This window comes from Aythya marila (genome assembly GCF_965140915.1).
Source record: "Aythya marila genome assembly, chromosome: 11".
In the NCBI taxonomy this organism is placed as follows: Eukaryota; Metazoa; Chordata; class Aves; order Anseriformes; family Anatidae; genus Aythya; species Aythya marila.
In genome coordinates this window covers 7,547,851-7,757,611 of record NC_139052.1, presented here as the reverse complement: position 1 = coordinate 7,757,611, position 209,761 = coordinate 7,547,851, and the positions used below count along the sequence as shown (strand labels likewise).

The 209,761-nt window shown below is 37.9% G+C and overlaps 3 protein-coding genes and 1 long non-coding RNA gene across 20 annotated transcripts; 2 read left to right on the top strand and 2 right to left on the bottom strand.

Annotated features, from left to right (window-relative positions):
* Nucleotides 1-12,887: 12,887 nt before the first annotated feature.
* LOC309882480 lies at nucleotides 12,888-16,230 on the top strand. The gene is made up of 3 exons (XR_014318297.1): nucleotides 12,888-13,075; nucleotides 14,426-14,516; nucleotides 15,930-16,230. It is a non-coding gene; the product is annotated as an uncharacterized lncRNA (long non-coding RNA).
* A 13,225-nt stretch (nucleotides 16,231-29,455) lies between these two features.
* HERC1 (HECT and RLD domain containing E3 ubiquitin protein ligase family member 1) lies at nucleotides 29,456-135,093 on the top strand. Of its 15 annotated transcripts, none has more exons than XM_082768691.1 (79): nucleotides 29,456-29,473; nucleotides 39,271-39,401; nucleotides 48,810-49,765; nucleotides 51,528-51,623; nucleotides 51,907-52,101; nucleotides 53,267-53,578; nucleotides 54,214-54,310; nucleotides 55,821-55,964; nucleotides 56,873-57,000; nucleotides 57,907-58,051; nucleotides 58,146-58,317; nucleotides 59,409-59,543; nucleotides 61,173-61,338; nucleotides 62,631-62,756; nucleotides 63,847-64,068; nucleotides 65,289-65,441; nucleotides 65,601-65,733; nucleotides 66,218-66,409; nucleotides 67,650-67,871; nucleotides 68,802-68,975; nucleotides 70,675-70,789; nucleotides 70,878-71,001; nucleotides 72,889-73,060; nucleotides 74,774-75,080; nucleotides 76,477-76,597; nucleotides 76,906-76,957; nucleotides 86,119-86,390; nucleotides 87,029-87,244; nucleotides 87,331-87,451; nucleotides 88,420-88,657; nucleotides 89,601-89,794; nucleotides 91,778-91,933; nucleotides 92,172-92,278; nucleotides 92,520-92,630; nucleotides 92,711-92,887; nucleotides 93,777-94,016; nucleotides 94,195-94,278; nucleotides 94,818-95,338; nucleotides 97,391-98,166; nucleotides 99,255-99,453; nucleotides 100,435-100,595; nucleotides 101,579-101,695; nucleotides 101,861-102,092; nucleotides 103,284-103,408; nucleotides 103,651-103,871; nucleotides 105,036-105,304; nucleotides 105,818-105,870; nucleotides 107,137-107,376; nucleotides 107,939-108,128; nucleotides 108,858-109,128; nucleotides 109,316-109,529; nucleotides 110,292-110,551; nucleotides 111,127-111,254; nucleotides 113,426-113,553; nucleotides 114,801-114,992; nucleotides 115,850-115,980; nucleotides 116,862-117,061; nucleotides 117,611-117,725; nucleotides 118,249-118,395; nucleotides 118,916-119,017; nucleotides 121,481-121,654; nucleotides 121,967-122,260; nucleotides 123,011-123,076; nucleotides 123,165-123,290; nucleotides 123,942-124,080; nucleotides 124,531-124,712; nucleotides 125,398-125,553; nucleotides 125,994-126,116; nucleotides 126,708-126,810; nucleotides 127,468-127,637; nucleotides 128,529-128,667; nucleotides 128,861-129,030; nucleotides 129,424-129,593; nucleotides 129,777-129,942; nucleotides 131,192-131,268; nucleotides 131,688-131,940; nucleotides 132,188-132,340; nucleotides 133,217-133,522; nucleotides 134,430-135,093. In XM_082768691.1, exons 3-79 carry the CDS (start codon nucleotides 48,836-48,838, stop codon nucleotides 134,613-134,615), a joined length of 14,694 nt encoding a protein of 4,897 aa, XP_082624817.1. In that variant the 5' UTR covers nucleotides 29,456-29,473; nucleotides 39,271-39,401; nucleotides 48,810-48,835; the 3' UTR covers nucleotides 134,616-135,093. The 15 variants fall into 15 exon arrangements, with proteins under 15 accessions (XP_082624817.1, XP_082624816.1, XP_082624819.1 ...); XM_082768690.1 differs by lacking the exon at nucleotides 29,456-29,473 and adding an exon at nucleotides 31,400-31,531; XM_082768693.1 differs by lacking the exons at nucleotides 29,456-29,473; nucleotides 39,271-39,401 and adding an exon at nucleotides 31,400-31,531 and having other exon boundaries at nucleotides 70,881-71,001.
* A 4,707-nt stretch (nucleotides 135,094-139,800) lies between these two features.
* Nucleotides 139,801-147,807, bottom strand: FBXL22 (F-box and leucine rich repeat protein 22). The gene is made up of 2 exons (XM_082768828.1): nucleotides 145,443-147,807; nucleotides 139,801-142,769 (listed from the first exon to the last, which is right to left on the bottom strand). The coding sequence occupies exons 1-2, from the start codon at nucleotides 145,775-145,777 to the stop codon at nucleotides 142,424-142,426; spliced, it is 681 nt and encodes a 226-aa protein (XP_082624954.1). The 5' UTR covers nucleotides 145,778-147,807; the 3' UTR covers nucleotides 139,801-142,423.
* Nucleotides 147,808-147,990: 183 nt separating this feature from the next.
* Nucleotides 147,991-192,337, bottom strand: USP3 (ubiquitin specific peptidase 3). Of its 3 annotated transcripts, none has more exons than XM_082768825.1 (15): nucleotides 180,198-180,387; nucleotides 175,719-175,779; nucleotides 173,187-173,318; nucleotides 166,492-166,575; nucleotides 164,823-164,904; nucleotides 162,262-162,344; nucleotides 161,656-161,769; nucleotides 160,492-160,605; nucleotides 156,732-156,878; nucleotides 155,245-155,351; nucleotides 155,002-155,082; nucleotides 153,878-153,996; nucleotides 153,596-153,709; nucleotides 153,420-153,487; nucleotides 147,991-151,879 (listed from the first exon to the last, which is right to left on the bottom strand). In XM_082768825.1, the coding sequence occupies exons 1-15, from the start codon at nucleotides 180,370-180,372 to the stop codon at nucleotides 151,714-151,716; spliced, it is 1,647 nt and encodes a 548-aa protein (XP_082624951.1). In that variant the 5' UTR covers nucleotides 180,373-180,387; the 3' UTR covers nucleotides 147,991-151,713. The 3 variants fall into 3 exon arrangements, with proteins under 3 accessions (XP_082624951.1, XP_082624953.1, XP_082624952.1); XM_082768827.1 differs by lacking the exon at nucleotides 180,198-180,387 and adding an exon at nucleotides 191,379-191,699 and having other exon boundaries at nucleotides 148,005-151,879; XM_082768826.1 differs by lacking the exon at nucleotides 180,198-180,387 and adding an exon at nucleotides 191,994-192,337 and having other exon boundaries at nucleotides 148,013-151,879.
* Nucleotides 192,338-209,761: the final 17,424 nt, after the last annotated feature.

Below are 209,761 nucleotides of genomic sequence, written 5' to 3'. Positions count from 1 at the left end.
GTCTATAAAAACACCTGGTCAACAGGAGTACAGAAAACTGAGCCATGCTGTCCTTATGCACCAAAGGAAGCCGAGCAATAAAATTGCCATCTTTATCTTCCAGCCAGTGGACAAGCAACAAGCTTTGGTACGGCGAGAATCTGTTGTTAACTTGGAAAACTTCAAAAGGCAATATGCCAGAAGGCGATGGAAGGTATGACAGCAAGCTTTTAATCCTGCTCGTGTAAGGCTTCTTGAGTTGGATAGGGATCAGAGGGCAAGACAGAGCTTGTAAAAGTAAAAATGTAAGATCCATTAGAAAAATGAAATTTCTTTGCATGTGTCTGCAGCGCATCAGTGTTGTCTAATTCTTGTTCTTCCCTTTCTCCATAGCTTTCTTACAGCATTGTCTCATTTTGCAACCACTTATCTCGTTCACTGGTGAAAAAGGTCCTAATACAGGATGAAAGTTTGGTAGGTACCTTTTTCAAAGAGGAAGAAGAGAGGGATATTTTAATATGAATTGAATTTTACTATGCTTGCATGGATGCACAGGCCAACAGGATGGGCATGGTTTGAGTGGGAAACCAGATAAGATCACGGCATCCTTTGTGTGCTGTTAATGCCTCTGTAGTTGCATCGTTCCAGAAATGTTGGACAAAGAGAAATGGTGACTCCACATGGCCTGTAGGTGCTTGCCACATTTATTCTATAAAGGAACAGCATGGAGGCTGCAGATTATGTCCCATATACCGTATGACAGCAATACCGTGGTGACAACCATTTCATATACCAGAGCAGTAACTGTCCTGTCTGAATGAGCAATGAGTGGTTGTATGGAGTCTGCACAGCTACTCTTGTCACCAGCAGTGTGATGGAGGGTGGGGAACCCATCGCTGCACGTGAGCTGGAATGAAACTCTGGGATATTTCTGTTACCTTTACACTAATGATACCTAATAATACCAGATACGCTAATAATACCAGAGTATCATATTTAGCAGTGTGGTATTACATTTATGTGACTGAAACAATGTGCTTTTTTATTTCAGAGAAACTGTGAAAGTGATGGTGAGGATCTTCAGCAAAGAAAAGCCACTCTTCAGAGAAGAAGCAGCATATCCTAGTGTCATTAGCATTCCATGGGCAGGGAACAGAGCAAAGTTTCATCCTTGCTGAAAAAGCAGTTCTGACAGCAGACCTTGACTTTAGTCTGAATCCTTGGTATGATGCTTCCCACTTCTCAAACAACACCAACAACTGGATAATGTTGTTAAACATCTACTGAGCATTTTAGAATGTTGTGGGGATGCAGATTTCCAGGGAAATGCTGCAGCACAGGCACCACATGTGTGCTTTTATATATTGGGCTTTTTGGGATACTTAAGTCTATTTGTGATATCAACTGCACTCAGGATGTGGGTTTTCTACTGATATTCCTTAACTGCAGAATAATTCACATTTTGCACAATGACTAAGTCTATGTACATTATTTCAGTCAGGGAATTTGTTACTGAGTCTTAAAGAAAATTTTATATGATTTTTGTATTTGCTTATAGCATATCTGATAGCAGATATCTGACAGGTGTCATTGGCTGTGTGCAATACTCACTCTGCTATTGCTGTCATTGAGGAGAAAATCATAGTGCCATCATAACCTTGATTTCATCAGCCTAGCAGTAAACAGTTCTCTATTCCAACAAGAATTGTGCTGTGGCCATCATCTGTGGCTGGTGGATAGAAGACTAACACAGCTGCCATTGGTCAGTTGAGTACAACTGATTCTTGCCGCTGAGAGAATGAGATGTCTTAGGGCATTTTTTGTATGAGGAAAGATTTAAAAAAAAAAATAACCCGTAGAGGCGTAGAGGTTGTCATGTACCCAAATAAAACATTTTTACAGAGTGATGGGGGGATGCCTCACCAAAACAGGGCACTTAAAAAAAGCCAGAGTATATATAAAAAGAAGTCTTTAGTCTTTATTAGACTTTTTTATTTTTTATTTTACTTTGTCAGCAAATTGGAGATTCATTAACACCTATTTACATAGGTGCCATTCAAATGTAACCCAAACTGCACATACCTGTATTTTATTCCAGGGGGTTGTATTGAAAATTGAGTAAACTAGCATTCTGAGATAACTCCTTTGTGCTAGGAAGTTGTATCAGCCTAACTCAATCCATATAATAAAAACCAGTGTTGTTCAATTGGTACAAAAAAGGAGCATAGATGAGGCTATTTTTTGTATTGAATATACTGGTTGTTAAAAATTCATATTTATTTTGCCATTTAATAAATCAAAAATCACAAAGCAAACCTCCTAGAAAGAGAAATAGATTGACAGGAAAAATGATTTTGTTTGGCTTTACAATGATCACTTCCAGCTTCAGGTTTTAGAGCTGAAGGTGTGAACCAGGTTTTGAAAACTGGTATTAGGTTAATTTTGCCTGTAATCCAGTTTCTGAGAAAGAAAAATGTGCTACTTTTATTTATACTTTTGCATCCTTTCTTAGGCAAAGGCTAAAATGCAGTTGACAAGAAAGTATTTCTGTGAAAGGAAGGAAACGTACAAGAAGGATTGCAGAAGAGAGGCAGAAAGTATGAGTTGAGGGAAGAATAATAACTTAAATTGAAGGAAGTGGGGAGGGGGCAAAAGCAGTGGGGAAGCAAGTGAGTAAAAGAAGTGATGTGTAGGGAGCAGAGGTGAACCTGGACTGGGAATGTTGAAGGAAGGGCAAGAGAAAGTAGGTATAGAAAATGTGAAAGCAGGAGAATTAATGTTTTGGCAAATATGACACTGCATTTTGATACTATTGCTTTCATTTCCTTTTTATTTCATCTCTTGTGTTGCCATGGTCTGTGACGTGTCTGGACAAGTAAGGAGAGGGAGCATGGACTTCCCATTTGACTGAAAGGCGTTCTCTTAGCTTTCTGTTTAATTTTTAAGGTAGAATACTAGTGAAACCCAGAGAACGGTAGATATTGCACAAGTATTACAAGATCAGGCTAAGGTTTCTAGGTCAGTTAATCATTTATTTGTATTAGCTAATTTATATTAAAACAAGAAACTGCCTCTGCTTGTTAGGGTTTTAGTTCAAATCTGCTCCTTGGGCTAGCAATGTTGGAAAGGGAGTTGACTTGGTTTTTTGTTTTTGTTTTGGTCCCCCAAGAGAAGATGAGGTCGTTTTGGTCAACCAGGGAAAGTTAGAACTGTGCAGCTACAGATTCTTTGGCCATCTCTTTATTTCTTTGGCCATCTCTTTATTTCTTTTTTTACCAATAGTTTTAGTTGTTCTAATAAGCCTTACCTCATCACAGCCAGCTGGATACTAGAAGTTTGAGATGGATCCATGGCCAGCCTGGCATTGTTTTAAACTCCATTTTAAATCAAGGATGGTGTGGCTATTTAACACCAGTGCTCTCATGCCTTTTCCTCTTCTCTTACCAAATTTTGAGGGGCTCTTCCCACAAAGAACCAGATAAGTTTGAGTCCAGCCTTTCCAGCTCCAAAGCTGAGAGGTGTGATGTTTTAAGTGACTATTTTGTCGCTTCGTCAAACTGGGGTTATATTGGTAGTTCACTCGGCTGACCCATACCCTAGATTGAGCACTAGGAGGTTTATTAAACAATACAGGGGGAAGGAAGGAACACTGTGAGTTTGTTTGTTTGTATGCCTGCTTTTTTTTTTTTCCCCAAATTTCCTTAGTTCTGCTTTGATCAGTTGAGCTCTGAGACATTTGTCAGTGAAGCCAACCCCTTTCAGCTAGACCAGGTATGGTGGCAGCCACTCGTGCCATGTTCCAGCGTGGCCATGCAACGAGCTCAAGGCTTGGATTGTGCAGCAGCGTTAACTGCAGAACAATCTTCCTGCCATTTTTTTCCTCTTTGCTTTTTTTTGCTTTTCCTCTTTGCTTTTTTTTTCCTCTTTGAAGAGAACACAGTTCTCTTCTACTACAATGCTAAATAATCTTTCAAGTAGGTTAATAATTGTTGTTTTTTTTTTTGTTTTGTTTTGTTTTGTTTTTTAATTTTTTATTTTTTTTTTAATTTAAGTCACTAAATGTTTGTTTATTTCGGCATGTAGGGAATCTACCCATGTATACCTGTCTGTTAAACTCTTGGCCATATGTGCTTAAAGCTGTTCCGAACTGCCTGTGTGCTGCTAGCAGAGCTTTTGAGGTGTGGGATTCTTCCCACCTTCTGAAATGCCGCCCTCTGCTCCCTTTTTGTCTGAGGGGTTTGGAAATAAATTGCTGGACATTGAGGCCTTTTGCACTGTGAAGCGGCATCACAGGGACCAATTAAATCAGCTGTTTGCCTTCCGTGTAGTTTCTTATATTGTAATGGACAGAGGTGGACCGTTCTCATCAGTGGAACAATCCTGATGAAAACCAAGGTTTTAATGAATGATATACATTCTTGTTAAAGGTTTTAAATGCTCTCACTGTTGTTCAGAATATTTTTGGAATGGAATAGGCTCTGTACTTGTTGCCATATGCATACTTATTAATTAATATTGTGGAAATTACCCTGTCACAATTTGAGCTTTACTTGTTTTTATCATTCATCCTGTAGAAGTTGAGAACAGATTTTTGTTATAATGTTCACCGAGATGATTTTGTATATATCTTCTAAATGTATTTTATATATAAAGAAGGGGAAAAAAAAAGTAGAAAATGAACAATTAATTATTCTTAATTGCACTGTGCTGTGTTTGTACATGAGGAACCTGGCGAGAGCTGAAAGCCGGAAACAAAGCAACTGTTTTATTTAAATAAGTTATGACTTTTTATTTTATGTTACTGCTGTTTTTTAAATCCCTGTGCCTATGTTTTTATTAAGAGAAACCGTGACGTGTATGCGCCCGGAGTGGCTCAGGCCGTCGGAAGCAATAAAGTCGATTTGCTCAGACACCGCGCGGCGCCTCCCGCCTTTTTTGTCAGCGGGCGCGAGCCCCTCCCTGCCCCGTTCCCGCCTTTCCCGCGGGGCCCCTTCCTGCCGCTGCTGCACCGGCCGCGTTCCCGCCCGCGGCGGCACGTGCCGGTGGCGCGAAGGCAGCGGCGGGCCCGGGCCGCTCCCCTCACGGCGGCGGCAGGGGGGTGTCCCCGCTCCCTGCCTCTGTCCCTCCCGCGGGGCTGGGCGCGGGCGGTCGAGGAGAAAGCCCGGGGTGGCCGCAGCCCTTGGGGCGCTGAGGAGAAAACGGAGGTGCTGCTGCGAGGCGCCCCCCGCCCCTCAGCGCTGCGCCCTGCCGCCTCCAGGAGCCAGGTGAGGCCGTGTCCTCCAAACTTTTTACTTAAAGGTGTCTTTTGCCTTCACATAGACCTTTAACTACACTAACTTTAGAGCCTGTCTGTAAGGTACTGTGTGTGCTTCAGTGAGGTGTTAGAAATTGGGGTGGATGAGATGCACCTTACGGCTGGGCAGGGACGGCCGGGGACCATCACCCCGGGGAAGATCAGGAGCCTGACGAGGTGAGGTTACAGCAGGACTCAGCAGCTGCGTTGGAAAAGCTGGAGTGCTCGTGGGGGTTGGCCAAAGCTGTGTCATAGCCAGGGCAATCGGGTGGGTTGCTGAGGCTCGGAGGCAGAAGTTTGGTCCAGAAGCAATGGCAGATTGTTCATTGCACACAGCTGAAGCAGCTCTGTGCCTTCGGTTTGAGTGGTGCTTGTAAGAAAGGCAAAGTTTCAATGCCCCCGACAAGGACATGCCATGTTTAAGAGGAAGCAGCTGACAAGCTTGCATAGCTGTACACTGCTTCGCATATTACTGAAAGAATAGCCAGTGAAGGCTGCTAATAGGCAGCTATCAGATGCGTACTCTTCTGAGGCTGTGGTGGATGTTAAAATTTTTTCTCCTGCTTCTGAAAAATCTGGCCTGGAAGAGCTGAGTGACAGAAATCGTCACTCGGAACAACGCTGTCTTCTGGCAGGAGGCCTCCAGTTACAGGGTTTTCAGTTCAAACAGGTAATGGGTCTGAGTCTGTATTTCAGGCTTCAGAAGAGTAGCTAAAGACAGGTATTGCTGAATAGTTCCCAGCAGGATTTGGGCTGTGTTCCTGACTCATTTTTTGGAAGTGCAGAGAAAAGTGTTCCCAGGGAAAATCTGGGAGAAGAATTAGACTGCAGTGGAAGAATTGGTGAAAAATCCACCTCTGAGGTTGGGGCAAACAAACTTTCCTTAAGAAGTTGTCTTATATGGGATCAAAAAGCACTTTCTGAAACAGGTAGTTGATTGTTTATGTCTCCTACTTTAAAATAAAATGAGCTTAGGGAGGCTTTCTTGGAAAACTGATAGAATACACAGCCTTAAATGACTGTATATCAATCTGATTCTGCCTCACTCCACTGCTTGTAATGCAGATGGTACCAACTCAAATAAATACACATCATATGGTAGTACTTGTCACACTGCATGTTATACCTGTACAAAAACCTGATAGAACATTTTAAGAGTGAATTTTTCTTTACTGGCGCTCAGCATTTTAGAATCATAGAATCATAGAATATTCCGAGTTGGAAGGGACCCATAAGGATCATCAAGTCCAACTCCTGGCACCACACAGGTCTACCCAAAAGTTTAGACCATGTGACTAAGTGCACAGTCCAATCGCTTCTTAAATTCAGACAGGCTCGGTGCAGTGACTACGTCCCTGGGGAGCCTGTTCCAGTGTGTGACCACCCTCTCAGTGAAGAACCTCTTCCTGATGTCCAGCCTAAACTTCCCCTGCCTCAGCTTAACACCGTTCCCGCGGGTCCTGTCACTGGTGATTACAGAGAATAGGTCACCTGCCTCTCCACTCCCCCTCGCGAGGAAGTTGTAGACCATGATGAGGTCCCCCCTCAGCCTCCTCTTTTCCAGGCTGAACAGGCCCAGTGGCCTCAGCCACTCCTCATACATTTTCCCCTCTAATTGAGTCTTAATTGAATAATGATAAAGCAGTGCAGTAGTTAACAAAACTTTAATTTTCTGTTGTATGTGTGCAGGAGGAGTGTTGGTTTACAAAATTGCCTAATTATTACCAAGGCAGCTTAAAATGTTCTTTTAGAGTCAGGCTTTCTTTTGACCTGATATAATACTGATGTTTTTCTTAGTCTGTCTTTAAGTTAATTAAGCCTACACAAGATGATGTGCATTAATGAAGAAATGGATATCAATGGGTAACATGCCAAGTGACAGAAGATCTGCAGTATGCAGTCATTCTGGCACTGTGCTGAAGAAAGAGCACCTGATCAAAAATAAGATCAACAAAAGTAGTGGCTCTTTATGTTGTGTGTATCTAAAACTCAGGTCCAGGGAAGGCAGGCACTGTGACTGTCCAGCATTGTGGTTGTGGAGAGGGAGCCTTTGCTGATCATGGAAAAAGCCTGAGAAGTATATGAGATACGTGAGTGATTTGCTCTAATTTAAAAGTGATTTCTTAGAAAATGAATATGGTCGTGTAAGGATTGGTCTGAGTAAGTAATTAGTGGTGATTAAAAAATAATGATATATCAGTGTGATTAGGAACAAAGCAGCTCTTTCATAGGAAAATAAGAGTCTGAATTTCAAAGCCTTCAATTATAGAAACAAGGAACCTAATTTCATACATGTGTTGAGGTATGGGAAGGGCTATTTCACGTAGACATGGTTGTGAAATCCTCTTTCAAATACGTTGTGCATTTAAGTTTTTGAAAACCTATTCTGGTAGTTTCTTTGGTGAAAAGTTTAGGCTTTAGATGTAATTCTATTATCAACTTGGTGGATTGCATATTCTTTACAATTGTTTTATCTGCATTTGGAAACACTAAACAGGACTGTATAGCAGCAAGCCAAGACTCTTGAGAGGTGATAGATAAATGAATGCTGGCCAGCCAGCACGATGGGAATGACTTAGGTATTTCTGAGTTTGAGTGGCTTTCAACTTGCCGGAACAAGTTGTTAGTTGTTTTTTGTTTGTTTGTTTGTTGGCTTCTAAACGTAGTGCTAGAATTAGCAGAGTAGGAGGCAGAAAGCCCTAAGAAGGTTAATTGTGTACAGCTGAGATCAGCGCCCTAGATTAATGTTGCTGGGGTTGTCATTTTGTTGTAGCCTTGGTCATTTTTTTCCTAATGCCAAGTCTGGTAAAACTGAATTGCCCACAATGTATTTTGCATCACTTACAGATGATGAGATGCTTGTTAGGTTCCGTAACTTTAGTTCCTGCAATAGATGTCAGCAAATAAATGGAAAATTAACTTTTGAGTACTATGTACACCTTGATTCAGTTGCCATCTTTGTTTAAAATGGGAATAAGTGCTTTTAGACTGGAATTGCCTCTTTATGCTGATAGCGTTTTATAATCGTGCAGCAATTTACATGTTTTAAAGGACTGCATAAGAATTAAGTCAGAGGGAAATTCAATTTGATACACATCACTGAATAGATGAGGAATAATGGTCTGACTTAGGTTTATTGAAAGGTTTTTTGTTATCACAGTCTTCACGTTAGTACAACTCATTGTGTGCATTTGGGTACATTGAGTGGTCTGCATCTGTAAGAAGATGCGACTGAGTGCTCTGCTTGCTTACACTTGTATGCTTGCAGATGTGTTACCAAAAGAGAAGTGGTTTTAGTCTTTGTGTAATGCACAATATTAGAAAAGGCCCTAGTGAATTGCTCATAAAGTTCAAAGCCAGTATCAGTGGGTGAGTTCTAATTTTCTAAAGGTGTCAGCTAAGGTTTTATTTATAATGGTTGTTTCTGAATACTCAAAATAATTGCTTTTGTAGTGGTCCCTAACACCAGGAGGAACTTATTCCAAAATTTCAAGCTTCCTTTCTGCCTGGGAGAAATACGTGAAATGCTCATTCTGAAGGAAAAAGTGAGTGAAAATAAGATGAGGAGCAATTAGTCTCACACTGTGTATGCACAGGTGCTCATTTTATTAGAGTGAAAGCTAAACTACCTGTTTCTCAAGTGTGACATTGTATTGATGCTTCTGCATTGTCCTTGGGCAAAACACATGAAACTTGCTCTAATTCTTCAGGATGTAGGATAAATTTTTTCAGAAGAAATGGAAATTGTTATGAAACAGAGCAAAACAAGCTTTCAGCATTTCCATGGGATGCTTAGAATCGGTTGTAGTGGGTTTACATGGCAAGGTTTTGGTAGCAGGGGGACATAGGGGTGGCTTCTGTGAGAAGGATCTAGAAGCTGCCCTATGTTTAGTAAGGGCCCCACTGCTGACCAGAGCCAAGACAATAAGCGATGTTGTTTTGTGCCTTTGTGAGAGCATAGGTAAGATAGGGGGAAAAAACGCTGCACCACACAGCAGCTGGGAGAGTGAGAGGAGTGAGGAACAGCCTTGCAGGCGCGAAGGTCAGTGTAGAAGGAGGGGGAGGGGTGCTCCAGGTGCCGGAGCAGAAGTCCCCTGCGGCCTGTGGTGAGGACCATGGTGAAGCAGGCTGTCCCCCTGCAGCCCATGGAGTACCATGGTGGAGCAGGGTTCCACGCTGCAGCCCGTGGAGGAGACCACGGTGGAGCAGGTGGCCCTGCACCGACGGAGGCTGCCGCCTGTGGAAGACCCCTGCCGGAGCAGATTCTGGGCCGGACCTGTAGCCCGTGGAGAGGAGCAAACGCAGGAGCAGGTGACCTGGCAGGAGCTGCTGCCCGTAGGGGACCCAGGTTGGAGCAGTTTTCTCCTGAGGGATGGACCCTGTGGTACGGACCCATATCTGGAGCAGTTCTGAAAGAGCTGCTGCCTGTGGGAAGCCCACGCCGGATCAGTTCATCAAGGACTGCATCCCGTGGGAGGAACCCCAAAGCACAGGGGACGAGAGTGACTGAGAAGGAGCGGCAGAGAAGAAGTGCTGTAGACTGACCATAACCCCCATTCCCCCGTGTCCCTGCGCCGCTCAGGGGGAGGAGGTGGAAGAGGGTGGATGGGAGGGGGAAGGTGCTTTTGGTTTCTTTCCTTTGTTTCTCACTTCTCTAGCTTGTTACTAATGAGCAATAAATCTTACTATCTTCTTATGCTGAGTCTGTTTTGCCCATTACAATAATTATTGCGTGATTTTCTCTTCCTTATGTCAACCCATGAGCCCTTTTCACATATTTTCTCCCCATTTCTCTTTGAGGAGGGGGAGTGAGAGAGTGGCTGTGGTGGAGCTCAGCTGCCCACTCGAGCGGAACCACCACATCGTTTTGAGTCAGTTTTCCATGTTGAATGAACATAAATGTTGCCAGTCCAAAGAAAGGTTATGTTGGTGGTTTAATGCCCCTGTAATTGGATGAATCAGAGGTTTGTCTCCTTACCCATGTTTCTTTCTGATGACTACAAGAACTGCCATATGCTGTGTTGAAATAGTCTATTTAAACTTTTCTTAGCTATTGCACATCACACCAGGTGTGTGTGGTTTGCACCCAACTACATGCTAATCCCCAAGTACCTGGGAAGTGACACAACATTTACTTTTGATTTTTGCACAGTAAAAATGTAAATAGGACTGTGATCTTAAGGGCAGTTATTTCAGAGTATGTGGACAGCTACAAAATGTTAATCGAGATCTGACCAAATGCTAATGATCAGTGGAACACAGATAAAACATAATGAAAATGAGTCTGGTCTTCCCATGCCTTACCTAATTAAAATATGAAGGAATGTAGCAAATCTGTTGAGTATTCTATTTAAGATATTATAGCATGTCTGTAACCATGGTATCTGAGCACCTTCTAGTCACGGACAGCTTTCATAATGATGTGAAATCCCCTCTAAGGATTTGAAAGGAACTGTTACACTTGACTTTTTTTTTTTTTTTTTTGTCACCTAGGTTCTTGCTTATAAAAGGATTGCTATTTGTGAAAAGACTTGCTTTCATGCTTTTCTTTAAATGTAAACTTAAAATCTTCTCATTACAGAACTGTAGCTTCAGGAGAAGTTAAATACCTTGTCAGTTCACAGCCAAGATACAGAATTCACTACTGTGGGAAGCTGCTGGTAATTTCCTGGGTGTGTTTTTGCTGTAGTTGATACAGTATCCTACAGTGTTGAGTGGCACTGTGTAGCTGGAGGTGCACCATCTCTGAGATGATAGAAAGCTGCAGCCTTGTGGCCATTTCATAAGGGCAGCTGTGGGCTGCGGTAGGCTGGCCAGGTTCCCACTTCAGCAATTCCTTCTGGCATGCCTGAGGTGTGTCCTGCTGCTTCAATGGGATGCAACGTCCTTCTTTTGCTTCCTGCTCTATATTGGCATTTAGACATGCCCGCGTGTCACATTGGTATGTGAAACTACTGTCATCCTTAATGCGGTAAAAATAGTATGCATCTTTAGATAGAGAAGAACATTTAGAATTGAACTAAAAGCCTGACCTATGAGCTCTCCACAAGATGTGATCATCCATCTATTTTAGATGCTCTCCTAAAGGGTCTTTGACCTATGCTGCTCTGCTTCTCTGTTTAGATCTAAGCCTCCCTGACCTTCCTTGCAAAGCGCGAAACTCCTCAGCAGCCTGCTTCAAGGGAAGAGCCCCAGTCTGGGCTCTTTCCATTGCTGTACACTTTCAGTCTGTCTTGCATGAGTTCAGGGAAGGTGGTTGATCTGGGCTATGTTACAGCAGCCAGGATTGGGGTAATCACTTGTTTGGAACTTGGATGGTCTCATGCTGGGGCCTGGAAAGATGGACAGACAGAGCCTGTCCCTCCTGACCTCCCATCGTTTCACTGTCGTTTCACCTAATTGTCTCCCTGTTCCATGTGCGTGATGCCCTGATCTGGACCCCAGTATTCATCTCCCTGGCACTGTTTCATCCCAGTAATTCCCTAGGAGGGGATGGCACTACTGGGGACGGTGAGGTCTGGGTGAGCAAAACGGTGTGCAAAACTGGCTCGGTAGCAGTCCCCATTGTGTCACAAAGATTCTGCCCCAAGGCTTACCAATAATGGAGAAAAGATAATCGGATAATATTCCTTGGTTGAAGTGTGCATTATGTCAGGGAGCTTCCTCTGTGCCCAGGCCACCTTATTTTTATTTCTGCTTTTAGACTGTGTCTTTCACTACTCATACTGGCATTTTTATAAAAATCTGTCAATGTTGCAGTATCACGTGTTAGATGTTTAGTTTTTATACCTTGGCCTTTGAAATCTTGGGGGCAAGGTCATTTACAACAATCTTCTTCAGGCTACCATCTCATCTGTAGGTTGCAGTTTCCCTTTCTGTTAATGCTTTGAAGTCACAGATAGGCATCAAGGGGCAGCAGCTGTACACTAGCTGTACACTTGTATGTTTTTTTAGTCATGAAGCTCTAGTCATCTTTCCAGCATCACATGAGCAATAATATTACTCTTGTATTGTTTTATTCAACTGCTGTGTGAAAGGGTGACATCAGTTAGGACTTGAATTCCGTAAGTTTGTGGTGTATATTTTTTAAGACACCTGTTAGACAGAAGATAGATCTAGGTGCATTTCTTGGAGTGGCATCTCTTCGTTAAAATAGTTTACTCTCTGTTCTGTATGGCTATACATGCTGTACGCGGGTGGCTTGTACTTCAGGCATTGAAAATATTGCTGACAGAACACCAGGCTAACTCGTTCCGATGTTTCCCCCCTTCTGTCTTGTACCCAGTTGATGCTAGAGCCTCACCTCTGCTCAAGGCTAACATTAGCTAGCATTAAACTGGGACACGCTGCATTTTTAAGCAGCTGGATCACGCACTATTCCACTGGACTTCCTCCATGCTGGGCCACAACAGCAGATGTCCCCCCACCAAGTGCGAGGCGGTGGCTGCCAGCCGATGCTGCTGAGGGTGCTGAGCAGAGGCCAGCTGGCAGGGCTCTGGTGGGAGGCTGGCTGGCCTTGCAGTGCTTTGCACATGGGCTGGCTCTGATGGTGGTGGGCAGGAGAGGAAACTGGACTATGCCCATCAAAAAGGGGAGAAAGGGTGAGAGGAAACTGGACTATGCCCATCAAAAAGGGGAGAAAGGCTTGTGGGTTATGGAGGCAGGGGAGTTTACATAGATGTTGGTGGATGGCTGGGGTTGTTGGGGTAGGATCAGCGTGTCATGTAGTGGAAGCAAAGTTGAGGGAGATGAAGGTGGTTGCAGTGAGTGTGGGCTCGTCCATCTTCCTGAGGCACAATCGTGGTTTGTATCTTCTAATATTATAGTTGGTTTTTTTTTGTTTTTCTTCCTCAGTGACACCCCACAGCAACAGAAATGAGATAGCTTCTGTCCTTCCCATGTCACCCTGTTTCAACTTAGCACCCTGGTGCTTGTCTTGGTGGTATGTTTTATTTCATAGCTTGGACTTTGATTTTAACACCTGTATTCAGTACTGCACGAACTCGCTCCTATTCAAAACTATAAAGGATTTCCATATTTAATTCCAGGCTACATTAACATGCACTAAAGGACAGACTTTTATTCACCTGTCTCGGCGATAGTTTGCTTGTTTCTTGGAGTCCATGTTAAATTTTATAGTTGTTTTTTTTTTTTTGTAGCTTCTAAGATACTGTATGCTTCATCATAATCTTCCTTCTCTTCCTGTACTCTGCCTGAAAGAATGGTTTCATTGCTACTAAGCTGTGCCTATTGAACCTCTCAAATTTTGTGATGTTATATACTTTTTGGCTTCCCTGTGTTGCATCTTTATGAAAACTTTTGACTTCTTATACTTTACCTGCTTATTTTCCTAGTGTTGACCAGTGCATCCACACTTGATGTTGTCATATTTCCTCTTCTTGTTGTATATTTCCCTTATAAAGCTGATGTATCCTGTCCTTTTCTGTGTGTTTGGTGACATCTGTTTGTTTTACTGGGCATATGCTTATCTGTACTGCTGACAGTGAAGGCTTGTATTTGTTTTTGAGAATTTCTCCAGTGCTCTAACTCCTAATATTTTTCTTTCTCCCATATCAAAGCTTATTTTTTATTTTTTTTTACTGCCTGCTAAGAATTTGTAGGCCATTTACGGCCATGAAATAACAAGATCTTATGTTCTTATTCTACTCCAGTTGAATTACCTACTTATCCACGGTTCTTCTAGCTATTTGATATTTTTTTTGTAGTTAGCTTCAAGCAGTTCAAACAGCCTATCCAGGTGTATATAGATTTTTTCCTATTTATTCACAGAATTTACCTAATCTTGCATTTTGATTGTATTTGAAAGTAAGCAGCTAAGAATACGTATGGGCTTCAGGTCTGCTACAATACCTGTTTAATGCTTGTTTTTGTAATACTTCTGATTTCCAGCTTGCAAGAGGACACAATTCTCAGGTGTTGTGTAGAGGAGTTATAATTTTTATTTTTTTTTTCTGGTAGTTTGTGCTGTGAACAGCCAAGTCAGCATCAGTCAAGAATCACAAGTATAGGATAAGCTAAACAGGATTTTTACAAGCTAATATATCTTAATGTATGCTTTTATCTCAGCATTCCAACTCAGATCACACAAAGCATGACCAAAAATGATCTTAAAGCATCTGCTTCTCTTCAAAGACAGGTACACCAGATATCTAATTGTATATCAATGTGATAAACTCTACATGTGATAACAGAGTATGACCTTTGAGATCTTCAGCTGGACAAGGTATTTGACCTAGTGAATTTCTAGTTCAACTCAAAAAATTTTCCTTTCTAAATTTTTCTTTTCCTTTTGGCACCTCCTTCACCTTCTCATGTTTCCTTTTTTGTCATGCTGGCTGGTTATTTAAATAATGGGGGAAAAATCATCAGTCAGTACTGATGATTGTATTGTTGTTTTGTCTTTTGATTTATCTTCTCTATGCTTATTAATCATTTCTGTGACTGCTTATGTTGCACATAAACAGGGCTCTATTTTAAAAATGAAGACAGCCCTAAAGTAATAAAATGAAGCAACCTAACACTGGAAGCTTTTGTAAGAAGCCTGAGCAAAACTGCTGACTCACAACATATTCTGAACAAATTAAATTGCACTGTCAGCTACTTCCTTTGGAAGGAAAGAGGAAAAAAAGAATTTTTACTATTATCCACATTACTGAACCAATTGAGTTTAACTGGGGATCATGGATTCTCCCAAGCACTTTGTCTGAATGGATTATTATTTTAGTCACTTCTGTTATCTGTAGTTGACAACACACCATGTGAAAGATAGACACATCTAGGCTAGGCGAAAACCAGCTCTCTTGCTATTAAATTGGAAGCATTCTCATAAGTACCATGCTGATTAATTTTAAACAAACAAACCCCTCACTTCTATCTAAATACAGTACTGAAGGTAGCTGTTCTATATTTGTGGTAGCTCATTAGGATTTTCCGTGGATAGATGACAAGATGCTATGGCCATTTATCAATTAGCATTAAAAAATGTTTCAAGGCCGCATTTAACTGTTCCAACTAATTGCGTATCTTTATTCTTTTTTTTTTTTTTTTTTTTTTAATTACTGAGAAACTTGGAATGAGAGACAGTATAACTTCCCTACGATATTATTTAATTTTACCTTGGGAAGTTCGGCAACGATGGACCTTGTTTAAAATTCCAGTGATTAATATCTATATTTAATAAAATTTTGTTACTGAATTTTGGAGAGTGCTTTATAATACAAAATAAATTCTCAGGTGTTCAAGGATATTCTTTAGTAAGTTCATAACAACAAACTAGTCCACAGGAATTACAGGCTGCTCTTCACTTGGCACTGAAAAAATCAAGAATTGTAATTTGGCTAATACTCATTTAAATTAAAGAATTTTAGGAATAGGAATGAGAGGAAGAAAAAAGGAAGGTATATAGAGAAAGAAAAATGAGATTTTTTTAAATGATGTCTTGTTATACTAGCAGCTGTCTTGTGCTGTGTGTGTCTCAAGATAATGGTGTTCAGCGCTCTGTAACAGGGAGCAGAGAAATTAACTTTTGTTGAATTTACTGCCAACAGTCGTCATCTGGTAGAATTTCACATTCCTTCTCACACTTGGGATTTTTTGAATATTTCTGTTATGTTGGTTAGAACTTTTTTTTTTTCAGTGACTGATCAAAACTGCAATTTTAGCCTGCAGAAATCTTCAAGTCTGAATGTAAAAGGCAGTACAGCCAATACTGATGTTATGCTGATTTCCTCAAGTGAGATTACCTACACATTTCTTCAGGTGATGCCATTTAAGGGAAACTTCAAAATGGTGTTTTGAACTGTTGGAACGCTGGAGGCACCACATCTTGAAGACCGACACTTATTTGCTAGGGAAATCTCACCTTAGGAAAAGGTATACCAAATGTTCTAGGGAAATGAGTTGAAGGAAGAATTCTGTTTTTCACCAAGTTCTTCAAATTTGGAAATAAATAAATCCACACCTATGAGTTAATACACCAGAATTTTTATTACTGATTTGTTAATATTCCGTGTATTGGAATATTATTGTCGGGAAGGCCAACAAAGCTAGTGTCCTGGTCAGGGTCTGTTATAGACTGCGAAACCAGGATGAGGAGACGGATGAGGAGTTCTACAGGCAGCTGACAGAAGTTGCGAAATCGTCGGTGCTTGTTCTCGTGGGGGACTTCAACTTCCCTGACATATCCTGGACACACAACACAGCCCAGAGAAAGCAGTCTAGGAGGTTTCTGGAGAGCGTGGAAGATAGCTTCCTGACACAGCTGGTTAGTGAGCCTACCAGGGGTGGTGCCCCGCTAAACCTTCTCTTCACAAACAGAGAAGGACTGGTGGGAGATGTGGTGGTCGGAAGCTGTCCTGGGCAGAGTGACCACGAAATGGTGGAGTTCACTATTCTTGTAGAAGCCAGGAAGGGGACCAGTAAAACCGCTGCATTGGACTTCCAGAGGGCTGACTTTGAGCTGCTCAGGACACTGGTTGGTAGAGTCCCTTGGGAGGCGGTTCTGAAGGGCAGAGGGGTCCAGGAAGGCTGGGCGCTCTTCAAGAAGGAAATCTTAATGGCACAGGAGTGGTCTGTCCCCACGTGCCCAAGGACGAGCCGGCGTGGAAGAAGACCGGCCTGGCTCAACAGAGAGCTGCAGTTTAAGATTAGGAGAAAAAAGAGGGTTTATAATCTTTGGAAAAGCCACTGAGGAGGACCATAAGGATGTTGCGAGGCTGTACAGGGACAAAATTAGAAAGGCCAAAGCTCATCTGGAGCTCAATCTGGCTACTGCCGTTAAAGACAACAAAAAATCTTTTTACAAATACGTCAAGGCAAAATGGAGGACTAAGGAGAATCTCCATCCTTTACTGGATGTGGGGAGAAACCTTGTTACAAGAGATGAGGAAAAGGCGGAGGTGCTTAATGCCTTCTTTGCCTCAGTCTTTAGCGGCAATACCGGTTGTTCTCTGGATACCCAGTACCCTGAGCTGGTGGAAGGGGATGGGGAGCAGGATGTGGCCCTCGCTATCCACGAAGAACTGGTTGGTGACCTGCTACGGCACTTGGATGTGCTCAAGTCGATGGGGCCAGATGGGATCCACCCAAGGGTACTGAGGGAACTGGCGGAGGAGCTGGCCAAGCCGCTTTCCATCATTTATCAGCAGTCCTGGCGATCGGGGGAGGTCCCAGTTGACTGGCGGCTACCAAACGTGATGCCCATCTACAAGAAGGGCTGGAGGGCAGACCTGGGAAACTATAGGCCTGTCAGTTTGACCTCAGTGCCAGGAAAGCTCATGGAGCAGATGATCCTGAGAGTCATTATGTGGCACTTGCAGGGCAAGCAGGCCATCAGGCCCAGTCAGCATGGGTTTATGAAAGGCAGATCCTGCTTTGACGAACCTGATCTCCTTCTATGACAAAGTGATGTGCTTGGTAGATGAGGGAAAGGCTGTGGATGTGGTCTACCTTGACTTCAGCAAGGCTTTTGACACCGTTTCCCACAGCATTCTCCTCAAGAAACTGGCTGCTCTTGGCTTGGACTGGCGCACGCTTCGTTGGGTTAGAAACTGGCTGGATAGCCGGGCCCAAAGAGTCGCCGTGAATGGAGTCAAATCCAGTTGGAGGCCGGTCACTAGTGGTGTTCCCCAGGGCTTGGTGCTGGGGCCGGTCCTCTTTAATATCTTCATCGATGATCTGGACAAGGGCATCGAGTGCACCATCAGTAAGTTCGCAGATGACACCAAGTTAGGTGCGTGTGTCGATCTGCTCGAGGGTAGGAAGGCTCTGCAGGAGGATCTGGATAGGCTGCACCGATGGGCTGAGGTCAACTGCATGAAGTTCAACAAGGCCAAGTGCCGGGTCCTGCAGCTGGGGCGCAACAACCCCAAGCAGAGCTACAGGCTGGGAGAGGAGTGGTTGGAAAGCTGCCAGGCAGAGAAGGACCTGGGAGTGATGGTGGATAGTCGGCTGAATATGAGCCAGCAGTGTGCTCAGGTGGCCAAGAAGGCCAACGGCATCCTGGCTTGTATAAGAAGCAGTGTGGCCAGCAGGGCTAGGGAAGTGATCGTCCCCCTGTACTCAGCTCTGGTGAGGCCGCACCTCGAGTACTGTGTTCAGTTTTGGGCCCCTCGCTACAAGAAGGACATCGAGGTGCTCAAGTGAGTCCAGAGAAGGGCGACGAAGCTGGTGAGGGGCCTGGAGAACAAGTCCTACGAGGAGCGGCTGAGGGAGCTGGGCTTGTTCAGCCTGGAGAAAAGGAGGCTCAGGGGCGACCTTATCGCTCTCTACAGGTACCTTAAAGGAGGCCGTAGCGAGGTGGGGGTTGGCCTGTTCTCCCACGTGCCTGGTGACAGGACGAGGGGGAATGGGCTAAAGTTGCACCAGGGGAGTTTTAGGTTGGATGTTAGGAAGAACTTCTTTACTGAAAGGGTTGTGAGGCATTGGAACAGGCTGCCCAGGGAAGTGGTGGAGTCACCATCCCTGGAGGTCTTTAAAAGACGTTTAGATGTAGAGCTTAGGGATATGGTTTAGTGGGGACTGCTAGCGTTAGGTCAGAGGTTGGACTCGATGATCTTGAGGTCTCTTCCAACCTAGAAATTCTGTGATTCTGTGTATGAGAATGGTGTCCTGAGCGTTCAGATGGAGATAACTTGCATCCCATCCTAAATGTATAGATTATCTGGACTATTGATAGACTGTTCCTCGGGACCCTGCCTTACTGAACCAGGTGCCCTTTGAAGTCCTTTCTGTTCAGTGGGCAGAACTTTCTGTTCATCTAGCCAAATATCTCTGTATAGTAGACCTACTTTTAATTTTGAAGCAGAACTGGTTTCTTTTGTTCTTTCTTTGTTTTGTTAGAATAATGCCAAGGTTTTGTTAAAAAACAAAACAAAACAAACCACTAGGAAACTACTAAAAGTAAGGTTTTGCAGTAGTTCAGTTCTGTTCCTGGGAAGAGGAGTGCAAGGTTCTTAATTTTATTTTCCGTGTGATCACATAATTAAATTGAGTTAACACTACCTATCTAGAGATATTGCATTTGGAGGAAATTCAGAAAGAAATGTAGGATGGGGTTTGACTGAATTTGTGTACTCCTGGTGTTTACATTTTTGCTATTTCAGTAATAAGTCTGTTGTTTTACAGGCTTTGGAAGTTGGAGGGGAAAAAATATATGGGATAATTGTTCTTGGCTACGTTACTTTCTTTGTGAATGTCTTGTTCTTTTCTTTCTTAGCTTTTTGATAATATTTCAAACAGTTTTACCAGCTCCTGTCTGTTTTCATGTTTTTCATTGTGGAATATGTACATTCTTTTTATTTTGTATTGTAATTGCATTTATAGCAATATTTAAAATCAAACGTCACATAAAATTTAGATCCTATTCTACTCATGTTCAGCTTGTACTGAATGAGGCCTTCCACTGTAGCTGTACTGGTCTGATGGAAGCTATTGACCAAGTGTACATTGTTGCAGCTGCTGGTGAGATCTGATAAAAGGAGGCTGGCTCTGAAGATAAAACAGCAGCTCTGGTTTTAGGACACTGATCCTGCCAGTGCTTTCTCTGAGATTTCAGTCTGAACTGAAGTGGGGAAATTTAAGAGTAGCTGAAACCCCCTGAAGTGAGCAGCTTGTCTCCATGAATCAAAGGACAAACTGGTATGAGGAATAGTTCCCTTTGGACCTTACATTTTTTTTCAGAAATGTGACTCTGAAACCTTCTGGAAGTGGAAGAAGTGGGTAAGAAGTAGGGCCAGTGACCAGTATGCAGCTACCCCATGAAATGGCATGTAGGTATGTTCGACTGGGCACTTAGGCTGCGCGCGCAGGCTGGGTCTGGCCGGCCTGCTTCCCAGCCTGCTGCCAGGTGGGCAGGCTCTGGTGCCTGGGCATGGCTCTGGTGCCTTGCTCCATGCGGTGACAGGACAGCACCTTCTGGACCTGCATCCCGGCCAGCAGCATCCAGCAGCTATTTAAGACCTTTCAGGAGCTAGATGACTCCTACTGCTTGGCAAGGAAGAAAAATAGGCAGCTTGAGGGAATTAAAAATAGCAGCAAGAAAAACTTGTTCAGTAATCAGCTGCTGCTTACTGGGGGGTTTGAGGGAGGCAAGGAGGAGGATTAAATGGAGCGTAGCCAGCCACATGCTTGCCCCTTAATGCAATGTTTGGGCATGGGGATTAGTTACACCACATCCTGAGTGAGACCAGGAAAACACATCAACCTACAAGAGAAGATACAATTAAAGGAAAAAAATATCATCTGTATTTGTTTGCTGTATCTGCCTGAAAATGTTTTATAGGATTTTACTGGCTTTTTCACTTTTAGATGAATTTGGGAAAAATTATCTTGGCCATCAACTGGACTGTCTGCAGGAGTTTGATACCATTCATTGCCTTTTCTCCTCTTCCTCATTGTACTTACTGCTCTCCCATAGCCAGGCAGACTGTGTCTGCTCTCTGGTTATATCCTTCAAAAAGTGCTGCTCATCATGATGAGGTAGGGTAATTTAGCATCGCCAGCTAAGTGGACAGAATGTGTCTTTCAGAGCATGTATTCTCTTCTAAGGCACATCCACAGAAAGTTGCACTTCTGGCCTTTTCTGTCCTGGACCTGTCACTATAAACCCTCCAAACGTGCATTTGTTGTTCATCCATAACACACAGAGACCAGAAACACTTTATTAAAATATATACATAAAAAGCTCTCTATCTCATTCTTGAGAAGCAATAGACAGGTTTCCATCTCAGTTTCTGACCTTCCTCAGCTGGATGATTATTCAGGCTTGAGTTAATTCTTTAATTCACATCATACAAGAAAAATTAGAAATAGTTGCTGGCAGCTCTGTCACTGATTTCAGAAAAGCAGAGTGTTTATTTATATATTTTTTTAATGTTTAAACAGACCAAGTGAACTTGTGTCCTCAAGTTGTACAAACTAATGTTTGTCTTGACTTCAGATTGTTGTCTGTTTGATTCTAGGGTTGGTTGGGTTTTGGGTGGTATTTTTGTGTTCGTGTGAGCAGGAGCACAGAGGTGTTCTAAGTAAATGCAGTTGTAAAGACAGCAGTGTACTTTTAACCAGTTGTACAAGAACAGACGATAGAAAGAAGGACCTCTACTAATGCAAATTGCATTAATCCTAGTCATTTAACAGCATAAGTAGATTGTGACAGACAAGGTTACCCATAATCAGCAAACCTGTATTAGTCTTTCACTAACTTGTTAATTGGATGAACAGTTTATTAGTGTTTTACAATGTAACTGTTTTGGTTTATCTCTTTTCTGGATGATTTAGGGCCCAATCAACCATGGCAGAGGAAAATATCTGTGGGCTGTTCCTGTAAAGTCCAGGACATTATGGCACATACCAATTTAGGCACATGTGAGAAGTACCTCTGGGCTTTTGGGTTAAAGCCTGGTATTGTGTTGTGTAGATGGGAGTTGTGCTGGCTCTGCTCCGAGTTAAACCCTGAAACTGCAGAGCAGTCTTGGAAAAGTTGTTTCATCCGACTCGGGCTCTTTTTTTAATTTTCTGAAATGCGCATGTTGACAGTGCTCCATGTGAAAGATTTCTTTCCACTCTTCGTTGTGAAGGTGACCTTTATATCTCCATGTCTGCTTTCTATGAGCAGGCACTTCGTTTGCCCAGCAACAACATGGTATTGTGGTAGCAGCAGCTAGGGAAGCCACGTGGAACAGAAAAAAAGCAGTGCTTGAACCAATCTTATTCTAAAAAGACCAGCATAAACAGGTGTTTTCTTGTAGAAGCAGAGTATTGGGCAATGTGCTGAGGTGAAAGGCAGGCTACGTTAGACATGCTGGAAAGAGAGAAGTATTTTCTTTATACCTTGTGTTTTCCCCATATATAGGAAAGATGATTCTTTCTTGGAAAACATTTTCAGATCTCAAAGTGAAAAGTTTGGGAGGGTATTACGTGTGTTTGTGGTGCTTCCTGGAAAAAAAATGAATGAGAACAATGGAATGAGAGGAAACATGAAAACAATGGGAAGAGAAAAACTGCTTTTAGCCTTACACAGTGGTCATTCATTCACGACAGCAGAAAGATGATAATTTCTCATTGTGCAGCTTCCAGACAGCAGTTAGAATATTTACTTCCCATTAAACACTAGAAAAATACCACTGAACTGACAGAAACCAAAGAAGAGTCAAAAAAAAAAAAAAAAAAAAAAAAGTTAGGGAACTGAGTGAATTACTGTTAGGAAAAGAAAAATAAATATGGTCTAGTGAATTGGTTGAGTAGAGCATGAGTGAGGAAATGATATGTCTGTCAGCTTCAAAAGATGATAGGTAAAAATGACTTGGTTTTGTTGCTCAAGTGCAGAAGGGAGTGCTGGAATGGAAGTAGAGTAATATTTGGAACATTTTTTTTTTAATATGAGGAATGAGCTAAAGAAAATACATTGTCATTTTTAAGAATAGTAACCAATGTTATAGAATATGGTGTATGGACAAGATACGTTAAAGTATCTTTCAGGTGTTCAGGTTTCATGTGGTGTGATTACCCGGGTGTTGACAAAACTAACCTTTGGATGTTTTTACCTTTGAGTATAACTTCACCACCTGTATGCACAAATATTCTGAAAAGAAGAACAAACAGTCACAAGTATAAGAAGTGCTTCTTTTCCTGGGGTTAATATTATTCTTATAAAAAATAATGCTATGGTCTCACAAAAACTATATTACCTCTTGCTGAAAGATATCATGCACGGGACCTTGTATGAAAGAATTATGGTAAAGCTTAATATTTTGCATTTGTTGGAGAAAGGTAATTTGTTTAAGGCAAATTATATGTCCAAGTAGGAACATTTTACCCATTTCAAGGAGGAATAAATCAGTAGGAGACTTACTCAAGGTTAGATGGGTCAGATGGCCTTTAGGTGTGTGTGTGGGTGGAGCTTTCTGCCTAACCCAAGCCCTGTGGATAGACTAATTAAGGTACTACTCTTTTTCCTCCTTATGAGTATGGACCGTAGATTGGTGCTGTGGTTATGACCATGTAAAGTTTAACTCTTCCTTACATTTTTCACCCTCTAAAATTTCCTTGAAACAAAACTGAATTCTCGTGCTGGCTAGAAACAGTTTGAATTGTATTTTGCTATTGATTCCAGTTTTGTGTGATGCAAATCTTAGTAAATATTAACTTGTGAAATGCTGTGGCTGTGCCTTTTTGGAACAGCCATGGGTTTACTGTGCATTAAGTTAATGTGTACAGGCACACATCTCTTGCGTACTATATTTGGCAGTCCTCCAGTACACCCCCAGTGTCCTGCCAAGACTAACCAGTCTGTTTGCTTCTGTAGCTCCAGGGCCATGATAGCTGGATAACCCCTCTGCTTTGAATGCAAAGGGACAAGTAGTCTGTCTGTTTGCATCTGCCTGACTCCAGTAGTAAGCTCAAAGGTGACATTAGAGCTCCTTTCTATCTTGCCTCCTTTCCATCCAGAGGTCTCAGTTTGCCTTGGTCACTGAGCAGGAAAGACAACAGGAAGAGGAGGGGAGGGGAAGCAGTTGTAACAAGTGCTGTTCTTTTTCTTAACTGTATTGCTAAAGGAATATGAAGTTGAGACAATTGTAGTGTTGTGCAACAGTGGTTCTTAAAAAGAGAAACAAAACTCATTTATAAAGCCCTAGAGACATTGTGAACAATTGATAAGAACACAGCTGGGGAGAGGCAATCCTATGAAGAGTACTTTGACCATGAGTCATTTAGTGTTTAACTCTTTTCTAATGTCTTTATGTGTAGAATTATTATCGCATGGTATTTAAGCTACATTTTGGCTGTGCACTGGATGCTGTCATATGGAGCTGATTTGAGTTACTAACCTGTTTAAAATTCTAAAACTTCTGCCTCTATACTGTGTACATGTGCATAGATTAGCTTGGAATTTGTCTTGTGTACAAATTTTAATATCACTCAATTGTTCAGGTATAATCCTTTTATTTCCCCCTTTACATCCTCATTCATTATCTTCCAGTGTGTTATAAATGAGGTCTCAACTCAATCTGAATTTTGTAATATTTATAAAACAAATATTTCTAAAAGGTATAAAAGGCAAGTAAACAGCGCTGGGTGTGCGGGGAGTCTAGGCTCCACCAACATGCACACACGAACACCAAACATTCTAAATATACAGAACATTGCTTTACATACTAAACTCGAGTATGCCTATACATATGTAAAATCAGAAAAGGTAACAAACAATCCTTTAAGTTCCATGACTTAACGGTCTCCATTTTCCATTCCCTGTGAACAATATGTCTCGTTTTAAGTTGTCAAGCAACTCGGTCTTCAGGCCTTATGTATCCCGTTCTTCCCAGATTGAAGAAAAGCACATCCATGTCCTTTTCAAGGCCAATAGGCCTGGGTCAAAAGGCACGTTCAGGTCAACAGGGGGCGGAACAGCAAAGGCCTGCGATGGCTGTAGCAGCAGAGGGGCCCATGGCGTAGCAGTCGGGTCAGTAAAGGAGCCCGCAGCTCCCTCACTGTCTGGCAAACCACACGTTTCTGACTGTGGTCCCACACGGCTCTTTAAGGCCTCAGAGACTGCTCGCCAGGTGCCGAGCAATCCCACTGCAACCTTGTCGTTTTTAGTTGCAGAGTCCCACACCTTGACCTCAGTTTGGTCCCATATTTCAGGCTCATAAACTGTCCAATTGTTAATAAGGAGAATAAGCTGTAAGGTTACCAGGACAGTCTTTGCTCCTAAGGATGTATGATTCCCCATAACGCGCAGCTGCTTACCAGCGAGAGGCAGTTGTGTGCACGGCTCCGCTTCTCTCAGCTCGAGCTTCTCTCCAGCTCCAGTGCGCCTTTTTCCAGCGACTTTCTGTACCAGCTTCTCTGAGCGGTTTGCTGAGTCTGGCCGAACTTATCTTCATGAGGCAATCAAAGTGCCTGTTCCCGTCCTGGTCTCCGTTCTGCTAGCCTGTTCCTCTTCCCTTCTTTTTCTTGCTTCTTTATTGATGACATAACTTCATCATGTTGCCTTTTTTTTTTTTATCTTGAGGGTAGGCTCCCCTCTTATACCCTTCTCTCCACAGCAGTTCTTTTCAAAACAACTTTTCATTGGTCAAACAACTTTGAATGTAACAACAACAGCAAACACCCAGAAACATCCATGCCTTAATGGCTGGAGAACAAGAGAACCATCTGGAGAACAAGAAACCCGGAGACTGCATGGAGTCTCCTGAATCACCCTTCTTTGTTCCCTCTAAACTCTTTTATATTCCTGATGGCCTCGTCATTAAGAGTCTAATATTATCTCAACCACGGGGCTTTCCAACCCCCATGGCCACATTCCCAAATCTCCCCCTTCTTTATTAATATCAACCATTTTCTCAACACGAATTACTACTCCATATATAACAAGAGCAAACTCCTCCTTTTTCCCATGTGTTTTTCCCATTTGTTCTGACAAGTTTCTTATTTTGGCCTGGTGGAGACATTTTTGAGGTGCAGAACAGTGTTTCCCAAAGACTGGCTTGTAACAGTTTGAAAAATGTGCCAACTAGATAAAGAAAGGAAGAGATGGTGATAGATGGAATTGGATCCGAAACCTGAGGTTACTCCAGACTGGCTCCTACTCTGTATTTCACAGTGTGTTAGGATCCACAGAATAATAAGGGAAGTGACACAGCCGCCTGCAACCCTGAGTTCTGAAAAGTGCTGACTGTGTGGCAATGATGGATTTGTGTTGGGGTAAGCGCCAGCTGGCCACGAGGATGTGGCTGTAGATTACTTTCTAACAAACAGCAGTTCATATGGCTCAGCTGGGAATGAACAGGAAGTGCCATGCAGAAGAACTGCCACTCCAAAATATGAGTCAGATGAAATTACTGAGTGACGCAGATGCATATATATCAATGCCTCCACATTTGGCATGCCTGCACAGGCGAAGTGTTCTAATAACAGCCTCCCTCATATACCTTGGATCCACAGGAAAAGAGCAAGCATTACGATGAGTAACATATAGAAGACATAGGTGACTGGTATTTTTAGTTTAGTCAGTTTTTCTGGACGCTTGATAGATCGGTGTAGGCTGGCTTTAGTCATGTTTCTTATTCTTTTCATATTTCATGTTCTTTGTAACTGCTTCTTCCACACCTGATCAGTGACTGACATCTTCCTCCCCTTGCCTTCTTGCCCTTGATTGGTAAACTCAACTGTGTTTTTTTCTTTTGCCTTGTGTGAATCGTGAATTCAATGGCCAAGAAATGTCTGTCTTGTCTGTGAATGAGCCCTCACAGAGAAATGATTGTTTCATGACCTTTCCTTACTGAGATGAGTATATAATAGAAGACTCTTCCTGTCTATTTCTGAACAATAAGAGCAACATTTATTTGGACAAATCTGGGTCCTGCTCTCATTACATAACTGCACAAGCAAATCACTGATTTCAATAATGCTTCAAACTGACAAAGTTCTACCCACACGGACTTAATTGCAAGATGAGGTCACAAATAGCAGTTTGATGTCCTCTGTCCAATCAAGGAGCATATGTTCAGTGTCTTATACTGTTGGTTTGGTCTCTTTCCTTTTTTTCCCCCCTTAAACCATTGTTTAATTGCCACCAGTGAACAAACCAGTATTTATTCTTCTAATTGTTGGCCTGTTTCTGTATAAAATGATTTGACTCACATCCAGAAACATATAGACTCCTTTCATTGCCATGGCAACGGAAAGACATGCCAATGTTAGCAATGTCTGCTGGAAAGAAAAAAAAAAAAAAAAAAGCAGTTAAAGCAAAACACAGTTAAGTGACATATTTCATATATAAATCCAATTTTATGTAATGATCCCTAGTTATCCATTATTGTGGAGAAGTGGTTAAGAACAAACCCTAGGTAGATATCATAGTGTAATGCTGACTGTTAAGTCTTGTCCTTGGCACTGCATTCCAAAAAAAGATAATGCAAAAATAGTGTCAGGGAAATTGGTCATAATTCTAGTATAATGTCTGGACTTGAGGAGAATAAAGAGTTAAATGTGGTTGCTAAAAATAAGGGATCATTAGTAACAGTTTTAGAAAAAGACTGGATAGTGCAGACAGAAGTGCAGATGGTTTTTTCATTGTCATACCTTTCTCATTATTGCCCAAGATTAAAAGTGCATTTGATGGGAGTACCAAGTGATGCATTTAAAACTGGTAAATAATGTAATAATAGGGAATCATTGATGGAAAAATGGGTCTTGTGGAGCTGAACACTAGAAATTTGCCTTAGTCCAAGCAAAGCTTGGAAGAAGGAAAGCCAGGGGACTGGGACTTGAGAGACATACAGTCATTGGGAGGGATTGCTTCCCTTTTAACAGAGGTGCTAGCACAGAGCTAACAGAGGTACTATGTACGGTCTCCTGTCCCTTGAAACTTCATGATCTTAGGGGCTTTCTTAGGGTCTCCTTCTATACTTTGAAGCCAGGATTGAGACTGTCTTGGAAATGAAATTGAGCATGAATATCCTTTAATCAGGGGAATTATCTGCTTAACTCTAGAAATCCATAGGATTTGAAGATTTCAAATAATGTTGCCCACTGAGGGACTGTGATTCAAGTTTTCTTGGTCTCAGTCTCCAGTTCTCCCATGAAGGAACCTTACCAGCTTCTTTGTTATTTTTTCCCTGTTAATATGTAGCTAGCTGCAGATGTCTGGTAGGCTGTCTTTCCTCTGATGTGTCCTCAGGGCACCCAAAAGAGTTTTGGGAACTACTTAGATTTCCAAAGGATGGAATTGCTACATTTTCTTTCCATTTAATCATAGCTTGACTCTCAGGTGAGGTGACTGATTTCTAGTGACATCCATAGACAATGTCAGGGAAATGTAGAGCTTGTTCCCCTTTTTATATCCTTCAACATTAGACATTTTAAGACATACTAAACTTCTTTAATGGGTTCATTATGTACAGAAAGAGGGGAGTATTTTTACTGTATTTTTACACAACAGGGGAGAATATATAGACAAGGTTTCACAGATGTTTTTAGCAGAGGGTTATCATGGATCATTGTCACATGGTATTCTGAGTTTGAACCAGCCTAGAAGGTCTGAAATGTGAAAACTTCACAGGCGTATTGTGTCTATTGAAGGTATTTCTTAGCTCTCCATTTATGTATTTGAGTACTGGTTTAGCATTCAGCTAACCTTGAGAAGCACCTGGTTTGGTAGGGGAAAAACTATGCCGTTAAAAAGTCAAAATGTGCTAGTGACATGAAGTAGAATGTCAAGTCCTGAATTTGAAAAAAGAAAACAATGAGTAGAAATATAACACAACCTTTAAAGCAGTGCAACACACTTTCTGTCAAGATTATTTTAACAGTTGCTACCTAATAAACTAGCTAAATATTGAGAATTCCGAAATAGGAATTGCAATGATGCTTTGGGACATTGGCAGTGCTCTATGGGATGAAACCTTTATGAAGGCTGGGTATGCTAAACTGGGTATCCTTCTCTCTTGTTGCTTCTCTTACTCCCCACCCCCTGTAGTTGGCAGCATGCTATTTCAACAGAAATGATTACAAGTTACATGGCAAAGGGTTTACAGAGCATTATAGGGAATTAGGTACTTTGATTACAAGAGTCTGTATTATAGTCATCATTTAAACTTAAATATATACGTTCTGAAATGGTAGGAAGGTTGTTAATTTAGAACACTCTACTACTAATTTGTTTCCTTGATTCTTGTCATGTTTCTAGCACCTGAGGTCCCAGCCTGGAGACTGACTGCATCATGTCTCTGTTGTGTTGTCTTAGATTCTGGTACCCGTGAGCCTCTGTGGAAAAGGATGGATACGTCTGCATGTAGTCAAACTGCAAGCCTAGACTATCCATATTGCAAGATGGTTGGTGGGCACCGTTAGGACTTGACAAACAAAACAAGAAAACCTTGTGGCTATATGAACTTAATATTGAAATATACATAACTGAAAAATATAAAACATTTGCAAACCGAATAAATTCCTTGAGAGTTGTACAGCTCTTGGTTACTGGTGGAGCCTGCAAGCCATAAAAAACGTGCAGTTAATGATAAGGTTTGTGTTCATGCAGTGGTTAACATAAGTATGTGGGTGTGGGGCATGTTAGCATGTTGAGTGCTGCTTAGTGTCTGTTTTTTTCTCCTCCTGTTGTGCGGAATGGCAGATCTGCTTAGAAGTGGTTAAAGGACGTTTCTGAATTGAGTGTATTCTGAGGTATCTGATCAACTTTTTATTTCTTACACAGCATTCTGTAGCTAGCATGTTTTAAATGTTTAAAGAGTGCTTTAAAATATGTTCATAGTTTATCCTTCTCCTGGTGACGTTTGTTTGCAAATGTGGTCTTGTTGACAAAGAAACTGCTGATTCATAGCAGAGTTTGACTGTGGTTTTAGGCAAAAGATTAGCCAGTGCATTTAGGAGTATGAAGGTAGAGAAACTTCATACTTCCTGGATAAAAATGCATTTTCTTTACTATTGCTCTGTGGGACAACATTACATGGGTAAACTAGTAATAGACTTTTTTTTTGGGCTGGGTTTTTAGCTTGGGTGGGACACAGACTATTTTCAAAGCAGAACATTTGGGTTTTCTGCTACAAAGAGTTCTGAATCTGTAAGTAGCCTTTTAGGGGGACGGAGAGCCTTGAATATCTAGGATCTACCTCCAAGGCTGCCAGTGTCATTTATCTAAATTTTGTTGGGATTTGTGTCACGGAGTGCAACAGCCTCTCCAAGGAGCTGAGCTCTACCCTTAGTAAATCCCCTCACTGCTTTAGACCTCAGAATGAACAAGAAAGGTTGTGTCCTTGGGCCTGAGAGGGGAGCTTATACCAAGCGCTGCAGAGCAGATGGTCTGCTGGGGGAGGACGTAATGATGGGAACACTGGTCCCTGAGCACCATGTGTCTAAGGAAGATGGCTGGGGAAGAAAAGGCAAGACTAAACATACAAGAACATTTACTCTAATCACCTGTGGCCTTCAGTGGCCTGTGGGTCAAGGCATTTTTGAACCAGAGTGGTTCAAAAACCAGAGTGGATGCCTTTCTGTTTGGTAATGTGACGGACTTGTTTTCTTGCTTATTTTTCCTCCACTCCATAGCACAAACTTTTACTACGTAAGTGTTCTGTAGGACAGTGCTCTACAGCTTAATGGTGTGTGTGAAGAAACAATCGCTCTTGCGTGTTTGGAAGTTGACATGTCTGAGGAACAGTCCCACTCGTTAGCCTCCGGTTCCTTTAGTGGAGGAGACAGTACAGGATTGTTCCCTGTTCACCTCGTTCATGTCACCCGTCTTTTTGTCAGGTTCTTGCTGTGGGCTGATGTAGCCAGACTTATGTGATTTCTCCTTGAACAGAAAGCTTGTCCGTTGCTTTTCTTGTCGGGTTTTCTGCTTTTTTAATTAAAAGTCATTAACAGTACTTCATGACATCATGCCACTGATGGACCATAACCAATTTCCAAGGGTATATATAAAATTTCTCAATCTTTCTTGCCAGTCTGGCCTTACCAATCTGACTTGGTGCGTTAACTCTGCCTCAGCAATCTACTTTTTACAGTTTCAGACCCAAAATTTCAACCGCAGCGCCCCTCTCACTTCCATTACCCTGTTCACCTTAAGCTGAAGCTTTCTTTTTGGATGCTCCTGCTCCTCCCCGGCTGTGCCCCGTTTTGCCTTTCCTGCCCCCTGACACACACCAGCCCTTTCTCTTCTCCCCCAATCCCTGTGCTGGACTCGCCGCCTCCGTTCCTGTCCGCGCCCCGTTCCCCCAGCGTGCTCCCAGCCCGGGGCGAGTAAGGCAGAGGCAGCTCTCAGCGTCCCCTCACCCCGAGCACCCGCCGCCCCTCCGGCACCAGCAGCCGGGGCCGAGACCGCTCCGCGCACAGGCGCTGGGGAGGGCGAGGGGGGCCCCGTCCCCGTCCCCGTCCCCTTGCTTCCCGCCGGGGCTCCCCGGGCCGCCCCCAGGCCCCTTCGCCTCAGCCCCTCCCCGCCGCGGGCTCCTCGCGCTCTGCCGGCGGCGGCTCCTGGCCCTGCGCGCGGAGGGCGGGGAAGCCGGCGGCCTCTCGCGAGACGTGCGCCGCGTCCCCGCGAGATCTGGCGGCCCCCCTCCCCCTCCCGTTCCCCGCCCGCGTCATGTTTTCTCTTTGACAAGCCGCCGCCGCCGCCGCTGCCGCAGAGAGGACGCGGCTCCGGGCGGGGACTCGCTCCCGGCCCGTGTCCGTGTCCCGGCCCCGCGGAAGGCCCCGGCCGAGGTGTGCCGCCCCCCGCGCTGCCTGGTGAGCCTTCGGCTTGGGGGGCGGCTGGCGGGCGCGCTCCTCGGCGGGGCCAGGGGCGGGAGGCCTGAGGGAGCGCGGCGGGGGGTGGGGGGGGGGCGCTTCTCCTCAGCGCCGCTCCGGCCCCCAACGGCCGCCTCGCGGGGTGCGCCCGGTGGCAGCGGGAGGCCTTAGCTCCGGTCGGGGCCGGGGCAGCGCGCAGGCGGAGATGGAGGGAAGGGGGAGGCAGGCGGGGCCGGCCCGGGGTCGGTGCCCCCCTGCCGACGGCGAGAGAGCGGCGGGCGTCCGGCACCTCTGCATCCTTTGTGGGAAATGGAGCGGAGCGCTCTTCGTGCTCCTTCGAGCTCGCGTAAGCCGTGCAGAATCCGTGTGCTGCTTCAGCGGGGAGCCTCGGAGCGCCCACTGTTTCCCCTTGAGCCCCGCGAATGCGGTTGTAGCGTGGCTGCGCGTTACGTGCATCGCTGGCTGCGTGTCCTAGGTGTATCTGGTTGGCCTTGCAAAATGCTGCCTGAAATTTGTCATGTGGGCCTCTGTCAACTGCGTGACCTTAGGTGTTCTGTGCATCTCCTGACCTGTCACCTGAACTGCATTGTCTCCACATGGCTTATTTGCTGGCTCCCATTTGCCATACTGAAAAATTATGCGGAGGCTTTTACTTAGAGATGACTTATTTTGAATTATGAAGTGATGTTCTAGTAGACTGATTTTTTTAAACCGCATATGTTTATTTTCTTGTAGTAGGTAGAGTATTTTCTATACCATCAGCTTTTCATGTTCATTAGGGGCAGAACCCTATTGTTACAGTCTCTCCCTTTAACAAGCTGCATAGGAGAGGCTTATGTGGACTTGATAAAAGCATCTTCACGTTCTGTAGTTTCAGACCTGTTCTTCATGTTATATATTTAAGCTGATTGTTGCTTCATGGACTGTTTAATTTTCTTTAGCAGGGACCATATGATGTATGCACATATGTACATATCATGTTGTGATCTTGATCAAATTTGTAGTCTAGCTAAGTATTCTGTTAACTTACAACAAAACCTGAAGCTGTACATTTACACATCCTGCATTTAATGCTACTCCTTTGACGTACCATATAAACTAGGTCATGTTTAAGGTCCCTTCCAGTCCAAACCATTCTATGATTCTATGATCGTCTCCATTGCTTAGGAATGGGGGATTACAGAGACTAGGATATCAGGGTTGAGTCTCAGATAATCATGTGAAAAATCTAATAGGTGTTTAATCTGGAAAGGTAGATTGTATACTTGGTCAGCCTGCTACTGCTTTCCAGTATCCTAAGAGGAATCTGTTGGTTTTGTATGAAAGATTCAAAGCTGCACAACACTGAAGTGTCATAGGACACAAGAAGGGCATGGCCAGTCTCTGTCCTTGCACTTAGAAGGAATTTGTTAGGTGGCTTTACACACGGTGATTGTCTCTCCCTTAGAATGAAATATCTCGAGGCTCCTTCTCTCCAAGCATAAGCAGACCTGTATACATTTGAGACTTTCCTCTTACATTCTTGTTTAAATGTATTATGTATATTTTGTTCATTGCCTTAATGTTAAAGATAATCACGTATCTTTGTTTGGGAGTCAAAGGGGAAGGGGAATGAAATTTTGCTCTGCAGTTTCTGTAAAGGAAGTACTGAAAGGTTTATCTGGTTGTTTTTGAAGAATAATAGGGTTATGAAGTATTTGACTTACTTTTGGTGGGAATCACACATTTTTAAATTCTTTTTGTCCTTGAACTGAACAGTAGTTTACTAGTGAAAGCTTTTCCTTCTTCTATTTCAGAAATTAAATAAATGGATATTGGTTAATTAGGAAAGGCTTTTAAGCAGCCTGACTAAAAATCTCAATTGTTTTGTGTCTTTCATGATTTCAGGTATACAATTTTGTTCTTTTTTGAAGGAAACAGTGCAGTGGTGCCTTGGCACAGTTTAAAGTAGTCGTGATAGTGGGAGTGTTTTTACAGATGGGGAAAACCCATGTGTGAAATTAGTCGTGATATTTTGGTAGTAAAATTAAAAAATATACATTTGAATACTTCTTTAGGGCTTGTTTTCAGTATTCCAGTCTTTCCTTCAGTTTGACTAATGTAATTCTTGTAATTGTCATGGGGTAGGAGAGCGCTCTTATCCCCGTTCTACTTACAAGGGAAGGAGCCAGGTTATATGGATTTTGAGAAGACTTTCATGGAGCAGACATTTGAGTTCCGTTTGTAGGTTGTTATGAAGTCATTATCGGTTCAATAAAATTGACTTCATTTAGATACCATTTAGATACCGTAGAGATACTTATCTTGAAAGTTTTTTTTTTCTTTTAAATCTTGCACTAGTATATTTTAGCTAAATATAGTGTGCATATGTCTATTATGTGTTTAACTTCCTGTTTTCAAAGTAATGTTAGTGAATGATAAGTACTCTGTTGCTTATGTTTCTTTCTCATGATTAGTTCTCAGAAGTACTCAAACCCCAAAGTTGCTGGCAGGTTTTTTTCCTTTCCTTCTCCATAGTGGTGACATTCATGTGGAAAATTCAAATCCGTTAGGTGTTTTCTCCCTTGAAACATCTGAGTTTGCCCTTAGAACATGGAGCTCTACTTTTCGAGGGCTGCTAAAGTAGCTGGTAGTGTGCTGCAGATGCTTACTATGCAGTGTAGTACCTTCCCAGTAACCTGTGCAACTTCTGAAGATGAAAAAAAAAGTTTAGCCTGGAACCCAGTGGCTACGGAATTTGCCAGTCAACAAACAGCAAGTGTAATTGTGGCCTGGGAACTGGCCAGGTATATTCCATGGCCATGACTGCCTGTTGTGATTGACCTGATGTCATCAAGTAAGTTGGGAGTGCGTTTAGGTGGCTCAAGCAGTCGTGTTCTTTCTGGGAGCTGGAATTAATTTACTGTTTAAAGAACAGCCAACAGTTCTGAGTCTTCATGAAGAGTGATATTATCATTATTATTATTGTTGCCAGCACTGCATAATACAGAAATGTCATCCTCGAACATCAAACACTTCCTTATAAATGCACAAATTTGTACAACAAAAGTTTGGTTTTGAGTTACTTATGCTAGGAATACTGAGTCAAGAAATGAAAATATTAATGCAAAGTGAAAAATTTGCTCATTTTGCATATAAGTTCCAGTCTAGCTTTGAGTACGTTTTTTACTCTTTTAAATATGGTATTTGTGTGTAATGAAGTAAAAATGGTCTCCATTCTATTATAAAATAGAATAACCTCTCTCTGTATTCCAGAGATAGAAGTGACTGAAAAACATGGTAAGAGGACCATCAAATCGTTGAGGTTTTAAGTCACTTCTGGAGGTCATACTGTTCGCCTCTCTGCTTCAAGTCATAGCCATATGCTGTGAGAGAATTGTTAGTGCAAACAGTGTTCCTCCTTTCAGGGTTTTTAAAAGAAATAAAATATACATTATTTTATCTGTTCTTTGTTTTTGTTTTAGAGGTTACGAGAAGCAAACTTTGCCATAAGATTATTCTTCATTAAAGAGTTTTAAACAGTAGCTGGAACTGACCAGCTAAAAGCATAGGATTACCTGAGTTCCGAAAGTAGGAATGATACCGAAGGAATAAACAGTCTTAAAACAACTGAAAATCGTGAAGGAAGAAAGACCACAGTTGGAGTATCATTAGAATTTCAGCATGGCTTAGCTGGCAAATATTATGAAGCTAGTTAGAATTTAGTGTTTAGAAACAAAAGGTGATATCTGGTTGCAGAAATAATCTGAATTAGAATATCAGTAACTTGGTTTCTGTCTGCTGAGCAGAAGGCTAATACAAGAAAGGAAGAAAGATGATGGATGTTGCGACCAGTAGAGAGACATCCACCAAATCATTTAATATTAGTATGTATTCCGTTGTCACATTTTTTTTTTCTTTAATGAATGAAAACCGATTTGCTGATAACAGCTTTTCTTTCTGGCTTTTCCTAGTTTGATTCCTTGTACTTTTTGTCTTGCTGCTCCAGATTTGTAGAAGACCATGTCTTTTTCTTTTTCATTGTTTTACTGTCTATCTCGTGTTATCTTACATCCCTCCTTTTTTTTTTTCTTTCTACTTTTAAGGTTTCTTTTTGTCTATTTAGTTAAAATTCTTTATTCCTACGTAGTAATTTCTCTTCAGTGTTAGCATTTTATAGTTTATCGTTTTTCTCCTTTTTGTTCCCATGACTGTAGTTTCCCATTCACCTCACATCTGGCATGATGATGAGCATAGATTGTTTTGTCCAAAAGGAACATTTCAGGAGCATTGTCTTCTACAGTGGTCTACAGTACTTGCTGGTGTGACTAAAATACAAGGGCCTGTAGTATTAGTATTGGTTTGAACAATCATATTTCACCCTGGCTATGAGCAGTATTGAAGAACTTGTAGGTTTTGTGTTTGAAGGTTTTACATTGTTGGCCTACAAGAAAAGATAGATGAAGTCTGTCCTTGTGGTAATTGCTGAGGAATCTGCAAGTGTCTGTGTCTACAGTGCACTTGATGGTATATAAGGAAGTCATGGTCTTCATGTTAGAACTGTATAATGTCATCGATGCACACTGTAGGCAGTTCAAATGATTTGAGAGAATCTGGATGTGGGGGTCCACCAAGTTAAGTAGAGCTACAAAATAGTCATTTATATTAAATTCTTATACATGTATCTCGCAATACCTCTGCAGTAGTTGTAGTTACCTCCTGCTAAGCTGAAGTCTTCAGAAATTTCTGTAGCTTTCTTCAGAAACCACTGTAGTGAAGCCAGCCTGTTTCATTTCTGTCCTCTGAGTCAATGAGTTGGGAATTCTTTGTCTAGTAGCTGTATTGTTCTATGCTTTCAGAAAACATTGCATTTGTTGAGATTTTCTTGTCTAGATTTTTACTTTCAGAGACGTAGAAACTAGGTACTTCAAGGAAAGTTCAGTACCTGTAAGAATGTATAGGGGTTCTGTTGAGTTAGTTAATATTGTGCTGTTTTTCACATGAAAGCAAAATGTGCCTGGGAAAGATTCCTGCTTGAAATCGTGCATTTAATTTATTCTTGAAGGCAGGATTTTAATTAATTTTATATATTCCTGGTTTCTGAATAAGTCTTTTAAGAAAAAAGTGTTGTTTGGAGCCCTGGTATCTGCTGCTAAGGAATGTAATATATGTATGTGTGTGTGTATATATATATGTAAATATATATATATATAACGTGAAGTAATATATTTATTTGTTTGTGTATATAAATGAATAAAACCATATAAATGCAAAAATAATGTGTAATGCATGCAAATATATACCTTACCTATGTTATAAAAATATGCCTTTATTAATAAAGAAATGAAAATCAAACTTTTATTTGTACATTAAAACTGTAAAACTTCAGTTAAGAATTGCAAAAGTTGCAGCATCATAACAGTTGGTAACATGAAGCATGGCTCTTACTGGGACTTTGTGGGCCTCTTAAGTAAGAAGCATGAAAAAGAGGAATGGAAAAAGTTGAGGTGATATGGCATTCTGTGAAATGTTAGGAACTGCTAGGACTGGAACTTGGCAAAACGAGTAAACAGCCCTTCGGCTGTATAAATTCAAGATACATCAGTAGCTTGAATTCAAGACACATCAGTAGCTTGCATTCCATGTTCAGTTCTGGAGATGTCATGCAGATGGACATAGAGACATGCATCTGAATGTCATTGTGTCAGTGCAAATGATCATACAGCAATAGAGGGAGCAGGAGAAGGATGGATGAAACTGATGATCAGAGGTATGCATTGCCTCTGTGCAAAGAGAGAGTCTTTGGTTTCAGCTGACAGTGCAGGGACGAAATAAAAATAATCACATTCTTTTGTGCATCATAGCCTTGTTAGGAATTGCACAGAACATTGAGATAATAATTTAGTAGATTTAGGTAAAGACTTAGGTTTAGTGGCAAGAATGTTACATTCATTTGAATGAATATAAAATAGTGTAAGGGTTAATAATAGTAAGGGTTCTAAGTGCTCATGCTACAAAATTAGTATGTTGCAAGTTTGAAGAGATTCCACTTCTGTAACTGAAGTATATTGTCATCACACTGAGGCAGTAAATAAAAGCCTATTGCATCAGTTTTTCAGTTATATTTAAAATAAATTAACTGTTCTAGACCTGTGATCAGCTATGTATATGGGACTTCTGCTTTCTTCAGAACTTAGCTAAATTAACATTGGAGAAAAAGGAAGTTTTAAACAGTCCAAACGTGTTACCATTGAACAATCACTATTAACTTTCAGAAAATGAACTGGATTATTTTCTTAATGGGCTAGGAGAATTACCTGATTAATCTGACTGTGAATTTCTTTTTGAGTTTTGTGTATGGCACAAAAAGCTTGATTTTTCTATCCTATCCACAGAAGTTATTTTTCACAGTTGAAAAAACAGGTTAAATTTCTGTTACCAAGATTAAGAGCTGTAGTGCACCCTGAATGCCATCTGTTTAAACGCTAAATTTTCTAATCCTTGTCAGAAACCACCCAGGTGACATCATGCTTAAAGTACCTCTAGCATAGTTTACTCTAGCACTACTCATGCTGAAAATAGTAAATGAAACTGCTGTAAACTTGAGAAAGATTATGTCAGTGAACACACACTGAGGAACTGTATTCTCCAGAAAAACACAAATTTGCATATTTGTTAAAGCCTTGCTTTTCTTGGACTCAATTTAGAAAATATATTTACCAATCCATTGGAGAATGATAGTATCATTACAGCGAGGCAGTAAACAGAATCCAGGCATGTGAGTGTCACAGCGAGTTCCTGGTGTGCTCTTTAGTTGTGGTGGTTGCTGCCTTTTATTTGATGGTGCCGAATTCTAGCTTCTAGTGTTGCATGCCTTTTTAGGTACGTACCTTTAAAATAGAGTTAAATGCCATCAGCATCTTACAGAGTTCGCTGAAATTGTTAGTTGCAGAAAGGAGAGTGAGCACTTGTGAAACTGTGAGAACTTCTGATTTTTAGGAGGTCTAAGGGTTGAAATCTTGTATCTACAGGCAGTTTTTCAAGAGGTCTGCAGAAAATAAGAGCTTTCAACTATTTTTGTAGCAGTTCTAAGAGTCTGAGCACTTAGCTTCTGCCAGAGTAGTTGTTTTTGTCTGTGCTCGATTCCCCCTGTAGTCAGACCACGTTTAAAAAAAAAAAAAAAAAAAAAAAGGTAACATTTGGCTTTGTTAAATTCTGACCATATTAATCTCTTTAGTGCATGTCCTAGATTCGTTGGTTTAAGAAAATGTATTTTCTTCACACTGAGTGAAGACACTGTATCTTAATTTATGCAGATTGTGGTTGATCAGGTGGTGCTGTCTTTCCAGTGTAGTCTTTCCAGAATGTAGAAGCTTCTGGATCATAGTTAGATTTTTGTTTGTTTGTTTTTGTTACCTTGCAAATACTTTTCCAGAAATTAATCCTGGTTTTGACAGGCAGTATTATAACTTAGCCCTTCATAAATGCTAAAATAACTTCCTAACTCTGCCTATTTTCTGGCCTTTGGGGGTAGACCGTTGAAGCAATTTTTAATTGTGTTATATGTAATACATTATTTATACAGGAAGTGAATAGTAATACATTTTATTCAGTTGATACTGTAGGGAGAAATATAATTAGCTAATGTAAAATTTGGATAGAATGGTAAGTTTCATTCTTCTATCATTATAAGCATTGCTCAAATCACTTTATAATTACAAATAATATCATCTATCTTTTTTTTTTTTTTTTTTCTCCAGAAACATTGTACTAAATTACTGGTGAGCCACAGTGTTGCTGCCTACAACACACAATTCTTTTCTCTTATTTCTCTGGCTGGCATGCCGTGATTTTTCTGAGCAGAAGAATATGATGTTTTCCAAATCTTCAAGTAAGAAGAGGCTTTATATGCATGTAAAATCGTAAGAGTTTACGATGATAACCTGATAGTCAAACCTTCCTTCAGTTATGTAACTTACACTGAGATGCCAGTGGAAGAGATTGATCTTTTACAAGCAATGATGTTTCTAGTATTTTTGATTGCCAAAGAAATACTTGCAAAATCTCTTAAATCTACTTGGAATTTTGAAAATATTTGGGCTCTGAGTTCTGTTTGCATGCAGGCTTGCAAAAATGCAATCCAAGTGTGCTTATCGCAAAGTCTTACTACTATTAAAAGAAAAGTAAGGGGAGGGATAGGCTTTCATGAGCTGTAGAAAGCTTTGAAAGTTGCAAGCGTGTTAGTTGAAGAATCATTTTTACAAGTTTTAAAATCTCAATGGACTGGAGAAGTGATATCTACAGACTAGGTTAAAATATATTCTCACTGTTTATCATGTCCATTTGACAACATTTTATGTAAGGTCCATTTTGCTTTTTTATCCCCGTATTATGATGTTTATTTATTCAGGTTTTGTAAGCAGGGAGGATAGCACAAAGCTGTAAAACAACAATTGAGCAGGAAGATTCAGGTATACACAAACATCAGGAAATCACTGTATATTTGATTTAGCTACATTGATTTAACTATGTTTCTGAATTGTTTGTGTATATTTTCAGTTTTTCCTTTTAGTGGTTTGGGCACAGCTGTACCTTCTTCCTTCCTCTATCGTCTTTTATTATCCTCTTTTATTATCGTCAAAATTCTTGATAGAATATGATGAGTGCACACATTTGGTAATGAGGTAGAAGCACTGAGTTGGGGAACATAATATACATATAAAAAAAAAAAAAAGCCCTAAAATCAATTCCTCCCCTCCGCATTTTTAGGTGGTTTCTGTTCACTGATGAGTTGTGTATGTTTGCTAAGGACTGGAAAAAACAAATGGTATGGGGAAATTGTACTGTTACCCTCTTTGCTTTCTAAACCAATAAGATAATATTCCTGTCTTCTACTTGTTAACAATCTTTAGAAAACCTTCTTTAAACACAAATATAAAAATACCACTTTTTCTTTCCTCAACTGTCATACCCAAGTCTCTTCCTGCAGGAAATTAGAGTTCTCTGAGTTCTCTCTTTGGTGTTCCCTAGGTAGAGTGGTTCCTTGTTGTCCTGTTTCTCCCTCAAAAAGAAGCTACAGTGCGTGTTGTAAGCCACAGTTCCTGTGGCTTCTGTGCAATCTCCATCTTTCTTTTATTTTTCAGGTTAATCTTTCTCTTAGATCTATACACAACAACACCTTTTTAGTAATCTTTTCAAAACGTACATGTATATCCAAGAAGGGAACTTCCTGTTTACTTATATTAGGATAAATTTGCTCAGCTGCATGGAAACAGTTCTTTGATGACAAATTCAAGTATCTCCTATAATTTCCAAGCTGAATTGGAAAGGTGAGACTATGGAAATTATTTTTGAGAGGTTGTGTATACATGCTGTCCAGGAGCAGTCTTTCCCACTAAGCTCAGCTTTGACCTTCAACCTCATGCAGAAGTCCTCTTTTTTTTTTTTTATATATATATATATATATATATATATAAAATCCACCTTCTCTCCCTGTATTAGAATAAAGGAATATTTACATGCCTTTTGCACATTCGGAAGTCCTTTGACTGTATTGAAATTGAGAATTTCTATTAATAACCTATTTTGTAACTTATTTATTTATTTATTTTTTCCTTTAGTGAGTGGTTCTTATACGTGTATTTGAAGTTGATCAAAGCTGTCCCACTTACCTGAAAGTGAGAAAAAACAAAAACATCTTAGATTTTTACTACAGTTTTGGGAACTTAAAAAAAATATCTTAGGGATTTGACAGTTGTCTGAGCTAAGTGCATTTATAAGAACTCTTAACTGTTTGTTTTTTTCACATTCTAGTAATTTAGGAGATGGTAATATTTGGCTGGAAAACTTACTTTCTAGTCCCATTTTAACTTTTGTATGGCACATTGTATAGATACATACTCAAAAACACATTTTACATACTTTTTACTTTTTGATATTAACTGCAACATTTTGAAAGAAATACTCCCCTTTGGAAAGAAAAGAAGAAATACTAACCAAAACTTACTTCTGCTTCAGATGCGTATACATGAAATACTGTTAACATTTATAGTATTTACTATAAATACATACAAAAAATGTATGTGTGCTCATATATTTGTTGTGAAATACTTGTTTTGTTATATCTGCTACGTCAGTTTTCCATCAGAGTATTGTTCATGCAGTCATTGACATGGTGCTGTGTAAAATAAACTGTACTGTGTTTAATAAACAAGCTGGGATAAATTGCAAGGTGAAGTTCTAGTGTCTGAATGTTAAATTGCAGTGGTGATGAAGAGATGAACATTATTTACATCTTAAGATACAGGTATAGTTACTATTTAGGTAGAAAAAATACATTTTTTCTTCTGTAAAAGTATTTACTGTTTGGCCTACATCATTAGTGATATAAACTGAATCTTAAAGCTGATTTTTTTTAATCTGTTGTTCTTAATGAAGGCAAAAGGCCTTCCACATTATAATGCAAGTGGTTTATTAGTTAATGTAGGCACACTTAGATCTCAAAAAAATGAATATTTTAAGAGAACTGTTACAGATGTCTGATTTCAGGCTGAATCATTTCCAGTTTAAGAAAACAAAGCCTTGTAATAACACTGAATATTTTAAATTCTCTAGGCTTAGTAGGCCACTGCAGGCTTCATTTTTTCCCCAAAAGTACGGTACCTTTCCTCTTTTTCTCTATATTTTAACTCAAAGGGGAAAATGATAAATGTATTAAATATTATTAGCATTTACTCTGTTTTGCTACCAAATATGTGCAGGGTCGTGTTTTTTTATTTATTTTTTATTTTTCCTTAGATGTAGCACTGTCTAAAAAAGAAGCTCTTTAAATCATCATGTAAGTAAATAGATGAACAGAAATATATAGGAAAAGGAGAAATTACGTTAATGTTGAACTTTCATTCTCTGAGTTTTCTCATTCTCATGAAAATGCACACTGGACATTTACTTATATAATTTCATAATATTCAAAATTTCTATTAACTCAATCTAATTGCATTAGAAATACAGCCTTTTATGAACTTTTTTTGCTTACTAATTATTGCAAGTAGTCAAAACTTCATCCTGAGCTTACAGTTTGAGTGGTATAGCATGTGGTAATTTGTATGTTTGGTTACAGATAACACTTGGTTTACAGAATCAAAGAATGGTTTGGGTTGGAAGGGACCTTAAGGATTACCTGGTTCTAGCCCCCTGCTGTGGGCAGGGACACCTCCCACCAGCCGTGGCTGTCCAAACCCCATCTGGCCTGGCCTTGAACGTTTCCAGGGATGGGGCAGCCACAGCTTCCCTGGTCAGAGCCTCACCACCTTCATAGGGAAGAATTTCTTCCTTAAATCTAATCTAAGTCTACCCCCTTTCAATTTAAAGCTGTTGAAGTCCCATTGCTGCACTCCCTGACAAAGAATCCTTCCCCAGCTTTCCTGTAGGCCCTCTTTAGGTGCTGGAAGCCTGCTCTAAGGTCTCAGCAGAGCCTTCTCTTTTCCAGGCTGAACAATCCCAACTCGCTGAGCTTGTTTTCATAGGAGAGGTGGTCCAGCCCTCTGAGCATCCCCATGGTGTCCTCTGGAGTTGGTCCAGCAGGTCCATGTCCTGCTTACGTGGGGGGCCCCAGAACTGAACTCAGTGCTGCAGGTAGGGTCTCACCAGATACAATGGGGAAAGCTCTGAACAGACCAGAGAGCTGGCTTGTTCTTTTGTGCTTCTAAACACAAACCTAAAACATGGGGATGACCCATGCTTCATGGTACAGCTTTGCAAGGTGTGGACTACTCTTTGGTGTGTGCTTTTTAAATGGTGGACTGATGCAGAGAAAAAAAAATCCACTTTTGCCTATGCTCTAGTTAAGTTCCATGTTTCATGAAATATGGAAATGCGGAGAGCTCTCTTAAACATATTTTCTTTTGTTATTTAAATATCCTACTCTACTTTTAGCTCAGGGGAAAAAAGCCACCTTTATTATATTTCTCTTGTTTTCACAGTTTTCATTTTAAGGTTCTTTTCTTTTCACTCCCTTACATGTGACCTAAAAGGCAAAAAATAGCATTTAGTGTCTCAGTTGAAGTGAAGGGTAATTAACAGCTTTGTTCTTCATCCAGCAAATATTCTAGTAGAGTATTTGATGAATCTAAGCTTTTTAATCAGTTTAGTTGTAGAGTCTACTGCACTGCCTGTGACTCACAAAGCTATTCAGCATCACTTCCCCTCAACCTTAGCAGTAGTTTGTAACAGGGTAGCGGGCAAATCCCTTTTCCTTCATCTTCTGCTTGGCAGCAGTTCTTTTTATTTTTGAACTGCCAGTAGTATTCATAGGTTTCTGAGTCTTCCTCCTAGCACTTGTTGAGGAAGACTCAAAAAAAAGCTCCTTTCTTGGCATCTGTTAAATTGGATAAGAAATATGTGAATGTTTTCCTCGATATAATGTTTATGAGAAGCATAGATGACTTTTGACCTTACCAGAGGTTTTGCTGAAGGTGGTTTCATGCTTACCTTTTTGCTTTGCTATCTTCAGTGTTACTTGTTTACTCTTCGTGTAACAAAGCTTCCTTCATCAGTTATGCATAATTAGCGTTTCCACTTACTTAGACGTGTCCCTAGAATAAATTTTTTTAATCATTGAATCAGCTCTTACACGGAGGTTTTCTAGATTGCTTTCTGACCATATACCAAAAATCTTGGAATTCAGAGTTAGTAGATTATAAAGGCAGTTTTAGTTACCTTCAGATTTATTCCACTGCATTTCTTACATTTTGTCAGTCTTAGAAGAACCTTAAACTCAGTGGTTGCTATCGGTGTGCCTTCTTATATGGGAGAAGTTTTTCAAGCTCAGCTTTCGTTTTCAGAATGACAAGTTTTCTGTCATGTTATCAGTGCTTTTACCTTGGCAGCAATGGATTGTTGTATAAACAATAACTAAGGAACTCTGGTGTTTTTAATGGCTTCATTGTTACTTCCCCTGCATGCGGTTCTTCTGCGTTAGGATTTTGCTGTTGGGTTCAAAAGCTGTCTATTGAAAATTCTGTATTTATGGAAGTGTAAAAAAATATTAAGCAAGCAAGATAACACAAAAATACCCATTTAATTGCAATATATCCACTGAAGTTAGAAAAAAATATCCCAAATCCATTTGCAAAACACTAAATAAAATGCCTCTAGATTGCAAGGGAACACTAAAAATAGTAAGACAAAAGTAGACAGTTTTCGAACTATATGGGGTGCATATAAAAATGGCATGCTGAGTGCAGACTGCACTTACCTAACACTCTTCTGTAGATTTCTCCTGCTTAATGCCAGAGTTGGGATCCAGAACAATGGATAAGATCTGGGAACGAAGCCGTTCCTTAATTTGTAATTAAGTGGATATTCTGAAAGCGAGTTACTCCAAAACCACGTGGCTTTCATTTTTTTATTCTTAAGTGTTCATTGAACAGCCTGAAATCATGAGATGAAAGGAAATAATGAGACGGAATGAACTGAAAAGTTTTATTGTACATGCTGCTGCGAAAGTTGTGAACTAGCTTGGAACTTGAAAACTGCATGACTGCATTAACGTGGTGTTGGGCTTGGGCTAGTAACCCTGCTAAAAAGCTCTCCTAGTGCAGGCTTTGCTTGTATCTCGGCTGAGTTTCATGTAAGCCAACACTTCCAGACAGTGCAAACACTGCTCCCTGCAGCAGCTGGGCTCTGGGTACCAGCGGCATACGTTCATGGGGTTGGTTGGAATAAATTTTGGAAAATACTCGTAACTTCCATTTCTGAGCTCTAAACCATATGCATGGAAGTTCTAGATGTCACTTAGTTTTTTGGCAAGATTACTGTTAGTTTTATTTCCCTGTTTTTTTTTGTTGTTGTTGTTTTTTTTTCTTTTCTGTAGAATTTCTTGTTACTATGAGAGGTGTGAGCTGCTCAGCAGTTTACATTTTGGTCAGAAAAGCTACTCTGTGGTATAGGATAAAGTATTCTTTATCCTAGAGGAGAAGAATATGACTATGCAGGAGCATGGTCACCCACTGCATGATTCAGCGCAGGCGTAAATCACTGTAATGCTGATACTTAACAGTTCTGCAATATTTTATTTCTCCACATCTGAACCTTGAATTACCTGTCTTCCAAGTAAATGCTATTTGTATTTATTTTGAAAATTGTAACCAGGTCAAATAAAAATGTCGTTGCTAATGATAAAATACAATTCTGTAATACTTGGAAGAAGTGAATTATGGTGAGATGCTGTGTGTCATAACAAAAAAGGGTTTTGCATAGCTACATTGATATCAGTGTTTCCCTATACATCCTCATCTGTCTGTCAGAAAGCAGTCAGTAGGACAGCACTAGGCACTTTCTAAATAACTAAAATGTATATGTAACTCTAAATATAGCAAAATTGGAACAAATTTGACTTTGTGTTCTTGGTGCAGATTACTTAGGATTTAGTTTTGTAACAGAAAGCTTGTCAGGGAAGATCATCTTGTTAGCCTGAAATAAATCTTTCTGTAGCAGAATGAAAATACGAGACTAGGAAAATTCTTTGAGTTGTATACCAAAATTTATTATACATGTACTCCATTTTAAAAGTGTTGTCTACTTATATTAAAGAGTCATTGCAGAACTTAACTGGGAACAGATTTAGGAGGCTTTCAGATTTAATTAATTTGTGATTGCTTCACACCCTTTTGTTCTTATGCCTGTATTATCCTTTTCCTTACTTAGTCACTCCCCTCACCCTCTTTCTTTTCCCTGCCAAATTTGTTGACCAAATTTGTTGTAGCAGTTTTTGTGAGCTTTTTTTGTTTCTTTATTTTTTGATTTGCTATGCTAAAAGGTCACAATCCTAGTCTTCTCTTCAGGCTAGATCAGAAGAATAGTCTTTTTCTCTGCATGATCCAGTGTCAGTCTTCTTTGCAGTCAGGATATCGGTGACAGAAATCATTTCCAGAATTCCAGCTGGCATCCGACTGATTAGCATTTTGTAACATTGTGTAAAAATGCTTCCCTTACCCTGTCCTTCCCAAACCATTCTGGAAATGCTCATTAATGCCACTCAGGCAAGTATTTGGTCTCTGTCATGACTCATAATCCATTTGTGAGTCACTAGATTCTTCCTACTTGCATGTTCAAGTTATAGGTTCTCTACTTATGGGAGATTTTTTTTTTATTCACAATTGTGTGAGCTTGCATGTTTTAATATTAAATTTCAAGCTGTTAGTCTTATTACTTCTCATTTGCATACAGTTCTCTCCATGTGACATACTTGTCTACAGCAATAGAGGTGCCTCTGTACTTTGCGTTGTCATTGTTTTACCAACTAGTTCATCAAAATATTAAATTGTTGGTTTCAAGATAAAGAATGATTTCTGTGAAATTTAACTAGATACTAACTTGATTTGTTTCTTTTTCCTCCAAATTTTGTCTTCTCTATGTAGCTTCTTTTAGAACATACAGTTCCTCTATAAACTTTTGACACCTTAATTTTTAAAATTAGCTTATTACAGCATTGTCTAATGATACTGTATGTTTTTGACCATAAAAGATGCCTTTCTGAGCATTTTTAATGGTTACAATTCCACTTTGAGAGGTATGGTTAAGACATTTAGACATTTGCTGTTATTGAACATTGGGGGACTACAAGACGGTATGTCATCCTAAGAGAAAGGACTGTGTACAGAAAATAGTCTGCTATGCCAATACTGTATGCTCCCTTCTAAAGGTTTTACATATTTTAAACGTGTTGCCATGTTCAGTTTGAAATTTGATGCACTCAGATTAAGTTTCAAAAAGATCTGAGTTTCTGTAAGATGGTTAAATGTAATTTTTGCATTTGGTCATTTATTTTAGAACTGTAATTTTAAAACAGCGAACAAAAGATGCAGTCCCTTCTAATCAACTGTTAGTCTGAAAACTACCTTTCACTTAAGATGGGTTGAAAGTGGGTTGATATTAAAGCATTTGAGTTTCACGCAAGGATTTTCTAACTGAGGTTTCGACTGTTTATGTAGAACTCAGACCCTATTCCGTCTCTTGAGGGAATTAAATGGAAAAAAGGAATCTTTCCACTTAGCTACATAGGATGACTTGGGTTCAGGTGGTGCAGCAAGCAGAAGAGAGGTAGAGAGGTGTATTTTAGGGGCTAGTGCCAGACAAAAAAAAAAAAAAAAAAAAGCATTGTGGTATGTGGCAAGGAATTGCATCTTAACCATCAGAATCACAGGAATTTTGTAGCAATTCGTTCATAATGCTTCATTGAATTTGAATCTATATAAAAGGGTGTAATATGTTTTTCTTCTCCCCTAAAATTGTCAGCAGAAAAAGATTTCTTAAATTCACTGACATGTTTGATTTGAAAGAATCGTGGAAGCTGTCAAGTTAGAACTGTCCTGGAAAAGTGTTTCATTGTGAAATTTGTTATTTTACCTCCATGTTGTTAGTGATCCCTTCCTTAAAATCCTTCCTAAAAGATTTGAATGCTCTCAAAGTCACACATTATGAAATATATTAATATAATGTAATATGTAATATTTGATACTTTAAATTTACTTGGAGTAGCTGTGATGCGTATTTGGCTCTGAAGAGCCTATTCACTGAATGAATCGGATCTTCCTAATGTGCCACCCTTGTGTGGCTTAAAATCATCTGTCCTGGTTTCCTTTTAACATTCTGACCTGAGTTTTAAGGAGATCTCTAGCTTGCTGTAGAAAGTGGTGAGAATGGCTTGTGACAGCAGGACTTAGAGTATGCTTGACAGGTTGAGCATTTACTTATGGCCTGAATTAGTAGTCTTATTTATTGTCATGTTTTACACTGGTACTCCATTCACTTGTGCTCAGTTGTGTATGATCTTGTGCATTTGTTGAGGTCATTGTCCTGTCTGCAAAAAGAATATTTATTTTCCCCAAAAGGTTTAGAAGTATACTTTCATTGAATTATAGCAGAATTAAATTTGCTTTGTGTTAATTTTTATGCATATGGAATTAGAAAATATGTAGACGTTTACTACAGTTCTTACAGCATGTTAAGGAAATTGCATGTCCATGTACTTGCTTAAAACAAAGCTCAAAATTAATCTGCAAAATGTAATTTTTACAGTACTCCTGAACTATCAGTATTGGCTCTGAATTCCAGATTCTTGCAATATGGACAGAATGGTGCAACTTCGATGATTTTTGGTGATTAAACTTTTTTGCTGCTTGCTTTATTAATGATCTATTAGGATTTGTCCTACTGTGTGAATAGTAAGTTTAGTAGATAATAATGCACACCTACTTACATGTTTTTTGTGTTTGTTTGTTTGTTTTTCCATCTTTAGGCCTAATGGCAAAAGAGTAAACCAACATGGCAGCTATGGTCCCACCTGTGAAGCTGAAATGGCTTGAACATCTAAACAGCTCTTGGATCACAGAAGACAGTGAATCTATTGCAACAAGGGAGGGAGTTTCCATCTTGTACGCTAAGTTAGTTAGCAATAAAGAAGTAGTGCCATTACCCCAGCAGGTTCTGTGCCTCAAAGGACCTCAGCTTCCGGATTTTGAGCGGGAATCTCTATCTAGCGATGAACAGGACCACTATTTGGATGCTCTTCTTAGCAGCCAGCTGGCACTGGCTAAGATGGTGTGCTCAGACTCTCCATTTGCTGGAGCACTTCGAAAACGTCTCCTTGTATTGCAGCGTGTCTTCTATGCACTTTCTAATAAATACCATGATAAGGGTAAGGTGAAACAACAGCAGCATTCGCCAGAAAGCAGTTCTGGATCAACAGATGTGCATTCTGTCAGTGAACGTCCTCGGTCGAGTACAGATGCACTTATAGAAATGGGGGTACGGACTGGATTAAGCTTGTTGTTTGCACTGCTGAGACAAAGCTGGATGATGCCAGCATCGGGACCTGGCCTCAGTCTCTGCAATGATGTTATCCATACTGCAATAGAAGTTGTGAGCTCTTTACCACCTTTATCTTTAGCAAATGAAAGCAAAATTCCACCGATGGGGTTGGACTGTTTATCACAAGTAACAACATTTCTTAAAGGAGTGACAATTCCAAACTCTGGGGCAGATACTTTAGGTCGTAGGTTAGCTTCTGAATTGCTTCTTGGCTTGGCTGCCCAGCGAGGTTCTCTGCGATACCTTCTTGAATGGATAGAAATGGCATTAAGTGCTTCAGCTGTAGTAAACAGCATGGAGAAGACCAAGATGCTGCAAAGCCCAGAAGGGATGATCAGCTTTGATTGCTTTATGAGTATATTGATGCAGATGCGGCGGTCTTTGGTAGGTATACCAGCTTTAATTTTTCTACCTAGCAAATACAGATGCATTCTTAACTTAAACACAGTTTCTCAACACTGAATGCCATATTGGCAGTTCTTAATTGAATAAATTGCTTTAACATGTTTTAAAAAAGCTTCTTTCACTTGCAATATTTTTGCAGTAATTCTTTTGTTATCCACTATGTTTTTCTTCCTCTCTTCCCACCCATTTCTTCATAGGTACAGGAGATGAAACAGAGTAATTCCTGTCTTGTGTTACATTTAACTTTAGGAAAAAATCAGGGACATCATCCAATCCACTTGCATTTTATATTTAAGATAAGATGACAACAAAAGAGTTAAAAAGTATGAAATTGTTTCTAAGGCTTGCTTTGTTGAATTTGTTCACAATGCAGAGTTTTGCAATACACTTTTTCAAAGTTTCACCTCTCTGTTTATACATTTTTAGAGAATCAGTAAGATTTGAGATGTTTAGCATTTCTCCTACTGCTTGGAAATTTATACCCTATGAAAACGGACTAAATTGTTTGTAAATAAGGCATGTGGCTTGCTTTGTCATTTGAATGCTTACTTTTCATCCTAGATGAATATTTTTAAAGTTATGAAGTTAACGCACAGTGTGCAATTGACAGCTGTAGTAAGCTTCTGCCTCATACACTCACTGGAACAGGGAACAACTTTTTCCCTGAAGTGCGGTTGTTTTTCTCTCCCCTCTCAACTTTCCAATACTTACTAAAAAATGCATTTTTTTTTTTTTAATTAAAAATTTAAAGAAATACAAAATTCTGTTTCTAGAGTGGTTGATGAGCAGCTCTAGTTTCCTTTGTGCAGACTACTGAAATCCTATTATTAAACTATAGGAAAAAATTCTAGCCATACAGTAACACAACTTAGTAATATACTGTTTATGTTTTAGTTTATGTTCATATTTATAGGAAGGAGTAGAGCTATTTGTAGTTTTATTACTGCTATTCAGTGTTTTAATGGAGGACTTGTGTCAAATTCTAGATGGGACCAACTCTTTAAAGTGTTGCTTTGATTCTAATAGGGCTTTTAAAATTCTGAACGTAATCTGTTTTCACATTAGCCAGTAGCAGATCCTTCCTTCACACCAATTCTGTTGTTAAAATCTGCTTTCTTTAGGAATGTAAGCCTGCTGTGTTAGGTAAGTTTTATTCTTTTGACTGAGGAAAGATGTATAGCATCTATATTATATCAGTGAAGGATTCTGGTGTATAGGTTACAAACTCATTGCATGCTAGGATATGTGGCTTTTGCAAGATGAAAGGGAAGAGAGAGTGGATTGCCAGAACAAATTGTTTGGTTCCGTATTTTTCCAGCCTAAGGGTAAGTAGGAGAGAAGTGTGGCAGTAGCAGGACTGAACTTTATCTGTTGTGTTTGTGTGTGTGTTTTCTTTTTTTTTAACTAGATATAAAATTACAAACCAAAATGTAGAGGTAATGTGGGCATAAAAATAATGATGGTTACTGATTTATGATTTAACTAGTAATCATTTTAAAATGAACACAAATAAAATGCATTTAAGAACAAAACTGTATTAGGAAAAATTAACTCTAAACCCAAGTATTTTCACAAAAATGGATAAATAAGAATGTTCAACGAACACTTGTCACATTTTTGTTACCCTAAAATGTATGGAGATGTCATACATACTCTAACAACAAATCCCTACTGTATTTTGTACTGTAGCACTGTTGCTATATGGAAGCATTTTTCTCACAATAACACTTAAAAATTGTAGGGATCATCTGCTGACCGGAGCCAATGGAGAGAGCCAACTAGAACGTCTGATGGCTTATGTTCTCTTTATGAGGCAGCTCTGTGTTTATTCGAAGAGGTATGTCGTGAATTTAAGGTAACTGTACTTTACATCTGATTGATGTGTATGTTTGGATGGGGTTGAGTCTGTGCTGAGTTATCCTGGAGCGGAAGAGGAAGGCCAAAACAAGGTGAAAAGCTAAGATGCAGAAAAACAAAGTAATTTGGAAAAGTTACTGATGGTAAGGTGATGATTTGTGTTTTAGGCAATGTTGTACCAAAAAGAAATTTAAGTTGCATCAAACACTATTATAGGGAGATAAATGAAAATACACTGTGTAATAAATCTTTCTTTTTAATAGGTTTGTCGAATGGCATCAGACTACTCAAGAACATGTGCCAGCCCTGACAGCATTCAAACGGGTGATGCTCCCATTGTTTCTGAGACCTGTGAAGTTTATGTTTGGGGTAGCAACAGCAGTCATCAACTGGTAGAAGGAACTCAAGAGAAAATACTTCAACCCAAGCTTGCTCCAAGTTTTTCTGATGCACAGACTGTGAGTGACATTTATAACAGTACAGTGTAAAACCTAACACCTTCGTAGTTACAGCATGAAACGGGAAAGTAATGCTTAATTTCTAAGTGCCAAAGTTGTAATAAAGGTACAAGAATTAACCACACGAGTTACTTTACAGAAAATATCTCACTACTTTTATTGATGCCTGGAAAAAGGATTCTGTTTCTTTTTTAATGATGCACATACATCAATATCAATGTAAGAAGAAAGACTGAATTATCTAATTTACAATGAAATGCATTTCTAGAGAGGAATTTGCTTGCCTGTAGGTTTTTATCACTGTTGTTTAAAAGATAGCTTAAGTACTTAATCATCTTTTCCATTGGTGTTTTTCACATCAAGTATGTCTCATTTAAAAGTCCAAACAGGGCTAACTGCTGGCACAGAAACCTTAATTAGCTTTCTGAAAATCAATATACAGTATGCTCTTTCTGCTCTCAGTCACAGATTGTGCAGTTGCAGTGTAGCACTTCTATTGATGCGTGACACAGAATAGTTTGCTTTTCTGTTGCTGTATTGGCTTTGCACTGTTGACTTAAGTAAAAGCATTTTTCAGGGTCACTAAACAATTTAGGTACATTTTCTGAAATTGTTTTTGTTGACTTCTCTGATTCATTGTATATGCCAGTGAACTCTAGGACCAGGAATCATAAAGCAAGCTTATGCATTTAAACAAAACAAAACAAACAAAAAAAAACAACCACACACACACACCCCAAAACCTGAGCTGAAACAAAACAGGAGTGGAATGAGTTACTTTGTCTTTTTAATCGTAATAAATTAATGTATCTTCAAAGACTGTCCATTTCATGGGTCTAGGAGATCTGAAAGCAGCCTGAGTTCTGCAGTCTATAGAAGAGATGCAAATAAGAACCGTTTAATCGCTATTTATGTCCTCAACATAAAGAAAATAATTTCATCAAGTATTTTTCAAGGATTAGAATTTTATTGCTTGCTGGAGTCTTAACTCTCCTTAGTTTTTATGTTATACTATATGAAAGGGATATAGAAAGAAACTTGACATTCTGTTCAAAAATACATGCTTTAAGACCTACAGATGGTTTCTACATTTATCTAATCTTTCTTTTTTCTTTCTTTCTTTCTTTTTTTTTTTTTTTTAATATTTTACCTTTCTTGTTTATAGATTGAAGCTGGACAATATTGTACTTTTGTAATTTCTACAGATGGTTCTGTTAGAGCCTGTGGTAAAGGCAGTTATGGGAGACTAGGACTGGGTGATTCTAATAACCAGTCTACATTGAAGAAATTGACTTTTGAGCCTCATAGATCTATTAAAAAAGTATCATCTTCAAAAGGATCTGATGGGCACACTCTAGCATTTACAACAGAAGGGGAAGTCTTCAGCTGGGGTGATGGTGACTACGGAAAACTGGGTCATGGAAATAGCTCAACTCAGAAATATCCCAAGCTTATTCAGGGTCCTCTGCAAGGGAAGGTATGTTTTGTATAGGAGCACACCTATGTTTGTTCTATTTAAAAATTGAAATATATAAAATCTTAAGATTCTGTGTTTTATGTAAACTTCTATTTGAAGTTAGATCTGTTTCAGGAAAGCACTTTAACTTGTTTGTTGCCTTTAGGCATGTGATTTGGACAATAGCTTTGTTGATAAACCTTCTTGCACTACTAGAACTTGCTTACATGATTTTGTTGAAGTGCAGTGATGTTTCAGAAGAACATTGCTTTTGTTAGCTGTAACATCATGACTTTTCACATGCAACTTTTTAGTGGTTTCATTTGTATTGTCCAAAAAGGCCTTCTTTTCCATATATGTTGATGTCTTAGCCAATGTTTTAAACACCTGCTTTTGCTTCTTTCTGCTACTGTGTAAGGCTGGGATATTGTTATGTTAAATAAATCATGACCTATTTATAGATAAACTTACCTCTATGTGTACTGACTTCCACTTACCAAATCCTAAGCCGTAAACTTCGCAAAAATTAATTTGGCTGTGTACTTGCTCTGCACAAGCGTAGATGTATAATGACTCCTTTTGAAAGTTGACTTTCATAAGATTTCAAAATTCCTATTTGTTAAAAAATGTAATTACTATTTTCACATGTGTCTTAGGTTGTTGTATGTGTATCAGCTGGATACAGGCATAGTGCTGCTGTTACTGAAGATGGAGAGCTATACACATGGGGGGAAGGAGACTTTGGAAGATTAGGTAATTTTCAATACTTTTGAAAGAATTCCTGTGTCTAGTAATGATGCTATAGATACTTGCTTTTTTCTCTTACTGTCCCTTCTAAATATAAATACATATGCACATGTATACAAAGGTGTGCGTGTGTATAGATGAATATAAATACTAGTGTAAAGGCTATTAAAAATTTCAGTGCAGTTAATTCTATAAATATTCTATGATTATTTTCCAAGAAAACTTAGTTCATTCATTATAAGATTATATATGATAGCCATTGCCACTTAAATGTAAACAACAGGTATTTAAAATAAACTAGAGCTCTAGATGAACGTAATATAGAGATGATAGGATGGTTTTTAAGCAGTCATGAATAACTGGCAAATAATATCAGGGGTCTGATTCTAATGCGATATTAATAAAGAAACTTGACATTTGAGTTTCCCAAAATGGCTTTGTCATTTTGCCTAAAAAAATAAATCTAACTGAAATGATGAACACAGCATTTCTATCTTTTTTAATTTCACTTTTATCTATTTCATCATCTTTATTGTACAGCTTGCATGCCTAGTATAAAACTATCCTTCTCAAGCAGGGTCTGTTGAAATACCAGATTTTGCACAGAAAATTGCTCTAAGTTGGACTTTAGTTTCCTTCTATTGTCTTTGATTTGAATGTCATGATCTCCCAAGTAGAGTGGTGAAAGCAAGCAACTTGCAGAGACAAAACATGAGGAGGATGTTGTTTTACAATTTAGTCCGTCAGAGATTTTCAAGGGAATCACAGAATTGCTGAGCTGTAGCCCTACTGTTAGGAGACACACTAGGTTACAGGTTTAACGTATTATTTTTGGAGGAACTTACGAGAAAAGTTCTTAATGAATTTTGGGTTAATGTGGTCTTTTTACATGCGTAGGGTAACTTGAACTGTGTAGTGGTGTGTTCTGGTGTGTAGCTAAAAAGTAGCATTTAATTAGGCCATAGTAATTCCTTCGCATTCAGTCCTTTACGGATGCCATACAGTATTTTTTTTCTGTCAAGTTAGGTGATACTGTAATGTGTTAGGTTTCTGCAGAGAGGACTATATAGAAAGGTCTACTTTGCTATTTTCATTCATCTGTGCACAACGTTTGCTTTTATTGATAGTAGTAAGAATTGCCCCTATTTCAGTTTCCTTATGCTGTTCAGCATATGTGCTGCCCAGTATTAGGAAGGATAGCTACCTTGTCAACTAGTATTAATGGCAGTTATACTAGTAATTCTTTTTATTTCTTATAAACCAGGTAAAAAATTATTTAGCGGTAGTAAGTTATGAAGAAGTGTTCTGCAGTTTGTCTTATAAAAATGAAATGTTTATTAACCTTACTACAGATATCTTCCTGACACTACTAAAAATCTTTCCAAAAAGTGGGCGGAAATTTTAAATTGCGATGATTACAATTTCCATGGGTTTTGCTAAATTTTGCTGGAATTACAAACCACGATAGGATCTTAAATCTTCACAAAAAGAAAATGAATGTTTCTGTTTTTCTTAGGTCACGGTGACAGCAACAGTCGCAACATTCCTACTTTAGTAAAAGATATTAGTAATGTAGGAGAGGTTTCCTGTGGCAGTTCACACACAATAGCTCTGTCCAAAGATGGCAGAACAGTATGGTCCTTTGGAGGAGGAGATAATGGTAGGTAAAACTAATGTTTCGGTATTAATTTTCACTGTATTCCAGTTACTGTATAGTCTAAATACTCCTTGCAGGTTTGGTCGGTGTTTTGTTTGCTTTTTTTTTTTTGCCATTGGGTTCAAGAAGCTGTTCAAGGCAAGATTTTAGTAAAATCTGAATACAGTATTTAAAGCTTAATTGCAAGATTATAGACTTTAAAAATGGATTTTCAGATATCTGAAGGGAAAAGAAGAAACCTAAAATCATATGTAAATGATTTTGGAAGAAATGCTTTGCTTGCAGATAACTTTCAAATAAGCCTGCTTACTTGATATGGCCAAAAATGTATTTGTTCATGTTGTTGATTTACCCCCAGTAGGCAGCGAAGCACCACAACGCCACTTTACAAAGCCACTGTAATGATAGTCTTTGTTTTAAGGTCATTGATTAAAAATGGTGGATGTGTAGAGAAGATCTGTTTTCAAGTTAAAGGGGAAGTAAAGGGGAATTGAACTATTAATGTTTAAGATACAAGTGCGCACGGCTGTTAGAAAAAATGTAGAAAAGCGTGTTGGCTTTTTTTTTTCCAAATGATTTTATAAACAAGGAGAGAGAACTTTTTTTTAATCTGGGACAAATATGGTAGGTTTAGTGCCTTGGAAGGCTTTAGCAATTAAGTAGAAGGAAATGAATACTGCAGTTATATGGAATTGATATTTCCATTTATAAGGACACTACAATAAATATTTATTTCCTGAAGTCTGTAATTATTGTATTTGAAAGAGAGTATGTTTTATAAAAATAATAATGTGCTAATTTTAATAGCATGCCTTGACATTTTTGGAAATCTGAAAATAATTCTTTTGGGGTACTTCGGATAGTTGTAATACTCCAGAAATACTTCCCATTTGTATTTCTTCCTTTTGTAGGCAAACTTGGTCATGGAGATACAAACAGAGTATATAAACCTAAAGTTATAGAAGCCTTGCAAGGAATGTTTATTCGTAAAGTTTGTGCTGGAAGCCAGTCTTCGCTTGCCTTAACATCAACAGGACAGGTAGGCAAAAATAAGTTTTCACGCAAATGATGAGATTTGGTATGTAAGAAGAAGACAGCATGGGTTTATTTCAGCATTCATTATTTTGGCTGTTGAGAAAATATACAGCTAGTTCTTAAACACCAGTTAAAGTTCCCAATTAGATATTGATTAAAAGTACTGAGATCCTAATAGGCTAGATTAATTCATAATGTGCTGAAGAGTCATGTAAAAGTACAAATTCCAAGAGTCTTGGTTAGCCACAGAAAAATTAATTCGTATTAGGTTAATAAATGTAAAACTAAATCAAAAGTGCAAAACCAAATCAAATTCACTAAGCAAAGTGGTTTCGGGAAGCAAAAAGCAAGGAAATGCACTTCATGTTTCATCCATTAAACAATTCAGATGCTTATTTAGGCACCAGTTTTTAAATAAATTTAGTTTTTAAATAAATTTAGTAGTTTTTAAAAATACATGTTTTAGAATATAAGTGTTAACTGTTATACTTCCAATCCAAAATATCTCAGGAAAGCCTGGAAATAAATGTTAGTTGGTAAAGGGGGCCTTTACTGGCACGATGTATATACATGTAATACAACAAACATTTCCAGACATGTAACCTAACTGAACCTGACCTCAGCGTGATTCAAAGACAGTGTGTTTGTGAAGTGTGGATCAAGAATGCTGAAGTTTACTTAGTGGTTTTGTTTCTTGAAACAGCCTCCCAGCTGATGCACTCTGTATCCAGTGAGTGGCTGGAGGGAATAAATGTAGACTATGTGAAATGTATTTTAGTGATGAAAGTAGTATGTATGTTTTGATGAAAATGTAATTGTAGTTACTGTGAAAGTGGTTATGCAGTGTTCTGTTGATGGTCACCAATAATACTAATTTGATACTGATATTTTGTGACTTTGTTTGCTCTAGGTTTATGCATGGGGCTGTGGTGCATGCCTTGGCTGTGGCTCGTCTGAGGCAACTGCTCTCAGACCGAAGCTTATTGAAGAGCTGGCTGCTACAAGAATAGTTGATATTTCAATTGGTGACAGTCACTGTTTGGCACTTTCTCATGGTAAGATAAGTAAAGTGTAAAAATCTGTAATCTCCCTTTACAGTCAGAAGCAGTTATATCTCAGATTCTGTTTTTTACTTTATTTACTTTATAGATAATGAAGTTTATGCTTGGGGTAACAATTCAATGGGACAGTGTGGTCAGGGAAACTCTACCGGTCCCATTACTAAACCAAAGAAAGTAAGTGGTTTAGATGGAGTTGCAATTCAACAGATTTCAGCTGGAACCTCCCATAGCCTCGCATGGACAGCTCTTCCAAGAGACAGGTAACAGTGATGCTTGGGGACAAGTACAATTATTATTTTTTTAAACAGGTAGCCTTTGGGATACATGTAATACTCCTGAAGGTGCTAATCACATCATGTATTTGAAGTATTCTGCTTGTAATGTTTTGGACTTCAGTGTCTTTTTAATCTCTCAACTGTTAGAGATTAGAAGAAGCGATAACATAACAGCACCACTAATTTGGATACTAAGACTTTTATATGAAGATTTCTTATCTGCTATTAGGCAAAAATAAGCCCTCTTTATGAAAAATCAAAAAGTTAGGCAATGTGAGGACAAACAATACGGTAGATCTTTATTCTGTGCTTCTGACTGCATTTCCTGTAGTTTATGTAGTTTCCTTCAGTATAACAAAGAGGAAACTAAGCGTAAGACTTTAGGAAATGGGGAAGCTCAGATAAATTACTAGATGTGGACTTGAACATCTTAATAAATTTCTGAATAGCTATAAGTTAAGCTGGACTAAAATCAGTCACCTAAATAAATAGTTTGGTTATTAATGTACAGTACCTGAAATAATGCTTCATTACACCACAGGCATGATCAAGTAATTAAATTGAGCTGATAAACTTCAGAGTTACATATGGACTACCACAAAGGAATAGAAGAGTTCTTTTACTGTTTGGAAGATATTTCAGACAGTATTTCAAGATGCCGTGTTTTAAAGGGAGCTATCTTAGAAAAGCCACTAAACTCAAATAGTACTAAGTGGTAATACCCCTTTTGAATTCTACCTATATTGTATTAAAATCTCGTTATAATCTGGAATTTATACTAAAACAGCTTTGTGAGTATTTGTCAGCTTTTGCACAGAGCAGATGTTTTTATATTTGTGGCACTGTAGATATTTTGTTTATAAATGAACAGTGTTTGTTTTGTGAAGACTTTTATGGAAAAGAGTAGAAAATGCCTGCAAGGGTAAGGAAGTTAGTCTGCCTACGTCATATTAGTTTGTTGTAAGAAAAAAATCGGTTAGCTCAAGCATGTACTCACTTAACCTGCTTAAACTGCTAATTTGTTACAGTAATTAGAATATTTTTAATAGTTGACTTATTTTGGTGTTCGATTCTAGGCAAGTTGTGGCATGGCACAGACCCTATTGTGTAGACCTTGAAGAAAGTACCTTTTCACATCTTCGTTCTTTTCTTGAGCACTACTGTGACAAAATTAACAGTGAAATCCCCCCTCTTCCTTTTCCTTCATCAAGGTATGATGTAATGTAACATTACATGTAACTCATGCAATGTTCTCGTTTTGTAATTTCTTTAATCCACATCAGCGGTGTGTGGTTTAGTCCTAGCCAGCCTTTAACAAACAAAAGTCTGGTTTACCAGTTTAGCTCTTTCAGGTGCCTTTTGTTTGCTTGTATAAAATAGGAACTTTGCAGTACCTCAAGTGTAGCAAGTGTCTGGAATTTATTTTAATTTTGAACGTATCTTTTAAACTGAACTTTTCTTTCAGAGTTATCCTTTAAAACGCATTTTTCTATATAATTTAAGTGCATTTATGGTTTCTGTGCATTGTTTCTGCTTTCCAGTTCTTTCCCCTCTAGCCAGTTTCGGTGGATGCCTGCTGACTAACTTATTGATAGCTAAGACAAAAAAAAACCAAGAGCAAGAGAAAGTGCTGGGTCCTGCACCTGTGACAGGGCAACCCTGGCTTTACATACAGACTGGGTGACAAGACGCTGGAGAGCAGCCCCGCAGAGAGGGATCTGGGGGTTGTGGTCAATTGCAAGTTGAATATGAGCCAGCAGTGTGCCCTGGCAGCCAGGAGGGCCAACCTTATCCTGGGGTGCATCAAGCACGGCATCGCCAGTTGGTCGAGGGAGGTGATTGTCCGGCTCCATTCTGCGCTGGTGCGGCCTCACATCAAGTACTGTGTGCAGTTCTGGGCACCACAGTACAAAAAGGATGTAAAACTGTTGAAGAGCGTCCAGAGGAGGGCTATGAAGATAAGCCTAGAGGGGAAGACGTATCAGGAGTGGCTGAGGTCACTGGGCCTGTTCAGCCTGGAAAAGAGGAGGCTGAGGGGGGACCTCAGTGCACTCTACAGCTTCCTATTCTCCTTAATCACCAGTGGTAGGACCTGCGGGAACGGTTTTAAGCTGAGACAGGGGAAGTTAAGGCTGGACATCAGGAAGAGGTTCTTCACAGAGAGGGTGGTTGCACACTGGAACAGGCTCCCCAGGGAAGTAGTCACTGCACCAAGAAGCGATTGGACTGTGCACTTAGGCACATGGTCTAAACTTTTGGGTAGACCTGTGTGGTGCCAGGAGTTGGACTTGATGATCCTTATGGGTCCCTTCCAAGCTGGGATATTCTTTGATTCTATGTTTCTTTTGAAACTTTTCTCTTTATTTAAAAAAACGAATAAACAAACAAACAAACAAAAAAACCACCACCAAGACTTTTCAAGGAAGACCAGAAATTAATATCCAGTCTTTTTGTTTTTAACGTGATTGTTTTATTGCTAAATCTTCTGAGAGAAGAGTACATTTATTACTTCTTAAACAGTTGATCTTTTTCTTTATGTGAGGAATATATTTGTTTGTCTGTGTATCTGTTTATGTATTTTGGAAAGATTTTACCTTTTAATTCATGGGACTATTTTTCTAAACTGAATGCTCCTTGGAACCATTGTCTGCAAAGACGCTTTTCTGTGCAGATTAACAGCAGGTTTTCAGAGGAATTTATGTGAAGTCCTAGTTATAGTTTACTTACCTTTCTGGTCTGCAACATTAAAATGTTAGTGTGAAAAGCTTAGTGCAGAAAAAAATAAGAAGGAGCAATGCTAACAATAACAAAGATCATCAGTGATATATTTCTTTTTACAGGGAACATCACAGTTTTCTTAAATTATGCCTGAAGCTGCTTTCTAATCATCTTGCACTTGCACTGGCTGGAGGTGTAGCTACTAGCATTCTTGGTCGGCAAGCCGGTCCACTTCGAAATTTATTGTTCAGACTGATGGACTCTTCTGTCCCTGATGAAATTCAAGAAGTCAGTAATACTTTGTTTACATGTAAAAAGTCTACTTTTTCCTTCTTTCTTACTTTCTTTGATGGTGTAATTAGAAATTTTGTACTTGGATTTTCTAAAATTGGCACTACGAACACAATTCTGACTTAACAATTTTACATGTTAATTTTTTTATTATTATTATTATTTTTAATTACTCACCATCAGGTTTTATAATCTGAAAGCAGAGGAGAACATATGCTTGGGAATTTCAAGTAGCTGCTTTTTTCCCTAGCATTTTAATTATTATGTAATTGCAATAATGAACCTAAAACCTTTTAGGTTGTGGGATAATTAACATGAGTAAGAAATAAATGTAAAATGTATCATGGAAACCTGTAGTTTCTATGTAGGGCCTTAAAAAGTCAAGCTTTCAGCTTCATTGTAACTTTTTGCCAGCTTTGAAGAAAGAGTGCTGGGTAGTTTGCTTGTGAACAAAAGTAACTAATGGTCAAATAGCTTTTGGGGTGTGTTTAAATGAAACAGAACCTCACACTTTATTATATGGAGTATATGCCAAAAATAGCAAGAGCATGTGTTTAATATTTTGGTGTCCCTAGTAAAGAAATAGCTTATACTCTCAGCCTGCGTTTGTGGTTTTAAAAAAATAAATAAATTACATGGGACTGAAGTTTTAGAGCAGAGCACTTAATTTCACAAGTCCATAGCAATATGGAAAATTGCTGAAAAATACTGTGAAGATTGTTTTACATATATTGAAAATTCACAGTTCTCATATAGAAACAATTTTTCAGCTATCAATTAGGAAGTTTTGCCTCTTCATATTGCCTTTAAAATGGGATGAACTTGTGTAGCTCTGAAGTTTAATTTAATTTTATATTCAGAGAAACTTTGCTATGTGTATGATTTCATCTGAAAGTCATCAGTATACACTCAATTGCTAGAGATACATTTGTGTATTAGATAACCTTTAATTGGTAATAGGAGCAGGACATGGTCTATCTTGAAATTTTACTAAAAAATATTAATCTTGCGGACTGATTAAACTGAACTGCCCTCTCTTAAGATCTCAGTCATTGAGGAAACAGCAACGTACAAAAATTTTGTATTTTGCCAATATGTTGGTCTCATTTCACTCCTTCAATGTCCTGTGTATCTTTTCATCCTGTAATGAAAGATTGATTTGCTATTTTGTGTTAGAAATCTGATGTAAAGTGGATGTTTTGGATACATTGTGTGTGATGTTCTGTAAGTTGATTTTTTTTTTTTTTTACCCCCTGCCAAAGAAATATTTTCTGTTACTTTAATTTTAGGTTGTAATTGAAACTCTCTCAGTAGGAGCAACTATGCTACTTCCTCCATTGCGAGAAAGAATGGAATTGCTACATTCTCTTCTACCCCAAGGTCCTGATAGATGGGAAAGCTTATCAAAAGGACAGGTAGGGTCAAGGAAAAATAGTCTGTGCTTTGGGAGCAACTGGGGGGGGTTGAAGAGTGAGGTGAGCCTTATTTGTAAAGTGCATGAAATGTTGTACATGCATGTTGTTGATGGAATGTTCTGCAAAGCCCAACTTAAACGATGTAGCCTGGCTAAATCAAAATCTAGCAAGGTAAGGAGCACTACATGTTTTCTCATGTGAAGCTAGACTACAAAAAAAATTAGGAGTTTCTATGTTAACATGTCTAGACAAGTTTGAAGGTTAGATATCGTTGAATAATAGCATGATCTAACAAGTTATGCAAACTGAAGGTTAACTATTTTCTTGGAAGAATACATGCAAAATGTTTTTCCTTACATAGATTTCACCCTGCTTTGCGAAGTTGACTGGGATGTAAATTTTTTTCTTTTTCTCTCTTGATGAATGTGAAGACCAGGAATTTATGCAGGTTAGGAGGCTTACCCAGTACCCTCCAAACAGAAGGAAATAAGGAGCCTCTGTTCCTGTCCTTGATGGCTGAAGCTACATCAGTAGTTTCAGATTTAAAAAGAAGAGTAACTATTACTCAATTCTGTACACAGAAGAACATCTTGGTGAAGTCCTCTGTTTTATACACTGTGGAATAGACTGGTTTAGTGAAGTTTAGTTCTGAACAGGTTATTTAGTTTAACTGTATAGTTTATTGAACTATGAAGAAGAATCTTGTGATTCTAATTTCCTAAAGATTTCTGAAGATTAATACTGGTACAAAACAACAATAACAACAAACAAACTGAAAATTACTAGGTTAGAACAAGTTTAGTTTTTTTCTGGACAAGTTGAGTTTTTCTTGGTAACAGTGGGGGATGTTACTCTGTATCTGCTACCTCTCTTCATCTATTCTATGCCTGTTCCACTTTTTACGCCTTTACTTTTCCCTGTGTATAAATCAGAATAACAGGGAAAAAAGAAAAAAACAAAAAACAGCTGAAGAAAGCATTGGTCCAGTGTCTTGATTTCTCTTCTTCAAGCTCAGATTTTTTACTAGGTATGGTTATCAAATTGAATTTATTTATCTGTTCTCTATTACTGATTTTTATTTTTATTTTAGAGAATGCAATTGGATATTATTTTGACAAGCTTGCAAGATCACACCCATGTAGCTTCCCTGCTTGGATATAGCTCACCATCTGATGCCACAGAAACTTCCTCATTATGCATCAGCTATGGAAATCTCTCCGATCAAACATACACTGTCCAGAGCAGTCATCCAGATACTCATCTAGCAGAAATCTTAATGAAGACTCTTCTAAGGAATTTGGGATTTTATACTGTATGTATAGGCCTTGTGTTTAATTTTTTTTTAAAGTGATAATGAATTCTGAATATTTGGAAGGGTTAAAAGTTTTCAGAAAATGTTACTCTTTTTGTTTGTCTAAAGCAGCAGTGCCATATATATTTGTCTCTGGAAATAGACTAAAATTAGTTTGCCACCTCTGACATTATGGATGTAATGTTCTTGTAGTGGTGGTTTTTTGTTTAACTTGTCTTACATGAATGTAGTTGATTTTATATCAGACTGAAGAATTTACTGCTGTTACTTTGGCTGCACTTTTTTTTTTTTTTTTGGAAGATAGAATACAGTACATGTAGTAAGTAGATTGTTGTATGATACCCCTTATGTCAGTATAGTCTCAGCAACCAGAGAAAAGACAGCAGGAATACAAGTCTGTTTAATTAACTTGACACTGGGGAAACTACCTTGCCAGTAGTTCATCAAGTACAGGTCAGCCATCTTATTATAGCATGTCAAACAGATTATTGTTCCTAGCTGTAGAATAGCATAGGCCGATGAGAAGTTCAAGGAAGCATAAGCGCAAATGACTGACTGTTGCACTTTTTAAATTCAACTAGCTGGTTAAATATAACAGAGAAAAGAAACCTGAGATCTTTAATTCTCCAGCACAGTATCTCTGTCCGCTGAAGGTGAGGGTCAGTAGTTTTGGTTCTTTTCTGTAGACATTCACCAGTCACATAGATTCATCTACTTTCAATTTTCTACTTGAAGCTATCTCCATTTTTTGCTATGGAATTCAGAAGGTAGTCGAGCAGCCATCTACCTGCTGCTCCTTTTACTGCCATCCTAGGTTAAGCAAGGAAGGATTCTGATCTGAAACATTTCTATGTATCAGCCCACAACAAATTCTGAAGGGATATTACTTATTTCGACATACTGTGATTTGGAAGTCAGAGTGTGGGGAGAGTTACGCTATCCAGTCTTCCTTTGCATTGAAATAAAAATACTTCCGCATCTGAGAATAACCCTCTTTAGAACAGAAATACTCTCTTGATAGCTATCACAATCACTACCATGATATTTAAAATGACTATAATTTTGTTTATCTCATGATTCAGTTAACTTTATCTGATTTCTTCAGTAATCAGAGGTTCATGTGCTAAAGGTAAAAAAGCTTTTTTTTAAGATGGTAGTGAAGTACTACAGCATTTGCAGACTTTTTTTTTCTTTTATTTTTTTTTCTTTTGGGTAAATAGGATCAAGCCTTTGGAGAACTGGAAAAAAACAGTGACAAATTTTTACTGGGTACATCATCATCAGAAAACAGCCAACCTGCACATCTTCATGAGCTTTTATGTTCACTGCAGAAACAATTGCTGGCTTTTTGTCACATCAACAGTGTTAGTGAGGTATGTGCCCTTACTTTTGTTTTAAAGGGGGAAAATCTGCTTCAGTGTGTGTGAACAACAGAATGTTGTAACAGTATTTGGAAACTGAACTTATATAGGTAGTGAACCCGTAAAAATCATGTACATGATTATGATGTTTGGTGATTTGTTTCCTTTTAGAATTCCAGCAGTGTGGCACTGCTTCACAAACACCTTCAGCTTTTATTGCCTCATGCTACAGATATCTATTCCCGTTCCGCAACGCTGCTTAAGGAAAGCTCTTGGAATGGTAGTGTTGGGGAAAAACTGAGAGGTAAATGTTCATGGAAAAATCAGTAATGGAGATATCGGCAGCTTAGGGCAGTTCTTGTTTGTTTAGATTTGAATAATAAAACACCTTATTTTCCCTACACATGCATATCACAAGCCTCTCCTCCAAAGGAAGAGATGAGTCATCTACCCAAGCATAGCATCTAGTTCATGTTTTTGGTAGGACATCTTGCATGTAGAAGAACTACAAAATACAGAGGATGTTGTCTCTGTCTGTTATTGTCTCAGTACTGTTAGTTCTAGATTATTCTTTTTAAAAGTACATTTTTTTTGAGATTACTGGAAAGTGTAGAAGGGAAGTACGGAATGTATTTATGGTTATTAAACAAACGCAACTCAAAATGTGCTCTTGATACATGTTGAGACAGATGTGGTATTTTTATGCTGTTCTTTGTGACTTGTTAAACTGTGCATAGGATATAAATATATTCCAAAATATAATTATTATTTTTTTGCTCTCTCTGTAGATGTAATTTATGTATCTGCAGCTGGTAGTATGTTGTCTCAGATTGTCAACTCGTTATTGTTACTGCCAGTGTCAGTAGCTCGTCCTTTGTTGAGTTACCTGCTGGATCTGTTGCCACCTTTAGATCGTCTTAATAGACTCTTACCTGCTGCAGCACTTCTAGAAGATCAAGAATTACAGTGGCCACTTCATGGTAAGTGTAATAACTTAGCTTGGGTGGTAATGCAAGAACTGTATGGGAAACACATATAGTGAACTGAAGATACTAAGCTTGTAATACATGAAAATAACTGTTCTTTACTTGTAAATGGAACAGAAATTCTCTCATGATCTTTTTACTTTCACGTGCAAATTTAATTTTGCTTCCTGTTATGTGCTGCAATTAAATGTTAATTACCTACTACCAGATTCTTCTAATGAAATAGAAAAATGGAGATGAAGTGACAGAAATTTGTGATAGGTGATGTTATATTTATTTGCTATTTGTTGAGTTTTTCATTAATATTTCTGTCATAGTTTTCTGCTTTTGAGTACTGTTTCCGGTGTGCAGTGAAGAGCATTCTTGCTATGAGATATCTAAATCAGGAGTGGAAAAAATAAAGATGTAATTCATTAATACCAGCAAGTTTTGTACTACAATTCCTTCTCAATAATCCCTTAATGAAAAGTAAATAAAACCAAACAAGATTTTTGGGATAGTAATGGCTTAAAGTTTATATCTGTTATTTCAAATAAACATGCACAGGTAGTTCGCAGAGGAATATGTCATTGTGCTTTTTCAGGTAAACAGAGTAACTGAAAGGAAGAACAGAAAAAAAATGTTTTATTTGGTCATAATTGAACTGTTTTCTCATACGGTTCTGAGAAGATGTTGCAAAATTGTAGAATATTCTTTATTAAAGAAATCAGTGATAAGGAGGTAATTGGATATATACTAAGATGACAAAATCCCAAATGAGATTTTAGTTTAGTCAATAAACTCTCATAGTGAGGTAAGAAGGTAAATAATAGAAACTCTCAGGAACCATCTTGTAAGAGAGCACTGCTGTAGTCCTTTTTGATCAAGAAATTGAAGACTAGAAATTCTTGCTTGGATCATTTATCTGTGCAAGTTTAGCAGAACCTAAAGAGAAATATGTATTGGGCAAAATAGATGTTTGGGAAAAGTTTAAAAGGGCATTTCAACTTTGAGGTTGAATAGTTGTACTGTCAATGGTCATGGCTTTTGCTGCTGATAAAACTGAAACACTAACTGAACAATTCGTTCTAACTGTTGTTTCTACAAGTTGTTGGCAGATAGGCTAGTCAGCTATTTACTGGGAAATGTTACCAAGATCTGCAATTAAATTTATTAATTGCATTTATTTATTTATGTATGTATTTATTTTTAAATATGGGTGACTAATTTGGTGATTCATTGCTAATACTTGTAGGTGGTCCTGAACTAATAGATCCTGCTGGAGTGCCCTTACCACAGCCTGCCCAGTCTTGGGTGTGGCTTGTTGATCTAGAGAGGACTGTAGCTTTACTTATTGGGCGGTGTCTTGGTGGCATGCTTCAAGGACCTCCAGTGTCCCCTGAGGAGCAAGATACAGCCTACTGGCTGAAAACTCCCCTTCTCAGTGATGGAGTTGAAATGGATATTCCTCATTTGGGTAAGCTGTTAAATACATGAATCTAACTGTCATTGTAAATATTTGTGTTCAGTTTTGAAATTTTCAGATCACATTTGAGTAAGCTTGTGTACATAGGGTTCATCTTTCAGCTCTATTGTCTATTTACATAGAAATACCAGAAGATGGAATATGGCTGTGTAAGTATATATTGTAGTTTACAAAGGGTGTTGGAAATGCATAAAGAAATTTTAAAAAATAAATGCAATTTCTCAGTGCAAGAAGTAACAGAAATTTCACTGAGTTAATTTTTAAATTTGTTTTACCGTTAGATGTTCAGCGTTATCAGACAAACCACGGGCTCCATTGTTCATATTTATCATCAAAAAATATCATCTTAAATTGTATTCTGCTTACAAAGTGGAATTTTTGTTAATTGTAATTAGATTATTAAAACAAAAGAAATTAAGTCCTCCTGATTTACCAGAATTGTTGACAGCGCTCAGCATGACTATTTCTAGCCAACCTTTCCTATATGAGTAATGCTTCTGATTCTGTGGTGTGTTCCTCTTAATTCACATCTCCTCCTTCCTCTGATTCTGAGTGGATTGCTTCAAGACTTACTTGCAAAACATTGTAGTTTTAAAGGGATCCATGTCTGAAGATGCAATAATTGTAAGCATATGACTACAGGCCAGGTAGAATCAATACAGATTAATGATTTTGAAACAGATTGGCTAATGCTTCCAAGTCTCCATACATTTTACACAAATGGTAACTCTGAGTTGCTTTTATTCCTTATCTCATGAGAGTTTGCAGTCAGACAAAGAGGTGTATTGATTTTTATTTTTTTTCCTTTTTTTTTCTGGAATAGAGTAGAGAGTGAAATATGCTTATACACTTGTAAGGGTAGATGCATATAATCTTCAAAATTTGCAGAGTTTAATTCCTTAAGTATTTCCCTTCTGTTAGATAAATGCATGAGCTCCTTATTAGAAGTGGCCTTATCTGGAAATGAGGAACAGAAGCCGTTTGATTATAAGCTGAGACCTGAGATTACTGTCTATGTTGATTTGGCCTTGGGTTGTACAAAAGAGCCAGCAAGGAGCCTGTGGATCAGTATGCAAGACTATGCTATTAGTAAAGGTAAGATGTTGAAAGTACACATATGTTAAAGGTATATTACATTATTCAGCTACTTGCTTAGTAAAGTCCTGTATTTTCTTTGGCAATGACTTTTAATTCTACAACATGATAAATTTATTTTATTGTCATGTTCCATGGTCCTTCTTTTTTTTTTTTTTTTTTTTTTCCTGCTACTTATTTTTGATACTGATTCCAGTATTTGTCAAGCATGTAGTTCAATGTTCTTTCCCCCTCCTAACTAGGAGAAAAAGAGTCTTGTTTCCTTATTCAGGTGTTTGTGTTTCTGTTTTCACAGTAGAGCAAGGTGAAACTTGCAATTAAACAGAAAATTTAATGGGGAGGGGGGAGATGGGGTAAGGTGGAGTAACTTGTAAAATATGCTAAGAATGGGATGAAGTCCTCTTCTGTTTTTTAAGTCTCCAGGAGGCTGGCATTACAGTATTAATGGTTCTTCATGCTTATTGCATGTAGTCTGCATTTATGCTCAAGCTTTCCAGGTCTCCTTTTAATGAGATCTACTGAACATTGCTGTTGTGCTGTAACTTTCTGCAGGAGCCAGAGATGATTTTCTGTAGCTTTGGCCAAGCTAGCCAGATTAAGAAGACAGAAAATGGTATTGTGTTCCTGTTGAGAGCAATACAGAGAATTCTGTTCTAGAATTCCATGGAATTAGGAATACTAGTTAAACAAACAAACAAACAAACAAAAAACTGTTGTGTAGCTGAAAAAATCTGAGACGAATGAGCTAATATGTATTATTTTAATTTTGGAATTGGGTGTTCTAAAAGTTGTTGTGGTTCTGCTCAGTTTAAATTGCAAGTTGACTGAGAGTTGTATGGTGACGGCTAGTGTAGCATCAAATGCAAGGTGATGGAACTCACTGAGGAACAGGTATGTTAGACTAAACTTTATACTTAAATCACTAGATAGTTTTTTATGATTTCTAAAGCAGTTTTCAAGGATTCATAAATAATACTTAATAAGAAAAATAATGTTATGAAGATATTTTCCCCTGCAGGAAAAAGTATGGAGCCTTGTGGAGTTTTGCTTGGGAGTTCTGTTATTTTATAGTGGAACAATATTATTTTCCTATGGTCCTTTTTTAAATTGGGGAAAAATTACTTTGAAATCAGAATGTCAGTTTCTGAAAATTCTGAAGGAATCTTAGATTTGAGACCTGAAAATATCTCGCCTTGATATCAGCAGTGAAGCTTGTGCTTAAGGTCTGTTAAAGTATGTACTTATGGTGATACAGCATTTTCATCATAAGTGAGTCTGCAAAATAATTTTTGAATCTGAATTCAACAGCTTCTAAGAGAGCAGAAGATCTCAAATACTGCATGTTCCTAAAGGAGCTCCTTGCAACTCAGTGGCTGGATAAAGGAAAGAGCTCCAGTTGTGTAACCTTGCCAAAACAGAGGGTGCAACCTAGCTCAGGTCTTCTGAGCTGAGTTCCTGGCTGGCCAGTCTGTGCGCCCTCACTTGGCTGACTACTAGATGTGACCATCTTGAGCAGATCAAAACATACTTGTCTCTGAAGCATTGCATTTATGAATTGTTGATGCTAAACTTATTTCTTAAACATTAAATCCACTTGTAAATGAGAAGTTTTTGACAATGTATAAAAATATTCACCAGTCTATTAAAACTTATCTGTTGGAATCAGTAGCCGGTTTTGATGAATCCTTTCTATTTTCAGATTGGGATACTGCAACTTTAAGTAATGAATCACTCCTGGATACTGTGTCCAGATTTGTTCTTGCAGCTCTTCTGAAACATACAAGTTTACTTAGTCAAGCCTGTGGGGAGAGCAGGCAAGTAACTTAAAGCTGCCTTTAAAAGCTCAATTTCAAGTTTTCAAAGAAAATTTGTGCAATTTTTTTCAGTTTTGGGTCTTTTTAGTAGGTACCAGCCTGGCAAAGCCTTGGCAGAAGTGTACCGTTGTGTTTATAAAGTTCGGAGTCGCTTGCTTGCTTGCAAGAACATGGAACTTATTCAGACTAGATCATCGTCAAGAGACAGATGGGTAAGACTGTAAATCTCTTGTCAGTTATTCAGGCTATACCTGTGTGTTAAGAAAATACTACCAAATACCTCAGTAGCAGATGAATTCAGTACATAGGTGAAGATGTTCAAATATTAGTTTCATTTGTTGAAGGGTTTTTTGTTCTGCCTTGTTTAAAAAAAAAAAAATCTTTGAGGATTTTTCAAATTAAATATACAGTGCCTGGTATGATGGCAACTTCTGAATCACTCTACTAAGCCTGGTCAGAACTGATGCTGGAAGTGTTCATTGAATTACTTGATGCTGGGGACGGTTAGGTATTACAAGATAGTCCTTAAACTAGGATTAGGTTTCTCTGTTAGGATTTTTAATTGCTGTTTACAAGTGGGATGCTTTTGATCAAGGAGGTTCTTATGTGGCATCAAGATTATGAGGCTTTTTAGCTGTTTTATAAAGCATTACTGAAACTTTTTAAAATAACATAGGTCCATTTCTTCCCTTTAATTCTGAGATGGCATTTGTATCTTCATCCGACCTTTCATGGTAGGGTTTTAACATGTTTGCAATAGATTCAGCACTTCTAAAAGTATTGGGTGTAGAGTGGGTACACAGGATAGTATGAACACATTAAGTCTGGTGGTTCTCTGGCTCACCAAGCATACACAGGGTGGTCATTTTACACAGGTAGTAAATCTGCTGCTTCATGTTCATGCTGTAGCTGTTGTGTATGCTCACAGTAAAGTATTGTGCATGCGTGGTAAGTTCCATTCCTTCTAGAAATCCTCAAGCTTGTTGTGCAAATGCAGCAGAGTAAATCTAAAGGTATGTAGTAGGTGAGTTGCATCAGAAAGATCTCATATTTAAGACTTCTGTGAAAAATAGCTGTTCCGCATTTGCATGATACACACACTCTTAATTACAGAATAACTTCAGCAGATCAGAGGTCCCAATAAAATTGTAACAATGGTCTGCTGCTACCAAGACCTTCTGTTCTTTGGGAAAGGGTAAATTCCTTTAGAAGGAGCGGTTTGATAGTTTTGCTGGTAGGATGTGTGGCCCAAGATTTGTAGGCTGAATTACCTTCTAAAATATTCTAACACCTCCAATGTAATTATGTTTTATACTTAAACCTTTGCCATTTTCAGTTTGTCTGCAGTTGTTTTCTGCATTGGAAAACTGTCTTATTAGGTAGAAAGTACTCTGCTGTTCAGCAGTTACATTGCCAAATTACGTCTTAGGGCTTTTGTAGGAAAATATAATTCTAAAGCAGTTGCTTCTGAGCTGCTTGTCTCTTTCATGTGTAGGATAATTGGCTGGGACAGTAGTTTGGGTTTAAATTTCTAGCTTGGCTATCTCTCTTAAAACAAAAAGAGTTTTTAAATTACAGTTCTAAGATTACTGCCTTTCTACTGCATTTTATCTTGGGGTGTTGCATCTTTTAATTTTGAAATAATAGGGAGTATTCTGTGAATTCAGGAATGTTAAGAAAAAAAAAAAAAGGAACATACTGGGTATTAATTTAAATAAAAAATGTTGTAACACAATTCTGTCCATCAAAGTAAGTTTTATCATACCTGTCCTTTTTGAAGGGAGAATATTTTATGAGGTAACAGCATATGTTTGCTAACGCTTTTAAACATTGAAGTATCAAAGTTTGACAGTCAAGTCCAAGTAAGTCGTACAAGGAGAGATTTTTCTACAAAGAGTCTGAATACAAGTCATTAGAGGAAATTCAGATTTCCCAACTTAAGTATTTACAGTTTTGAATATAAATAGCTGTTCACATAGTATCACAAATATCTTTTTGACATGGCAGTAAAGAAGTTTTTTTTTCCTATCTGCTTTGATATTCAGCTTTTATTTTGGTGAGAATTAACTCACTGTAGATTTTGATTTTTTTTAATCAAGATGTTAGATAACCAAGAATCTGCTGACATTGATACTCAGGAGCATTCTTTTACTCGTACAATTGATGAAGAAGCAGAAATGGAGGAGCAGGCAGAACGTGACAGAGAAGAAGGACACCCAGAACAGGAAGACGAAGAAGAGGAAAGAGAACATGAAGTTATGACAGCTGGTAGTAAGTACTAGTTGTGTATATCAAGAGTGTAATGTGCTTTGGAAGGACAATATATTTTTATCTCAAAGTAGAATGAGGAAAAAAGGATTGAAAAGACTGTGAAATATTTTTCTGTGTAAACATTGATAGAAGTTTTTATAAAAGGAAGTAGTGCTTTTATTGGGTCAGAGAAGTCTTTAGGTCAGTATTTATATATAGGATTTATTGCTGCATTTATATGTGTTAATCTTGCACATCATAAACTTTGAAGAGTAATGTTCTGAAGTTTGGAAAAAAATTGCTGTTTGTAACAGTGGACGACTGACTGGATGGAATTCATTTGTATCCTTGAGTATCTTGAATTTATTAAAAACATTGAGGTTTTAGTCAAAGTTTAATAGCTGTAACATTTGCAATAGTTTCCCATGGGTTTTCTAAAAAATCAAAAATAAAAAAGCTCAATTCTTTAGAAAAAAAAGACCAAAAAAGGTGAACTTCACAAACTGTTGTTGTTACGCTGACTTGGACTTGTAATTAGAGTCAGTGAGGTAGTTAATTCTTCCAGTTTTAGTGAGGCAGCATCCAGTCACACTCAGGTGTTTTTCTGTTGTTGCCCAAAGACCGTTCTCAAAGACAGAAGTTGTGTTAGCACTGGAAGATTATAGTGGAATGTATATATAACCTATAAAAATGTCTGTCTTGGAATATTTTCCATAACTTTATTTATTTTTCTCTTCCAAACACTGTTCCTCTAGATACTGTTAGAATGTATATCTCTTGCCGGCCTTTGCTGTCACTGCCTATTTTGGTGGCAGTGCTTATATTCCTTGTTAGGACTCCCATATTCCTCTTGGGGATCTTTTCACACCAAAATATGTAACACCTTTAGTTTCCTTATCATGTGTCATCATATCCACAATGTAGTAGACTTTCCTGAAAGTGCAAAATGTGGTTGAAGAGCATGGCATCATATCCTTTATGATTTTAAAAAGTGTACACATTACCTGCTCAGCACATCCAATGTTTTTGCTGCTTTTTCCTGAGGGAAGCTGATCAATTCCCGTCTTTGACTTCTTGCTGCTTCTAGCTATTAACACCAATGGAGAAAGTGTTTGGAATTATTTTTAACTTTCCAAAGGGAAGCTGAATGTTTAAAATTAAAATGATTAAATCAAGAGATCTTCAGTTCTTTGGACAGAGATGATGCAATCTCTCATACCACTTCTCTAGAAGAATCTGTGTAAGACAACAGCAGAATTAAGGAAGAATTAAGTGAAGGCTGACAATTTTGGTAGCATCTTCATTGTACTAACCAAAGCTAATAACAGCATTAAATTGTTTCAGTATTGAATTACAGAGGCGCTGTTTTCAGGAACACAGATTTACAGATGCATTGCTTTATATGTCTGCTAAAAGGCTAGCATGAAAAAAATCTCTTTCTCTTTGATAATATCCACGTAGCAGTTGGATTGCAGTAAGACATTAAAAGCGTGTTTAGTGTTCTGTCAAATCGTATTGTCCCCTTCGTTTTAAGCTTAACATTGTGTAAATGCTTTATTTAAGCCGTTTGTGTGACTACTCTTATAGCTTTGTATTACTGCATTCTTTTAATGTTCGAAAAATAGCTGTTGCTTTTCATAATGGGACATTTTTAGCTTCAGCTATAGATGAATATTTTGTTCTGTGTAATTTTGTCTAGAAGTTAAGACCTTCTTTTTGTGTTGCATGTTACAGAAATATTTCAATGTTTCCTATCAGCCCGTGAAGTAGCTCGCAGTCGGGATCGAGATAGGATGAACACTGGGACAGGGACTAGACTTGATGACCAACCTCCTCAGTCTCAGCAGGAGCGAAGAATCAGCACTGATCTGACTGAAGGTCAAGATGTGTATACTGCTGCATGCAACTCTGTGATCCACAGATGTGCCTTGTTGATCCTGGGAGTGAGCCCTGTTATTGAGGAACTCCAGAAACGAAGGGAGGATGGACAGTTACAGCAGCCTCCCTCTACTGCTCCTGAGAGTATTGGACTCATGACGAGGTGTGGTTCACTGAATACATAAATATTTAACTCTTCTGTTTCCTTTTCAGATCAAAATAATTCAGTTTTCCTTTGAGGATTCTTAGAAAAAATCCTCTGAGGATTCTTAGAAAAAAATGGAGCAGTGCTTATGGTTTGGTGTGGGGTTTTTTTTGCTGCTGGTAGTGGTGGTGGTTTTGAGATCAGTGTCTTGTTCTCAGTTTTCTTTGTCCACATTTACTCAATTAAGAGTTTTCTGTGTTTTTTTGTTTGGTTTTTTTTTGGACCATACTGTTTTTCATAGTTGAGCTTATTGATGAATAGTAATAAAGTCCAGATCATCTGGTGTACAGATAATTTGTACAGATAATGTACAAATTCATTGTATTTCCTAAAAATTATTCATGTGTTTAGATGTTCTATTACCAGGTTTGTTTTTTCCTGAACCATAAGCTATGTCTTTTATTGTAATGTCTAAAAACATTGTATATGCTTAAAAAGAAAAGAGTCAAAGCTTATTATGAAAAAATAGTCATTTGTGATTAATTTTAGTATTCCTACTATCTTGGCATGTGCAAGACAGTGTTGTTAGGTGTGGAAGAGTAACAAAATAAAGCCAGATAGCTCATTAGATTTGAGAAGTGTATAGGTCAGAACGTATAAATACTCCATAAACCAAGATCTTCTTGGTAACAGAACTTTTCTCTAAACTCGGTCCATGTAAACTTTTTATTTCACAAATCTGTGTGTGTGTGTTAGAATATAACATGGAAATTATTAAATTTGGATACAGTTCTTGGTAGCTAGTGCTCCTAGTGAACTTCTCAGTCTACTTAATCTTTTAGTGTGGAGAAACTTTGTTGCTGTGACATTTCCAGTTTTATTTAATATGAAGGTAGTGATGGAAAGTTCAGAGTAAGATTATAGCTATTCAGTACCCTTTTATTCTTTTTGCCTCCTTTGGGAAGTCTGGTCCCTAAAGCATAAATGTCTGTCTCTCTCATTGTCAAAGTGGCTTTCATCTGTGGATATAAACTTTAGGATGCGTTTTTTCAGTGTTTTTTTTTTTTTTTTTTAATATAAGTTTGGTGCTTTTCTACCCACTTTCTCTCTGTTTTCTTGTCCTCTTAGTTCAGAAATGCTTATGTATACTGTATGTAATGATCAGTCATTCGAAGTTACCATTCATTCAGTTGACCAATAAGGGTGGCAAGAAGTAACAAAATTTATTAATAACCTTTATAAGCATAACCAAAACCATCAGACCATTTTTTTCCTCTTTGATGTAGTTTTGTATTGCTCCATGATAGTGTTCTCTCAAATAAAACTGGTATCTGCTGAATTTGCCTGTCAACTTACTTTTGGCTAATACAAGTATTTTCTTCGTGTTTTTTTTTCATTGGTACATCTGAGGCAGGAGTGAAAGTCTTACTGCAGAGAGTCGCTCGATCCATGCAAACTCAAACTATAGACTGATTAAGTCAAGAAGTGAATCTGATTTATCTCAGCCAGAATCCGATGAAGAAGGTTATTCACTGGTGAGTAAAATAGCATTATATGCCTTGGAGATTATTGGTACATTTTCTAGGTGGGAAATACATGTTAAACATTTGTCATTTATTCATTATTATTAGTGTTATGTTTCAGTACAGGGGTCTCTGCCAATAACTGTTAACTAGTAACTGCTATTAAGAGAAAGTAAAGGTTGGTAAAACAGCAATTTAAATTATTACAGCTCTGTTCGTTTTCTTATTTTTGAGGGGGATTTGTATTTTAAACACTCTAATATTATGCACCATGTACGTCCACTTAAGAGAATGAGTTTTTTATTACTTTTTTACTCTAGAGTGGAAGACGAAATGTTGATTTGGATTTGGTGTCATCACACAGAAAGAGGGGTAAGTTTTATCAATATCAATTTACCTGAAGAATATTGATCAGAGTAAATACATTAATATTTCTTAAGTTAAAATATGTTTGCAGTTAAATACAGTACATTAATGACAGAAAGTTAAAACTGAGTATTTAAAAATGATGTTGTATGTAATTCTTACCTTCTATGTAATTCTTACCTTGTATTTGTTGTGCTAACATTGACTGCGTTGTAGCTTGGTTGTAATGTTTCCTAGGTTATAATCATTTCTTCTAGTTTCTAGAATTGCAGCTCTCTTCTGAAGCAAGTGAGGATTTCAGTGATTTCAAATGAATTTAGAAGTCTCACTCTGTTTTCACTCTTAACTTTAAGAAAAAAAAATGGCAGAGAAGTTCAGTATCAAGTTGAATGATCTATTCTTGTGCTAATGTTGATAATTTACCTTAAAATGTGCTTTAACATTGAGAACTGTTATCTAGAAAGTACTGTATAATTTGTACATCATTCAACACCAGCACACCTACAGAACCAAGCGACCACTTGTCCCATTACTCCCCTATAAATCAGATTGTTAGCCTTCGTTTTGGGGAATCTACATTAGCTGCTTCTCAGGTGGCAGTAGACAGAACAAAGGATGCATGTTTACACAGGGACCAAAAAGTCCTGCTTCACTCTGGATGATGCAGAGTCATTGCTAGAATGACAAATTATGTCTGTTCCATGGTATTTGTTACATCCTTGCTAAAAGGTTAACAGGAATTAGGTTGAGTTAGGGTGTGCTTTAATTATGTAAGCCTGAATGCTGTTAGGTAACTTAAGAGTTCTGGTTTAATGGCCTTCATCGTTAAGCAGAGTACTGAGAGGTAGCTTTCTTCTAAAAGTCTTTTGGAATCCTAAATCACACTATCGGTGGCAACACTCATTATGCTTTAATTTAGTAATACGGAAAGGAATTCCTTGTATACATATACTCAGTTGAACCCATTCAACAAACAAATTTCCTAGAGCTGTTCACAGTGTGACAGCATGATGTATGTTAGCATTCTCAGTGTTAGGAGATCTGATAGAGTCTCTGTCAGCACCCAGATCTCCAACATACTCTTTGAAGCCACCATTTTTAGCTTTGCTGTTAGAGAACTGATACAGACTCTGTACTCTCTTTCCTCTAAAAGTATGTCGTATAAGTAATCCAGGAAATCATCTTGAGTTAGGTCTGAGACGTGGTGTATTGTACAGGTTATGGTTCCTGAACTGTTGATTAGACTGAGAAGGTTGTTGGGTCATGGGTTCCAGGAGATAAGGAGCAATGCAAGAATAGACTTTATCAGCATACCGTTGTATAGAGGCTTCTTATAACACAGGAAGGTTCTGTACCAAGTTTGCAACACAAAGGAGAAATAGGGGTAAGGGCAGTTGGTCTATCCAGAATTTAAAGATGCTCAGATAGCATGCTTCGAAACTGTTTATGTACTGCTACCTGTTGCCTTCTTGTGGAGGACTTACTTTGTTGTCCCATCCATCATACCTAAAGATTTTTAGTCTGGCTTTAACAACTGGAGGTTTGTCAACATAAAACAGTGAAAACTTTTCACTCACCCTGGAAGGTATATATGCCCATTTTGGTTGATACCCAATACCAGACTCATCCAGTGAACACTGCTTCCATTTACTGGAAAACTTTCCTGATACTTACATTAGGGTCAGAAAAAGATCTTCAAAGATCTGTTTGATCAAGCAGAAAAACTATTCAGTGTTGTGCTATTTAAGGTCCTTCATTTCTTATCAGATGTTTGGTTTTGGGAATCCTAGTTGGTCTTGTACAGTGCAAGCATGTCCTGGTGCTTGTTCAAGGCATAACTTGAAGACGTTTTGTATTGTCCACTCCTTACTCCTTATAATATAGCCAGCACTCTGAAGTTGTAGAGGTTCTGCAGTGCATGTCAAGGATGTTTTGATTGGCAAAACCCCTCCAGTTTCATCTTTATTCTTGTGATATGCTTTTATGTACACTGACAAAGGGGACATCATATTCACTCTTACCTCAGCTTGAGGAATGGGGGAAATGTAAATTTTCACAGCATGTTGTCTTTATGCTGTGCTCCATCCCAGTTTGCTGGCAAAAGAGTTCCATAAGAATGAGCTATTTGAATTTGCTGTTTTTCTTAAGCATTGAAATATTAAAAGTAGGCTAGTCTTCCATTTCTCATAGGTAAACAACTGTAGAAGGAGAGACCAATAGAATGCTGTTGCATTGCTCCTCAAGATGCTCTCCAGCCTAGACATTTATACATTTTCAACATTTTTGTGAGAAACAAGTGCTTTTTTTTATTTTTTATTTTTAGATGTTCTTTCCATGTGCAATTTTGTGTCTTGTGCTCACTTTGCATATGATCTGCTTTTGAACGGAGGATGTGGAAGGTGTTTATGCTAATAAATCCTAATGAGGAAAATGGGAGAAGGGAAACATGCATGCCGTATGGATGGTTGAGGAAATGTCTAATTTGGATGCAGAAGATAATCATGAATTAGAGCAGAAGTACATATGGGAAATGCTTCTCAGATTACAGTTAACATAAAGCAAAGCCTCCCATGTTTTCTCATCTCTATTTCTACAAAACAGAAGTAACCGTTGTTGCTTTAAGGAACTAAAGGCTGAAGTTCTCAAACTGTTGTTGGAATGAATGTTGAGTTGGCACAGTTAGGCGGGAAAGAAGTGGCATCTTAAAGAACCACAGGAAACACTTCTTATTTTTTTTCAGATTAAATTTATGAAGTAATTTAAAGGGAAACAAAGTCAATTGTGTTTCCTTTTACATCTGGTTTTGAGAATAAGTCTGATTGTAGTTTGTAGCAGTCCTTTGAAATACATTTATTCCTTCAAACCACAAACTGTGTGAAGGAGGTTGACAAGCAGAGCTAATTGGATAGGATTTTTTTTTTTCTGGAGAAATTTCCTTCTATCACCATTAAATGGTGAATACATTTTCCTGTAAGCTGTGCTATTCTGGAGACTTCGAAGGTGATTTTTCCTAAAACAAATTTCTTCAGTGTGTGGGCACTTCTTAACAAGTTTACTAGAATTTAACCACACTGCTTGCTACATAATGGTGGTAAGTAGGAAGAAGACCATAAAATTTCCAAGAACCAACTGCTTTTGTTCTCTGGGGTTCATCAGCCTGCTGTAGGGTCCTTTTCGTCTGAGTACTAGCTACTAATCACTGTGAACCTTTCAAAATGTGCCATTAGCTGTAGACACTCATGTTGCTTTTAAAGGTTAATTGTAAAAGCACTGCCTTGCCCTGTTGGTGCTATTGACACCTGTTTGACATCAAACAATATACTATCTTCAGGAAAATTCCCTCTTGATAACTGCCAAAGAAGACAAGAAGAAATCTTGCTACGTACTTGGAATTTAAACAACTTTCAGTTGAAATGCTACAAAATTGTTCAAATGGAGAGGAATTGATGATTAGTTTGCCAGTTCCAGTTGGGATTAGTCATGTCCCAAGTATATTCAGGCCAATCAAATCTTAAAAGGGAGACTTGAGATAGTTATTACCTTTGTTTTCCTCTAGGAGCAAATCAATCCCATATGTAACCATCAGAGAATAAATCGTTTTGATATTCTTATTTTGTTACTATAGGTGGCAATTTTAGTCAGTTACTAAGGTATTGATGGAATCATAGAATATCCCAAGTTGGAAGGGACCCATAAGGATCATCAAGTCCAACTCCTGGCACCACACAGGTCTACCCAAAAGTTTAGACCATGTGACTAAGTGCACAGTCCAGTCGCTTCTTAAATTCAGACAGGCTTGGTGCAGTGACTACGTCCCTGGGGAGCCTGTTCCAGTGTGCGACCACCCTCTCGGTGAAGAACCTCTTCCTGATGTCCAGCCTAAACTTCCCCTGCCTCAGCTTAACACCGTTCCCGCAGGTCCTGTCACTGGTGTTTACAGAGAATAGGTCACCTGCCTCTCCACTTCTCCTTGCGAGGAAGTTGTAGACCGCGATGACGTCGCCCCTCAGCCTCCTCTTTTCCAGGCTGAACAGGCCCAGTGGCCTCTGCCGCTCCTCATACGTCTTCCCTTATAGGCCCTTCACCATCTTTGTCACCCTCCTCTGGACACTCTCCAGCAGTTTAATGTCCTTCTTTTACTGTGGTGCCCAGAACTGCACACAGTGCTCGAGGTAAGGTCGCACCAGCGCGGAGCAGACCAACTGGTGATGCCGTGCTTGATGCACCCCAGGATAAGGCTACCAGGGCACACTGCTGGCTCATACTCAACTTGTAGTCGACCACAACCCCCAGATCTCTGTGCGGTGCTGCTCTCCAGCGTCTTGTCACCCAGTCTGTATGTATAGCCAGGGTTGCCCCATCCCAGGTGCAGGACCCAGCACTTGCTTTTGTTAATCTTCATGTGGCTGGTGATCGCCCAGCTCTTCAATCTGTCCAGATCTCTCTGCAAGGCATTTCCACCCTCATCCGAGTCCACAATTCCTCCAAGTTTGGTGTCATTGGCAAATGTGCTCAGAACACCTTCTAGTCCTACATCCAAATCGTTTATAAAAACATTGAAGAGGACTGGCCCTAAAATGAAGCCTTGAGGGACCCCACTAGTGACCATCCGCCAGCCTGATGTGGCCCCATTTACCACAACCCTTTGAGCCCTGCCCTTCATCGCTCACCCATTGTATGATGTTTTTGTCAAGTTGTATACTGGACATTTTGTCCAGTAGGATCCTATGGGAAACCGTGTTAAGACTAGATGGATCCAATTTTTTAGTTCTCAGAAAAGCTGAATGTGTGAATGGGTGTCTTTCTCTGTCTTCCCTTTCCTACTTTCCTGCAGTGCAATCAGCAGTCTGTGTAGAGTACATCCTTGCAAAGTGTGGAAAAAAATGCACTGTGTGTAGGGTATTGGTGAGTGATTTTTTTTTTTTGTACAGGTGTGAAAGTAATTTTCTCTGAAGTGGGTTGACCTACTTTATAATTTGTTTATTGAATTCAGCAACTTATTCAAAATTCAGATAACTTTTTCTCAGTAACCTAATCTCACTATTGGTCTGATTTTTTTTTTTTTTTATGGTATAAAAGCTGTTCATATTCATAAATTGCAATATAGAAAACCAACATTAAAAAAAAATACTGTAAGTTGTTCCTGTGGTCTTGCAGCTGAGTGTGAAAGGAAAGCATTGTCTTTTGGTCTTTTTACTCAGTTAACATATTAGCCACTCAGTCCAATCTTTAATCTAATTGCTTTCTCCATTTATTGTATCTGCTCAGAAATGAGACTTACTTCTACTTCAGCCTGATGATCCTCTGAGTACCTTATTCCTTGCTGCTATTCAGTTAGATCCAAATCAGTAAACTTTTCTTTCTATTCCTGCAAAATAAAAATCTCTTTTTCAAAACTTTTGCCGTAAGGGGTGATGAGCACATAAATATTTTCCCCTGATATGTAAGCCCTTTTGCTTTCTTTTTCATTGCCTAGATTTATCTTCAGTTTTGCAGACCCAGAGAGCATGCCTCAAAATGTTGCACCTGTAGGATACTGTACATTGCATTAAATATCTGGTAGTAAAGAATGCACTTTCAGCAGCACAATCACAAACTTATTTACGGACAGATAATTGCTTCATTTAAATGTTAATTCAGTCAATTCCAGCATGCCTGTGTGTACTGTAGGACTTTACTAACACAACAGAGTGACTAAAAAAGCAACAACTTAGATTATATCTAAATTAAATTGAAATGTAATGGCGTATCTATATTGATCTGAGTTCTGTGTTTTGAAGTTGAAACTGAAGATCATTTTGAGTGAGGGACATAAATGTATTGGTGTATGTGTGTACCTGTGTTAAAAGGAATGCTTTTTTTTTCCCTGCAGAGATGGCAGAAAATTTAGAAAGTCTGTCACCTAGGGTATACTAATTAAAAACGGGAATAAATCTTTTTTTTTTTTTTTCCTAACTTTGCTGCTTGATGTATAGAGGTATTGATTGAGATGAGAATGGTCATTTAAGTCTAAGTCAGTATAAAACGAGGAAGAGATATGAATATATTGTCTTCTGTTTCAAATGTGTGCTTTTGTCTTCTGATTCTTGTGTGGTGTAGTGTATTTACTCCTTTTTGGCCAGTTGAGCCCCAGAAAAAAGAAGAGCTTCAAGCAAGTACCTGATGGCATGTTTATTTTTTTTTCTCTATAGCTTCCCTACATGTTTTATGTTTTATGAAGTGTGTATTGCAGCTGTGCCACATTCATTTAGAAAACTCATTTTTAAAAGCTGGCTTATAAGGACAAGTACACTTTTTTGGTTTGTTTTGTTTTTACTGTAAGCTTAAAGATTATTCTTATATGTAACTCTGTTCATGTGATTGTAAAGGCTTATAGAAGTCCTAAGCTGCAATCAGTTCTGTGGAATGGATATTGCACAGAATCTAGCTAAGCTAATACACAAGCATACTTTGATTCTTTTGTTGATACTTAACATCTTCAAGAAAAAGGAAGTTTGTTTTAGATTGGCCCTAATTCTTAAATGTTTTAATTCTGAAGTGTAAGCATATACTTTGTCTTCTGACATTCTTTGTTTGTAATCTTTAAATTTTCAGTTATGTCTTCACTTGTTTTACATTTAGCCTGTAACTCTTAATTCTTGAACTTTTATCCTAATTTGAAACAATTTAAAATTGTTTTTACATCTAAATATTTTTGCAATTAATACTAGAAGTGATTTGCTAAGACCTAATCTTTTTTCAAATGTGAAATAGTTTAGTTTTCTATTAATATGTAGATGGGTGATCTTATTAGTTCTTTTGTTGGCTATCAAAACTAAATTGTCTTCTGATGTTCTGTTAATACTTGAAAGGGTATCTCCTGAAGGTTATGGTTTAAGGCATCAGAATTGTTTTGTGCTTCATTACAAATCCTTGGATTCTGTGCTGTGCTTATTAGTGGCATGGTACAGTATAGGACAGGTTGAGGAGAAGGAAGCTAACATCACTTTGGAAGGCTTTAACCTCTCCTGCTGTGGAAGAAAGACTGAAGAGCTTAGACTGAAGACTTTTGAAATAGTTGTTGGTATATAGGCAGCATTTGGTATACTTGGTACTGATTTGGCTTGTGCTTACTGTAGGAAACCTGAGGTTTCAATTTTTCTCTCCCCTGGACTCTCTTCAGCATGCATATGCTAGGAAACTCCTTCTCTGGTGAAACCAAATTATTTAGAACCCATTTATGATGTCCCTTATATTTCATGTTTCTTAGCTGCCACTTCAGCATATACATGTAACTTAGCTTTTAATAGAGAGTTTTAAAACAAGTACTAAAAGAATTAATATTAAAATTAGGGTAAGGCCATATTTATCTTTACTTATGTTTTAAATATAGATATCAGGTGTAAGTTGTAAAACTGAGTAACAGTTTCTGTAAATTCTCTCATATTAAACAAGACAAAGTAGACAAGACAAGACAGTTCTTTTTAAGCCAGGTAATATTACTATGTAGAATAAACCAGCAGAAATGTAGAAGTTATATTCAACTTTGAAAAAATAGTGTTTAAAATTAATGTTTTAATATCTCTGCATTATTCAGAATAAATTTTTGTCCTTATATTTTTGGTCAATTATCTTATTAGGTCATATTTGACCTAAGTACTGTGATGCTTCTTTCTGAAGCCATTGTAATCTGCTTAGTAGCAAGTGTAAGGAATGCCATACAAATGCACATAAACACTATTCACAGAAAAGGTAATTGGATGTGAAGAGGTTTTCATAATTCATATCCCTGCCAGATAATTTTTTGTCAGCTTCATGGAGGTCAGCTAACTAATTTACAAAGGAAAAGCAAAACTTCACAGTATTTTGGATGTGTAAATTGTAGGAATGTGTGGATTGTGATACAGAAGAATGGCCTTTTGGCTTGTCTCAGGAAAAAAGTGGTGGGGAATGGTTGGTAGGAATGTTGTCCTAAGTTTGTGTGAGTACTGTGAGTGGATTGTGGTTCTCCAGACAATATCTGTAGTTCCTTGGGCACAAGAGACACTAATACTGCAAAATTCTATGTAGATTATTTAAGATAATTCAAAACAGACTTTTGAATTGAATTTAAACTTTCTTAAGGTTTCTCTATAGGTCTCCAGACACTCCCTTTCTGTACAAATGGAAAGGTCTTTTGAGCCAGGGTCTGACCTCTTGTAGGTCAGACTAACTAGATCCAACTCATCTAACATCAATTACAAAAGTAATAAAATACCAACTTTTTTGTTGATACATACATATATTTAACTGATACAGATCAGTTAATTGTTGGTGAAGGTATGACGTCAATGTCATTACACTCATTTGCGCCAGAGATGCAGTTCTAGCTAAATGCTTTTGGAGGTGAGATGAAGTATACGATGATAAATAAATCCCAGTGCCACAGATAGACTGATGCTCATTTGAAGAAGTACATTAATTAGTGAAGGTAAAGTTTCAGGTAGTGTAATGACATGCTGGTGTAACAGGAAATACTTGAAAATAGATATATGAAATTGGCAAATGACTAAGATAGAGTTTAATACATGCCACAGAGAGCAATTTAATATACATGAATCTATTTATCATGAATCATTAGAAAGTAAATGTTCTGTTAGTCTAAAATGAAAGCTTTTGTTGATTTACTTGCCCTTCTGCACTCAAGAATTCTGCAAATATTTAATCAAAAAATAACATTATGCTTTTTCTAATCTATAAAATATATAATAACTTGATTAAAACAAAACAAAACAAAAACACTCATTTTAGGATTAGACTTTAAAATACATCTACAAAGCGCACAACTTCTTTTGTAGCAGATCTTTTCTTTACTGTTTTCTCATTTAGCCGCAAAGCATTTTTATTCCTTGTTCTAGCTTTAAGCTGGGCAGTTCGAGTGGCTTCTGTCTTTTTGTTTTCTCACTCGGCAGCGTGTTGCAATACTGCTTAACTTAATTAAAAGAAATACAGCTTTTCCTTTAGGGCAATTGCTGTAAATTTAAATCAAGTGTTTTGCTCTAAGTTGCTTAATGCATGGTATAATTAATCATGAATATCCATTTTTCACCTGTATGAATAGCAGCAGTTCAGTCTTTACCTGCTGTCAGAATCGTTACTTGTTACTTATTGATTTGAGATTTATGAGACTTCATTGTGTATATATTTAGGAGCGATACACAGTCAAGTGGAACCTTTAAGTGACTCATGGGCTCGACTAAAACACAGCAGAGATTGGTTGTACACTTCCTCCTACTCATTTGTTGAGTCTGATTTTGACCTCTCAAGATCTCTTGGAGTTCATACTTTGATTGAAAATGTTGTCAGCTTTGTAAGTGGAGATGTGGGAAACTCTCCAGGATTTAAGGAACCAGAGGAAAGCATGTCCACCAGTCCGCAGGCATCAATAATTGCAATGGAGCAGCAGCAGCTGAGGGCTGAGGTAAGTTTCAATTTAATAACTTTTCTTATTTTTTCCATATATTACAGATTTTATGGATTTCTTTTAACATTATCCAGATTCTGTCTATTAAGGAGTTTTTTCCTCCCTTTATCTTCTGAAATATTTTAACCGGAACTGAGAACTTAACAAAAAGTATAAAAAAATAAAGAATCCTCTTAAAAGCAAAAAAAAGCACTTTAAGAGTAAAATGAGAAAAATGTTATCTGTCTTTTAACATAACATTTTCTTTACGTACTGTTCTTTAAATAGAGAGATTATCCTATATGTGCTATATGCGTCATTGATAGAATTGGTTAGAACTTCCAGTGTAGGCTTCGGAATTACACCAACTTTAATTGCATGTTAACTACTTGATTTATATGAAGCTTTCCATGTAGTTTATTTGTGCTGACTAGATTAAGCCAACTTCTCTATTAGTCAGAAACCAAATGGCAAGCTGACAAGAAAAATTGTCTTTGAAAATGTGAAAATGAGCTTTTAGTCTTACGATTTATCAAAATCACGGATACGGTCAGAGGAAACAGCTACATCGATCACTCTTGCTCATAGTTGAAGATGATCGGATTTCTAAGGAAGCTTCCTATTTAATACTGCCTTTTGACTGCCTTTGCTTTCAGCTTCGTCTAGAAGCACTTCATCAGATCTTAGTGCTTCTATCAGGGATGGAGGAAAAAGGAAGTGTGCCATTAATGGGAAGTCATCAAGGGACAGGATTTCAGTCGTCTTCATTGCTTACTTCTGTTAGACTACAGTTTCTTGCTGGTTGCTTCGGTTTGGGTACTGTAGGACATGCAGGTGCCAAAGGAGAGAGCGTACGACTGCATCACTACCAGGTGTGTATTTTGATGGTTTTTTTTTGCTGTTTCAGTGGGTGATAAAAATGTTATCAGTGCTTACAGTATTTATTTGTTTGACTCAGGATGGTATCAGAGCAGCTAAGAGAAGTATTCAGATTGAAATCCAGGTGGCTGTGCACAAAATTTACCAGCAATTGTCTGCTACATTAGAAAGAGCACTGCAAGCTAATAAGCATCACATAGGTAAGTGAAGATCAGATTTGTAAAATATGTCCTCTAATATACAGTACAACAGCTTATAAGTTTAACAAAGAAGACTTTGATATGAGTGGCCAAAACTCATGGATGCAGTATCTGGCTGACAGCTTCTTTTCTGAAGAGAGGGGGGCTTTAAAACCTTTTTGTCTTACCTTTATTCAAGTGTCAGCCCTTTTTAGGGTTTTAAAGTGTTATAAACCTTTCTTTTCCTGTAAGCCACATACTGCAATTTTCCAGTCACCTGTTTCTTTTGCACCTTATAGTTTTTGTGTTTGTTTTTTTTTTTTTTTATATTAGTTTTGTTTGTTTGTTTGTTTTTGTTTTTGTTTTTTTTTTTTTAGGTTTTCCAGGCATGAGCAGTTTTGAGAAGAGATTAAACTCCAAACCTTTATCTTTTATTTGGGTGCACTTTCTTTAAGCCAAAAACAAATGAACAGAGCATGTTGCATGTTTTGAAAGCCCTTTTACCACGATATTGCTATGTGTTTCTGTTCTTGAGAGAAAGTTGGAATTCTGCAACTCTTTGTGCATTTGCATTGTCTGAGAGCTTCAGTACAGAATAGTTTGATGATAATGCCTGATGGTCATGGTTACCTGAATTATTTCATTGGTTTCACTTACAATTAAATGGAATCAATGAAGTGCAAGCAGAAAATTGCATATTTTACCTATGTTATACTTACCTTGGAGAGAAGAATCTGGTCTCATTTTGAGATTTAGCGTTAGAACATTTATATCACAAACTAGATCTGAACAATATTTTTCTTTGGACACCCATGGCAGAGAGTTCATTGAGTTAAAGGAGGGGATATTATGATGGTACATAAGAAAGACTACCTCAAAGTGTGTGATAATGGCAACTCTGTCTTGTCTTAGTATTCTTACTCTGAAGAGCTTATTAATTAAAAACAACTTTTTTTTTCTTTTTTTTTTTTTTAATATATAATCTTTAGAAGCACAGCAGCGTCTTCTGCTGGTAACAGTCTTTGCTCTGAGTGTACACTATCAACCCGTTGATGTCTCCTTGGCCATTTCCACTGGTTTGCTGAATGTGCTATCCCAGTTGTGTGGCACAGACACCATGCTAGGACAACCACTCCAGTTGCTGCCCAAAACTGGTATTTCTCAACTCAGCACAGCCTTGAAAGTAGCCAGTACAAGACTACTTCAGATCCTTGCAATCACCACAGGGTGAGTATTGAATGCTCCCTTGCTTTCAAAAAATGTGATCTTCTGTCTTTTCAGCATCCTTTAAAAGCAACTCTTCTTTTGCGTGAGTTTTCTTTAGGATAGGAAGTGGTGTTCAGAAACATAGAAGTGAAGGGGAAAAAAAAAAGTGTAGTTGCATTATTCATAAGGTATATGAAGATTAGACTGATAAGTATTTTTAAATTGTAGGTGATGTGTTTGGACTACAATAATTAGAATTTCATGGGAGCTTTATGATCTCCAAACATTGCATTGTGCTATTCCCCCTTTTTCAAGTATGACTTCATATGGGTGCATTCAGATGATGATACTAGGCTTTCTGTTGCTGTGTAATATTCATTTATACAAAAAGTAATACCAACCATAATCTTGTAGGTGTTCTTCAGAACAGTGCATTGTGTTTCTTTTCAGAACACAAAGCAATATTCTGAGAAGTATGTTAGACCAGGGAACAAGATCCAAAATTTTATCAACAGTGAAAGACTTGAAGTCTGTTTGGAGCATGACTCTGATTTAATATAGGGTAGATGCACCTTACTTTCAGTGTTCATACAAAGCTGTGAATTTACCTGTCAAATCTGTTACATAAGACAAACAGAAAAAAATACCCTCAATTTTGGAAGTTGGAATGGAATTCCACATTTAATGAACTACATATTCCTTTTTTTTCTCATGGAAAAACTGGAAAGGTGTCTTTTGACTCTAAGTTTAACTCTACAGGTTTTAAGTGTCTTAAAAGCAAGGTTCAAATAAGAGTAATCTGCAGAACTTGTGGCAAAGTAACCTGCTGCAGTAGAATGAATTAAAATTAGCACTGGGTTAACCCCAGTTTTCATTTGCACTGAGTTTATAGTTGTGTCTTTATATTATTGTTCCTCTAATCAACTCTCAAATACTCTTATTTTTATTTATTGTGTGTGAATAGAACCTATGCTGACAAACTGAGCCCGAAGGTCGTCCAATCTTTGCTGGATTTATTATGCAGTCAGCTGAAGAACTTGTTATCACAAGCTGGTGTGATGCTTATGGCTTCCTTTGGAGAAGGGGAAGGTGAGGAACATGAAGTAGAATCAAAAAAGACAGATTCAAATGGGGAGAATGAAAAGAGAGACTTCAGAGGTAATTATTTTGCATCATTTCTTTTACAGTTTTGAAATACCAGACAACATAATAGACCACTGAATGCTGATGCACTCACATACTCTACTGTATTGATTATTGTTGGGTCATTCTTAGCTCTGTAAAATAGATTTAAAAATTGTCAAATAATTTTGTGCTCAGATTAGATTTATATGCATGTGATATATAAATCAATTCGAAGGTAGGAGTAAGTAGAGAATAAGAGCTACTCCATCTAATTTGTAATTAGAAGGAGAATACTATTTTCCTCCAAAAATGGTAGTACTGTTTTTCAAAGTACAGTCATAGGAATTCAGTTATCTACATTTTAAACTATGAAGAAATATAACGTAATTCAGGAAGCTGCCGCATTTGCATTGTATTGTAAAGAGTTTTGTGCTTTGACTTGATGGGAAAAGGTTGACCATACCCTGTCATATTCAAAAATTTGCAAGAAGAGATCTTCTGAAATCTCGAAGTCCTCCCATAATTTGCAGTCCTTTAATGAATATTTTGAATTTCTGTGGAAATTATATGCCTGAAGAAATGTTTGAGCATATCTTAGTTTTAGGTATATGTATGCTTTTGGTTGTGTTTACAGCTGTCTTTGCTTCTAAATAATCAGATGACTGATGAATTTTTAAGATAATTTGTAAGAAATTAGTTCATAAAGAAGCTAGAGTATAAGGTCTTCTCTTTCCACAAACATCTGCTTGTTAAGGTTAACTCCCTTAGAATATGAATTGGGGCATGAGCAAGTATAGTTTTGCATCAAAACCCCCACAGGTAACAAAAACCATAGAATCGTTGACAGATAGGATGGTTTGGGTTGGAAGGGACTATAAAGATCACCTAGCCAACCCCTTGCTATGGGCAGAGACACCTTCCACCAGCCCAGGCTGACTAAACCCCATCCAGCCTGGTCTTGAACATTTCCAGGGATGGGGCATCCACAGCTGGGCAACCTGTGCCAATGCCTCACCACCCTCATAGGGAAGAATTTCTTCCTTATATCTAATCTAAGTCTACCCCGCTGTCAGTTTAAAGCTGTTACCCCCTGTCCTATCACTGCACTCCCTGACAAAGAATCCTTCCCCAGCTTTCCTGTAGGCCCTCTTTAGGTGCTGGAAGCATGCTCTAAGGTCTCAGCAGAGCCTTCTCTTCTCCAGGCTGAACAACCCCAACTCGCTGAGCTTGTTTTCATAGGAGAGGTGCTCCAGCCCTCTGAGCATCCCCATGGTGTCCTCTGGAGTTGGTCCAGCAGGTCCATGTCCTGCTTACGTGGGGGGTTCCAGAACTGAAGTCAGTGCTGCAGATGGGGTCTCAACAGAGCAGAGTAGAAGGGGAGAATCACCACCCTCAATCTGCTGGCTGTGGGTCTTTTGATGCATGCTGTCCAGGGTACAGTAAAACTCAGAAGGCAGTAGCTATATTTCATGCTATGGAGTTACTTAAAAATGCAATAACTGATCATTACATTTTTACTTATGGATCAGTTTGTTGCATGTAACAAGGACTGCTAATATTTTTGTCACCTGTTCAAGTCTTTGGTAGGCTTCAGATGGCTACATTCAAAACATAGCCAAGCAACTTACATTAAATATGTAGAGCTTGCAAATACTGAAATGTAGTTCTTTAACCTCTTTTACTGCGTGCTTTTGGTGAGATATATACAGTAATTTCCTGTAAAGTTGTTTATAATCTTAGTTTACCAAAGTACCTGTGTTCTTAGTGCACCATGTGATACTTGAGTAACTATGTCTTTTTCCAAATGCTTGTTAGTCCACATAGTGTAGCCTACCAATATCAATTGTATCTACTCTGTTCTATTCCACCCTACTCACAAAAAAAAAAAAAAGAAAAATTCCCCAAACTCAACTACAAATGTCTGCTTTAATTTTATTTTTTTTCTATTTTGACTTTAAAAATAGGCTATTCGCAGTACTGTAGGAGTATAAATGAAACTTTCAATTAATTTCCTAGCTGCCCTCCGAAAGCAACATGCAGCTGAATTGCACTTGGGAGACTTTCTTGTTTTCCTACGTCGAGTTGTGTCTTCAAAGGCAATTCAATCAAAAATGGCATCTCCAAAGTGGACAGAAGTACTTCTTAATATTGCTTCTCAGAAGTGTTGCTCAGGTATGATCTTTTAAAAATATGGTGAACAGTTATCCACATTCCTCTAGTGCAGTTCCTAAAACCAGGTCCTGTTAGAACATCTGTGTTACACAGTAAACACCTAAAACTAAATCCTGTAGATGTACACAAGTCACACTTTGGAAACTTGCATTGGTATCATGCAGATCGTTTCATAGGTGCGTGCCTGATGCCAAAGTCAGTTCTAGATTATTAACATAACATACTGTTCTACCTTCAGGAGTTCCCTTGGTTGGCAATTTGAGGACTAGACTTCTTGCACTTCATGTACTAGAAGCTGTATTACCTGCTTGTGAATCTGGCGTTGAAGATGATCAAATGGCTCAGGTCTTTATAATTTGCTATTAACTTTTACACGTGTTTCTTCAGAAAGTCTTGTTAAAGTTTTAAATGTTTCATAGGTTTGCTTAGAATCCAAATCAGATGAAACTGGGTGTAGATATTTGTTTTTCTAAGCACACTAAATATTTTGACATTCATTTTGACAAAGCAAAATAAAACAATATCATTCTATTTGTTATCTTCATCTTGGATTTGCAATGATCTGATTTATATTCTAATATGCCAGGTTGTTGAACGATTATTCTTGCTTCTGTCTGACTGCATGTGGGAGACTCCAATAGCTCAGGCAAAACATGCAATTCAAATAAAGGAGAAAGAACAAGAAATGAAACTACAGGTAATGATGCTTTACCTGCTCTTTTGACTGAGTACAAATGAGTTACATTTACTCCAGATATTTTGTCCTATTTCTGATAGAAGCAAGGAGAGTCTGAAGATGAAGATGAGAATCTTCCCATACAGGAAGTGTCCTTTGACCCTGAGAAAGCTCAATGCTGCATAGTGGAGAATGGGCAGATTCTGACTCACGGCAGTGGAGGTAAAGGATATGGATTAGCATCCACTGGAGTCACTTCTGGGTGTTACCAGTGGAAGGTAGGTTGCCTGAAAGTTTATTTCTTCTCTTCTCTTACCTCTCTTCTTATTTTGGAAATATACTGTAATTTATAAACAACAGCTAACTATGATTTTTCTCTTGTGGAAACATTCTTGAATAAGTGATGTTTTCAATCCAAAGAGAAGAGATTGAGGCTGCTTTTGAACATTGCTGTTGGGAGCAAATTTTCAGCTGATATTTCAGTATGCAGATTGGAGGCTGTGAATATGCACTGAATATTTGTAGAGGTGTTGGTACATGTTTCTCAGATCTATAGTTAGTACAGATAAGATTGACTTGCAATAGTTAATCTACTCAGTTATGTAGATTTTGATTTTTTTTTTCTTTAGGGAAATAATTTAGAAAATATTCTGTCTTTCAAAAAGGCACATCAGCATGTCTGACAAGACCAGCCTTTAATTACATCATTTGAAGTGATTTATTCAGAAATACAGATAAATACACAGTTGCAGTCCAAGTTAGTAGCATTTCTGAGCATAACACTTCTGCTTTTACCTGAATCTATGTAAACCACTTGCTGTGAATGTGAGGAGTGAAGCTGGTTTATTTCCGTATTACGTTTATTACCGGCATGCCAGCTTCTAGGAGTGAGTTTTGAGTCAGAAAAATCATAAATTCTTGTGTGTATTTACATACAGTTTTCATCATTACTACTAGGTTAAATTTTAGTGACTAACTAATGACTAACCTTGTACACCGTGTACTTTTAAAGATGGAATGCGATTTTTAGTGTATTAAAAATTTTCATTTATTAAATGCTTATGAGTAAAACGGTTAAAAGTATACATAAATACATATAAAGTAAATTGCCATTGCTTTGTTCTTTTACAATGTATATTCTGACTTCTCTTTTTAATTGCCTTCTAGTTCTACATTGTGAAAGAGAATCGAGGCAATGAAGGCACATGTGTAGGAGTTTCTCGTTGGCCAGTACATGATTTTAACCATCGCACTACCTCAGATATGTGGCTATACAGAGCCTATAGTGGTAACCTTTATCACAATGGAGAACAAACTTTGACTCTGTCCAGCTTTACACAAGGGGATTTCATCACATGTGTACTAGATATGGAAGCAAGAACTATTTCCTTTGGTAAAAATGGAGAGGTATTTAACATTAATCATTTCTTTCTTTTTTTTTTTCTTTTTCCAGCAGTAATTGTCACAGATATTTTATATAAAGCTAAGCATAATGGTTAAGACAAGTGATAGTTTCAGTACTTACAAGTATAACTTTGTCATGTTTTTACTTAAGGTGTTGTTTGGTTTTGTTTGTTTTATCTAGGAGCCAAAACTAGCTTTTGAAGATGTAGATGCAGCAGAGTTATACCCGTGTGTTATGTTCTATAGCAGTAATCCAGGAGAAAAGGTAATATAAATGTTCATCTGCATTGGTTGTAAGTTTGTGCTTTCCCTAGACTGTGTCATGCGGATGTAAAGGATTTTTGGGGGATAAATGGGAATTGTTGGTAGTTGAGAAGTACTGAGAATGTAACTGATGATTCATTTTGTTTTAAGGCATATATAACACTACATTACTTGTGCACTACCTAGACTCTTCACGAATTCCTACATTGTGCAATCTATTGTGAAATTAGAATGTATGTTACTAGTCCAAATTGATTTAGAGACTTAAAGTTCTACACATAAAATCGCAATCCCCAGAAATCAGAGTTAATATAGTATTAGGAATTTAATGTGGGGAAGCATGAAATGTTGGAGTTTCAGTATCTTTATAGGGGTGCAGGTTTTGATCACTGTTAAAGTGAAATTCCTAGAGAGCCTAAGAAAAAAAAAAGCCCTCAGCCAGTAATTTTTTGTATTGATCAGGAGACTCACATGTTAAAATAGCTTCCTGTGTAGGTAAGTTGAGAAGATAACTTTAAACTGCTCTCTTTGAACACTTAGGTGAAAATCTGTGATATGCAGATGCGTGGTACACCGAGAGATTTGCTACCTGGTGACCCCATCTGTAGTCCTGTTGCTGCAGTGCTGGCAGAAGCCACTATCCAACTCATTCGTATCCTTCATCGCACAGACCGTTGGACACACTGCATCAATAAAAAAATGATGGAAAGACTGAATAAAATCAAAACATGTCTTAAAGAAGCAGGTCAAAAACTGAAGAAAAGTCGCTCAATTCAAAGTAGAGAAGAGAATGAGGTGAGAGAGGAAAAAGAAAATAAAGAGGAGGAGAAAAGCAAGCATAGTAGGCATGGTCTAGCTGACCTTTCAGAACTTCAGCTGAAGATGCTGTGTGTGGAAGTGTGGCCTGTTCTAGCAGTAATTGGCGGAGTTGATGCTGGTCTTAGAGTTGGAGGTCGATGTGTACACAAGCAAACGGGACGTCATGCTACTTTACTTGGAGTAGTGAAGGAAGGCAGTACATCTGCCAAGGTCCAATGGGATGAAGCAGAAATTACTATCAGGTATAGTATGCTCACTTCCTGTACTTCTCAGAGTCTAGTCTATCTTAAATAATATGCATCTTACATTAGAGTCATGTCGATAAGTTATTTTAATCTTAAACTTTAAAATAATGCAGCTAAAGTTGGCTGTTCAAAACTAATATGAGATACTTCGATAGTATCTAGTAATAAAATGCATGTCAAATATGTATTTGATAATCTGGAATTGATCAACATCATTAGAATTCTTAGGTTGTAGGGTTTTCTTGTAGATTTTTTTTGTAGAATTTGTAGGCTGTAGGTTTTCAGAGCTGGAATGTGACCAGCTTGCCGGTTTTCCTAAATTTGGAGTATTGCTGGCTTTAAAATTTGCTTTCCTGTCCTAATTTACTGTAGCTTCTTGTTCATGGGTATAAAGAAGGTCTTTACAGGGGGAAAGTGCACACTTCTGTTGTAAATGGTGAACCTGCTTCTGAAGAGAGTCCTGATTTGATTTATCAGAGTTGAGAACAGGTTTCTTTGCTGCATTGTCATTTCATTCTTAGAAGACTGGAAATGCTCTCTGGGGCTTAAAGAGTGGGTCCAAATCAGGAGGATTCTGTCTTCTTAATGGTGGCTGGGTGGTACTATTGAAATTAATGCTGCCTCAACGCAGCATTTATTTGTGCTTTTTTTTTTTGACCTGCCTTAATGAGCTAAAGGAATGAGATATACTTGATGTTGACACTCTGGAGCTGTTCTGCAGGTACAGCTGATAGTAAGAACTGGGGGGAAGCTGGAAGGAGATACTTCTTTTTCCCCCTTTCTTGCAGGAAACTATGAAATGAAGGTAGTGGTGTCTCTTGGCTCAGTGGTGGTCTTGCAGGAATTGCCTGTGGTTTTTGTGTGGAAAAATTTGATTCACTTAAACTCCTCCTGGCTGTAGTTGAACTTTAATCCTGTAGAGAAATTGAGCAGTATTTTTTTATTATTATTTTTTTGCAACTGGTTGTTATTACATTCCAAAACAGCTGAAGTCAGATCACCTCTTAGAACTGCTCCAACATTATGCCTCTTTTGTCTTTACGCAAAAGCTGTTGTCACTTCAACTAAATATGCTGAAGTACAATTGATTATCAAATTTAGTTCCAGATATAAATTCTTTCAAGTATGCCTACGTGGAAGTATGGCCTTACAGAAAGTGTGCCCTTAAAATAATTTTAAATACTACTTGAGTGAAGTGGTGTGCGTTTGAGCATAGACAAGCTCATTGAATTAAGTTCAGAGTGTACCTCTGTAACTAAAATGAGATTAAAGCTTGCCTTCAAGTTTTAAATGGAATTTTACATTATAAGAGAGGAAACATTTTGGGGGTAATGAAAGGAAAATTTAGAAATCCCTTATGCGATAGGTGGATAAGAAAATGTATTGGAAAATACGGGCTGGCAAGTTTTTGTCCTGCTTACAGTGAAAAATAGTCAAGTATAACTCCTAAATATAACAAAAATTTACCACTATGTACAGCTGGACAGATAAGTAGACATCCATTTTTCCTCTGTGGGGTTTTCTGACCTGTGTTTTAAAAAGTTGCTGTCTTTAGGCACTCTGTCCTGGTATAAACAGAGATGGAATTACCTTGAGCTATTAGTTTTGTGTTCCTTGTGACAAACAGTTGAACAAGAATGTGCAGTCAATCAAAGCTTTTACTTAGTGCTAAAAAAAAGTTAGTTTTTTTTTTCTATCTAATATTCTATTCCTATTCACAAATTCCTTTTAGGTATAATGATAAAATTTGACTTAAGCTACTATATCTAAACATCTGTCAGTGCCTAATTGATAGCTTCTGTGATGCTTCTGGATTTTTTAATGGTTGTTGAAAACCTGCGCGTGCTTTGTTGGCTTTGCTCTGATACCATATCTCCTCATTTTCTGATCATTACCTCATTTTCCTCTGTTTACATTTAATTTTTAGAATTGATCCATTTATTTCATTAAATATATTTTACATCTTACTTTGCCTACATTATTTCCTGTACTTTCCTCCTGTCTCTCCCTCACTTGCTTTTTCCTGTGTCATTCTGATCTTTATTAAAGCTTCCCAACTTTTTGGTCGCCTAGTGATACTCCCCTGTATAATCTGGAGCCCTGTGAACCACTGCCTTTTGATGTTGCAAGATTTCGTGGGCTGACAGCTGCTGTGTTGCTGGACCTTACCTATCTGACTGGTATTCACGAGGATATGGGAAAACAAAGCACTAAGAGACATGAGAAAAAACACAGACATGAATCCGAAGACAAAGGGGAAGTGGACCAGAAAACGGAGGGGGATGGTGGATCAGATACGCGATTAGCACAAAGTGCTGATGATAACAAAGGACATAGTACTACAAGCTCGAAATCAGAAAATGAAATTGCTTCTTTTTCTCTAGAGCCATCAACGCTAGGTATGGAATCCCAGCACCAACCTGCTGAAGGAAGAAAAAAGAATCATGAGCATACTCCAAGAAATCATGATATAGTGCAGTCAGAAATCAGAGCAGTACAGCTATCTTACCTTTATCTTGGTGCTATGAAGTCACTTAGTGTTCTTCTTAGTTGTAGTAAATATGCTGAACTACTGTTAATTCCAAAAGTCCTGGCAGAAAATGGTCACAACTCTGATTGTGCTAGTTCTCCAGTTGTTCACGAAGATGTTGAAATGCGTGCTGCCTTGCAGTTCCTGATGCGACACATGGTGAAACGGGCAGTCATGCGCTCACCGATTAAAAGAGCTCTAGGACTGGCAGATTTAGAACGAGCACAAGCCATGATCTACAAATTAGTGGTTCATGGGCTGCTGGAGGATCAGTTTGGTGGCAGACTTAAGCAAGGTATGTTTTCAAAATTATGAAAGTACAGTGCTAAGTTATTTTTTACTCCTATTGAAATTATGTAGGAACAATGATGATATAAATGACATAACCTTGTAATTTTGTAGTGGCAGTACTTTGGTGAATGTTGATTGGACAGAGAAATTTTAGACACATACTACTTTGTAGATATAATGCAGATTTTTTTCTCAGTTCCTTATTTTCCTCAGTTCCTTATTTTAATAAAATGTGAGTGTGTATCAATCAAAAATGTAAGAGTTTCTAATTTTTCTTTGTGCTTTTAAAAAATGACCAGTTCTGTATATATTTGTCAGAAGGATTTCTCTATGGCACAATTATCACATTGTTCACTGCTGTTAAACATGATTGCTTGCTGTCATGTTAAAAAGTAATACTGAAAGCGTGTATGTTTATGCTGTAAGTAACCTCTGTTACTCTCTGAAAATCTTGAATCGTTTGTAGGGTTTGGGATTTTATTGTTTATTTGTTTGTTTGTTTTCCTGAGATATTTGGCATTGCAATAACAAGATGTTGAAGAGAGAATGCATACCATTTCTTCTGTTCATCTTAAAAATATGTATATTACAGGGAAACCATTTATATAAATTAATATAAACAAGGAATTTCTAAAATTTTTTTTTTTAACTATCTAAAATATTAAAGCTAATTCCTGTACTGTTTGCTTCTTTACCATCTTATGGATTTCTTAGAAACCAACCAAAAAAAATCCTCCAAAGATCTGTTACTTAGGCTGGTAAGTTAAAAATAGCTTTATTAATTAAACAGCTAAGAGAATAAGAACAGTAGCTGTTAGAACAGTAAATATCATAAGATCTAACCAAATAAATGGCTTCTGTTATCATTCAGAAATATTTACTTACTGTTTACCTTGTATCAGTATGACAACAGCAAAAGACCAATTTATTTACTTAAGTCCATGAGTTATTGGAATAGGTATTTGTATTGTCTGCATTTCTGCACACCCCTTTCTTAGAGGAGAATTTTAAACGTTGATAGTTTTAAACCCTGATAGTCACAGATACTATTTTTCAATACTCAATTACATTAATGTCCATTTTCTGTTGCAGAAGTAGATCAGCAAGTAGAAGAAGGTGATCAGTCTCAGCAAGCCCAAACACCAGTTACAACCAGCCCTTCTGCTTCTAGCACAACATCTTTCATGAGCAGCTCTCTGGAGGATACCACCACTGCTACTACTCCAGTAACTGATACTGAAACTGTTCCAGCTTCAGAGTCACCTGGTGTTATGCCTCTCAGTCTTCTTAGGTAAAATATCTTTATTTTCAACAAATTTGATTTTATGGGTGTCGGGAACTGATTTTGCATTTTAGGTATGTCTTCAGCTCTCCAAGGCTTTGAAAACGTTAACGTTTTTATTTGCTGTCAAGAACTGCCTCCTCAAAAGACAGAGTTCAATTTGTTGCTTTATTTGCAAGACATGCGTTTCTAGAAATAAAAAGCAGCTAAGCTTTTTATATATAGTTTACGTATATGTAACGTCTTAATTCTTCAGGACAGGAAAAAATACCTTTTTTCTATTGTTTTCCATTTCTGTTCAGTTTTCTGTTGTCTTCTTTAGTTTCCATTTTTATTTGATGTGGTTTAAAATAAAAGTCTGCAAAATTCTGTATTTTAATGAATCGTTCTTGGTTTTCAAACTAAAGTAGATCTTAGTTTGAAGGTAGCACTTCAATCCTGTTTGTTTCATCTTACACTGATACACTGAAATTGAAGTAAGATAAAGCTAGTTAACCTGCAGACGTTACTAGTGATATGGAAAGAAATCTGCTTTACATTGAATACAGTCCTGTTGTAAACTTATTACTTTTGTTGACGTGTCTGACCTCTTAGAGGCTTTGCAGATACAATTTGACAAAAGTCCTATCACCAGGACAGAAAAAGTATCTTAAAAGGAATGATTAGTTAGCCTGAGTTCAGAACAAAGCAAGGAAATGGGAAAAGAATTGCTTTTCTTTTATCTCCTAGGACAGCCATTGGTTTCTGAGGTATTTTTAGGTGCATACTTGAGAACTGAATTGTCCAGGCAAAATGTTAGCAATGAGCTGTTCCTACAGTGTTCCTCTACCATCTCCCTAAATGTACATGCTGCACCTTACCCCTACAAAACTCATTTTCTGTAAGGTGCACTTGGCAAGTCGTACTCTAATTTGATGCTTTTCTTTTAAGTGTCAGACCTTTTTCAGGGTAGATCTTTTTCATATAAATGTATTTTGTTTTTTATTATAGGCAGATGTTCTCTAGCTATCCTACTACAACTGTACTTCCAGCACGACGTGCTCAGACTCCTCCAATATCTTCTTTACCAACATCTCCTTCAGATGAAGTTGGAAGGCGGCAAAGTTTGACTTCTCCTGATTCCCAGTCTGCAAGGCCTGCAAACCGTACAGGTATAGTTGTAGTCAACATAAATAGAAATACGAACAGTTAGTTCACAACTGTTGAGTGAGAATCTCAAGGCCCTAAAGAACACAGTATTGTGATCCAGAGGAGATAGTAATAAGAATAAACATATAAATCCATATTTATATTTTATATTAAATGAATAGAAGAGACTGAGTTAAAGTATATTATTCAGGTTTTTATACACAACACTGAGAAACAAAGCCTGTACTTCATAATTCCTGACTGTTACAATTTATTATTCTTGTTCTTATATCCATGCTGTAAGTTGGCTGTTTTTGATGTCACTGTTGCATAGCAACTTGTCTTTTCAGTTTCCCCTCATTTTTTGATGAGATGTCTTGCTTCTGGATCATAATACATTGTTTACAACAGTGTCAGTACATTTAATGTCTTTGTTGATCAGAAGAAATTGTGTTTTCTGTTAAACTTTTTGGGCAGTAGCTGAACTTTTTAGAGTCTCTCAAGAGACACTTTGCACAAAAGGATAGATGTAATCTGCAAAGAGATTTTCAGGTATATGTCTTCAGCTTATAAGAGGCCTCTTTCTGCCTCTTAAGAGGAATGTGTATTTGTGTGATCTCACGATATTTGTGGATCTTGATATTTCAGGCAAGGATAACTTATCTAGTCTACCTAAATGTAAATCAAATAGATAATTTGATAGAGTTTTAAAAGGAAATTTAAAAAGGTATTAGAAATACCTTAATACAAATAATCCTTTAAATATGGCACTCATAATATTTAATTAAACGTAGGCTGACATAATATATATGTTACCAGTAAGAATAAGCATAAGATTTCATTATAGTGTTAGAAACTAATAGAGACAAAAGTTGTTAAAGACAAGTTCCTTTATCTGAATTCCTTTATCTAAAGCTAACATATCTTTGCTAAACCAGAAGGTTTCCTAAAGTGTAAGATAATAAAGATTTACACACTTTACATTCAGTATTTTCTGTCTTTTAAGCTTTGTCTGATCCAAGCAGCCGACTTTCAACATCCCCTCCTCCTCCTGCCATTGCTGTTCCGTTGTTAGAAATGGGGTTCTCCCTCAGGCAGATTGCAAAAGCCATGGAAGCCACAGGTAATCTATATCAATTTAAACGGAAAAATCAGATAAATATTCCATTGAAAAAAAGTGTGTTTCATACTTTTTTAAATTCTACAACTGTTTTTGGTTAAAATAAAAGATGGATTTTCACCATCAGTGACATAGTACAATTTCCAAGTATGATTTTCTTCTTTTCAGGTGCCAGAGGAGAAGCAGATGCACAGAATATCACAGTGCTGGCCATGTGGATGATAGAGCATCCTGGAAACGAAGATGATGAAGAGCCTCAGTCAGAAGTGACTGTAGATTCACGACATGGGACAATAGTCTCTGGAAGTGGTGGAAAATCTAGTGATCATTGTTATTTGCAGTCACCAGGTGATATCCCATCTGCTGATGCCACTGAAATGGAGGAAGGCTTTAGTGAAAGGTAAACTGTAGTTTTCTTCTAACAGCTTGAAATCTCTTGCTGAAACTGAAAGCCTCACATGTTCATTTCTGCTGACAGAAGGCTTTGAAATGACACTTCTGAATTTTGTTACAATGTTAGTATAGTCAAAGATGCAATTAAAATAGGTCTACACTATGCGTTTACTTTCCAGTACTGTTTATGCATAGAACTGGGGAAGAACACAATTGAACATCCTTCCTTCAGAAAAGGAGGATGTGTAAACAAAGGAAGGCATGTAGCTTACTTTTTACCAGGAAGACTAGTAATAATAAAGCAGAACTTCATTGGAGAGTCGTTTGTTCGTTTGTTTGTTTTTCCCCTTCAGTGTATTTGTGAACAGATATTTTCTTACATTTTTCTTTTTAAAGAAATTCTTGGTTTGTTCAGAAAGAATGAAACTGAATTCAGGTTTACATTCTTGGCCACCTTCACAACCTTAGATTTAAAGTCTGTATTAATCAAGGAAGAAAAAAACTGTTTATTGTTTTAATCCTAAAAACAGTAGTTACATTGTTAAGTAACACGTGCTAGGAATCATAGCAGCCTTTTATTAATAAGGACGGTGAGAATTGTTAACGTGCATTTTGAGAACACTTTTGCCACTTTTGCTGAGATTGCTCAATCTTAATGAGAAACACAATTATAGATTTCCTTAATTACATTGACCAAAGTAAACTGTCATTTCACAGAGAACTCATGGATTTCATGTGGGGAAAAATAAACCTACTAACAAGTGTTACCAAGTAACTTAAATTCTTTTTTTATTATTTATTTATTTTTTTATTTATTTTGTCAAAAAAATGTTGAGCAAAAGGGGAAATGACGGGTGCAGGGACGGAAGTGTTTATTTCTTTAAAAAAGGAGAAGAAACTTAGGTCAGTTTATAGTTAACATAGCATAAAAACAAAGCTCTCCCAACATTTTTGCCGTGCTCAGCCACTTAAGAAACATTGCGGCATGTCACTTCTTAAAGTAAATATGGTCAAAAAAGACAGTAAATGTGCTGCAGTAGAAAAGAAAATGCTTGAATTCCAAAATTCTTTTTTTTCACTTTATGAAAGAAAGCAAAAACCAAATAAATACAAATAAATAGTATTTTTTCCATAGCTACTATATGTAGCTCTTTAAAACTTATTTTGATTTACCTGTTAATTCTACAAATTCTTTTAGCCCTGATAATATGGATCATGCAGATAATGCAGCTTCTGCAAGTGGACCTCCCTCTAGAAGTCGGTCAGCTGTAACAAGAAGACACAAATTAGATTTAGCTGCCAGAACATTGCTAGCACGTGCTGGTAAGTGTACTAAAAGACTTCCATGTTCTTTGCATATCCAATAAATGAAGAGGAGAGAGTTTGGTATCTAACGTGGAAGTTAAACAAGTCTCCTTTGCATATGTATATAAACGTATCTTTAGTTTAAGTGACATAGGTAGATTATGTTTATATGAGTTTAAAAACAAAGCAGAAAGAAGTTGAAAGTGTATTTATGTTTATAACGTGAAAAATAAAAGTACTGCTTTCCTTTTTTACTTGAGCGGGATTATACCGCTCTGTACAGGCCCATGGGAATCAGAATCGAAGAGGAGCGATATGTTTGCAGCCAGATCCAGGGGCTCTTTATGACTTCAACTTGGATGAGGAGTTGGAAATTGACCTTGATGATGAAGCAATGGAAGCTATGTTTGGTCAAGACCTGGCTAGCGATAATGATATTCTGGGAATGTGGATCCCAGAGGTATTGGATTGGCCTACCTGGGTGTGTGTGACTGCAGCGGGGGCTGCTTTAACTTACTGCTTTTTGCATGTTTGCATTTTGTAATTTAACATGCATAAGTTTATATACTGTTTGAAAATATCTTACTTAAAGCTAGTGATGCTGAAATCTTTGTTGTATTCCACAGCTTCACTTTTAGATTAAGAATGGTGCTCTCTTGGGTTTCCTGTTCTGCTCTATGTAAATAGTTTTTAATATATGCTATATGTAAATAGTTCTGAAAGATGGCAACAGAACTAGGGTAGTTGTTTTGATATTACTTAGAAATCAAGTAGGCATTTCAGGTTGTCTATGTATGGGATAACAAACATAGTTGTAAATGTATGATCTATTTAAAATAACAATACTAAAATAATAAATCAGCTCTGTAGCAACATAATTTACACAAATCAGTTTTTGCAATCTTAATTTAGTAATGTTGTGTATCAGACTCTAAGAAGGATATAGTGACAGTCCTCATTCAGTTGTTGGTTAGCCCACTCAAAGTACATTTGTTTTGAAGTAGAAATACGTGACCTGTAGTTTGTTAATCATTGTATTATCCATCTTAACTTGACAAGCAACCTACAAGACTAAACTTTAATCTCCTAATTATAATGTTACATGACTGCTGTGTAACATGAAGCAGGTTTCAGTATAGGCATGTATAATCTGCAGAGGGCTAGTTTCATTGGAGCATCTTGATGAAATTAAGTAGGATAGAGATGTAATTCTAGAAGAATGAACTCTAAATCCAGGCAACACCTCGGAATGTATTGACATAAATTATTACTGTTGCTCAGTAAAAGTAAAGGCTGATTGTCTGGAAACAATGAATTCTTTCTTTTTTACATCTAGTCTCAGTCAAGTTCTAAGAAGAAGAAAACTTAAATACAGTGTTAAATGTAAGCTAGCAAAGTTACATGTGAAAACTAATACTGGTCCTCTGATTTACATCCGAGTTTTTTTCCTGTTCTCAGATGATCTGCTCTTCATTGTGTCATAAATTGCCTATTTCTGCTTTACTTTTGTGCAAGTTAACCTTACAAGTACTGATCTATGTAATAGAAATGGGCAGGAACATCCACTTAACAATATTGGCATATTTTTGTATCTAATATGAAGGTAATTGTGCTCTACAACTAACATGAAAATCTGATTTTGCAGCATGTTTGTGAATCTGAAGACAGAGAAGAAGTAGTGGTTTGTGAACTGTGTGAATCGAGTGTTGTCAGCTTCAATCAACATATGAAAAGAAACCATCCAGGTTGCGGTCGCAGTGCAAATCGTCAGGGCTACCGTAGCAATGGTTCTTACGTAGATGGATGGTTTGGGGGTGAATGTGGAAGCGGAAATCCCTACTACTTATTGTGTGGCATCTGCAGAGAGAAGTACTTAGCCCTGAAGAGTAAATCTAAAACATCAGCTTCAGAAAGGTACAGAAATAAAAGAGTGGAATGGTGTGTGTGAAGAAAGAAAAGAATTTAAAAATGCTTACTAGTATATGGATTTTAAGACTTTGATGGAAGAAACTAAAATTTCTGTAACTGTTGTTCATAGTAATTTTAACTGAGGCTTGAAATCTTTATATTAACAAAGGCATATTTAGAAAAAAACCTGTCTTGATTTTTTTTAATGAAAAAAAAAAGGAATTATTTCTTCAAATGTTGCCTATTCTTGTTGAAAAACTTGTTTTCAGTTTTGTCTGAAAATGCCAGTATTTTTATGGGCCTTTTCTACATTCATACTGGAAAATGCTTTCCCCCTCCACACACACTTTTTAGAAACTGTTTTATTCATTTCTCTGTCGCTAGTCATTTCCACAAATCATATATATATTGACCTAACAGTAAAGTAACCATACTGTAAACAGAATTTAAAACTGGTATGCATATTATGTAAAGTATTAGAGCCATTTAGACTCTGTCTTTGTTCTTTTTTCCATATAGGTACAAAGGCCAGGCTCCCGATTTAATAGGTAAACAAGACAGTGTCTATGAAGGTATGTTTTAAAGTTTTTGAATATACTGAATACTTTACACTTATAGAGTATTATTTTTCCATAAACAAAAATGCAAATAAATATGTAATGAAACTGTACTTGAAGATATACTTTTAAATCTTCATACTAGATTTATTTATTTATTTATTTAAGTTCAAATGGAAAACAATCAGTGACATTTTTCCCTTGTATTTCATCTAATGGCTAATATTCAGCTTTGTTTGATGAGGTGTTGTAAGTTGATGTTACATCCAGAATTGCACATGTAAAATTTTATATTGAAATGGATTTAATTAGCTGGCATTTTAGGAGAGGTTAATTATCATAAGTTAGAGTTTTGGAAGTCTGCCATTAGGCTTATTTTTACTCTTTCTACCTTTTTACTAGTCGAGAATGTCTTTCACAATTGAGCAGACTATTTCTAGTGACTCTGGTCATTCTTTGATTCTGGGCCTTTCTGTAGCTTGTATGATCACAGTTACATGAGTTGCCACATTTGTATATCTAAGAGTAAATGAGTGCTCTGGAAAGTAAGGGCAAGTTGTTTTCCAGCAGGTAAAAGGTGTTGAGATTAAATTGTATGGGGAGTGAGAGAGGGAGAGGTAACTAAATGTAAGTTGGCTTCTGTGTAAATGGCTGGGAAGTGAATGTACTAGTGGAGTACATAATTGAATTATAATTGAATTGAATGTTTGGTGGGGGAGGGAGGGGCTGGGAGCTGATGTGGAGGAAGGAAAAGCAAAAAACCTGCATGTACAAATATGACCTCAGAACTCGTGCATACTTTTTGATAAATATGAAGACAAGAAATTTCTAGTAGCTTTCTTTATTGTTTGGTCCTTTGGAATACGCACCTGTTGTCATGATTTAAAGCTCAACTGTGTGTCCACACTTCTCAACGTATTCCAGGTTGTGGAGTTGTCTTGTGCTAGATACAATGATTTCTTGTTTCTTTGTTTTAAACAAATGGTTCTTGAGAGAATCTCCTATGAAAGTTCTCTACAGTAGAAATAAAGATCAGATTTAATGGAGATGGGAAAGGGGAGAGGGTTCTGATTCACTGTGTTGTGCCTATGGCAACGTCTAAAGATGGGAATTAAGACTACTAAATTGCAGATTGAATTCATGGTTTATATTCTTTATTTACTGATTTATATTTATATTTATTCATTAAAATTTATATTTATTTATATTTATATATTTATTTTATATATTATATTTAATTTATATTTATTAACATTTATTAAAATTGTTTACTACTTTCAGATTTTGTAACCAAGTTCAATTATATTTCTCCAATTGTAGAAGACTGGGATATGTTAGATGTAGATGAAGATGAAAAGCTGACAGGAGAAGAGGAGTTTGAATTACTGGCTGGACCTCTTGGGTTAAATGATCGACGTATTGTACCTGAACCTGTACAGTTCCCTGACAGTGACCCTCTGGGTGCATCAGTTGCAATGGTGACAGCCACGAACAGTATGGAAGAAACATTGATGCAAATAGGTAAATTTGATACTAGAATGAATATGTCCCCTTTAGTGTACTTTTATAGGAGTGATGCAGAAGTATTTTATCAGTCTTTACTGTTCCATGAAGAAACAGAGATTCTAAATTTTCCTTTTATTATAAGGGAGTTCTTGAGAAATGTGAGGCATTTTTATTGACAGAGGTCTTGAAACTTTGATTTACTAATAAAGTTGCGACCATATTTCTACAAGAAATGCCAGTAGCATGTTTTGCACAACTCAAAGATTCATGGATTTAAGTTGTGGTTTGCTATCCTACTGAAATGCAGGATCGATGTTTAACTTCATAGACCCTTCTAGTAGACAAAGGAAACAGAAGAATTATTTAACTTCAGTAATATCAATTTGTTGATTATCTAGCTTTGAAAATAAGTAGTAATTAAGTTATGTAGAATTTCAGGAGTGTATTTTCCACTTGCTATAGTTTTGTACATATGAGATGTTGAAAATTTAAGATTTTTTAAGCAAGTCTATGTCGAATTTCCTTCTGTGCTTATTACCATATGATAATGTTCTGGTTTTCTTGAACACTAACACAGATTGTTATTTCCAAGGCTGTCATGGCTCTATAGAAAAAAGTTCTTCTGGCAGAATAACCTTAGGAGAACAGGCAGCTGCCCTAGTAAATCCACACGACCGTGTTATGGCCCTAAGAAGAGTGACAGCTGCTGCACAAGTCCTCCTTGCAAGAACTATGGTTATGAGAGCGCTCTCACTTTTGTCTGTCAGGTTTGTGGCATCCTTGGCAACATTTTTGCCTTTTCATTTGGAATCAGTTATGAAATTATGCTTGATAAGGATGCAGTTTTAAGTTATTTGGGAAAGTTGATTCTCACTTTAAATACTTAAATCATACTGTTAAGAAAGCAGTTTTTGTTGATTTTGTTCTTTTGAGCCCTATCTTCAAACTTTATGAAAGAGACTTCTACACTGTATATAGAAGGCAGACTCCAGTAATATTAACCACTTGAAACATAATGATTCTGTGTTTGCTAGTTGGTTTTTGTTCAAGACAAGTATTAGAACATAAAGGGAAACATTACAGGAAAGAAGAGGTATTGCAGGAGTTAATGGGATATGAGGATTTAAATATGGGTTTTGTACAAGACTGTGCAGCTGTGAAGAAGTCACAGACATCTGACATATGCATATTGCCATAGCATAATTCTAAAAATGAATTATCCGTGTAACTTTGTTTGAGTGATTCCAGGTAAATACATGGCTTCTTGTTAGGGCAAGGCTGTAATAGTTTTTGTCTTCACTCTCAGCCTAAAAGAAAAGGAGTGGAGGGATCTGCAGCTTCATTTCTCTCTATTCTCCTTCCCTCTGAACATTAGCAATATCCAGCTAATCAAGCAGGCAATGTTCACTAATGGTTTGGGAATAGTTTTGGCCAAATATAACTTTCTTTATGAATATCCTAGCAAAACCAAGAGCATTTGTTTTCATTTTTCACAGTGGTTCCAGTTGTAGTCTGGCAGCTGGTCTTGAATCCTTGGGATTAACAGATATCAGAACTTTGGTTCGTTTAATGTGCCTCGCTGCAGCAGGGAGAGCAGGACTCTCCACAAGTCCATCCACTGCGTCAAGTTCAACAGAGCGATCTAGAGGAATACACAGCAAAACAAGCAAGCCTATATCTTGTCTTGCCTACCTGAGTACAGCAGTAGGCTGTTTGGCATCAAACACTCCTAGTGCTGCTAAACTGCTGGTTCAGTTATGTACGCAGGTATGACTGTTATATATTAAATTAATATATATTAAATATTTATATTAAACTGCTTATACATGACATAAAGCAACCCATTGTGTACATAATTTGTGATAGTTTATTAATTTATTATTAGTAGTAATAGTAGTAGTAAATGTGATTATTTTGCTTGTTCTAGTTATTTATTTTATTTGTTTATTTTTAGAATTTGATTTCTGCAGCAACTGGTGTAAACTTAACAACAGTTGATGATCCAATTCAACGAAAATTTTTGCCAAGCTTTTTAAGAGGAATTGCTGAAGAAAACAAACTTGTAACATCTCCGAATTTTGTGGTTACTCAGGCACTTGTAGCATTGTTGGCAGACAAAGGGGCCAAACTGAGGCCAAATTATGATAAAGCAGAAATTGAAAAGAAAGGTATGAGAAGGCTTCTATTTATTCTAAACATTAATTATTAAATCTTCAATTAGTCATTTCTATTTAAGGAGGGTTGCTAGAATAATTATAAATAAATATGCTCTCAAAAATGTATAGAACATGTTTTCACTGAAGTAGTCTTATAGTTCAGTACACAAATTTTATTTAGAAATATGGTGTTTTATTACATTCCTGTATCTTCCATCACTTGAAAAGAAATCTGAGTGTTTTTGTGTATTCAAAATCATGTAGGTATAGCATTCAGCCTCAGTTGTGCCACATGATAAAATCAAAGGGAAAAACAGTTGATTCCTGCCACCCAAGTACTTTTTTGTCTCAGAAAAGTTTGTTGCCTCTGCTGTGAGAAGTCAGGGAAACAAAAAACAACTTTTGTGCCTCCACAGAAGACTTTTGTTGTGTTCAGGGGAGGGAAGGACATAATGGTGACAGCAGCTTATCTCTGTCAGAGGAGGCATTTTGCTGTTTAGACAACACTTGTGCTTTGAATAACCATTTTCCGTATGGTGGGAATAAGACTACTCATAATTCTCTTGTTTAGTTTTTGTGTAAATTTAAGGGAGGTTATTTTTCTCTTGGTATCAGAAGATACTTTTTTTCTAATAGTTACTGTTAGTTGCAACATTCTTATAAAAAAGTTGTTGATCTTTTAATTTTTTTTCTGGAAATTATAGCTAATGCTGTGTTCGTTTGTGTACTTCTGTTTGGTACTCATCTAGGCATCATCTCATTGTTTTGTTTAAGCAGGTTTAATTGCCCATTTGTATGCCCATCCTTCCTATGATCCTTCTGCTGTAGGCCCTCTGGAGCTGGCTAATGCACTAGCAGCTTGCTGCCTTTCTTCAAGGTTATCTTCGCAACATAGGCAGTGGGCTGCTCAGCAGCTGGTGCGAACTCTTGCAGCTCATGATCGAGATAATCAAACTATTCCTCAGACCCTCGCTGATATGGGGGGAGACTTACGAAAATGTTCCTTCATAAAATTAGAGGCTCATCAGAACAGGGTAAGCATGATTTCTACCAAAATTGCATGAATTTTAATAGTCTACTTCTTCTGCAGAATACAGAAAACATAAAATAGTTTTATTCTACAAATACACTGACTGAAATGATTTACCACAAAAAGTAATTTTTGGTGATAAACTATATTACTGCTTCAGGGTACTTCTCATACAGAAAAATGCCTAAGTTCTTTGAAGCTTTTATTTAAGGAGACATGAAACTGTTCTCAGCACATTTAGTTAGTATAATCACCATAAGTTTTTTTTTAGACTAGATCATAATTTGAAGAAGCTTTTCTGTCGTAGTAGTTAACAGCTATTCTTGTGCAATAGTGGCCTGTGGAGCAGTGGGTCTGAACAAATAGCAGCATTCAATAACAGCATAAAATATGCTTAGTGACAGTACATCGTACTGCAAATGTAGAAAACTGTATTGGGTTTGGTGGTTATAGTATATTTCAGTAATGTAGCTAATGCTGTGTCCTGGTGGTTAAAGTTGGCATTAATATTAGTAAACAAATATACCTTAGCTTTAGGTTTAAACTCCAATTTTGCTATGATTGCTTTGACATTTGTAGGTCATGACATGTGTTTGGTGCAATAAAAAGGGACTTCTGGCAACTAGTGGAAATGATGGTACCATAAGAGTGTGGAATGTTACCAAGAAGCAGTACTCATTGCAACAAACATGTGTGCTCAACAAATTGTAAGTTAATTATTTGTAATAATCACATACTTAATATAAGTTGTAACTGTGCAAGATAATGAAAGGAGCCAATCACACAATTTCTCCTACATGGACATTATTTCATCTTTTTTGTTCTTGGAACTGTTGCTGTGTTTATGGTAAGCAATGTAAATTAAGTGTCTTAAAACAGAAAACACAACTTAAATATCAAGCTGATAAGAGTCAGTATAAGGAGATCATGTTAAAACTGTTTAAAAATAGTCTTAATAATTTCATCTAATGATGAATGAGTAAAATAAAAACTGTAAGGGCCTGTCATACATGAGGAAAAAAATAGGTTAAATGTTCCTTCAGTGTGTATCAGTGAACAGGTAAAATGTATAACAAGATAATAATGAATGTAGTGGTTTCAGTGAAGTGTCAGAAAAGAATTTGTGACTTCTGGGCTTCAGGAATTTAGAGTAATACTCTTTCAGCAGAGTGTCTGGATAGTACATTTGTGTCATTTGGATGTGTCCAAAAAAGAATAAAGATTACAATATGGCAATTCCTTAGTACAGTTTATGCGATTTTAAATCGGGGAGAATGAAGAAGCAGTAGTGAACTAAAAGGTTGTTTCATGATGATTTCTTAGCAGTCTTTATTAGTTTGCTTGCGTGCTACTGTTAGATGCTGCCTTAAAAGTAACAAACAGAATGACATGCAGCTTGACTTTGAAGATTGAAATGAGACCAGCTTCTTTCTTTACCAGATGTTTGATATCCAGGTGGCAGAAGAGTGAGTTTCCTGTAAAGTAGATCAAGAGTTCAGTACTTTCTTGGGCTTCATTTCTAACAATTCAACAATGGCTTTAAATGCAAACACAGCATAGTTCTATTTATATTCATTACTGTGGAGGATAAGTGTCAATCATTAAAGGTGGAGTTGTACTTTTGTTTTTTAGCCCCTAGAGATGATCATAAGAAAAGGCATTATCCCTTCTTTGTGATAGAATTATCTCCTCTTTGTGAGGATGCTTTTTTTTTTTTTTTTTTTTTTTTTTTTTTTTGAGTTTGGAGGAGTATTGTTTAAATGTTACTAGATGACTATTCTATGATACAATATTACTATCTGTTCTGTTACTTTTTTATGTTAATATGTTCCATATGTTATGTTAATGTGTTAATGTTATTTATAATAGTTAAAAAAAATCACATTGCCTGTTGTATTCACAAACGAACTGTCTCCTGCTTGAGCAAGAAGACACTAGCATACTCTTGCTGCATCACCAAAAGTGCAGGGGTGATGCAGTATTTGGTCTGTAATAAGTATCCTGACTTAAAACCTTCATTTTCTTGTAACTAAAATAAGTAACACTTCACCTGTCCTGTATGTTGTTAGGGGAAATAAAACATAACAGAGGTTCTGTTACAGTTAGTCAAGCAAGCTTTAAAGTAGAATTTTTGTTTTAACAGGAGGAAGAGTTTAGGCTAGAACTGAGAGCAAGATGCACATCTTTTCTTTCTTTTGTTCAGCCTATTCTGTTTCATTTCATGACTTCCTGGAAAGCTTTGTCCTCACCAAAGATGTTAAATTTGAGATATGAGTAGGTGTCACCCAGTGCTACAGGGAGAGGCAGGTTCTTTTAGGGATCCTGGATAGAATGAGGGTTGTGGTTATTATTAGAGCTTTTTGTGATGATAAAGCTCTAATAATAACCACAACCCCTGGCCACAGGGTTGTGGTTATTATTAGAGCTTTATCATCACATAAAATTTATAGCAATCAGTGCATCTTATTGTTATCTAGAATCTTAATCAGTTAGTGTAGCTTATCATTAAAAAGAATTTCTAGCAATTGGCATAGCTTATCACAATAATTATACAATTAATTATTAATTATAATTATTAATCATGATCATCAATCAATTATAATTAATAGTCATAATATTATTATGACTATTTATATATTAATATTATAATAAGTATAATAATTTAGATATATTTCTTAGAAATTAGGGTAGCTTTCTTTTAGAAATGAGCATAGCTTTCATATTATCTAGAATTTTTAGTCACCTAAACTCTTTAGTTACATGGACCCTCTGCAGATGAGGTCAAATTCTTAATAATCAGCATGCAATACAATAATCATAATCTACTCTGCTTAAAGGAAATGCCCTTTTTCAATTACTTTATTTTATCCTGTTACAGAGAAGGTGATTCTGAAGAAAGTCTGGGGTCACCCAGTGACCTTAGTTTGTCTCTTGTCTGTTGGAGCATCAGTGGCAAGTATCTGGCTGGAGCTACGGAAAAGATGGTGAACATATGGCAAGTCAATGGTATGCTCTAACTACCGGTGAACGTTAAGTTCACCATAAACTAACTACCATAAAATGTATTTCTAGGGAAGCTGCTATAGCGTTGAGTCTTTGTTTACCTAACTATTTGTGTGTGCTTTCCAATTTAAATACCTGCCATCTTCCATAATATCTTCTCAACCTGTTCAGTTAGAGGAAGGCACTAACCACAAATTGATGCATGCTTTATAATTAATTCAGTAGAAAACTGAGCACCAGATATGAATTCTTGTTGTATGTGATGTTTAGGTTTGAAGCTTGGTCACTCTTGGTGTTTTGTTTGCAAATATGGTATCTTCCTATAGTCCACAAGACTTAGTTTTCTACAAAAGGCACAGAGAATGCCAAAATTGGCTGAAACAGATGCAGGGATGGGTTACAGTGGAAGAGATGGAAAACCTGCTGAGAGCACAATGACTAAGCTCGGTTTATGTAGCTGAACAAAAGAGTCTCAGAGGAATAAGATTATAAATCAATACAGTAGGAAGGTAACCGCTAAAAGCCCAGAGAGCAAAAGCAACTGTCTAAGCAAAAACGAATAGGGTTACCACTAGAAGAAATGGAAGTAGTCCATGAATAACTTCAAGAATGTTTCTGGTGTTAAAAAGATTGTGATATCAAATAGTTTATAAGGAGGGATAATGACTGAGAAAGAAATACTTTAAAATGTATTAGATAAATTTTTAAGGTTGCATTGTGATAGGGAGGACTGAGCCTGATTCAGAAAGGTCGTTCCTAATTCCTCAATTCAGTTTGCAAGTGTCTCTAAATGGATTCTCTTACATCCTTCCTGTAATTTTTGTTGCATTTAACCAGTTCAGAATAATACCTTCAGAACTCCCGTGAGAGGAAGAATGTTAGTCACTGTGTTGCTTTTAATCTCTGAAGAAACATTATTCTGCAGTTCTGCACTTAGGAAAATCACTGCTGCCGCAGTCCATGTTAATAAGCAGTCCATAGGAAAAGTATAAATTGTATGAGTACTGAAGAATTTAGCTTCCTCCTTTAATGAAACTACTTAACTTGACTGAAAATTTAGATTTGTTAGCTAGATTTTGAGTCTGTGGAGATTAGTGGTCCACTGCTTCATGGTCTTGTAATCTATGTGAATTTGTAGCATGTCCTAGCTGTCAATAGGGTCTTTTGATATTTTCCCATGGAAAGTATTTCTGTTGCATTATTTTCTTTATGAAGATGAAGCAGTTTAAAAGTTTTTTTTGGGTTCCTAGGAGGAAAAGGATTATTAGATCTTCAGCCTCACTGGGTATCTGCATTAGCTTGGCCAGAAGAAGGGCCAGCTGCAGCATGGAAAGGAGAATTGCTATTAATTGGTCGTATGGATGGGTCTCTTGGACTTATTGAAGTTGTGGATATTTCAACCATGCACCGGATAGAATTGGAACACTGCTACAGAAAGGATGGTAGGTGACTATTTTAATATTTAAACAGAGCTTAACATTAAAAATCCCCCCCACCCCCTTAAATATTTTAACAAGTATATAATCCCTATTTTTATTATTGTTCATGGGGATCCAACTTCTGATACTTTGCTCACAAGCATCATTTACTTGTGTTCATGGGAGCAAGAAAGTGTGGAATCTGTCTGCACCTAGGTTCCTTTTACAGCAAAGACCAACAGTTTATAGTGGCCTAGTCAAATCGTGACATTCCTTGTCGTCATAAAAAAATAAATTAATATAGATTCTCTGCAGTGTCTGCTCTCTCTAAAAAAGGCAGGTAGACAGTATCATCTGAATTCCATAATTACTGCTATTTTTCTTTTATAGTTCCAGTCCCAGGGGACATCAAATAGCACATCTTAGGTAGTGTTTTGTGGTTTTGCGTATTGTTTCTCTAAGAAATGTGATTTTTTTTTTGGCAGAATCGAGTGAGTTGCTATCGAGGTACTAACAAAGGCTGAAGTGGCTTTCAGTAGTTTTCTTAGAAGCATTCCAATTTCAGACACATGTATAGGATTTCGTCTACTTTTTTCTTTTCCTTAGCATAGATAATTTTCACCATGTCAGGAATGTAAATCCAGTTATTGTAACAAAGAAGAGTGGAAAAAAAATCTAACCGGGATCTCAACATCTGTGATTACAGGGGCACTTGCTTCTCTCTTTACTATACAAATTCAAGAAAATTCTCAGACAAAAAGTATGTCAGGTAACCTTGGTGGGGAGGGCAAGTTTTCATGCACTTAATATTTTAGGCAATTACACTTGCACACCTTTTGGCAGGAGTAATTAATTAAGTTTTGTGTTACCTGTTTACATAGTTTCCGTCACATGCCTTGCCTGGTTCAGTGAAGACAGACCATTTGCAGTTGGTTATTCAGATGGAAAGTTGCTGATAGGAACAAAGGAACCACTTGAAAAAGGAGAAATTGTTCTAGTTGACGCACACAAGGTAGAGTTACTCATTTTAAAACTAATCTATAATTTCTGCAGGTAACAGTCTGTTTAAGTTGTTTTCTGTATTTGGAAATTAATTATAAAATCAAGCATATATTTATAATGTCTATTTCTGACATACTAAATACAATACAGTTAAGAGGAAGAGTATACCAAATTTAAAAAAAAAAAAAAAAGAAAAGAAAAAAGAATTACAGCCTTTTTTGCTATTGGAGATTGTGAAGTGTATGGGCATACAGCAATGGGTATGTATTATGGGCATCTGGATTTAAAAAGACTTCATTCGTAAAAGCACTTAACAAATATTAAAAATATTAATTTTGGTCAGGCCCCATGTTTTTGTAAAGCTTAAGTTACTGTGCAAAGCAAAAGATATTTTTCTAAATATGCAGCTGTAAAGGTTTTGATCTTTTGCTTTGGTGTATATAAGTCATGAATAATTTGACTAATGAGTTAATTAGATTAATAAGAGAATTTCCTAAAGGAAAGTTTATTAAAAACCTCTTAAGTGCTTCCATGAATTTGTCTTAAATATTTGAAGTGTGGTAGTCACAGAAGTGAGCAAGCTGTGGCGATAAAACTATACTTGGCTTTTCCAGTATGGGCTCTTCTTTCCTACATTGGTTAGGCTCAGTATGTCATCAGTCCCATTGCCTAATAGGCTTATGAAGCCAATACCTTTAAGGCTGAAATTAAAAAATATAAAAAGTGAGCGTTCTGAAAAGTATCATTCATATTATTTTTACTTGTTATGATGTGAGAATAAAATGTTCTTTGTTATTAGTAATTAAACGTTGCATTAGCTCTGGCAATTAAATTTCCTCTGTTCTTACTGTGTTACTTCACACTAACATTCAATTTTTAAAAATCTAATAGGATATGATTGTTAGTATGAAGTGGGATCCAACTGGTAAGATTCTCCTGACATGTGCCAAAGAAGAAACAGTGAAACTCTGGGGATATATGGGAGGGTCTTGGAGACGTCTGCATTCACTGCCCCATCCAGCTCTTGTGAATGGCATTGCCTGGTGTGCTCTTCCAGGGAAAGGACCCAAGTTACAGCTTTTACTAGCTACGTATGTAATTTTTTTGTTTGTTTTAGCTCTTTTGCAGTTGGGTGTTCTTTTACTAGTAGTAGTATCTTTCTTTTTTTTTTAATTCTGCTGGTCATTAATGTCTAAAACAAACATAAGTTCTGTGTTTTTTCAAATAATGTTTACTCAGTAAGCCATTTTTAATGAGATCCATAAAGCACCCACATTTAAATGGAAAGTGTGGGTCTGGTCATGTTTACTGTTTTCTCTATGTCATAAGACCTGTGCATGGTGAACCTGTGCTTGAAATTTGTTGTTTTCCTGCAAATATATTTTTCTTTTTTTTTTGAGATTACGGTGTTAGTAAAAAATTGAAAAGCATTGGGATGAGGGTTGGGAGTTTAGGGAGTGGAATAGGAGGAATGTATTTATCCATGGTTAACATTCCTTTCCACTTTAGATGATCTATGTGATCAATATAGTGTTATAGAAAGGTGGTGCCAACTGATTTTTTCAGGATGTTTTGTTAGTTAATACTTTATATTAATACCTTTACTTTTTTTTTTTCTGATTTAACCTGACTACCTTCAGAGGATGCCACAATGGTTTGGTGTGTGTCTGGACTGTTCCCCAGGACATAGTAACCACATTGCAGTCCAGCTCAACATACTCAGAAGGGTGGTGGGACCAAGAAACAAGTGCCAAGGTAGAAGAAGTAGTGTTTAAGAAATTTCCTTTGCTTGTTCTGAAACTGGGGAGGAGGGAAATGTGAACAAATTACTCAAATCTCAAATTTACTAAGAGAACGTGTTTGCTAAATATATAACATTTGTAGGTATTTTCAGAACAGGAAATGAAAAATCACAGGTTTAAGTGAATTTTATTTAGCTAAAGAGTGTATTTTGAACTGTTTCAATTTTTTAAAGTTGTTAAATTTATACCAAAATTCACTAAGTGTTTTAAATTCTTTCTAGATAAAATTAAGTCACAATAAATTTAACCAATATAAAATTAAATTGTAATGCAATCTTTAATGTTGATGTCATTTTGTACAGGGAGAAAAGATGATAACATGACAAAGATATTTATAATTTTGGACTTTATTATCCTGTGTAAGTTACTACATCTCTACAAATTATCAGTGTTTATTACAGGATATAGAAGTTATATAATGCTATTCCTTTTTCTGTAACAAATTCATTGTTCCATAACTATGAAATAATTTGCAGGATGGATACAGAAAACCAGTAGAAGTCAAGTGTGTATTTCAGCTGAGAGGCCATATTACTCCTGTTCGGACTGTTGCATTCAGTCCTGATGGACTGGCATTAGTATCTGGTGGACTTGGAGGTCTCATGAATATTTGGTCTTTACGGGTAAGATTATCTTAGAGCTGGCATGAGTATTTTTTTAGTGTAAGTATCTCAAATGGTCAAGTAATCAGACTTCTTTTTTTTTGTTTTCCCCCAGTATGTTACAAATGAGAGGAAGTGTAGTGTAAAATAATGGTATGATGTTATACTTAGTAAAAGATAAATTGAAATTATACTTAACATTCAAGTACTTTGTATTTTAGGGTTCTACTAATTCACTCTTTAGTCTTGGTCATGTTAGGCCTTGCAGAAGCAGCAACTCTTGTTACTACAAGAACAATTTACTACAAGAACTTGTCCAAGAATCAGACAATGTTTAGTATTAAACACTTGTAAACCCTTTGTTATGTTATGTCCTTTGTATGATAAAATTGCTAGATGGATTTTTGCTTTTAGTATAGACATTTCATTTTTTAATAAATTATTGAACAGCGTGGGAGTATATCATCCCTAAGTAATATACTTTGTATTTAAGTAGAAAAGTAGCTGTATACACACTGACACAAAACACTTCTTTCCTTAGGATGGTTCAGTATTACAGAGTGTTGTAATAGGTTCTGGAGCTATTCAGACTGCAGTATGGATACCTGAAGTTGGAGTAGCTGCGTGTTCTAACAGATCAAAGGTGATACTGTGTGTTAAAGTAATCTTTTAAATTTTTGTATTATTTGGATTAACTTATTGAAATAAAATCTTTTATTTTTTTTTTTAAAGAAGTATGCAGGCAGGTCCAATCTCTGTTTATTGGCTTATGTTATCCAAAGATATTTGTTTACAAAGCTGCATGATCTGTTCTGAAAGTAGTAGGACTCACTTTTTAAAAAAAAATTTATTCATGAGAATAGAACAAACTATTAGATTATTTTAAAGTAGCAGCCTTTCGCATCAACACACTGCTGCCAACGAGTTTTCCAGTTTTCGTACACCTCCAGGAACGCCTGGACCGGAATGCTGTTTAGCTCCCTCGTCACGGTCTCTTGAAGCGCCTCTGCCAATGCGTGATTCTTCCCCTTGAGCATCGATTTTATTCTTGGGAATAGAAAAAAGTCTGACGGGGCCAAGTCAGGGCTGTAGGGGGGCTGAGGCAGCGTTGCCACCTTGTGCTGGGCAAGATACTCCACTACGCGGAACGCTGTGTGGCTCGGCGCATTGTAATGGTGCAGCAGCCAATTGTTGATGATGGCTGGGCGGACACGAGCAATGCGTTTTCGCAGTCTTGTGAGGACTTCCACGTAAAAAACTGCATTAACTGTTTGTCCGGGTGGTACAAACTCTTAGTGGATGACTCTATGTCAATCAAAACAGCAAATGAGCATGGACTTTAGCTTGGATTTGCTCATTTGTGCTTTCTTGGGGCGTGGGGAAGCAGGGGTGTGCCATTTTGTGCTCTGCCGCTTACTCTCCGGGTCTTACTCAAACACCCACGTCTCGTCACCAGTCACTACATTGTCCAAAAAGTCGGGCTCCTCATTCACATGCTGAAGAAGATCCTGGCAGATCGCTTTCCGGTTGGCCTTTTGCTCCTCTGACAACACTCGCGGCACAAACTTCGTGTACACTTTCCTCATGGCTAAGTTTTCTTTCACCATCTCAAAAACTTGGGTTTGAGGAATGCTCAAGTCATCAGCAATCATTCTGATACTCATCCTGCGATCACAGTTCAGTAAATTTTTCACTCGCGACACATTTTCGTTGGTCTTGCTGATCGAAGGGCGTCCGGAGTGGTCGTTGTCTTCCACTCTTTCCCTACCTTCTCGGAACAGCTTGTGCCCCTCAAAAACACCTGATGGCAGCATCACTGTAGGCCTCCTTAATCATGTCGTGAGTCTCTTTGCCCGTTTTACCAAGCTTTACACAAAATTTGATCACGTATCGCTGCTCCAGTAAATGCTCCATGATTCTCCGTGACGAGGCGTTTCAACAGGTGTTCACAGTACAAGCGACCTGCTCTCTTCAACGGCCAACAGCTGACTGCCAATTTTTCCCAGCGTTCCCAATATCCCCCTCCACCGATCCTGCGCGCGCAGACCACCTCTCGTCCACCCGTTCGCCCAGGAAAAAGCCAGTCCTACTACTTTCAGAACAGACCATGGCTGTAACTGACAGTCTATCTAACCCTGTTATATTTGCAAGCTATGTTGCTTTGACTTTCAACTATCACTTGACCCTAAAAAGATTTTTTTTTTTTTTTTTGAAGTATCCCACATTGAGTTTTGGGCAGTGGAGGTGGAGGAGGGAGGAAACCTTCTGAGCTGGGGGTTATAAAGGATGCTGCACACTGGTTATATCAACTTTTCTGTTTAACGGTGGCAGCTGTAAATGGGCCACAAAAATAGGATAAAGACACTTAATTTTTTGTTTATGCAACATGAAAAAATGTTTCATTTCCCAAAACAAATAAAACTCTGTAGGGATTTAATTTAGTCTCAACCAGCCTCAAGAATTTTTTTTAAGGAGCAGCAGAATTTACTTCAATGTTTTCTGTGTCAAGAACTTCTGGTACCTGAACAGAAGCTTTATAAGTGGCAATATTTAGAAACCTGCATGTGTCCTGCACTTCCTCAAGTAATTAAAAAAACAGAAAACAACAACAGAAACTCCCCACAGCTGATTATTCCAAAAGATGACATTTTTGTGAGCAAAGTTAAACATGGCACAAGTTACAGTTTCTTTTATTAGAGTCATGGTACATTTGATTCTAAATATTTGGGGATTTTTTGAAAGTCTTCTCTGAATTCGGCCCAGATGTTGAAGATCATATTGCAAGGCTAATCCTTAATTCAGGTTACAACAGCAGTCACTGAAATGAACTCTGCTTATTAACATCTGTTTGCATTCTTCCTTGGAATGATAATCCTAATGTTGCCTCAAGAATGTGATGTTAACTTGTGAGGAAGAGGCATATTGATAGAGCTATTCCATGGTGATTCCAGCAGATTATTCACCAGAAGACATAAAAAATACTGAAATTTATGTATTTTCTGGCCCCTTTGGAAACTAAGATAATTGGTGATAAATCAGTGGAGCTGAACAATGCTGTTCTATGATTTTAAAATTTCTAATGTGTCTTGTGGCTGCTGTTATACAGGATGTGTTGGTAGTGAACTGTACCTCAGAGTGGATATCTTCCAATCATGTCCTTGCAACGTGTAGGACTGCACTGAAACAGCAAGGAGTTCTAGGATTAAATATGGCTCCTTGCATGCGAGCTTTCTTGGAACGTTTGCCAATAATGCTTCAGGAACAGTATGCTTATGAAAAGGTAAGAAAAGTTAATGAGAATACTTAAAATTCATGTCTGACTTAAGATCACTGTTTGAATCTCTGCTGGTTTCAGTGTTTCAAGACTGAAAACCCAAGACTTTTCTACGTCCTTTTTGCAATTACCTTTCAGTGTTCTCAAAACTAGCAGCCTTTTAGTTTGAGAATATTTAAAATCCTAGAAAAAATTTAAGTGTGGAAGAAAGTATTTGTCTATAGGACTAGCTTTGAAGGACTCCTGTTTCTGAATTGATGAATATATACTCCTAACTTTGCATGTTTGATTTCTCTCTCCCATTCCCCTCACCTTTAGCCCCATGTTGTTTGTGGAGACCAGCTTGTTCATAGTCCTTATATGCAATGCTTGGCATCACTCGCTGTGGGCCTTCATCTAGATCAGCTGTTGTGCAATCCTCCAGTACCACCTCATCACCAGAACTGCCTCCCTGATCCTTCAGCCTGGAGTCCCACAGAATGGGCCTGGCTAGAGTGTTTCTCAACTACCATAAAAGCTGCTGAAGCCCTGGCCAAGGGAGCACAGTTCCCAGAATCTTTTACTGTTCCAGACCTTGAGCCTGTTCCAGAGGATGAACTTACTCTCCTAATGGTAAAATGTGCTATACTGCCTTAAGAACAAAGAATATTAGTGTTAAGCATATAGTATGATGCAGTTAACATCTCTGGACTGTAAATATTTATAACGTATATTTATATATACACATAAGCACCAGCAATAGGTTTATTTTTAAATTAACTATTACAGAGTATACTGTAAAGATTGTTCACTGTGTGTGTAGTCATGAATGCAAGTCAGTTGCATATTGAGGGGAAAAAAAAAAACAGTAATTTTCTTACGTGATAAAAGCAAGAAATCTAGAGCTCAACTACACTGATTTCAGACTAACTTTCTGGCACATTCCTACACTGAATTATTTTGGCAGAGGTAACTGTCTTTATAACTTGTTACAATATGTCAACCAAAATAAGAATGTTAGATTAAGAAAATATTATCAGCAAGATATCTTCAGACAGTGTTTGCATTTAAAGCTTCAAAAAACCCTAACAAGTATCTGTAAAAGGGAAAAGATTATTTCATCCCAATGTCTTATTTTATTTTTTGATTGCAAGCCATGGATAATTGTGCCATTGATAGATCGGCATAGTAAGGAAATAAGCTTGGTCTATAGACAAAATTCAAGTATTTTAGTCTGCATACAGTCATTTTTATTTTTCTATTTTTTAGAATGATTTGAATGAGCATATTGTTATTAGTCAAAAAATAAATACGCGTTGCATAACAGCTAAATAATGTGCCTCTCCTGAACTGAATGTCGTAACTGTGCCTTTTGTTGCATAGGATAACAGTAAATGGATCAATGGTATGGACGAACAGATAATGTCTTGGGCAACATCAAGGCCAGAGGTTAGTAAGATTGAATTTTATTTGTTTCAACATGGTAAGCTTTTGAAAGTACTCTTTTTCTAAAGCATTCTTTCATGCTATGCAATAGGATTGGCACTTGGGAGGCAAATGTGATGTGTATCTGTGGGGAGCAGGAAGACACGGGCAGTTAGCAGAAGCTGGTAGAAATGTCATGATACCAGTAGCAGCACCTTCATTCTCTCAGGCTCAGCAGGTAATCACTTAAACACGTTTTTATTTTTATTGATTTATAACATGTATTATTGTTTGTTTGTCAAAATCTCTATCTAAATGTCTTCAATTTGTTGTTTGAATTTACTGCGAACTACCCTCAAACATGTATTTTCACTAAAGAAGTCTTTAATTATTTGACAATTTCAAATTAAGCCATTGAAATCTGACAAAGCAAAATTGCTTGATAGGGGCATGACTTGAAAATACCCAAACAGCTCTAGCATAATTCATGTGCCCATTTTGTTTTCTGGGTTAAAATTAACATTTAGGATGGAAACGTCAAGATAAATCTCACGTAGGAGCATATTCTGATTTCTTTCACTGGAAGATCTTCATGGTCCCTTCCAACTCCAACCCAAGCCATTCTATGATTTGATGGTTCTTTAAGAAGGTTTGCCAAAACTAGTAGCAAGAATCAATGAAATAATATGTATTAAGATGTGATTAGATGCTAAAACTCCATTAAACATGGGATGAATGATGCTAATAGGGTTGTTATGAAGGTATTTGTAGTGTAACAGAATCTGTGGTCTTGACAAAAAAAAAAAAAGATGGTACATTTTAACACAGGACTTACAACATTGCTGCATCTAAAACAAAAATAACACACTTGTGTATTCTTCTTGACTAGGTTGTTTGTGGTCAGAATTGTACTTTTGTCATTCAAGCTAATGGCACAGTTTTGGCTTGTGGAGAAGGGAGCTATGGACGACTGGGACAAGGAAATTCAGATGATCTTCATGTGTTAACAGTCATTTCAGCACTGCAGGGTAAGACTGGTTCGAAATTACTTGATTGATAGAGAACAAATAAGTATTTTGGCATTTAATATTATTTGTCTAGACACTTTTCACAGATATCGAACCATTGTAGTCATTAAATAAATGGAACAAATAAACTAGTCTTTTTATTTCTTCTCATGATTTAAGTAGTGACATCTTAAAATTCCTTAATTTTCAGAAGGCTTTGAGGAAAAGTGTTTGCCCAAGATAGCAACATTTCATTTCAAAACTAACAGCAGGTCAGAAGCATAGGTTGCACATGAGAAGTTGAAGAGTTCCTTCAAAATAAAAATAAAATAATTGATATAAGAAAAAACTATACATTGTTGCTTCCTTTCCCTGGCCTTAATGTGCTACCACTAGGTGCACTTGGTGGATGCATATGAAGAGTTCATTATAATTTACTGTAAGCGCTGTTTTCTCACTTTTCTTTAATAGGCTTTGTTGTAACACAGCTGGTAACCTCTTGTGGATCTGATGGACATTCCATGGCTTTAACAGAAAGTGGGGAAGTCTTTAGCTGGGGTGATGGAGATTATGGCAAACTGGGACATGGGAACAGCGACCGACAGCGCAGGCCTAGACAAATAGAGGCTCTGCAAGGAGAAGAAGTGGTGCAGGTACCACAGCATTTTTTATTCCTTCTTATAAACTGCAGATATTGTGACTTAGTGCTAGGAATACTGGCTTGGGGTAACCAGTACAGATAGTGATAGAGATGTTCCAAAGCCATTGTCAGTCTTGCCAATTTGAATTCAGATATTGAATGAAAACAGGCAACTTCTAACTTCTCTCTAAGTATTATGAAGCAAGTTGATAATTCCCACTTGAAGAATGTTATAATCACAAAACTCACTGGTGGTTAGTGATGTTACTTGACACTCGTTATTTGAGAAGACGAAAAATTTGGAAGAGCCTGGAAGTAAGGGATGATCCAAATGGCTGTCAAAACACAGGCACAACTTAGCATTTTCTCTCGGTCTTTCTCAGGTCTTTGACCTTTAAAGTAAGTCACCAGTCCTCCTCCTTACTAAGTGTGCTTTATAACAGTCCAAAAAAAGATACCTGGGTTTGTCTGAAAGCCTTTATGTACACAGGTATCCACCTGTCTTCCTCCTAACTTTACTGTGAGGGAAAACAAAAAGAGGTAGAATGTTGAGTCATTAATACTACAATATCTGTACTTTACATCTTTATAAAGTAAATATGTGCTATGTGTGAGAAGGGTATTACATATTTATATGTGTAATATTTTTCCCCGAAAATATAAATTACATGTATAAATTACAATTATTTTATTTCTAGATGTCATGTGGCTTCAAACACTCAGCTGTAGTGACAGCAGATGGCAAACTTTTTACATTTGGAAATGGTGATTATGGTCGATTAGGGCTTGGAAATACTTCCAATAAGAAACTTCCAGAAAGAGTGACAGCGCTGGAGGGTTACCAGATTGGACAGGCATGGTTTATTTCAAATTGTCATCGTATCTTTGTTTAAAGCTAATATTCTCAGTATACTTTAGTGTTCTGTTTTTTAATTTTGGCTGTTATTTTGATTGTAATAGCAGATTTTGAGTATGTGTATTGTTTTCAGATTTCTTTCCTGGCTTTTGATCCTCTTTCTGCAATACTGCAACCTCTACCCCACTTTTTTTTTAAAGCATTGCAAAGTTTCAATATGTAGGCATTAAGTATGAATTATTGAGCTAGAAAAAATAACACAACTAATGTGGTCCTAAATGTCTTCAAAACACTATATGAAGCAATAAAAATTTCAGTGCCTTTAAAGGGATAGTTATTTTCTAAAATGTGTTTTTTCTTTTTTAGAAGGTATTTGGGTTGTACAAGTTTGTAGTAAGTTGGCAAAAACTATAGTAATAACATATTTCTTTGAACCAGGTGGCTTGTGGACTCAATCATACTGTAGCTGTGTCAACTGATGGCTCAATGGTTTGGGCTTTTGGAGATGGAGATTATGGTAAACTTGGTTTGGGAAATTCCACTGCAAAATCGTCACCACAGGTTAGAATTCACAAGGGAAATTACTCTTTCAATTACTCTTTCAATGCTTAATGTATTGCACAGAGTTCAGAGTGTAGTTCTCAGAATTTAACTTAGTAATTCCAGAGGCTATACTACTCCAATAAAATCTAGCATAAATAATTCTGATCATATGTTATACTAAGCATGACACTCTAAAGCATCTCATGTAAACCAGTCTCACCTTATGTCAGAGATAATACAAATAGTGACAGTCATAGAATTAGCTTAAATCAGAGGTTCCTTATTTTGGAATTTGTGGGGAAGGTTGTTTCCACACTGGCAGGCTTCCTTTGATGCCAGCCCCACCAATCACCAATAAATTAAAGGCATTTTGAATCATTGCACATAGAATAAGATGTTAGTTCTGTTAAAGAAAAAGAGAAAACTGTGTCTCAGTTTCTTGTAGTCATGTACAGGCATTAATTAGAATAATGTTGTATTGTATACATTGCATTGTGGGAATTATAAATTTTATCTTTGGAAGCAGAAGTTACATATGTAATTCATATTTGCTTTCTGTTTGTACCCTCATAACATCATAGCTTTTTGTCCTCTCATTTACCCCCTTAGAAAGTGGATATTCTGTGTGGAATTGGAATAAAAAAAGTTGCCTGTGGAACCCAGTTTTCTGTTGCATTGACAAAAGATGGTCACGTATACACTTTTGGACAAGGTAGGGCAATCTAGTATTTAGATCTTTCCATCTACATGTTTCTGTGTATTGAAAGTGAAAATGAAGAATACTAAGATGCATTTATAAGAGTGACCTAATGTGGATTTTGGAAGTACAGCAATGCAGTATTAACATAGGCCTAAAATACAGATTTGTGGCTGTATCTAGTTTGATCTCACAAAAACTGGCTTTCAAAATACTATAATTTAGCTTTTGAAGAGTGTTTTCGTTAATCTTCATGAAATTTCACCCATCCAAATGCATTGGGTTACTTGAATGTTCACTTTGCCAAATAAATCGTATACCTACACAAATCGTTCAAAATTCTGGACAGGCAAGTTGCCAGCTACACTGAAATAAACATATTTGCTCTTAAGTCAGTTAACTCCTGTGTGTTGAGAAATTTATACGCTTAGATGTAGAAGCCTTGTTTTAATAAATTTTAGTTTTGTTTCAGATTTGAAGTGAAAATAACAATTTTGGCAATATTAATGAGTACATGTAAGATTTTGTAGGAAATGTACACTACATTTCTCTATTTAGTCCCAGTTCTAAGAGTACCAAAGAGTTGCTTTTTGTCCCTCCCTGACTTTGCCTGCAAGTAAAATTCATTTTTTGATGTTCTTTACATATGTGGATATTTCCTTGCAATTTCAGATCGCCTTATAGGTTTACCAGAAGGCCGAGCTCGAAATCACAACAGACCCCAGCAAGTTCCAGTACTGTCAGGAGTCTTTATTGAAGACATAGCTGTAGGAGCAGAGCATACACTTGCTTTATCTTCTACAGGGGATGTATATGCATGGGGTAGCAACTCTGAAGGACAGGTATCTACTATTTCCTGTTTATTTCTAACCTTTATAAGGCTAATTATACTTTATAGATGTCGTTGTAATGTATACCTTTTGGTGGAAAATCAAACTCTCCCCTGTCCCTCAGATGGCTCCTGTAAGAGAAGGGCAAAGTTGCTGCTCTGATACTTCAGGATTGAGTATTTGAGAATCCTTGTTGAGCGAGTTGTTTAGAATAGTTTCTGAAAGAAATATGTCTTATTTTTAAAATGATGCTTACACTGTATTTTTGAAAGAGAAATGCTTATTAGTGTAAAAAAAAAAAAAAAAAAAAAAAAAAGAGAGAAACTTGGTTCTGAAAGCCTATTTTATGTTTTTCCTTGCAGTTTAAAAAGCTTGGTTTATACGGTGTAGGAATAATTTTTTATACTCTTATGATACAAAGTTACTGCTTTTAGAAAATGAAATTCAAAGCCATAGGTAAAAAGTCAGAATAGGTTCAGTAGACATTCTCTTTACACAGATTGTGTTTTCATAAACTATTGTAGGAGCTTCTACGCTACAGCAAAAGTGGTATTTAAATGGCACAGAACAGGCATGAGCTGTATTGACTATGCATGAGAGGTTGTGCATAGATGAATTTCTCAGTGTACAAAAGATCTTGCAAAGAATCTGTAGCTGTTTTAAGGTTGCTTTGCCACCTAAATTTGCTTCTTCCATTAAGTGTGGATGTAACATTTTATCCAAAATAAAAGATATACGATAGCATAATAAAAGATTAAAAGCTAAATATTTTAACCCAGTATATGTTGTTGATAAGTATCACTCTTTACTGCTTGCTCTGAATCTTTGCTGAGAGTGTTTTAGAAGTATTTCCACAGTTGTTGATTCTTCTTTGTGCCTTTTCCATCTGTTACAAATTGTCAGCTTGGACTTGGCCATACCAACCATGTCAGAGAACCAACCCTAATAACAGTCCTGCAAGGAAAAAATATTCGACAGATTTCAGCAGGACGTTGCCACAGTGCTGCCTGGACAGCACCACCTGTTCCACCAAGAGCTCCAGGTAAAAAACGGGTAGTTTGTATGGTCATTTGATTTAGTCTTTTTGTTTCCCAAGAGATGAATGCAACTGGAGCCTTGGAACATTTGGACAAATTTGTTTTGTTTTACATCTATTAAGTTTTCAAATTGTCTTAGTCTCTGAATTTTGCTACCCTTTATGATGAAATAATGCATTCTTTCTTTTACTGTGGTAGGTGTTTCAGTGCCTTTACAGCTTGGTTTACCTGATGCCATTCCACCGCAGTATGGGGCACTGAAAGAAGTGAGCATTCATACAGTAAGAGCAAGGCTCAGACTGCTGTACCATTTTTCTGACCTCATGTACTCTTCGTGGAGATTACTTAACCTCAGTCCCAATAACCAGGTAAAATTCCATTTGAAAAATACAGCTTAGCTGTGTTGTGTTGTGCCATGTCACTAGGAAGTTTTTCACCAGATTAAGACAGACCTTATTGGTAGGTTCTGTAGGGTTGGTTTGTTTGGTTTTTATTTATTTATTTATTTTATAAACAAAATATACGGATCTGGATTAAGCCAGACATTTTCAAATACCATTGTATATTTTCATTTATGCTAATACTGACATGTCAATGTTTTAGTTTCCAAAAACTTAGTAGCCTCAAAGCTATAAACATGAAGTAATAACCTGTTTCTTGAAATACTGAAGTACTAGTGATTAATTATAAAAGTTTTTATTCTTTAAAGAATTGAATTAATGAACTTTATTAATGTTTATTCTATTACCGCTTTATTGCAGAACAGTACATCTCATTACAATGCTGGAACATGGGGAATAGTTCAAGGACAGCTAAGACCCTTGCTAGCACCACGAGTGTACACACTCCCCATGGTACGCTCTATAGGAAAAACTATGGTTCAGGGAAAAAACTATGGGCCTCTGATTACTGTAAAAAGAATATCAACCAGGTCAGTATTCTTTTTATAGGGAATGTATTTGATAACAAATACTGATACTCATACATTTTCCAGAACTTCTGGTATACCATGCTCTCTCTATACAACTTTATTATGACCAAGTGACTTCACTAGCCTTTACATTTTTATGAGTTACATTGTATGGCTGTGTTTTTTTATTCTCTTTTTCAAAAGAGGTCGGAAATGCAAGCCCATTTTTGTACAGATAGCAAGACAAGTGGTAAAGCTGAATGCATCAGACCTTCGCCTACCTTCCCGTGCCTGGAAAGTGAAACTGGTTGGAGAAGGAGCCGATGATGCAGGCGGAGTGTTTGATGACACTATTACAGAAATGTGTCAGGTATGAAAAGCCAATTACTTCAAAATGCCTGGTAGAGCTTTTGTTATATCTGGTGTTTGTTTGTATTTGTCAGATTTCCTTATGCAGCACGTTAAGTTCTTATTCTTCAGTCCTTTGCCATAGTACTAGAATTGTCTACTTACGGATGTCTCTGAGGAAAAATAAACCTTCTTCAAATTGTGGCAATGAGATGCAAAAAAGCCACACTGTAACTTAGTGTTAAAATAGGCCACCTTGAAGTTCCACAATAGCTGCTACACGTTATGGGAGCATTTTGCAAACCCCCATTCTGTCCAGCCAATATTTTCTATAAGATTGTATGCTACAATACAGTTACACCTCTGTCAGGGGTTTCTAACATATGTGAAAATCTGTTACCTCTTGGGTTCAGTGCTGGAAAGGAGTTCAGTGGCAGAAAGTAAGTATTTTTACTATGACCGTAGCCAGAATATTGTTGCTATACAGTTTCATCTGGAAACTGAGGTCTATGGGCTAGGACTAAGATCTGGTTGCTTTTAAGGCACAACTATGATTGTAGCCAGGAGAAGGATTGAAAAGTATACTGGCTGGAGAACTGTGGTTGTTCCTTGACTCTTCCAGGAGTCTTATATCCCAAAGAACAAGAATTAATGCTATCAAAAGAGGATAATTAATAGACCTGCCTAGTCTGGGACAGGGGAACAGCCATAGATAGTGATGAAGCTGGAATTGGAGTTACGGTTAGGATATAGGATGGAAGAAACTAAAGAACTCTGTTTATTAATGATATTTCTAATACCTGTTAGACCAGAGAGGGTTGATTCAGATAAGGACTTGAGGCCTAACTTATAGATTCTTTCCTAGGCAGTTTACATTAACAGTGAGGTGTAATGAGGGCTCAGAACATAATTCATTGAAAAATTTGATACATTGGTATTTCATGCAAAAAGCTGCACTTGGTAGGGTGTATAGCTTAGAGCTTTTGTTCATTTCTAGAACAGGTACCCAGGAATATATCACAGAGTAGTCACAGCAAAACAATGGTTATAGTCTGACATACAGGCAGGCCTTCAAATAAACATGATTTTTTTAAGGAAAACCAGCCCTGCCATTGTTGCTTTCTCTTAAGTATTGCAAAAGATTTTTTAAGAAGTAATAATCACTGTCATAGACTATTCTGTCTTGTAATGCTGTAATGTAAAAATATTTCTGTAATAGGTTTCTTGTACCTGTGTCTAAGAATGCTTTTCTTTGGTTGTTGATTTTTAAGGAACTGGAAACTGGAGTAGTAGACCTACTTATTCCTTCTCCAAATGCTACTGCTGAAGTAGGCTACAATAGGGATAGGTAAGTTGTCCAGGATTTCTTTTTATTGACAGTTGTAAGTTGGTGAAAATCAACTTCTATTAACTACCTTTTACCAAATGGTAAGACTTCATGAGTGTCCCTAGTACATTCTTTTCCTTCAGGTTGTGATGTTACTTTGACATGAAGGAGAAGGTGTGGTTTAAATGTGAACTTTCTGGATTGCTGATACAGAATTTAGTATAACATTAAGAATTTCAGTATTTGTGGTCAGGGTTAAATTTGCCCATCTTGGCCTCCTTTATTTCAACAGTTAAAAATAACATTAATCTACTTATTTGGACACCTCTTGCTGATAATTGTGTTGGCAGTTACAATGCTGTGCTTAGAAATACTTCTTTTGCCTCTAATGAAGTAGCACAGAAATTATACTATAGTCTTTTGACTGTCTTTTCTTCCAGGTTTCTCTTTAACCCTTCAGCATGTTTAGATGAACATCTGATGCAGTTTAAATTCTTGGGTATTCTCATGGGTGTAGCTATTCGTACAAAAAAGCCATTAGATCTTCATTTGGCTCCAATGGTCTGGAAGCAACTTTGTTGTATCCCACTCATCTTGGAGGATTTGGAGGAGGTAGATCTGCTCTATGTGCAGACCCTCAACAGCATTCTTCACATTGAAGACAGTGGGATTACTGAAGAAAATTTCCATGAGGTAAGATGCAAAAGTTGGAGCTTCTGCGTTTATTCTGAAAGTGGTCACTGTTATCAGATTGACCTTAATCTCAGTATTTATTTTATTGTATGATTAAATATTTCCATTATTGGGATAACAAGGCCTTGATAAGCGTTCGGAATAGTTCATGACCTAAATATATTTCTAGGTGACTGATAGTAAAATGTTGAACCTAGATCACTTGATTGACTTACACTAAACATAGTTTTTCTGTTTTGCCTAACAGATGATTCCTTTAGATTCTTTTGTTGGTCAAAGTGCTGATGGTAAAATGGTTCCCATAATCCCTGGAGGGAACAGTATCCCACTTACCTTTTCAAACAGGAAAGAATATGTGGAGAGGGCAATTGAGTACAGACTTCATGAAATGGACCGTCAGGTAAGAATCTCATCGTGATCCTCTCCACATTGTTAACATGAACAGCATTTTTGATTTGTGTAAGTTTCCATTACAGTTTATAAGGGAATATGAAAAGCTGGAAAGGATTTTTTCCCTACAAACTCCTATAGTTCTTTTTAGTTGTATGTTTTTGCTGTTTTTCTAAGTCAGTTATATTTTTTCTTAGCAATTGCTCACTTGACAAAAGAGTACTGGAAATGAGAACTTCTTTTTCATTAGAGTAGTTCCATTGCAACTGTCAATTCTTGAGAAACTTCATCACAGTTGTGTGCAGTATGCACTGTTACTAGACACGACAGCAACATAGAGTCTAGCTGAAGTAAATATTGTGGACAGACATTCATTTAACTGAAAACTTTCTCATCTGCTTTAGCAAAGAAACTACAAATACAGCATTAAATGTTCTGAGGAGTATTAATTACCTATTTGCATATTTCTGTGTGTTTTGTCACTCATATAGTGAAGTTTGCAAAAGCACTATGATAATTAGATGTTAGGAATATTCTTTTCCTTTTTCTCAAGATATAAATACATGCAGAATTCTAACCTGTGTTAGAAAAATAAGCTACTAACCTGTACTTTAAGTTCTGCTGTATTGCGTCAGAATCTTTTCTTTTATGTGTAATTACTTTTAAAAGTAGCTTTGTTTAATAATACTTGTAATATTCACCAGAATTTTGAGAGGTTGTTGACCGTGCAGGGTATGCATGTGTGAGAGGTTGTATTTGGCAGATGTTCTCTCTCCTTACCCTGTTCATTAGCAGATACATGGCCTTTGCATTTATTTGGATGGTACAATAAGTGGCAGAAATAGGACAATTGCACATACAATGTTTTTTCTTTTTTGGGCAATAGGTGGCTGCTGTAAGAGAAGGAATGTCTTGGATTGTTCCAGTTCCCTTGTTGTCTCTTCTGACTGCTAAGCAGTTGGAACAAATGGTCTGTGGAATGCCAGAAATATCAGTTGAAGTTCTGAAGAAAGTTGTGCGTTACAGAGAAGTTGATGAACAGCATCAGCTAGTACAGTGGTTCTGGCATACCCTTGAAGAATTTTCAAATGAGGAGAGAGTGCTTTTCATGAGGTTTGTGTCAGGAAGATCTCGATTGCCAGCCAACACAGCTGATATCTCTCAGCGATTCCAAATAATGAAGGTTGATAGGGTAAGATGATGGTTTTATTTTTATTATTATTAATATTATTCCTGTCTAGTTTAATCTGTCCTTTGGCAATAGCAGCCAGGTTTCCATAACTAAATTTACAGAGAAAGTCAGGGATAGGATATGCCCTGAGCTATTAAAACCAAGGATTTTATTTGTGCAGGAGCATTGAATACTGCATGGATTGCATGTTAATTCAGTTCATATATTTACTATGGTTCTGTGATTGGAGGTCAAGACAAGCCCTTGCACAAGAAACAAAACCTCTTCGGTTGTAACTTGTCCACAGTCATTTTCTGTTCCAATTCCTTTCTTCATTCGATAGTTTTAACTCCTTTAAGTTTGTGTTAAGCAGCAACATATGACCACTAATGAGCTCTAAGTCCTAAAACCACTATAATGAATTTACAGTATATTACTTTACGCACAGGTTGCATACGTTTTGCATTGTGTTTGGGGTTTGTGCAGTGAAAGGATATTGTCTGAACTATATGAATCAAAAACTTGGGCAAATATAAGATAACAGTGTTTTGACTGTCATCTTTGGTGAGGTGTCTCAGGTTGCTTCATGTTAAGGCACTGAATGGTATGTAATTTGAATGTTGTTTGGTATCTTCCAGTGGGCTTCTAAACAATAGCGTGGTCAAATAGTTGCATTTCATTAGTGAATGGAGGAAGTCACACAGCAGGTGATATAGCAGTAGTTTTGCACATACTGCAGGATAAAACAAGTGATATAATAAACAAGAGAGGCTAGTCTGCTTCTTAGAAGAAATATTGAGATACAATGAGAAAATGCTGAATGATAGAGGCAGGGAAGAAGGGATCAATGAAATATGGATATGTTGCATTTTTTTTTTTACTTTATTCACAAACTTAACAGTGTCCCACCTTTTATCCGTTTCCACAGCCTTACGACAGCTTGCCTACCTCACAGACTTGTTTCTTTCAACTGAGGCTCCCACCTTACTCCAGTCAACTAATCATGGCAGAGCGTTTGCGCTATGCAATCAATAATTGCAGGTCTATAGATATGGACAATTATATGCTCTCACGGAATGTGGACAATGCAGAGGGCTCAGACACAGATTATTAACATTCTGTGAACAAAATCATCTTCCTTTTACTACGACTAGCGCCCTGAGTCCAATTTGTTGTTGACATAATTTTATGGTAACCATAGATGTTTTAGGAGCATAAAAACAGATGTTAATAAACAGTGGCCACATTTTAGTTACTCTAAATGTAACAAAAAATTAGATGTTTTTATTTTTTGTGATTGTAAAAAAAAAAAAAAAAAAAAAGAAAAAAGAAAACAAAAAAGTATGATCAGTAATTTTTTTCTCCTTTTTTTTGGTCACTTTTGATAAGTTTGCATGGAGACATTTTGGTGCATTTTTGTTGGGAATAGTACATTTGTAAGCCTTCCCAGTGAACATGAAGAGTTGTACATTGTGTATAATTGTTCATTAGCAAGGACAGTTTTACATGAATATTCACATATTTATTTTGTTTTAATTTGAATTGCCTGTGCAGGGTTCCTTATGCAGAGAAAAATAAAGCGAATTCAAGAATTGTTTGCTTGTATGCATTTGTGAACTGTGTATTGGTATACTTAGTCTTCATACTTTTTCATTTTATCTCAGGAAGTTCTAGTACTGCGGTATTTAGACAGGACATGACTTTTGAAGCATCTTAAAATGTTTATCTTCAAGTAATCTGATGGGTAGGACCGTGCCCTGCTTTCTAATGTCTTTGAGGCTTTTTCAGGTATACCATTAGCTTATGCCTTGTACTTCAATATGAGTTAAAGTTGTACTTGATTCCTTCTTGATTTTCATTTAAACATTTTTCTTTTCAAGAGTAGTAATTGCTGACATGAATAATATACAGCCATCTTGACTTGGAAATCTTAAACTTTTTGTCCAAAAAACACACCATCCTCTTTAATATACAGGAATTGATGTAACTGGTCCTAATCAGAGTACAAATAAATTAAAATGAAGGTGACAGGCTAGTTGTTGAAGTTGTGGGTTTTATATACGTTCTGAGTATACAACTTTGATTTTAGTAAACTGCACGTGTTTGGTCTCTGTCACAGCTGTAATTGTGTTATAATCAGCAGTGCCTGGCTTACACTGTAACATTCATACTTGGTTAGGACAGTGATGTACTATTACCAAGAAATTTTTATTCTGTGTCTTAGCGAAGTGCTGATGACAATTCCTTTCAGTCTCCATATCTAAAGTATAATTTGTGTCAAACTGCAAATGCTGTTTTATGTTCAGGAACCAGTTCAACCAGGCTGAGAAGGGTAGTGTCTTTCCTCAGGTGAGTTGCTGCTGCTCTGGCTTGATGTTTCTCCTCATTCTCACTGGAATCCTTGATAGGAGGCTATGGGGCCTGAGGGCTGTGGAAAAAATTTATGAACCTAAACTCACTTGGTACACCACTAGTTTGTCTGAGAACACAGGCATTCCTGTTTTATGTTAGCAGGGATTATTAGGGAAGCTTCCCAGCTGTCCAAGATGGAACCTGGTGTATTGCTGCCAGCTAATGTTGGTCAAAGGGCTGAGCAAAGAGCTTCCAGATCCAGTTTTTATCTGGTTTATTCGGTTAGGACTCACTGTTGGCTCATGAAAAAGGCAAATGATTCTTGAGCTATGACCAAGAACCAGACTGCAGCATGAAACATCTGGAGGGGGACTTCCAATTGTTTGGGGAGGAGGGACTCAGGGCTCTGAAATCATGCAGTTTAGTTTCCTGCCTCATCGTGTACTATGGTTCCAAATTCGACTGAGATTTCCACAGCCTGTCACTATGTTGTGAGGAAGTATATTCCCTTTGTGGCTTAAATTTATAGGTGTTGTACATATATAAATATATATATATGGCTACAAATAAGAATGGAAACTGCTGTAGAATGTAGTGTATGATTGTATACTAGACCTCACTGATGTGACTCAAATCAGTGCTACCAGTTTGCCAGTCTGTTTCTATCAGATGGAGAAGATAGTAATACTGTGCCTGAAAAATTGCAGTTTAGTATGGACTATGCAGTTTGGTTCTTGGAAAATTAGGATTTTTTTGGAGGCAGTTTACAGGTAGGTAAGAGAGGATAGCAATGTTTACAAATACTAATGTTCATTAAAAGATTTAAGCGTGATTCCTTTAGCCATTTCGTTCATTGTGCTTGTCCTTTGGATATTCTATCTTAGCATGATGAAATCTTTCAAATGCTTAATTATTTTTATTTTATCCCACCATTTGTTTTTACTGTAATTACATTGTGCGTGCATTCCTTTTAATCTGCTGATTGTCTTATTTCTGTTGTTCAGGCATCTGAGGCATCTAAGTGAGACTGGAATCATGTTCAAGTTTCCTGCATAATGCTTCTTCTTATACCTAATTGCATATGGAGATAAAGAATGTACAGTGCTGACTCTGTTGTACTGTTCATTGGAGACCATCTGAGAAAGTTCTAACTTTATGTCAGTTTCAGCATATTTTTGGTATGCAAACCTCTCCCTGTGGAAAAAGAGGAGTAAATATTACCAGTGTATGTCAGCATTCCATAGGATAAGTAAGTCATATATGCCATTCTTTAAAGGAAAAAAATGTGTGCAGCTCAGTCTTGTAACAAGCCTACTAATGACAGGGTTGTAGCACTAGGCCGTAGCAAGGTAGGCTGTGAGCTATTTCTCATTCCCCTTCCATTTTTCAGCATTGGATGGGACGTGTAAGACTGCAGCAGGGAGTATCAGTGATAACAAGTGCATATCAGAAGTAAGAACAGGTGTGTCACTGTGTTTATTTAGACCCTTTTCAAATTAATGAGGTATGGAGCACACTATACTTAGAAATGTTAAATTTTAAATCCAACTAGAGAAAAAAAAAAGCTTGAAAAGCTTTTAGCCACGTGTGTATTGTGCTGGGTAGGTTATATATAGGAAAGTACTTCATTGCCAAAAGCCTCTTTCTTTTGTTACATGTGGCTACTGTTTGCTGCTGTTTTTTACTGTACGTTTTTAGTTTTTCCTTACGACTCAGTTCTCAAGAAACAATTGTCCTCTCTGATTTTGTAAGTCTGTCACTTCTTGAAACCCTAATTTATGTTGTTTTATCCTGTTTCTAACCTGGGATTAAATAATTTCTTCTCTTACGCCTCTGGTATTTCCAGTCACTTTTTTTTGTACACCTAGGAAGTATATCACTAGCCTTTTGGGCTGTCAGGCTGTCAGATACCTGGTTAGCCCTTTGAAACAGGTAGGCAGACTACAGCAGAGAGAAGATGAGCAACCAGTCCCCAAGGCTCTAGAGGTAGGTAAGTTGCTCTAACCTGATGAAGCCTTATTCTTACTGGAGAGTCGGCAGTAGAAGAGTTGGCTCATCCAACAGCCTTGGAATGTACTGGTGGGTTGTATGTGCATCTGTCATGCCTAGAGGGGAACTAGTAAGAGCAGAATGTATTATTGAGTAGTGGTGTTCTCCAAAGAGGTTAACAAATGATCAGCTCAGGTCTGGAAATTTGATCTGTATCTGGCATTTAGCTATGTGATGAAGTTGAACTGCAAAAACTACCACTGCTTGTAAGTAAACAGTTTTACCATACTGCAGGTCTTTGTTCCTCTTCTGTTTTATTGCCAATATGATCTATGTTTCACAGTGAAAATTTGAAGTGTCACCTGGATGTTGCTTTTCCCCTATTTTGTGGGAAAAGGCACGAACTTTTACAACTAAACTTGTCTTTTCTACTTGGATCTGATAACATAAGTGCAGCTTCTGAGCAGGCTTTTTTTTTTATACTGCTTTTCTTTTGGTATTTTTATGAAATTTATATAACAAGCCCTCCTCCCTCCATACCTGGTAATTTAGACTTAGAATGTGTGAGTATTAAAAAATGTTTCAACAATGTTAAGAGAACTTTGACAGAGCTCAAATGGCTTGGGACTGAGGAAAACTTTAAATATGCTTCTATCTTTGCATCACAGCCTAAGTAAAATGTTACCGATGTATACTTGGGAACACAATTCAAAAATTAAGAAAGTTGATTACTGATGCTAAGAGAAGTTATCAGCACAAGTATGTTCAAATTTTACCATGTCACGAAAGAAATATCCATATTTAAGGAGGAGAAGAGCAAAGTAATATAACTTTGAGCATTTGTATAGAAATAAACCAAGAAATCAAGTAAAAGAGTGTTCTGAGGCACTCTTTTGACACTATAAATAAACTCAGAAACAGTTGAGAGAAAATTGGCAAAAAGGTATAAAAAATATGTAAAGCTGCAGACCCACATTCGTATTTTATAGCTACTTAAAATTATCTGTTAGATCTGCAGAGGTGTAGCTTTCATCACAGAGGGCTCAGAGAGAGCTAGCATCACAGGAGGGTCTTTGATTATTAATGTGACTTAAAGAGTTTGTAGCTTCTGGCTTATCAATATATGAAATTGGTATTTTTCTCCATGCATAAATTGTGTACTCAAAGTAAGGATTCTGTCGGCTTCCCAATTTACACATCATAATTGGTTTATTCAGACCACCAATCTTCTTTCCAACTTACAAATGCTGTTTTAGGATTGACAGTTTTTCTTCCTTTCTATGCTTCTAGTTTTGTTCTGTGCTTTTGTAGTTCATAAGGATCCTACTTCAGTTTTAGGACTGAGTTAATGAAATAGCAGAATACTATAGTGCTATGCTGTTAAGTATTTCTAAGTTGTGCAAATAAAATTACTAAATTATTTTATTTGTCTTCTAAGTGCGTGAAACTTTTGGACACTCGTACTGATAAAGTATTTCTCTAGAATTTCTTATCTGTTTGACTAAGTATCTGCAATGCTGTGATTTATTTCTTAGTTCAGCCAAATTAGAGCGTTCCAAAGGATATCTGTGAATCAGTAAGCCAGGATGGTAAAGGAGGAGCAAGTATATTAATTTGTGTTGAAAGCTGTAAAATCCTTTCCATTTTTCATAAAAAATGATGAAAATAGCACATAGTGTTTTCAGGAGTCCATAGCTAGCTCACCATTTCTAGCAGAGGAAGGAATAAGCCCTAGGAATGTAGGCTATAAAAATATTTCTGCTGAGATTGTTTGAAACTTATCTTCCTAAAAAAAAACTGATTGGAAATACAATTTTACAGTACCACTCTTCCAATAAAAAATATCTTCCAGTGGAATTTGATAGCATATTTCTTTTCTGTTCAAATATGAACAAAAGATGAGCTAAATGATGAAGTAAACATTTATTTCAGGACTATCTGAGGCTTCACAGCTAAATTTGACATTACAATACCCAAAGCATTTTTCTCCCTGTAGCTTTAATAAAAGGAATAACCGTACCGTAAAAAGAGTACAGTGAGAAATAGGAAAATTAAGCCAGCTGTTCCTAATTAATCAAGGCCTAACTTCAGACCTTGTTTCTACATTTTGGATGACAGTGAGAGGGAAAAAAATAATCTTCATTTCACACATTCTTTTTAGAGAGGTATTTCTAAATTTTAAAGAACAAGCAGCTTTCTAGGTATTTGTGACAACCTGTAATAATTTTTTAGATAGCAATTTAAGAAGTCACAAATTCTGTTTATTAGAGAAAAAGATAGCTTATATAGTCTTCCAGTTATATATATAAAATTAAAGTGCAGACTAGCAGTAAGCCTGCAAAGTTATACCTGATGATACGTCTACAGTTGTTAAAATGCAACAAAGCTATAAAATTATTTTAAACCATGGTAGTCTTGATACACTTGAATTCCAGCAATGGAATTTCCAGTTTATTAGCAAGTTTCATTAGTGTTGTGTTACTGGTGTGGTGAGATTATCAACAATTTCAAGGTCATTATGTTCATAATGTCAATGAAAACCAGAATACTATGATACGTGCACTTAAATTGCTGCAGTGAAGAAGTTTTGAATAGTTATGTCATGGAACAGAAATGTTGACTCTCTCAATGGGACAGAGCAGAATTTCCATATGTTAGTATTTCTAAATTTGCCTTAAGGACAAAAAAAACTGTGCTGATGTTGGATTGCCACACAACTCTTAAGCCTCCATTCACATTATTGAAACTGTTATTGTACTACTGTTATTGTAACTCTACTGTTAAATGACACAGAAAATTTAAAAAGCTTGCTTTATTCTGTTGCTTGTGTAGATCCAGGAAAATGCAGAAAAGACCTGTTCCAAGTCAGTGTGGTGATGACTGAGGTATTCTTACTCTGGGTAAGATTTTAATTGAAAATGAAATCTTAACTGCTGTACACTTCATTGTGAATTAAGCTGGAATTGTTCAGGATCCATTGAGCTTGTCAAACTGGTCTGTATGCAGCCTTTTGTTTGACACCTGAGCTGTACTGACATTTGGTATTCTAGAAAAAAAAAAAAAAAAAGTTATCAATAGCCAGGTATAACCATCTGTCATTCCTGTAAGCATGTTCTATACTGGATCATGTTGAATGGGAGAGAAATTGAAAGTAAATATAAGTTAAGATGTGGAGTCCACTAGAATGGACAGGATTCTCTTTATGGTTTGCTTCAGGAGTCAATGCTGGATGTTTCCTAATCACTGAACAAATTGGAATAGGAAACAAAATTTGAGGGCTTGTCCCACACAGAGGAAAGCACAGCATTTGAGACAGGGTGCCTTTTAAAAAGGCACACTGTAGTTCAAATAAAAATCTGAGCTATTCAGGCTAGACCATCTATGTTATTGCTCTGAATTGGTATAGATACTGAGACAGGTTCAACAGGTAACACTTTTAATGGGGAACAGCAGTACGGCTGATGCAGTAAGGTGGCACTCAGAACTGTTCACCTTTCCTGGGGCGAAAATCTGTACCTAAGTGCCTTGGAGCCTGTTGTTGCCAGACCTGGTTACTCAATACCATGACCAAGTCCCTGTGTGTTGTATCATCCAGGCAGGTTTTGTACAGCAAAGTGAAACTGTGTCAACCTTTGGAGTCATACTTTGGTGTAGCTGATGCTGCAGCAACTCTTCATAGAAACACTTCCCTGTTGCTGAGGTGCATGCAGGCAATTGACAGCCCTGTGGTTCGGGATGAAAACAGCTGTTTGCTGGTTTTTGTTGTTGTTTTTTTTCCTTTTGCTTTGCACTGAGACCACAAATGTTTATACAGATCCCTGCTGTAGAATGTTGCTAATTTATAATTTAAAGCTGTGTAATTTACAGCTTTATAATTGTACATCACTGTCTTTTCCTACAGGTTTGTTCTGTAAACTAGCATTTTTTCCCATCAGAATTCCTTTAATGTCAACTTAAAAAAAAAAAAAAAAAAACTTGGTTATTTTGTCAAAGTATATTGTGCACAGGGTCAAACTGGTTTGCACACAGTGCCATGCATATACCCTCTGTTAATAAATACACCTGACAAATCAACCACAAATATTAATCTCTGAGGAAGTGATAGTTGTCAGGTACGCTTATCTGCTTGCTAGAAGGAACCTTAGATGTCATGGATCTCTCTCTTCACTGGTAGAATGCGTTATATGTGTTATAAAGTCTTTAACAGAAATTGATTAATCACTCATTCCCTGAAATTTGTGTAAATCATACAGTATTTACTGCAGCTTTACGCCTTTCCGTGTTAAAAGAAGGTAACAGAACCAAAGTTTTTAGACTTAATCGAGTACTGCATTATATGACACAAGTACACGATTTTTTCCAGTTTGAGGAAAAACAGAAAACAAAGGGTGTTTTTTCTTAAGATGGTCCTGGTGAAAATTCACACCTTTCCCAACGCAGCCTTTACAAAACATACCAACCACTTCTTTGGACTTAAACCAGAATGCATTAAAGTAGCCACAGTTAATTGAAGCAGTGCTACCCTAGAGGTAAGTAGAAATAAACTATCCGAATTGACTGAGTTTTTACAGTTTGTTGCACTTAAAGCTGAACCAGTTTTCTTGATGATTTTCCAAGTGTGAACTTTTTTTCTGGTTTACTGTCTGGAATCATGTTAGCACTTCTCTCTGCGCTCAGCATTACTGAAGGACACTTTTCCCTGACTTTCTCTAGACCAGTTTGTGTTATGTTCCGGCAAAAATCCACATGGAGTGTTTGCAGTGATCTCCCATAGAGGGTCACTGCTTCCAATGTCTGGTCAGTGATCCGCACGCAGTTTTCCAGTTTGAGTGTCTTGAGGCTTGGGCAGTTCCTGAGAAGAAGCAAGAGGCAATCATCCGTAACATGGCCACATCCAGAGAGGGTCAGAGATAGCAGGTTTGGACATCTGAAAACATAATCATTACAGGTGAGACTAGGGAAGAATAAATAATATACAGAGCTTGGAAAAGCCAGTGTCTTCAAGAATAAATCTTAAAGTTTTAGCAAAATACTTCCTCTTTTACCAGGAGAGTAAGAAAGTATGAGAAGGTGGGGGTGTATGTAGGTCTTAAAGCTCAACTTTACTAATCACAAAACTTACCTTTCTTGCTTTTTCTGTTGGTGGCTACGTCTGTAGCTCAGTCGGTGCAGTGGGGAAGTGGATGCTTGTACATGTATAGGCTGCAGCTGCAGTGTTTTTTTACCTAAGGAGTTGCATGGTGCTGCCTTTCTCTGAGTTCAGAGAAGGAAGACCCAGCAGAGATCATAGGTTCAAGTCAGAATGGATTTGAGGACAATTGAGTGAAGAGGCTGCTTTGTAGACATGCTGAGCATGGGCAAGTAAGACACTCCCACTCTCTTGATTTTATGCAGATTTTTTGTTTGTTACTTCAACTCCTTGGTTTTACTGAGTAAGTGCCAGCTACTACCTACCTAGTTGAGTGCTGATGTTGGATTGCCACACAACTCTTAAGCCTCCATTCACGTTACTGAAACTGTTATTGTATTACTGTTATTGTAACTACTGTTAAATGACACAGAAAATTTAAAAAGCTTGCTTTATTCTGTTGCTTGTGTAGATCCAGGAAAATACAGAAAAGACCTGTTCCAAGTCAGTGTGATGATGACTTACACTGTCCATGTGTATGCAACTGGAGCAGACTGGTTATTATTTGCTGTTGTGCTGAATAGGCACGTTTGCAAAGGCCCTTGTGCCCCGACCTGCAAATCCTTCTGTACAGTGTTTGCTTTCTCACTTCCAGCTCTCTCCAAGGAGCAGCAGTTGAGCTGTGTGTCTACTTAGGTAGGTAAACCTTAATGTTTCTGCATTAACGTAGGACTCCTTTAGTTCTATTGTTGACAGTAAAAAATGATTACAGCAATGCTAATGGTGATCTTGTGGTCTTGGTGATCTTGGCAAGGCTATTAGCTTGCCTGTTGCCTGCAGGAACTGTAAAAAGGTATCCGTAAGTGCTTCCATAAACGGATCAGTTAGAAATGCAAGTGACCAAAACAGGAAAGGTTAAAAAAAAGGATCTGACCCACAGTGTCATCAACAGAACAAAAGTACTCAAAACTCAGAAAGCAAAGCTGAAAATTCATTTGAATTATGTTTTTCTTTGCACAGAATGCTAGAAATTCTCTTGTGATAGAACTGCTTTAGGAGGGTTGCTGCAAAAAGGCAGGAATTGGACTTGGGAAGGCTAAAATGGATGACACCGTCAGTGTTAATATACAAGGACATTTTTAAGAGTGAAGATTTAACTTTTGGAAATTGATCTCCTTAATTCTGAGAGGCCATTGCTGAACTTGGATGGACTTCGAGGTTGCTTGCTACTCCACAGGGTCTGCTTTGCATTATGTCCAGCAACCAATGTGAGTTTACAGATTCTGCAAAGGAAGGCACTTAAGTGTTAAACTGTTCCTACTGAGCTGTAGTCTTGTGTTCTCCTTCTGAATTGTAATTTGTGATGGCAAAAAAATAGAAATAATTAAGCGTGCCATCTTGGTAGTAGACATTTCAGTGACAAAATCAGAGTATTTCCTTACATGTACTCTTTACTCAGCACTGATATGTTTCCTAATGGTATTTGGCTAATTAAGCTGAAGTTCTTATCAGTTGTTCTGGAACAATTACTTTTGAACTGTTGAACTTAAAGTACACATTCTTTTCTGAACCCATATTTTAGTCCTTGGTTTGAGATTGTACTGTTGCTGGTTCTCACCAACACCCCGCATTCTGTTAGTACCCTGTGATTTGTTGTTTTGTTTGTTTGTTTTATAAATTGCTAGGTCCAAATTGAACATTTTGCCTTCCGTGCTGTGGCACTAAGCTGAAGGCTGGTTACACCACAAATGTATACCATTTCAGCTCTAATATTTGACCACAGCTATCCTTGGTGTTGAATAAAAATGCACTGGGATTGGTTTTACCCTGTTTGCTCCTCCTAATGTAGTATGACACTTTTTCTTAGAGCTTCTCAGTAGCACTAAAGCTGTTAAAAGAAATAATGCGCATTGAGAGCTCTTTTTTCTTAGTGATACTTCCTTTTACTCTAGTTTATAAAAAACATAGTTACATTTCAGTATAAAATCAGTATTTACTTGAATGTATAAAAAACATAGTTACATTTCAGTATAAAATCAGTATTTACTTGAATGGAACAAATTTTCTGTTAGGAATGTGTTTAATGCACTTTCTTTTTCAAATGAAATGTATTCAGTATGTGAAATCATGCCTTTCCTCTAGGGGTTCCCCGTAGACAATCCTTGACAATGACAGAATGGTACATTTTAAGTTAAGCAGCAACTTAGTAAGCAGTATTGCACTTTACTATGTTAATTAATCTTTATTCCAAAAAGAGGGAAGACTAGGCTTAAAGAAAGTCATTGAGAACATACGCTATTGCCACTATAAAACCAACGTAACACTATATTAAAACTACACAGTGAAAGCACTCATGTACTTACTGCTCCATTTCAGGGAGGCTGTATGGAGGAGAATTAACAGTTCTCAATGCTGTCATTTAAAGGCAGCTAACTTTACAGGAGTGTAGAATTTCACACCCAAAGAACATACCTGTTGCCAACTTCTAGCAAAAAATCAGTGACAGTGTTTTCATGCTTGTTACAGAAGTCTTTCTGGAAATTGTTTTTCATCCAGTCCTCAATGTTACACACCTTGACTCTCTCTGAATGCCAGCAGATGGATAAATATTTTAAGGCAGGTCCCAGGAGAAAGTTGTGCTTCTTTAGTTCCGCTGGAGAGTTAAAATTCAGTAAAGACCAAAGTATAGGATCTTGAAACACTTCTAGCAGTTTGTGACATGTTTTTGCTAAATTTTTCCTGCTGTTTTTGTCCAGAAAAGAAAATAGATGTAAAAGGCATTCCCGATTCAGCTGGGTTATATGCATAGCCCTTCACAGAGTGTAAGGAAGCAGACAGTCTCCTGGCCTTGTGGAATAACGGCAGTGCTGGAGAGGGGCTCAGAATCACTAGAAGGCTGTTGCACATATATGGTTGTGGAATGGTGTTTATTTTTGGCCAACAACTGGTGCAGAAGTTAAGAGCAGGGAAAGGATAAGGACAATGCATGAAACTGCTGTGCTGTTCCTTCAAGGGAATGGAATGGGCATGCAGATCAGCAGGACTTCTCTTTCATGAAATGCTTCCTTAAAAGGGATTTTTCTTTAAAATCATTATTATTATTTTCCTTTTAGGCAATCCTGATAGTTAGCAAAGACCTTGTGGTGTGTTAATGAATGGGAAGGGGCAGATGGTAGGTACAGCTGCAAAATGTAGCTTTGGCAGCCTCTCAAGTTTGGAGGATTTGACTTTCAGAGTGGAAGCTTGTACAGTGTGCAACAATTTTAGCCTTTATTTTTCATTATTTTTGCTGAGGCTGCACTTTCTTGTCTCATGTTCAAGGACTGTTATACTAAGATTTAAAAGGAGGCTAGTTGAACAATCTTTCATTAACAGCTTTAAAAATGAGTTTAAATGTTCCCTGGGTGCAAACAAGTGCACACAAAAAAGTCCAGTTTCTTTTTACAGGCGTCAGCCTTTTGGGCATTTTCCTGCCCGCTCTTATTTGAATAAATGGTGCTAGCTGTTTCCCCCACCTTTTGCATCAGTAAAGTAATGCTATACAGGAAGACATGCATGTGAGCAGCCATATCAATGTTCAACTGCTGAAGACTTATGATTTTCTAGCAGATGTCTTATGTTAGCCTGAGTTTTACAAGTTTTCTTGCGTCTATGCTTTTGTAGCTGTTACCATGGACCTGGAAATTTTGGTGGCAAAAAGATATATAGTAGGTTTTAGGAATAGGTGTCTGTTTTCCAGTAACGGACAAGAAAGCGTAGCAGAAATTCTTGCTGTAGAAGAAAAATAAATGTACTGCAAATGGTGGGTCAGAATTAAAAGCAATAATAACCAGCCCTGTGACTTTTTCATGTTTGGGAAGTAATACAAGAATTTAAGGTAGTTCATGCCAATCTTTGGTTTGGTGTTAATATAGGGAAATAATATGTATAACTATTATTATTATAATAGTTGTATAACTAATTAGTAAGTATTAGGAGCAAAACACATCCTGAAGGATTTTCCAAATGGCTTGCACATTTTTAGTACCTGGGAGTTTTTATGTATCTATGCATTTTAATAGTGTTTGTTTCAATACATGACAGGGTTGAGCGCAACCGAAGTTCATCTTCTACTTCTTTGTCTGAGACTGCAGTTTGAAAATGATCTCTGAAAAAATGAGAGTAGAATTTTTTTTTGCAGTCTGCAATGATTGTTTTGGCTTCTTATCTGTGCATGAGTAATGTGTATGCTTACCCACAGTGGCTCAAAGAAAATGACAGGTATGGATCTGTACAGTTCTTTAAAGTTAGTAATTTTGTTCTGTAAAAGGTAAGCTGTGCTTAATGATTACCAGTTCTTCTGGTTCCATGTCCTTTGTCATTAAATATTTGCCTTGGAATTAGAAGGATATTCTTGCTTTCCCTCCCATGCTTAGAAACAGGCTATGAACAGTAGCATGAATACTTTATGAAGCCACAGAAGAGACAAGAGTAGATGATTTCACATACCAGGTAAGCCAGTCATTGGAAAATAGTTTAAATGGTATGCCAGGAGTTTTCTACTTAGTTCTCTTACTGTTTTTTTTTTTTTTAAAAAAAACTCTCACTCTGTCCCTTCCTCATTCTCAGAACTTACCTTCACCATTGAACAAGTTTAAATAGTTGAGACTACTCAGAATTGTAATAAACAAAGGAATGTTATTTTAAGGAAAAACATAAAACTAAACCAAACAAACTTCCATGATAATCTTACCGTTGCTGGGAGGGACTCTTAAACCACAGAGGACACACACCATGATCTAACAAAAATAACAGCCCTTCTGTGAAAGGGCCCTTTAAAATTGTGTCCTCTTTGGGTTTAAATGCTATGTTCTGATACAATTAAGTTTGCTTTATTTTTTTTTCCCCTAGAAGTTCGAATACTCTGTCATCCTGCTCAAATGATCAATGCTAATACTTGCAAAACTGTAAAAAGACATGCAGAGTTTCATTTCCTAAGGAAAAGAGACACTTTAATGGCACATTTTCCATAAACACATTGTGTGAATGAGATATAATTCACATTCATCCTGGAAATGTTCCAAAAACACACACGATGAGCACAGTCAGTGATCCTCACTGAAAATTACACACAATTTTAATGGTAAACAATTACAACTATGGCACTACAGTACTTGAGGATATCCTAAAGCACATTGGAATCAATTTTTCAAGGTGCTGATTACCTCATCAGTAAGACACAGACACATCAGTAATGAAACATTGGGGAAAATTTTGAACACCAAGTGTTATGCTTTCCACTGATTTAGCAAAATTCTTATAAATGGCCTCCTGCTTTTGAACCAAGTCCACTGTACCTGCCTCTCTGAAAGTTTTCAACTCTAAATCTCACACAGCTATTATTACCTAGGAGAGTCTCTTCTGACTATGCAGTGAGAAGAAGCTCTCTTTGTAAATGCTGTAGAGCTTTGCATATAATGCCATACTTAACAGCTCACTATACAACATTAAAGCAGAAGTGTTCTGAGGGCTGGACATTCTGCAGTTTTGTTTTACATAAATCATGTCTCCAGTTGTATATATGGCTAAACAATGACTAACAAAAAAGGACAACCTTCAATCAGACAAAATTGGGTGAAAAATATGCAAGTCTCTGAACTGTAGAGAGCAGTTGCTGCTTGCAGAGCAGTCACAAGCAAGACAAAATCCTTGCCAGTTAGTGTGTACTATGATCAGCAGTAAGTAGAAAGAAACATTTGGCTTAAATGAAATGAGATATCCCTCCCCTCCCACAAGCTAGTAGATAAATATAGGATATACAAGTAAGGTTAAAAATGTAATACTAGGCCAGGTGCAGTATATGTTACTGGTTCAGTGCTCAGTTATTTATTTTTTTTTTTACTTTTTTTTTTTTTTGACACCACACTGAATAGAATACAGTGGATAAGCAAAGTTCTCCACCAGGAAGAGAAATACTTGTGTTGCCACAACAAACTGTTCATACTGTCCATCTGGGTTTGCAGTGGGAGAAAGTTAAATTAGGAAAGGATTTACGATGTACTTGTTCCAGCAAAGCGTAAGGCTGAGTCTGTATTATCTACCACTTGCTGCAAGAACAAGACTGACATGATTGCATTATGTTCCCATGGCCATATCTCAAATGGACCATGCTGGATACCGTTGCCCAAGACCTTAAATGTTACAGAGACAATATTACTAAAAGGAAATCCTGAAATGGGAAAATAAATCTGTCCCAAGAAATTAACAGAAGTAGAAGCTGCTTAAAATAAGTGAATGTTGCTGAAGATTACAAATCTTAAGTAAGTTCTTAAAACTACAGAAAGGCACATTTACATCACTAGTTTGCAAGAACACTGCATACACCTGACTCCTGCAAATTAAACCGTTTCTGGTCCAGAGCTAGTTGTATGTTTTTAAGATTTGCATTCCCAGAACTAAGATGCTAAAGGAATCCAATCCAAGTAGCATGCAGACAAAATATAGATATAGATGGAATTGATTTAACTCCCCAGCTGTGAGCAGTAGGGCTGTGCTTCAGGTTAAAAATGTCATAAAAATTATTTTGTGTGTTCCGCACAAAAATGAAGTATGTCAAACGTCAACACCTAGCTCTTCTTGTTAGAACAGCAGCTCTGGCTGCACAAAACTGAGAAATGGTAGGTGACATGCTATCTACAATTTAAAACAGTGATTAGTTTTAGTTATTGTTCAACTTGAAAAAAAAAAAAAGACATCCATATATATGTGTGTGGCCCTCAGTGTACCAAATAATAATCACAGTAAGTTTAGCTAGTGTACAGCTTACACACACACACTTAGCAATGTGGAACGTTTTCTGCAGCTTTTATATTAAGCCAACATCTCTTTCTCTCTCTTTCCTGGTTCAACATGACTTGAAAAGGCCGTAAGACTGTCATTTAAAAAAAAAAAAAATCTCCTGATTTCTGTTTATGCTTGTCAATGTACAGCTAGCAGGTAACCCACAGCAAGGAAAATGAAGTTCACCCAAGTGCACCATGAGCTGTATCAGTACAATTTATAGGGATTTTTATTTTTTTTTTTAACTTCATACTATGCCTTTTAGAAGCAGTAACTAAAAAGAATACTCAGTATAATAAAGAATATTCAATATTTTACTTGTGTTCTTGTGTGGTTTCAGGCTAGTATATTCTTCTGTTATCGCAAATAAAAGGTGCAATTTGGCTGTGTGACTCTACATGAGGTTAAAAAAACCCACAACATTCTTACGAAGAAGCTTTTGCGATTGCAGGAGCGTCCGGTTACTTGCTAGGCACGTCAAAGGTAACTAGAAAGGGTGGAATGGGGGAAAGCACCAAAATGTAGCATGCCAAAGTTCAGATTCCTGGATTTTGCAATATAGGTTTTTCCTGTCCTTTTCTAAATTTCACTAGCAGAGAGGATCTGACCTCCACTATCTGGAACAGTGGCATAGCTGAAAATACCAATGTTTAAACAGATGTCTTTCTCTATTACATAATCAAGTCATAGAAATTGTATCGTGTCTCCAGTGTGAATCTCAAAACTGAAAATAAAGATCCCACAGTGGGCTTATGAGTAAATACTGCAGCTACCAGAATCTGCTCCAGTCAACAAGCGGTTTTGGGTCAATCTTCACTCCTCAGGCTATTCTGAGAAAGTATCTCCCTTTAGTTTGTTTTAGTTTTGATCTGATAAAAACAACTGCCATGCCAAGCATCTTGAACTCCATCCACTTCTTTTCAGTCTTAAATTAATTAAATTAATACAGGCATTAAAGTAGACAGGAGCTATATTAGTTAGACCTATGGCTGTTCCCATAACCCCCAAACTTAGGGGCTGTGATCCCAGTTTCCACATGCAAGGAGGGTTGGGGTCCCACTGCCAGGAAATCTCCAAGTTTTAAAGTAAAGTTCATGGTCAAATGTCAGGATTACTGTTTAAAACAGATATGTTTCTGGCAATTCACATCTGGTTTAAAAAAGAATAATAAATCTTAACACAATTTAGACGTATATATATTTTAAGATTTAAAAAAAAAAAATGAGGGGAGGGAGGGAAGAGCATATGCAAGGAATATTTGAATTAATCTGCAGTATAGATACAATTGAACCAACTGTTTATTTACAATGATTCCTGAAAGTCAGCAGCCCGAATACACACCGATATAGCAGCAATTACCTGGTCTATTTAATGATGCCACATCTCATCTCTTCTTCAGACAAAGAATGATTGTTCAGAGGTCACGGCTTAATTTCTTGCACGAGGAAAAATAGTACGTGCAAACTATTCCTTGATTTAAAGAGATTAAATCATATCTATATAACAGCTGTAAGAGCAGCTTGAAGTTGTATTGCTCTTTGTAATCAGAAGCACATTTCTCTTGCTTGTAAGGAGGACAGAAAGCTTCTCTGATGTAAATGTGCCTTTAGAAAGTGAGAACTGAAAACATTAATATAAAAAAGTCAAATAACTAAGTATTTCTTGAAACTATATATATAAAAATTGAGTTATCACAACTAAAGCAGCAAATCAAAATCTGCTGAGGTTTTCTGGTATAACTAAAAAAAGTTAGTTTGTGTCCAAGTTCAGTAAGTCAAATGCTACCATTGACACAACAAAACTAAAACCCACAAGAGGAAATTGAAAAGTGCACAATGAAATTAATAGTCTTGGATCAAGTATTTACGGAAAAATGGAAATGTTTTGTCCGCTGGACTTGATAAGTGAGAATTAAAAGGAGGTATTAAAGTTTATCTGATCCAGATTTGGCTTGCCGTTCCACATAGAAGAGGATGTAGGCCTTCGCCTTTACCACAGTCTCCTCGTCGGTCAGCGTTACAGTACTGTCGTTGAAATGGAACCAACGACCTTCGTGAGCTGCATACGCGGTGTAATGTCCAGAGCCAACGCTGTCAGCAAGGCAGGGATGGGGGGAAAAGAAAAAGGACAATCAGAAGGAGACGGGCCACCTCCTTCTCTGATGCATTTTCTATTAGGCAATAATGGACTAAGAGACTTCAAGGAACCCAAGCAAGAAAGGAACTGACAGCCCTCTACGATAGTTGGTAAGATTTTTCTTGTCTTAATCAGTGGCACTTGAAGTTCTTTAAAGTAAAGTTTCATGTTAAGTAAAATAATCACTTACTTGCAGGGATAAGTTAAGTTTATTTTATTTTTAATATGAGCTTCATAGCATCCCATTGTTATTAGGCAAGCAAGGCCTTTTGCAACACAGAACAACTTCCAGGTTTGTTAAGCCCATTATCTGTTGCTTGAATGTTAGCTATAGAAGTTGTACTGTGCTTTATTTTTATACATCTTACCTATTTTGGTCTAGAGAAACTCACGTAGTATAAATTTAACCAAAAGGACACACAACAGAACAAATCTTTCAAGTATGTTTTAAACAGATCAAAGTTTTGGAGCCCTATGTATTGACTGTAACGTATCAGAACTATACACCCACCTATTTTCATTCCCTGCCACCACCAGTATAAGGCCTGCTTTCACTTATATGTTGTAACATGCTTTCAATGGTTCCAACCATCTAATTCTATTCTGTGACCTGCTCTCTTGCTGCCTGTACAGTTTTCCTAGGACTTCAAAGCGCCAGACAGATGCACTGTGGTGCTACAACGGCTGCATTTAGTAGTCAAATTGTTTACAGTCCAGCTCATACTCGTATCTGTAATACCTCCAGATTATATTCAGATATAAGTACGGTTTTGATTAATGGGATTTAGCTTCTTTAGAAAAGTTCTTTTATACCTTCACATCCAGAGAGTGATTTCCTATTAACTATACAATCAACAATTGTTTTTGTCACTACTACAGTTATTCTCAAGAGATCCACCCATGGCTAAGTAATGGAAAACAAACAAACAAACAACCCCTATCCAGCAACTGTATTTCAAAATATGAAACTGTCCAGCTTTGTGGCATGCCTATTAGTATTCCCTTTGAATTATCACTCCTGTAGGTAGATGCAGAGTAATTGCTTCTCCTGTGCCAATCTTAAATCTACACTTGTTTCAAACACATACACTCTGGCATAAATGCACATGTGCCTTTCAAACTGAACAGAAGAGGAAACAAAACCTCTCTCCCTTGTAGTAAGAATTTCAAAATGAAGCATTAACTTCTGAAAGGCCCTTTTATCTGCCCTGTTGGTTTTAGCGTCTTCTATTCCTGAGGAACTAGAACAGTTTCATGTTGTCTGTCACTCCTATTCTCTACTCCCAAAGACTAACTGGAAATCACAGGAATTATTACATCAATCTATCTGAAGTTACTTCAGCTTAGTTCCATATAAACTTGTGAATTTCTGCATATTTCCACTAGTAAAATACACAGATGTTCACTATGGGCAGAAAAACCTTAAATAAGTCAGCACGTACTTCAGTGGGAAGAATTTCTCTGCTCAGAAGCCGGCTAATTCCATGTACTCACCCTGAACCATGATGCACAACAACAGCTGCAAGGTCATAGAGGCAGCTTTCTGGGCCACTGTTTTCAGGCTGCGATTAAAAAGAAAAAACTCTTCAGTGATGCCTGCTTTAATTTGTAATGAAGACATACATGTGATGGAACAGATTTCTCTGGGAGGTATCCATGAGGCTCCATACCTCTAACAAGTAGCACTTCATGTCTAGGCCTCGTAAGGGAAACTCAACGTATGTATCAACCTTGTTTCTCAGATATGCTGTCCAGTGAAATCGTTTCAAGTGTAAGCATAGCACCTAAGGGATTAACAAAACAAAATGGATGCATTAGGGGAACAGGCTGAACTTAGTACTGCTAGATATCTGCTATAGCCTACGGGAGGGTTATGTGTAGGTCTAGTAACAGCTGAGCAGTTATTTCCAGTACCACATTGCCATGCTGATACTTTTAATATTTATACAAACCTTTGGTAGTTTCTGAATCCAGAATTTTTTGGTGGACTTCTGTTTCTTTTTGCATTTATGACACATATACAGCTCTGTCTCATCAAGTTCTTCCAGGTCTGTAAAACTGCGAAGACAATCTAAAAACAAAGACCACATACACACAGAACTCTAATTCAAGATGATAGCAAATGATATTTCTAACATGAAATGCAACAAATTCAACAACCTAAAGAAGGTATGCATCTGTAGCAGTCCTTCTAGTTAATCTACAGTTGTGCAGTAAAAAGCTGCAGCTATGTGATGTATTAGGATGTTGCAACGTGCAATGTTTCTTGGTCCTTTAAACAAGTACAGCTATAAGCAGTTCCAGAGAAAAAAAATAATTCAAGAAATCTTACTCTTGAAAACAATATTCCTTCCAACACTCAGCACAACTTTATTTTTCAAAAGAAATCATATGACTTTCTAAGAATGTTCAACTTTTTAAAAGAGATTTGATTTTAGGTACAAGATGAACCGTGGTAAAAATTGTTTGTTTGTTTGTTTGTTTTTTAATATATTAGTATTTTGTGATTTGCAATGAGTGCAAATAAAATGCAATTTACAAATGTGTAAAAATTAACAGCCTTTAAAATAAGATCAGTAATAGCACCAGTGCCCAACTTCAGTTGGCTCCAAAAAAGGTGCCAACAGCACCAACTGCAGTATTTTATTTATGATGTTTAAAAAGCAAATGCACAAGAGACAACTGGCATGTTTTCAAACACGCTTGTAAGCACAGAGCCTTAGCAAATACCACTATGCACACTGCACAAAATGTTGGTTGGAAAGACTGGACTAGATTAGAACTATTCTAACCACAAAAAATGCACTCTGCTGGTGTTTTCCTTGGTATTTACTTAGCTGACCTGCAGACTTAAAGCACATCTCAGCCACAGTTCATTGCATTTGTACGTCAATACACAGTGACAGGTAAAAACCGTATGAAAAATTGTTTTAGCACCCTCTTCTACTGCAGCAGCTCATAAAAGCAGATAGCATGTAGCATCAAGTCATACCCTAGATAAAAGCCTGGCTCCTCTGCAATTAGCAAGTATATGCTCTGATTTCTGTTAATTATTTCATTATGCAGAGACTCTTACCTCGTAGTGTGCACATTGGTCCATTTTCTTGATTCTTAGTACGCTTGTTTCTGAACTGACTTGGAATATCTAGCGAAAGGTCTAGAAAAAAACAATTAAAAAAATTAGGGCTGAATAAAACAAGGCCTAATCTTCCCAGGCTAAAATTTCAGTTCAGTCATATGCCATCTAAACCAGTCAAGAGTCAAGATTTGTTTTTCTGACTTATGTCAACCACTTTTTTGATGACAAGAGGCACCTTACCTAGGAATGGGTCAAACTTTCTAGATTCAGTCCCGCATATTAAACAGTTCACTTCATTTTGAAGAATGCCTCCAAAAATCGCTGTGACCACAGTAGATGCTCCATTTCTAGAGAAACAACAATAGAGAGGTAAAGTCAGAATGTCTGGTCTGTGCTTTATATTCAATACCTCCTAGATGTTTACTGGTTACCACTCACTGCTACTAGGCAGTGCAGTTAGGTCCACGTGTAACAGACTGAATTAATTCACAGGGCTTTCATTCTTCCCAGAATTGCACAGTGCATTAATTCTGTAATACTTTTGCTTTATCTTGTACCAGTACAAATTGTGAACTTCATATTCCCTACACAGATGCTGAGAATTTTAATGCTGAAAGTATTCTGCTTGACTGCATTTTTTATAATATAGAGCCACTTCCTACATGGTACAGTATTTCAACGCTGTAATTAAGGCTGTTTCTGAACAGCAATTTTTAAAGAAAAATGCTTCCCTCTCAGGTAGGCCAAACATTTCAAATCTACACCCTACTTTGCTATGAGTAATTTTGACTTCTTTAAAGCATATTTCTGCACTTCTGCCATTTATTTGCTTCCAAAGACAGCTTTAACTTGCATTAAGATATACTAAGCAATATGTAGCGGCATCTTTATTCTCTATGCTTTCATTAGTCTCTCACTTAATCTTTTCATCAGATTATATAATGGCCATGTAGTCCAATGAGAACAAAACATTTTAAGTTACATTACACAACTTCTAAATTACATGCTAGTTTGTGCTTGCAGTTCTGACAATACAAGCTTGCAGAAACCCGTGTTTTACGTATGCACTCTGCCTACATCTTTACAGTTACTCCAAACTCTGCTTGTTAAGCAGATGGAAATAGCTACCCAAAAATAAACAGGCGCTCACATGCATTCACAGCATCTTTATTACTTTACTGTAACCATTTCAGATAACTTTATAACCTCATAACTTTAACTGTGTGTCAAGTGATCAAGAAATGTAGAGTGGGTCCAGGAAAATTTCCATAGTCAAACAGCAATTGCCCTGCTCATTCTAGAAGGTCTGCTGACAATTTAAACCTACAAGTACTTGGCATTTTTGCCTCTGTATTGTTCAGGCTATCTATTGCCCTAAGAAAAACAAGACTGAATAGAAGCAAGGTATATATAGGTACAAAATAGGAAGAAGTGTGTGGGTTTTTTTTCCTGAATGAAAAATGAATTAAAACGTGTTTACAATTTACTCTATTTGTTCATACCTATTAAAAATGCTAGTCTAAGAGCCATACTTGCTTTTCAAGGAAGCACATCCCATAGGATTATAATCCATTACTGTGCAGCTTTATAATTTGCCCTCTTAACATGCATGCTGAGGAAATGTTAAACAAGGACCCATGAACTTGAAATTTCAATCCACCACACCGACCTATACAAAGCATTGAGGTATTGAATTAATAAACAAGTAATTAATAAACAAGTCTTACATGCAACATTTGCTGCTTGCAGTCAGGCTAGAATTTTCTTGCAAAATTACTGAACGTGAAACACCATTAAAACCACCCTGGAGTTCCAGGTGTAGATGGTCCAAAAGGTAACGCATGAACTCATGAGCATCCTGCTGCTGGTATCCCCTTAAGTGAAAAAAGAAACAACAAAATCAAACATGCAGGTTGCTTTATTGTCAGTACACGCTGATAAAGAACATGTCACGTGGAAGATTGTATGTTTGTTTAATAACACAGAGCAGACTTGTATATACATGTATATACATGCTAGCTAAAAATGCACAATGGTCACAGTAATTTCCCCTCACTTGTGCAAAAGCTTGCCTCCTTTTTTCTTCTTTATTTGCTACTGACTGTATTTGATTAGTACGTCTGTTTAGGTATTGTTAGTTACTGGATTCTGCCAGCACACTATGCATCCCTACTTTGAAACTCTTAAGTCTCAAAACTGGTTCATAGTGTTGATGTGTGACATCAGAGTTACTGCACCATTTTCATTCAGTCACTGAGCCCACACGTCACTTTGGCAATTTGTTTGCTTGCCTGCTTGGACCACACCAGAATAGGGAATTTATTCTTAGTGTTTTTTTTCCACATGCATCTTTAAATGACAATACAAACTCTGAAGTGGTGAGGATGAAACAGATGTTTCTTTCCTCCTCTCTTAACATGAGAGCTGTAGACATGCTTAGACTTGCACACCTTCCTTTGCCTAACCTACACACCACTTGCTGGGAAAGGAAGGCAGTGGTGGGAGATACAGAGCATCATTTGAGGATATGAATTTGCCAGGACAAGGTTCCGATCTCAGCTGTTAATGCTATCAGCAGCAGCACTGCCCAAAGAGTTTTTGTTGTTGTTGTGTTCTTTTTTTTTAAAGCCACTAACTTAATCAAAGGTAATGGAGAAACCATCAGGGTAAATACACCTTTAATGTTATTTAAGCTAAATCATGCATCAAACATAAAGAAAAAGGTATTTGTTTGCTGTAAGATGTATACTTATATGAAGGAGACGACATATATAGTTAAACAGTGAAAGCTTTGTGCAACACTGACGTAATTATGCGCAAGTTGTTGTAGGGCGAATTACAAAAATCCCCCAGTATGAGACCTGGCTTTTCTTCTTTTTCTTTTCCAATTATGTAAGTTGCCTTGTTATGCCTCCTTTACATATTGTTATCCTCCTTATTTCACCTAAGTATCAGCGATAACTGTCAGATAAGATATGTCTGGGAAGAAACAACGGAGAGATGTTCTGTGCTACTACACAGAGAAGGGATAATGTCCAAGAGAATCATGTCACAGCACTCAATGTATTACTGATATGTTTAGTGAGGAACGTAGGTGTATCCCAGGAAAGTATTGCTAGGAGGCAGCAAAATAAAAAGAAAGTAAAGCCTTTTCATCTGTAGAATAACAGTAATGTTTTCATCCAAACTCCCACCTTTAAAAGCAATCACTGAGAAATTATATACAGCTTAAATTTTTAGAATTTACTTTGCTTCAGGTACCCTTCCAACATCAATTTCCTCATAGAAAAGCTCTAAAGCTTGATCTACAGCAAATAGCACGTTTGATCTGCATCAAATTTGATGAAATAACCTTTGGAATCATTACACATTACTGGTTGTGTTCCTGATGCATGTGTTTACATTTGATACAAGTTAATTCTAGGTGAAAGATTCTTTGAATTTGATAAAAAAAAAAAAAAGCTTAAGTACAGATGCAGATCTTTTAAAAAACATGATACAGACAAAGATCCGTCAGCTAGAAAGCGTAGTTTCTCTGAGTCAGCTTGTGCAATAAAACTGCTTTCCATCCACCTGACCAATTCAACTCAAGCCCACCTCTGTTATTCTTTTTTTCTACTGGTAACAAGATATAAAGAAACATTTACTAAGAAAATAGAAGATACTATTTATATAGCAGCAAACAAGCAAAGTACAAATCTTGCAACTCAGCAAGAGGCCCAGAACTGTTCTGCCATGCAGCAGAATGAAAGCAACAGACTTAGTACAACAGTCAAAGAGCAGGACTTCCAAATTAGCATTAGAGCTCTAAGACACTTCAGCTGTGCTTGTAATACACAAGGCCAAACAACTAAGCAATATTCTCTACTGCCTACATACACATGAAACAGAGGGCCATGGACCACCTCAGCAATAGTCTGTCCCTTTAACCTTCTGTAAGAAAGCATTTAACCTGAAAAAACAACAGCACTTGCAGTCCTGGAGGCAGGCACATAACTTTCAACAACTGAAACAACTTTTTAGGCTAAGCACATTACACTGAGTTTCCAGACATATTTCCTCTCCCAGCCCCTGTCATTAGGCTTCATAAGCACAGGCCCAAGTGGATGGTTCGCTGTTAACATGCTACTGACTCCAGCTGTCTTTCATGTGTCCATCCACCACTTCCACTCTCATAAGCAGCATACAAGGTAGAACTAGAGTTGCAGCATCATGAACTTTTACAAGGTACAATTAAGCACTGAACAAGTGTTCTCACTAGGTCATGTGGGATTGGGAATATACAGAGCAGAGCATCTGATGCTACTCTTCATGTGATTTAAGTTCTCTTATCAGTTAATCACGGATATGTTTCCAGCTAAATGGGAATAAAGGGAAAAAATAATAAAAAATAATTTAAAAAAACACTCTTTCTTTTAAAAACTGTGATAGAATCCACAGTGCTGAAAATTTGCTTGAGGAACTTAATGAACTCATTTCTTGCTTAGCCTAACAAGAATTATTGTGAAGACTGTAGTAGGGAAACTGGTCAAGGACAGATTAAGGATGATATTTTGGTCGCTGCTTGAAACTACTGGTATTAAACTTCCTTGATTCTCTTAAGCCAAGTGAAACATATTAGGCAGTGTGAAGAATAGAATAAAAATATTTTTTGTGATTTGGGTTGCTCAGATGTGTTCACAGCATCTTTTCAGCACTGCTGGAGATGTAACATAACAGTATCTTTACTACCTGAGACAATGGAGCAACTTACCTCATCACAATATATCCTAACAGGTTTCAGTGCTCCTTTGAAAGGTTCAGGGGCCAGGACAGGGAGACCTTGGAGAGGAATGATACTTCGATTTACTTGGATAACCTTTTCCCCTTTTGTCTTTTCTGTCAGCATGGGCACAAAATGCCTTTTAGTTACATATGATTTTTTTATTATAGCCCTCATTTCATGTCCAACTGACGATGACTGTAGTACTTTGAGAGAATCAAGGAAGTTTTACAGAGTGTTCTCATTTAAACCTGTACATTTTGAATCTGACTACATCAATTTCTTATCGCAGCAAGCTTGTTCTTGGTTCTGTCAACACCATGCACTTGGACTAAGACTCTTAACTAAATGCAATTTGGCTTCCTTGTCATAAAGCACAATTTGTCTTTCTGAATTCTGCCTACCTGCAAGATTTTGTCTTCTTGATTCTTCTACCCCTCGGAGCACTGGTTCAAAGGTAAAACTACTACTGTTTTAGTATTAGAAATGTTTGACCTCTCTCCAATAATGCTACATGTAGCATGTGGTCAAAGGACAGGGGGAAGAAAAGCACTGCTAGTAAACGCAAAACAGTAAATCAAAGTAAGGATCCTTTCCAAGGCATATCTGTGGGCATACAGGAAAGCTGCATAGAGTCCATACCCCAGACTCAGCACATTTTAGATTACAACGCCAGCAATGTAAGGTTACAATCAAGGATATTGTTTGTATTTCACATAACTTACCTAAAATTTGGCATGATTTTCCAGACAACATAAAATAAAGACTCCGGACTAAATGCAGTTTGGCTTCCTTGCCATAAAGCACAAAGTGTCTTTCTGAATTCTTCCACCAGTGAACTAGAAAGAATAAAAGGTGGTGATGAATATGGACTTGCATTATAACTCTACAGGTTTACTAGCTCCATGGTACAAATATCACAGAATCACAGAATTTTCTAGGTTGGAAGAGACCTCAAGGTCATCGAGTCCAACCTCCGACCTAACGCTAACAGCCCTCCACTAAACCATATCCCTAAGCTCTACATCTAAGCGTCTTTTGAAGACTTCCAGGGATGGTGACTCCACCACTTCCCTGGGCAGCCTGTTCCAATGCCTCACAACCCTTTCAGTGAAGAAGTTCTTCCTAACATCTAACCTAAAACTCCCCTGGCTCAACTTAAGCCCATTCCCCCTCGTCCTGTCACCAGGCACGTGGGAGAACAGACCAACCCCCACCTCGCTACAGCCTCCCTTGAGGTACCTAAAAAGAGCGATAAGGTCACCCCTGAGCCTCCTCTTCTCCAGGCTGAACAAGCCCAGCTCCCTCAGCCGCTCCTCGTAGGACTCGTTCTCAATATCAGACATCACCTTGCATAAAATTGTAATGGCTGAGTATTACCCGTTTTAGTACTTCCCACTGTTTATGTCTTAAAATCCTACCCATAACAGACAGGTTTGGAAAATTACATTTCAAATGTTGAGGACTCACTTGGATACCTATTCACCTTTCACCATTATACTGTATACTCTGCTAATGTGGTCACTTTAAGGCTTGCTTAAACAGGTTACAGACTCTGAATGTCATATCCACATGGCCATATTTTAGCTGGAATTAAATAATGTAATATTTGGACTAGATATAATAAGCACTTCTTAAGCTTACTTTAAATGCAGTTACACTCTAGTGCTCTCAGGTTTTTTTGACTGCCTCTCCCTGCAGCACTAGGGCTACATGAGCACACTGCAAGTGACACAAGTTTCTTCTTGTACAGCAAACTATTCTATGAATGAGTCCCTCTAAGAATCACTTTTCTGTAACTCTTAACACTGAAAGCATATAGTGGTTCTACTGCTCAAGCATTTGCTGTTTCATGAAAGTTCAGTGCTAACAAGGAACACACAGCTTACACATTGTTATCTCCCTGGCTCCTGGTATGGTAAGTTCGCCTGCCTGCTGTCTTCCCATTCCTCAGCTCCACAGCAGGTAACTCTTTGAAGTAACAGCAGAACTGCTGAATGTTACTGGAGAAAAAGAAAAAATGAATGAAAACCTTAATGGGCAGAGAATAAAGAGATTATGTATTCTGGAGTCTGTTCTTTGAAATACATAAACAGAACTTCATGTGGTGATAAAATGATGGCAACCCAGAACAGTTTTTTTTTTGTTTTGTTTTTTTTTGTTTGTTTGTTTTTGTTTAAGTATTTTTATCCAAAATACAAGAAGTAATGTAGCAAATGCTTCTGTAAATGAATGGTGGGTCTATAAATATAATAATCATCCCAAATACCTGAAATAATTACATTTTGGCTCTGCTTTGACTAGGAGATATTGTGATAGACTGAGGCATCAGAAGGTATTCCATGAAACAACAGGCTGCAGCTGCTGAGGAGGTTAACTCAAGGTCCACTTCCACCTATCAATTCAAAGCTCTGCCACAGCAGTCCCAGTAGTGGAACACAAGCATGTGCTTTGACTCCTGCAAGGTCAACCGTGACTGACAGAAAAGAAGATACCTGAGCGACTGCAGGATTGCGTTCATGAAACATGTATTCCCCAGGTTCCGAAGGCCTGTGGCACAAAGGGCAGTGGTGCTTCCCTGGAAGTGAGGATGGTTAAGTTAAAGATAGATGTATCACTGCTCCCCCACTTTCTTCACACAGAGCTGTTACTGTTAAGCAACATAAATTTTAACAATAATTAACTACACTTTGTGAAAAAAGCAGTTTCAATGCCAAAGTAATCACATGACCAGCCTTGCTGACTGAAGCTCCAACCTGACATGAAACCAATTTCTTACTCATTATCAAAAGAAAGCTATACAACCTTTTTTATTCCCCCCTTGAAAAAAAATTTTTCAACAGGACAGTACAGCTTTAATCACAGACTTGTATTTTGAAGTATTTGTGTGCATTTATGGTAGTAAATATTCTCACTCCAGTAATGTTCAGTGAGAACTGGATGACAATTTCCCTGAAGTGTCTGAAAAATGAAGATGCCAATCCTTATCCATCTAGTTCTGTATCTAGTAAGTGTAGTGTGGCAGCCTGCAGGTTTTTAAGTCACCAGCACTGACCTGTTTGTCAGGGAGGTTTTTCAAAGACAGATCTTTTTAAAGACAGTTTATCTGGGAAAGATACAGTCAAGTTAGACTGTGCAAAGAATAAGCAACATGTTGAAGCGACAAAAAATATATACTATTTACAGTCTAGGAACTTCAACAGGTTAGAGCACTATTACACACAGATGAGCTTGTTTTTTGCCAAATGATATGAGGCCGGGAGCAGAAGCAAGAGAAATGTGGACAGTATTGGCATTTACTGTTTCTGCAATCCACAGTACTTAGAAACATTTCTTCAAGTTCATCACATCTTGGGATAGTCTTTATTGTTCTAACAGAATTTAAAACTAAACTATCTTTCAGTAGTTGTCTCAGAATGAACCTATAACTTGACATCAAAGACTGCATGCAAATTTAGGTTACCAAATATATGTATTCAAAGGGTTCCAATAAAACATTTTCCCTTCAGATTTACCACAAAAAAACATCCCTGGTGAACTAATGTCATCAGGGTATTTGTGAACACGTTATCAAAAAATGTTATTTACATAGGCAATTTAGGAATTTGGTAACTACTGCTTAAAGAGAGAACTATTTTCCAGTAAATGACAAAAACTAAGTACAAGTACCACTACATTGTCCTTAGCATATTCCCCTCTCATCCTTATCCAGGATGAGACAGCATAGCATTAATGCTATCTTTTCTACATAACAATCCAATGTGCCAAGAATAGAAGGATCATCTGTTGCCGCAGGCAATATTCAAGTATTAATAAAACGGAGAAAACAGCACTGTCTAAGAAGAATAAAAGCAGCATTAAGTTTATGCTTTTCTCATTGTCTTCTCAATATCTAGATGTTGCCTAGAATTTTCCCTCTCATTTTTAGTAGCATTGAGTTCTTCAGACAATGACACTATGAGTTTTCATAGCAGAAAAAGCAGAAAATCACTCTCTCTCCAAGATTTCAATCCTCTCAAGATTGGGACAGTACAAGAAATACACACAGCACATTCAAAGGACCCTACATCAATTGTAGGCAGTGCATTTTCAAAGTAACTAAACCCATAGACTTTACAAAGCAGCAATTGACTGCTTTGCTCTCACCCCCACCCTCTTATTTCCATTCATACTCCTCTCAAGAACGTCTCTCCTTCCCAGTCAGGCAATTCTTTCTCATAGCTGGAGACAGCCATTACTTCAGCTCTCCTGGACTATACTGGTTGTCCCCAGGACTGAGGAGAAATGGCCCTCCTCTGCCCTTCCTGATGGCCAGGGGTGAAGAGGAGGCAGATGCATACAGCTGAGTCACTGTCTTCCCCCTCTCCCTACTTGAAATCTGGGTGAAATGATGAGCATTACAAATTCCCTCACCTCAAACCACAGAAAACAGAGGCATTTGGGTCCCAACATTCTTTGACTGAAAGAAACTATGTAGCCTTTCTGCTAGGGCTGGACTGTGCTCTCCTGAGTGCTATTCTGCAGATGTGAAGTTAAAACATGAGGAAGATGAAATATGAGATTGAGTATAGTTTTCAGAATACTCCACAGCTGCTTTTGAAAACAAGTTTTACCAATTGCTTTTTAAAAGTGTTAAAGCTTATTGCTATTTCCTAATAACTATTCTCTTATTCCCTTCTAGAAAAGGAGTGCGCCCGCTTCTCTGCCTTCTTTCTACACTGTAAGAGGAACAACTCAAAAACAAATTGTTTGCTTAAAAAAAAAAAACACACAAATCTTATTTCTAGCTCTGTTTCAATCCCAATGGGTACTATCTAATTCCAGTTTCCCTGATCTCACCAAACACAGCAAAGCTCAGTCAAGGCCAACAGAAATGCAGCGGAGTATCAAAAACTTTTGTGAGAAGGGGCTCTTCTAGGTGTGTGGTTAGGAGATGAGAAAGACAAAGTATATGCCAAGTAGGATTTGGGTAACTGACATGTATTTTTAAATCTAGTCCAACTATAAACCTCAAGAACTTTAGCAAAACTCACTGTACTGGATCTGTTATACTTACATTTACTTTTAATAACTTGCTGTTCATAGATGAGTTTTCCAATAGTTTTCTTTTCCTATGTCTGTCTGATGTAAAGGCTGAACTGTTGGAAAGCAATTAAAATATGTTACTTACTATAAAAACAAAATGTTGTATGAAATGGGCAAGAGATGATCACTGCATTAGACATTAGGATGATTACATCTGCCATCAATTGTCATTAAGACAGCAGAGAGCTTCCTGATTGCAACACATGCTTTTCATAGTCTTAAAATAGACTGCATTTCTCTCGGAGTACAGGCACACATCCTATTTTCAACACTAATGTCTCAGTTAATTGCATTAAGTTATGCATGCTACAATGTGTGCCCTGAAGCACGGCCTTATTAGCATGCTATTCCTGATCTGAAACATACCCGATCTATTCCTCTAATTAAAGGAATGCTTATTGTAGCTTTCCATAAAATACTTGTATCAGAAGAGTCATCCTAAACCTTGAGAAAGACAACTTCAAAAAAGCAGGATGAAGTAAAGTTACCAAAGATTAAAGAAAGTATTTTAAGTGCTATCACTTATGCATTATAGCTGACTTCTCTTGGTTAAAAATACATCAGCTTATAACATTTCTGTAAGACTAATACAAAGTTACAAGGACAACAAGTTATTCTTTTCCACATCACTGGAAATTACTGGGCCCTCAAGTTCCAGACTTCTCACCAATCTAATAGCAAAATTTAACTTGTTCCAGCTTTCAGGCTTGGTTTTATTTTTATCATTACTTACAATAGTGCCATGTACCTTCAAAGGAGCTAGATCTCCCGGACACCTCCAAAATATTTGTGTGTATTTCTCATTATGCTTACATATCTTTACATCTTACTACATACCTGAGAAACCCATCAAAAGAAGAATGGAAAAGATTGAAAATGTTAATACTGTTTTCTGAGTAACTAACACACTTCCTCGGGAAGGATCCAGAACTTTCCAACCTCACAGCAATTTCTTAGCAGGAGTGGTATTTGAATTCTGGGAAGCACCATATTAACATGTACTTAGTATTATGGAAGATTTGCAAGCAAACTATGAAAAGACTATTTGCTATCTAGCACTGGCCACGGCATCTGCATCACAAAGATTATAGTATTTACTCTTCAGTGGAAGAGCGCCAGAAAAAGCCGCACGAAAAACATGTCTTTTCAGTACAATTTTAAGTTCACAAACATTTCTTAATCTTTCTGGTTGGAAACCAAACTGCAATTAACATGATAACTACTTCCACTTGCATTTCAGTTGCAATTTCTCTGCTCCAGAAACTTTTGCTGTTTTTGATAAAACTGTGATTCTGTTCTGAAAATTCTGTCCCTTTTCTAAGGAAAAGGACGCTAATCGTTGGTGATATACCAAGAAATTTATACACAGCTTATACAAGATTCAGAATATAAGAAACAAAACATACAAGATCAGCAAAAAAAACAAACAAAACAAAACAAAAAAACCACACAACTCTTTGTTCTGCACCTCTGCTTCTCACTGATGAAAAAGCATTTTTAAACATGCACTCTATCACAATTATACAGGCACCAAAACATATATATTAAATACATATATAGATATAAAACAGAAGTACCACTTACATGATGCAATTATGTAAGTTCACCCAAAGCAATCTGGGTATAAACACGCTACTTACTTTTCCAAGTTCTGTAGGTGCTCTCTGACCTTCTGTACCAGTCCCAGTTTGGTATCATTGACTACAAAATCATCACAGCGATAACTGCAAGAAAAACATTTATCAGAATGTACAAAGGAAGTACTCTAAAACATTCATGCAAATCTATGTGCTGGAAGCACTGAAGTGATTCAGTGGAAAACTATAAGGAGAAGAAGGAAGCACAACACCTACATACTGAGCTTGGTTCCCTCTGAAAATTGTCCTATAACAAGAGGGTGTAGAGGCAGTATTTCATTACATGTTTTGTCTTCTAGCTTGCTTCTTTGTTAGAAATCAGAAGTAATACCTACCACTCATCCCAGTGCAGAATTCCAATTCAATAAAAATTCAAACATGCTGTGTAACCAAAACCAGTACTAGCAGACAACCCATTGAAGATTTATCAAAAAATATGAATAAAGATCAGTAAAGAGAATACAACTTTTTATTTATGAATAGTATAAATCAATTTATTTGAATACTGTAAGACTATCACTAAAAAACGATGGGTTTCCTTTCAAGAGATGCCGAACAGATACCCAGTGGAAAAGCTTCAGCTACGGAAAAAGAACAGGGAAGACGAACAAAGAAATGACATGGCTTGTCCATGTCACACGAGGAGTCTGTGGCAACTCACAACCCATGCTCCAGCCAAAAATATGACTTAATTCTCTCACAGTTTTTATAAATACAGCAACACTTATAAAACTTGTGGTTTTGCGTGTACAAATGTAACTGAGCTGAAAGAAGACAAACTGAGCCTCCACTACATAGAAATGAACGTAAAGTGAAGGCCAAATCAAAATGGCCTCTGAGCAGAAGTGACATTTTAAAGAACCAAGCCACAAGCATTTCTAACAAATGTGTTTTCATCACTGGCATACCAAGGATCTCAACTAAATACATAAAGTCTTTTTTTTTTTTTTTTTAAATATGTGTGTATGTGTGTGTATATATATATATGTGTGTGTGTTCTGCATCAGTCTTTCTTCACTGTGATAGGGATGCTTTTAGTAACACAAGTTGTTGATGCAGCTAACTTGAGGAGCACATAGCCCAGCATTCCAACACCTAGTTCTGCAAAAACAGAATGTAGCAGCTCCAGAGCTGCTAGCTACACTGCTTACAACTAGGAGGCCAGAAAAAGGCCAGATTTCTTCTGTGCAAATCATACTTTCCACGTATATATAGAAAACATACACATATACATAAAGATAAAAAAAATCACCAAATTTCATTGGAAAAAAAATATTTACAGATGCAGGCTGTAAGCAAAAACACCAAATTAATGTTAAAGGTAACATTCACAATTACTAAGTAAACAACAGTTAAGAAAAAGTTCACAGAAGTCAACTCTCTATGATTCTATGATGTTCTACAAAGACTTCAAGCTTCCCAAGAAGTAAGGATGGCAGGCGACTGAACTCTTTCTGGGAAGAAAATTAGCTTACGTTGGTTATGCTTAATATCACAACTTGAGCTATTTCTCTCATTTTCCTTTGGCAAAGGACTGACTCAAATATGAAATACATCCTCATCATCTCAGGTTACTTCTCTGCTGGAGCAGATTCACACTCTGCAAGTTAATGAAGCTATCTTAACTTCAGGCACAACTGGAATTTACAATATTCTTTGCTGCATACATGTAAATCTGTAATGTAGTCCAAAAGCAACAGTATTGTTGGTGTTAACTCAAACACTGAATTCTTCAAATGACTACAGAGTTAAAAAAGTGAAGTCCCTTTCCACTAAAAGGGGTCTGCAGGAACAGTCTGCTCAGGATCTCTGTTGATTTTTTCCTCTGAAAAGAGAAACTTAATACAGCTCTCCAAACACTGAACACAACAGTTATAACCTTCAAGATCTTACATAAGAATCCATAAAATAGCCATTGCAAATAAAGGTGTTTTTTTTTTTTTTTTAAAGCTCACCACAGATCCAGCTAGGGGGGGGGGGGGGGGAAGAGTAAACTTACTTATTTTGCAGTCAAGTTTTACGCAGACTTGTTCAGCATTATCAGCTGTTTACATTTATAAACACGTAACAAAAGCAGATGTAAGCTCACTGAAAGCCTCTAAGCCTCCTTATTGCTACAAGTACAAAAGATGATTTAATCTTTGCTCCTGTTCCCTAAATATCATGTTAGCCCTGTGTTTAATCTGACCTCATGTAATAATTGCATCTTTACATAAAATTGCAAGTTAGCACTTTCCCTGAGATAGAAGAATAAAACTAAATATATCATTAAACATTCCTCCATCTTAGGGTACTTGCAGGAGTGGAAAAATAATTTTAAAATTCACTTAAAAATAAGACAAACCTCTTTTAATTCTTTTTAATGGGCAGGTTTTTAAAACACATACCTAATAGCACTGAGGATTCAGCACTACCAATAGAAATAAAACAGCCAATCTATTCTGGATAAACAAAGTCAACAGCATAGGAAGGAGTTTAGACTTTTTTTACACACCCTAAAGGTAAACTGCTGAGAGATTGCTTCCTATATGCAAAGCTGACTTTCAAAAGAGATGTTGAATTTGTGATCTTCAGGATTATCACAAATTAACAACACATCTTTTGGCATTCAGTAGTTCTACAATATGCTTGTAAGGGTGAACGTACAGAACAAATTCTATCCTTTGGGGAGGGTCCCTTATATGTATTAGCACAGTATTTTCTTCTCTATACACTGTCTATTTTTAGCACCTCTGCTAACTCCAAGGCCTGGTCTTTTCTGGCCGCCTTTGCTGCTTAAAAGGCAGCAAGCCAGTGAATGTATGCATTGCTCTGGGGAACATTTATGCACAATGTTGTCGGTTTCAGCAGGTCACAGAACTTCACAGTATGTTTGAAAAGCCTGATTAGAGGAATCATAGGACAAGAATAATATTTAAAAAAAATATCTGGTTCCTTAGTTGTGTTAACACCTGATATGATTAAATTAAGAGCTCAAGTTTTACTGTCATCATAATTGTCATTTACCTTCTTTAATTTTCACTGACTACAGAATACAAAATTACAGTTTAAGTAATCTCATTTTCTGTCACTTGTGCTAGCACAGTAAGTCTTTTTTTTAAAAAAAAAAAAAAAAACAGAACCATTACAAAAAGAGTAAACAAAAAGAAAATTTTAAAGACCGTGGCACTTAGATATTTTTACATCAGCTCTTGGGGGGAGAACATTAATGACAGGGAGGCTAATAGGTCTGAAATCTGACCTACAAATTGTGTCTGGGATTAAATGAACATGGGAAACATATTATGCAAATACATAAACAGGGCAGCCTTCCTCTTTCTGTGCTAACCAACTGTCTGTTCACTAGGCACAGAGAAAACAAATTTACAAGAGTCCTCTTTCAGTAAATATATTTCTGAAAGCAGGTTTTCTTACACCTATCACTTTACTCGTGTACACAGAATACCAGCAGCTAGAACAGCAGAAGAAAGCATCATACAATAGCCTCAAGAGAATAAAGACCTGTACTCCTTGTAAGCTCTTCGTGCTTAGTAATTTAGAACTAAGTGAAAGGCTGGTTACCAGCCAAACAATGCAATTCAAGTCTTCCTCAGTCTCAAACGTGACCAAAGAATCAAGAAAAGCATCCTTTTCTCATAATAAATTAAAGATTAATGCTTTCTCAATTTTTCTACTGTGAAGATTTAAAAGGCAAATAGGAGGATATAGAAGAAAGATCAAAACCCTCTGGAAAGCAAATCCTTATTTTGCCCAGTACTTGCTGACCCCTCAAGCATGTCTGTGTTTCTCAAAACCTAACAAAATTCATAAATGCAATAAAAACCTCACCTCATATTAAAAATAAAAAATAGTTCCTATCATTTGGGAATTGACATGTTTTCCTTTCAAAGCTATGTTGAAAGCCTGTGATCATGTACAAGAAAATATACATGCTTAGACTTCCACACTGAAATGCAATTACAGAAGACCGCTTTGCTTTCGGTTTATAATGAGAATGCACATGAGCTAGATACAAAACTCAATAAACCATGTTTGAACAGTCACATGGCGTTTTCTCCCTTTGGACTGACAACGATAGCTAATACAAACCCTAGACTGCGCTCTCATGACTGCCAGAAAAACAGGTGGCATTAAATTAAAAGCCTTCTTATTCTAACAGAGCCCATACAGACCTGCTTTCTGCTACTATCACAAGAGCAAATTAGAATCCATAGGATAAAAACAGAACAAGAGTTTTTTACTCAGATTTGTGTTTTAAACAAATCTCTGCATCTAAAAATATAAAAGCAGTGCAATGAAGTATCACCATTATTTTTACACTAGAAGCAAAATTTAATTAAGTCTTAAGATTGTGTTTCCTTGACTTTCAAATTACTGAGGTTACCCATATTACTTTGTATAAAATGCTGATCTTAAAATAAAAGTTGTCTTGAAAGCAACATCATTGCATAAACATACCACTGTCTACTGGATTCACATCTGCATTGAAAAAAACTAACAAACAGCATTTGAAAATTCAATCTCCACAGTAGCTAGTTATGACTGGAATTCACCCAACCATTTACTTCAACTGGCGGGCATTATTTGATAGCAACTGTTACAGGACTGCCTGAAATAAAGGGGCAGAAATTGGTCTAAACGTTCTTTGCTTCATCTTTTTACGTCTAAGCTTATTTCCACTGAAAAATAAAATAATATAAAAAAATTGGGTGTAATATCAAATCCGGGTATCTTTTTCTACCAGGTGGAAGAAACTGAAATGTCCTAATGAAAGCAAAGATGTACTGTTTTTGAAACTTGCTCAGCTTTCCATTAGTACAGGAGATTTGTAATTTGTTAGTGTAACAGGAACTGCCCAAGGCAAAGCTCTTTACAATTAGTTCCAGTTCAGCCAGAGATGACTCAGGCTTCTACTTTGATTACAGCAGAAAAAGACATTATATGCTAAACTACTTCTGTCCTACTACAAATATGCTGTGAAACACCAATGAGCTTCCTACGTGTATGCCTACTTAGTCCTCACAAATGTATTTTATTTCAGTAACAAATCTCATAGTCCTCAGTTTGAGTATTATTATTTGTAATGCCCATATTGGGTTTGAGATGAGGTCAGCAGAGAGCTCTGACACATTAGTGTAACTCGTCAAGCCTCAGCAAGTTTTAGCAGACTGGGCATAAGTACTATTTGTCACTGTAAATGGAGATATAATCAAGATTTCAAAAACCCCTCTAAAATTCCTGCATACATTATTACCTCCAACGTGACTAAAAGATTATATTTAAAAAACAAAAGCCACAACATAACAACATAGAACTTGAGTTGTTAATAGCATTAACTGGGAAACTGGAATTTCCCACAGCTGTTCCAATGCTGGTAACACATACATATGTTATTACTTAGAAAAAATTGTTTTCATACAGGAGCAGGCAAAATTGGCGGTCATTTAAATAAAATGTAAGTAGAAGCAAAATCCCCATACATCATAAAGTTACTCCCACGTTCTCTTAATACTCTTACTTTCTTCTGTACAGCTTTTGTCATTGCTACACATGCCGTTTGAATAACTTCTGAGTTGTTGCAAGTAAAATTTCTTCAGGTGAGATAAGTACAATTTTAATTGCAAGGGATAAAAATATTTGTTACAGAAGTATTCCTCATAAAATTGGATACCCAAACTGCAGCTAATAGATTGTTCCCCAGTAAAGTACACAAAGACATGATTTTTTTAAACAAAATAACACTCATCAATGGAACTGTATATTACATAATTTTAAAGGACCATAGGACCATAACACTGATTTCCCTAAGATTTGCACTGTCTAAAACCTGCTCTGCCATACCCCACAAGTACTGACATACATGAAAAGCCATAAAGATAATAGGAAAAGCAGAAGCAGCTGTCAACAGTTTTGCTCAGAGGTGAAGAGGATGGGAAGATGCTGAATGCACAAAAGCATTCCTTTCAAAAGGCTTCCAGTCTTTGCTCTCTGGATGGTAGAGAACCTGATATTACCAGTATAACTATTAAACCTCCCTGAACAGTGCTCTTTTCTTTCTCTACGAAACTGATAGCATTTATCAACCCAGGCCATTCTTCTGTTAAAAGAATCACTTCTGTGATTCTGCTATTTAATCTTGAGAAAGAAGTTGATGCTGCTTCCAAACAGGATCCATCGCTCTCCCAAACTCAAACAGGTTATACCAATCATCAACAGAAACAGGCCTTTCTTTCAGAGTGAAGAAAGGAAACATTGGGGAAAAAATAATAATAAACAAACAAACCAAAAAACACACACATTTACACATCTCAAATTGACATCTGAGGAAGGATCTATAGTAAATTACTTTTTGATATTCTGACTAAAGGACCTATGAAAGGCTAACCAGCTTGCAGAAAGGAGTAAGTACAACTGAACAGTAGTCTTTGCAATGGAACGATAGGTTCTCAACATTCTCCAAAGCAAACTCTAATCTATGTATATTTATATCAAAAAGTTTGCGCTTAGCCATTTAAAATGAAGTGTAGCTGCAATCCATGCTACAATACACATGCAAAAGCAGAGTTATTTCATAATGGCTTGTAAGCAGCCAAGAGATTTAGTGCTTAAAAGTGTGTAATATAATGCTTCACAGGCGTTTACAGTTTGTACCCTCCAGTATGCAAAAAGTTGTCAACTTACAGTGTTGAAATCCTTACCAGTATGTACTGTAACTACTGCAATCCATACACACAGTATGCTGAACTTTCTCTTGTTTTTCTGTTTTCTTATGGTTGGTCATAGGAATCTGTGCATCTTCATAATGCTTTTTTGCATGGCCATTCACATATCTAAAACAAATGTAAAACAGAAAAAAAGTCTTATACTCGTATACAGGTACTTAACCAACACTCAACGAAAAAAGGACAACAAACAAGCAAGTACACATTAACCTAATACATATCCAGTATCACACAAAAATGAAAATTGGCAATTTACCTATGTAAAAATGTTGTCTAAATTTTTCAAGTTTTTAACCCTTTACTCTCCCACTTTGTCCAAATTAATTTTTCCATTTTCTTCATATAAACCAAAAACTGGCATTCTTGTATCACAGCCCGGTATCTGGGCCTTGACCAGACTGATAGACCTTCATGACTAAGAAAAACATTAGCTCCCATTTTCCAAACCTGTTACATGGTTAGTTCTCCACGCTGTTTTCCCATATACTTTTCTTACAGGTCTACTTTGTTTTTCTTCCCAGCACTATTCATTTTTGTGATTACTTTAACAGTATGCTAGCTCCCATATGAAAGCACATTCATTTTAAGCCCTCCCATTCTGGGACAATGATTTAATATTACAGCATTCTACGCTTCATGAAGTTCATAAATTTGAAACACTCTAGGGCGTGGGGTCACATAACTGGAAAAGAAATTAAAATCCTACAGCTCTTTTGCTGATACAGTGAGTATTTTCACACTTGAAATTTAAGGCATATCTAGAAATGTAAGCATCTTTGATTAAAAATAGTGTCATTACAAATGTAAGAGCTCTAAATAGCAACTGAAATGTCATTAACCCTTAGAAGTGATCGGCTCAGGTGACTTTTAGTTGTGTGTTCCCTCCCCCCTCCCCTCCCTTACTTCTTGTCTGTTGAAATCAGCAATGCTAACTACTAGGAACTCTGCATGTGCTCCACATGAAGGTCTCCCTATTCCACACTTGTTCTCACATGCAAGTATAGACAATTCTGCTAACGTGCTGTGCTAGTTACAGCAATGAAGCCATGTGGCTACAGACACTACTGTGCTGGCAGAATCCAAACTAGACAGTCATGCTTACAGGAGCTGCCTTTCTGCCTAACAGTGTAAAGGACAGGTTTGTAAAGCTAATTCCACCAGAAATGCTCTGGTACTGTAACATGGTTGGTAACGTTCCCAGTGGCTCTAACCTGGAGGATGTACTTCAAGTGAAGACCTGAAAAGCTTCCTTTGATTTCAAACATTATCTGAACAGAAGGATATGCTGTGTGCCTGCATTCAAGCACCTGCAAGATCAAAAGTGCTCCCATTACAAGGTATATCACATTCTTCTCATTCAGTTATTTTCAGTTCTAAGGATGGAGCAGTTTGAAAAGTCAAAACAAACTGCATACATAACTGACTCAATGCCAAGTAACTGTACACAGAGTCAGAGGTGGACAGTAATAGCAAAGACTGGTAACAAAATCAATAAAATAGTCCAAAACACTTATTTTACACCTTCACATACTATGAAATAGCTCCACTCTCTTGCCTCTCTCAAAGTATAAATTTGTAAAAGAAATAAGAGAGAGAGGGGAAAAAAAGATTTTTGTACTAAAAAACTCTGAATAAGAGAGAGAGAGATTATTAAAATTGTTGCAGTTACTCATTGCTATCCTGATCAAAGTAGTAAAACCTGAGCTTCACTGAATCCACTTTTAAAGACAAACTAAGTTTAGTGATGATTTTCCAAAATAAAAGCATACCAACACAGGTGCTACCCTACAGATGAAAACATGCTCATATCTCAGACACTGTCTAAATGTCAACACTGACTGTATCCTCACTAGTTTGCACATCTCAAACATTTATAGAGTACCAACAAATTCTCTGGCATATAAACAACAAAATTGGCTGTATCATTCCTGTACAAATTCTTTTGGTGGAATTCAACTGATAGACATATCAGCTGTACTCTGAAGGAATTGCAATAGTACAATGGTAGATGGTTCTTACATGCTAAGATAATTATTTTGTTCAAAGTAACAATGCAGTACATTTACAGTATTTTCTGTTTAAGCTGAACAGTTGCTATTTTACTCAAAGTAAGCTGTACCCAATTTGGATTTGTGGTTTCCAAGAATTCTTATTGTTTTTATCTTATTAAAATAGAAACATCTTTTACTGAATTGAGCTAACAACAGTCCATGGAATTAGCTGTTCTCTAGGCACTCTCTGAGCTGATCAATCACATTCATCGCAAGCTTTTATTTTGTAAAAAAAATTATGTTGAATGTATTCTCCGGACTCTCAACAAGGTAGCAAAGAAGTGTGTTTAGCATAAGCATATAATGTTAAATAATATCATGAAGGTTTCTTTCACGAATTACAGGACATTCAAGATTTTTTTTTTTAAGAAAAAAAAAAAAAAAGCCTCATTCAAGCAACAAGGGAAGAAAGTAGAGGTCTGATTAAACATTTTTCAAACTAACACTTAGTACCCACCTTCCACAATGGACACTCGAGCACGTCAGACAGACCCATGGACTTTTATTTGACCGGCACACTACAAAAGACATGAAAAAAGCATCAAATGAATTGGCTCTGATATTACAGTTATGTACTGTACACATCCTGAGTGCTAGCAGCAGGTCTGCCCTGACTCCACCTTACAGCACAGTTACATAAAATAGCTAGTCACATTTATTAACCCATATTAGGGACTAACAGACTAAAGACTGAAGAGCTACTGACACTAAAGCACATCGACCTTGAGTCTTAGCCACAGGCTATTCATTTGCCTCTTTCTTTACAAGAAAAAATTACATTTTTTGTCTGTATTCCATCTACGCAAAGTCTACTTCATTTTGAGATATGATACAAAAGTATCAGAAGCACAAGTTGCAAAAACATTGGGAATGTTTAAAACATTTATTTTCATTTTTAATAAGGCAGTCCACTGAACACAGAAAAAAAAAATAGCCACAGCTCTTCACTTCTGTTTCATAAAACATGTACAAGAAGCCATTTTAAAGAGATTGTGAGAAAGCCTGTTGATCTATTAAGAAGCACACAGAATAAATAATAGTGTAACACATGATAATCCACACCATTTATATAATATTCCTATGCAGCAGCACTGGTAAAGGCCATATCCATAAGGATTTCACCATTTCAGACACACACATGAAGCTGAATGATTACAATGTAGTACAGTGCTATGTTTTGCAATCCATTTAAGACATCAGAAAATAACTGTAATGTTATCTAAGTTTTCAGTTAAGTCTTCTAAGTAGTCTAGAAAAATTAACTTTCAAATTAAACACGGATGTTTTTAAGCAAAAGAACTGGGAAAAAAAAAAGCAGATACTAGAAGATGAAGTACCATCCCAGGGTGGAGTCATAAAAACTGGATATTCTGACTCCCACCCCAACACAGCAGCAAAGTCTCTAAAATTCAGATTAGAAACAAAACAAACACAATAAATAATCTGTGTAGGCAGAATACAGAGAAACAGACAGGGAAATCAACATTTCCATTAGTCAACTCAAGATTAAGTATATACATCTTTATAGACAATAGCAATTTTGTAACTACAATTAAATCGATATTGATTCCTCGATTTCTACAAGAATCCCAATTTGGATCATGTCAGCGAAGGAGGAATGCTGTGATACATAATGCTTAGATTTGAATGAAGTAAAAATGTTAACAACTATCCATTACCACAAAATTTACAAAAATCTCATTACACTTTCAAATACCCAGCTAATATGAAGAGGAAAGAAAAATGCTAAGTGCACTTCTGCAAGGCCAAAAACCAACAATTAAAAAGACAACTTCGATTATCTCCAAAATATTACAAGGTACAATGCCACCTGATTTGTCTATACATATATATAAGCGCCAATCAAAAGAGTCACAGAGGAAGAATAAAGCATCAGAAGCACCAGGGTCTGTAAGTGCAGGGTGAAGAAGGAACAGAAAGAAGAGGATTAAATCCTAGCATACATGCAAAATTATTTGCACTGTTATTTAGTGCAGAAAAGCTTGAGAAGAGAACAGCCTTCCCTGTCTGCAGGCATGCTTCAGAGAAATGAACTGGGGAAACTGAGGCATGCACAGGAGCTGCTTTGGGGCAGCATCACCTGACCAGGTCAACTTGGGATGGCTAGCAAAACTCAGAAGTCAATTCACCATGCTACAAACCATGGTACCCAGGAAACTGGTAAGATCAAATAGTATCAGAGAGAATTAAGCTAACAAAACCAAGAAAAGTTTCTTTATCAAATTACCTGCTAAAAAAAAAGAAAGAAGCAAGAAGAGGGTCAAACAGGAGAAAGCTTACTACCACAGGTATTTAAAAGAGTTAATACACTTTTTCAGAGATTTTTATTTAAGTCAGATGGAAAAATAAACTAACTAAGCTAGCTAGCTTTGAGCTAACATTGCTTCTTAGAGAATTATTTTATGGTTTCTATTTATTATGACAAATTGTTGTTGTATTTCACTTCACAGCCCCAGTCCATAGAAGAGGAGTCTTACTATGCTCACTGGAAAAAAGCACAAATATTTCTGCACTGTAAACCAGCAATATTTCCACATAAGTCTTATTGAAGCAGATACTTTAAGCCCTTTGGTAAAAACTCCAGAACATTTTTTCTTTAATTGCTGCAGTTATTTTACTTGAGAAACACATTTGCTCACACTGCCTCCATTTTCTATTGCTGTTTTTTCAGCAATAAGCTTTCACATTTCTAAAGCTGATCGTTCCCACAACTGTGATGGTAGTCTTGCAACAGAAAGCAGAGAGCCAAGTGGAGCTGTTCTGGCTTACACTTCGAGGAAGAAGTTTGTCAAATTTGACCAAAAGTTTATTCAGAAAATCAACATTCTACACTGGCAAACAGAAGACAAAGGGAAAGGGAAGACATTAAATGGCCATCATCAGGTATACATGGGCAAAAAGGATCACAGGTCTGGCTTGACTAGTAATTTATTTCTGTAAATTACAGAAACTGAAAAGTAAAAAATTAACCAGAAGGAAACAGAAGCCAAAACCATTCATGCACTTAAATATAGAGTGATATTTAAGAGTTCCGTAAGTGCTACATGAAGAAAACACTACCATTATTCGACATTTTCCTTGCCAGGAACATGAGACAGCCTTCCTAGGACTAAAATTCCAGCAGAAATCTCCCATCTTGCAAATAATATCTTTGCTTTCACTATGTTATCATCTGTGGGTGGAACCGGTTCTCAACCAGTAAGCCAAAGAATCAAGATGCAAACATTTAATTTCCACTATACAGCAGGCATTTATAATTTCACATTTGCGTATTTTAATTTTAACACTGAGTGCTTATTAAGTGTTAAATTACACTTAGGTTGTATTCATTCTGCAGAGTTCACACCAGGTTTAAGTGCTCTGCACAAGGCCAGCAAACAAGCCCACAGACTCTACACATTGCCAAATAATATTGGTCACTAAAGTTTTCCATCTTCATATCAGAGAAAAGGAAAAGACGGTTCATTTGTTTGCTTTAGCTTTTAGGAGGAACTTTACTCCAATTGCATCACATTAGAACTGCGTAGTTTATCTTCTGCACAAACATCTCCTCCCACAAAGAACTCAAATAACATGGAAGCGACTCCCACCAAGATTAAACATAGAAGCCAGTATTAAATTGGTGACCTACAGTTGCTCTGCTCTGTGAGGATTACACACTTCTATTTTTTAAGGTTTCTGAAGGTTGCATTCTGTATTTCTCTGAGGCTGGCTCAGTAGATACCTGCATTACAGCTTGGCTCTCTAGGTATTCCTCAATCCAGATCTTGAAGCAGTTACTGTCTGTTCCTTATTATTTATAAACTAAATTAGGCTGGCAGCTTTAGCCATTCGTCAGGACCCTAACAAGACAGGCCCTGTGGAAAGCACAGCACAAGGACAGTCACTGCCCAGAACTGCTTATAATCTAAATTAGGCTTCATGTGTAAAGAAAGTGCAGGTTATTCTTCTCAAATGTAATGCTGACATGAAGGCACAGGCTTAAGAGTAAATCAGAAACAAGAGATGCAGATTGACATCAAACCCCTTCTCAATGCAAAGTACATCACACAGCCCTGGAACTTCGCCATTAAAACAGACTTGCACATTTGGGGCTTTCAGGTTAGGCAATTACTAAGGATTATGAGGAAGGACTCTCAAACCTATTTGTACAGGTCCTTATATCTTTACTTCTCTCAGTCATCAGTATTTAAAGTAGGATGTGGGGGGTGATTCTTTGTAGCACTATTAAAAAAAAGAGATCTGCATTACATTAGCAACCCCAAATTTTCAATACTGATATGTCTGACAAACATCTTAACCACATAAAAAAAGTTCTGTGTTTGTTACACCTCATTTAGTACTTTACAAGCTAAGGTACACGAGGCGCTTTCTTTGCCAGCGCTGAAGTGCTTCTGCAATGGTTACCAACTGCCCTAACGTTACTGTATTTTTAGAATAGCTTCAAGTGGTTAGGCAAAGATAATACTAACATGTCAAAAGAAAAGGGAAAACAAATCTGCAATGCCACAACGCTGTCTGAAACAGTGAGTCATTTGCCACTTCACATCAATATCAGGCTATTCAGAAGTGTAGAAACATTTTTTTCCTCATGTAATAGCAGGGCAAAATACCATCTTTTACAGAATTATCCGAGTGAAATCTGAATACTCATTTGTTATACAGCCTACAAACCCCTCTGCTATGAAGAGGAGTATCAGTCTGTCCCCAAGAGAGCCAGAAATCAAACACTGCTTCACAGACTGATACGTAACTATGGAGCATTACAGATTTCCCTCAATCCCTGTCCCTTCAGTTTTCACTTCCTGCAAACCATCCTAACAAATAATGTCCATGCCATTGTATCAAGCAGAATGACTAAGACATAGCTAATCAGTTTGGCCCTCTCATAACAAGGCCCCCCACCCCATCTTACCCTCAAATATGTACTTCTGAATCTTGACTGTTTCTTTCCTTATTGAAAACAGACTCCAAGCACAGGCTTGCGAAGCAAGAACACTCCTGGCAAACGCTGTATTCCTTACAGAACAAAGCCGCACATTTCCACTGTGAAAAAGCTGCGAGTACATAGAAGCATATGAACAACCCATGAAACTAACAGTTTTGTTTGAAGAGCACACTGCATAATTTAGAAACTGGCAAAAGAAAAACAAAGCAGGAAGAGCAGACAAACAGGAAGCCGTTTCTGTAAGGCAGCCAAGTTAAGAAACCTGCAAGATGCAGTGTCCACCAAGAACCTGGCAACAGAGCAGCCACACGATCACTGCAAACCTGCTACTTGCCAGTCACGGCAGCAGAATGGACCTAAGGCCATCACTACTACAGGCTTGTGCTCACATCCAAGGTTTAAAATAGCCCTTTATTACATCTCTAAGGAAAAGGCCACAGAATATCAGCACAGTAAGAACGGTATTTTGGTCCTTCTGTTAAGAGCACGCTGAATGGAAACAAGATTAGGGGCATTAAACTACTCCCAGTCCTCTCTGCATCCTTTACAAAATAGCCTAGACTTTGTTCTCCAAAGGAACTCTACAAACACTAAAATCTTACTTGTATAATCATATGGTTACATTACACCAACATAATGACTGCCCAGAAATATCTTTAGCCTAAGTGACCTTTCTTCAGTTCAGTTCAGTTCAGTCACATATTGACAGAAAATAGGTCAACTATGCTGATATGAGCTAAACTGAAAAAGGCCGCTGGTACTCCAGTCAGCATCTGCACAAGGAGTAATATTTACATAGTTGTGGTTGTACTAGTATATTGATGTTAAGCTAAACAAATTGTCCCAGAAACATATGCACTTGGTCACAAACACATATATGTTTTATACAGCTACACACCCTGTGTGTATGGACACATGTATGTGCATCTCCCCCCCAAAAAAAACAAGAATACTTTTCAGTATTCTAGAAATACAGACTTGCTTTTCCTTCCCCATGCTTTTAACCCCATTCTCATTGCCCTAATTAAGATTTTATAGCAAGACTTTATTGTTCTGTTTGGCTCCTGAAACAAGCTGACAAATACTGGGAAAAAAAAAAAAAAAAAAAAAAAAGAGCTGGGCAGCCTGCATTAACAACATCTGAAGAAAAAAGAAGCAACAATTCACATACCAAAGAGTGAAAGCCCTACTTTGTGAAACATGATGCTTCTGTCTGTGACACATCAGGCCTAAGAAATCAGGCTAATAAGCGCCTCCTCCAAAGAGCTGGAACCAAAGGTGGGAGAAACTTACAAGCCAAAAATCCTGGGAAATTACTGCAAGAGGAGGCAATACAAATTGCACTAAAGTTTAACCAAAATACTGCAAACTACATCTCAAATAGGAAGTTTTTCAGTCACAAGATTCAGAGCATTTCTCAGCGAACTCACTTCCATTTTAAAGACAAAAAATGGAGAAAGTGATATCAAATAATTTGCCAAAAGAATTTTAGCAGCCCAGATCAGCATTGAGCCTACTAGACCTAACACTTTAGGCATCTGTGTCATTCCACTTAAAGCAAGGGTAAGCCATCCCGACACAGCCCCCTGCACAGCACTTTTAGGGTGACTTGCCAAAACGGCTCTGAATTACCTCTAACTTCCCCTATGCAATACATAAGAAGTATGAGGCATCTGAGAGAGGAAACAATGAAAGCCAGTATTCTAACTAAGGAAGCGCTCAAGTTATCAGCCCATGGGAAACATCAAGGAGACCAGGGTGTTGGGTAGTGCTCCTTCAGGGTTACATGCTGGGGTCGCAGCAAGGCTCTGCCCACCCCTGGAACTGAGCGGAATTCCCTCTGGATGCAGCCACGACTTTCCAAGGAGTGATTGAATCACATGAGTTTCCTACACACAATCCCCATTCATTCAAGATGTGAATGCCTATGTTTAAGAAGCACACCTCCTGCCCTTGGAAGATTTTCCCTCCAGATTGCTCCTAAGCACTAAGGGAACACTGACAATTTCTTCTGTTGAAGATGGCATTTAGCATGAGTAAGCAGTTACTCGGCAGTCTGGGGAGACAATAGAAGAGAGCAAGCATGACTTTTGCCAGCCTAGCACCTACAGCAGGCTCTGCAGCAATGAGTACCTGTGCATTCTACATTCAAAATCCACCAGATGAAACATTCAGTTGTTCAAATTGAGACTGGAACCAAAGATTTTCCACTTAAAATGAACTGTTCAAATCACACCATTACAGAGCCATGTGTATCCTTGCTCTCTGACCTGTGAACTCAATTAAAAACCAGCATACAAAATAAAACAGCTTCTCAGAGCAAAAATTAGAAGGCCTACTCATCCCCTCATCCCAGAACATCAGTGAAGACCACAGCCAATCTGGATATGCATGTAATAGGACTCTCTGTAATAGGCACTGACGAAAATCACGTTGTCAGCAGAAGCAAAGAAGCCTTAAAAAATACAGGTGGCCTCCAAGCTAAGCCAGTACTTTGACAGCACATAAAAATATCCATTACAGGTAATATAAGTTACTTACTACCAAGTACACATTTACTAACACAGCTGATTGTGTTCCCATTTTTTGACTTTGCATTCTTTTGAAAGCAATGTGTACTTAAGGGCAGCTGCTAGGAACATATATGCAGCAAGCCTTACTATGTGACACTAGCGTCTGTTTACATTCAGAAGGGTTCCATAACACCAAAATCAGTACATGTATTGGTAAAATTGTAGGACAAGACAGGCACTAATGTACACAGAAGCACAGAGCCACAGCAGAATGCTAACATTATTGTATAATCTATATGTAGGTTCCAGAAATTAAATGTTGAGTTAAATGACGATGGTTGTTGGTTTTTGGGGGTGTCTGGGGAGGGTTAAGCTGCATACACATCTGGTAGAAGTATCTGCTCCACATTCTAAGAACTTATGGCTAGTCAATTCCAGATGATTAACCGTAATGAAAACCAAGCAACTGAAAAAGGAAAATGTTACAAAAGTACTTTTCAAACCTCTGAGTAGAATAAAGCCCCATCCTAGACAAGAAAAAGCATAAAAAAGAAACATTATAGTCTTTGAAAACAAGAAACATACTAGAACTTAAAAGCCAGCTGTTTTACTGTTTAGGTTTTAAAAAAACATTCCTATTGGTTTTCAAGCTTAATTTCACTCAAAACTCTTATTTCTGTCCTACCTGCCCTATTACAAGAAGCTCATAAATGGATTGATCTTATTTTAAACTATTTAGTACTAGGAAAGTAAGTCTTCTGTTCAACAATCTTCTTTTAAGTAAGGTTCATCTGATACACACCATTGCCTGTTTTAGGAAAAAAAAAAAAAAAAAAAAAAAGGATTTAGTCAAAATGAAACCAGACAGAAGGGGAGATTATTTTTAATTGGACTATTTAAAACCATGTTTTTAAATCAGCTAACACCCACATGCTTGAGGAAAAAAAAAAAAAAAAAAAAAAAAAAAGATTAAATTTAAATTACATTTAAATCAAAGCAAGAGAATTTACAAGGAAACAAGATTTCTGGTAGGCATTGCTAACAATATAAAAACGTCAACCATTCTTTCAGCGTTGCATACCCTTGTAACAAAGAGATGCATAATAAACAGAAGTCATAACTGTATCAAGACAGCCTAACTAAAATCACATCCAAATGTACAAGAATTCAAACAAGCTCTGAAGATGACAGAAGGATGCTAGCCTCACCTTAAAGATATGGAGAGAAAATGAATTTGTTTCTTTTGCCTTTGTCTTCTAGCCAAAACCAGAAAGATTAAGTTTTTAGAGAGAAAACAGATGAGTCATTTTGTGGCAATCCGTGAACTTACAAAATCAACTAATATTTGTGCTCATGCATAATGACATGTGGTATTTCTACTCCTTGTCACTAAATAAAAGCATTGCTCAGTCTCGTGTAAGAAATTTCACAGATGGTTACAGTGAACTACTTTGATACAAGGGAAAAACATACAAGGGAAAAACATACCTAATTCAAACATACTGAACAGCAACTGAGTGAGAATACAAAACATAGGTAGGTAAACAATTTTTCATAGGAAAAACAGGTCACTGAAGCCCCCACCACATTTCTAACTTTGAGGGATGTTTGTCAGAGAACAAGGTGATTAGTTTCTTCTGCGTTTAATTCAACTCTCAACTTCCACTCAAACACACTGGCTTACAGTTCAGAGTTTTCGTTATGTAACCAGAATTTCACATTGAAAAACTTGCAAGTGGAAAAATGCACGCTTTTTGATTTGCCTGTATGCTTAAGTCAGTACTGGAGAAGTATACGGGTAAGGAAAACTTTTTTCAATCAGTGTAAACAGACACGTCACTTCCCGAGGAAGTGGTTAAACGAACTCAAGAAAAAAAAATCAGATCATGTATAGCAGCAAGACACAGCGCATGCTGTGCTTCCTCTGTTATGGTAAAATAAAATAAAAAATAGAAAAAATTGGTCCCTCGGCATTACCAATCATATGCATAGAGGCTTTCTCAATAAAACAGGACAAAGTTAGCTCTCAGGCTACAGTAATGCAGTATATTTAAGTTATGTAGTCTTTCCATATGTCGAGTCAAATGTCAACACTTGATTTATCTGCCTATACCATATAAATCACATCCTAGCTGAAAACAACAGTAAGAAAACATGCATTATGAAAAGAAGAAAAAAGGAAAAAAAAAACAAACACATCAGTAGCATATTTATTTTATCTTAACAATCATGACCAAGAGAGTTTTTATGAGAACTATTACCTCTATTTTTCCTTTATAGTCCAAAACCAATTTTTAGTGGATCGGCTACTTTGATAACTAATTGGTATCCACATTTAAATATAGACACACATATATATGTATATATTTTAAAATTTAATACTAGCTCTCACAGGCAAACAGATATTGTTCTACATTATAATAGTAATGCAAAAAAAGTTATTCCATCTTTATATTAGAGCAAGACAGAAATGAATTACGCATTTTCAGACAGCTGCCAGAAAAGGCAGAGCAGAGCGAGCAGCATAATGCAATTTTCAAACCCTTAAGGAAAAGAATCTTGAATCGGTTAACAATCAATCTCGGGCCAAAAAAAAATCAAGATGGAAGTAGGAGGGAAAAGAGGGGAAAGATATAAAGAAAGCTTCTTGCTTTCTTTATATACCCTAGTTATTAATCTACTCATTTTTAGCACCAATATTTAATGCCTATTTCTGCAGTACTATGCAAAAGACTCATTATTGACCATCCCTTTGAGCAAAAGAAATTTAAAAAAAAAAGGAAGTCAAACGCACAGTGGACAAAACTAAAACTATTGTCAACTGAAAAACTTATGAACCAAATGTTTAAAAAAAAATCCAGAAGGGCCACAGCTATTTTGGGAACATGCACCTGTAGCCTGACATGAACAAGTGGACACCTGTGTTCACACAGCATCCAGATGATGTACATGACTCACCTTTAAAATCAGTATCCACCTGTTTGGTTTTGGTGAGGATCCCCAGCCAGACAGCATCACATTACTTTCATATTAAACAGCTGTCTACTGGCAGCATTTTGTGGGGGAAAAAGCTAACTTGCAGAAGAATCACCTTATTTGGCCAGGTTGCCTGTGGTTATTGTGATTAGATCCAAATGGGTAATAATCTGTCAAAACAATTTCACAGCTACATCTACAAGATACAAAATTAGATAGATATTCCAAAGGGGGAGGGGGTGGGGGGGTGGGAAGAGCATTGCCTTGACATACCAGTTAAGATTGCTGAATGCTAAGTACATTAAAATAGTGTCAGCAACATTTTAAAAGCCTTCGCATTATTAAGGAAATGAAGGACTTAAAATCTTATGCTGCCCCCTTAACAAGGGCACCATAAAGCAATTAATGTTTTTATCAGTTATTACTCTAATCCACTCTACAGTAAAAATTGTTTCCTCCAATAATCTCAAAATACATATCTGAAAAGCCTTAACTACTTTTCAGATCTAAATTTCTGAGGAAGTTGCATTTTTGAACCTCCATTGATTATCGCAATTGTGCATGGCCTTCAACTGCTCTTCACCTAAGTGATGAACATTTATTAAAAATAGTACAGAAAGCAGCAAAGGAACAGGTTACTAAATAAAGTGAGCAGCACTGACCGAGTTAGAAATGCCTCAAAGCTTTATTTCCTTCTAAACACCATGTCTGAAACTTTCACTCTAAGAGCCTCAGACACAAACGTAACAAAAATCTCACTACTCTAATGCTGTCAGCCGTAGCACCTCACAACCATGCACAGTTATCAAAATAAAATAAAATAAAATAAAATAAAATAAAATAAAATAAAATAAAATAAAATAAAATAAAATAAAATAAAATAAAATAAAATAAAGTAAGAATAATACATTGATTTTTTGTTAAACACCTGCACATCTTGAAGGGCTTGGCAAGGCAGGTGAAAATTATTACCCTGATTACATTTAAACCATCTGAGATGAGATTTGAGCTAATCTGTGGTAAGTCAAGAGTTTGCCATGCACACAGAAGCCTCTGTCCTGCATACGTGTGTATGCCATATATATCTCACTTCCCAAACACCTCAGACCATCCTGTCTCCTTACCATATGGTGCACTTTGAAGAGTCATTTCAAAATACTGGCGTTAGTTAGATCATGAAATAATTTAGAATACTCAGAAGTAAATTTATCCTTCAAAATATACATGAAGATTAGAGATTTGGTTTCTAAACAGAAGCAACACATTAGGTATTTGACTGCTACCCCCCTCTGAAGAAGTCCCTTTCATCAGCTGACATTCAAATTTTGTGATGAAGTGTGACTTTGTTGAGTATAATAGAATTTTTTCAAAAGAAAACCTAGAAAATATTAGCCACCATGAATTTAACATTTTTTGACTCAAATATGTCTTTAAACATACGAAGTATTTGAAATCAGAGACTCCTCTTTTCTATAGTGAAAAGAAAAATTAGGTCTAGCTTATGTGACTGAAATTGAGATTCCTATCCCACCTCAATAAACATCCATCTTCTGACAAAATGTGTTCCAAAGCGCTATGCTGTATCACATAGGCTACGACAGCAATTGCCTCCATGGTTAATTAGTTCATACATCAGTAACTGATTCAAATAGGAAAAAAAAAATGTTCACAGTTTTAATGAAAACAAGACCTAATCTAAAACAATACAAACCAAATCAACAAACTTTACTTAACAAAAATAAAAATTGAATATCAGGAGATAAAACAGCCTATGAAGTCTGAAGAGTTAATATCTGCATTGCATTCACCCTGAGAAATAAAAGAAATGCCACTCAACTTTAAAATTTGACTTGAGAAAAAAAAAAAAAAGTTTAAACTTTTACATAGTTATTTTATCCTTAAATTTCATAATAAATTTCATAATAAATCTGGTAATTTCCTGGTCAAGTTCAATTTTCAGGTATGGGAAAAATTAGAAATAACCCTCACAGAGTATTATGTCTACACACTGCCCACTAGCTTACCCTGAGTCTACACTTTGCAGACTGAAAATAATTTGTCACAGGAAGAAGGTCCTACCTACCCCTCTCCACCTTCAGTGAGTTCTCTATCCTCCCACGTTGTACTAAAAACAGAAAAAAAGATGAAGGGAGGATCTCTAGTAATTAAAATGAAAAAGGAAAAGGACAAACACTCGTGGAGATGGAGAAGAAACAAGGAGCTGAGACAGAAAGGAAAGCTGAGATGGTTAAAGTCTGCGTACCTGTGCTTTTACAGCATGTTTGTTTTGGCACTGATAGCAGCTGTCCAACAAGCCGCCAGAGCACGGCCTGCCCCAACAAAAATAAAGCAGAGCACCCAGTTTACCTGGGGGACATCACCAAAAGCAGTCTGACCCAAAACAATCTCGTTCTCAGAAGTTACCCCACTCGGCCCAAACCATTTGCTCTCATGTATACATCAAGTATTCAGTAACATTTTAGGTTATTCTGAACTAACAATGCCTTTTTGTAAATTACTCTGAAAACAGAAAAAATGTTCTAATTCAGCATGCAGATATTTACCATAATCGTTGTTCACTAGGCCTCAAACGGCTTCCTAGTGCTTGCTCTATTCTGTATTTTTTATAGTCCCAGCGACATTTGCAAATGCCACAATGTATGCTTCTGACCAACTGTGAAATTACAGTTCTTATTCAACAGAAATTAGAATCCAAGAAACAGATGTCAGGCAAATATATTTAGCTTTAGCAGGAAATACCGCTCTACAGCCAGAATTGCTCTTCAATATCTAACAAAATTTGCTACTTATGAATTAAAAGGTATTCGATGGACAGTGATCTGAAACAATCATTAAAAGCGTATTTCAAAAGCACAATTCCCCTGGAAAAAATAACTCACTGTATCTCTGTTTCAGCAGACATAAACTTATGTCTGCAGTTGTTCTTCTAAAGAGGTACCTTGAAATTCTCCATCAAATAACCAGTGAGTTCACCTCGACCACGGAGGAAAAAAGTTGGCAAAATTCTCTAGACTTGCACAAGTGTGCTTAGAAGATTGCAATCTTACTTAGGTGCGGCCTAGCTCCCTGTGGTTTCACGAGTCTATGAAAAGTTGTTGAGAAATACCACATCTGAGCTGTTCCAGAGTACTTTTCATAATTACACCATTTGCACAACAGCACCAAAGGTGTGGCACATCAGACAAATTCTGTGACACTCTACAGTCTTGCCAACGCCTCCAGCTACTCTGCTTCCAACTTCAGCAGAAATTTCAGAAATTAAAGTGCATGGAAAGCCTGCACTGCAATTGGAATTAGCAGGCATCTGCATGCAGCATTACATGTGACAACACTGATTAAAAGCAATTTTCAGTTTCTGTACAATTTCTATGATATACATTCATCTCCTCTCCTCTTAAATGCCCAATTATAAGGACAACAACAAAGGATTTGCCCCTGCATCTCCAAAAAGGCACTCTATGCTCCTTTTTGACAGCCTTCAAGCTCTTCAGAGCAAAAGCATGCTTCTTTCTGTACTGATTACTGTACAGAGCACTCTTGACAGGATTAAATACTCAGGGGAAGATATGCCATCCTCCAAAGAGGTGCTTATATACCAGCAACATCACAGAAGCTCTAAGATAAATTAAAATGAACAACTGACCATTACTCTTTAAACTGGAGCAAAACCATTTTTACTCCCATCAGCACACTTGTGATTGGTGCTTCCTCTTATTGTTCTCCAAGAGTCTTCCTTCATCACAAAACCTCCGTAACAACTCTGCCACGTAGCTTCTACGAGAGCTAATTTAGGCCGAAAGAGCAATTCAGGCAGGCACACATGCTCCTCTACTCAATTCCCTAACTTCAGTAAAGCTAACCTCAGAATAGCAGCTTCAAATGTAACACCCTTCCATTGTACAACAGTGCATCTCCACAACATTCAACAGTGTGTTCCTCAGGAAGTTACTGTTGCCATCAAGCTTTTGAAGAGGAGAGGAAATGGTAATTCACCAGCATGTGTCACTCAGTCAGTGTGACAATTCCAGGTCCTCAAACCACAGATAGCCAAGATAATGACAAAAATAGCCACTGGCAGTCTGAACTACGACCTCGCTCTCCAACCTGTTCTTCTGTAATGTTTTGCTATCACTGGCAGGTCACGTGGCTGCCAGAAAGCTTCCTGTATCAGTACCCTCGCTTACTCCTTTTCTGGAAAGGTCAGCCGTAACTCCAAACAGGACTGACTACAGGTTCTGAGTCATTTTAAGACAATGCAGTAGATGATAGATGCCTTATAATTACATACTGCAGCAAATTACCTTTAAATATTTTTCTCCAACTGAGGCAACAACACCAACAGAAAGAACCAAGTCCACAGAACCTTAGAAAACAGCATCAAAGGCAATAGGAAATACACTAAATTTTGACAAGATACTAATTTGTAAGTCACTTTCTTTATATAATTGCACGTTACCAACTTGCAGCAAAACCAGCAAATGAGAAATTGTACGCATTGTGAATTGACAGAAAACAGTATTACACACCTTTAGAAGTTAATCTCACTAAAATAAGCACAGACAACAAAGACAGAGTACTCTGCACACCATCAGGAAGCTAACGTAGCAATCAGCATGAGTTAGTACTGAGAAGGAACACGTTACATTTTACTAGACTAATAGGAACACAACATTCATTTTTAGTAACATTTTTCATTCACTTTACGTTGTCAACAGCAAGCTGTTTGCTCACTGGAATGTCTTAAATGCAACATACCTACATTTTCCTTACCCAATAGTTAGCTATGCAAACACTGTATGACTTAACTTAATTTTATTAAAAAGCATAGCAAGTGGTGGAGACACACCCCTAAATACGGCATCCTTATTAAATCCTCTAGTTCCCCAAAGTGTCCATCACCTCCTTCCTGCCTCCCAACTGTAATAAATCAGTTGAAACACCTCTGACTGACAACAAAAAATTTGCTTTAACTGCTTCACTTAGAAGCATGTCTAACAGGATCCTGTAGCTCTACACTGGCTCATTTTTGAAGCTGAAAAGTTATATTAATACATGAGTCTACATTTTTAGTTTTTGTAAGTTTATCTGGCTTGTTTTTAGGGTGGTTCCCTGCTACCATATGTTTCTGGATGACAACTTTGCTTACCCGTGATAGCCTGAAGATAACAGATGGACTTAGAGAGTTACACTTCTAGCCAAGAATTTTTTTCAGTAACCAAACACTACAAAAAATAACTCTTCCTGTACTTCTTTCCCTCTAATCATTTCTCCATATTATTCCACTGTAAAGCTTACTCCCTCTAAAATCAAGAGCATTACAGAGTAAAATAACTGGTTCTGCCAAAGGAAGCAGCAGCGCTACCACACCTTGGCTCCAGGAAACTGCAATCAGGGAAGAACTCCAGTGAGCAGCACTCTTCCCACACTAAAGCATTGATACGGCTAGACAAAGGACAACGATCTTCTCTTTAAAAATAGGAACACCTTAAAACGTAACCAACAGTTCAGCGTTCCTTTGTGTGTTGCTCCCAGAAGAGGGTTTCCGTGCAGTGCCCGCAGCCACAGCGGGTCACGCTGCTCGGAACGGGGCCTACTGCCCATGCTGAGCGCTCGGTTGCGTGTCCCGGCCTGCACGTACTTGAGCGCTGCGCGTAACTGCGCACGATGCAGCTGGAACGGACCAAGACGCACGGAACATGACAGCAACACCGCGGGCTGCACGTGTGCAACCATCTGCTTGAAGGCCAAGCTGGAAGCACCTCGGAAGCCGCAACTTCGCAGGGAGCGGGCAGCGCGACGCGCCCGGCTGCGCTTCAGAGCCGGGCACGGCGGCGGCTGCTGGCACCGCCACAGCGCCAGGGACCGGCCCGGCAGCCCCGAGCCCCTCCGCACACGGCCAAGCCCCGCGGGCCGGGGGCGGTTTAACGGCCGCGCCGACCCCGCGGCGGCCGCCGGCCCCCCCTTCCCGCGGCCGGGCAGCGAACAAAGGGGCGGAGGGGCCGCGCTCCGCATTCCTCCGCGCCGGGGGGAGGCGGCCCCGAGCGGGCTGCCCGGCCCCGATCCCGGCCCCCGCGGCCGAGACACGCGGCAGCCGCCCGGGGGGGGGGGGGGGGGGGGGGGGGGGGCTCGGGGCCGGGCCCGCGGGGAACAAAGGGGCGGCGGGGCCGGGCCGGGCCGGGCCGCGCTGAGGGCGCTCGGCCGCCGCGTGAGGGCCCGGGGCCGCCTCGGGCTGGGCCGTGCCGGGCGCACTCACCGCTGCAGCACCAGGAGGAGGGCGAGCCCTGCGGGAACTTGGCCGAGTCGGGCGCGATGCAGACGCTGGAGCCGAGGTGCGGGCACTCCATGGCGGCGAGGCGAGGCGGCGGGGCGCGGCGGGCGGCTCCTCGCGGCGCTACAGCGGCGGCGCCCCGCGCACAACAGCCATCTTAGGGCCGAGCCCGCGATCCGCGCGCCGGGCTTTGCGGGCAGCCGGCCTCCCGTCCGCGAAGCCCGGCGGCTCCCTCCCCCCGCCTCTCGCCGGGCTTTCCGAGGAGCCGGCCTCCCGCCCGCCGCTCCGCCCGCCGGGAGGGGCCGCGCCCTTCTCCTCCTCCTCCTGCCGCTGCTCCTGAGGGGGCCGCAGCGAGGCGCGCGGCTGCACGGGGCGCGCGCGTGCACGGAGCCCGCGGCTGCTGCTGGTCGCGCGCCTCCCGCCCGAGCAGCCCGCGGGGCAGCGCGGCCCGGCCCGGCCCCGCCGCCGCGGGACCGCCTGCAAGGGGCGGCAGGAGCGCGGGCAGCGCCGCTGTCCCCGGCCCCGCTCGGTAACTGCTCCGGGGCTCGGCGCGGGGCGGCATTGAAACAGCCGGCTCCTTTGCAAACGGAGCAACTATAATCCTCCCCTGCAACGCCTCAGGCAGCGGAGATGTTTTAGTCTCCGTTGTGCTTGCTGCACCTTGGCGTTGCTCCTCTTCTCTTGCTATAACCAAGGTGACAAATGAAGTTCTGCCCTGCTTACAGCGGGGGGAAGCTCAGATCAGGGAAGATTCAATCTTCCACGGCGAAGGAAACCACTCAGCATTTGCTCACTGCAGTTAGTTTGTTCCTCTAGCCGAGCATTCAGAAGCAGAATTAGTTCAGAGAGAGCAAACTCAATTAGGCAGCAGCAAATGTTACATTTACACAACGCCACAGAGCTTCCTTAACGCGCCCCTGTCCTTCAACATTGCCCTGCTTGATCAGTCAATACAAGTCCCAATGTATGTTTTGCAGGTTCTACAAAAAGCATGTATTTGTATATTTTCCTAATAAATAAGGTGTGAGTAGAGAAAAAAAAAAGTGGGAGAAGGACAGATTTTAAAATGCACATAACACAGCTTTGATATACATCTGAATTACTTATATAAGCTCAAAGACCAAGAAATGGTTAGCATATTTATGTACCTTTCGATTCTTTTCTGCCCTCTGTTTTTTTCTCCAGTCTGTATAAAGAAGACACGTGTTAAATTAAAGCAGATTGCCTGTAGTTGCTTTCTGCCTTTCCCAAACAAGGCATACGTTGAATGCTCTTGTCATGCCCCACCCCTCCCCACACACAAACCAAGAGAAAAACCTCAGCTGGGTCTGGCCTGCTCGTTTTTCCCTCGGTAGCAGTGGGACTTGGCCTTCTGTCAGTAGTATTGTGCAAGCAGTATTTAACCAAAACAAGTGGTTCTTATCTCATTGTGTGGATTATGTTAGCAGGGTATTTAGTCTTCCAGAAGTAAGAACCCAGTTAACAAAGATTAAATATGGTAAAATAAACATGGTTAAATCCTTCTAATGATCTACTTCCAGTTTAGCACTCCCCTTCATGTTTTTAGGGTTGATACACTATACCTGGAAAGGAGAACCTCCTCCTTGCATAAGTAAACAGAAGCAGGGTCTGGCTCAAAGGAACAGTACAGCCTTGTGTGGGCACTGGAGTTGGACCCCTGCCTGCAGGAATTATTGATAGCTCCACGAAAGTTGGTGTATTAAAATCAGTAGAGCTACACCACATTGTATTACAACAGTTCTTGTAAGTGTAGCCATGTTGGAAATGTCTTCTGGCAAGGCATAATAGATCCTCTTTTCCTGCCCCTCCTGAATATAAGAAGGCCAAGTTTTCCTTTTGCTGGGGCTTCATTTTTTTGCAGGTATCTCCCTAGACACCTAGTGCCTTGCACTGCTGTATTGTGCCGTCATAAAAGATCCAGCAAGCATACACTTGAAGGCAGGCCTATGCTGAATTGGAAAGAACCCAATTGTCTTCTGTAGATGAGGGCAACCCCACTTTTGACATGAAGTGGCAATAAAGTTAGTCATGTTCTCTAAGCCAGGTAGAAAACTGCTCCCTTCTGTTGTTCTGAGCAAAGGGAACTACATTTCTACATTGCCCATCTCTTGTTCTGGGCCACAACAAAGTAAGAGTCAAGAGGAAGGGGCCCCTGTGTGGCCTTACGTTTCATCTTGTTTCCCCAAAGACCCACTGGACTTAGAGTAACAGAGTGACTGGGGTAGTGGCTGTGCAAGAATGTTACCATTTCTGAAAAAGCAGCTAGTAGGATCTTTCAGACAAGATGAAGATGGAAAGGCATGATCCACTGTAGCAAAACCAACAAACATGGAGGACTGTAGAAGAGAAACGTTCTCAAAAATGTCTAGAGATTCAGGCACAACAGACTGCTTGCTCTAAGAATTCCTCTTTTACTCCAAAAAGCTGAAAACTTCTCAAAGAAAAAAAAAAAAAAAGGCTTTGGTTTAATTTAAGAGGTCTTTCTCTATTACATTTACTGTAAGATGTGACTATTCAGCTTGCAGTACTATGCACAAAGAAAAATCTCCTTTCTCCCCTGCCGTGGAATTATTAAGAACCCTGTAACAAAAGAACAAAAGGTGCTTGGAACTGCAGGGAGGTCAGCAAGGGCTGCATAGCTCTGCTAAGCACAGCACTTCCTGGAATGAAAGACACCTACGTTATAACTTCTCTAAATAAGAAGGTGTCAACTTAGCAAGATCAGCCCTTCATCTTCCAAGTCTATGATTCACACTTAGGAGCCAAAACCATACACGCTGTGACACCTTGTTCCTTTGCAAGACAATAATGGAGTCTTACTCCTCCTTTCATTTGCTGGTTGACAACCTTACAGTGAAGCACCTTAAACAGTGTAATTTTGCCCAGACATTTACATGTTTCTTCATGTTAGTTGCCATGCCTATGGCAAATGGGGTAGCCCACATTTCTCCAATGCCAGGGAAGACTTAAGTAGAAGCTCCGGGTATAATTTTCCTTTTCAGTTTGGTTTTTCAATGAGAGTCCTTGAGAGCAAACCACTTGATTTGGAACTGGAGTCCCATCTCTTGCTCCCATCCTTCCTCAGAGCAGTCCAATTTAGATGATAGTTAAGATAATTCCTACAGGCATGCTCATAATGGATGCAAATCACTGCATAACAGGGGTCTGTGAATCAGCATTATAAATTAGAAATTTACATTATCAACTCTACTGCTAGAGAGAAATTCCACACAGTTTCCTCTTGTGGGATGTATGTAGACGTCCACCTATGCTATATGCTCCATCTGAGAGCATCTGAGAAATTCGGCCCTGAACTGTATCCTGCATGTATACCTACTATTTACAGTGGGTAAGTTTGCCTAGAGGGTTCTTTAATTCTGCAGTACTTCTCAGGAACAAAATCTTTGGTCTTAAACATTTGAAAATATTAACCCGCGTATGTACTATGTTATGGTCTAATGATGCAATAGCCTAAATTTCCATGTGAGCTTGTCTTCTTTCAAGATCACTAAATGGACATCACACAGTGAATCAAGTGAAGCATTATTGCCTTGGATGACTTCCTTGTTTGTTGTAGAAACTGGAGTGCATGGAATGGAGAAAGGAGGACACAGGAGGAGTGGAATGAATGCTAACCTGAAGAACTACAATTTGTCTTTGCCGGAAAATTCTTGTATGACACTGTACAAGTTAGTCTTCCTAACTCCAAGGCCAGACACCCAGCTAAAATTTCTAGATTAAATGCATAAAGATAGAAATAATACCCTGTCCTCAGCACGCTTCTTCTTTTCTAAGTGGTAAACCCAGCACATATGGAATGAGATTGGCAGGTGCACTGAACACTCAGCTGAAAAAGATATTAGCAGACCTCTGGCTCTGAACACATAAAGCAGTAAGCACTCTGAAAACACTAAGTGCCCATCCAGACCTAGCAGAACCATGATATATTGCACTTGCACCTCTCTGTGTATCAGATCCAATTATCATGTAGTTCCCTATATTCCCCGAGGTGTACAAGTGAAACATTCAGATATGGTGACAGCAATGGGAACAATACAGAAGCCTACAAGGAAATGAATTCTTTAGTCAGTGTGGCTGCAACTCTAACGCAGAGAGCTGGCCTGGGAAAGATCAGTAGAAAGCATCAGGATATGGGGAGGCCATAATACTGGGTCTCAGTTTAATAAAACGTTTACTAAAGCCTGGCCTAGTAGCACTAAGAGATGCATGCCATCTGTGCAGTGGACAGAAGCTTAGCTGCATCTGTAAACCACAGCACAAGAAATACCACAAACACATTTCTGGCAGCATGTTGTCGCATTAACAGATCTATTTCCATTGCCCACACATGCAATGAAAAAAAATAAAAATAAAGGTCATGCACTTTTTCAGCATTTGATCATAATAGCACAAGTGAGTCCCTTTACATAGTTAAGGATTTTTCTCAGAAAGGCAGGGCTGCCGTAGGTGAAAGACAAAATGTTAAAACTAGGCAAATATCCAGAGTAAGCATCTGTAACAATATTTGGAACATAAGATTAAAGCGCATAAAGAGACAGGGATGGCTCCCTTTGAAGCGTGTCCGCACCACTTCTGCGCACATACCTTGAGGGGGCAGTGTGGCACAAAATATTGTGGAAAAAGTACCAAGTCTTGCTACAGAACAGAAGGGATCTTCATTCAGCACCATCACTGGAAGAAATGACCTGAACTTCTGCTTCCATAGGATTAATGGCTCTCCCCAGTGCTGAGAAGGGAATCCTCATTTCGGAATGAGTCATTTCTTGTGGGGAACTATAGCAGTATGATTGAATTAGGCTGATACAGATTGCATTGGAGCAGATTTTTTTTTTTTTTTTCTGAAGTCCAGTTGAAGTATGTATACCTACAGAGCAGTCATGTTTCCTAAAACACACAGAAAAGAAACTTGTCAAAGAAACTGCATACTATCAACAGGATCCACGTGGATCCTGTGTAGGCATATACACATGTATATGTATATTCATGTATACATTGTACATGTACACGTTTCTCCAGAAGGATGTTCCTTCAGACAAGCAGAACTACTGGTCAGATTCCCCAGACAGCATACACTGGAGCAATTCTACTGACTTGAACTGGGGCTAGCCCACAATCTGCCTTTATGTGTTTCTTTCAAATGACATTAAAAGGTTGCTTTCCTCTCCATTAAGCAACTGAGTCAAAGTGGGCCAAAGGAGTAGTTTGTTAATGTGCTACAACAATCAGGGGAAAAAAAAAAAAAAGTGTCCTTTTCCATGGTTTATATTTGCCCAAGGAGATGGAGCACTTTCTCAGCCTTGACAACAATGTGGTAACCCATGAGACCTGGTGTAAGAGATTTGATTTTCCCATTGCTGAACATGCCTGCAAAATCCACTTGCTAGTGAACATTTTGGATAGGGTACTTTGAGATGACAGAGTCCTCTAGAATAGATACTCTTCTGCAGGAGGCAAACAGTGCCTCCAACATTATCTTGCAGCTTACAACGGTGAATGCTAAGTGTGAATGCAAAAAGTGGGAAGCCTGTTACAACCTCATCTCTCAGATGAGAGGGTTGAAATCCTTAGAATATGGCTCTAGTTCATTGTGTTCCGGGAGCTGTAGCTCCAGAAAAGAGGGTGGTAGTAGGAGGAAAAGAGAGCAGTGCAACAAACAAGCAAAGAGCTGTAGTCTTTTTACCAGAATAAAAATAACTGACATTCAGATGATCTTCTAGTGCTTTGATTTCTGAGAGCTTATGTTAATTTTACATCATTTTTCCAAGGACTCCGGAGGCATCCTATTGAACAAAGGCAATGTTTTACCTTTGATCCAAACTTAGCTTTGTCTGCACTGGTGTGGTTTGAGCCCACTGCAAGGTATAAATAAAGGTAAATGTGATTAATCTGTGTGGTGGGTTTGAGGTGTGTTTTTTTTGAACAAACCAAGAAAGATGTAAAAAAAATATGACATGAATGAACTTAATTGCTTTAAAATTCTCCACAGTGTTTCTTAACTTTTGTACAGAAAAGGGGTTATTTGCAAATCATGCCTTAAACACATGCATGGAAGTTCTCATGCCTGGCAGCTTTCAACACCAGCTTCATTAATTGTCCTCCAGAGTCTGTTCAATAATGCAAGTGCACTCTGGTGACATCCAGCTTCTTTGATGTCACTGGCCTTCAGGTTTCATAGCTTCTACTGTAATCAGTTATGTAAATTTTATATTATATTACTTCCAAATGCAGTCTTGAAAATAATCTTATGATTCTGTACTCATCTTAAGCTATATTTAAGATCATCAGGTTTTATTTCATCCTATCTTAATCAAAACAGACTACTTCACAGACAATGTAGTTAATTTGTCTTTATCACAACTGAGCAAGGCTTATACACTAATTTTAGGCAAATGAGATAACTATGGGTATATCTAAAAAAATATGCAACTCCATTTACATTGTATGACAGAGAAAAATAAATAAAATAAATAAATAAATAAACATAGCAAAGAACTCAGAGTTCTCACAAGCACCCTTTTGAAATAAAACCTATCTGACAGGAAAATGTGGTACCTAGGACCAGCCAATCCATTCAATCAAGGAAGAGAAAACTGTTCAAAAGCACTTGAATAATTTGAGAACCTAAAACTCACTGGTACTGTTTTTTATGTCACATGGGGCAAAACCATAGAAGTTTTATGCCACAAACACTAAGCGTGAAGATAACATACCAAGATTAGCTTGTTAACAAATATAAGGAAAATAGACTAAAATGAAACCACAAAATTAAAAGAAGCATTTCTCTGATGATCATGGCAGGGTTGGGAAGGGAATGAGATGGTGCAGAATGATATTACTTTACATAAATCTCAGGAAACATAATGTGAAATCTACTTGTCTGTGAAAAGAACTTCTAAAGAATATGTTGTAAAAGAAATAATTTCTGAAGTCCCATCCCAAACACTTAAAAATGGTCTGATGGGAAAGTCCCAGGATAAACTGGATGAACTAATATGACTCTTTTCACCTCTAACATCTGTTATTTCCATGTAGAACATTACTACAGTAAAAGTATCATACATGTATGTCTGTGAACTGTAACTGTACACAAACCATACTACTTTTCATTCTACATTAAACAAGATTGTTGACAGTCAAAATATTCCTCAAGCTCTTTTTGCTTCTCTGTTTGCTCTAAGCTACAAGGGCATCCCACCTCTCTGTTGCATAGACACGATTCTAGTTTTGTTCAAAGAATTTTGCAGCCCACTGTTCCTTGTACTGTACTGGCCATGTACTAGATTTCAGTTTTACTTTATTGTCTACAAAATGCTGCAAATATTAACACAGAAAGTACCACTGGCTCAGAGCATTTAGATTCTGAAGCAATATGACACAAAAGTAAAGTATCCCTGGCAAAACCTTGCCATTGTACACAAGGACAGTGCATACACATCACTGATAACTGGGTTGAATGACACTTGTGTTAGTCCCCAAACGGCAGCATTTTATCCTGTTTCACATAAAATTAGACCAGGGAAATGTGAATTTTCTTGCCATGTCACTAGGAATATATTATTTTTTTTTATCATGTTATCAGGATCAGTTATTCACAGTGATGAACAGCAATTTGAATTATGAAAAGGAGACCATTGGTTCACATTTCCTGTCCTCACTCCTCCTGTCCTCACTCCCTTTGCTTGAAATCTGCTAACTCAAGGACTGAACAATGCTCTCTGAAATTTTTCTGCTCTAGCTGGAGCTTGAAACTGAGATGATAAAATACAGTGGGAGGGAGATATCTAGCTTATTCTGAAATAAGAAGCCACGGAGATCCCCTACAAGCAATATAAGATCTTTAAAAGCAGTCTTGCTCAGCAACAAACACTAAGCTGATTTTCTCAGTACAGCAAAATGTGACTATGCTGTCCAGTGCTGTAACCAAAGGAATTCTATGAACTGCTGACACAGATAGCCCTGAACTTTGAAGAACAGAGATGCAGCTAAGTTATAGAGTAGATCCGGACCTTCTTTTACCATATTAAACAGTCTTCCTTTCCTAGGATTTTGACTTGTTTCACACTAAACAAAGTCAAGACACAATTATATTTTTAATCATTTAAAATCATGGCATTTTGCAGGAGGATTGGGAAGTTACTTTGGTGATACAAATCAAATTCAAGAAAACTGTTTGAAGACCTTTTAAAGAATTTTTTAGCTGCAATGCCTATTATTTCTTTCACTCAAAGCCCCATACAATTCAATATAGCTACAGCAATTATTTAAGAATAGTTGCAAGTCTTTATTACTTTGCCTCTACCTGCTAGACTCTCAAATTTACCAAGACTGATTTCTGCAGTGCCTCTGTGGTCAAGAATGCATGATGCACCATGAAAAAAGATTTATTGGCACTCCCCCAGGAAGTGCTTAGCAACTCATCCATGCTCACATAATACAAGCATCCCCAATTCACTGTGACACTGTACCAAGTTATTGTGCATTTCTGTATGTTCTGAGATCTGTGTGTCTAAAAGAATCTAAGGTGACACACAGCTGCAGTAAAACCTTTCATAGTACAATTTCCTTTTGTTAAAAGTGTGCTTTCATAGCAGTGACCAGAATAGATGTTCCAGCCAGTAAATGAGTAAGCTTGGTAAGACCTGCTGCATTTTGTGGTCCCTTGTTGCCCCGTCTCTAGTCACAAATGGATAGTTAAGCAGCATCTACATAACGACATTTCAATGTCTTCACAGATTCACATATCCCTATCAGTATCATTCCATATTTCATTTGAACAACTTCCTATGATTCAAACATGTAAGCAACCTATAACAGGCTAAAAAAAAATGCCTATCTATCACTACATGTTAGCACAGTTTTGTGAAGTAGCAAACAGACAGAAAAAATGATTCAGGGATCTCATCGTAGTGACCCTTTCATTAAATTGTTATTGTTTCAGTAGAAAATCATTTTGAATGCTCCATCGTTTCCTAAAAACTACTGAAGTTTCAGCAATGCAAAACTTGGTTGCTGTACTGTCTCTACCCTAAGCATGGTACTTAAGGTAGGTAGAAGCTTGTATTTGGAGCATAATGGTAGGCCTGTATTTAGAGCATAATGAGATTTTACTCTTGTAAACATGACTATCCAAGCCCAAGAAATGATTGTGTGGTTGTGTGGTGTATGGTGTAGTTCAAAAAGGGGTTTTAGTTCAGGACACCCAGTTCTTCTTTGTGTTACTTAGCTCCATTTCAAGGAAGCCCAAGGGAGAATGGCAAGTTCCACATCTTTCAGGTACAGAAAGGCCAGAGCTTTGAAGTACAGAATAACCAAGACATGCTTGCCCAATGTAAGCTATTTTTCTTTTGGTGGGTAAATGTAGTAGCTGTAGTAAATCAAAAAGCTGATCTAAGTAGCCACAGCATTTAGGTTCTCATAAGCCTGGCAAGTAATCATCAATTGTGTTCCCAGATTGAAGGCTTAAGCTTTACATCATTGCTGTCAGTATTTCTGCATGAAGGTAAAGCTCCTCATTACAGCCTTCCTCTAAGGAAACAGAGGCTAACAAGCCAAACTTCTCCTTACAGCTTCTCATCTGCACAGGCTACATTCCCAGGATATCCATTCCTAGGATAAAACATTGGGATGGAGTCACTCCATCCATGAAGATAGAAAGGGAAGGAAAAAATAAAATCAGCAACTTCAGTTGCTGTGCAGCTGACCAATCTGACTCCAAACCTTGCCATATCCATTCCGGTCCCTTCTCTCTGAAAGCCAACTATAGCCACAACCAGATTGCTTGCCTAGAGTTGTGCCACAGGCATTTCTGCTGCCAGCAGGCTGCTATTGCAGGCAGACATTTTACTAATGGCTAGAGTCAGCCTTGAAATTTCAAGTAGAGGAAGAGAACTGGTACATCACTTTGAAATGTGGGAAAATGAACAGATCTGGTTGATGGCCCTGTAAAATCATTAGGAATATGAAACCACAGTGTAGTAACGTACAAGGACAGTAAGACTCAGGACTATCTGCAGACTTGACATTTTCCTGCAAGTACAAGCACTGAGTACTTTCTGTCTGTGTTGTTGGCACATGCTGCTTATATTTTTTTGCAAATGGTTCTAAGCCCAGAGACCGAAAGCATTTCAGAGTAATAGCAATTTGAGGTTATATTTACTTAGCTGGCTGCAAGTTTTCTGGGATTGTGAAGATTCTGAAATTTCAACTAAGGGTTAAAATTAAGGGATGAAGTTAAAAGTGAAATTAAAAATCATTCTGATTTACCATCATCTGGAAAGACTTGTGCAGCTAATGTAAAAAACTTTTCATGCATTGCCTGTCAGTCATTCCCACTCCCAGCAGCATTTCTGTAAGCAAACGGTTTGCAGCAGTCCACAGTTCTGTAATAACAGAGGCTATTCAGGAAGGCTTACAATCTGCAGTGCTGGGTTATGCTGGTCCTCCCATGGCAAATAAGGTACTATTTGTTATGACAATCTGCTTATCGCTGTGTATGAAATAGTGTGTTGCAGCTCTGGACACAAGATGGCTGCAGTAAGCAAGCTGGTGGGAGAACTCCAAGAGCCTCGTGTCTGAGGGACTGCATAAAGAATCTGCTTGTAGGGAGGCTTCAAGCTCCAGCTGCACTACTGGTGCACTGACTTTCCCAAGAATAAGGGCCAGAAGAAGCAGAATCCCAACATTGCTGGAGGACAGGTAATAATTTTAAAGATCATGGAACACATTATTAAAATATAAGCAGAGTAAACTTCATTTAAAATACACCCACTTTTCATGCCCTCATGCAAAGAACTGGCCCCATGTCCTTCCACCACCCCTAACTCCCTGGCCTGTGCAGCCATTATTAAGAGATTTACATTTCTGGAAAACTGCAACACTGGCTTCTTTCACATTGGCTTTTAAGGCCCACACATGACTGGCAAAGTGTTTACCAGCAAGAAAAACCAAGAAAGCTTTTTATGTCTCCAAAGCTAATAAAATACTGCTTGGAGCACAGCCTGCTTTGAGTTTCTGCACCAGGAGAGATGACTCTGCAAGCCCAATATGAGGAGACGGCTATTTTAATCATCCTGTAGTAGCTTAAGCATAGGTTCTCCTGTTGATTTAGAACACTAAGCCACAAATACACTTGGAGCTGAGACTGAGGAAGAGTTAATATTCATCTTGCTAGTTTTATTTTAAAATATACCTTTAGATCTCTTGATGTGTAGCAGATGCCCGTGAGTCACTCTAGACAGCTTAAAGATATTTTGGAAAAAGCTGTAAATTGAGTTTTGGGGTTTGTTTTTCTTTCCTTCTTTCTTTCTTTCTTTTTTTTTTTTTTTTTTTTTTTTTTTTTCCAGTCACAAGCCAACTTGGCAAAGTTATTTGTTTTTGTTTTCTAGCAGAAGGAGAACTAGAGAGTTGCTTGGAAGTTAATGAGCATATAACATCTCTCAGCCACATAGACACTCCAAAAGAAATTTAAGGACTTCCAGTCCAACTCTCGCCAGCCATCTTGTGTCAGTGAAGGTAGGGAAGTGGCAACATTGAGCGTTTGCATTCATCCTGCGTGCAGAACCATCAACTATGGTGAACCCCTATGCTTAGAACAAAGTGCACAATTGCACCAGTGGATGGAGGGAACAGAGCAGTGAGGTCATTTTTCCAAACCTCCCTGTTCGTACTGCTATATTAGTCTGACTGTCTGCCGCGTGGAAAGTATGCAGCACCTGCAGATGTTTACTAAGGTGCAGAGACAGAAATTAAGCACAGGGAAGTCAGTCATATAGTCAGAAACTGAAATCCATCACAGACGCTCCTGGTCCCCCAGCCCAGCTCCCTCCTTTCTCCCACCCTGCTAGCACAGCAACTAGGCAAGGCCAGAACTGACGATCCAAATGCCTCTGCCTTCCCTACAGCAAGGCATTTGTCCGGCTCCTCTGTAAGTGTCTCATATTTAATTTGATCAGCTCTTGAACCAACACCATGACCATGTGTGGTGAATGAAGCAGACAAAGAAGAGACACTGATGGTGTGGCCAGCAACAGAAATGATCCTGCTGTTCTGAGGAGTATTTCTGGCAGAATCCAGGAGCACGAAGCCAGAAGAATGCTGTGTTCCAGCTTTAGTAGAATGCCTCACTTTGCTGTACTCTGCTTCTGCTCATGCAAACAAGTGCGGGTCTTTTTTTAACCAGACCTTTGGGCTTCCAGTGTGTGCAGACGGGACAAATATAGTGACTCATAAGTGTATACCTATTATTTAGTTGTTATATAAAGGCCACCTGAGAGGACCATGAATTCATATTTTGGGTTTGCTGGAACCTTTCACTGGAAATTGTTTCTGGTCTGTTGCCACCTTGCAGGGACCATTTCTCAACCCCCCCACACAAGCAAATGCTCAGCATGTTTTTAGAAGAGTACAGAGAAACCCTGTTAGTCACAGCAGTGACCACAGAAAAGGGTTTGCCCTTGAGATTCTTTTATTTCACGCAACTTTACTAGGTAACCTGTCATAACATTGGAAACCTTTTGTGCTTTTCATGTGGTATCAGAGGTCACCATCCTGGCAAGTGACAAGGAACTTTGTCTGAGCCTATTTTAGACACAAATTTGTGTTACATATCATTCCTATAGTCATTACTTCCCCTCCATTTCCCCATTCAATGACAGGTCCTCACTGTTCCACTCTAATAACGGTAGAAGACCTGAGTCCTTGATAAAGCAGAACCCACAACAAGCTGACAAATCAAAGATAATCATGAAAAAAAAAAGTGAGGAATCTTTCTCTACAGGGTTAATGCCATTTTCTGTATAAAATCATTAGATGAAGAAGCATACATTTAATGTATCTCCTCTATCAGCCTTGCAAACCAATTTTTTATGATTCAGAACAAAATCACAAAGACATATTCTCCTTTTCATGCCTAAACATTACGGCTCAGTCAATGCCACAATATACTGTCTCAGGGAATATAGTGCTTTGAGCCTAAGATCAAAACAAGATGCCTCTGCTTTACAGAGGGCTGTGCAAATTCATGCATCTCCACTCATCAGGCTGGAAAAACAGAGGAGAGGTAGAGTGTGGTGTGTTCCCTTCCCATCTGCCCCCAGCCAAAAGGTAAAGATGAGTTGCATAATATAAAAGAGTATCTTTGCTTTTTTTTTTTTTTCTGCTTTTTTTTCCAAAAGGGAAACTAAATGGTCATGTCCAGCCTCTCAATCCTCTGAAAATTATCATATTATTTTCTGTAAATTCTGCAAAGCATCTGGTATCCCACTGCAGCATGCTGGAGAGGTGGAAAGTGAGAGCCTGGAGAATGCACTGATGCTGGCAATGGGAAGAAGGAAGGTGGGCACATGGCACCCCAGTCCTTCAGCTACTACAATTCAATAGTTGGCATTACAATGATTAGCTCAAGCTCATTAAAGAAGTTTCTCCTTGAATTACTGGCAGAGAAGCAGGCAAGGCTGCTGAGTGCAGAGTGCTGACTCCCTGGCCCTGTCTTCAATGCCCAGGATCCTCAGCAGGCTGGCTGTCCTGTTAGGGATGGGCTGCAGCTGGGTTTAAGCTGACTAAAGAAAGGGACCTAGTTCTGTTCCCAGCGCTCCCCATCTACACAATCTAGACCTTCAGCAATTTGCACATCTTTCTACCTCTTAGCCAATCTCTAAGAAAGCAAACATTGCAACATTGCAGGGATGTAACACAGTATTAAAACACAGACTTCAAGAGTAAAGACTTAGGCTTAATGGCTTGACTGTAGAGCTCATCTTCCTCCTGCCAACTTCCTCTACCCCTGCAGTTCACAGTTCCTAGAAGACTGAATGGATTTAGGATCCAACAGTGTATTCAAAAAGGAATAGTTTGACAGGGAAATAGCTTAACTATGAAAGGCTATTCAGACTACTACAGTTATTTCCTACTTGCAAGCAAAAAACAATTTCAAATAGTGTTTGCTCATAAGACAGCCAACAGTTTTCCAAAATCTTCAGAAAATATTCCACAGCCCCACTGAAGAATTCTGCTGTCCCAGAGAACAAAACACCTATGACCAGCCTCATCCAGTCCCCTGAATGAGCTCTGAGAACCTGCTCACAGGTGAGGTGATCCCCCTGCCCTACAAGTTATACAGAAGAAGCCATGCCCTTGCAGAGCACACAGCGACAAAGGCTGATCATTACACCTAGAGTTCCTTATAAAGCTGCATGTCTACCTCATCTCTATCTTTTTAGATTTACCTAAACATGTGACTAATAAACTCTGTTAATTCTTATCATCTGTCAGCACCAAAATGGTTAATACTTACCTTTGTATACACCCTGTTTCTTATTAATTGCACATACACGCCACATGGAACATATCTCTGTGTAGATACTCAACATGCCTTTGTCTCAGAAACTGAATGCAATGCCTTGAAATTAACTGGCAGTATATTTGGAGTTTTGACTCACATACAGCCAACATTAGACATATTTCTAACTGGTTATAGTTACAGCCACTGTAAATACAGCATTCAGTCTGTTTCTTTTAAGGGTGCTGCTTAACCTATTCTAAGCATCGTAGTTTAGTCTACTGTTTAAACACAAGTTCAGTTTTCCCAACAGCTTGGACCTGAGACCAAGCTATTTAGCAGTGATGTTTTACTGTAATAGGATGAATTCAAACCAGCAATTCATGAGAAATGAATCCTTCTGAAAATGTACTCTCAACAAACCAATATATGCACTCAGAGGGAGTTTTAGTACCGTGCTTGACATGATCTTACATCCTCTTTTAAATCTGTTTGAGACCTGACTTCAGGGAAGTCAGGCTCTAAATCTGAACCCCTAGAAGTACATTTTTGAATTATGGCATTCCAGTCAGTTGTCCTGTTCTGTGGTAAAACACCTGAGACTCAGCAAGTTTGGAAGCTCCCATTTTCTTCAAGAAACAGTTTGCATGACATCTCAATCCAGTGTCTTTTCAGGTGAGGAAATGGCAAATCTTAGATTGTGGATGAAGATCTCAGCTTATGAGGAGATTCAACTTCTTTAAAGAAAAACGTAGCCACACAATAAAAAAGTGCAATAAAAGACCAACATATAGTGAAATCCTGCAATTTGAGAGAATATTTTGCTAAAGCTGAGACCCAAAGCTGGACAGTAAAGGACTCTGCTGTGGTTCACCAAGAGGATACATTTCTACAGCCTTTCCTCTCTACTGGACTGCACTTTTGTGCCAGTTAGGAGCTTTCAGACTGGTCTTCTGTTTGAAATTCAAGTTGCTTCCAATCCAAGAGCCCTATTCTGTCCTGCTAGCAAGGTCAGATCCTGTTCAACCAATTGCTTAGTGTGAGTGTGGTTCTGCAGTGGATACCACAAGGAGCCTGAACAGCATTTGCTGTGCTGGAGGACTATTGACATGAAGAAGATTGAAAAATAGGTAGATATGAGAAGTGGTTAATTGCTCCTCTGACAGCTGTGACCTGAATGGACTGCCATACAAAGAGAAACTTGAAGAGTTTCATAATGTTTAGAAATCAAAACTAAGGACAGAGCTGTACTCTTACATTTTTAGAGAGCTTATATGGGAAGCCTGATTGAAAGAGAAACACAGCCAAGTGCCTAATGGGACATACTGAAGCTGAGGAGATGGACATAACACAAAGTCAAGAATCACATGCAACGCAGCAAAAAGTGACCTCATATAAAACCTGGAACTTTTTTCTCAGTTGTGCAAACATCAAGATGCCACTGTGTATGCAAGAAAAAGCCTGGGATAAAAGTTATGTTAAAAGAAATCTTCTCTGATGTGTAGCTTTTGTTGCAGAGCAAGACAACGGTAATAGCCTTGTTCTGAGCACAGTTTATGAGAATGGAAATCACCATAAGCAATCTGTGGTAAGCAGAGCATCACTGCCCAGTGGTTGCTACTCCAGGCTACAAGCTGAAGAACTGACTAGCTTACATTTTTGTATATTATGCCTACACACCTATATAAAGCTTGATGCAGTAATACCCTCCTCTCAGCCAAGTTCGCCCAGTTTGCAGCTTTTCTTACAGTGGAACCATCCCGCTTTGGCCAGCTTTGCCAGATCATAGTACAACCCTACGACATTACAGCCCAGCAAGCCAAATCCCCACTTCAGGCCTACAATAAGCTGTGTATCTATTCCCTCTGATCTGAGGAAAGGAGCATAAAAGGGAACATTCTAATACCCTAGTTGGCCAGCAATTTGTTATTCATACAGCATAGAGTAATAATAATCAGAGGGAAAAATGGACAGTACAAATGACCTTACTGTAAAATGCAAGGGTGTAGAGAATGGCAGGGACATAAGTATGTTTTTAATACTTCTCTTATGCAGTGAATTCCAGAAGTAAATTAAGATTTAATACCTTCCAGCAGGCTCATGGACTATGTCCTTTGAAATACAAAATCATCGATTGCTATTGAGCTAGACAGTCTCATTAACTTATCTTTATTCCTACACAAGCTCATGTTTGCATGCCCCATCAAATTGTTGCTGGTGTTTGCATGCCTCATCGAATTCACCTTTATGTTTAGTTAACATAATGAAAACTGAGTGGTTTACACCCAGGAAAGATGTCAGACTGCCCTGGAAACTGGAATAAACAGAGAGCACAACCTGGCAGGCATTGCTTGTGATCATGTTGCCTGAACCCTCCTGGAGTGGGAAAGATCATGCTGAAAGGAATCTAGGAGAGAAACTGTCAGCAAAAAGGAGATTAATCTTGCCTGCAGCAATTTGAAGAATTCAGCAAAGCAATATATCTATTGTATGTACATGTGACATTTTCCCTTATTTGGCTTTTGGTTCATCTTGCTTTCCCCCTCCTGGCACTCCCTGTTTCTTTTCTGCTTTGCCTTTTAACTACCTTGCCAGCTATTCCATAGTAGGTCCTGGACCCTCACTGTCAGCTGTGCTTAGGGAGGAAAATGAACCAAGACAATCATGAGCAAATGTTCTGGTTTGCAGGAATGTCCTCTTGGACTGTTTAAGCATTAACACAAGTCAGTTCTGTAGTGTATCAGAGCCCCAGGGAAGAACCCAGTGCCTGCTTAGCATTTTTTTCCTCCTGAAGGAGGTGACCAAAGATACTGTTTAATGCCTGTTACTGCACCACTGATGTAAACTCCACTGTGCAGAAGCCACCTTGTATTCTGCCAAGGCATCCGAGCAGCAACGGCTTGATTTCACATGTCCATAGTTAAACCTAGCAACTTGAGGGCAAAAAATGTTGTCAGTGACTGTGCCAGTCAATGCCTTAACACAATCTAAGAGGTTAAGTTCAGTGAAGTGAATAAATCAGAATAATAGTTTGAAAAGAAAAATGTCTGGGGGAAATTGATCTGAGTTTGTGAAAGTAGCCACCCACAGTATTGCTTGACATTCTTATACACAAAATCCTGGAGTGTTGCCCTGCTCCATCTGACAGTTCCCAGCACATTTAGCAGATACTTCCATACATGCAAGAAACCTTGAACTTGATTTCACTAGGCTAGTCTGCCATAGCAGACATTTATTCCATAAGGACTAATATTATGGGGAGGGCAGAAGGAAAACAACTATAGAGAGAATTTTAGAGAGGTACAAAATTATTCAGAGCATTGGATTTATGAATTTCTACCTTAACTCCATGGCTTGTAGTAACCAGTGTCTTGACCAGTGTCTTTGTTTTGTGAATCATCCATAATATGAAGGATTTTTAGATTAGTTCTTATCT

Bases quoted from the DNA above. Each gene is read 5' to 3' on its own strand.
- HERC1 (XM_082768691.1), top strand. From the start codon at position 48,836: ATGGCAGCTATGGTCCCACCTGTGAAGCTGAAATGGCTTGAACATCTA. The intron at 62,757-63,846 runs GTAGGGTCAAGG...TTTTTATTTTAG, and splicing joins AAAGCTTATCAAAAGGACAG to AGAATGCAATTGGATATTAT. The intron at 121,655-121,966 runs GTAAGAAAAGTT...CCTCACCTTTAG, and splicing joins AACAGTATGCTTATGAAAAG to CCCCATGTTGTTTGTGGAGA.
- USP3 (XM_082768825.1), bottom strand. From the start codon at position 180,372: ATGGGTTGTTCATATGCTTCTATGTACTCGCAGCTTTTTCACAGTGGA. The intron at 162,345-164,822 runs GTAAGTATAACA...CCTCACTTCCAG, and splicing joins GCAAGTTATTAAAAGTAAAT to GGAAGCACCACTGCCCTTTG. The intron at 155,352-156,731 runs GTAAGACTTGTT...TTGTTTCTCTAG, and splicing joins GCAAGCAGCAAATGTTGCAT to AAATGGAGCATCTACTGTGG.
- FBXL22 (XM_082768828.1), bottom strand. From the start codon at position 145,777: ATGCATATAACCCAGCTGAATCGGGAATGCCTTTTACATCTATTTTCT. The intron at 142,770-145,442 runs GTATGTTCTTTG...TTATGTTTTCAG, and splicing joins TTGCTAGAAGTTGGCAACAG to ATGTCCAAACCTGCTATCTC.